Source organism: Martes martes, assembly GCF_963455335.1.
Source record: "Martes martes genome assembly, chromosome: 6".
NCBI classification, from domain to species: domain Eukaryota; kingdom Metazoa; phylum Chordata; class Mammalia; order Carnivora; family Mustelidae; genus Martes; species Martes martes.
The window spans coordinates 116914779-117196233 of NC_137893.1; the positions used below are offsets into that span (position 1 = coordinate 116914779).

The 281455-nt window shown below is 52.6% G+C and overlaps 4 protein-coding genes across 11 annotated transcripts in view; 3 read left to right on the forward strand and 1 right to left on the reverse strand.

Moving 5' to 3' along the window:
- NUDT3 (nudix hydrolase 3) overlaps positions 1–9564 on the forward strand; it is a 118687-nt gene extending 109123 nt beyond the window's left edge. The window contains 2 exon segments of the mRNA XM_080805550.1: positions 2613–2697; positions 5924–9564. Of these exon segments, the coding sequence (XP_080661676.1) occupies positions 2613–2697; positions 5924–6102 (264 nt within the window). The 3' untranslated portion in view covers positions 6103–9564.
- A 22458-nt stretch (positions 9565–32022) lies between these two features.
- SMIM29 (small integral membrane protein 29) lies at positions 32023–34647 on the forward strand. Of its 4 annotated transcripts, none has more exons than XM_080806587.1 (5): positions 32023–32116; positions 33191–33374; positions 33557–33582; positions 33898–34003; positions 34190–34647. In XM_080806587.1, the coding sequence occupies exons 2-5, from the start codon at positions 33264–33266 to the stop codon at positions 34253–34255; spliced, it is 309 nt and encodes a 102-aa protein (XP_080662713.1). In that variant the 5' UTR covers positions 32023–32116; positions 33191–33263; the 3' UTR covers positions 34256–34647. The 4 variants fall into 4 exon arrangements, with proteins under 4 accessions (XP_080662713.1, XP_080662715.1, XP_080662716.1 ...); XM_080806589.1 differs by having other exon boundaries at positions 32032–32116; positions 33937–34003; positions 34190–34643; XM_080806590.1 differs by having other exon boundaries at positions 32064–32116; positions 33191–33314.
- Positions 34648–34794: 147 nt separating this feature from the next.
- On the reverse strand, positions 34795–44183 carry HMGA1 (high mobility group AT-hook 1). 2 transcript variants are annotated; one of them, XM_080806440.1, is made up of 6 exons: positions 44095–44183; positions 43740–43853; positions 40331–40476; positions 38242–38325; positions 37563–37613; positions 34795–36190 (listed from the first exon to the last, which is right to left on the reverse strand). In XM_080806440.1, exons 3-6 carry the CDS (start codon positions 40430–40432, stop codon positions 36137–36139), a joined length of 291 nt encoding a protein of 96 aa, XP_080662566.1. In that variant the 5' UTR covers positions 40433–40476; positions 43740–43853; positions 44095–44183; the 3' UTR covers positions 34795–36136. The 2 variants fall into 2 exon arrangements, with proteins under 2 accessions (XP_080662566.1, XP_080662565.1); XM_080806439.1 differs by having other exon boundaries at positions 40298–40476.
- Positions 44184–101543: 57360 nt separating this feature from the next.
- GRM4 (glutamate metabotropic receptor 4) lies at positions 101544–227372 on the forward strand (the record flags this gene model as incomplete). Of its 4 annotated transcripts, none has more annotated exons than XM_080806232.1 (10): positions 121990–122846; positions 165397–165613; positions 191559–191694; positions 194505–194659; positions 196776–196916; positions 209536–209736; positions 209945–210081; positions 213139–214074; positions 220310–220556; positions 226683–227372. In XM_080806232.1, the coding sequence occupies 10 exons, from the start codon at positions 122328–122330 to the stop codon at positions 226730–226732; spliced, it is 2739 nt and encodes a 912-aa protein (XP_080662358.1). In that variant the 3' UTR covers positions 226733–227372. The 4 variants fall into 4 exon arrangements, with proteins under 4 accessions (XP_080662361.1, XP_080662358.1, XP_080662359.1 ...); XM_080806233.1 differs by having other exon boundaries at positions 122328–122846; positions 209536–209738; positions 209929–210081; XM_080806235.1 differs by lacking the exons at positions 121990–122846; positions 196776–196916 and adding an exon at positions 101544–101661.
- Between the last annotated feature and the right edge of the window lie 54083 nt (positions 227373–281455).

The following is a 281455-nucleotide window of genomic DNA, read 5'->3' on the forward strand; positions in this document are numbered from 1 at the left end:
TCTCATGCTCTCTCTCTCTCAAATAAATAAATAAAATCTTAAAAAAAAAAAAAAAAAGTTGGACGCTTACCTGACTGCAGACTCCACTTACTCTAGTTCTCTTGCTCTATCTACCACATCTGCAGTTTCTTCCTCCACTCAAGTCTTGAATCTCTCAAAGTCCTTCATGAGGATTGCAATCAGCTTCTTCCAAATTCCTATTCGTGTTGATATTTTTTACCTTTTTCCATGAACCACCATTGTTCTTTATGACATCTAGATGGTGAGTCCTTTCCAGAAGGTTTCCAGTTTACTTTGCCCAGATCCATCAGAGGAATCACTCACACTCTGGCAGCTCTAGCCTTATGAAGTGTATTTCTTAAATAGTAGGACTTACAAGTTGAAATGACTCCTTGATCCATGGTCTGTGGAACGGTTGTTGTGCTAGCAGGCGTGGAAACATTCATCTTGTCCATCTCCATCAGAGCGCTTGGCTGACCAGGGACACTGTCAATGAGCAGTCTTTTTTGGTTTTTTTTTTTTGTGGGGTTTTTTTGGTTATTTATTCTTATTAGCATATAATGTATTATTTGTTTTGAAAGGAATCTTTTTTTCTGAGTAGTTCTCAACAGCGGGCTTTAAGTGTTCAGTAAACCATTTTGGAAACAGGTGTGTTGTCATCCAGGCTTTGTTCCATTTATAAGAGCATGGGCAGAGTCGATTTCGCTTAATTTTTGAGGACCCTGGGATATTTGGAATGATCCTTGAGCCCTGGCTTCAACATGAAGTCACCAGCTGCCCCTGACCAGAGAGTCACTCCATCTCCTTTGAAGCTTTGCAGCCAGGCATTGACCTCTCTGACTATGAAAGTCCTAGATGGCATCTTCTTCCGATAGAAGGCTGTTTCGTCTACACTGAAAAGCTGTTGTCGAATATAGCCCCGTCATGGATAATCAGAACTAGGTCTCCTGGAGAACTCGCTCCAGCTTCTCCACCGGCACCTGCTGCTTCCCCTTGTACTTTTGTGTTACGGAGACGGCTTCTTTCCTTAACCCGCATGAAGCCACCTCTTCTAGCTTCAGACTTTTCTCCTTGGGCCTCCACACCTCTCTCAGCCTTCACAGTACTGAAGAGAGCGAGGGCCTTGCTCTGGGTCAGGCTTTGTCTTAAGGGATGGTAGTGACTGGGTTGATCTTCCATCCAGACCATTCAAACCTTCTCCATATCAGCGGTAAGGCTGTTTCGCTTTCTTGTCATGCGTGTGTTCACTGGAGTAAAACTTTTAATTTCCTTCCAGAACTTTTCCTTTACATTCACATCTTGGCTAACTGGTGCGAGAGGCCTAGCTTTCAGCCTGTCTTGGCTTTCAGCGTGCCTTCCTCACCAAGCTTAATCATTGCAAGCTTCTGATTTAAACGGAGTGTAGAGCTATGCAACTTTTTCTCTCATTTGAACATTTAGAAGCTACTGTAGGGTTATTAATTGGCTAATCTTGTTTTATAAGGTTTTTTTTTTGTTTTTAGAGTTCATTTATTTATTTGAGAGAGAGAGAGGAGCACAAGCAGGGGGAGCAGCCGAGGGGGAGAGAAGCAGACTCCCCGCTGAGTAGGGAGCCCAATATGGGGCTCAATCCCAGGACCCTGGGATCATGACCTGAGCCAAAGGCAGATGCTTAACCAACTGGGCTACACAAGCACTCCTCATTGGCCTAATCTTAATTTTGTTGTGTCTCAGGGAATAGGGAGAATGACGGAGAGATGGGAATGGCCAGTCAGTGGGATTTATTGCTTGAGTTCACTATCTTAAAGGGGCATCCTTTGTGGGATCCTAAAACAGTTACAATAGCAACATCAACAGTTATTGATAACGGATTGCCGGAACACTTATAATAATAATGAAAAAGTCTGAAGTACTGTGAGAATTATCAAACTGACAGACACAAAGTGAGTAAATGCCATTAGGAAGAAGACATCGGTAGACTTGCTTGATACCACATTGCCACAGAGCTTCCATTTATAGCAGAGGAGGTGTCTGTGACGCACAGTTAAACAAGTTATGCCTATATGGTTTATCCCGTCCCTCCCTCTCTTCCTCTTCTCCAAGACACGAGGAAGGGACATAAAGTGTAGAGAACACTAAAAGAAAAAGAAGATAAAGTAACTATATAGCAAAGGTGGAAGGAACAAGCTAAGAGGCTGGGTAAAGGTTTGGAGGAAGGTGGAAGGAAGTGAGAAGTGGGGAAATAAAGATGAGCAAAGTTAGTAGAAGGGGAGACGTGCCAGATCATCAGCTTGCTCGCGCTAATGGAACTCCCAGCCACCCACAGCCTCTTCTCTTCCTTGTGTTCTTGCAAATTATATTTCTCAAGCCTTCCTGGGAAGTTGTACTTAGAGGGAGGGGAACAAAAAAAAGAGATTAAAGCTTGGGCTTTAAAAGGCCAGCCAAAGAGCACAGCCATAAATGCAAGTGCGGCATGTTTTAAGTAGGCCATCTGGCGCTATTCCCTTTATGACTGTAGGATGATTAAAAGTAAAAGGAATGCTTGTGTCTGAGCTCTCTGGACATATGGCTAAGAGTGTGTTTCACTAAAGTAATCTCAGCTCTTCCTCTGTCCTTCTCTCTTTGCCCTTCAGAACCAGGAGAGGAAGCACAGAACGTATGTGTATGTGCTCATTGTCACAGAAGTGCTGGAAGACTGGGAAGATTCCGTTAACATTGGTAAGTTGCCCCCAGATAGCTTTCAGAATGCTCCCCACCATGGGCCCTTGCCACGCCACAGGTCATGACCCAGACCTAGAAACAAGCCTGATGAAAGAAGCCATAGAAGAATATGTTTATTGGAACAAGCGTGTCCATTTTGATGAAAAGTAGTGTTTTGAAATGTTCAGAAGAAAGCTGAAGGTGGGTACCTGGTCAACCAATAGAAACATGGCGCCTAAAAATAAGAAACGTGGTTTCTAACACCAAACTGGACCGTCCACAGCAGATAGTGACCCTCGTCCACAATGCTAGGGCCACCGCTGGCCACGAAACCCCAGCTGGGAGCAGGACCTTGGCTGTTCCTTGTGATGCTTATTCATACTGTTGGAGAAAGCTGCTGGTTTGGTGGGGGGAGCCGCTCCCTCCAGAGTTGTGTGGTAGAAGCAGAGTAGTGGGAGCAGTTTACGGTTTTACCCATATTCGCCTTCAGATGCCCCTCCCTTTCTCCTGAGGAGCTGTTCTCTTTGATCGCTCAGATCACTATTGGGTTTGTGTCTTTGGAACTGAAAATTTAGGTGATTTAATGGTTGGATCATGATTTAATGTTTTGCCTCTGAAGGAAAGTATATTCTAGGAAAGTGTAATATTAATTTAAAAACCAGTTATAAAAAAGCAAATGGATAGAATCCAGTTGTTGAAACCTCTCCCTTTGTGGTGCGTGTGTGCTTTGCCACTGTGCCCCCCACGCTGCTGATGTGGGCGTTTTGTGGCCCTTCGGCTTTCAACGGCTTTGTATCTGGTAAGAATGCAATATGCTGGGGTGCCTGGGTGGCTCAGTGGGTTGGAGCCGCTGCCTTTGGTTCGGGTCATGATCCCAGCGTCCTGGGATCGAGCCCTGTGTCGGGCTCTCTGCTCGGCGGGGAGCCTGCTTCCTCCCTTCTCTCTCTGCCTGCCTCTCTGCCTACTTGTGATCCATCTGTCAAATAAATAAATAAAATCTTTTTAAAAAAAGAATGCAATATGCTTAAGTAAATAAATTCAGTAGGGGTTTATTAAAAATAGCCTCCTTGACAGCCAGTGCTAGGGCTTAAAAAGGAGACAGAGATGAGTGTGGCATGGCCCTGTCCTCAGAGCACTCTATCAGGCGGGAGTCACACACTTGTGATATGAATTGTCAAGGTACCATTGCTCTGTTAATATCCAATAGGACTTTCACCTTGTACTACTTGCGAGAATTGAAATACTGAAATAATCTAAAATATGGAGAATAAGCCTGTGAGCTGTCCTTCAGATGAGCCTTTTTCGGGTGGAAATTGGCTTTTAAACATACGCCTCAGTGAATGATAAGTGAGCTGAGGTACATTCGTCTGATGGAATGTCACACAGCTGTTAAACACAGGCTTCTGAAAGCTAATAGACCATGGCAGAGGGCTTGTGAATCATTGTTGGTGAATGAAAAAAGCAGGGTATAAACCTTACATATACACTGATTAGAGCTACATTAAAATAGGAATTTGAAATGAAAACAAAAATGAGGTTCTGGTTTTCACTAAAGAATAGGCAATGACAGAGGGAAAGGTAGCATTGCCGAGCGGGGCAGTGGTGAGAATGACATGTGGCACACACAAGCAGGGCTGGGGAGTGGGATGGCCCTGCTGGAAAGCAATTTGGCATTACAGAACACGAGGCCTTTAGAGTCCACATGTTTTATTCTTAGAATCTCAGTTCTAGGCCACTTCTGGGAGATTAAAAGAAAGAAAAAAACAGATAAAGGTTTTTTGTTGTTTTTTGTTGTTGTTGTTTTTGAAGAGCGAGAGTGCTGGGGGCTGAGGGAGAGGGGAAGAGAGAGAATCCTAAGCAGGCTCCACGCCCAGCACAGAGCCCGGACATGGGCTCCATCTCCCAACCCCGAGATCGTGACCTGAGCCAAAATCAAGATTCAGATGCTCTACTGCCTGAGCCATCCAGGTGCTGCGCATATTTTTTTTATAACGTAGACAAGTACGTAAGAAAGAGTATGAAATAAAAAAAGAAGCAATAACAATAGTACTAATAAGCAAACTCTTATAACATATACTGTGTGCCAGGTATCATTCAGATATCTTACATATTAATCCTCGCAACTGGGGCACCTGGGTGGCTCAGTCAGTTAAGCGTCTGTTTTCAGCTCAGGTCATGATCTCAGGGTCCTGGGATGGAGTCCCATATCGGGCTCCCTGCTCAGTGGGAAGCCTGCTTCTCTCTCTCCGTTTCCCCCTGCTTGTGTTCCCTCTCTCGCTGTCTCTCTGTCAAATAGGTGAAATCTTTAAAAAAAAAAAAAAAAATCCTCACAACAGACTTGTGAGATGGGTACTAGTTATTACTTCTACAAATGAAGAAGGTGGGGCACAGCTCAGTACCTAATTCAGTCACTTGCCACGAACTGACTGTTCATTAGAGCCAGTGATGTGATTGGAGCCCAGCATGTTAGCTCCAGCGTCGGGGTTTCTAACCACAACACTCTTCTTAGAGCTGGTCAGGACTCCAAGCATCTGAAAGCATGATCCCAGTTATAGTTGTTCAGGGCAGCCTCTTTTTCAGATACAATGGAAGAAAAGCAAAGACACAAAGATACTGAGGGTAGTCATTTCTGGTTTCTCGTGTTGTAGGTAATTGTATTCTTTATACTTTCTTCCATTTTCCTAATGTTAAGCAATGATCTTTTATTATAAGAGAAAAAAATAAAGGATTTTAAAAACAAATTTGAGAAAAAAGAAAGAAAACAGACTGAGAAGTTAGTAGGGATGGTTACTTTTAAAAATATTTTGTGATGTATGGATATATAACTCTTTAAATTCTGAAATAAATAACTGATTATAAGGCAGGCAGCCCCATAATTCTGAAAGTGGATGTTCGTGCTGATTTGTGCAGAAGATGCGGGTGCTGGCTGGGCTTCAGGTGTGTACCTGCGAGCCGGGCAAGGCCCAGAGGCCCTGGAACGCGAGAGGAGACCAGGAGGGTGGGTTTCACACAGTCTGCTTCTCAGATGTCCTCCCTATCTTCCACATCAGACATCTGTATGGTATTTGAAGCATTTACTCTTGTAGGGAAAGAAAAGGAGGAAAAACACCTTCGTAATGCCCGGTTTTAAAGTCTTGATAATGTTGCTTTTCTGTTTTCAGCGGCCCTTTCTCCCAAGCTGAAGATTAGAAGCCTGCGGTCGCTTCCCTTTTGTCCTCATTTCTTCTTCTGTCTGCCCCCACAGGAAGGAAGAGAGAATGGTTTAAAATAGAAGACGCCGTCAAAGTGCTGCAGTACCACAAGCCGGTGCAGGCGTCGTATTTTGAGACGTTGAGGCAAGGCTACTCGGCCAACAACGGCACCCCAGTCGTGGCCACCACGTACTCGGTTTCTTCCCAGAGCTCCAGGCCAGGCGTCAGATGACTGAAGACTTCGCGTAAGAGGAATGGAAATTGGAAACTAGACTGGAGCGCAGATCTTCCCTCCCTTGCTCTTTTCACCTCTCCTCACAGGCCTCCTCTCCAAATAAGGCATGATGGGCAGCAGAGAAAGGGGTTCTTGATGGTGTTGCTGTTTGGTGTTAAGTGATGGGCTTTTTCTTCTCTTTTTATGGAGGGGGTGGGGGGTGGGTGTGTAATTTGTAAGTACTTTTGTGCATGATCGGTCCCTCCCCTTTCACACCCCTACAATTGTCTAGAGAGACAGACAGCCTTCCCTCGGCCTTGGATTCTGAAGTGTTCCTGTTTGTCTCACCCCAGCCCTGGCCAGACGTTTTTTTCTTTGATTTTTAATTTTTTTTTTATTAAAAGATACCAATATGAGATGAAACCTTTCAAGAATTTGTCCTCTAATGCGCTGTTCAGTCCAGGAGGTTGGTCACTTCCCCGGCAGGGTACATTTATCTACACATTATATACTGGGCATATAATATGTAAATAAATGACTTTTAGAAGAGGAATTTAACTGTTTAATTTTTTAAGGTTTTGTTTCATTTTTTAAATTCGGGGTGTTTCTGAAATGGAGAGCCTCGCAGTTAATTTCCCTTTTTGTTTTTTGTTGCTAGTGGCTAGGTAAGTGTCCCTGTCCTCTCTCTCTTCCCCAGTCACTGACTGTAGTTACATAGGGTATGGAAAGAGTTTAGCTACCTTCGTAGCACTCCCAGAACTCATGGCCTTCTCGAAGTTGTGTTTCCATTGCCAAGAAAGACATAGGAAGAAACCTATTTTCTTTTCAATTACCGACCTGGGAGCAAATGGCCTCAGCTCAGACCTGGAGAAACAATGATAGAGATTGGAGTCCTCTGTACATGTTGACAGTAGGGATTTGAACTGGATTCTTGGGATCACTATCTAAAAAACTAGAGCATCAAGCACTGTTTCTGTCCTGCGGGTTGGAATTTTTTCCATTATGCTACTTACCGCCAACAATGGCTTCTCTCCTCGTGCATCCATGCCTTACACCGTGCTGAACTGGACATTGTCCTTGTGCAGAAGCATCCGCTGGCCTGGGCCAGTGCAGGTGTATGGTCCCATCCCCTCCCGGGTGACCATGTTTAAGTTCCCGAAAATTATACGGGAGGATGATTCAGGTGTCTGCTTAATTTTGTGATGTGACAGCACTTGGAATTGCACCACGGAGCATGCTCAGAAATAGTCAGTGTGTCTCCTGCTGAGATATGAAAGGTCCACCTTCTGCTGAGAAGTGGCATGGGAGAACGCTGGGTGGTTGACTAGAACGGCGACATCACGCATTGGCCTGCTGCAAACTCATGTTGGTTTTTGATACAGGCTTTGTGCTGGCTTCGTTTGCCAGTCGTGTCATTTAGTTGGGAAATAAGCAGAACAGGGTCTTGAGATGGAGGGGTGGGTCTAGGAGAGCGGACACTGTCAGTCCCTGGCTTAGGACATGCTGTTAGTGGCATCTCCTTTGTCAAAATGTAGCCAGGATGTGAAATGAAAATCGTAGTTTTCTTTATTTAAAAATTCTAATAAATACTCAAACTTTGAAAAGCTTTTGCTCTTCCCTCCCACTAAAAGAGATGTATGTATACATATATATATAAAAGATGTAGGCCTGTGTCATTCAGTGTTCAACATTTTGAGGGGACATCTTTCGGAGAACTTTAAATTTCGCTGTGTGTCTCTCAGTTTGTATCTTCTCTCCCAGTCTTGAGACACAGAACCACCAAAGGGTGCCCACAGTTTCCCTAGAATACTGTCCTACCTCTGGGAAAGGCATCCTGTCCCTAGGTAAGGGTCCCAGTGGACAAACCGCACCATGGGATTGGAGTTTAAATACCAACTCTCTGTTCACATGTCTTGCTCCAAAACGAACCGACTGCTGCTTGTTGCCCGATGAAGAGCAGTCTGAGCTGCTGCCTGTGTAAGGAAAGGAGAAAATGTAACAGGTTCAACCAAGCACTAAGTGGAATCCAAAAGACATGTTCTTCCAACTAAATTCTGCCTTTAGGAGATGGGCTAAAAATACTCTGCAGGAAAACAAGCAGGACTCCTAAAAAGAGAACTGCAGCGTTGCTAGTAATTCGTGCGTTTTTTCATGATCTAAAGATGTTTTTACTGGGCCGGTGTCACAACACAGGGCCCTACCGAGTCCAGTGTGGACTGATGTTGGCGTCTTTGGGTCAGGAGAGTGAACTGTGCCCAGAGGTGTTTTTCAGTGACATGAATGGATCCTATTAATGCAATTAACTGGGGAGATTGTGCTGATGCATTCTTAACGGAAAAAAAGAAGCTTTGTCCAACACCAGAATTGTGGAAACTGGTGCTATTTTCTGTTAACACTGGGATCCTGATGAGCGAGGATTGGTGTTCCTCCCTCCCTGGCACCGTTAACACCATGGCTGTCTTCATGGCTGTGTAGTCATAGCCCTTCTGTGATAGATGACTCAGACCCCTGGTCGCGGTGGCTGTTACTCTTCCCCAGAGAAAGCAAGGAGAAACAGAAGAACGCACACAAGTGATCCTACTCGCAGAGGCTTTCTTGGACACTGCTTTGCCATGAACTCTGCAGGTACGCACCTCATTCGAGCTCGACACAAACAGGTTGCTGTGTGTGGTGCAGACGCAGTCTCACAGTGAATTTGCCCGTCAGGATTCTGGTTTATTACTAGGGCGTCCGTCACAATCCACCGTGCGCCGAATGGAGAAAGCACTGGGGATTTCACTTTGTTCACTTTGTTTTCAGTTTATCGTTTTGCAGCCACTGGGGAAGCATCAGTGAGGTCATGCCATCTTTTTGGACCAGGGCTCTATGTGTGTGTGTGTGTGTGTGTGTGTGTGTGAGAGAGAGAGAGAGAGAGAGAGAGAGAGAAGGGCTACCAGGAGTCAACTGCATCCGATTTGTTTTTAGCCTTCCAGAATGGCGCGGCCCATGAAACAAGAGTCCTGATTTTTCTCGTAGCAAACCTGGCAGGATGGAAAAGTTAACGAATTGACAGTTTTGTTTTTACAAGTGTCCGCTGCCCCATCTGCCCCGTGTGGAGAGGGCTCCCGCGCTGCTGAGTCTGAGCTGAGGCCATCTGGAGGGATCAAAGCGTATGGGAGGAGCAAACCCCCCCTTCCCCAGTGAGGCCGAGGAAGGCCTCAAAGGTGCAGGATTTCCGCCTTCCGCCTGGCGTGGTGCAGCGCCCTAGAACCAGGAGGCCTTGCCTCTCGGGGCCTCTGGGGAGCAGAGCGGGTCACTGCCCCCGGGAGGCTTCTGCAGCAGTTCTGTAAACGCATTGCTACACAGTCAAGTTCCTTCGTGACACATAATTTCTGTTTTGACATTAGGAGTCAGTCCATGTAAGGTCTTTTAGACTTGCTTAGAAGAAGAAAAAAGTCAATCACCTTTTGTTGCAAAAAGCAGAATAAAATGTCCACACAGAAATGTTCTTCCTCCTTTTTCCCCTTTCTCTTGCCCACACACAGTTCTTGTTGGAGGCCGCCCTTTCCCCCCAGAACCTAGGTAATCAGAGGAGTAAGCCGACTCCCGCCGGACCTAGCTATGCATCTCACATTGTACTGTTATGTGCTCGTCGTTTCCACCTAGTGCTGGGGGAGTGCCTCTGTTGGTCTCCCCACCTGACCTTTTTTTAAAACAGCTTAGCCTGAGCCGCATTTCTTTTGGTCCGCAAAAAGGATTTAATAACCACAGTGTGATCTTTGCCACGACTGTGTGATTTTTAGTATTTCTGAAGTGTTCTCGAAGTCCATCCTAGTTGAGAGGAAATTTAGAATTGGAAGAAATACCTAGAGAAGTCGTCACAATGGGCTGAATTTTGGCTTTAAGGGAAATGAGGATTAGCTATCATTGATACTCCAGCCTGGTCCTGGTCCTTTCTGCATTTCAGAACACCCGTGTTTATAACAAATAGGAAACCTGTTAGCTCAAGAGGCTCTGGGGTGAGGAGGTTATCTAATGGTGATTATACAAGGCAAGGGCTCTTGTGGTTCTTGTTCTTGAAACTCTAAAAGAGGTCAGATCCGAAGCGACATAGGTCGTACTGCCCTGCCGAGGTGACAGCCATTCCTTCTGAGCCCTGCTGGGATGGAACCCATTTCCCCAAGGCCGTGGGGGGGGTGGCTTCCAGGCTGTGCAGCTGCCGATGTTTGCGACCTCAGCCTTGCTCCATCCGGGCACCCATCTCACTCAGAGTAGGTGGGAAAGCAGCCCAGGGTCAGTCTAGGTTCTCTGGGGTGAGCCTTGCAACAGAGACTTCACTGTCCCAGAAGAGCTGGGTTCCGTTGTTGTTTTAGACGGTCACCCACAAAGTAGACATTGGAGATTTTCAGGGAGTAAATTGGGGAAACACTGGCTACAATCCATGAAAGCCACTGTTGTCTGTTGATTAGGTAACTTGAGGTGACCAAAGGCCCTGGGAACCTGGGGATGTGAGGCAGACTTTAATCTGGAGGCCAGCAGCCTTTCTGCTTCCGCCTCGAGAGGCAGCTTCACTCTTTGACCACATTTTTGCCATAGCTGATGACCTTTGGGGGATGTGAGAAGCCTGATCAGAACATCCGAGCAAATGATACCTCTCACTCTCAGATTCATGAAATAGTTCGCCCTCCTAGTCCCCTTAAAAATGAATAAATAAAAAGAGAAAGAAAGGATGCTGTTTGGTGAGGGTGTGGACGCACTGCTTGAGCTGAGGCGGGTAGTCCCGTGATTTTGTGTCTGCAGTATGAAGCTTTCTGAGTCAAAAAGGCATGTCTCTCCCCGGAAGCTTTATTTATAGTGAAGAATTGGTGAGCTTTAGTCGTCTGAAAAAATGAGACGGTCCACTTGAAGGGGAGCTCACAGGGAAGCCACATCAACTCAGAATTCACACCAGGAGGGATTCTGCTACACAAGAAAGTGCCTTTGGCCAAAAAAGCAAGATTAATATCTAAAAGGTGGACAAGCATTGCTTCTGTTCCTCCAGCAACCAGTTGTTTAGTAATTAACTCTCAGTTTCCTTTGGTTTACATTCTCAGTTCTGAACCCCACACAGAAGTCCCTAGAACACACAAAAAAAGGCATCTAAAACTCTGGAGATTGGTTTTAAAAGACCCAAAAGCAGCCACATTGTCATTTTCCAGGTTCCTCGCCATTTTGACATGTTGCCTGTCCTTTCACACTCTGCAGCCAGCCCAAATGTGAAGACTGGGTTCATTGACTTGAGGAACCTCAGTTCTGGTTCTGGAACAATTACCTGCTAAATTACTTACTGCCTGTGGAAGTTATCTGTGGGGTGTACCTTTCAGAGAACATTTCAGTGGTATAGTAAAATTCTTCTGGGTTCGAGGGCCCAATCAGGCATTTAGATCAAAACTGGAAGTCTTTGGGGGCTCCTTGGGGAAAAAACAAGACACCTAAATCCCAGCGCTGGGCCTTGAGACCATACTCCCCTCTGCCTAGTATGGGGTCCAGTGGCACCTGCAGGAAATCATTTTTCCAGTGAGATTGCCTCTAAGTCCCTTGGGGAGGTAATACCCATGTAAACCTGTCTTTCTGAGCACTTTTATGCCACCTTGAAAATGGTAAGCTAAAGCAGCCCTGACCCCATAGCCTCTGTTCCCCCCTTTATTGTCCCATATTTGGGGGGTTAAAAGCTTTTCAGGGTTAAGCCCTGGTCTTTAACCTCTGTTTGTTGTGGAGGAGATGAGTCACTAACAGATTATCTAAAGGAGACTCTAGTTTTGGTTTCCCGAGTACACTGGCATAACAGATATGACTTACGCCTGGGAAGGTAGAGCCTGATGGTCAGGACACCCCCGTACCGGAAAGGTGTGTCCCACCCAGAGCCTCCACCGGGGACAGATCTGAAGTCAGGTTTGGGAGAACTTCCAAAGCGCTGAAATGCAGGGAGGACTTCAGGGGTCTTCGGTCCGCAGCCAGGCGGCTTGTGTTCCTCCCAGGAACATGGAGGAGCTCCAAAGGCTATGGCAGACAGTGAAGTCACAGTGCACAGATACGAACCATCCCTTTTGCCACTTCTCACATGGCTCATGCACATTTTGCTCAGAATCCAAGGGACCCTCCTCTCCAAAATCTCACTGGCTTCAGGTGTTTTGGTTAGCCTCCAACAACCTCCCCCTTTCTCTCCCACCTGCGGATGGACAGAACTGTATGTGTTGTTCCAGGCAGGGATGTGCGAGTCCAGGGCTCAGCAGCACAGTGTGGTGTTTAGTGGTTAGAAAAATAGTCCACTTTGTTAACAGTGTGTGGTGCAGTTTTGTACACATCGGGTCTGTTTTTATTGTTTCGTGGTCTGAAAACCTTCAAGCTCCAACCTTATCCTCCAAGAAAAGGCAGATGGTTAGAATAAGAAACCTTCAGTTTGGTACCTCTGTCTTAGGAAAGATTGCTGTCAGTTTGCTGGGTGCTTAAGGAAGTCAGGAGCATTTGAGGATATTGGGAGCTGTTGTAAAATTAAAGTGAGTGGCTCTGGCCTACCCAAGTGTATCAGAGAGAGGGTGTGGAAGCCTATTAGTAGCCTCTTGAAATCGGCTCTGGCCAGCCCCGCCTTCGTTGCAAGGACCTTACCTCCCGTCCTCTCCAGTGATCTTGGGAGGGACGACATCTAAGAAGGCGGTGAGACTCTGTCTCCTGTTTGCTCAGATGCAGGATGTGGCCTCCAAACAGTCAGGTTTTTTAAGGGGCTTCCTCACCATGATTCCCTCCACATCACTCACCTACCATCAGCATCCGACAAGGTGAAATTCCCCGGGACCATTCCAGTTCTAAAATGGATGAACGAGATGTGCTGCCTCCCCTTTTGCAAGTGTATTGTCCAGATGCAATCTCCCTTTGGCCAAGTTGGACAAGTTTTTCCAGGGAACCCCTTAAACTGAGGCAAGTAGCCAAGATGTTTTGAGTTTTTCCCCCAGAAGGCAGAGTCTTTGTCCCTTCTCCCTTGTGCACAGACATTTTAGCCAAGTCTTAAAAGATCAAGTCCAGTAATGTCTCCGGAACTGAGACAAGAGCTAGGGGCCCGTGCTCCCAGGGACCAGTCCCCTGGGGGATCTCATGCTCAACCTAGACTGTTCTGATCCCACCAGAAGTCTGCTGCTGTCCCCATCCATCAGGGTCCCCCTTATTCCCCAGAAAGCAAACAACTTAGGCTTCCTGTCATTAGGTCACTGAGTCCTTCGGTGACCAGTCTACAGAGTGAATGTGTGTATCACCTGCGTGGGCGGTGTGCCTCCTGCCTGCAGAAAGGGTAGAAAGTGGAACATCCAGCGGCCTGAGTACTCACATCCTTGGAGAGGTTGGCAGAAATAACTCCAGTGAGTGCAACAAAACAGGAAACCGAGGAACCGTGCCTGTATGGGGACGAGTTGGTTTTGGTCTTTTTACCTCTTGGGACCTGACGCTGCAGTAAACTGGGCTCTGAAACAATATCACACTTACCCCAACCCAGATGCACTCCGGGACTTCGGAGCTCCCAACCCATGGGTGCATGGTCTTACCCATTTTTTGTTTGTTTCCAAAACAGCCTTGCTTGGTATTGCATGGAAAGTTCCAGTTTTCCTTCCTACCCACTTGGGGCCACCTGCCCAGGCCTGGCCCCTTCCCCAGTATCTTTACAGCACTCGTAGGAAGACCTACGCAGTGCCCTTTGGAGCAGGGGAGTGGAACTTGGTCCAGAGAAAGCAGCAGAAACGGAATTTTTTTGTTACCTCTTCTCAAGGAGGGTGTTTTTAGTTTTTCTTCACACCTCTGTTTCCTGTGGGTACAGTCGGGTTGGGAGGAAGAGCTGAAAAGAAAAGGAAACGGGGTCCAACCAGTCCAGGTTTGGGTCCGAGACAGGTGTCCAGCTGATGTGAGTCCCACTTTCCCCCCCTTCAATAGCAGGCCAGTCATATGTAACGATTCTCCTTTACTAAGGTGTCTGCTTCTGTGGTGCCCGCAACAGAGGACAGACAGACCCCTCCCCTGTAGTCTGGATAGAGCTTCGGTACTTTCCCTAAAGTTCCATCATCCCCATAGCCCACTCCTTTTTGTAAAAACAAATGCTTAATCCTGTGAGCGTGCTGTTCCTTTCTGTGTGTTAATCAGTTTCCTTCCATTGGAGCTGTGTGGGAGGGAAGGGCATTGGAATTGTAGGTTGTAATCTTGTGCCAACCAATAAAAACCAGTATTTCACACACGTCCCTGCTTAGTGTCTGGTCTCTTCTTTCTTGAGATTTTCCGTGAATTCTTCACATCAGTCTTGCTTTGATTTTTCCCCCCACTCTCTGCTGAGGTCTTGAGAGTTGCCCTCGAGGTAGGTCACAGGTGGCCCTATGGACGGTCTGATGTTCAGGAAGTTCAAGTGAGAAGTGAATTGGAGAAGCCCCACGGCAGGCCATGAGAGACTCGGCTGCCGGGGCCCCAGGAAGACCCGGGTGGACTGCCAGCGCCCAGGGCTGAGAGGGCCTGCCCCCTAAGCCAGTGAGGCTTTCCTCGGAGCCCAGAGGACACAAAAGGGACAGAGAGGTGAGCCACATCGAAGACAACATAAAAGCACAGCCAGACGTTGCTTTCCCATGTGGGAGCAGGAACTGGGCATGGTCGGGTCGGGAAGTCTTGGGTCGCATCCTTTCCAGTGACTTTGATCGGGGCTGCTGACAGGCAGGAGCCGTGTTTTGAAGGTATGTAGTGGTAGGACTCGCGGGCAGAGGACAACAGGCGGACCACCATCGTTGGGAGAGTGGCACTGAGTGACCTAGAGACAGATGGAGAACACATTGAGCTGTCACGAAAAATAAAGCATGGTGAGGCTAAATTTTGGAAGACTGCAGAAGCCAGACCAGGCAGTTGAGCTTCATATCGTGACACATTCTTGAACAAGATAAGGATAGCCCTGTAATAGCAACCGTGTTTGAGGAGGAGGCGGCAGCGGGAAAGGTTGGAGGGGAGCAGATCGGAAGCTCATGATAGCCCCATGCCTGAGCTGATCTGGACTTGGGGTGAATGAACCGGGGGATGAAGACAGGGATAGAGAAGGGGGAATAAACACTGTATCACAATCAAATAAGCATGTCCGTCCACTGAGGTAGGGTGGCCTTCCTGGGATTCTGCTGGCATCACCAGTGGCCAAGTTTTGGTAAGTCAACAAACCTGATAGAATCTGTGTACCCAGAGGGTCACAACCAGGATGAGACTGCCACGAACCAACTCACAAGACTCAGATGGATGTGCCTGGATGACAGTTGGCTCTCTTGTACGATGGCAAACGTCAGACCAAGTTCACTGGGCTAGTGTACTAGCTATCTGTGTGAGTAGGCAAAAATAGGCAGGAAGTGGGTTGCTAAACAATAGTAACCTGATGACTTCATTCCACCGCAGGGTGGGTGCCCTACCAGCTGGTCAGGGTGCCCTTTCTCCGTGAACTCCGATTCTGCGGGCCTCCTTTGTCCATCCTGCGATGGTCCCCTCCCCCTCCCATCAAAGGATTCTTTCTTTTGCCAGATTCAGCGTGCATAATGAGGCCATGAGCTTATAAACACTGACACAAGCGATGGGCTATACTTAGGAAATTACCAGATGGCCATCTGTAACTGGGATGTGGGGTTCATGGAACTCTCCACTTGCCGTGTCCGATGAGGACAGGCCGTTGTGCAGGGGTCCTGTCCCATCACTTCATGTCTTTACGTGTTGCTGGTTCCCACATTGAACTCAGGGTAACTGCAGGCTCCAGGATTATCTTGCTGCAGCCCAGGCTTGTGGCCACAGAGAGAGAGGTCTAAAGAGTTCCCAAAATTTGGAGTATGGGTGAGGAGAAGAAATGAGCCCAGAGACCCCCAACGCAGCTATGACACTGCTGGAAGGCGCCTCGCAATGCCTACTCCCTTTGTTAGGCTGGATGGCAGCTCTGAGCACCCAAGTCAGATGAAGTAGGCACAATTCTTGCTCATCCCCCACTCAGGCTGGCCCCCATCCCCACTAGAGACCTGATCACTGTGCTCAAGACGGCCTGGTGTTAGAAACCATGGCCTTGTTTGCTTTGTGGTTTCAGACACATTTGGGGTGTGAAGGGTTTACTTTCTCTCCTAGGTCTTGTGACACCTGACTAACAGCCTCTGAGGGCGCAACCATGTGGCCCCATGTTCTGTGTCCCGAATACCAGCAACGTGCTAAACCCAGGACACGCAGTCCTCACAAAGGCACCTGCTCGGGTGACAGATGGCACGAAATAGGAGAGATGACAGCCTGGGGAGATAAGCCACCAGGGATGGGGCGAGAGGGGACAAGGGAGAGAGCTCAAGCAGGAGGACCATAGGAGCATGGGAAAGAGTAAGGGAGCCAGAAGAGGGAGGAAGGACCGTCCTACATTGAGAGGCTGCCTGCCAGAATGGAAGGTGTGAGCATCACAATTAGACCCCAGTTCGGGTCTCGGCTCAGCTGTTTGCCAGGCTCTGGGATTTTGGACAAGGTACCGTCCCCATTCCCTCCTGTTCAGCGGGGGAGAAGTCCACTTGTGCTTGCTGTGAGCGTTAAATAAGTGGAGGAATGTGCGTGACGTCCAAATTGCTGTGTGATCACTCAGTGGTAGCTGGGAGTGGACACCTGCTCAGAGATGGCCAGGGGCTGTGCTGGGTTCACTAAGTCACAACAGAGACAAATAATCACAGTGCAGAGTGCAGAGTGACAAGTGTGATCCAAAGATCACACTGAGGGAGGTACTGCCTCCTTCCCAGAGGATGCAGGTAGGATGTAGGAGTTCTCAGTAAAGGGAACAGCATTGCCAGGCTAGGGCACAGCACTGTGCTCCTGTGACAGCAAGTTTGCCGGGGCTGGAACACGATACGGAGAATGGGCAGGGAGGAGAGAGAGGTAGGAGGGGCCATAGGAAGGTCAGCTGGGGTCATGTGCCTTGGCAGGCTGTTTGAACTTTACTCTGCATGACTGGGAAGCCAACAAAGGTTTTAAAACAGAGCAGTGACTGCATTGGGTTGGATATTTGAGGAAGACGATACCACCATCTGCTGAGCCTGTGTCCCAGGCCTTTGCACCAAGCAATGTGTTCACGGCTTTACATTTAGTCTCTGCTTCCCTGCAGTGCACAGGGAAAGACCTGTGATCCTTAGCAATGTCTGGTAATGAGAACGGAGGCTTCGGGAAGCAGACCACTTTCGAAGGGAACTGGACAGACTAATTAAAAAAAAAAAATCGTAGGGTCAAGTGCCAAGGATGTCTAAAGATAATTTTGAAACACTTCAAGGGAAAATACAGGGGGACTACAAGGGAAGTCCTGTGTTCTATCAGCATCAAGACTTAATATTGGGGATGCCCGGCGGACTCAATCTGAAGAGTACGCATCTCGACCTTGGAGTTGTGAGTTCGAGCCCCATGCTGAGTGTAGAGATGACTTCAATAAGTAAACCTGAAAGAAAAAGAAATCAGGCACCATAAAAGACTTCATAAGAAGAGTCATTAAAACAAATAAAAGAGGAAATAGGACAGGGGATCAAGGAGCAGACCCATGTGCATGTGGGAAAATGTTCAGAGCCAGAGGAAATGTGCACTGGAGTGGGGAGAGACTGGGTTCCTCAGTAAATGGTGTTGGAAAACAAAATTAGTCCCTTACCTCACAACATATGTGACAATAAGTTCACAAATGTATAAAGTGAGTCCTAAAACTTTAAGAATAAAATACAGAAGTTAAGTAATGTGTCTGAGGTCACATAGGTAATAAGTAAAGAAACTGTATGTCATTGAACCTGAGGGGTCTAGTGTCAGACCTTGGCCTCTAACCCACTCAGCAGTATTCTGTCCTGGTCCCTTTAGACCCCCGCCTGCACTGGGTGTAGAGATGACTTCAGAATAAAATCTTGGGGGCGCCTGGGTGGCACAGCCCTTTAAGGGCCCGACTCTTGATTTCGACTCGGGTCTTGATCTCAGGGTCACGGGCTCACATCCTGGAAATCAAGAGTCGCAGGCTTTACTGACTGAGCCACCCAGGCACCCTGAAGATACTTTTTTTTAAAAATAAATCGTTATCCTGCTTTGGCCACCGAACGCTATCCAGCCAGTGGCAGGTCTAACCTGTCATCACTTCATTACTCACTTCCACACCATTATTTACTCCCATCTTTCTGGTCTGCCTGTTCTTCCCCTGCAGCCTCCCTACAGAATTAATTCCATCCCTGAATGAATCTACTCGTTCCTGTACCCCACTTTGCAAGAGCTGCAACTGCCCAGAGAAAACCAGATACCATGGGCTCGTGCCTCCCCTCCACTGACCCCCAGTGCCACCCATCCACGGCCAGTGACTGCCACACTGAAAACCCCAAAGACCACTTTTCTTTTCATCTCACTTCTCATCTGACCCCTCCCTTCTCCCATTGTTGTCCCAGGCCATGCTTCTGATTGTCCTCCTCCCCAGAGCTTTCAGACCAGACTTCCAACTCCTTAGCTGAGATCCCGATATCTTTTTTTTTTTCTTCTAAAGATTTTATTTATTTATTTGTCAGAGAGAGAGCAAGAGAGCGAGCACAGGCAGGCAGAGGCAGAGGGAGGAGCAGGCTCCCTGCCGAGCAAGGAGCCCGATGTGGGACTCGATCCCAGGACCCTGGGATCATGACCTGAACCAAAGGCAGCCGCTTAACCAACTGAGCCACCCAGGCGTCCCAAAATCCCGATATCTTTTGTGTTTTGGCCCCTGCCCACCTCTGCAGACTCTTTTCCTGCCCCCGACTTTGCCCTTCTTTACTCCTGATCTCCTCGAGTTTCTTGCAGTTGTTCAGATACATCACACACCATCAGCTAGTCCACAGCTCACATAGGCCATGCCCTCCTTTGGGAAAGATCTGGGAGATTCTCTCCCCTCGGCGGGGTTGTGGAACTCCTGTACAGGCCCTCATTCCGAAGGCACTCTCTGAGGCAGGGAGACTATCTCTGTTCTAGCTGTCCAGCTGGGTGGTCAAAGCAGCTACCTAGGAAATGTGGGTTAGAGGAAGCAAAGGGCCAAATGGTATTTGAGGAATGTACCCAGCACAAGGAAATGTATCCTTTATGTCGCCTTGGCTTTGGACAGCCATACCAGCCGTGTGCACACACACCCCTTCACTTTCCCCCAAACTGGGAAGGAAGCCAGTGTGGACCTGCTCTCAGGGATTTAGAGGGGGAGAAATTTGGAGCAGGGGGCGGAGGAGCACAATAGCAGTCTCTCACCTTTCTCTTCCTGCCTGGTGTTTGTGAGTTAGAGGGGGAAATCGGGGAAGGTGCTTCTGTAGTGGTTGGAGACCCCCAATTCCTGCTATTTCCCTTCTCTCTCAGCCCAGGATTCTGTGAACTTTCCCGGACCTAGGGCAGGACCTAATGGAAGGCTGGTCCCTTCCGTGGGACCTGTGTCTGAGACCAGCAAGGGAAGCCAAGCTGGGTTTGAGACCCGAGAAGGGTAGGGCAGTCACGGGGATGTGCAGGTGGAAGGGTGGAGTCAAGGGTAATTGGTTTTACTTCAGGGAACTTGGTCTGAGAAAGTTGAGTGGACCCATTAGAACAGCTAATATTATTTGAGCAGTTCACAAAGTATTCTCCCATCAGTTCAAACGATTCCCTGAACACTTTACTGCCTCATAATCAGGCAGGGCCCTGACCTTCACATAGACCCTGAGATGCAGGCACTTTGGTCCCCACCTCGTTGTTGAGGGAGCTGAAGACTGGAGCCGCCGAGCACAAGGGAAAAATAGGTTGATTGCGGAGTTGGGTGGGGGGAGGTGGGTCAGATTCAGAAGGTGAAGGACAGCTAGCCGGAGGGAAGCAAATACCTTGCAAGTCAGGCCTCTTGTGCTGTCAGGGGCTGGCCAGTCAAAAGTTCCCTCCAGCCGCCCCTTCCTTCTGATGCATCTTAGGACACACTTAGTCTCTCATAAGATCCCTTATCCCTTCAAGATACGAAGCTCTAGCGGGGACCACCTGCTGGGCCTCCACCTACTGGCCTTTGGAAGGAGGGCGAGTCTCCTTCCAAAGAGAAATTACCCATGTGAAGGGAACCTCAGCATTTTGGGGGCCTGGGGTGGAACGGCCACGGAGGAACCTGGGCAGTCAAGGCAAGCCCAGGGCTGGACGGAGGCGGGGGGGCCAGGCTGGGATGGGCCCTCCTGCTGGCACTTCTCCCAGCACCTGTGGGGACCCCACGTGGAGGGAGCCCCCAAAACAACAAAAAGAGATGGCCTTGCTCCAAAGCCCCATGCCTCAGCTCCTCAGACCACCAGGAATAGGACAGTGGCAGGAGCAGGGACTATGGGGACCCTCTGTGTCTCAATCCCTCTGGCCTTTATCCCAGAATGGGCTGGGGGCCGAGGCTGACCCCATGGCCAAGGTCTTCTCCAAAGCTCTTCCTCCACTCCTCTTCGCCCCCGCTGCACCCACCGAGAGAGACCCCTGGGCTTCTGAAAGAGCTGGGCCCCAGCTGGTGTAAGGCCCGGTGCGGGCAGGAAAGCACGAGGCCTGCAGGCCGCACACCAAGCAGCTTCACACAAGTGAGCCAGTGTGAGCAAAAGTCTAGAAGGAAGTATCCTCTGAAGTTGGGATTATGAGTCATTTTATTTCCTTCTTTTTTACATCATATATTCTCCAACTGTTGATACTAATTTTTTTTTTTTTTTTTCAATCAGGAAGGAAATAGGTGCTTGGCTGCCTGGGTCAGCTGAGAGTCAGACTCTAGTTTTCAGCTCAGGTCATGATCTCGGAGTGGTGAGACGGAGCCCTGTGTTGGGCTCCATACTCAGCGGGGAGTCCTCTGCGGATTCTCTCTTCCTCTCTCTCTGTCCCTCCCCACACACATACACTTGCTCTTTCTCTAAAATAAATGAATGAATCTAAAAAACAAACCAAAAAAATGCACTGTCATTATTTTTTTAAAAAAAGAAGAAGAAAGAAAGAAAAAGAAAAGAAAAAAAAAGGAAATAGTCCCTTATACTTACGGAGCCTTTTATTATTTACCTAATATTTAGTCCTTTTATGTTATTTCTCTCAAGCAACAGTAATCTTTTTTTTTTTTTAGATTTTATTTATTTATTTGACAGATAGAGATCACAAGTAGGCAGAGAGGAAGGCAGAGAGAGAGGAGGAAGCAGGCACCCCGCTGAGCAGAGAGCCCGATGCGGGGCTCAATCCCAGGACCCTGGGATCATGACCTGAGCCGAAGGCAGAGGCCTAACCCACTGAGCCACCCAGGCGCCCATAAAAATTCTTTTAAAAAATCATTTATAAAATAAATATGCACTGATAACCCACTGGGCATTCCATTATTTTTTAAGGCATTCTTTATTCATATATTCTGAAGCTTTACTGAGGCATAATTAACATATAATAAATTACACATATTCAAGGTGTACACTTGGATAAATCTTAACATATGTGCTCAAATAAAACAGTCACAACCAAATCAATGGACTGATCATCACCCCCAGAAGTTTCTTTATGCCTCCATGATCCCTCTCTCCTAACCATCATGCCTCTATCCCCAAGAAAACACGAAACTGCTTTCTGTCACTACCGATTAGTTTGCATTTTCTAGTTTTATAGAAATATAATCACACATCATAAATTTTGTATGTGTTGCAAAGTATAGATTCTAGTTGATAATTTTTGCATACAGATATCCAATTGTTCCAGCACCATTTGCTGAAAAGGCTGTCCTATTCTTAGTTTGCTTAGTATTTTTATCATGAAAGGATGCTGAGTTTTTGTCAGATGCTTTTCTGCATCTATGAAGATGATCATGTGGTTGTTTTCTTTTGCCCTGTAAATGTGCTGACGTTGATTTTGCTAGGAATTCACCCTTGCATTCCTAAGATAAATCCCACTTGGTTACGATGCATAATCATTATTAATGGACCATTGGATGTGATTTACTAGTATTTTGTTGAGAATTTTTTTATCTATATTCGTAAGGAGTATTGGTCTAGAGTTTCCTTACAGAACCTTCTCTGGCTTTGGCATCGAGATAATGCTGGTCTCATAGAACATGTTAAAAAGTGTTCCCCTCCTCTTCTTTTTTTTTTTTTTGGAAGAGTCTGAGAAATGTTGGTGTTAATTCTCTTTTTGATTTTTGGTAGACTTTACAAGTAAAGCCATCTGGGGGACTTTTGTTTGTTAAGAGGTACTTAAATTTATTAAGATTTAACATATGGTCTGTCCTGGAGAATGTTTGGTGTATATTCTGTCATTGGGAGGAGTGTTCTGTATGTCTTTTAGGGCTAGTTGGTTTCTAGTGTTTTTTAAGTCATCTGTTTCCTTCTGTATAGGCTATTCTGTGCATTATTGAAAAGAGGGTCCTGATGTCTCCAACTCTTCTTGTAGATGTGTCTATTTCTCCCTTCAGTTCTGTCATTGTTTGCGTCATACAGCTCCTTCCTGAACTGACTCTTTTATCAGTATATAATGTCCTCCTTTGTCTCTTGTAACAGTTTTTGATTCAACATCTGTTTTGTTGAGGGGCGCCTGGCTGGCTCAATCAGAGCACATGACTCTTGATCTGGGGGTCATGAGTTCGAACCTCAGGTTGGGTGTTCAGATGACTTAAATAAGTCCTTCAAAATAAATAAAATAAAATAAAATAAATTTTGTCTAGTATTAGCAGAGCCACCCTGGCTGTCTTTTGGTTACTCTCTGCATGAAATATGTTTTCCCATCCTTTCACTTTCAGCTTATTTGTGTCTCTCTAAACTGAGTCTCTTGGGACACCTGGGTGGCTCAGTGGGTTATGTGTCTGCCTTCAGCTCAGGTCATGATCCCAGGGTCCCAGATCAAAGTTCGCATCGGGCTCCCTCCTCAGCGGGGAGCCTGCTTCTCCCTTTCCCTCTGCCTGCCACTCCTCCTGCTTGTACTCTCTCTCTCTCTGACAAATAAATAAATAAAATTGTTTTTAAAAAAGTAAATAAATAGGGATGCCTGGGTGGCTCAGTCTGTGGGCCTCTGCCTTCAGCTCAGGTCATGATCCCGGGGTCCTGGGATCAAGTCCTTAGTCAGGGTCCTTGCTCAGTGGGGAGCCTGGTTCTCCATCTGCCTGCTGCTCCCCCTGTTTGTGTGTGCTCTCTCTGTGTCTCTGACAAATAAAATCTTCAAAAAAATTTTTTAAAAATTAAGTGAGTCTCTTGTAAGCAATAGATACTTGGATTTTTAGAAAATATTTTTGATCATTTTAAAGTGTACAGTTCAGTGGCAGTAAGTACATTATTGTACTTACACAATAAATGTTATACACAATACCACAATCCATCTCCAGATCTTTTTTTTTTTTAAGATTTTATTTATTTATTTGACAGGCAGAGATCACAAGTAGGCATAGAAGCAGGCAGAGAGCAAGGAGGAAGCGGGCTCCCCACTGAGCAGGGAGCCCGATGCAGGGCTCGATCCCAGACCCCTGGGATCATGCCCTGAGCGGAAGGCAAAGGCTTTAACACACTGAGCCACCCAGGCGCCCCTCCAGATCTTTTATGCATCTCCCCAAACTGAAACTCCATACTCATTAAATAATAATTCTCCATTTCCCCTGCCCCATCAGCGCCCGGCAATCACCATTCTACTTTCTGTCTCTGAATTTATCACTAGAGTATGTAAAATACTAGGTATCTCATAGAAGTGAAATCATAAGCATCTGTCTGTCCTTTGTAACTGTTTTTTTTTCCCACATAGCCTAATGTCTTCAAGGTTCAGAATGTTGTAGATATGTCAAAATTGCACTCTTTTTTAAGGAGGAATAATATTCCATTGTATTATATGTACCATATTTCCTTTATCAATTTATCTGTCCATGGGTGCTTGGGTGCTTCCATGTTTTGCCTACCGTGAATAATGCCTCTGCGAACACGAATGTACAAATATCTGGCCGAATCCCTCCTTTCAATTCTCTTGCGTAGAATTGCGTAGAATACTTGCGTAGAGTTGCTGGATCATACAGTAATACTCTTTTTAGCTTTTTGAGGAACTGCCATACACTTTTCTATAGTACCTGTACTTTCTACATTCTCACCAGCAGTGCACAAGAGTTCCAGTTGCTCCACCTCCTCACCAACATTTGCTTATTTTTTTTTTAAGATTTTATTTATTTATTTGACACACAGAGATCACAAGTAGGCAGAGAGGCAGGCAGAGAGAGAGGAGGAAACAGGCTCACCGCTGAGCAGAGAGCCTGATGTGGGGCTCGATCCCAGACCTTGAGATCATGACCTGAGCCGAAGGCAGAGGCTTTAACCCACTGAGCCACCCAGGCGCCCCAACATTCGCTTATTTTATGTTTTGTTGTGTTCTAACAGCCATCCTAATGTGTATGAAGTGGCATCTTGTGGTTTTGATTTGCATTTCCCTAATCAGTGATGTTGAGCATCTTTTCATGTACTTACTGACCATTTGTTATGTTCTTTGGAGAAACGTCAATTCAATTCCAGGGAGATCATTTGTATTTACTTATTTCAGTTAGATCATTTTTTAAAATAATTTTTTATTTTTTATTAACATATAACGTATTATTAGCCCCAGGGGTATAGGTCTGTAAATCGTCAGGCTTACACACTTCACAGCACTCATCATAGCACATACCTACCCCAATCTCCATAACCCCTCCCCCCGGCAACCCTCAGTTTGTTTTGTGAGATTAAGAGTCTCTTATGGTTTGTCTCCCTCCCGATCCCTCTTGTTTCATTTACACTTTTCCTACCCCCTAACCCCTCCACGTTGCCTCTCCACTTCCTCATATCAGGGAGCAGTTAGATCATTTTTAAATCCATTATGCCAATCTGTCTTCTTTTGTGTGTAGTAAAATGTACATGAAATTTACCATTAAGTATACAATTCAGTGGTATTAAGTACATTCATAATATTGTACCATCATCACCAAGCTCCGTCTTTTCGTTGGTGAGCTTAATCCATTTACATTTAAAGTCATTACTGGGTCTCCTGTCTGGCTCAGTTGGTAGAGCACGGGACTCCACCTCCAGGTCTTGAGTTCAAAGCCCCACGTTGGGTGTAGAGGTTACTTAAAAAATAATAATAATAATACAAAATGAAGTGATTACTGATATTAAAGGATTTATTTTTGCAAATGTTCCTTTCTAAATGTCATCTTTTTTGTTTCTCCATCCTTTCAATACTGTCTTCTTTCGTGTTTGACATTTTTTTTTCCTAGTGTACCATTTTGGTTTCTTCTTCATTTTCTTTTCTGTATATTTCCTCCTTGTTTTCTTAGTGGTTACCATAATTCTAAAATTAACATCCTAAGGTTAATAGCTATTTTTTCATCAGACACCATGAAGGCCAGAAAGAAGTAGGATGATAGCTTTAAAGTATGGATAGGGTGCTCATTTCAGCAGCACATACATGAAAATTGGAACAATACAGAGAAGATTAGCACGGCACCTGCATGAGGATGGCATGCAAATTCATGGGGCATTCCATATTTTTAAAGTTACGCTTACAAAAAAAATTAAAATAAAGTACTGACAGGAAAAGGGGGAGAACTGTCAACCAAGAATTCTATATCTAGAAAAACCGTCCTTCAAAAACAAAGATGTTAAGCATTCCCAGAAAGCAAAAACTCATGGGATTTGTTGCTAGTAGACCTACCCCACAAGAAGTGTTAGAGGGAGCCCATCAGAGTGAAAGAAAAGGGCACGAGATGATCATTCAAAGCCACATAAAGAAACAAAGACCACTGGTAAAGGTAACACACGGTAAATATTTTAAAAACAAGTATTATTTTATTTTTGCTATGTAACTCCTTTTAAAAGATGCATAAAACAATAATCATAAATCTATGTTCACATGTACACAATGTATAAAGATGAAGGGAGTATGGAATTGGACAGAAGGCATTAATGTATGCTATTCAAACCAAGATGGTATCAATTCAACCTAGATTGTTATAAATTTATCTATTTCTTCTTAAGTGAACTCAGCTAATTTGTGTCTTTCCATGTGTTTTCCATTTCAACTAAGTTGTTGAATTTATTGACATAAATTTGTTCCTAATATTCCCTTATTATTCTTTTATTATCTGTAAAACTTGTTGTCATGTCACCTCTCTCATTCCTGATATTGGTGATTTTTTTTTTTCCCTGATCATTGTGGCTCGAGGTTTATCTATTTTGTTGATCTTAAGCAGCTTTTGGCTTCATTGATTTTTCTTTATTTTTCTGTTTTCTGTTTCAAAGATCTTTGCATTGATCTTTGTTATTTTCTTCTGCATACTTCAGTTTCAGGTGAAAGCTGAGGTCATTGACATGAGATCTTTCTTCTTCTTTTATTTTCAAAGATTTTATTTATTTATTTGACAGAGAACGATACAGTGAGAGAGGGAGCACAAACAAAGATGGAGAAGCAGGCTTTCTGCCAAGCAGAGAGCCCAATGTGGGGCTCTATCCCAGGACCCAGAGACCATGACCTGAGCCAAAGGCAGACACTTAACGACTGAGCCAACCAGGCACCCCTACATGAGATCTTTCGTTAACAAAAAACAAAACAAAACAAAACAAAAAAACCCACAAAACAAACGAACAAACAAAAAAAGCATTTAGTGCAATAAATTTCCCTAATAGAGGTGCCCCACAAATGCTATGTTGTGTTTTCATTTTCATCCAGTTCAAAATATGTCCTAATTATTATTTTTAAAAATGTATTTTAAGTAATCTCTATACCCAACATGGGGCTTGACCTTACAACCCTGTGATCAAGGGTTGCATGCTCTACCTACTGAACCAGCCTGGCATCCCCCTAGTTATTTTTTTATCTAAAGGTGTGTTACTCATTTTCCAAACATTTGGGGATAGTCCAAGGATCTTTCTGTTATTTGTTTATTTTTTCTTTCCTTCTTCTTTAGAGAGAGATTGAGAGTGAGACTGACTGAGGGGGAGGGAGAGAATCTTAAGCAGGTTCTACACTCAGCGCAAGCCCAATACAAGGTTCAATCTCATAACCCTGAGATCACAACCTGAGCCGAAATCAAGGGTCAGGTGCTTGGGGTGCCTGGGTGGCTCAGTGGGTTAAAGCCTCTGCCTTCGGCTCAGGTCATGATCCCAGGGTCTTGGGATGGAGTCCCAGGGTCTTGGGACCAAGCCCCACATCGGGCTTTCTGCTCAGTGGGGAGACTGCTTCCCCCTGGCTCTCTGCCTGCCTCTCTGCCTACTTGTGATCTCTGTCTGTCAAATAAATAAATAAAGTCTTAAAAAAATAAAAAAGATTCAGACACTAACCAACTGAGCCACCCAGGCGCATAAAACATTTTACTTTTACATATGTTAACTTGAATCCTTGTTTGAGACTTGTTTTATGGCCAGAATATAGTCTATTTTGGCAAATGTTCTCAGTGCACAAACCCCACCATACATTATTATTACTTTTTAAAGATTTTATTTATTTATTTGACAGGCAGAGATCACAAGTAGGCAGAGAGGCAGGCGGGGGGCGGGGGAAAGCAGGCTCCCTGCCAAGCAGAGAGCCCGATGCGGGGCTCCATCCCAGGACCCGGGGATCATGACCTGAGCTGAAGGCAGAGGCTTTAACCCACTGAGCCACCCAGGCGCCCCTACATGATTATTTTTTAAACACAATTATCTTTTTAAAAGATGTAATAAGAAAACAAGCAACATATACTTACTCAGGTAGTTACCATGGCCAGAGTTCTTCATTCCTTTGGATAGACCCATATTTTTATTTGGTACAATTTTCTTTTTGCCTAAAGACCTTCCTTTAACATTTTTTGTAGTGCAGGTCTGCTAGTGTTGAATTCTTTCAATTTATATAAATCTGAAGATGTCTTTGGGGGCACCTGGGTGGCTCAGTTGGTTAAGCAACTCCCTTCGGCTCAGGTCATGATCCTGAAGTCCCAAGATAGAGTCCCACATCAGGCTCCCTGCTCAGCAGGAAGTCTGCTTCTCCCTCTGGCCTTCTCCCATCTCATGCTCTCTCTCTGTCTCTCATTCTCTCTCTCACACATAAATAAATAAAATCTTTTAAAAAAAAAAGTCTTTGTTTCACCTTTGTTTTGAAAGATATTTTTATGAAGTTTTAATTTGAATTCCAGTACAGTTAACACACAGTGTTATGTTAGTTTCAGGTGTACAATATAGTGATTCAACACTCCATACACCACCCTGTGCTCATCACAACATGTGCTCTCCTTAATCCCTATCACCTGTTTTACCCATCCCCGCCCACCCCACACCCACCTCCCCTCTGGTCACCATCAGTTTGTTCTCTGTCATTAAGATTCTGTTTCTTGGTTTGTGTGTGTGTGTGTGTGTCTTTCTCTTTTCCTTTGCCCCCTTTTTGTGTTTCTCAAATTCCACATGAGTGAAATATTTGTCTTTCTCTTTGTTACTTTGCTTAGAATTATACTCTCTAGCTCCAACCATGTTGTTGCAAATGGCAAGATTTCATCTTTTTTTATGGCTGAAAAACACTCCATCATATGTTATACCACACCTTCTTTTTTTTTTTTTTTAAAGATTTTATTTATTTATTTGATAGAGATCACAAGTAGGTAGAGAGGCAGGCAGAGAGAGAGAGGAAGGGAAGCAGGCTCCCTGATGAGCAGAGGGCCTGATGCGGGGCTCGATCCCAGGACCCCGGGATCATGACCCGAGCCGAAGGCAGAGGCCTTAACCGACTGAGCCACCCAGGTGCCCCTATACCACATCTTCTTTATCCATTCATCTATCAGTGGGCCCTTGGGCTGCTTCTATAGTTTGGCTATTGTATGTTTTTGAAAGATATTTTTGCCTAATGTTCTACATTGGGAAGTTTTCTTTCAATACTTTAAATATATGGTTTCACTATCTTCTTACACAGATTGTTTTGGGTGAAAATCTGATGTCTCTCTTAACTTTGTTTCTCTGTACATTCCATCTTTTAAGATTTTCTCTTTTTACTCATTTTAAGCAATTTGATTATAATGTGACTTCACATAACTTTTTTTTCATGTTTCTTGTGCTTGGTGTTCATTATGTTTCCTGGATCTGCAGGTGTATGGTCTTCATTAAGTTTGGAAACCTTTCAGTCATTATTTCTTCAAACATTTTTGTCCCCTTTTTTTCTCTTCTTCTGGGTCTCTAATTACTCATATATTAGGCCATTTGAAATTGTCCCATAATTCACTGATGTTCTTGTAATTTTTTTTAGATTCTTTTTTGTCTCTTTTATTTTGGATAATTTCTATTCTAATGCCTTCATGTTCACATATCTTTTCTCCTGCAATATCTAATCTTCCATCAATCTCATCCCGTGTATTTTTCGTCCTTGGACATTGCAGATTTCACGTCAGAAATTTCAATTTGAGGCTTTTTTTTTTTTTAAGACTTTATCCATCTATTTGTCAGAGAGAGAACACAAATGGGGAAGTGGCAGACAGACTGAGAAGCAGGCTCCCCTGTTGAGCAAGGAGCCCAACACAGGACTTGATCCCAGGACTCAAAGATCATGACCTGAGTCGAAGGCAGACACGTAACCGACTGAGCTACCCAGGTATCCCAATTTGAGGCTTTTTTGTATCTTCCTTTTCTCAACTTTTTGAGTTATACAGTTATAACTGTTTTAATGTCCTCCCTAGGTCCAACTTCTTTCAGTTCTAGGTCAGTTTCATTTGATTATAGACTGTGTTTTCCTGCCTCTTTGCATGTCTAAGTATTTATGGATCCATTTTTTTAAATGGGTGCCATACATTATGAATGTGATCTTACTGAGGGCTAGATAGCTGCATTCCTATAAATCTTGAGCTCTGTTGTGTAATGAGTTTGCATTACTCATTACTCATACATTACTCAGTCAACAATTTGATCTTCCTAAGTGTTGCTTTTATGATTTGTTAGGTAAGTCAGAGCAGGGGGACACAAAGATGAGCAAGGCATTAGTGAACGTGGATACATAAGCCCAGGCACTAAACCATAGCAACACAGCTAAGGGGACAGTTAAAACTCGATTAGCGTGGCAGAGTGCAGCCTCAGCTCTGCCCTCTATCTCCCTTTCCCGAAGTAGTAGCAGCACCATGAAGAGAGCAGGGAGGGCTGGAGTATTCTCTGGGTAGGCTTGGGGGTACCCTCATGAGATCTGAAACCTTATCACAAGAACAAACCAGGCTTCAAATACAGACACAGAGCAGCTGCTGGCACAGAGCTGTCCAGGAAGAGGGTCCCACCCATCATTCCACTCTGCTTTACCCCTGCCGATCACACCAAGGGCCTTGGGAAGTCATCACACTGCTCAGGGCCTCAGCTTACTCATTTGTAAATTGGGGTGACCCCACCTGCTCTGCCTAGCTCAGAAGGGTGTTCTGTCCTGGGAGTAAGGTGTGCTCATTTCAGCAGCACATATACTGAAATTGTCCTAGGAGTCAGAGAAGTAAAAACATGCTGAGTTTCTGACACTGACACCCCAGTCCTTTCTACACACTGCCTTAGCCAACTGACTGCTAAGCCCCCTCCTGGAAGGCCCTCAAGTTATGTGGTCAGAGGTTGTAAAGAAGAGGACAGAGGACCTATCATTTGATTCTAACCTCCTTGCAGGGTAGGCTCCGCCAGGGAAAGTGGTCCCAGGGAATCCACCCGTAGCCTCCAGATCCAGGCATTTCTGTCATTCCTTTCCCCTTATCTCTGATTTCCTACCAGTCAGATAATGGTGTCTGAAGGCAAGAGGCCAGAGTTCCCAACAGTCCTCTGGTTCTAGGTTGGGTCATCTCTACATCCAACCTCCTTTTGGAAGGGCCTGAGGAAACAGACCAGACCAGACCAAGTGGCTCAACCATGTCCAAGCCATTGGTTATTTCTGGCAAGAATAAGGTGATCTAGGTTATCCCTCTATCTCCGGTAGCACCCAAGGACCCTGGAGCGCCTCGGCCTGGTTCAGGTCCCACATCTTTTATGTTTCTGGGTGGCTTCCATCACCTGCCAGTCTGGAGCTTTCCTAACTGTGTGTGATTTGGGGGGAAAGGTGGGAAGGTCTGTGTACAAAGCTACACACACGTACTTGAAGTAATTGTAGATTCACATGCAGTTGTAAGAAATAAGACATCCCCTGTACGCTTTGCCTAGCTTCCCCCAATGCTGACATAGCGGGGTATCACAACCAGGATGCGAACGTTGGTACAATCCATCAGTCCATTTCTGGTGTGTGCCACTGTAATGCTCAGACCACTAAAGCTTCCAAATTTACCTACTTAAGTTGCTTGTGGCCCGGGGATTCTGCACCCCGCTACTCCATCAGTGCCCCTGCAAACCGGACGGAGGTTAGCGAGGGATTTTAACAGGGCCTAGGATGTTCTGGACTCCTCATCCACGTGATCGCTTAATCCTCACCAGAGCCTGTTTCATAGACGTTACGACTGATGCGCGGAGAAGGGTGGAGGGTGAGTGGGTCTGGCAGGAGCTAACCCAGGCTTGCCTACTCTACCCTCTGAGCACAGCCCCGTGGGCCCCTGGGGGCACTAGGAGGCTTGGAAGGCTCCGCAAACACTAATGGAGTCCGTGGGGGCCCCGGGCAGGGTCCCAGCGGCGGAGGGAGCGGCTAGTCGCTGCACGCCGGGACTAAGCTTCAGGGCGTGGCTTGGCCCTACACCTGGGTTCCACCCGGGAGGACGAGAAAAGGACGAGAAAGCAACGCCTGGCTGCAGTTTGCAACCAGGGATCCCCATCGCGGGCGCCCGGCCGGGGTCCGCCCCGGGGGACGCCGGGAAGCTGCCCCGCCCCTCCCCGCGCGCTCTCCTCCCCCCGCTGCGCGGCGCTCGCCTGCCCCCTGCTGCCGCGGGGTGGGCCCTGCAACCCCCGCCCTCCCCGCCTTCGCCCCGCGCACCCCCCAGCTCCGGATTGGCCGCTCCAGAAGTCTCCGGGCCTGCAGGCTTCCGCCACTGGATTGGCTGCGCCCCGGGGCTGAGGCCCCGCCCATTTCCCCGGGTCCTTTGATCACGCGCCTGCCGGCTCTTCCGGGGCCTGGGAGCCAACCGAGGGCGTTCCTGTCCGGGCTGCAGCGGCGGGAGGTAAGGCATGCTCGGGTTGGATGGGCTGCAGAGCGCCGGCGCGGGTCCACGTCTCGGGGTGCCGGGATTCCGGGATGTCCGGGCCCTCCCTGCAGCCCGCAAACCTCCCTCCCCCGGCCTGAGCCGCCCAGCGTCGTGGGAACTATACCTCCCACTCGCCGATGCTGGTCAGCATCCTGGGAGCGGCCCGACACCCGCCCCACCTCGGCAGGTCCTTTCGACCATGGGACGGTGTGAATGCGACCGTGCAAGCTCGGTGCCCCCACTGACACCGGGACAGGTAGTTCATACCTTGCCCCCCAGTGGAGACCCAAGCGAAGCGGGGTCGGGGACCCTGGGGTCTGCGTACAGGAGCCCATCGGCAGTCTCCTTCCATTTGTGGATGGAAGCTGACCCTCTCACCTCCGCCTGTCAGCCCACACTAAAGAGGGGAGGGACCTGGGCGGAGCCCCGGGTGGGGACCAGAGGGAGGTGACATCACCTCGCAGATACAGTCCAGCCCTGCCCACTCGTGTCCGCCCTGGCACGATAACAGTGGAGGAGAGGCTGTCCTGGCTGTATGTCCGCAATCACACCAGGGACAAGGAGGGCACAGAGAAGGCCTGTAGCCTAAGTGGGGGGATTGGACCAGGACTGGGGCAGGCACCTTCAGATGCTCCTGCCTCACCCGGAGGCCCCACAGCGCAGGACCCTCATATATCTGTCAGATCTCCCCCTTTTGCTCCACTGGACAGGGGCTGGCTGCCCAGTGTCCCCAGAGGTCGGAATAGGAGCTCCAAACATAGATCTAAGCTTTTCCCAGTAGAGATGTGCCAGTGTTTGGCCAGCACCTGAGCTGGGCCCCACCCTAGCTTGGGGACAGGAGCTGGGCCGCACTCTGGGCCTCCCCTTGGTGCCCTCCACACCCAGGATTTCCCTGGAGTCGCTGGAGGGTTAAACCCAGCACATTGGCCTAGGATCCCTCGTCCCTCAGGGCCTGACCTAAGTTTTGATACATCACCAGCTCTTGGAGAGGGATCCAGAGCTTGGATGGCACCCTGGGTCAGACGAATCACCTCCCTTTCTCCTCCACAGGGAGCCCGGTGGAGGCGCCCTCCCGAGGCCCCACTGCCCATGCTGACGACCCAGCCCTCCGGCTGCTGATGTCATGAGTAACACTACAGTGCCCAATGCCCCCCAGGCCAACAGCGACTCCATGGTGGGCTACGTGTTGGGGCCTTTCTTCCTCATCACCCTGGTCGGGGTGGTGGTGGTTGTGGTAAGGAGCCCCCACGGACACACATACACACCCGCACTTCGGCTGGGAGTGGGGGCGTTGGGGCTGGTGAACCTGTACCGCTCATCTCCCTGTCCTGCTGTGATGGGTGAAGGGGTAGAGGTGGGTCTCTTGTGGGCCGTCCTGGGCTCAGCAGCCTGCACAGCGCTGTGTCTCTGTTACAGGTAATGTATGTCCAGAAGAAAAAGCGGTGAGTGTCCCTGTCCCCAGTGTTACCAGTGTTACTTCCCCTGCATTTGGCTCACAAGTTTCTTCCCATAGGCTTGGCTCTCTACAGCCGAGGTTAAGATGCCCTTGGGCTTTCCTTATACCAGCCCAGAATTCCCTACACCCCGCTGTGAGGTTTTCCTGCCCAAACTGGGCTTGGAACCCACTGAAGAGGGGCCCCTTCTAGAACTGGGCATGTATTCTCAGAACCACAGTGTGCCCCCAAAGGCCCCCAGGGCCTTAGGTGTTGGGAGTGGGATTCCCCTGGGCTGAGCGCCCGCCCTCCCCTGCTCCCCAGAGTGGACCGGCTTCGCCATCACCTGCTCCCCATGTACAGCTACGACCCCGCAGAGGAGTTGCATGAGGCTGAGCAGGAGCTGCTCTCGGATGTGGGGGACCCCAAGGTGAGCGCTGGGGGGCGGGTGGGGGCAGGACAGTTGGCAGTGCAACCTACTGTCTTCCTCCCCAGAGCCAGGTTCTGTCCTCAGACCTCCCTATGTGGGCCAGGGCTAGTGGGCTGCCCTCCTGCCAGGGGTGCCACAGCTTCTGCCCTGGACCCCAGCCCTGTGGCCCGATCTCTGCCCCCACAGGTGGTACACGGCTGGCAGAGTGGCTACCAGCACAAGCGGATGCCCCTGCTGGACGTCAAGACCTGACCTCACCCCTACCCCCCTGCTCTCCAGAACCATGGCACTTGGGAGTGCTCCGGGGGCCTGTGGTGTCCTTCCCCACTTGCACTCACCCAGCTCCCCCTGCTGGGAACTAGGTCTCCTCTCCTCCATCCATCCATCCATCCATGCTGCACCTTGCTCCCCCTGCCCAGGCCTTCAATCCTTGGTGGGCTGAGCCTTCCACCCACTGCCCCCCACCAGGCTAATCCAAGTTTTTCCTGCTCGGTTGGAAGGGTGGTTGGGAGACTTTTTTCCTAGGCCCCACCTTTCTCTTGAGCCCTCCCCAACCTGGTTTTGGATTTGTTTCCATGGTGACAGGGCCTAATGTATAGTATTCAGTATATATATTTTGTAAATAAACTGTTTTGTGGCTAGGGGTGCGGTGCCTTTTTTTTTTTTTTTTTTTTGGGAGAGGCTTGTTACCTTCTCTGGAGCTAAGGCTCCCCCCCCGGCCCACCCCCACCAACTCTGTCCTTGGCTTCCACTCTTACCTACCCAGGTACCCACCACAGAAGGATTCCGGTCCAGAAAAGGATATTTTTTTATTCAAGTAACTGCAAATAGGAAACCAGATGGGGGGGCCCCAGGCTGGGACAAATAATGGCCACCTCCTCCCCGGCAGAACGGGGGAGAAGGTAGCCTCTACACCCGACGGTCAATACAGGCCCCCCCCCCAACTCTGCTGCAGCATCCTAGGGGCAGGGCCCCACCTTCCCTGGGACTGGGGTGGTCGGTAACCCAGCCTGTGCTGCCCCGGGCCCCTGCCCCTAAGAGTGCCTCGGAGGAGGGGACCGTGGGCAGAACAGGAGGCAATGAGGATGAACATTTGGCGCTGGTCGCAGCAGCAATGACGGATGTCTAAGAATGGAAACATTGAACGAAAACAACACAACTGTCCAGAGGTAGTTTGTGAACAGAGGAAAAGATGGAACCAGAACCTTGGGGGGTGGGGAGGAGCAGAAGGGTGGGAGTGGGCAAGGCTAGCTCCTTGTTATTAGTGCCCCGTGTGAGGAAGGGGGAAACTGAGGCCTAGGGTGGAAGCGGAGGGGGTTGGGCAGTGGCTCCAGCCCACCTGGGGAGGCCGTGGCAGGGAGTCTAGGCCTCCGGGACCTCACCTGGAAAAAGGGGGGACTGCATTTCCCTCACTGCAATAGATTCCAGGGTGAGGGGGTGGGGTGGGCTGGAGCCCATTTAGAAAGGGTAGGGGGGCTCAGACCTCTCCTGCCTTCCTTCCTGTGCCCAAAGGGGGCTGTCTGACCTAGAGCAAGGACCAGGCAAGGGAGGAAGAAAGAAAAGTGGGTGTGAGCCACACCTAGTGAGACACAGGCTGGGTGGGGTGGGGGGCATCTCGGGGCCCAGTGCCCCTCCCCACTGGCCATACCTGCCGCTGCCTGTGCTGTGGAGGGGGGCAGATCAGGAGATGGGGCTTGGGGCCCCTTTTAAGGCCAGGGAAGCCCTCCCAGGCCCCTCAGTGGGAAGCCAGAGGGAAGAATGGGGAAGCAGATGGGACCCCCCCCCAAACCAAGAGCCCAATCAGCAACGTCCCCACCACAGGGCGTGGGGACACAGCAGGGGGCAGGGGGCGGCAAGGTTGGGGGTCGGCTGTGTCTGGAGCTGTGAATGTGCGTGTGGGTGAGGGGTCGCTGGAAACCGAGACCGAAGGAAACTGCTCCCCACTCGGGCCTTGGGGCCCTGCAGCGGCTGGTGTGCTGTGTAGTGTGGCGGCGAGGGCGCAGGTGGGTGGTGGTGGTGCGGGGGAAGGGGGGGGGCCTGGGGGAGGGGGCAGGGGCGGTGGGAGCGGAGCGGAGCTGTCCAGTCCCAGAAGGAAAATCGCTCCTCGGCCAAGGAGCAGGCGGCACGGCGCGGTCACTGCTCCTCCTCGGAGGACTCCTGCGAGATGCCCTCTTCTTCCTCCTTCTCCTGCGAGGCAGGAGGCAGGCAGGCCGGTCAGCAGGAGTGCCAGGCCTGCCCCCCGCCCCCCACTGGTGGTGCTGGGGGGTGGTGGCACAGGCCAGGAGGGCCCCCACCCCTCCCTGGGTTCCCTGGCTCTCCAGAAGGGGGATGAGTCAGGGCTGAGTGTGTGAGTGACTCAGCAACCTCCACGGCCCAGTTTCATTCATAAAAAAGGAAGAATTTAAAGGGAGGGAAAAAACCCCACACACAGGCTGCTCCCGCATGGAGCCAGGCCCCCTTGGCCCCAGGGCCTGTCCCCCCCCAACGCCCAGCTCAGGGAAGTGAGGAGGTAACTGGCTTTCTTTGGAGAGGGAGGGAGAGGTGGCCAGGAAGAGGAAACGGGAAGGGGTGGCTGCTGGGTGCCTTGCTGGGGAACCAGGTGGCCTTGGGCCGCAGGGGCAGCTGAGGGGCTATGGAGCTAGGCCTCGGACTGACCCCAGGCCAGGGCGGGGAGGAAGGGGAAGTGTGTGTGCCGCCGGGGCTCACTCACTGGGCGGGAATGTCGGGACACCACACGGGCCTGCGGCCCCCCGTGCCAGGCACAAACTCCCAAACAACTTGTTTCCTGTTACTCACTCCTGGGACCCAGCCAGCACCCCCGACACCCCTCCTCACCCTGGTGGTGGCTCAGCTCGAGGAATGAAGGCCTCAGGGAGTTCAGGGAGAAGGTTGGGGAGACAGAAAAGGGCCAGGAGGAACAAGGCTGGGGTGGCCGTTGACTTCATTGGAGGCCCCAGAGGCAGCCTCCTGACTCAACCTACCTTCTTGCATTAGCAGCTATTTGGGGGCTCAGAAATGGATGGTGGGTCCCAGTGACGAGGGGCCTCCTTGTGGGATCACCCCTCAGCTCCCACACAGCACTGCCAGCGCGGCTTAGGGCTGAGCTCCTTGGCTGCCTCCACCTCCCTACCCAAGACCGCCCAAGACGGCGGTGAGGACAGACCCCGCGCTCTGCTCCCGTGGCCTCCTTTCCTCACTTCTATTATGGGGCTGGGGTGGGAGAAGGAGACTAGATGGCCTCCAAGTTCCCCCTAGAAGTTGAGTCTGTTCTAGGAGCAGAGGAAAAAGGAGGAGTCCCACCCCTGGCTAGGGCAGGTTCGTACCTGGGACCCCTTGCTTCTCAGGGATACAGCCTTTTAAAAGCCCTGGGCTGGGTACCAGGACCCTGGGCCACACGCAAATCCCTTTCTCTCTAGGCCTGGGGAAGGGGACAATGTCCCACTACTCCCAGCTCAGGCCAGGCAGAGCCATCCTTCCCCGCTGAGCGCACAGGACTCAGTATCCCCCATCCTTAAACATCCTCCCCAGCAAACCACACCACCGCCATCCCTTCACCTACCAGTTTTTTGGGTCTGCCCCTTGGTTTCCTCCCTGGGGTTGTGGTAGTTTTCTAGATGGTCAGAGAAAAGATCCACTAAGTCAAAAATGTCCCTCAGTCTTCATGCAACCACCAATGCCCCGGTGGGGAGGGGCAGAACTCCCCACCTCTGCTCAGGGCAGCCTGGGTCTCTCACCCCAGCAGGCCCACCCGAGTCCAGCTGGTGATGACTGGCCAGCCACACTGCACCCCCCTCAACATACACACACGCCCCCCACTCCCTCCTCCACCCATGACTCAGAGGATATGAGTCGTGTCTCAGAAAAAAAATAAAAAACAAAACAACTTCTCTGAGAGACTGCTGCCACTGTGAATCTGCCCTTCCCTGCTTATCCCCACTCCCTCGGGATCCAGGGGGACCCCCGAATGGAACATTCTCCACGCAGGAACTGGTGGAACCGCCCCTTCCCTCTTCCCGATTCGCCTGTTTCCAGACGACGAAAGCTATGGGACTTCTGACTTGATTTCCCCCTACATGAGGCTTCGGTCATTACCCTGCCTCCCCCAATTAGCCAAGACCCCCTGCCACCCATGCCAGGAAAGAGAGAGCAGGGGACAGAATAAGGACAAGCCAGTGCCTTCCTAGACCTCCCCCAGCTGTGGCCATGGGCAGAGGGGGGCTGTCCTCCTCCATCCTTACCCGGGTCTTGGCGGCACCCTTGTTTTTGCTCCCCTTTGGTCGGCCCCGAGGTCTCTTAGGTGTCGGCACTTCGCTGGGTTCCTTCTGCAAAGACAGATGGGGTCATCAGGAACACAGAAGCCACCTGTCCCACCCCTTTCAAAACACATGGCGATCTCCCCTGACCCCAGCAAGACTGAGTCAGCAAGCTAGTGCCCCGACCCAGAAATCCGCAGGCACCAGAACACACAAGCCCTCGTGACTCAAGTTCTCACACTGACCATCTTCTGCAAAGCCCCTCCCAAACCTCCCTGCGCCAACAGGAGGACAAGAACGCAGAAGAGGGAAAGGCGGCATAGGGGCACAAAGACACCATCAGGCAGTTCTGCCATCATGGAGCTCGAAGCTCTTGGGCAAGGCGCGGGATGCTCGGGCCTCAGTTTCCTCAACTGTAAATGGTGACAAGACACCTCACAGGGTATCCAGAAACTAAATGAAGAGTGTGGAAGTGGCCAGCACTGGGCCAAGACAGTTGCCTCCCCGCTGTGAGGGATGCCGAAGAGGGGAAAGGATGCCCCCTTCGACCCACTAGAGAGAGCCTCCAGCCTCTCCCTGCAAACTGACTCCCTCCAGGCCACCTCTCGGAGAAGGAAGTATGCCCACATGTCAGAAACCCAGAGCTCCCTACCGTGGTTGCCGCTGAAATTTTAATAAGCCCGAAAGAATAAGAAGCTGCTGCATGAGTCGTAGAAGCCAGGCGGTGAAGGCACATCAGCTACGGTTTCAGGGCGGCTGTCCACAGGCTGTTTAGGGCCACCATGGTCCTGTAACCCAGCACCCCCGCTCGGGCACCCCTCCGAGGGCCCCAGCTAATAGGCACAGGGTGGAGGCCACGGGAACCAGACTGAATGACTTCCCTCCCCACATCGGGGGCTCTGGAAACCCACCTCTTGGCCTCCTCATGGCTCACGTTCCCCCGAAGCCTATACAGACCGCGCTCTCCATCCTACAGATGCGGAAGCCCAAGGCCCACCGCGCCAAGAGAGCAAGGGCCAACCTCGACTCCTGTCCTCTTCCCCGGGAAAGGGACGTAAGCTGGGCCTCGCCAGCCACTGCCCAAGAGAATCCAAGATCCCCACTGCATGCCAGGTGGCCCCCCCAAAGCCTGACAGGCCAGGTTCCCCAGCGTGCCCCAAAGTGCCAGGCTGGTCTTCTTTTTTTTTTTTTAAGATTTTATTTATTTATTTGACAGACAGAGATCACACGTAGGCAGAGAGAGAGAGGAGGAAGCAGGCTCCCCACGGAGGAGAAAGCCCGATGCGGGGCTCGATCCCAGGACCCTGGGATTACGACCTGAGCCAAAGGCAGAGGCTTAACCCACTGAGCCACCCAGGCACCCCCTGGGGCTGGCCTACTAACCCCATGCGACCTCAGTGAGGGACAGCACCACGGTTCCCAGGGTCACTCTCTCACCAACTTCCCCATATTTTTAAGTCTTTAGGCTTCCATTTTGTTTTGTTTTGTTTTTTTACAGAGCCGGAGTGGAGCCTGGCTCAGGGCCACGCGAGGAGAGGCCCCCAAAAGGTGCCCTCCCAGGACCTTTCTGTTAGGGCCTGGGATGAGGAAGTCCAGAAACCAACCGTTAAGTCTTTAGAAATGTTTATGGTGACTGGACAGAGCAGTACATGCAAGGATTCTCAGGATTAGAAACCCAGAACTTGTACGTATATGCGACTCATCTTAACTATGTTTTTATAAAGGCCCTGGTCCACAGCACCCTGGGAGTAAAGCGTGGGTAGTTTACCAGGGTGGGGGCACTGGCCCAGGTGACCACGGGGTCACTTCTGGCTTGGATGATCTGGCACGGGCTCAAGGTTTCTCAGCCCCCACTTCCCTCCGTGGGTCTCAGGATGTGACCAGGGTCGGCGTGTGCCAGGTGCGTGTTTGGAGGACACACACACACACACACACACACAGCAATGATTCTGCAGCCCTCTGCTCCAGTTTTCACTTGCAGAGACACCTGGCACCCCCCTAACCCAGAGGGGTAAACCGAGACAAAGGTCTAGACACCCACCTGACTCCCTACCAGCGCTGTCCCGGGACTCACCGGAGGCTGCTTGCGCGGCCTGCCCCGCCCCCGCTTCTCAGTGCCGTCCTTTTCCTGCTTGGAGGCCAAGGGCTGGCTGGACTTCGAGCTCGACTCGCTCATCTTCCCTTCTCTCTGGAGCAGGTGGAGGAGCGATGGCTAGGATGCTGGGAAGCAGGAAAAGTTGTTTAAAACACAACCCCTTGCTTTGGTCCCCTCCCAACCCCTTCACCACCAGTGCCCTCAAAGGGCACTGGGGAACTCTGCCTGCTCCCCAGGGATACCCTTGCTTGCTGAGAATCGGGGTCTGCCCAGCCCCAGCACGGGCTACAGGGTGGGGCTTGGGCCGTTGGCCCTAATCAGCTCCTTATCTCTCTCGCAGAAGCATGCTTTGTCCTGCCACCCACACAGGGCCCAGGCCCAAGAGGCACAGCCAGCTCAGATGTGGTTCTGTGGGTGAGGCCACCTAAACAAAGGTGTAGATGAGGGGTCCTCATGCTCCCCAGGGGGTCCCTCTCTCTAGCCAGCTCCCCTTTCCCTTAAGAGAAAACCCAGCCTGAGCGATTCACAGGCAACAAGGGTAGAAAGGTTAGCAGAGGGAGTAAGCCCCCGGGCCACCAGGCCAGCAGCATGGCCTACCCACCATGGCTCAAGCCTCAGGCCCAACCTCGATGCTCCACACCAATCACCGGGCCAGGGTTGTGCCCACCCCACCACTTAGCTCTCCTCTCCGCTCTCTCCCCAGGGTAGAGCCTTGGGGAACCAAGACTGGGGAATAATTTGGGGAAGATGGTTGAAATTGTAGTGGAGGGAGAAAAAGAAAGCCAAAGGTGAAAGGTGGCTCTCCCCTTTCCCCCCACCCCACACACCACCTGGAGTCAAATGAGATCTTCCCCTTCGGTGCCTGAGTCTCCCCTGAGCTCCTTCGAACGGATGCTAGCTGCCCTTCCCCACCTTGTAGGGCTGGTCCTCAAAGCTTCTTGTTCTTTTCCCCTAGCATCTTCCCTCCTCTTAGAGGCCCATTTGGATTTAATCAGCCCCACTAATTTTAAGTTTACCTAAAACCTGCCACTGCAAGGAGCACCCGGCACCCCATTATTTGGTAGCCTCCTCCAGAAGCTTAAAAAAGACAGTGAGGGTCCTCCCCACATCCGGTCCGATCCCCCTGTCTTCCCAGGTGCAGACCCATGGCTCTCCACCTCCCTGGTAACCAACCCCTGGTTGCCCTTGGCAAAGGGTAGGCCCAAGTATCTTCGCTTCTAAAAGACCTTCAACCTGTAAAATGGGGGGAATGCGAAGACATTTACCTCAACTACCTTTCCACACTGAGGCCAAAAATCAAACCAGATCATAGTGAAAATAGGTCCACAACAGGAAGTCCTCGCTCCAATCAAAATGAGAACTAGAACATTTGAAAATGACTTTTCTTTCCCCTTTTCAGACAATTTCCAATTTTAACTCAACAAGAGGAAAAAAAAGTTTTTTGTGGGTTTTTTTTTTTTTTTTTGCAAACTTGTGACTTTTGGAGGGCTTGAGGCCCCAAGCCTCAAGATTCTCCAGACGGCGAGACTTTGTCTGGTAATTATTCTATTTTATAATATTTCAGACTTGAAGACCCTTTTAAACAACGTGGTTGGTGATTTATCCTGCTCCGTCATTAGTGGCTTGGCCTGCTCTGTAATTACAGGCAGTGATTAGAATCTTATATTACACCACAGGTTCCCCTTCAAACTAAACATCAAAATTAATCAGCCTAAATGAGTGCTGACCTCACATGAGGTCTGTGAAGGCCCCCTCACAGAGAGGGGTCCAGTTGCTCCAAGCTAGCCCCTAATCCCAGAAAGCCTGGGCCCAACATGCCTGGGAATCCTGGTGGGTCTCCGGTTAAGTTCTTGCATCATCTAGAGCTTCCCCCCTCCTCTTACTACTAGGAACCCTCTAATCCACTCTCCGACACCCACCCCCCACCACGTCCAGGCCTCCAGGAACTGAATGAAGGCCTGTGGCCCTCTCTGGAGAAAGGAAATGCTTGTCTCTTCCACCTGTTTCTGAATATCAGAGGCCTGGCTTAGGGGAAGCCATGTTTAAAAGGGCCCGACCCGAACCCTCCCATTTGTAATAAGCCCTTCTGGGCCTCAAGCGTGCCCCCCCCCACCGTACACCGTGCATCCAATGTGTATTCCACAAATGCTTAGGGAGTCTACGAGAACAACCCTAAGAAATCAGTATGGGCTCCCTTGTTTTCCGGAAAAAAGTAGCCCAGAGAGGCCTGAGGAGTTGCCCAAGGTCACACAGCAAGTTGGCGAGCAGGACAGAGTAGATTACGGGCGACCTTTCTAGCCCGCCACTTTCCTTAACCGCCGAGAGACTGGTTAAGTGCGTGTCGCCCCCTGCTCCAGAGTCGGCCCCAGGGTGACTCTGCAAGTGTCCGCGCTGGGCCGTTGCAGGTCGGCCGGTGGGACTAGGGGCGAGAGCGCGCGGGGGGAGGGGCACGAGCAGCTCTAGCAGGCGCGGGAAACTGGTGCACCCCGACCGCATGCACCGCCACGCGGGTGCACCCGGCCCCACTTCCTGCCAGAGGGGGCACCCAAGCCCGCCTTGGGGCAGGAAACCTGGCGCGCGCGGGCGCGGGGTAGAGGAAGAAAGCCACCTCCCTCCGCGCCCTCCCCGCAAAATAAAGCCCCAGAAAAAAAAAAAAAAAAATGAAACGGGGAGTTAAAGGGACTAGTTCCAACAGAGCCCTGCAAAGCAGAGAAACCTGTTTGTGGGGGCGGAGGGCAGGCCGGGCCCTGGGGGCCCGAGAGGCGCGGGACGAGCCATAGGTGGGGTCGGGGTGAAGCCCCAAACCCAGGCCCGCGATTCGGCCTCAATCTGCGTAGGGGGGCACCGGGAGGAAGGCCGAGCGGGAACAGGGCCGAATTGTGGGGTTCCTGCCCATCCCCCTCACTTCTAGAACTTCCCCAGGCTGCGGGGGGCACCCGGCCCCCCACTCGCCTGCTGCGCCTCAGCCTGTTCCTCTCCCCGACCCCCCCCCAGCCCGGGCCCCGGCTCGGGCTCGGGCTCGGGCTCGGGCTCCGGCGGGAGCGGCGGCCGCGCGAGGTGCACCGGGCTCCGCCGGGTGCACAACTCGCGCTCGCCGCAGCCGCGCGCCCCCTCCCCCACCGCGCGCCTTTCCCGGGTCCCCGCCCCCCGCAGGGCGCCCGCGGCGCGGGGGAAGGGGTGCGGGCGCCCTCCCTGCGCCGCCGGGCCCCGCCGCCCGCCCCCGCGCCGCGCGGCCCTCCCCCGCCAGCGGCTCGCGCAGCCCCGGCCTGGGAATAAAGCCGGAGGCGCGCGCTGCAGCCCTGGGCGGCTTGCAGGAGGGGCGGCGTGCAGGCGGGGGCGCGGGCGCCCCCCTCCGCCGCCGCCGCCGCGGGCCCCAGGGACGACTCACCGCGAGCTCGGCCGCCGGCCTGCGGTGCGCGCTCCGGGCTGCCGGGAGCGACGGTGCTGGGCGCTGAGGACCGGCCTGGCTCCGCCGCCGCCGCCGCTGGTAGCAAATGCGGATCTGAAACCAGGAGAGAGAGCAGAGGCGCTCAGAGACCGCCGCCGCCGCGTGCTCGCCGCCCAGGCCCCCGCGGGGTATTTATCTGTCACATCCAGGCGGGGGGACAAAAATATTCGCCCTCCCCGAAGGATGGCGAGGGGCAGGAAGCTAGGCACGGCCCGTGCGCGGCCTCAATAAATAAATAATTTAATTAAATGATAGATATAAAAAAAAAAAGCCACCGGAGGGGCCGCGAACTCACGCCTTCTTGGAGCCGCGCCAGCGCCAGAAATAGCCCGGGCTCGGAGTCCCAATTAGAGGAGCGCAGCCCCGGCTCAGGGGAGCTTAAAAAGAGCGACCCAGGGGCAGGGGGGACGGGCCCGCCCGCGCCAGCCGTGTCACTGTGGGGGCGGGGCCATGCAAATGAGCCCGGGGATTTAAAAGGGCGGCCGCCCGCCAGCCGCCGCCGCCGCGCGGGTGGGTGCTGACTACGGGGAGGGGCGTGCGGTGCCGGGTGCCTGGGGGCGGGCCCGCGGGAGGCCTGGGCTGGTAACCCGAGGCGACGGCCCACTCCCCGCTGTCCCGGACCGGGAGACATGGGAAGGTGCACAGAGGGGGATCACCACGGAGCTTTTCGCGGGGGATGGGAGGGGAGGGCGTCCTTACAGCCTGGAACGGGGGGGTCCCCGGGAGAGTCACCTCTAGGGGCCTTCCGGGCGTGTGGGCCTGACGCCCGCGGGGCGCGTTGGTTGTGGGCGGGCGTTCGTGCCTGCGGGGTCCGCGCGGGCGGGAGGGGGTGGAGAGAAACGCGCCTGTGGGAGAATTCCGCGGCCTACCCGCCGCCCCCTGCGCCCAGATACGCGGCTCGTAGATTTCCCCTGGGCGGACAGGTGTCAGCATGTGCATTTCAGTGCCGACCTGCGTGTGGCTGCCTGGTGAAATACAAGTCTTGTGAAATTCAAACGTGAAACTTGTGAAATCCAGAGTTTTCGCTTATTAATGGCCGCGAGTGAGCTGTAGTCAAGGTGCAGCCTCCAAGCGAAACAAACGATTGGCTCGCTTGCAGGTAAACCTGAGGCTGGTTGCCTTCCTGTAGGGGACCCGGCTGGTGGTTTGAGATCATGCCTTCCCACTTTGTGCCTTGACCCTCTCCGCCGTGACTTTTAAAGGAAAACACGAAAGCGTGAGCCAGTGGTCGCCTGGAAGCACTTTGAGGGCAGGGACTGGGTCTACGCAAGCCGCACCCGCCACGCCTGGCCCGCCCGGCGCCTGGCGCAACAAAGACTTGTTGCACGAATGAGAAGGAAGTCCAAAGTGGAAAGATGGCGGGGAGGGCGGTGGGAGAAGAAAGGGCGCCGTCTAGAGCGGCGCGCCCTGCAGGCCCGGCCCGGGGCCCTCTCGGGCGCACCTCCCCGCCCCTGGTCCCCGAGGCGGCCTTCCACACCTCCCGTGATGCAGGGAAATGCAATGCGGCCCAGTGACACACGGCTGTGACTCATGTTTTTCTTTGCTCCCCTTCCTCCCCCGTCGGCCGAGGCCCCGGCCCAGCCCCCTCCTCAGGGGGCGAGCGGGCGATGGAGGGGGACGCCAGGAAAACCCTGAGCCCGGCGTGGAGGCGGGGTGGGGAACCGGAGGGGCCGGGCCTCCTACTTTCAGGAATGTTTCAGGAATGTTTCCGGTGGGGGTGGGGAGCAGAGCCGGGAGTGGGCCCAGCCCCCACCCGGGGCGGCGGGCTGGCGCTCCGGGCCGGGGGCAGCACGTGCTCGGCCGGGTGGGGGCGGGGGCGCCTGGGCGGGAAGGCGCTGGGGGCCCCCGGATCGGGTTCAAAGAGGAGGGCGCGGGCCTGGGGCCGGCCCCCGGGGGCCGGGGCTCGGGGTGGGCCGGGAGGCCGCCCTCTGCGCGCTGGTTCCCCGCCCCGCGCCCAGGTGCAACGCAGTTCCTGCGAAGTGCCCAGGCTGCCCCTGAAGGGGAAAGGAAGTCACCGAAGGGCGGCCGGAGGGGAGAGGAGGGTGGAGGGGAACGCCAGGGCGAGGTTGGGGGAGGGGCGGCCTGCCCCTTTGTTTAGAGCCAGTGGGTGGGGGTGGGGCGGGGTGGAAGGCGCGCTGCTCCCTCCATCTTTGTGCCCTGAGTGCCGGGCGCGCGCTTAGTAGGCCGCGAGTTGAGTTGACTGGAGGCATTGAGTTAGCTCGAGAACCTTTGCAGGGTTGGGTGGCAGAACGAGCCTTCAGTTCTCGCCCTACTCCCCTCAGGTCACGGTTCCCCACCTGCAAGCCGGGCCCCCACGTCAGACCCCGGGATCGCCCTCCCAGAACCGCACGCCCCTAGACACAGCCTCCTCAAGGCCGCCTGGGCTGCCAGGCCCGAGCTCTGGGGCCGATGACCTGGGAGGCGTGGGAAGGGTCCTGGTGGGCCCCTTCCCAGGACGCGGCTTACCTGGGGTGCCGCTCTGCCTTCCTGTGTGGCTTGTGTCCTGGGGCCTCCCCTGAGGAAGGTGGGGAAGGGAGAGGGATCTCTGCCTCCAGGGGCTGTGGGAAAACTTGGCCAACTTTTTGGCCCACTTCTAACAAGCCGACTTGATCTTATTTCTCCTACTCTTATTTTTCCCCTCGTCCTGATTTTCTCAACGACTTGTTTTTTTTACCTTGTACTGCCGGTGTTTTTGTAAGCCACCTAAAACCCTCTCTGGAAGGAGGCAGGTACAAATACATTTGTGGGCAAATATGGTAACCTGCTTCTCTTCAGGATTACCCGAACCCTTGTAATACAGCTAGCTGCCCACTGACCTCCATGCTTTCTGGATTAGAGATGCCCTGAATTCCCTTTCTTAACTTTCTGTCCTCCTTCATTAAGTATTAAGCAGCAGGGGGAGTGGTAGAAAGAAGATAAATAAAATATAGCCCCCACTCCAGTAGATTTCATATTCGGAGGAATCAGAGCCAGGAACACACCACAGAAAGCTGAGGAGCGAGCCAGGAGATGCCATGAGGCAGCATCATTCATTCATTCATTGAATATTTATTGGGGGCCTACTGTATACCCAGAACAGGTCCAAACTCTTGGGGTATAAGCAGTGAACAAAGTAAAGTTCCCTGTGCTCTTTTAACTTAAGACTGGGCCGGGGTGGGGGGGTGGCAGGGGTTGTCAGGCACTTAAACAGACTCAATAGATGGTACAGAGGGAGAGGGGATGGGAGCTCAGGGTAGTCAGGGAAGTCAGTCTGCTGGAGGAGATGGGCTTGAGCCAGCCTTGATGGCATTTGGGTAAGTGGGGAGCTATGGGGAACATACAGGAAGAAAGAGCTATTTGAGGCCTGGGGCATCAATCTGGTTGGTCAAGGCCTGAGGGGTCCCAGGGGAATTGGTCATGTCAGAACTGGTCTTTCCCACAGGAAACATTTTCTTACTGTCGGAGTTGGGTTATGCCATTTCTGCAAGGACAACCTGGTGAACTTGAAGAACCCAACAGGAATGTCCAGGGAATGGGGAGTTCTGATCAACTGTGTATTTCAGGACAGCTGAAGGTTAAGCTCATTTTCACCTGAGCTGTTGGAGACTTCTTCCTGACGTTTGCTTGTTCTTCCCCAGCCTTGCTAAGTGGTGCAGTGGGAGCCCGACCATCTCCCAGTCCAAGCGTGGAGATGCAGAGGATGTAGGAGGTTGGGGTGTCCCTTAGCCTTTCCTAGGGATTCATTCTCAGTATATGTCTCTGGTTCGCATATTTACATCTCAATTTATGTCTTCTGAGTCAGCTACAGCTCTTAGAAGAGTCGTGGGAAAGACCACTGTGAATGGTTCCATGTAGTGTTTGACTTAGTCAAGGTTTTCTGGAAGTCCCAGGGATGAGGTTTGGTAATGTTCTACATCCAGCCCAACATGACAGGCAGATGGGAGGAGGCGGGAAGAAAAGGAATAAGAATAGTAAAGATTTTATTTGAGAGGGAGTGAGAGCAGGAGAAATCACAGAGGGAGAGGGAGAAGCAGAGCCCCAGCTGAGCAGAGAGCCCAATGCGGGGTTCAACCCCAGGGCTCCGAGATCATGACCTAAGCCGAAGGCAGACGCTTAACCGACTGAGCCACCCAGGTGCCCCCTCAACGCATCTTCATAGAGGGAACACCCTTGCGTCACCAGCACCCAGATCAAGAAACCATCTCCAGTCCCCCTTGGTTACCACCATCCCCACTTCTAAGAGCCTCCTATACCTTCCCGTTTTTACATGCATTGCATGGATGCAATAATATGTGACGTCCTCCTGGGTTCATTTCCGTTGCTCAACATTACGTCTAAGTTTCAGCCCTGTGGTGGCATGTGGCAGCAGAATGTTCCTTCTTGCTGCACAGTTTGTCATGTGAATGGGCCACAGTTTATGGATCTGTTCTGTGGAAGGGCATTTGGATGGACTTTGGTTTGAGGTTATTACAAATAGTACCACTGTGAATGTTCCAGAATATGTCTTGATGATTAGATATGCAAATTTTTGCTAAGTGCATGCCTAGGGAAAGAATTCTTGGATCACAGGATAGGTACGCCCAGCTATTACAGGGGAGCAGAACACTCATGAATAAAAAGGGGTGGTTGTGACCAGACAGCGGGCATAAACCCAGCCTGGCCCATCCTAACCGGGAGGGACCCAGGGCTGTATCAACCAGTATTGACCCACACAAGTCAAATATAGGGTCGCCCTGGTGCGCAGTATTTGACCACTCTGCTGGAAAGTCAATCAGCTACTAGTACATCTGGTCATCTGGCAGGATCAGGTCTCCAGGCCCTGATGACCACAAGTTCTGCTGCCAGGAGGCCTGGCAGGCCTAGAATGGGAGGAGAGCCTCTTCTGCTTCCAACTTTCAAGGGAAAACCTCTCCAACGAATTGGAAGTCCCAGGAGGCAGGCACCCCATGCCTGGAGCCAGCTACCCACGCTGCATGGCTGCGGCACACCATGGACTTTGTCAGCTTTCTTCTTCAAGGCTAAAACCCAGGAAAGCCCGGCTCCTCTTCAGCCTCAGAAAACCCCGAGGAAAAGGAATTTATGAGCACCTACTAAATGCATATGTGTTCTCAGATCCCTCAACAACCCTCCCAGGTCAGTAATGCTGTTGCCCCCATTATACAGATGTTAAAACTGAGGCTCAGGGAGATGAAGCAGCTTGGCGTTCTGCTTTCTATTCCCAGGCTGGATGGGCTTGCTGCCTTCTCCCAACCTGGCCAGATGGCTCCCTCCGGGCACCAATAGAGGCACTGGGGATGTGACTTTGAACGAGGTAGCTACATTCCCCATCTTTAAGTGGTATACTTTGGGCAGGGGGTGGGGCAGACAAGTACATGGCAATGTACTTTCAATAGTGCGGTACCTGCTGAGATCCCCCTCGCCCCATTTCCATTCCCCATGCAGTTTTGAATGTGAATTAGGTCCCACCAAGGAAAGAGTGAAATATGGGGGAATGGGCTGTGGAGACTCGCGCTTTTCTGTAGCACCTACAGTGTCCAGTTACCCACTTTACGGGGGTCAAGAGGCAGGTATGGGGGCAGAGGGGCCTCCTGCCCCTTGGTCACTGCTCAGCTACTTGGGTGGGGCCTCCAGATTCTCCCCCCTCCACCCCAATCAGAGCAGAGCGGGGCAGTTCAGTTCTGTGGTACCAGGAGGCCATCTAGAGCCGGCTCCTCCAGTTCTTCCAACAGTTTGATAAGCACCTAATTCCTGGTATTAAATCTCTTTCCACCTAAAACATAAGGTATGTCCCACCTCTGCTTAAACCCTCCAGGAGGGGCGCCGGGGTGGCACAGTGGGTTAAAGCCTCTGCCTTGGGCTCAGGTCATGATGCTGGGATAGAGCCCAGCATCGGGCTGTCTCCTCAGCGGGGAGCCTGCTTCCCTTCCTCTCTCTGCCTGCCTCTCTGCCTACTTGTGATCTCTGTCTGTCAAATGAATAAATAAAATCTTAAAACAAAAAAAACAACAAACCCCCAAATCCTCCAGGAGTTCCCATCTCACAGAGTTAAAAGGAAGTCCTCGAAAAGGCCCAAGAAGCCCTGAAATCTGCCCCACCCCCAACCTCATCACCTCCCTGCTGCTCTCCTTCAGCCACACCAGCCTCCCCATGGCCCCCCCACCTTCACGCACCTGCCCGGGCAAGAGCTCACCTCAGGGCTTTTGCACCCGCCATTCCCTCTGCTCGGCCTGCTCTTCCCGTAGATATTCTCAGGGCTCACCCTCTCACTGCCTTCAGGTCTCTGTTCAGTAGTACTGTTCACACTATGTAAAGTTGCACACTTGCCCCTGCAATCATTCATCTACTTTACCACACATCCCTCCCCCCACAACACTTAAAATTTCTAACATACTATATCACTAACTTTTCTACTTAACGATCATCAATAAGAGTGGTCTATTTGTTTCCTGTCCAGTGCTCTCCATTGGAAGGCCAGAAGAGTGGATGTCCAGGATTCACAGGGGTAGCCCCAGGGTCTCACACAGTGTTCAAATCTCAAAAAAATGTGGAATGAAGAATGATTAGCCGAAGTGACTTCTGTTCTCACAAAGGCCAAGCCACAGGGCATTGGGCTGGGGATAGGACATGGGTCCCCAAACCTCAAGGTAGAGAAAAGGGCAAGGAACCCAGCATCTCAGGAGTGACAAGGTTCCCCAACCCCGAGACAGGGCTCCTGGGCCTTCTGGAGACACCGGCTTTTTGTCTCACTATGTTAAAAGCACAGTACCTTCGTTGTCATGTGATCTGCAGAGACTCATCTCTAGCGGCCACTACCTCTAGAACTTCCGGTTTGCCAGCAGTCGGGGGAAATGGGTTTTTTTTTTCCCTTGGTCTCAGGTTTAGTCATCAGGACCTGGCAACCATCTTTGGCCCTTCAGGTTGGGGCAGACCGGCTGGGTAGCTCAGTGGTGGTGGCTCTCCAGAGTGTGCTTTGGGGGAGTGTTAAGATTTAAGCTGTGCACGGGGGCACCTGGGTGGCTCAGTGGGTTAAAGCCTCTGCCTCCGGCTCAGGTCATGATCTCGGGGTCCTGGGATCGAGCCCCACGTCGGGCTCTCTGCTCAATGGGGAGCCTGCTTCCCTTCCCCTCTCTCCCTGCCTGCCTCTCTGCCTCCTTGTGATCTCTGTCAAATAAAAAAAAAAAAAAAAAAAAGATTTAAGCTGTGCACGGAAGACAGGTGTCCCTTTAGTCTAAGGGACCTGACCACGTCCAGTACAACATGCTCTGCAGGTACACTGCCCCGGAAAAGAAACACACACTTTAAACCTCTGTAGTCCTCGACAGCCCCCTGTGAGCCCCAGTGAGCCAGTGGAAAGTGGGTTAGGGCAGCGACTGAGGCCCAGCCGGGACCCTGTTCTCTGGGGGCTGGAGGCCCGGGGCTGGCTTTCTCTCCAGGCCACATGCCCTCTGGGGCTGGATGTCCCTGTCAGTTCATTAACCCGCTCTAGTACTTGGGGACTCAAGGGCTGTAGCTTTAGCCACCTGCTGCCACCTTGGGCACACTCTTCTGGGAACATGCCCCGAGGGTTCAGGAGAGTTTCCCGTGGTCTCTAACTTGTTTCTCTTGTCCCCATTCCTTGACTAAGTGCCGGGGCGGGGGGGGGGGGCTGCAGAAGGGGAATGTGACCCCTGAAGGCTTCAAGAGCGACTATTCTCCACCTCTTGTTACACGGAGGCTCCCTCCCTACCGGGGCGCTGGGCTTGCGGGGGGTCCCAGCCGGGTCCTTCTGCCCCTGGCCTGTGTCCTGGGTTCCCCAGTGCTCCGTCTCCTGTAGGCCACCCTGAACCTTTCTTAGGGCTGAGAACAAGGCTCTGGGGTCCCCGTAGCGGGGATGGGCAGGAGGACGTGGGGCCCGCCTGATCCCAGCAGCACGTGGGAGGCCCGGGCCGGACTTGAAGGGCCCACAAGCCGGCCGGAGTCTGAGGAGAGACAAGGAAAGCAGGGTGGAGGTCGAAGGGCCGGGGCCTGGGTTGCGGAGGAGGTGGGCTGGGGGTGAGGGGAGGAGCCAACACCCGGCCCTGGATTTGTCGGAATCCTCCAAGGGCTTTGTTTTGTTCTCCCCACCCGCGAGCCTCGCACCAGGGCCTAAGGGGGCCTTGGCGCTCTGCACAAGTTTGGTGAATGGATGGATGAATGAGAGCCAAAGGGGCTGGGGGAGGGGCAGAGGAAGTGGGTAGCTGGGGGAGGGGAGAGAAGCGGGGTGGGGGAGGGGAGGTCGCCACTGGCGGGAGGGCGGAGGAGGAGGGAGGCGGGCGGAGCAGGGCGAGCCTGCTGGTCTGGAATCTGGCTAGGAGATGGCGGCGGGGACGGGCCTGGTAGGCTCCCGTCCCCACCGCGCCGGCTTAAACCTCCTTACACCCTGCTCACCCAGCCTCCAGGCCTCTCTCCCACCCCATGAGGCCTGGCGGGGGTCGTAGGTTCTCCTAGAGCCCAGTGGACTGTGAATTGAGTGGCGCCCTTCTTTTTCTTCTTTTTTTCTTATTTTCCAGGAACCTAGCCTCTGGGGGTCTGGTGGTCCTCGAGGGGACTAGAACACCTGAATGGCCCTGGTGGGCAGTGTCAGTCTGAGGGTGAACCTAGGCTTGGACACCCCCTCCTCTTTCCCCACTCTGAGGTCTGGATGACAGGAAATACAGAGACTAGGATCCGGGCCACCTGGGAGAGTCTGGGGTGGGTCTCTAGGGGCGGTGGAGGGAGCCGGTGGGCAGAGAAAATCCAAGGGCTTGCCCTCCGCCGGCTGCCAGGGACTCCTGCGGGAAGCAGGGGAACTCAGTGTGGGCAGTGCTAGGCAGGAGCTGCTGACAGCCAGGTTTCTGGGTCACCATCCAGGGTATCCTGCCAATTCCCAGGCCTTGGGGGTGGGGTGGGGTGAGGGGCGAGGGTGGTCTGCGTCCCAAGCCCAGACCCTGCCATCTCCTTTGTCTGGGTAACTTCTGGGCCTGCTCCTATCCCCCACTTCCAGCCTTGCTGGGGCCTCCACACCATGGAGTCTCCCGGTAAGGGGCTAAGGGTTGATCCTGGAGCTTTGCTTGGGCTTGGGCTTGTGGGCCTGCTGGTCTACCTGCCCTGAAGGTGGGGTGTGTAAAGGTGATTCATAACCCCTCCCACAGCAACACCTGGAGCTTGGGGCTCTCTCTCCTCATCCCCCTGCTCCTGGGCTCTGCCCACAGCTGCGATGGGTCTTTTTCTGGCACTTTTGCCCTTGGTAGGAGGTTTGGGGAGCAGCATGTCTCACGGGCAGAAATTCTTCTACTAGTTCTCAAAGAGGAAATTCACCTTCCCAGTATGTTGAAGTTGGCACCTGGTGCCCGCCACGTGCCTTGGCATTGGCCTGGGTTCAGCTTAAACTGTGGTTTGGTCCCTGGAAGTCTACCATACTTTGCTCTTAGGAGCTCTAAGTATCCCTCCCACCGTGACAGCCACGTCCAGAGGCTAAGTCATCTTGCTATAGCAAGGGGTAGAAATAGATACAAGGTAGAGGGATGGTGGGTGGGGTGGGAAGTGAGTCTGCCCTTGGTGGCCATTAAATGGCCAGGCTGGAGGGTTGTGACTCTGAGATTGGCAGCCCGTGCAAGCTTGTTGGCCACTAGGACAGACAGCTGGAGGGGCAGGGACCAAAATAACATTTAATGAGTGCTCGTTAGTCTGATGCACACGGGAGGGTTCCTCTCTCTGTTTTGTAGAGGAGGAAATTGGGGTTCAGCAAGGTCAGGTGACTTGGATTCAGAATACCTCCACCTCTCAGGGCTCTGAATCCCGCCCTTCCTCCACCCTGCGCTCCCCACCTCCTTACCCTGCTCTACTTTTTTTATTCCATACCCCTTATCGGGCATCTACACAGCACTGCCCATTACTGTCGTCCCCAGACACACGTGCGGAGTGTGAATTGAGATGTGCAGGAAGTCTGAAGTACTCTGGATTTCAAGATTTAGGATTAAACACACACACACACACACAGAAATACTAATTTTTGTGTATGTTGCGTATATGCTGAAATGATTATATTTGGGCATATTGCCTTAAACGCAATATATTATTCAAGTTCATTTCATGTATTTCTTTTTTACCATTTTAATATGGCCACCGGAGAGCTCACGGATGTGCCTCAGCTTCTGTACCCACGGACAGTGCTGGTCTAGATTCTTGATTCTTCGCTTAGTGTTTATTGTCCACCCCCCACCCCCCAATATCTGCTCTCCGAGGGCGGGAGGCCACATATTTCGTCCTGTCCCCAGTTTTTAGAGTCTGGCACTGGATTTTATTTTAGGTGATCAATAAAGATTTGTTTAATTGAATCCAGCCGATCTGATCCCAGGCCAGGCTCAGAGGGTGAGGAGGAGAGCCTGAGGGAGGGGATCTTTCACCCCTGAAGGACCCCAAGTTGCCTATCTCCTGCCACACGGCGAGGCTGCACAAGGTGACCTGATCCATCTGCAAGGGGTCCTTCCTGACACAACGCCTGGACTGGTGGCGGGAAGGGGTGTGAGGCCTGGCCGTGGCCGAGGGGTGCTGGTTGGGGCATTGGCCAGGCCTTTTGGAAGCTGGGAGAAGGACTGCCTGGTGGAGGCACAGGGAACAGACAGTGCACTCCTCCGGGCCCCAGTGGAGGTTGGGGGGGGGGGACCTGGGCGCCCACCCTTTGGGACCCTGGCCATGCACCCCGGGGGTGGTGGGCTGGGGGTGGGGGTGCGTGTTGTTGTCTGCGGATAGGATGTCGGGGGTGTGCCCGACTAGGGCTCACACAAGGTCACTGTGTCAAAGGAACGTCCGAACACTTTCTCTTTCCCTGTGATTCGATTGCGGCTCCGAAAGCCCCTTCCGTAGGGACTTCCCTCCGCGCCTGACTCACGCTGCCTCATGCGTGTGACTCAGGCCGGGCGCCGCGCCAGCCCTGCTGTCCCCGCCCCCGGGCCCTGCCACCGAGCCGCAGGGCGGAGGGACGGGCCGGCAACAGGGGGCGGGGCGTGTAGGGACTGGGTGCTCGCGGCAGAGATGGGAGACGGAGGGGCATGGGGACAGTCCAGAGGAGAGTCACAGAGACACTGAGCTCTGGAGGGGTGGGGCGGGGTGGATGGCAAATCAGTCATGTAGAAAAGAAAGGCCGAGAAATGTAGAGACTGAGAGCCAGAGACGAGAAGGCTCAGAAATTGGGAGGAGAGAAAGTGGAGAAGGACACAGAGACCCAGGAAGGAGACAAGCGAGAGGAAGGGACAAGAAGGGACAGCATGCGCTGCCCACAGTGCATGCTGCTAACAGCAGGGGCCTCCTGTTCTGGGAGGTTGGGTCCAGGGACCATGCCTCTGAGCAGTGCTGTCCTCCCCCAGCTCCACCTTACCAGCTAGCGCCGCAGCAGGGGGCAAGTGTCTTCCTGTGTCTGGGCCTCAAGACCTTCATCTGCAAAATGGGAGGTGGTGGTGGACACTAATCCTGGCCCCCGTTATTCCCCCTTCCTCCACCCCCTTACCCTCCCCATACCTCCCTACTCTCACGGGGCTCTATGCCTGGGCCCCCTTGCCAGCTGGCTTTCTGTTGGGCAGCACCCACTTGAAGGGATCAGAGGGAAGGAGAAGTCAGGATGCTCTTGCCCTGGCCCCTGCCTGACTTTTGCCCCTGGTCTGGCTGCGGCTGTGTCCCTCCATGACTCCCCCTACATCTTCAAGCTCCCCATACATCTACCCTATATCCTTTCAGCCCTGGGAGTTACAATGACAACCTGCCCTTGCTGGTTCCGGTGCTGCACCCCCCCGCCCCCCCCCGACCATGGATCCTCTTTACTCCACCAGCAGCCCTCCCTTAAGGCCTCTGTGAGCCCCTGGGTTGAGTTCTTCCTTAAAGCCTCTGCAAGCTCCTGGGTTGGGCTCTGAGTCCTGCCAGGGCCCTGACTGCCGGGCTGCGGGGTGTGCCCTGAGTGAGGCAGCACGGGGCTGGGCACCCAGGGAATTGTAGCTCTCACCATCCTGCTCCTTCTTTCCAAGAGGAGGGGTGGGCAGAGATGGCCACCCTCGGCAGAGTGATGCAGAACATTAAAAAGCACTTGGATACCTATTAGATCAATCGATCTATCTATCTATCTATTTCTATATCTATATCTATTTCTTTCTTTTTAGATTTTATTTTATTTATTTATTTATTTATATCTATCTATTTCTATATCTATATCTATTTCTTTCTTTTTAGATTTTATTTTATTTATTTATTTATATCTATCTATTTCTATATCTATATCTATTTCTTTCTTTTTAGATTTTATTTATTTATTTGACAGAAAGAGATCACAAGTAGGCAGAGAGAAAGGCAGAGAGAGAAGGGGAAGTAGTCTCCCTGCTGAGCAGAGAGCTGGATGCTGGGCTCCATCCCAGGACCCCGAGATCATGACCTGAGCCGAAGGCAGAGGCTCAACCCACTGAGCCGCCCAGGCAGCTCTAGATCTTTAAATCATCATTTATGTGGTGGTATGCAGGGTGGTTAACTTCATTGCAGTGAGAAACGTGAGGCTCACGCATTTAAGAAGCAACACCGCGGAGTGAGATCAGTGGTGTGGGCAGAGCCTTGGAGGGAAGGAGTTTTCCAGTGGGTTTCGGAAACAGCCAGCCATGCTGTAGTACTGAGTACAGGGGAGGGAAAGGAAGCCAGAGAATTTGACAGTGGAGTAAATGGGAGCTGATATTGGGGTTCTCACCTGTCAGCTGGGGCCTGGGCTTTATTCCAGAGGTAATAGGGAGCCATGGAAGGTTTTTAGCAGGGATGGGACAGGTTGCATTTTAGAAAGGATTACTTTAAAGTGCAAGGGAAATACTGTCTTTCTCCTATCAAATGGCAAAGAGCTTTAAAATGATAATTCCCAGTGCTGGCAATGTTTCAGCATGCTGAGTGCTCTCACATGTAGCTGATGGGAATGAGCTAGTTTGACCTTTCTGGAAAGCCGCTGAGCCATCAGTAGTACTTGAGGACGGCACAGCCCTTCGACCTGCTAATCCCCATTTCTAGGAATCCTTCCTCTCACACAATTAGAAAAGAGGTCAGGGACTTATGTCCCAGAATCAAATTTATTCCATCATTAGTAATAATAATAATAAAAGAAAACAATGTGAGCACCCAACAGGAGGGAATTGCTAACCTAAAGAGTGAAGTATCATAGAATGTTTTTAGCAATTAATACATTTTTTTCAAAGAGAGTAAATGCTGTTAGAAATGCTAAAGAGAAAAAAAGAGAGAAAGAGAAAAGTACTAAAGATTTCTAGAACTCAGGGCGCCTGGCTGGCTCAGTTGGTAGAGCGTGTGACTCTTGATCTTGGGTTTGTGTGCTGGAGCCCTATGTTGGGTGTAGAGATTAGTTAAAATCTTTTATTTGCAGGTTTTTATTTTTATTTTTAAATTATTTTTTTATAAAGATTTTTATTTATTTATTCGATAGAGAGAGATCACAAGTAGACAGAGGCAGATGGGGGTGGTGGAAGCAGGCTCCCTGCCGCTCAGAAAACCTGATGCGGGGCTCGATCCCAGGACCCTAAGATCTCGACCTGAGCCGAAGGCAGAGGCTTAACCCACTGAACCACCCAGGTGCCCCTATTTGCAGGTTTTTTTTTTTTTTTTTTTAGATTTTATTCATTTATTTGACAGAGACAGATCACAAGTAGGCAGAGAGGCAGGTGAGGGGGGAAGCAGGCTCCCCACCGAGCAGAGAGCCCGATGTGGGGCTCGATCCCAGGACCCTGAGATCATGACCTGACCGGAAGGCAGAGGCTTAACCCACTGAGCCACCCAGGTGCCTCCCCTATTAGCAGGTTTAAAAAAAATCTTTATTTATTTATTTGAGAGAGAGAGAGCATGAGCAAGGGAGAGGGACAGGGGGAGAAGCAGACTCCCTGTTGAGCACAAAGCATTTAAGGGCACCTGCATGGCCCAGTTGGGACCTGCTTCAGTTCAGGTAATGATCCCAGGGTCCTGGGATGGAGTCATCCCCTGTCCCCCCCACCCCCCAGGGCTCTCTGCTCAGCGGGGAGCCTGCTTCCCCCTTCTCTGACTGCCTCTCTGCCTACTTATGATCTCTCTCTCTGTCAAACAAATAAATAAAATCTTAAAAAAAAAAAGAACTAAAATAAAATCTTAAAAATTTCTAGAACTCTGACAAGCAATAACTGACTTCATAATGGCTGCAGGTTACAGGATTTATACACAAATCAATCCTATTTCATTATGCTCACAATGAGAACTTGAAAATGAAACGAATTAAAAAGACAATACTATTATATGGGGCACCTGGGTGGCTCAGTCATTAAGCGTCTGCCTTCGGCTCAGGTCATGATCCTGGGGTCCCAGGATCCAGCCCCACATCCAGCTCCCTGCTCAGCAGGAAGTCTGCTTCTCCTTGTAGCACCCCCCCCCACCATTGCCACACTCTCAAATACATAAATAAATAAATAAGATCTAAAAAAAAAAAAGAAAAGAAACTCATGTCTCACAGGTCGAGAAGCTAGAGGTCAGAAATCCACAGGATTTGATTACTCTCTCTGAAGTCTCTGGGGAGGACCCTTCCTTGCCTCTTCTAGCTTCTGGTGGCTTGCTGCCAATCCTTGGTGTTCTTGGCTTGAAGTAGCAGCACTTCCGCATCTGCCTCTCATCACCTGGCATTCTCTCTGTATGTCTCTTCTCCTATAGGGACCTTGGTCATACTGAATTAAGGACACACCCTGCTCCACTATGACCGCATCTTAACTACATCTACAAAGGTCCTATTTCCAAATAAAATCACATGGTGGGGGGCTCCTGGGGGGCTCAGGCAATTAAGCATCAGACTCTTGATTTCAGCTCTGGTCATGATCTCAGGGTTGTGAGATCAAGCCCCGAGTTGGTCTCATGCACTGGGCGCGGAGTCTGCTTGAGATTCTCTAGCTCCCTCTGCCCCTCCTCCTGAGCACCCTCTTTATCTCTCAAATAAATAAAATAAATAAATAAAATCACAGTCTGAGGTGATGTGGCCCAGGTTGGGGTTTCAACGTGTTTTTTGTTGCGGGGGCTGGGGGGCAGGGCGGGACACCATTCAACCCATAAAAGTGATCTGTAGATTTAACATAATACCAATCCAACCCCAGCAGGAATTTTTGTAGATAGAGACAAGCTGATTATAAAATTAAATGGAAATTAGAGAAATTAGAATAGCCCAAACAATTTCAAAAAGGAAGAATAAAATTGGAGGCATGTTTTTAGCATTTACTACAACACAACTTGAAATAGGAATTAAGAGTGTAGTGCGTTCTGGGGCACCCAGGTGGCTCAGTGGAGAAACTCAGGTCACGGCCTCAGGCTTGGGCTCCCTGCTGGGTGGGGAGTCTGCTTCTCCCTCTTCCTCTGCCCCGCCCCACCCGCTCTTGCACACATGCACGGTCGCTCTCCCTCGCAAATAAATAAACTCTTACATAAAAAAATAACACATATTATAAAGGGAAAAAAGAGTGTGGCGTGTTCTGAGGAGCGGACACAGTGAATGGACCAGTGAAACAAAATAGAGTCCAGAAGCAGACCCGCACAAATATGGTCAGTTGGCTTTGACGAGGTTTAACAACTTGCCAACAAATGGTGTTGAACACCGGGCCACCAATATGCAAAAACAGAACAAAACAACCCCCACCAAACACAAAAGACGCCTTGTCCTAAACCTCACAAGTTAAACTAAAATTAACTCAAGATGAATCATAGATCTAAAACCTAAAACTATAAAATGTCTGGAAGAAAGCACAGAAGAAAACCTTCCTGGCCTGGGGTTCGTTGAGTTCTTAAACATGACACTAAAACTAGGATCCCAGGAAGAAAAAAAAAAACCCAAAAACTGACAAGCTGGACTTCATCAATTTATTGACAGTGTATGTTAAGGGAAGGCAAAGACAAGTCAGAGGCCAAGAGGGAATACTTACAAATCATAGATTTGACAAAAGACCTTTATCCGGGGGCACCTGGGTGGCTCAGTGGGTTAAAGCCTCTGCCTTCGGCTCATGCCATGATCCCAGGATCCTGGGATCGAGCCCGCATCGTGCTCTCTGCTCAGCAGGGAGCCTGCTTCCTCCTCTCTCTCTCTGCCTACCTCTCTGTCTACTTGTGATCTCTGTCTTTCAAATAAATAAATAAAATCTTTGGAAAAAAAAAAAAGACCTTTATCCGGAATACACAAAAAAATTCTTAAAACTCAGCGGTAAGAAAACGACAAGCCAATTTTAAATGGGCAAAAGGGTTAAATAGACATTTCATCCACGAGGATGAGCAGATGGCAAATAAGCACACACTGAGAGGCTCCACATCGTTAGCCACTGGGTAAGTGCAAATTTAAACGCCATGACTGGGGGCGCCTGGGTGGCTCAGTCGGTTAAGCCTCAGCCTTTCACTCAGGTCGTGATCCCAGAGTCCTGGGATTGAGCCCTACATCTTGCTCTCTGCTCAGCAGGGAGCCTGCTTCCCCCTCTCTCTCTGCCTGCCTCTCTGCCTACTTGTTATCTCTCTGTGACAAATAAATAAATAAAATCTTTAAAAAAACAAAAACTGCCATGACCCTTGCAGCAAGCCCACTTCCAGGTAGTTACCTTAGAGAAATGAACGCTTACCGTTCTCACAAACAGCTATGCAGAATGTTGGCAGCAGCTTTATTCAGAATCACCAAAGTTGGAACCAACCCAAAGGGGGGAGTGGGTAAATGAACTGGTTCGTTTATGGAATACTATTCAGCAGCAAAAATGAACAAAACAATTTCTTCCTTCCTTCCCTCCCTCCCTTCCTTTCATAACTGACATAGAATATTCTTTTAGTTTCAGGTGTACATCATAGTGATTCTATATTTTTATACATTATGAAATGACTCCCCCCACCCCAGATAAGTCCAGTTACTGTCTGTCACCATAGGAAGTTACTACAATATTCTTGGATTACCTTCCCTATGCTGTACATGACATTTATTTTATAACTGGAAGTTTGTACCTTTTAAACCCCTCTGCCTACTTTGTGCATACCCCCACCCCTCCGCATTCTGGTAACCAACAATGTGTTTCTTGTATCTAAGAGTCTGTTTCTGTTTTTGTTTGTTTATTTGGTTTTTTAGATTCCACATATGAATTTAATCATATAGTATTTGCCTTTCTCTGTCTGACTTATTTCACTTAGGATGATACCCTCTAGGTCCAACCATGTTGTCGCAAATGGCAAGATTTCATTTTTTATGGCTGAGTAATATCACATTGTGTGCGTGTGTGCGTGTGTGTGAATGAGTGTGTGTGTTTGTATCACATCTTCTTTATCCATTCATTTATTGATGGACACTTAAGTTGCTTCCATATCTTGGTGATTGTAAATAATGTTTCAGTGACTATAGGGTGCAGCTATCTCTTCAAATTGGTGATTTCATTTTTGTTGTAATTTTTTGAGGAAACTCCACGCTGTTTTCCAGGGTGCCTGCATCAATTTACATTCCCACCCACAGCACACGAGGGTTCCCCTTTCCCTGCGTCCTTGCCAACACTTGTTATGTTTTGTCTTTTTGATAACAGCTGAGCTGACAGGTGTGAGGTGATGTCTCAGTTTGGTTTTGATTTGCATTTCCCTGATGGTGAGTGATGTCGAGCACTTTTTCTGGTATTTGCTGGCCATCTGTGTGCCTTCTTTTTTTTTTTTTTTAAGATTTTATTTATTTATTTGACAGAGATCACAAGTAGGCAGAGAGGCAGGCAGAGAGAGAGGAAGGGAAGCAGGCTCCCCGCTGAGCAGAGACACCCCCCCCGCCCCCCCGACATGGGACATGATCCCAGGACCCCGAGATCACGACCGGAGCCGAAGGCAGAGGCCTTAACCCACTGAGCCACCCAGGCGCCCCGTCTGTGTGCCTTCTTTAGAAAAATGTCTATTCTTTAGAAAAATGTCTTCTGCCCATTTTCTTTTTTTTTTTAAAGATTGTATTTATTTATTTGACAGAGAGAGCGAGAGCACAAGCAGGGGGAGCAGCCAAGGGAGAGGGAGAAGCAGGTTCCCCACTGAGCAGGGAGCCGAATGTGGGACTTGATACCAACCACCTGAGCTGAAGGCAGACGCTTAATGGACTCAGCCACCCAGGTGCCCCTCTCGTGTCCATTCTTAAATGAGGGTGTTTTTTTTTTCTTTTTAATGTTATGTTGTATGAGTTCTTAATATATTTTGGATATTAACCCCTTATTGGATGTATGATTTGCAAAAATCTTCTCCCATTCAGCAGGGTGCCTTTTTATTTTGTTGATGATTTCCTTCACTGTGAAAAAGCTTCTCAGTTTGATGTAGCCCTATTTGTTTATTATTGCTTTAGTTGTCCCTGCCTGAGGAGACTTGTCCTAAAAACATATTGCTAAAACCAATGTCAAATTGCTTACTGCCTATGTTCTCATCTAGTATTGTTATGGTTTAGGGTCTTACATTCAAGTCTTTAATCCCTTTGAGTTTATTTTATTTTATTTTATTTTGAAAGAGTGAGATTGTGAGCACAGGAGGTGGGAGCGGCAGAGAGAGAGAGAAAATTTTAAGCATGCTCCATGCCCAACACAGAACCCAGCGTCAGGCTCAATCTCATGACCTTGAGATCATGACCAGAGCCAAAACCAAGAGTCGGACACTTAAACAACTGAGTCACCCAGGAACCCCTAGGATTTTATTTTTGACTAATCTATACCCAATGTGGGGCTTGAACTTACAAGCCCCAAATCAAAAGTCACATACTCTACTGACTTAGCCAGTGGGGTGCCCTTCCCCTCTTTTTTTTTTTTTTTTTGTAATGAGTCTAATTAGTGGTTTATCAATTTTGTCTGTCTTTTCCAGAAACCAGCTTTTTTTTTTTTTTAAAGATTTCATTTATTTATTTGAGAGACAGAGAAAGCAAGAGATCACAGAGGGAGAGTAAAAGGGAGAGGCAGACTCCTGGCTGAGTGGAGAGCCCAAAGCAGGGCTCGATCCCAGAACCCTGGGATCATGACCTGAGCCAAAGGCAGATGCTTAATTGACTGAACCACCCAGGCACCCCTAGAAATCAGCTTTTAGTTTCATTGATCTTTCCTTCTTCCTTTTTTTTTTTGAAGATTTTATTTATGTATTTATTTATTTGAAAGAGAGAGTGAGAAAGAGAACACAGGAGGAGGGGTAGAGGGGAAAGAGAATCTCAAGCAGATTCCATGATGAGCAGGGAGCCTAACACAGGCCTCAATCTCATGACCCTGAGATCATGACCTGAGCTGAAACAAAAAGTCAGACATTTAACTGACTGAGCCACCCAGGTGTCCCTCACTGATCTCTTCTATTGTGTGTATGTGTCTTTTTTTGTTTTGTTTTTGTTTTTATTTTTGTCTCTATTTCATTTATTTCTCCTCTGGTCTTTATTATTTCCTGTCTTCTGCTAACTTTGGCCTTGTTTGTTCTTTTTTAGGTGTAAGATTGTTTGAGTATTTTGTTGAGGTAGGCCGGTATTGCTATGAAATTCCCTCTTAAAACTGCTTTTGCTGCGTCCCATAGATTTTGGAAAGCTGTGCTTCCATGTTCATCTGTCTTCAGGTATTTTTAAATTTATTATTTTATTTCTTTGTTGACCCATTGGTTGTTTGGTAGCATGTTGTTTAGTCTTTGCGTGTGTGTGTGTGTTTTATTCTTGTAATTGATGTCTAGTTTCATAGACTTGGGGTTGGAAAAGAGGCTTGATATAATTTCAGTCTTCTTGAATTTACTGGGATTGTTTGTAGCTTAATGTGTCCTGAAGAATGTTCCATGTACACTTGAGAAGAATGTGTTTTCTTTTGCTTCTGATGGAAGTTCTATATAAATCTATCAAGTCCATCTGGTCTAATGTGTCATTTAAGGCCAATATTTCCTTATTGATTTTCTGTCTAGATGATCCATCCATTGATGTAAGTGGGGTGTTAAAGTCCCCTGCTATTAGTATATTACTGTCAATTTCTCCCCTTATGTCTGTAAAGATTTGCTTTATATATTTAAGTGCCTCCCGAAGAACAAACTCTTGGAACACAGAGCGTGACTGCCAGAAGCCAGTCTCAAGGATACATGCTGTATGGTTCAATTTATGTGACATTTTAGAAAACACAAACCAGTGGTGCTGAGAACAGACCAGTGATTCTCAGGGCTTCAGGGTGGGGGAAAGCATTCTTAGAAGGGGATGGCAAGAGGGAATCATTTGTGGGGCACCTGGCTGGCTCAGTCGGTTAAGTGTCTGCCTCTTGGTTTCAGCTCAGGTCATGTTCTCAGGGTCGTGAGATCGAGCCCCGTGGCAGGCTCTGTGCTGGGATGAGGGGAGCCTGCTGAAGATCTTCTTTCTCCCTCTCCCTCTGCCCATTCTCTCTCTCTCTCTCTGCCCCCCCCAAAAAATTTTTTATAAAAGGAGTTACTTGGGGATGATGGAACTGTTCTGAATCCTGATTGTGGTGGTTATGTACATCTATACATGTATAATTCATAGAACTGCGCATGAAAAGAGGTTACTATTACTGTATGATAATTTAAAAAGCCATCTGTATCTAGTTGGATAATTATGCAATAAAGCAGCTAAAGTACAATGTTAATGGGAGACTCTAGGGGGTGGGTATAAGTGGTCACTGAACAATTATTTTAGCTTTGCTCTCTGTTTGAAAATTCTTGTAATAAATCTTGGGAAGAACTACATCCAGAATGATCCTAAGTTAGGAGACTGAAGGCATTGTATCAAAATATTAACAGTGGAGCTCTCTCTGAAGGGTGAAATTGGGGAAGTTAAAATTTTCTTGGGGCACCTGGGTGGCTCAGTCATTAAGGTCTGCCTTCAGCTCAGGTCATGATCCCAGGTTCCTGGGATCGAGGCTTGCATTGGTCTCCCTGCTCAGCGGGAAGCCTACTTCTCCCTCTTCTACTCCCCTTGCTTGTGTTCTCTCTCTCTGTGTCAAATAAGTAAGAAAACTCCTGGAAAAAAAAGGAGAACTTAAAAAAAATAAAATTGTCTTATATATTTCTGCATTTTCTATAATGAGCACCTGTTATTTTGTTTAGAGGGGGTATTGGCTATATTTGATTTTAAGTGTCTATTTTTTTTCATTTATATGTGCAATCCATGCTTCTTGTAAGGTTCAAATGGTACAGAGATAGGTAACCCCACAGAGAAAGTCCCTTGTACTCAGTCCCAACCCTGTTAATACTCTGCGTGTACCTTAAAGGATAAATCTTAAATTCAGGTTCATTTCTTTCATATTAAGTCAGCTTTGAAAAATGAAGCAGCTCAAACATATTCCATTTTTGCTTCCCATTACTATCACCTAAAAGTAACAGATTTATATTTATAAGGAAGAAATCAGGCTCTGTTCTATAGGTTCGAGGCACAGAGCCTGAGGTGCAAAGAAGGTGTGATAATTTCTCCTGATTCCAAGAACTGAGCCAGGAAAGAGTTTGCCCCTTTCAATATGGGGCCACCCTTCTTTGTTATTTTAAGAGATATAACTATAAATATTTTCTTTCAATTTCCTTTGTAACTTAGGTTGAAACTGGAATGTTCTTTTGTTGTGTGTTTATGTGTTTCATTGCCCCAATTATAAAATAATCCCTGCTGAGAAAACGGAGGACAGAGTGGAGAGGGACTGTGGCTGAGGAGTCTACTTCTGGCACAGCCACCAACTCACTGTGACCCCACTCTGGGCCTCAGCTTTCTATATTATATTATTTTTATAATGAAGAACAAAACCCAAAGTAATAATAAAACCCTTTACTGGGCAGCAGTGTGGAGGATGCTGCAAAAGCTGCTGGTCAGCCTACATGCCTGAACTCCCCTTCTTCCAGTACAAAATTTCTGTATTTTTAGCCGAGTGCACGATGACTCTCAAAATAGACTGTTTCCTTGCCTCCGTTGCTAGATGTTGTCAGAGGTAAATAACTAAGGTGTTTTTAAAGGGAAGGATTTTTTTTTTTTCCCCAGTTACACCTTTCTAATGGCTAGAATGTGGACATCGTGGCTGGAGCACTAGCAGCTCTTTAGACCAAGAGGAAACATTGGTAATGAAAGCCACACACTGCTGAGCCATCGGATAGAAGCAGCCTGGGTTCCTGGCTCTGTGGTACACCATGCTAACCCTGGAGTCCCTGCCTTTGGACTTCTTGAACATGAAATATACTTCTGTCTAGTGGCAGAAATATACTTCTGAAATGAAAATATACTTCTGAAATATACTTCTGAAATGAAATATACTTCTGTCCACTGGCATTTTGGGGATTTTTTTTTTAAAGTTTAAATTACAGTGACCATACAGTGTAATATAGTTTTAGTTGCACAATATAGTGATTCAACACTTCCATAGGTCACCCAGTGCTCATCACCTGCAAACACCTTAATCCCCATCACCTGTTTCCCTCATCCCCCACCTCCCTCTCCCCTGGTGACCATCCGTTTGTTCTTTACAATTTAGAGTCTGTTTCTTGGTTTCTCGCTCTCTCTCTCTTTCCCCTTTCTCATTTTATTTCTTAATTTCCACATATGAGTGAGATCATATGGTATTTGTCTTTCTCTGATGGACTTATTTCACCTAGCATCATACTCTCTAACTCCATCCATGTTTTTGCAAATGGCAAGATTTTATTTTTTGTTATGGCTGAGTAATGTTCCCTTGTGTGTATGTGTGTGTGTGTGTGTGTGTGTGTGTGTGTGTGTACACCACATCTTCTTTATCTATTCGTCAATCGATGGATACTTGGGCTGTTTCATTAATTTGGCTATTGTAGATAATTCTGCTATAAACATAGGGGTGTATGAATTAGTATTTTTGTATTCTTTGGGTAAATATCTAATAGCGGGATTGTTAGATCAGAGGATAGTTCTATTTTTAACTTTTTGAGGAACCTCCATACTGTTTTCCAGAGCGGCTGCACCAGCTTGCATTCTCATAAACAGTGTAAGAAGGATCCCCTTTCTTTGCATCCTCGCCAACACCTGTTGTTTCCCTTGTCGTTGATTTTAGCCATTCCGACAGGTGTGGGGTGCTGTCTCATTGTGGTTTTGATTTGTATTTCCTTGATGATGAGTGATGATGAGCATCTTTTCATGTATCTGTTGGCCATCTGGATGTCTTCTTTGGAAAAAGGTCTATGTCTTCTGCCCATCTTTTACTGAAAAATGAATTTTTCATTTTTGGGTAATTGAAGAGAGAGTCGACGAGGGTCTGAGCCATCGTGGGAAGTGGATTTATGAGATATTTGAGACATGCTGAGTGCCCATGCCGGAGGGACCTTAGTGGTGGTTGCTGATTGCGTTGGTGAGGAGTTCAGCAGAAGGTCTCAACTGGAGAAACCATATGCTCAGAGAGGTAAAGTTGTCCAGGGTCACACCACCAGGAGGGGCTGGACCCCGAAAGAGGTGTGCTCTTATTATCTATTGATGAGTAAGAAATCACTCTGAAATGTAGTGAGTGCGAGTCAGGAGTCTGGGAACTGCTGAGCTTCTAGCTTCTAGTTTGGAATCTGTCATGAGATTGTAGTTCAAGTGTTGGCCAGGGCTGCAGTCATCTGAAGGCTTGACGGGGGTGCTGGAGGAGCGATTTCCAGGATGACTCCTTCATTCAGCTGCCGCCCTGTGCTCTGTCGAAAGACTTACTCGAGTAAAGATTGATGTTGCTTCCAGGAGCGGAGGGGAGAGCCAGTGTAGCATGACGGTGACCCCTGATGGGTCCAGCAAGGGTGGCTAGGATGGTTAAGGGGAGTGTTGTCCATAAGGCACGTGGCCCAAACGTTAGCTCCTGCTGGGGATAGGGTCAGAGAGACTGAAGTTCAAGTTCAAGTCCCAGCTTTGCTACTTAGGGGTTGTGGTGCTTCCATCCCTCAGCCACATGGGACACTAATATCCATCTTCGAGGGTTGGCATGAGGATTAAAAAAAGGAAACGTGTGGCTCAGCCGGTGGAGCATGTGACTCTTGATCTCGGGATCGTGAGTTTGAGCTACACGCTGGACACAGAGATTACTTAAAAAAAGAAAAAAAGGAAATACATATAGAACATCCAAGCTGGTGCCTGGCACATCACAATTGCCCAAATAAAGCTCCACAGGCATACCTTGTCTTCTCGGGCCTTGCTTTATTGTGCTTCAGAGATACCACAGTTTTTACAAATTGAGAGTTTGTGGCAACACTACATCGAGCATGCCTGTTGGCATCATTTTCCCAACAGACTTTGCTCTCACTTGGTGTTCCTGTGTCATGTTTTGGAAATTCTTATCATATTTAAACTTTTTTTCATTAATACTATATTTGTTATTCATTATTATTATATCTATGATCAGTGATTTCAACTCGATGAAAGCTCAGATGATGGTTAGCATTTTTTAGCAATAAAGTTTTTTTTTTTTTTTTTTTAAGTAATCTCTACACCCAGCGTGAGGTTTGAACTCATGACTCTGAGATCAAGAGCCGCACGCTGTACTGACTGAGACAGGCAGGCACCCCGCAATGACATAGTTTTAATTCAAGGTATGTACATTGTTGTCGCAGACCTGATGCTATTGTACACGTAACAGACCACAGGATCGTGTAAACATCACCTTTATATAACCGGGAAACCACAATTTACTCGCCTCGCTTTACTGCAGTGGTCTGGAAGTGAACCCACAGTGTCTCTGAGGCATGCCCCTGTGAGGCTCATTTCCCTGCTTAATTCTCCAGGGGCTCCCCCATGCTGTCGCACCAAGGACGGCCAAAGCCTCTTCCGCCTAATCTTGCCAGCTGATTTTACTGACTTTGCTCAGGGCCTGGTCCCTGTCTTCCTGCACCCCTTTTCCCTCTCCCTCACAGGCCACCCCCATGCCCAGCCCTTGCTTTCTGTTCAACCCTTCCTGGAGCCTTTCCTGGTGAGATCTCCCAGATGGGACTCGCCTTCCTTTGCAGCTCTCAGGCCATGCCCCCTGCCCACTCCTTGGGCCTGGCATTGTGGGGGGCACGGCCTGGGGGGCTGAGGGGAACACCCATACTGGCACGGTTTGGGGGGAAGGGGCTGGCTAACTCAACTGAGTTGGAGGGCATCCAGGGGGAGCAGGAGGGTAACCCAGCTGAGATGCTGAGCAGCGCGGCTGGGAGTGAGTGGTGCATCTCTGGAAAAAATGCCCAGAGGAAGTAAGCCTGAGCTGGGTGGGGGGGTGGTAAATGATGATGCTGCCATCTCCGGATGTTGGGCCAGCACTGGTTAGCACTGGTGTCTTTTATCTGCACACTCCAGGTGCTCAATAATTGCTTTTGAATTTATTTTTTATTTTTTAAAGATTCCATTTATTTGAGAGAGAGAACACAAGCAGGGGAGGGGGAAGAGGGAGAAGCAGACTGCCTGCTGAACAGGGAGCTGGACTTGGGGCTCGATTCCAGGACCCTGGGATCATGACCTGAGCCACCCAGGTGCCCCTGCTTTTGAATTTAATTGAGAGGAGGGTCGTTTGAGGATTTGAGGAGTGATGAAATCCCTGCCTTTTCCCTAACTATGCCCCACCAGCTTGTTCAAGGTGCTTGAAATCCAACCCCCCCCCCCCCCGCATTAGATTGATGTTTGGTTTAAAAGCCTGTGTCTCCAGAAAGCCCCCTTTCAAATGTTCAGATCTGCTCCCAGCGTGTTCTGTGGGCGGTAACAGAGCAGCCCATTAGTCCTGACGAACTGATCTGACAAGCCATCTGTCCCCCACAGCCCCAAGCCACACTGAAATTGCTGTGTGTGTCACCTGGCTCTGCTTCTCCTCAGGGTCCCCTCCACCATCCCCCATGTGACTCCACGGTGCTTCAAACTCCCCTCTGAGTAACCTTACCCCCAAGGTTATGCAGGCTCCCCACTGAGGGCCATCCTCAGCGCACTGCTGGGGCTTCCAGTGGGGACAAATGTGAGGCAGAATCAGCTCCCCTTGGAGCCTGCAGGGGAAGTGGCTCTGCCCCCATCCCACTCCCCCACGTACTTGCCCAGTAGAAAGGCAGGGGTCCCTCCCTAGAGCTTCCTAGGATATAGGAGCCCTGTGCTGGGATGGAGTGAGGGGGTGTCACCCAACCACAGACCTCAGAGCTGGAAGGGACCCCAAGAAGCCAACTGGTTTAGCTTTCAGCTGTTAGGCAGTCCAGGTACTATCATCGGCAGATTGGGATGAGGAAAACCCCTCACTGAGCTGTCTTACCTCATCCCCCTGGATGAGTCCAGGGCCCTCTCTCATGGGGAAGCACTTCCCAGTTGGGCTTTTGTACGGGCTGGCCTCCCCACACTTCTAGGAGGAAGGCACACCTCATGGGAGCAAGATTCAGAATGCCTCAAGCTGACACTTGACTCAAATGGCTCCGACAGTGAGGACACTTCTGCTTTCTTATAACAAGACGGCAAGAGGTGAAGTGGTTCCAGGACTGGCTGAGTGGCTCTGCAGCGCCGTCAAGCACTGAGGCAGTTTTCAACCTCCTGTCTCCGCCATTGCCAGGGGGTCAGCCATGTTTTTCTTTGCGGTCACAAGATGGCTGCCTGTCAGCAAGTGTCATGTCTTGATGTAACAACAGATGGTGAAAAAGGAGAGCTTTCCTGGAAGCTGCTAACAGCTTCAACAATTCATCTCCATATCTCAGTGGCCATAATTATACCACTGCTCATTCAAAATCCAATATTACTGCAATGCTGGGAGAGAACTCATTGTCCGTGGGTCCCTCCTGTTTCTGCACATCTCTGGAAGGGGTTCGTGTAGCGAACAGCCCGAGAAGATAGTATTTTCCTCCAGGTTGAAGGCCAAGTTTGTTAAGATTCAGGTTCCCTAAGCTCAGGGTTCCCCTCCTGTAACACAACTCACTGCAGTCACATGACCACCCCTTACTGCAAAGGAGGCTGGGAAATGTGGTCTTTAGCCAGCTTAAATTTCCACTTCTGTGAAGGAAGGGAGAAGGGATATAAGGGCCCTTGGCAGTCCCTGCCATAGTTACTCCAGTGAAACAGTGGTTCTATTAGGGAATCAGGAGGAATGGTATTGGAGAGGCAACAAGAGGGCCTACACAGTAGGGTTGGCACCTTGGCCCCACTTTAGGAATGAGTTCTGGTAAGGGAAGTGTTAGGGTCAGGTCTGCTGACTCTGACTTGGGTTCTTCTCTTCATTTTCCTGCCTCTGCCTCAGTACAGGTGAGGGAAGGCCATGGCAGGGAAAGCCTTCTCTCCCTCCTTTAAACACTGAATTCCCTTGGCTTGCAGAAGGCCCGTCTCTTCTGTTCATTTGGTCTTTGGCCTTTCTGTTTCCTGCACCACCTCTTCCCAGCCCATGGCTGGGGGATTTCCCAGGCTCAGCCTTCCCCTTGCACTTCTGTGGGCTTTTCTGACCTGTGGCATTAAATAACGTCTCTTCATCATGACCCCCTCAACCTATTTGCCCTTCAGACCGCTCTTTGTGCCCTGGACTTGTAAATCTACCTGCCCGCCAACGGCCACATTTGGATGTCTTACAGGCACCTCGGACATCACAAGTCCAAACTGAACTCATGATGGCCCCATGAACTCGCTTCTCTTCCACTCTGGCCAGTCTTGGCTACTGTCCCACCCCTCAGCTAGCAGTTTTGGCATCTCTGATATCTTCCTCCATCTTCTCACGTCCACTCTCCCTCCATACCCCCATGCCTGGACCATTGTGGGAGTTTCCTTCTAGCTCCCTGCAGCCACCCCAGCCTGCCAGCCATTCCTTACCATCTTCAAATGAAGGTACGATCACACTGCTCTTGTTCTTCAAACCTTCAGTGGCTCACTATTGCTTTTAGGAAAAAGACTAAGCTCCTTTTCATGGTGTGGCAGACATGTACCCCTCCCCATTACCCATTCTTTTCTTCTTTAGAAAGATAACCCCCTGTGAGTAGCACAAAGCCATTTAAATAAAGGCTCCATTCCCCAGCCTCCCTTATAGCTAGTTTGTGCCAAATAATCATATCCCGACTGACTGGATGGAGGCAGATGTTGGGTTCTTATGTGTGTGCCGGGGTGGGGCTTCCTTTGTCCCTTCTCCTTTCCTGCTAACTAGAATGCATACATGATGGTTGACACTCAAGCAGCCATCTAGGACCACGAGGGGGAAGCCAATACTGGGGCCAGTGGAGCAACGGGACAAAAGGGGCCTGATCCCTGACACTGCCACGCACACACAGGCCTACCTTGGGGCTTTTCTTATGGGAGAGAGAAGTAAAATGTAATCTAACTTAAGTCACATATTTTGGGTTTTCTCACAGTCCAACCAAATCCCATTCCAATCACATGGCCCCTGTTGCCCTCTGGGGTCTCAGCTTGTGACCCTTCCCCTTTGCCGACTCTGCTCAGTGCTGTGTTGAGTTGTTTCCTCTGCCTTGATGCAGGACCTTTGTATATGCTCTTCTCTCTGCCTGGAGTACCTTCTTTTCCTGGCCATCTCCAACTCACCCTTCAAAGCTCAGCTTGGATTTCACTTACTCAAGGGAACCCTTCCCTGACTTCAGGGGCACACCCAGAGTACTTGATATCCAGAATATATATATTTTTTAAACATCCCTATTCTATACATGATTTTCAATAATAGTCATGACATGAATAGTTAACAGTGGCCAATAAAAAATGTAGTACAAATTTTCTTTTATTGAGTTTTGTATGTGTAATCATCATAGTAAAAAATAAAGAAAAACAGATATAATGCAATAAAAAATTCCATGTATACTGCTTAATTACACAAGTGCATTTAAAAATATTTTATTTATCTATTTATTTTTAAAGATTTCATTTATTTATTTGATAGACAGAGATCACAAGTAGGCAGAGAAGCAGGCAGAGAGAGAGAGAGAAGGGGAAGCAGGCTCCCTGCTGAGCAGAGAGCCTGATGCTGGGCTCAATCCCAGGACCCTGAGATCATGACCTGAGCCGAAGGCAGAGTCTTAACCCACTGAGCCACCCAGGCGCCTTAGATTTTATTTATTTATGATATAGAGAGACAGCGAGAGAGGGAACACAAGCACGGGAAGCCCAAGAGGGAGAAGGAGATTCTCCAGTGAGCAGGGAGCTCCATATGGGGCTCCATCCCAGGACCCTGGGATCTTGACCTGAGCAGAAGGCAGATGCTCAACTGACTGAGCCACCCAGGCGCCCCTACATGAATGTGTTTTCGAGAAAAGGGGAAAATGTATATCCACATCAATTGTGGGAATGAATGATAGCAATGCACTTTCTGTTTTCCAACCTTCTGCAAATTTGTCAGTGACTTTGTCAAAACCCATCTTTGCATATTTTTATGTTCAAGAAGTAGCTAAGGCATATTTCTCAGTTTATCTTTGATCGTGATTAACCGAAGAATATTTTTTATTAGTTTTTATTTGGAAAAGTTCTTTCTCACACGAAGCGATAGGTACACAAATCATTAGGGAAAGCCTTAAACAGAAGGATAAGTTTGGCAGAAATTCAGAAAAAATCCATTTCACCATAAATTCCAGAAACTGCGGTCCTGTCCACATGTAATTCCTCAGGATGGATTCCAGCAGCTTCCAGCTATCTTCCTAGTTGATAATTTTTAAACAACTAAGAGCTCCAAACGCGCGCGCCCGACTACACTACCCCTGTTTATTTCATACCGACTGTTTCAATGAAGGACAGTCCAACAGGGGTAGGAGACACAACATTCCTCTCAAGTGAGCGTGAGCAATCTTGCATCCACATGACGGCGCGGAGCTGGTCCTGGGAGTGGCTCAATGGCCGGGAATTCTCCCAAATTAACTTCCAAGCAGAATACAATGGTTTTTAAAGGCTCAGTAATACAAGTGTACTAATTTGAAACTTACATATATATTACTAAAAATTAACAGTAACAGAAACTACTGTTGAGGTCTTAAACCAACAAAAGAATTCTGGGGGGAGATCGCTGTTTAGAATTGCTGGTATGTAGCGATAATAAAAAGCAGACTGACTTTTAGTGGCTTCTTACTGTTTTAAAATTTTTTACTGGCGACACCCCCTCTTGCTGCCTGTAGCTGGGCAGCCGCTCCCACCCCCCTCCCTCGGGGTGCCCTCCTTGGGACCCACTCCTTCCATTTCCCAGGGAGGCACTCGCTTCAATGACAAGTGCGTCTCTGTCTTGACTTCTTCTTCTTTTTTTTTTTTTTTGTCTTGACTTCTTTGTCATGTGTTCTGCACTGGCCTGTGGGCTCCGTGCAGGTGGTCACCTTCCCGCTCGAGGCTGTGCCCTGGGTCCCTGCAGAGTACTCAGCACCCACGTGGGCCTCAGTACCCCTTGTGGAACAAAGGTAGGTGAAGAACCTGGCACAGGGCAGAGACTCAGCAAAGGGTACCTCCTCTCACTCTTCCCTGCAGCAAGTTTTGAGCCCGAAATGTTCTAAATGTTTGCACGCCGCCACATTTAACATCAGGAAAATGCCACCTGAATTTTGAAGCCTGAGTTTTATCTGGCCCACAGGTCATTCCTGGAGGACAGCAGTCACCTCTCCTTCATCTCTGGGTTCCCTTGAAGCCCAGCAAAGGGCCTGGCACAAAATAGGAGTCTACGAATATACAATAAGCGGACTTTGTTTGTTTATGTATTCATTTATTTATTTTAAAGAACCTCTACACCCAGCGTGGGGTTCCAATTCACAACCCTGAGATCAAGAGTTGTGCCCTCCTCTGTCTGAGTCCGCTGGGTGCCCTCCGATAGACAGTTTACTGAATACCCACCACACACCAGGGATATTCTTTCATGGGTATGGTTTCTTTTTTTAAAAATTTATTTTATTGGGGGGCACTTGGGTGGCTTAATGGGTTAAGCCTCTGCCTTCGGCTCAGGTCATGATGTCAGGGTCCTGGGATCGAGCCCCACCTCAGGCTCTCTGCTCAGCAGGGAGCCTGCCTCTCCTTCTCCCTCTGCCTGCTGCTCCCCTTGCTTGTGTTCTCTCTCTGTGTGTTAAATAAATAAATAAAATCTTCTTTTAACAACAACAACAAAAAATTTTATTTCACTGGGGCACCTGGGTGGCTCAGTGGGTTAAAGCCTCTGCCTTCAGCTCAGGCATGATCTCAGGGTCCTGGGATCAATCCCTGCATGGGGCTCTCTGCTCTGCAGGGAGCCTGCTTCCCTCCCTTCCTCTCTCTGCCTGCCTTTCTGCCTGCTTGTGATCTCTATCTGTCAAATAAATAAACAAAATCTTTAAAAAAATTTTTATTTTATTGGGGTGCCTGGGTGGCTCAGTGGGTTAAAGCCTCTGCCTTTGGCTCAGGTCATGATCCCAGAGCCCTGGGATTGAGCCCTGCATCGGGCTCTCTGCTCAGCAGGGAGCCTGCTTCCTCCTCTCTCTGCCTGCTTCTCTGCCTACTTGTAATCTCTATCTGTCAAATAAATAAATAAAATCTTAAAAAAAAAAGAACACAAAAATTTTATTTAAAAAAATTATTTTATTGTGGCGCCTGGGTTGTTAAGTGTCTGCCTTCACCTCAGGTCATGATCCCAGGGTCCTGGGATCAAACTGTGCATCGGGCTCCCTGCTGGGTGGGAGCCTGCTTCTCCCTCTCCCACTCCCCATGCTTGTATTCCCTCTCTCACTGTTTCTCTCTCTGTCAAATAAATAAAATCTTTAAAGACAAATTATTTTATTTATGTATTTGTTATTTTTTTATATTCATGGGTATGTTCTCTAACTGTTACAGCTCCCCAGGGTGGGATGAGGACAGTGAGACCCAGAAAGGTTAGATGACTTGCCCAAGATCACACAGCCAGGAAGTGTAGAAGGAACTTTATTCCAGGTCTGCATGGGCTCTAACGACCCCGTTCTTTCCAGGTCTGAAGCTTACTTCCGCAACAGGGTCTGCGGGCTGTGAGGGAAGTGACTGCAGTTGAGGGGTGGGACTGAATGGGGATGGGGAGCCTGGCCCTGGGACCCAGCTTCTCCAGGCTGTAGGAGCCCGGGGTTCAAGGTCAGGCGTGTGCTACGTGCCCGAGATGACTCCTGGCCCAGCACAGTGGGTCAGCACCTCTGCCCTTGCATGGGGTTGAGGTGTGGAGGTGTGGATGGGGTGGCCCGGACTGGGGCTTTGGGGCTAGGTGGCAGATACAGATGGGAGCTCCAATGCCAATGAGCTCTCACCACCGAGAGCTGTGCAGCCTGGGAAAGGAATGGAATCCCTTCAGGCGGCAGAGAATGGCTCGGGATGGGAACATCCCTGTAGAGGTTGGAAATACTCAGGCTGGGGCACCTGGGTGGCTCAGTGGGTTAAAGCCTCTGCCTTCAGCTCACGTCATGATCTCAGGGTCCTGGGATGGAGGCCTGTATCGGGCTCTCCGCTCAGTGGGGAGCCTGCTTCCTCTTCTCTCCTTGCTTCTTTGCCTACTTGTGATCTCGCTCTGTGAAATAAATAAATAAAATCTTAAAAAAAAAAAAAACAAAAACACACAACTCAGGCTGGCCCAGAGCTAGACACCGTCAGAGAACGGCACGGGAGGCGCTCTGCCAATGACAAGGTGCTCTATTTCTCTTCACGTTCTATTCCCTTGCTCTCCCTTTCACCATCCAGGAGGAGCAAGGGTCCTCAATGGGTCCAGGAGGACCTCAATGGGTCCTGCGGGGAGGGTGGGCTGCACACCTAAGGGGCACCTCCAGGACCTGGGATTTGGCTGGTGCCGTCCAACCTCCAGGTGGCCCTGGACCGAAGCGGTCCTTAGGCTCCTTCCATGAGGGTGTCTCCGCGGCCGTTCAGCCTCCCCTTTCTCCTCCCCAGCCCGCGGCCCAAGGCCCGGGCTCCACCGTGAACTAGGGCCCTGGTGCGAGCGGGGACAGAGGGGACCGGGCCCGCGGGGACAGAGGGGACCGGGCCGCGGGAAGAGAGGAAGAGCGCTGTAGCCTGGATGGGGCTGGGTTTGGGCCTCTCAGGCGGTTTCCTGGCGCCACCTCGTGGCGCTGGCCGGCCTTGCCGCGCCTACTTTGAAGGGGCTGCGGGTGCCGGGCGCCTGGATGGGCTAATTAGGGTTCTGGGGCTGTGACCTTGCCATGAACCTACAGCCTCTCTTCCTGACCTTTGAGGAAAAATCAAGGCTCCGAGGGCCCCTGAGGCCTGTGGCGAGCAGAAGGGTGGGCTCCAGTCTAGGGAGGCAGGGACCGGGGGGTGTGTGACCCACTCCCCAGGGCCCAGGAGGAGAAAGACACCCCAGCACCTCATTGTGACTCTCTTGACCATAAGTCGAATCCCACCATTTCCAGATGTTCATCTGTGGCCCAGGTGAGACGACCTGGGATGGGGATGGCATCGTCTGTCTGCTCTCTCCTGATCTCTGAGGGCAGCACGGAGAGCTGGGGTCACAGCCCAGGCCCCAGCTCTTGCTGGGGACCGAAACCATGGTGTGGCCACGGAACAGAAGCAAGCCCCCTGGGCCAGCCCTGCTCTCCAGCGCTGAGGCGCTTCAGGCTCAGGCATGGGAGTGTGTCTGTCCGTTGCCCTGAGCTGCCTCCAGGCCAGGCAGTCGAGGGCAACAGAGCGGCGATGTGTGAGCGGCGATGTGGGGGCCCCTGGACCCCTGAAGGATGTCTCGGGATGTCCCGGGACTCTCACCACCAGTGCCCAGGGCTGTCCGGGAATGCCCCCCGGGAGAAGGTGGGAGCATCTACAGGCCTGCAGGCTCACTTTCCAGCCTGGCCTGGAGGCCCCCACAGTCCCCAGAGGTCAGTCCTCCAACTCACCTGGCTGGCTTGACTTCTTGCCACCACCCGCCTCAAACTTTCCATTTTAGGTACCCTTCTTAGATTCCTCTGCCCACTGGTTTCTGGGACTTCAAGACTTCTGGGCACACTTTTCTCTCCACTCTTCATTTTCTTCTTCCACGGAAAGAAAACCTTAGAAAATTTCATCAGGCAGGACTTGCATATAAATGAATGAAAAAGGTAGCCAACCTACAAACTGGGTCGAAGCCCTAGAAGGGCTGTCTAGTACTGTCAGGCGACGGCTGCCGGGGAGGGTTGACTGGACAGAGCCTCTGGTCACAGGCTGCCTGCTGCTTTCCTGAGAGGGACCTGGAGCCCCTTCTGGAGAAGTCGGTAAGGTTATGAGTGAGTCCTGAAAATCTGGGCTCCATGCAGGTCTGTGATGAAGGCCTGCGCCTGGGTGTCCTACAGGACTGGACCCCCTGGGTTTCTGCTTCTCAGTTGCCAGGTGTCAAAGCAGGTCCCTAGCTGACAGAGGAGGCCCGGCCCGGGGATGCGAGAGGGGCTCACCAGCAAATGATCAAGAACAGGTAGGAGTTGGGCCAAGTTGCCCTTTTCTGTAACGCCTTATTTTCTATAATCAGCACTCATGATTTTATCTAGAGGACTACTGAATACATTTTGTTTAATTTTTATTTTTTTAATTAATTACTTATTTTTTTAAAAAAATATTTTATTTGTTTATTTGACAGACAGCAAGAGACGGAACACAAGCAGGGGGAATGGGAGAGGGAGAAGCAGGCTTCCTGCTGAGCAGAGAGCTGATGTGGGGCTCGATCCCAGGACCCTGGGTTCATGACCTGAGCTGAAGGCAGAGGCTTAACAACTGAGCCACCCAGGTGCCCTATTTTATTTACTTTAAAAGACAGTGTGGTCTGGCTGCCGTTTTGGCCTGACGCTCAGGTGGGACCCTGGGCTCTCCCTTCTCTACCTTTCCTGGTGTCCCTTTCCAGGACCAGGTGCTGGATCCCCCATCCCTTCCCTGTACCCCACCTGGTCTGGGTTTATCCATTCCTATGGGTGGAACACGTCCTCTAGCTTTCTGAGAAGGGCTGGTGGGAGGGAACCCTTTCAAGATAGGGCAGGTCCCAGGACGTCCTTGGTTTACTCTCACATTTGACTGCGACTTTGGTTGGCTGGAGAACTCTGGGTGGGAAATCACTTTTCTTTGGAAGGTTGAAGGGATGATGCGTTGGCTTCTTGTTTCTAAGGCTGAGCAGTCGGGAGCCATTTCTCAGTCCTGCCCCTTTTTGGGAAAGTGACCTATTTTTCCTCTTCGAAAGCTTGTAAAGTACCCACGTCTGAAATTTCATGATGATGGGCTCTGGTGAGGGTCTATTTTTGTCCATTGTATTGGCACCTGACAGGCCCTTTTAGTCTGGATACCCATATCCTTCACTTCAGAGAAATGTTCTTTTTTTTTTTTTCCTCCTAAGATTTTATTTTTAAGTCATCTCTACACCCAACATGGGGCCTTGACCTCACAACTCCAAGATCAAGAGTCACATGCTCCACCAACTGAGCCAGCCAGGTGCCCCCAGAGAAATGTTCTTGAGTGCTTGCCTTTTTTTTTCTCTTAATTTTGCAAACAGCTTTATTGATATATAGCCCACATCCCACACAATTCACCCATTTAAAGTGTACAACTGAACGGCTTTTAGTATAGTCACAGAGTTGTGCCCTGGCCACCCCAACAGATTTTAGAATATTTTCATTACTCTGTAAAGAAACCCCACCCCTCTTAGTGGTCACTCCACCCCCTGAACCCTGGGCAACCACTCATCTACTTTCTGTTTCCATAGATTTGCTTATCCTGGATGTTTCAGGTAACTGGGACCATACAATACATGGCCTTTGTCTCTGGCTTCTTTCCCTTGGCATGGTTTCCAGGGTCATCCTCGTGTAGCGTGCTGATATTTCATTTCTTTTTATGGCTGAAGGGGATCCCATTAAATGGAGACGCCGTGTTTCATTTACCCATTCATCAGCTGATGGACATTGGTGTTGTTTCCACTTTTTGGCTATTATGGTCGAGTACATTCCATCCTTCTGTTTTTTGTTTTTTTCTGCTCTCTCCTCTGCACTTCCTGCAGTTCGGGCATGAGCTTTCCTGAGCGGGTCCTCCACGTGAGCAGGAGATAAGAGTTGGAGAGAGACGGCAGGCAGAGAGAGGAGGGGCAGCCTGCCCACCATGAGTGGTCTCATTCATGGAGACCTCCTTGGGTAAGGGGAGTCTGGCAGCACGGGGACCTGGGAGGAGCAGTCCCTTCTGTCCCCTGAAGGAAGATGGCCTGCCCCAGGACAGAGTGACGCCCCCTGGGACATCACATTCTTGGTGCACTGTGATTGCATCCCTTGGGAGAAAAGATCGTCCCTTCCCACGCATTCCTCCTTCCCCAGTGTCCTACCCAAGTGGTTTGCGGGATGGTCACTTGCTGACCATTGAGCCACTCCTCCAGGGAATGAGACACTTGCTAGGTTCCCCTTCTTACGGGCAGCCCTCCCAGATCATCTTGGAGTCGTTTTCTTGATTGGCCTGGGGTGGGGGCAGTGGTGGCGGGAGGGGCCGTGGAAAGCGAGAAGCCACAACACTCTCCCTTTGTTGGTGGGCTCTGCCCGTGGTCCTCTCACCAGGGCTCCTGGGGAGCAGGTGCCAATGATCGCAGCAGGCCTGTTTGCCCCACGAGCAACTTTAGAACAAGGGAGTAAGGTAGCTCCTGGTTTTCCCAGTTTCGTAACTGTAGCATTCCGGGCAACAGAAGTCCCTCTCTGTATCCCAGGCCTAGAGCAGGGGAGTTTCTGGAGTCTTGCCCGAGATTCTGTGTCTCTGACAAGCTCCCAGCCGAGGCCGAGGCTCCTGGTCTGAGAAGCAAAGCTTAGATCACATAGAGGGGAAGGTTAGGGCCTTCTGGAGAGAGTGGAATGACCTCAGTCCCTAGAATAACAGTGGCTTAAACAAGATAGAATTGCTTTCTCTCAAATGTCAGTAAGACTGAGGGGAACTTTTTAGGGCCGGTAAGTCAGGGGCACAAATGCGAGGGACCCAGTTTCCTTCTCTCCTGTTGTTTTATCATCCCTAACATGAATGCAGTGACTTGCCCAGGGTCACACAGCGTAGATGTGGCAGACCTACTGTTTGAACCCAGATCTTCTGGCTTTAAATCTTAGGGTCTCTGCTCAACCTTGTGTGATGAGTGATGGGTGGCCTTGGGGGTGGGGTTCCAGCAGGAAACCAGGAGCTGGTGACCTCCAGGGATCCTGGAGGTGCCAGCAAGGCCTATGGTCAGGTGGGCATGGTTGAGTCCTGGGACACTGTGTGTAGGTGTGGTAGAGAAACTGGGGGTCCAGGCAGGGATGGAAATGGTGATCTCTCGCTGTCATTCTCCTCGCTCTGCCTACTATCGCTGTGGGATTGTAGCACCCTTTCCTTTTATTTTGCTTTTAATGACAAACTTTGAAATATTTGAAACATGGAAAAATACAGAAAATGATATAACATATCTATCACCCTCTAACGAGGTTATTTGTTTGAAATAATTTGGCTTATTTTTTTCATATCATATATATGCATATATATATATTTTTTTAAGATTTTATTTATTTATTTGAGAGGGAGAGAGGGTGCCAGAGAGCATGTGCACCCCCACGAGTGGTGTGGGGAGGGGCAGAGGGAGAGGGAGAAGCAGGCTCCCTGTTGAGCAGAGAGCCTGATGCGGGGCTCGATCCCAGGACCCTGGGGTCATGACCCGAGCTGAAGGCAGATGCTTAACTGACTGAGCCACCCAGGTGCCTATATATATATATATATATATACACATATATATATATATACACACACACACACACACACACACACACATATATATGTGTATACATATGTATATGTACATATATATATTTAAATATTTTATTTATTTATTTGACAGACAGAGATCACAAGTGGGCAGAGTGGCAGGCAGAAAGAGGGAGGGGGAAGCAGGTTTCCTGCTGAGCAGAGAGCCCGATGAAGGGCTCGATCCCAGGACCCTGGGATCATGACCTGAGCCGAAGGCAGAGGCTTTAACCCACTGAGCCACCTAGGCGCCCCTATACTTTTATTTTTTTGAAAAGAAAAAAATGTCACAGAAAAGACTAAAGCCCACCCTTGACCTCCCTCTTTCTCCCTTCCCTGAAGTATTCTTTCATTCCCAAACATGCTTGACAACTTAGCAAATAAGTATATATCCATAAACAGTATTGTTTTGTGTTCTAAAATTCTGCATGAGGGGCACCTGGGTGGCTCAGTCATTAAGTGTCTGCCTTTGGCTCAGGTCATGATCCCAGGGTCCTGGGATCGAGCCCCGAGTCGGGCTCCCTGCTCTGTGGGAAGCCTGCTTCTCCCTCTCGCACTTCCCCTGCTTGTGTTCCCTCTCTGGCTGTATCTCTCTTTCTGTCAAATAAATAAATAAAATCTTAAAATAAAATAAAATTCTGCACAAATGGTATCATAACATATCATATCATATCATATCATATCATATCATATCATAACATACGTATCATTCTGCAGACTGCTTTATCCCAACATTATGCTTCTGAGATCTATGAGGACTGATGGATGTAACTCAAATCCACTCATTGTGATCTCTGTGTCTTTTATCTAAGGACGACCACAATGTATCTACCTTTCTGCTAAGAATAGTTGCTGGTAATATTTCATGATTATAATCAACACCGCAGAGAACCTTCTTGAACGTGTCTCCGTGGACACACAAAGAAGAGTTTCTCTGCAGTTGTCATCTGGAAGTAGAAATTTCGGGTCATAATGTTTATGCATCTCCAGCTTTACTAAGAATTATCAAACTGTTCTCCAAAGTGATAGCCCCGATCTACGCTCCCACAACCAGCTACAGTTTGTTTCTTCTCGTGCTCCATGAGACCTGTTAGTTCTTGCCATCCTGTTTGGTATGAAATGGTATTTTATTCTTGTTTTAATTTGCATTTCCCTAATTGCTAGTTAGACTAAACAACTTTTCACGTGGATTGGCCATCGATGGTTCCTTTCCGTGAAAGGCCTGTTTAGATCTTTTGCCTATTTTCCTTTTAGGCTGTCGATCTTTCTCTTACCGTTATGTCGGCGTTCTGGGTATCTTTTGTTGGGTACACTGATTTCAAAGCTTTTTACAATTCTCTTTTCATCTGCTCCAGAGCAGGGACTGAGGACTGGCGCTGGGATGGATTAATGATGTCTGGCACAGGTGTAGGAGAGGAAGCTGGAGGGGCTTTGGCTTAAGGCTACAGTGGGGAGACCCAGTTATTAGAGAAGGGCCATCGAGGAAACTCCATCACAGGCACAAAGCTCAGTAATGGGACCAGGAAAGGTCTCGGTAAGTCAGGCCAGCTGAGGAGGCCGTGGTCACCAGGTTGAACCTCTCAATCTTTCCAAGAAACCTCTGAGAAGCCCATGGCTAGAATGTCTCGAGCCCCTTCAAACTTCGCTCATTGGGGGCACCTGGGTGGCTCAGTGGGTTAAGCCTCTGCCTTCAGCTCAGCTCACGATCTCAGGATCCTGGGATCGAGCCCCGCCATCGGGCTCTCTGCTCAGCAGGGAGTCTGCTTCCCCCTCTCTCTCTGCCTGCCTCTCTGCCTACTTGTGATCTCTCTCTGTCAAATAAATAAATAAGATCTTAAAAAAAAAAAAACCTTCGCTCATTGAATTGAAGTGTCGGATTCACGTATCCTTCAGTAAGGGATACTGTTCGGAAGAGTCACAACAGACCTATTGATGGATTTGTGGCAGGGGTAGTGTCGAGGATGCTTTTGTTACATCTCATGGTGTTCTCTCAGAGAGGACTAGGGAAGAAATCTCTCTCCAGGCTAGTACAGGAATGGCCAGCTTTCTTCTGAATAACCGTGTGTTTTGGATCTGACCTTACTTCTCCTTTTGCCCTGGCTACCAGGAAACTCAGAGCCCAATCCAGAGACCCGTGGAGTAACAGGATACAAGATTAAGGCTACTTTTCCCCAGTTTTTGCCTCTTATTTGATTTTTTTTTTTTAAAGATTTTATTTATTTATTTGACAGAGAGAGATCACAAGTAGGCAGAGAGGGAGGCAGAGGGAGAGGAGGAAGCAGGCTTCCTGCTAAGCAGAGAGCCCGATGCGGGGCTCAATCCCAGGACCCTGGGATCATGACCTGAGCCGAAGGCAGAGGCCTCAACCCACTGAGCCACTCCGGCGCCCCAACCTCTTATTTGATTTAACAAATCTTGATTTGCATGTTTTTTTTTTTGTTACTTAGAATCCTTTCGGGATGAGATGGGGTAAAAATAAATAATCTCCCACTCACTCTGCCGCTGCTCTACTGTCTTGGGATAGAAAGAGGCCAGGGACTTGGAAGGGGACTGGAGCTTCGAGTAGATGATGGGTGGGCCATTGTGTGGCCTTGGAGAGAGATGGGAATAGGCCATTAGCGGTGAGAGCTGTTTCCAAAACACTTGGGCCTGAGCAGTGTCACATTTCTGTATTTTTCAAAATAAACTTAAAATTGGCTTGGAGCCACTCCCTGCCTGGCTGGCAAGGCAACCAGCGGCAGCGAATGTTGCATCTCTAGCCCCATTACATTGGCTCATGGGAAAATCTGGGATTCCTTCAGTCCCAGGAAAACGTGGGCAGAGGCTGGTCCTTGTCCTTGACCCACTGCTGTGGGGCCTGGTTCTTGGCCATGTTAGGCCTGTCCTGCTCTTGAGTTCTGTGACACACACACCTTTGTTCCGGACAAAGGATGTTTGTATATGGAACAGTCTTGGAAGATGGAGATAATACCTGTCTCCAGAGCAGAGGGCGGGTGTTAACGTTTACTGTGCTGTATAATAATGTCTCCTTTCAGGGCAAAGCCTGGGCAGATTTGCTTGTAATTCCTTATAAAAGACTTGAGTTCACTAGCCTGGGAGCTCCTCAGTTCTGATTTACCCACCTGGGCTGCTTCACGCTGCCCCCTGGGACTTGTGGGGCAAGAGGAACAATGCAAACATGGAACTCACAGTGCCTGTTGTGGTTTAAGTAATAAAGTTCTAAAAAAAAAAAAAAAAGTAGTGAAGTCCTTTGTCTCTGACCCATGGATCTCCTGTCTTCTGCTGGTATCCATGAAACTGTGACAGACTAACCTGTTAGCCTGCTAGTAAGGCAAAACCTCAGACTTTTTGCAGCCTTTCCCAGGGTCCTGGTTAATACTATCTGTAGTGGCCCCTTGACATGTGTTTTGGCTGCTCCAGCATTAAAACATTCTTTAATTGTGGTAAAAAAAAAAATCCATGTAACATAAAAATTACCATCTTAACCTTTCTAGCTTGCTTATTTATTTATTTGAGAGAGAGAGAGCGTGCACACATGTGTGAGCATAGCACGGGGGATGGGAAGAGTGAAAGTCTTTTCTTTTTAAGATTTTATTTATTTATTTGGGAGAGACAGAGCTTGAGTATGGGGAGGAGCATAGGTGGAGAGAGAGACAAGCTGACACTGCACTGTGCATGGAGCCTGATGTGGGGCTCAATCTCAGGACCCTGAGATCAGAACCTGAGCCAAAACCAAGAGTAGATCGCTCGACTGACTATAACACCCAGGTATCCCCTTTCCGGCATCTTTTGACCACACTCCCTAAATTTGGAGAAGCCTACCTATTCAAGGAAGAAGGTGGAACCATGAGTCTTTCTCCCAGTTAGAGCACAGGTTATGGCCAGGCTCTGCCTCTCAGACACTTGTGAGGGGCTGTGAATGGCAGAAGGATGGTGGGCGGGCAAGAGGGATGTGGGCACTGGCAGTCCTTTTCTTGGTGAGGACAGTGGGGAGCTGGGCTCGGGCTCTCAGGGATGGGCTCATAAGCGGCTGAGCTCAGCAGAGTGACCTTGGGTAGCTCACCTGAGCTGTCCTGGACTCTGCCTCCCCGACCCCGGCTTCCACAGGTGTCTGCATGCCCTTCATCCTTTCCTCTCCACTGCTAGGCAGGGGGCTTCCTATCTGGCACATTCCTCATGGTTTATTTGTGACTTCTCTCTTTTTCTCTTGGTCAGTCTCACCAGAGTTTTGCCGATTTAATTGGTTTTTTCACAGAACTAACTTTTGACCTCACTGATTTTTCTCTCTCTTGCATTGTCTATTAATTTCTGCTCTTATCTTTGTCATTTTCTGGCTACTGCTGTTGTTGAATTTCTGTGGCTCTTCTTTCTCTAACTTGAACAGTTAATGTGTTATTTTCAGCCTTTCTTCTTTTTTAAGCTTTCAAAGCGATATGTTTCACTCTACTCATTGTTTTCACTGTATCCCCCAAGTTTTCATGTATTTTCATGAATGTTTATTGTAAAATATTTTAAAATTACTTTTAATTCGTTGACACATACAGATTATTCTTGAGTATTTTTTAAAAAACTTTTTATCATGGAAAAATATATGTAAAAGAGAAGATAATATATAACGAAGCCCTAGGTATCTACAGCCAGGTCCAATTGTGAACATATGGCCAGTCTATTTTCATCTGTATTCCCATGTGCTCTCCCAAGTCAAACCTAGTTTATTTTGAGAGTGTGTTTTAAATGTATGGAGAATTTTTATTTATCTTTTTTGTTAATGCATGATGACATAATTACATTGTGGTCAGAGGGTACAGTCTTCATGATACTGAATTATTAATATTTCTTGAGACTTGATCTAACATGGGATCATCTTCTGGGAATAGTCTATGTATATTCGAGAATAGTACCTATTTTGTTGTACAGCTTGTTTACGTGTCCGTTGGATTGAGTTTGTTTATTCTGTCATTCAAATCTTCTATATCTTTGCTGGATTTTTTTGTCTTCTTGACTTGTTAATAATTGGAAAAGATCTATTGAAATGTTCTGTTAAAATGGTGGATTCTTGGGACACCTGGGTGGCTCAGACAGTTAAGCATCTGCCTTTGGCTCAGGTTGTGATCCCAGGGTCCAGGGATTGAGTCCTGTGTTGGGCTCCCTGCCTAGTGGGGAGCTTGCTTCTCCCTCTGCGTGCTGCTCCCCCTGCTTGTGCTCTCTCTGACAAATAAATAATAAAATCTTAAAAAAAAAAAGATGTCGGATTCTTTATTTTGGCTCATGGTTCTGTCTAATTTTTCCTTCATATATTTGAAAGCTGTCTAATTAGGTGTTTAACATTGTTATGTCTTTGAACCAATTTGACTTTTTAAAAAAAGATTTTATTTATTTATTTGAAAGAGAGAGAATGAGAGAGAGAGCATGAGAAGGGGAGGGTCAGAGGGAGAAGCAGACTCTCCACTGAGGAGGGGCTGAGCAGGATCCTGGGGCTCCAGGATCATGACCTGAGCCAAAGGCAGTGGCTTAACCAACTGAGCCACCCAGACGCCCAACCAATTTGATTTTTATCATTATGTAATGACTTTCTGTATCCTCGATAATGTTTTTTATTTTAAAACTGGTCTTGTCTGATATTATTAAAGGTATGCTAAGTTTTTTGTGGCGGAAGGATGTTAACCTTTGTGTGCTATATCTTTTCCATCCTTTTACTTTCAAACTTTCTTTGTCTTATGCCTTAGATGTGTCTTTCATAAACAACATGTAGCCGAATTTAAAAAATCCATATGTAGCTTAACAGAATGTATAGTTGGGCAGTATATGATCATCCTTCTTGAATAATGCAAGAAAGACCTCAGAATCTTTGGGTGCTGGTTATCCTCTCCCGCCTGACTTATTTTTGTTCTGTATTTTAGTTCTGTCCTTTTGGTTTGCACCCTCAAATTCTACCTTATTGTCATTTTATATGCTAGGGTTTGTTTCGTTTTTTTTTTTTTTTTCCCACATGGCCGTCATTTCATTTGCTCACTGTTTCCTCATCCCTTTTAGTCTCCTTTTTGGGTTCATATTCCTTTCTCCTGAAGTATGTCCTTTAGCGTAGGTCTGATAGTGGTACGCACTCCCAGTTGCGTTTTGTTTGGAACTTTTGAACAATTATATAAAACAGAACACATGTATACAAAGGTGCCTAAGACACAAATGGACAGAATAATTACAAAATGAACACTAGGTCCCCAACATGTTCCTTTTTAATCATGCCTCAGTAACTGTCTTTTTATATATGATCTAATATGACTGATGTTAGTTTTGCCAATTTCGGACTTTACGCAGGTGGAGCCATACGGCATGTGTTCTTGTATGTTTCTTTCTCTCAGCATTATGCTTGTAAATTTCCTCTAGGTTGTTGCATTTGGTACAATTCACTCATTTGTATTGCCGTATTGCATTTTACCGTATTGATAGGTCATAACTTATTTATTTAGTCTCCTGCTGATGGGCGTGTGGATTGTTATTACATGTGAGGCCACTGTGAATGCTTTCAGAACATGATCCTGTGTGTGCACAAACGCAGGTACACGTGCATGCATTTCTCAAGTCCAGTGTATTTACCTAAGAGTGGAATTACTGGCCTATAAGTTAGGCATAGTTTCAATTTCGCTAGATGATGTCCCAGGTTACCCTCCTTTACACTCCAGCACCCACTTCCATTCCCACCACATCCTTGACAACATTTGGGCTTGTCAGGTTGTAAAACTCTCCCTGTTTTTGATTATGTGTGTAAATGATTTTATTTCATCCTGGTTCTTCTTCTTCGTCTTCTTTTTTTTTTTTTTTTAAGTTTTTATTTATTTATTTAAGTTATCTCAACTCCCAACGTGGGGCTTGAACTCATGTCCCCGGGATCAGGAGCCACACATTCTACTGATAGAGCCCGCCAGGTGCCCCTCATCCTGGTTCTTAAAAGATGATTTTCCCGGGGAGCAGAATTCTCACCTGACCTTTATTCGCCCTCAGCATTTGGCGGATGGATATTTCACGGTCTCTGACACCTGTTGTGACTTCTGAGTCTAGGTGGATCTGTCCTTTTTTTTCTGGCTCCTTTAAGACCTCTTTATCTTTTGTCTTCTTTGGTTTCACAATCAGGTATCTTGGCTGTGGGTTCCTCCCTATTTGGCTGCGTGGGATGTGCCCTTTCTTAGTAGTTTTATGTTGTTTATCTCTTCTGAAGGCTGTGCAGTCATTATCTCCTTAAATACTTCATTTTCTCCTTTTCTCTATTCTCCCATTCTGAGATTCTGATTGAGAGAGGGAACACAAGCAGGAGGAGTGGGAGAGGGAAAAGCAGGCCTCCAGCTTCGGGGCTGATGTGGGGCTCGATCCCAGGACTCTGGGACCGTGACCCAAGTCGAAGGCAGATGCTTAACGACTGAGGCACCCAGGGTCTCCTATGTTAACATTTTCTTACTCTGTCTTACTCTGTCCATGTCTCTTAAAATCTCTTTTAAAGAACATTTTATTTATTTATTTTGAAAGAGAGAGAGAGAGAACGCACCCAAGCAGGGAAAGGGGCAGAGGCAGAGAGAGAATCCCAAGCAGACTCCATGCTAAGTATGGAGACTGATTTGGGCCCGGTCCCACCACTCTGAGGCCAAGGCCCAAGCAAAAACAAGTCAGATGCCCAAGCAACTGAGCCACCCATGTGCTCCTTAAAATCTCTCTCTCTCTCTTTTTAGGAGTTCAGATCTTCTTGGGGTGCCTGGTTGGCTCAGTTGGTTAAGCATCTGCCTTTGGCTCAGGTCATGATCCCAGGGTCCTGGGATTGAGCCCCACATCTGGCTCCCTGCTCAGCGGGGAGCCTGCTTCTCCTCCTGCCCCTCCCCCTCCACTCATGCTGTTTTTCGCTTTCTCTCTCTCTCAAATAAAAAAAAAAAAAAGAAGTTCAGAACTTTTTGTTTTTGTTTTAAAGATTAATTAATTTATTTTAAGGGGGGCAGGGCATGCATGCTGGGGGAGGGGCAAAGTGGGAAGGAGAGGAAGGGGCAGAGCATGAAGTCCAAAGTGGAGCTCTATCTCACGAACTTGAGACCATGACCTGAGCCGAAATCAAGAGTCAGATGCTCAACTGACTGAGCCACCCAGGAACCCCTAAAATCTCTTTTAAACTCTTCATTTTCTTGCTTCTCTGTGCTGTTTGCCAGGTGTTTTCTTTGGATGTAGTTTTAGCTCACTAATTCTTTCTTCAACTCTGTCATATCTTTTCAGTAAAGGTTTTTTTTTTAACTTTGTTATTTATCTATTTCTATTTTTTATTTTTTTAAGTTTTTATTTATTTATTTGATAGAGAGAGAGAGATCACAAGTAGGCAGAGAGGCAGGCAGAGAGAGAGGGGGAAGCAGGCTCCCCGCTGAGCAGAGAGCCTGATGCGGGGCTTGTTCCCAGGACCTGATATCATGACCAGAGCTGAAGGCAGAGACTTAACCTACTGAGCCACCCAGGTGCCCCAATGTTATTTATCTACTTTTAAAGATTTTATTTATTTATTTGAGGGAGTGAGAGAGAGAGACAGTGAGCGCACACGTATATGCATGAGGGGCAGAGGGAGCCAGAGAAGCAGACTCCCCGCTGGGCAGGGAGCCTGATTCTGGGCTCAATCCCAGGACCCTGTGATCATGACCTGAGCCACAGGCAGACGCTCAACCGGCTGAGCCACCCAGGCGCCCCTTCAATAAGGTTTTTTTTTTTTTTTTAAGATTTTATTTATTTATTTGACAGACAGAGATCACAAGCAGGCAGAGAGGCAGGCAGAGAGAGAGGGAGAGGGAAGCAGGCTCCCCGCCAAGCCGAGAGCCCGATGTGGGACTTGATCCCAGGACCCTGAGATCACGACCCGAGCAGAAGGCAGCGGCCCAACCCACTGAGCCACCCAGGCACCCCTTCAATAAGGTTTTAAATTTCAACCATTATATTTTTCATTTTTTGAAGTTCCATCTTAAAATCCATCTGTTCATTCCTAATTGTTTTTTGTTGAATAATTTCTTTGTGACTGCATCTTTTATTTATTTGGAACATTTTTAAAAGATTTGACTTTATTATGTATTTTTATTTTTTTAATTTTTTAATTTTTTAATTTTTTTTAAAGGTCTTTTTTTTTTTAACATTTTATTTATTTGACAGACAGAGATCACAAGTAGGCAGAGAGGCAGGCAGAAAGAGGGGGAAGCAGGCTCCCTGCGGAGCAGAGAGCCCAATGCGGGGCTCGATCCCAGGGCCCTGGGATCATGACCTGAGCCGCAGGCAGAGGCTTTAACCCACTGAGCCACCCAGGTGCCCCTATTATGTATTTTTAAAGATTTTATTTATTCATTTGAGAGAGAGAGAGAGAGAGAGTGTGAGCCAGGGGAGGAGCAGAGGGACAAGCAGACTCTCCAGTGAGGGCAGAATCCAATGTGGGACCCTGAGATCGTGACCTAAGCCCGTCAGATGCTTAACCAACTGAGACACCCAGATGCCCCAAAAGATTTTATTTTTAAGCGGTCTCTACACCCCAGTGTAGAGCTCGAACCTGCAACCCTGAGATCAAAAGTTGCGCCCTCCACTGACTGAGCCAGCCAGGCATCCTGCATCTTTTATCTCTCTAAGTCTTTCATAAATGTCAGTTCCATATTTTGTATCTGAAAATCCTTCAATCGTCAGTTCTTAGGGATCTAAATTTGCCTGTTCATTGTTTCTGCTGACTCACAGACAGAGTAACTTGCCTCCTTATGTGCCTGTGATCTTTGTGAGTTCTTTGTTGGTTTAAAATGGGTTGGATTCCTGTGGGTCTCAGCTGAGGACTGGGAAGCAGTCCTGCAGCCGGCATCTGTTTTTCTACCTTTGCAAGCACCAGGCAGTGCCTCGATCTGGGGTTACTTCATCTTGCCTGGACTGAGGGACTCCAACCCTTCACTTCCTCATTTTGGGCTTGGCTCAAGGCTCAGTTTCGCAGTAACAGAAGGACATTTACCTGGCTGGCTGCTGCCCCAGCCCTGGCCAGGCTCTGAACCCTTGTCCAGGAGGGGTGGTTGGTGCTTAGGGACATCCCTATCTCTTGTTAGATCAGCTGTATTTCAAATAAATGTGTTTTTTCGGAGTTTAGCTGTTCTCCTCTGCCATGATGCTCTAATGCCAGGAACAGAAGACTCCTCCTATCCTCGAATCATTTCCTCTCTATGTAAACCATCCTGAATGGGTTCTGTTGCCTACACTAACCGCCAGATATTAAGAGTGATTTCCCCCCTGGTGGCATAAAGCAGTCATCCATGCTTTTGTCTGCAAGAAGAGCAGCCCCTTCTTCTGGAGAACTACGGGTTTCTCTCCTGGCCCCATCACATGACTCGTAATTATAGAACTCTGTCCTTCAGACTTACAGGGTGGGTCACATAACCCAAGATGGCCAATCAGAGTCCTTTGCTGGGGATTTCTGAATTTGAGTGGGGCATCCTAAGGGTGTGAGCTCAGCGAGGCTGCAGTCATACTTCCCACGCACGTGTGGGCGGAGCCAAGGTGCTGAGGGATGAAAGAAGATGCAAGAGAGGGTGGGGATTGCATTAGTCCCCAACTATCTGTGGTCTGATCACGTGCGCCAGCAAATCCGCCCGCGCTGCTCAGGTTTTCTACCTTTTACTGTCTAGCCTTTTACTGTCTAGCCTCTCACACAGCGAGATGATAGATGGTTATTATTTTGTTTTCTGCCTTCCTGTATTTTCAAAATGTTTTACCATCTAGGTATTTTTTGACAATAAAACAAATGAGTTGTTAAAAAATCCTGCATTCACTTTTTTTTTGTGAAGCAAATAACCTCACCCTAATTTTTTTTTTAAGATTTTACTTATTTATTTGAGAGAGAGCGAGCACGATCAGGGGGAGGAGCAGAGGGAGAGAGAGAAGCAGGCTCCCCACCCAGCAGGGGGCCCTGACACAGGACTCGATCCCAGGACCCCGGGATCACGACCCTAAGGCAGATGCTTAATCAACGGAGCCACCCAGGCACCTCCCTGGGCCCCCAGTTGTTTTTGTGAAATGAAGTCTTCACGTTGGATTTGGCTAAAGCAGGGACTCGGTGAGTGCATGAGGAGTCACGTGTCCATTCTGGTAATGGTGTGAGACACATACCTTCCTCAAAAAAAGCAGCCTGGCCTTGGTTGTGCCAGGTGTCTGTGGTGGCCTTGATGGATAGAGCAGTGGCTTTGGGGATCCCCACACTGCCTCTGCCTCACTGCACGGTGACATTTCAGGGGCTGCCTCCGTCAGCTGGTGTCCTCAGCACCCATCACTAAACTGGCAAGAAATGGTTTGATAAGTGACTTAAGCCAGCCTCAGATTCTGAATCAGGCATCCCATGTCCTTTGACTGATTCTGATACCAGCAAGCTGTGTGGTCTCAAGCAAGTCTCAGTTTCCTCTCCTGTAAAATGGGAAAATTTTTCAGAGTGAGAGAGAGCGAGGGGAGAAGGAGGCTCCCCACTGAGCAAGGACTCCATCCCCGGACCCTGAGATCATGACCTGAGCCAAAGGCAGATGCTTCACCGACTGAGCCACCCAGGCGTCCCTGCAATGAGTTGTCTTGATGGGGGAGGAGGAAAGATCAAATGGCAGGTGCTGACCAGCTGTGAAAAAGGCTGCTACCTTCGTCACTGTCCCTGCTGTCACTTCGGAATCAAAGTCAGGACAAAGAAGCGTTTGGATTCACATTCTAGAGGAAGAAGACACTCCAGGGCAGCAGACCTTCCTCTCCAAGGGCTGCTGGAAAGCAGCTGAGCCTGTTCTGCTTCTCTCCAGGTCCCAGCGGGGATGGTGCAGTTACGGGGATGGTGCAGTTACAGAACCAGGTGGCTAGAGAGCCAGCGAACTGCCTCAGGGGCCCTTGCTGCAAAATGATGCCCACCTCCCAGGGGTGCCGTGAGGCTTAAGGAGCCATACTTGTAAAAGAGATCAATGACCAGGACCTAGGAAACGGTATATATCTATTATTATTCTTATTACCATCCCAACCCTTACTTGAGCAGGACCCTAGGAAACCTAGAGCCGTGACTTGAGTCAGGGGCACAGGGCAGAGGGCCAGCCAGGAAGAGGAGCACCGGGAAGTCCTCTCTCTGAGGGGCGGGAGCCTGGCATCTCATTCCTGGCTGGACATCTGCTTCCTCAGTGGTTCAGCTGAGCCTCCTAATGCCCACCAGAGCAGGGGAAAGAGGAGTAGACAGAGGGGCTGGGGTGGGGACAGCGGCAAGCGGGGCAAGGACGAGTCTCCCCTGGACCACCAATGGACCCTGTGGGAACGTGAGGGCCATTTTGCTTGTCATCCCTCCAGGGGGGCTGGCCACCGGGCAGAGGACCTCCCACACCTACAGTGGTGGGATGGGCCCCAGGTGGTGGAGACGTGCATGGGGTCCTGAATGGGGCAGGGGGACCCAGCCAGACCTTTGCCAGCCCACCGTGCATCCTACAAGAGGCCCAATTCTGGGCACCAGCCTCATGGAAGGGAGACTCTGACACCCCAAGGAGGCCATTACACCAGGGGGAAGCGAAACACAGAGCCTTCCTCATCTTCCCTCTCCCTCTTTCCCACGCAGCCTCCCCCCACCATGAGGGAGGAGGGAGCGTCTGATTCCCTGGAAGGTGGAGTGTGTATCAGCACTAGATGGGATTAGATTTTTCTGTATCTGAAAATCACCAGAAAGACATAGGACTTGCCAAGATGATGGCAAGGGGTGGGAAAGGGAGGATGAGGGCTGAATTTTGGGGGAAATTGTGATAGAGTTCTGCTGAGCTGAGTGCCTTGGGAACCCAGTGACCAGAACAGCCTCCCCGAGGGCACCCGTTCTGTGCCCCTGCCCCCCCCCCCCGCCTCAGCAGGGGACCCTCAGTGAGGCGTGGTACAGAATCAGGGGGATGAGTGGCCCCCAGAGTGAGGCTGAGCCCCTGCCCTCGCCTGGCACCGGGTAGCAACTGCTAATGTCATCAAGGGAGCTCTCCTAGGCTGGCAACCACCCCCCTCCCCAGAAGTTGTATCCTGAATTTGGGGCCGCTCTCCCTCCTGCCTTCCCATTCTCCCTCTCAGGGTCAGGCCCTGGTGAGGGGGAGCCCACAGCCAAGGTCCTCGGGGCCTAAAGGAGCAAAGCACCTGGACTTGGTGGGAGGAGGGAGGCCCTGGCCAGGGCAGAGACACAGGGCATCGGTTCCTCTGGTGGTTTGGAGCCCAGGTCTGACTGAGGGCACGTGGGGGGGGGGGTCCCTTAGTGCCTTTTTTTTTTTTTTTTAAGATTTTTATTTATTTATTTGACAGAGATCACAAGAAGGCAGAGAGGCAGGCAGAGAGAGAGAGAGAGAGAGAGGAGGAAGCAGGCTCTCTGCCTGGCAGGGAGCCCGATGCGGGGCTTGATCCCAGGACCCTGAGATCATGACCTGAGCCGAAGGCAGAGGCTTAACCCACTGAGCCACCCAGGCGCCCTCCCTTAGTGCTTTTGAAGGGCCTTTTGACTTAAGCCCCCGGTCTGCGGAGTGAATGAAGGTGGACCTTTTTCAGGAGCTGAGTACGCGCTTCGGACCACGTCCCTGAAGACAACCCTTCCTGAGCACGATTCCCCCCTCGTAAATGGGGGCAATGAAGTGCGAGGGATAATGAAACAGTGCACAGTGCCTGGGACACAGTAGGTGCCCAGTAAATGGTAGGTTATTATTCTACTTCCTCCCTTCCCACCTGCCAGGGTCCTAGCGCCTGTCCAAGGAAGGAATAGATAGAAAGGAGAAAGGACAGGCTGGAAATGGCCAAAAGGTGTGGGAGCGCCCTCTGCTGGTCACTAGTGCTCGGAGGCCGAGTCGGAAGCGGCCAAGGTGGAGGCGGGGCTCCCTCCACTGCTCCAGAAACGGATCCACGTGCTCCGAGGGCCCAGCACGGGGGCCAGCTGAGGACAGAGCTGTCTCATCCACCGGCCTGAGAACACTCAGGGGGAGGAGGGAGCAGCTTCCGTCCCTGTAGAGTCAGGTATCAGTGGCCACCTGTGCACATTTGCAATGGCGGGGGTGCCCAGGCCCCAAATCTGACCTTTGCACTCTGAGGCCCCGCCCCAAGCTGCCAAAGCTCACTGCAGGTGTGGGTGGAGGAAGGGGCCCCGGGGGGTGAGAGAGGAGGCTCCACGTGGGTCTGGAATGTCCACCATCACAGGCCTTGTGTCTCTCCTCTGGGGCCCGAGGTATCCTGGGCTCACCCCTCCACAGTGAACCGTGTCTGCTCAGAGTCTCCCTGCTCTAGAAGCTCCTGCCATAACATTCAGAGCCAACACGCTCTTACATACGCAAACCCCTGGCTACAGCTGGCTGGTTCTGGAGGAGGAACCCGATCTGGATTGGTCCAGACATGGTCCCTTACCCAGGGCCAAAGCTAACTGGATCCAGGAGAAGAGAAGAAATGCCTTGTCTGGGGGCTTTTTGAAGCTGGAACCCAAGGAGCAGTGGTCAATCCCCTTTTCATGTGGGCAGCAGTAAGAATCCACACTCAGAAGCTGTTGGCGTCTGGGTGGGTAGAACATGTGTGGTTTCTTCCCTTATTTTGAGGTGAGAGCCTCCTGACCTTTTGGGAAGTGCCCTCCTCCCCTCTCTGTGGTCTGATCGGACCCCAGGAGCTGGGTCCATCAGCTGGACTGGAGCTGGGAATCAGAGGGAATCAGATTCCCTCCAGGGGCTCTGAAGCTTATGGAGAAATGCACTGGGAGACCAGAAGGTTGGGGTTCAGCCATTCCCCAGCGGGGCCTCAAAGATGGGGATTCCTGAGGCCCCCGTTCTGTCTTCCCTGGGACCTGGTTAGTCAACTGTATTTTTCCCCCAATCCTCTAAGCCAGAAGTTTCCGATAAATTCTACCTTTTTCTCTTCTCCAAAGCCTCGCCCACCACACACCGGTTTTATTTTGAAAAATTCCACAAGCTGCGAAGTTTGAAGAAGAGTACAATGGAATTCTTACTTCTTTTGCTTCCGTTCACCACTTGGTAACATTTTTTTTTTTTAAAGATTTTATTTATTTATTTGACACAGAGAGAGAGATCACAAGTAGGCAGAGCAGCAGGCAGAGACAGAGGGGAAGCAGGCTTCCCGCCAAGCAGAGAGCTCGATGTGGGGCTCGATCCCAGGACCCTGAGATCATGACCTGAGCGGAAGGCAGAGGCTTTAACCCACTGAGCCACCCAGGCGCCCCCACTTGGTAACATTTTACCACATTTGTTCCCATAGACACTCAAAGCTTCTTTCTCCTTCAGAGTCCTTTGTAAGTAACACTTCATCTCTAAGTCTTTCAGCAAATTCTTCCCAGAATAAGGACACCCTCCTTTGTAACCGTAAGACCGTTACCCTGTTATACAGTTGTGCACAGTTGGGCACGTTATTCTCTGTTGCACAGCAAATCACCTCAAAACTTAGTGGCTTAGGGGCACCTGGGTGGCTCAGTGGGTTAAAGCCTCTGCCTTCGGCTCAGGTCATGATCCCAGGGTCATGGGATCGAGCCCCACATCGGGCTCTCTGCTCAGCAGGGAGCCTGCTTCCTCCTCTCTCTCTCTGCCTGCCTGTCCGCCTACTTGTGATCTCTGTCAAATAAATAAATAAAATCTTAAAAAACAAACAACAACTTAGTGGCTTAAAGCAACAGCTGTTTTATTATCTATCTTGGTTCTGTGGGTCGTTGGAGTGAGATGGCTGCCTTGGGCTGGAGCCAGCCGTGTTTTCCTCGCTCACCTGGCTGGTGGACGAGACCGCCTGCTGGCTGGGACCTCCGCTGGGGTGGTTGGCCAGAGCACCTATGTGTCGCTCCCCATGTGGTCTGGGCTCCTCCCAGCATGGTAGCCCGGGCCCCAGAGACAGGAAGCGGAAGCTGCTGGGTTCTCTTCAGGCCTGGTCCTGGCACGGCACCACTTCTACCATATTCTCCTGGGCAAGCAGTCACGGGGCCCAGATTTAGGACAGATCCCCATCCATTGATTGGAGGAATGTCAAAAAATTGGGGGCCATGTTTTCAAACTACCATAAAACCTTGCCAATTTCATGCTGACACCATAACATCACCCAAAACACAGTCTCTATTTAAGTTCGTCCCCGTGTCTTTTGTCTTTCACAGCACTGCCAATTTGGAACCATCTGGTGGTCTCTGTATTTTCCAGTCCCATTTACCTGGCAGTCTCCTCATGCACAGATTCAGCTAAAGTATTCCTGGCAAGACTACTACCTCGATGGTGTCGTGGGCTCCCTGCCGTGTACTTGGCCACATGATGTCTGTTTGTACCTTCCCTGGGAAGGCTGAGCTGCGTCACTGGGTTAAGGTCGGGCCTACCCCTTTTCTCCCAGTAAAGGTACCTTTTCCTCTTTTTCTGGGTGTTATTAAGATTTACCCCACTGGGGCACCTGGGTGGCTCAGTGGATTAAAGCCTCTGCCTTTGGCTCAGGTCATGGTCCCAGGGTCCTGGGATCGAGCCCCACATCGGGCTCTCTGCTCAGCAGGGAGCGTGGTTCCTCCTCTCTCTGCCTGCCTCTCTGCCTGCTTGTGATCTCTGTCTGTCAAATAAATAAATAAAATATTAAAAAAAAAAGATTTACCCCACTGATGGCCATTCCAGGTCAACATTTCTAAGTATGTGATATGTCCCTTCAATATGTAGATTATGTTGTGTACTTCTAGAAAGTTCCTTGTTTTGGGGGTGGAGGAGTTCTGCTTTTGTTTGATATGAGTTCTTTTCAGTTGTTTCATTTTCTTTGGGCACTCCCCTGACTTGTATTTTCCTTGTGTATCTTCTTCTGCCATGTCTTTCTTTCTGACACCCTACTTTTTAAATTTAACTTTGTTGCTGATTTTTTTTTTTTTTTAAGATTCATCTGTTTATTTCAGAGGGAAAGGGGTGGAGGGAGAGTGTGGGACTCGACCCCAGGACCCTGAGATCATGACCTGAGCCGAAATCAGAAGTCAGACGCTTAACTGACTGAGCCACCCAGGTGCCCCTAACTTATTATTGATTTTACTTTTGTTTTCTTGGTTCTTTTCATTCCTTCTTTGATATGAATGCCTCTTATTATATTCTCGGTTGAATTTAATTTCTCTTGAGTACCTTTCAATTTAATCGCCACTTCTGAGAAGACTTCAACTTTTTCATTTCTGCCTTTTTTCAATTTCTTTCCTGATTTTTGTTAACTCTTATTTTGGCTTCTAATTTTTTGGCCCATTTCTGCTGGATGCTCCCAAATTTCTGATTTAAAGTGTTTTCATCTCTGCAAATGTTGTTTAAGAATGTAGTCCAGGTTGGAATATTGGGTCAGAGTTGTCCTCTGCCTGGTGGTGTTTTTCTGGAGAACTTTTCATCAGCTGAAATATTTGTCTTAAAAAAAAAAAAAAAAAACAACACACACAACTGTAGGAAGGGATGCCTGGCTGGCTTAGTTGGTGGAGCATGTAACTCTTGATCTCAGGTTCGTGAGTTTGAGCCCCACATTGGGTGTAGAGATTACTAAAATAAAGAAAGAAAGAAACTTAAAAAAAAATTATTGAAGTGTAGTTGACAATGTTCCATCAGTGTCAGGTGCACAAGAGTGATCTGACAATTCTCCACATTCCTCAGCGCTCACCGTGGTACGTGTAGCCGCCATCTGTCACCACCCAACGTTACTACAACATCACGGGCTAAATTCCCAATGCTGTACTTTTCATCTCTGTGACTGATCCGTTTTTTAACTGGAAGTTTCATCGGAGATGTTTTAATTCTCATTTCTTGTTTTTCTCTTTGAATTGGATTGGTAGGGATGTTGTCTGCTTTTTTTCTGTTCACGCTGAGGTATCTTCTATTTTCTTTGACCAACAATTATCGGCATGAGCAGATCGGGTGAGAGGTTTGGGTGACCTACTTCATTGGTGGCTCAGTCAGTTAAGTGTCTGCATTCGGCTCAGTCATAATCTCAGGGTCCTGGTATGGAGCCAGAGGCGGGCTCCCTGCTCAGAGGGGAAAAGAGCACTCTCTTCTGTTGGAAGAGTGAGGCGACATTTTGAACAAAGAGATGACACCTTTCGGAGAGGGAGGATTGATGTGTTTCCATAAACTTACTCCCTTACTTGGTGCCCACAGCTCACTCCCTTCCCTCTGTCCACCAGCAAGCCTCCCGGGGCCACCCTCCCTTCCCCAGTCGCTTCTGTCACCCAGAACTGGTGCCTTTTCAACACAGCTACTCCTGCACATTCAAAAACACCTTCCTTCTTTTCTTTTCTTTCTTTCTTTTTTTTTTTTTTAAGATTTTATTTTTAAGTAATCTCCACATCCAATGTGGGGCTCGAACTCACAACCCCGAGATCAAGAGTCGCACGCTCCTCCGACTGAGCCAGCCAGGCACCCGCTAAACACCTTCCTTTCAATTCTGCCAAAAGCCAGTGCTCTGATCCACTGGGCATCAGACCTCTTCGCAGCATTTCCGCACCAGGGCAGGGCTTGCTTGCTCTCAGGATCATTTTATTTGTGTCCCTATCCAGGCTCTTGCTGCCCTCACTTCTTTTGCAGAGACTCTCCACCTGACCTTCTCTACTCTGTGGGGTCCAGACCTTGTTCTGCTGCTTTCAGAGGTTTCTTTCTCTACTTAGCTATAGACTGAAGTTCCTGGCACTCCGTTCCTGGTTATGCTGAAGGCAGGGGGCAAGGGTGCCTTTATTGCTTTCTTTCCTTCTGCGTGGTTTTGGGAGGATTTGGATATTGGCTGCTGTCATTATCCTAAAGAGAACCTGAAACCCAGCTCAGGTCCTCTTAGTGAACTGGCCTTGACCACTGGTAAGTTACAGATGAGTTATCAGGTCAGTTCCTGTTAGTTTGCTTTTGTTTAATTTGGCCAGAGTTATCTTGTTGTTTGCAACGAAAGAATCCTAGCTGTAACGTTGTTGTTTCTGGCCACCCTAGATGGACCTGGGTTGTAGGGAGAAACAGATGAGAGCTGAAGAGAGAGGTGGAGGAGTTTTGGAGCCCTGATTTTAAGCCATCCTGAGGTCCAGGGGGCATTTCTGGGCGGCTCCATAATTCTGTGTATTTATCAAAACTTTTACTGAAGTAAAACACACTGTCACAGAGTGAACACACCCATGCCATTAGCATCCAGATGAAGGACAGAACATACAAGTCATTTGGAAGCCCCCTCATGTCCCTTTTGTCACTACCTCCCTCTGACTTCTCTTGCTATAGGTTATTTGTCCTGTTTTTATACTTAGTATGAATGAAATCACCAGAATGACACAGTATGTGTACTTGGGTCTGGCTTCTTTTTGCTCAATATTGTGACAGTGGGTTTCACCCACGCTGCTGAGTAGATTTGGGATCTATTTTGGGGATTTATCCAGTGCCCTGGGAACCACTCCCTTTGTCCAACCAGCATAGCTGTAACCCTGAGCCCTTGAACTCCCCCACCCCCAGCCTGAAACACATACACACACATCTCTCATCTCACACACCCACACATCCCTTGTCATTTGTGCTTCCAAATTTGGAAACAACTCTTTTCCTGGAGTGCCCACCTGCCCCTGCTCTCCATCCTGTCCCCTCAGAATGCAGTCCTGGGGCCCTGGGAGGATATGGCTGCATTATTAGTACAAGTATTATATGAATAACTGCGTGTTGGCGACAACTTCTTTCAGTTGTGTGGAGTGGGAGTCTGCACAGGCACGGAGGGGTGGAGAGGAGAGTGGGGCTCCATCCCAGGTCTCTGTTAAGCTCTTCAGGATGGGGACCACCCTCATATGCCTCTTGGGACCATAGCGAAGATGACATGGGCTACTCCATGACAGGACTCATCAATGCTGTGACTGCGCTGCCTAACGCTGAGGTCTGGGGCAGGTCTGGAAGCCTCAGCCCTCCCGCAGGGGCTGATTTAATTGGTTTGGGAGGCTCCTGGACAGGGAGAGTTTAAAACCTCCCCGGGTGACTCTAGTGGGCAGTAAGCTTGCCAGCCACAGGCTTGGTGAGCGCAGTCAATGCTGACTTTGGAGGGAGAGGGAGGCGAGGCTGGTTTGGAAGGCTGGGGTGTGCAACTCTCCGCGGCTGGCGCCCCCCTCACTCCCCTTACCTACCTCCTCATTGCATTCCTCCCCCCACCCCCTTACTCTGCCTTCTGCCCACCTAGGAACCTGCTGCCTTCCGCCCCGGGTCAGCCCTCTGGACTTGGCGGGGCATCAGAAGAGGCCCCCTTCCTCCCTGCCGTCAGAACAGGTGAGCTGGGCAGCGCACGAATCCGAGGGGGCGGTGGCCCAGCTGGGAAGCAGCCTTGAAATAGACCCCTCGCCGCCCCCGCTGCCTCGTCCGGGAATCTGCTCAGGTGAAAAACAGGCCTCTCAATCCGGGCGTCTCCCCGGGCGTCGGAGGGAGGAGGCGCCGAGCCCTCCCCGCCGCGTGGGTCCCGGCCTGGGTCCAGCTCTGATCCGCGCAGACCCTCCCCGGGCCGGGCCAGCGCTGCAGTGAGGGCGCTCGGCCACCGGGCGGCGCTGCTGGTCCGCGCTAGGGCGCGCTTGCGGCGTCCGGGGCACCGGCCCGGCTGGTGGGGCTCTTCACGCAGATCTGGAGCGCCCTGAGATGTGGTCTCCCTGAAATGCTGGGGTGGAGTGGGGCTGAATGGGCCCTTCCTGAGCTGGCTGGAGCACAGGTCGGGGCGTTTAGTCTCCTGCAGGAGCGGGCAGAGAGAGAGAAGCTGGGCCACCATCCCTGCTTCCTGATTCTTTTGTCCCCTGTTTCCCACCTGCTTCCTGATTCTGAACTTTAGGATGGGGGCATGTCAGGATCATCTATAATCTGTGTGTCCCGCGCACCCATCTACTCAGGTACCCGGGGTTACTCCCAGGCTGTAAATCCCTGGGCACAGGACCTGCAGGGGGGACAGACGACCTTCTCTTTGTGGGGAGCAGACCACTGGACGGCAAGCTCGAGAATTCTCTACAAGGGGTGGTGTTTAAGCTGGGCCTTGAAAGTCGGGGAGGGGGTCTCTGGATGCAGAAGAGAAAGTGATCTATCCATGCAGGTGAGACGGAGGAGGGCCAGCGTCTCACTTGGGCTAGAGGGTGCAGGGGAGGGAGGAAAGGGGGAGGACCTGTGCCGGGAGCTCTGCCGTCTCTGGGACCAGTCATCAGATCAGCCCCTCCTTATCAGTGAGGAAACTGAGGCTGGAGTGGTCAAGGGACCTGCTGTGGCCCCACAGTGACACAGTGAGTGTCATGGCCAGGGGCTGATACAGGTGTATGAGGCTCAGATGGAGAAAGAACCTGGCCTTGAACCACAGAGCTCATGAACCGGCCACACCAGGCTGGGGTCAGCCTGCCTCATCTCACAGTCCTGCACCTCCGGTTGCTGGCCTGCCAGAAACATAGGGGGTCTTTCCTGGCCTTGGCTTCTATTTTTGTGCCCCCGAGTTTCCACCTGCCCCTTCTCCTCCCTACTCATACTCTGCTCTTGGGAGGGGGCCTGCCATCAGCCATGACCTCTGCGTTGTTCGGGGGGGAAATCCTTTGCCCCTGGAGAGGTGAGTTGGGCTCTGCCAGCAGGTGAGAAACACTTGGTGGGGCCAAGCCAGGGCCTCAGGGTGCTCACTCCTCCTGTGACCCCCAGGGGCTGGGGGCCAGAGACACCTTGGGTCCAGAGGAGAGAAGCTCAGACCTGGGGCTCTGCAGAGTTGGGCCAGAGGCAGAGGTCAGACTGAACTCTGAACACAGTGAAGCTGGTGTGTCCCGCTGGCCCTGTGGCTCCCCCTTCCTGGGCCTCTGTCACTCATCTGTACCCCAAAGGGACGGTACAGGCCCCTGAGGTGGTGAGGGCTTGGGAGGCCCAGGTGTGGGGATGTCGGGGTGGGGCATCGTGCGTGGGCAGGGAGAGCTGGGGAGCCCCGTGTCCCAGCTCAGCTCCCCACCTCGCCGCTCTCCCACCTTGCTCGTGCTCATCCCCAAGTCTTCAGTGGTGGGGGGTCCCATACCCCACTCCAGCTGGTTGGAGTTCTATTAATATTTCAGTTTGATGAATTAAAGATTCTTTCTACCCTCCCTCTGATGTCCCAGGAGGGAATTAAAAGCGCATCTGATCCAATCAAACGCCATTAAAATGCAGCCCACGAGGGGAGGAGCTGGTGGTTGTGGGCTTTGCTTTTCCGAGCACAGCTTTGTCCTCTTTGGAGGGGGGGGGTCTGCACGATGGGTTGGTCTTTGTGAGGGGGTACAAGAGGCGAGAGAAAACTGGGGTAGAGGAGGAGGGCAAAGGGTATTTGCAGGAATGTGGAAGCCTTAGTGGGCAATCAGATCCCGAGTGTGGCTCAGGTTTCCAGGATAACTGAGGCTGTGGGTGAGGAGGGGGCCTGCAGCTGGAACCCCAGCCCCATGACCTGATCACGACTGCCGCTTGTAGGATGTTGGATGTGTTCCGGGTTGGCTCTGCCTCCCTGGCTCTTGCGGGCTGTGCTGAAGAAGACCTTGGCAATGAGGACAAGAGCCTTGGAGAGAGCATGAAGGGGGCTCTGAGAGCGGGAGGTCCTGGGGGTCATTTCCGGCTTCTCTCCCATCAGCTGTCTGGATCCCCCTTCAGAGGGAGCCAATGCGGGGGCTTCCTTCCGGCACTTCTGGGAGGTTCCTAAGGCTGGACTGTGTTGGGGGAGGTTGGCGGGGGGGCGGTGTGTGTGTGTGTGTTGCATGGCGGGGATTGACAAAAAGGCTCGGTGGCAATTTCCAGCCCAGCTGTCAATCGGTCAGCCAGGCTGGGTGGCCTTTGCCTCCTCCCAAAGGCCTGGGGCCCATTTGGAGGACAATCTAAGGCTTTAATCACAGAGCCCCTTGCACTTGAAAAGCCTTTCTTCTCTTCTTTCCTTCCATCCCCAAATTGGCCGGAGCCCCAGTGGTGGCAGGATCCACATTTGACAGGCAGAACACTGAGGCCCCAAGACCGGGAGTGGCATGGGACGTCATTAGAACGGTGGTGCCGGGCCTGTGTGCAGCTGGGCAGTCCACGGATTGCATGATTGCAATTGGGGAGAATTGGGGGGGGGGACGACACCCTGGTTCCAAGCACCGCAGGTGGGGCACAGGCAAGCAAAGACATTCCCTTTCCAGCTGGGGCCTGTCCCCCTCCACATGGCCAGTGGACCGCATCCCCTTCTGCGCCTGTCACCTGGCTGCTACCCCTGGGGCCCAGAGCCCTGCCACTCAGCCTATGGAGCAGGCTGGCCATGAGGGCCGGGGTGGGCAGGAGGGGTTTTTAAATGTTAATTGTATTTTGACATCCTGGCTTGTGACATCCATCCTAATGACATTTGGCTCGCAGCTGACAGCCCCCGGACATGTGGAGAGAGAGAGATGATAAGTAGTTTTAAATTGCAGTGTGGCAAAGAGGCTGGAGAATCCTGTCTTAAGGAAAAAAGAGAGAGGGAGAGGAACGGGAGAGGGGAGGAGGAGGAGGAGGTGAAAGTGGAATTCAGAGAGGAAAAAGAGGAAGCCTCATTCTCTTTATGGGGGGGGGGTTCAGCCGTTCATTTGTTCAACAAGCGAACATGTATTGGGCACCTACTGCATACCCTATACCGTCTCAGAGCGGAGGATCAAAAGTTGGGCTGTGCGCCCCACTGCCCCTTTCTGGTTCTCAGCTCTTGTTAATTTCTGCTTCTCTGTCAAGGTCTAAGGGACATTCATCTGTGACCTCTCTTCCCTGCCACCCTTGAGCTTAAGGCAGTGCAGATGCTTCTCCTGTTTTTCCTTTCTTCTCTCCCCTCCCTCTTCAGCCCAAAAGGTGGGGGAGAGCGAGGTGGAGGAAGGGAAGGGGAAGCTTCATCTTTGAGGCCAGGCAGACGGAAGTAGCTAAAATTGACCTTGGACCATTTCTCTCCCTTCCTCTGCCCCACCCACAGCTCTTCCCCCTGCCCACCCATTTGGGGAACTTCCCCTCCTTCCCAGCTGCCTTCAGCTGGAAGGGACAGAGACCCCCAGCTCAGCGTTTAACCTTCTGTTCTGTACCCCCATTCTCGTGGGGGTACTCCTGCAGCCTGAGTTAAGCTCTCTCTAGCAAGCTGGTGCTGAACGTCCCCTAAATCCCCACATACCTCATCTGGCTTCTGTCTCTGGTCCCATGCACTTGGGTTTAGCAGGGCTGTGTTCAGAATCTGCTCTTTTTTTGCTCTGTCCGGTCCCTTCTTTCCCTTTGCAGGGGCATGTGGGAGGGTGTAGTTGCGACCGTGGTGTGTAACCTGGAAAGTTCCCCAATGGGATGATTCCAGGGACACAGACCCTAATCAGAAACCGTTGGGTCTAGATCTTTTTGGAATTTAGACAGAAAACATGGCACAAATATTAGATATCATACAACACCCCAGGAGGCCGTGGAGCAGTATCCCCAAAACAAATATGCTGGTTCCTATTCCTGCAGGGAAACAGACTATCTCCCGCCGAGGGAGCCAGACAGTGGCAATGACTTGCTCCCACATCCTGTTTTGCAGTCAAAAGAGTTTATGGAAGACTTCGGGTCAGACTTGTGGTTTTCGGAGCCTTCTGGAGTTTGGAATTGTGGGAAGGGGATTGCAGATTTAGCCAGCTCAAGACTCTGGAGAAAAATCCCAGAGCTCATCGGAGTGCTCCTGGAGGTTGGACCCACACTGGCCTAAGGGAAGAGAGGACCCCTCAGGTCCCTCTTCTGCTTGCCCTCATGGGTATCAGGAGGGGGGTCATTCACACCTTGTCCTGGCCTGTCCCACAACCTGTGTTGGGGGAATTTCAGAGGACCCAGTATCTCTGTGGGTCAAAGCAGAGGGGCAGGTGTGATCCTGGGAGGCAGGGAAGGAATGACTGAGCCCAGGATGCTTAACCCCAGGGTCCCTGCCTCTGACTCCAGCTCTTCTCCACTCTTCCCTGTCTGCAGAGTGACTTATGCTCCTCTAGAGAGCTCCTCTAGAGAGAGAGTCCCTTGCAGTCAGCTCTTCCTCCTGGGAATGTCCTGCCCAGGGACAGTTATTGTTAAAACAATCTCCCCCCTTCAGAGGCATTTTTGCATAATGGCCTGGTTGAGAGGAAACCAAAATTGAAGCCCATCGGACAAGGAGGTTGAGTCAACTGGACATGGGGACCATCTATAAGGTGTCCCGGGCCTGCGAGGCTCTTCCTGGCCTCTGCGCCTTAAAGTTCACTTTGGTTTATTTCTTTTTTTTTTAATTTTTAAAGATTTTATTTATTTATTTGACAGAGATCACAAGTAGGCAGAGAGGCAGGCAGAGAGAGAGGAAGGGAAGCAGGCTCCCCGCTGAGCAGAGAGCCCGATGCGGGGCTCTATCTCAGGACCCCGGAATCATGACCTGAGCCGAAGGCAGAGGCTTTAACCCACTGAGCCACCCAGGCCCCCACTTTGGTTTATTTCAACAGATTCTAAACTTGAGGATTTTCAAAGGCAATTGCCCTCTCCTCTTAGGCTTCTTTTGAAATGGAAAGGTCAGAGGAGCTACTTGGTGGGTTTCAGGTGTCAGCCTAATGGGTGGGAAGGGGCAGAGAAGCTGTTTCTGGCACAGGGGAGGTCAGAATAAGAGCCAGAAGGAAGACTACTACAGCATGAGGGAGTTGGGTCAGACTTCAGGAAGAACTTCCAGGTCACAAAGATAGGAAACACATGTGTATTTTTTTAAAAAAAGATTTTATTTATTTATTTGACACAGAGAGATCACAAGTAGGAAGAGAGGCAGGCAGAGAGAGAGAGGGGGAAGCAGGCTCCCTGCCCAGCAGAGAGCCTGATGTGGGGCTCGATTCCGGGACCCTGAGATCATGACCTGAGCAGAAGACAGAGGCTTAACCCACTGAGCCACCCAGGTGCTCTGCACAGGTGTATTATTATTTGTATTATTATTTTCTTTAGGACTATCTGCCTCTTTCTCTCCTTCCCACCAAACCCCTAACCCGCAATACTGAGATGGTGTCTCCTTTTCTCTGGGTAACCTGTACACATGGGATTGGGGGATTAGAATAACACCGTGCTTACTCTCCTGGTGTGAATCAGGCCAGCCTTTTTAAAGGTTTCAGAATGAGACCCAACCCTGAATCCCAGCATTCTTAGGGAAACCTCACTGATAAGGAAACCAAGGCTCAGAGAGGCTGGGCAACTTACCCCAGGTCACACAGGCTTAGCACCAAGGACCTAGCCTCCTGCTTTTAGCCCTGGGCTCTCTCCACCCACCTCAGCGCCCCCCCCCCAAACCCCATCAGGGTACAGCTTGCTGAATGGGGCATCTGGGAATTCAGGCCCTTGAGCCACCTGGCCCCGGGCCAGGATCCTTGTTCCCTGGCCCCTTGAGGTCCCTTCCGATCCCTCTTCCCCTGCAGAGGTGGCTTTGTAGCTCTCTGTAGCTCCCTTGTTTCCACCTGATGCTGCCAGCTCCCCCAGGTCGGGGCACACCACCTCAAGGAACTTCAGTTCCCTCCTTCTGAGGGTCTCTGTGTGCATGTGCCTATCCGTGTGAGTGTGTGTGTGTGTGTGTGTGTGTGTTTCTATGTCTGTCTGCATGACAAGTCAGCCCAAGTCAGCAGGAGAGAGAAGGAGGGTGTCCCAACTGGACCAGTGAGCTAGGGCTCACTGGAGAGAGTGGGCAGCTGAGCACTCCGGCAGAGAGGGGGTGGGGGGACACCTGGAGTGGCCCAGGATGGCTGCCCGGAAGAATGAGGCTTCAGGCTGGGCACCTTCAAACTGGACGAGTCCACAAACCCAGCCATCTGCCAGCCAACAGTGTTTCTTTTTTTAACCCCTGAAAAATATAGCCTGCCTAGCCTTCTGCGACACAGCTGGTGGGGGGCGGGGGGCCGGATAATTATGGCCAGAGTGAAAGCAACACCGAGGGGCAGGGGGTGGGAAGAATGGCTGCGTTAGCTGGGCTTCTCCATAAACCATGGCCCATTTATTTACAGGCTAATTGATTAATTAATTTTTTAATTAACCCGATACAAGGGTATTGAGGAGTATATCCTGTGTTAAAAGTGGGGCTCCCACTTATTGGCACCTATATACAGGACTGGGCTGTCCGCACACATTATTTCATTCATGCCCAGGTTCTCGCCCTTATGGTAACTTTCCATGAATTAAACGAAGAACCCCGTTTTGGCCAGACACAGCCTCAAGGTAAGACGAGCCTCTCGCCAGCCCCCAGGCAGGCTGAGTTAAAGCCTCCCATCATTCTCTAGATGGGTGGCATCTTGCATCCCAGCCCTGCCCTCGGAGGTCAGCATCTTGGTCCTTGTCCTCCAGGTGGGAAACGGAGGGACCCTGGGCCGGAGGACCTGGGCAGCCTGTGCCCAAGGACCAGGCCTCTCTGAGAGTGACTCCAGTGTCCCACAAGCCCAGAGCAGGTGTGCTTCTGGCTGGGCAGACCCCTGGATGGCAGAGCTTTCGTGGCCTTAACTTCAGTCTCTGTAAAATGTGCCAGGTTGAGGCGTGCGTGGCCGTGGGGTGCACGGCTCAAGGGTAGGACGGTGTCCAGTCATTTGTGGATTTCCAGGGCTGGGAATGGAGCAGGATCCCGGCCAGTGCTGGTTGCATTAAGAAAAGGCATGAATGAATGCATGCTCTAGATCCTTCTATCAGAGACTTCAGGCTGACTGGGTAAATGAGACGTGCATTCGGGACCATTACGTGTGTCGGCAAAGAGAGCTCAGGCTTTGCCAACATTTATTCTTTCACCGAACATTCATTGAGCTCATATCATGGGCCAGGCAGGGTGCCGGGCACTGGAAGAACCGTGGTGAACAAGTCCCGGCTCTAGCCTGGCAGACTCTGGAATTCTGGAGGAGGGGGTGTGTCTGAGGGGGTCCTCAGGAAGGGGCAGGGGTGTGGGATGAGGGGCATGGAGCCAGAGAGGGCAGGGGAGGGTCATTCTTGCTATCCTCAGACTCCCCAGACTTTCCCTTGACTTATAAGGGTGCTGTCTGTGGAAATTAGGGGTTGGGCTGTAAGAGGGGGCTGAGTCCCCCCAGGCGGAGGCACATTTGAGGGCTGGGTGCCCCCTGCAGATCAGCCAGGAGGACTGAGGTGCTGATGGGGAGGGAGGTCACTGCCGGCCACTCTCCCCCAGCTCCTTGGCACTGTGCTGAGCACCCTCCCTGGGACAAGGACAGTCACACGTCACAGCTCTAATTGAAGCCGCTTCTGCAGTCTGGGACGAGATGCTCTTGCAATCCTAAGAGGGCTGCATGGCTCCCTCCTTCTCTTCTTCCCCTGCCTGCCTCTGAGGCAGGCAAGCCCTCTCCTGGGATTTTTCACAGCAACCCCCGCCCCCACCCCGATTACTGGGGCTCCGGCTTCTCCCTGACTGAGGGATTCTTTCCTCAGCTTGTGTTAGCCTGCCGCCAGGCCACCTGTTACACTTTGCAAACCAGTGCTGGAGGGAGACCAGCGGGCTGCGGACCATGGGCTGGGGGATCCCCTAGCTTAGTGGGGTTCTGGGGGAGGAGGGGGCCTCAGCGGAAAGAAGCCCTCCTGACAGGCTGGGAGACTAGCGGTAAGTGGATTTGCCTCACTGGGCCTCAGTTTCCCCCCGCGTGATAGGTGTGTGATAGGCTCGAACCAGGAGCGGTGGGGCGTGCAAATGAACACGCCACATGGGGGCACACGCAACGTGCATGCGGATGTGTGAGGAGAGGCCCTGCGGGTGGGGGTTCTAGTGACGCACAGGGGTGGGGAGGAGCGCAACCCCTTTGCATCGCAGCGCTTTGCTGTACTTCCCAGGGTGTGTGTTTGAGGCTGTGTTCCCTGACCCTCGACCTTTGGAGTTGGGAGGGCTCCCTACACCTCCTCGGGTCGCTAAGCTGATTCCCGCCTGAGGCGGGTGGGCAAGGAAGGGGGCTTCCAGGAGAGGGCGCCGGTGGGGCGTGGTGGGAGGAGGAAAGACTGCGGGGCGGGTGTGGCGGGTGGAGGGGCGTTTTGGGAGCCCCGGCCTTCCGGCGGTGGAGGTGCGGGGTCGAAAGGGGGGGCTCCCAGGTGCTCTCTCTTTAAAAGGCCAGCGGAAGCGCCGCGCGTTTGGCCCGCACTCGCCGCGCAAACTTGCCGGGCTGGGCTCACGCCTTCCCGAGTGCGGCAGCGGCAGTGGACGCCGGGGCTGAGCGGCTGCGGTCCCCTCGCCCCCTCGTGCTCCCGGGCGCTCCCGCCCCCTCCCGCAGCCTCCCCTCTCCGCGTCTTCCTCGCTCCCCCTGTCTCTCGCTCGCTCTCCAGCGCGCTCTCTCGCTCGCTCTCATTTTTTCCTGCTGCTGCTGCTGCTGCTGCCGCGGCGCCGCCGGGCGCCCGCATCTCGGCCGGCTGCGCTCGCCGCTCGGCTCCCGCTCCACTCCCTTCCCCGCCCGGAGCCCCCGGCTGGACCCCGCTGCCCGGAGCCGCGTCGCCCGCTCCCTTCGGCTCGGACCCCGGGCTCGGCGGGGCCGGAGCAGTGCTGGCTAGCTGGCTCGCTGTTGCCGGAGCAGCGGCAGAACGCCGCGCGCTTGGAGGCGGCTCCGGCCGGGCAGCCGCCAGCTCATCCCCGCTGCGTCCCGGACTCCGGGCGGCTCCGCGCCCGGCTCGGTCCGCAGCGTCAGCGCCGTCCGCCGCGGCCCGGGCTCCGGGCAGCGCTAGCAGCCAGCCTCCGCCGCCGCCGCCGCCTTTCTGCGCCCCCGGGGCAGGCGGGAGCGCAACCGACCCCTCGCCGCGGCTCAGACCTCGCCGGCGCGCGGTGAGTTGTGGCCCGCCGGGAACCGGCGGAGGGGACTGTGCCCTCCGGCCTCTGGGGCGCGGGCTGCGGCGGGGACATCGGGGCTCTGGGAGGTGGCCTCTGACTGGCTCCCGCGCTCAGGGCTGCCGGGAGGAGGACTGGCGGATCCGAGCCCTCGGGGCTGGAGGGCGCGGGACCGAGGCTGGAGGGTCTCCCCTCTGGGCTGGGGCAGTGTCTCCGAATGCCCCCGAGGGAAGGAATGGGGCAGAGGCTCCCCCCCACCCCGGGCCTGGGGGAAAGTGTCTCTGTTTAGGAGGGTTATGTCAGGTTCTGCCGGATGGGGGGTCGCGCCAGCTCTCAGGTGGGGACGGCGGCATTAGCGCGCCCCCTTTGCGCAGGGGTAGGGCAGGCGGGGGCGCGGGGCGTTATTTGCACCCCTTCCCCGCCGTCTCCCGGCGGGAGGGCTGGCAGCGCCAGCCTCGCGCGCCTCGGCTCCTTTCCCTTGCACCGCGTCCCGCTCCTCCGGCCGCCCCAGCGCCACCTTCGCCTCCGGCCGGGCCGGCAACCGCTAGCTCGCGGCCGCGGCGAGTTGGGACTGCGTTCTAGGGTCTGGGGTCTCCCCGCAGCTCCGGGACTTCAGGGACAGGTGCTCCTGGGATACTCGGCACCGACCCTTTCTGGGACCCTGGTAAACCCGAGTCTCTACGAAGACGCCGGGCGGGTGGCCAGGCCGTGTGTGTGTGTGTGTGTGTGTGTGTGTGTGTGTGTGTGTGTGTCTCTATTGGGGGGTCCCCTCCGGGGTCGGGCTTCCCCGGCGCCCAGGAACTGGCAGCGCCCCCTCCCCGCGCGGGGGCGGGGCTGCGAGGTGGAGGCCCGGCCTGAGAGCGGCGCCCCCGCACCGGGGCGGTCTGAGGCTGTTTGTGCTGAAATGGGGCGGCAGCAGCGGCGGCAGTGAGTCCTGAGGCCCAACGTACGAGCGCCCCCTGCCCCCAGGCCACGAGTGACACCCCCTCCTTCAGATTTAAGGTCCTTTTTGGAGGAGGCTCCCGGTTTCCGTACCCCTCTAGTCACCACGCCTGCCCCTGGGTGCGGGGAGAGCTGCTTTTCGGGACTGAGCTGGGCTTGGCGAGTGGGGTGCCCGAATCCACGTGTTTGTTGGAGCGGTGGTTAGTCTGTCTGACCCTCTGTCAGTTGTTGAAAGCTCTTGGTGATGGGAGAGGGAATACTCTGTGTGTGTGTGTGTGTGTTCGTTCCCCTCGTAGTCTCCATTCTGGGGTGAGAGTGGGGGCCCAGGGCAGGCAGGGCGGCTAGCGGTCTCAGTCTTATACTGGGCATCCCCTTCCCACAGCCCGCTGCTCTTCACTCCCCCAGGGTGTGTGCTGGCTCTGCCTCACTTTCCCCCCTGAGATCCACAGGGGATGTGGGGCCTCCGGCCTGGGGTCTGAGTGCTGAGCTCCTCAGAGGCCAGTGCCTGGGTGGCTGGGAGAACTTCCACCAAGAGGTGAGGACCCGCGGGGAACCTTTCCTGGTGACCTTTCCTGAGGTGGCAGGGAGGATTCCCGCAGAGGTGTCTGGGGGCTCCAGATGTGGTCGCCTCCCCTGGGCAGGCTTTGGGGGACAGTGGTGAGGGCCCCTGAGGTGGACATGTCTACAGTGGAGAGTGGGGGTCAGAGCCCTTGTGCCTTCCCCAGGGCCCCGCAGAGGACCACTTGGAGGACCTCTTTAGGCTTTAGTCAGAGTCCTGTCCTTGGTGTAGGGTGGGGGGACTTTGGTGTTGGTACCCCTGAACCTCTGCTTATCCTTGGATGGGCGTGCCTGCCCACTTCTTCTCCCCCACTGTCTTCATCTTCCTCCAACTTCTGTCTGTTAGCCATAAACTTTCCCCCACCTGTCACCACTCTCAACCTCTCAGAGACAAAAATACCAGAAAGTTATACCCCCTTGAGGTTCTAGTTACTACAAAGGCTACCCCTCCCCGGGACACCTGCATTTAAGAGAGGCCCAGAGAGGGAGATGGCAATGCTGACCTACTGCTGGTGGGTCTCAGGAGAGAGATGTATGGGATGGGGGGCGGAGGGGGACAGGCAGCTGGCACAGAGAAAGAATGGGTCCTGAGCAGGCGGAGGGGGAGAAGGGGAGGCGGGGAGGCGGGAGCATGTCAGGAGTTGAGCGGCTTCCTGGGCCTCAGTGGCCTAGCGTAGGCCGCTCCTGTCTTCCCTCATCCCTCCTCCCCCACCCTGCGTTGGGGCGGCTTCATTCTGTTGGAGGTGTGACGTCCCCAGGAGGAGCGCCTCGCAGAGCACAGCAGCAGACAGGCAGCCTGAGGTAGGTGAGAGCACCAGCGAGCAAGTGAGCCAGAGAATGAGGGAGTGAGCATCTTGCTGGCGGGAAGGGTGGGGGGTGGCCCAGGCGAGAAAGCTCTTAGGGGGTCCCCAGCCCAGCTTCCATGATGCTCAGCCACACCCGAACCCACCCTGCTCCTGGGGGTCAGCTGGCAGGAAAAGATGGGACCAGGACCCATGGGTTTCTGTGCTTTATAATTACAGCCAATAGACACATCCTCTCCCCTAGACAAGCGCTCGGAGCTGGCAGCCCCTAATTACCACCCACCCCAAGACATCTGTCCACCCTGCTGTCCTCCTCTGCTCGGCCGAGAACCTAACTTTGCAGTGGGCAGGCCCCGCTGGCAGCCTGGGCAGCTGGGCCCCGCTGGCTGCTGGCTGGAAGGTTATCTCTCTTCTGCAGAGTGGAAGCTGCCTTTGCCGCCCCGGAGAAGGCGTGGGGGGAGCTGGCATGGGGACTCGGGCCCTTGCTCAATGGGGCTGCCAGGCGAGCGGGCGGCTGGCTAGGCCGACCTGAGACAGGAGACCCAGGGGCTTCCCTTGAGGGGCAGCTCGGCCTGGAGCCAAGGACACTAACCTTCTGTGGCTCCCACCCAGCCTGGTGCCGGCTCCTGGAAAGAGCAAGGAGGGCTTGTTTTCATGTCAACTCTGCCCTAGTTAGCAGGGGACTATCAAAAATTAATTTAGAGATTTCACTGCCTTTGGCCCTTGTAGAGTGCAGGCTGCCTTTTCCCATCTCCTGGGAACTCTTTCTTTCCTGGCTGTCTACCGTCTCTGGCCTCTTTCTGGCCTCTCACTCTGCCTTTCTACCAGGGTACCCCTGCTGCCTCCCGGCCCAACTCCAGGCTCGCAGCTTTGCATGCCAGACAAGCTTCCTTAAGACCCCCCCCCCCCACCCCTTTCCCTGGCCCTGCACATGAGAAGGAGACAGATCAGCAGAACTTGCTGGGAAAAGAGGAGCCTAACCCACAGCCCTGCCTGCCCCGCCTCCTAGCCCCAGGGCCTAAGAGAGCCAATTCAGCCTCTCAGTTGTTTTTCTTGGCTCCTTGGAAAGATGAGCACGGCAAGGATAGTAAAAATCACCCCTTAAATTAAAGCTGATGACTCCCGTCGAAATGTTTTATTATTAACCTCACCGTTTGGCGATCTCGTGGCAGCAGCGAGGCGTAAATATATATGTACACACGTATATTAAATAAATTGGGGAATGCAGCGTGTAATGACATTATCTGGACCCCATTCAATTAAGGTAGATATTATCTGCTTTAATGGGGAAATGCGGGCCCACAATGCCAGCCCATGCTGTTTTGGGCTGAGCCACGCTGACTAGCTGGTTTGGCATTTCGTGAAGCCTCCTTGTTCTGGACAAAGCTCTGGCTATCCATTGGCTGTGATGCGGAGAGTCCCAGGAGAGCCGGGCCAGCTGCTGGTCCCAAGTTGGGTCCTGTGCTGTCCCCTACCGTCAGCCCTCCTCCCATGCCCCCACCCCTCAGGCGGACAGGAACTAGCCCTCACACCTGTTTTCTGTTGGGGGCTGTAGCTTCTAGTAAAAACACTGTCATTGCTGTGGCTCACATCTTTACCAGGGATTTTAGAATTCTTTTCTTTTTTAAAGACTTTATTTATTTATTTACTAGAGAGAGATAGAGTGCGTGAGAGAGAGCAGGGTTAGAGGGAGAGGGAGAAGCAGACTCACTGCTGGGCAGGGAGCCTGACCTGGGACTCGATCCCAGGACCCAGGGATCATGACCTGAGCCTGAGGCAGACGGTTAACTGACTGAGCCACCCAGGTGCCCCAGGGATTTTAGATCTTTGGAAACAAGACTGGGTCTTGACCTGGATTCTTAGGTTTTTCAGTGAGTGATTACTTCTCAGGTGTCACCGTGCTTTCTCCCTGCCTGGCTTCAGTGTGGCCTAGGGAGGGGAGGGTCACCCACAGCCACAGTCATATTTGTGGCTGTACCAGACAGTGGAGTCTGGGCTTTAACATGCTGAGCTGGTCTGGGCCCTAGCCTTCCAAGGCAGTGCCGGATTTGGGGAAGCTCTGATTTAAGGAAGGGGGGACAGGAAGAAGGAGGAGAGAGGAAGAAACCACATTAGCCGGGAAGCCCACAATAGCACCAGCTGCAAACAAAGACACTTGGCCACTTGGATTGTGCCAGAACACTGGGGAGGGTGGTGGTAGGTGGGGGTGGGGCGAGTTGGGGCAGGAAGGAGAGGCCTGGGGGTCTGCATGGGAGTGGGGGCTGGTGGGTGGAGGAGATTTGGGCTCTGGCTCTTGGGGAGGGGGAAGATCAGTGTTGGGCCTTTCGTGGGCTGAACTGGCGGGGGTGGGGTGTGCCCAGGGCTGATGAGATGGGCTTGCTTTGCCCTCCAGTGTCTGTGAGCTGCTGTGGCCTTAGCAGGTGGTGGCTCTTGGAGTTTGTCATGAATCCTTGCCTGTCACTGTGCTCCAAGCCCTCCAGTGGGCCCCCATTTCTCCAGCCACAGAGGTCTTGTTAGATCTTGTACTCGATGCCCTCTCTGACCTCTCCTACCTCTCACCCTTCGCACTGCCCTCCAGGTGCACTGGCTTCCTTGCTGGTCCTAGAACAATGAATGCTAAGCACAACTCAGGGACTTTGCACTTGTTTCCCTCTCCCTGGGACACTTCTCCCCAGAAAAGGCTCACACCTTTCCCATGTTTTGTTGTTCTTTTATGCCACCTCCTCAGAGAAGCCATCCCTATCTTTTTCTGAAAAAACACCAGGGTCTTGACCTCTCTCCTTCCCTGCCTTAGGTTTCTTCCTAACCCCTTGATTCCCCAAAGCGCCGCACATCTTTGTGTGGTCTCTTTATTGCCTGTCCTGTGCCACCTCCCAGGTTGACCCCACAGGGCAGGAGCTGGTGTCCATTGCTCCTAACTTCTAGTTTCCCAGTGCCCAGAGCAGAGCGGGCACACAGCAGGTGCTCACCACACATTCCAACGACACTGGTCAATAACCAGATTGCCGTGGCAGATGAGATTGTATTCTATGCCTGACCACACAGGGGGGTTGTAAGAATTTGGTGCTGGGTCTGAGACCTACTCTGCGGATGGGAAATGATGCGGCAGACCCTGCCCTGGGATCCCCCGTGGCTGCCGGCTGGCTCTGGGCACAGACCTGCCTGTGTCTTGTTGTTTATTGAGAATTTTCTGTGTTCTGAGCCTTGGGCTAGGCACAGGGGATACAGAGATGAGAGTGGTCCGTGCAGGCCCTTAAAATCTTCCAGGCTCATCCTTGCCAAATAACAGCAGAGAGAGAGACTGCACGTGTGAGGAGGAAACAGGAACTGGGATAATCCAGGCAGGCTTCTTGGAGGAGGAAGAGTCTCAGTGGCTACCTGAAGGGTGAGAGTCACAGGGAGGAGGCTATAGGGAATCATAGAGCGGGGAAAGCACAGCGATGGATTTGAAGTTTTCTTTTTAGTTTCTATGGGCATTAAGCTGAGGATTGATGTCCCCATCTCTCCTCTCCTCTGGCCATTTCCTTCCGTCCATGTACATGGCAGTGTTCACCTCATGCCCAGCACAGAACCAGTCACTTCGGAATTGGGCCCTTGCTGTTCCGGGGAACGGGGAAGTGATGACTTGAGAAGCGAGATCTGGGATTTCTGCCCTTGGGAGGGTTCCTGATGCAGGCTGGAGAGCTGGAGCTGTTTGGAGCTGGGAAGAGAAGGGGGTACTGAGCCCAGACCCCCACTGTGCCCTCTTCCTGCTTTTCATACCTGGCCTGGCTAGCCTGGGGAGTGTCTCAGGCCGGGAACTGGGCTGCTGTTTCTGTTACATTAATGCCCTGAGAGAGAGGGTGGGAAGAGCTCAGAATCCTTCATAACATCACATCATTCATTCACTTCCACAGTCCCTGGCACTGTGCCAGGCTGGGAAGCAGACAGCAAGTGGAGTATGACATGATCCCCCAACTTGGGCTGCTGGGGTTTGAGGGAGCTCATTGGCCACCCACCCCCCTGCCATGGACTTGGAGTCACACTGGTGGAGATCAAACTATGGGCCTTGTTGCTGGTGGAGCAAGGTAGGGTGCTGCTCCCTGGGTCTCCCCCTGTCCATCTGGGAGGAGACTGTCCAGCAGAGCACACCAGTGTGGGGTCCCACGGGGGGTAGGAGAGCAGGGACCGCAGAGGTGGCATGCAGGCCCGTGTCTCAGGTCCCCATCGGCTCCTGTGGGCACAGGAGACCTCCAGTTCTCTCTCGATATTCCCATTGGGGAGCGAAGCTGTCAGCCCCGCTTGGGGAAGTGTGAGATGTGGGCGATGAGGCATCTAAACAGCTTGGGAGATTCCAAACAGACTCCACTCATCCATCCGTGATGTCCAGCTTTTCTGAGCACCAGGGCTGGGCCACAAGAGAGGCAAAGGTGAAGAGGGAGGATTCAAGTGGAAAAGTTGAGGGGAGGGAGGAGGCCTGGCTCAAGGGAGGCAGCGGCTGGGGTCAGGGGGAGTGCTGGGGGGCGGGGCGGGTGGAAGAGCCCAGAACTTGAGAGGCTGAGAGTGGGAGCCAGCAGCTCTGCCAGCAGCCCCCAGCCCCAGCCCCCATCCCAGGGAGTGGAGAGCAGGGTCATTCCCTCTGACCCTGGCCTTGACTTTGGGCTTGGGGAGAATTCTCTTTCCTTAGCTTTGGGAGAATAAAAAGCAGCTTAGTGGAAAGTAAGTCAGACCTTAGGAAATCACACCGGCTCTCTGTGGATCGGGTTGTTGTTCCGTGGTTTGTGGTTCCTCCTGGCTCGGGCCCTGGTTGTGAAGGGAAGGGTTTAGGTTAGATGCGGGGATCCAGCTCGTTAGGGCTTGGAAGAGGTCACTGAAGCAGGTTGGGGGAGTTCCTCCCTGCAATCCTGCAGATATCAGAGACGCCCTCAGATAGTGCGGTGCCTGGGCTGTGGGGGGAGGGTAGATGGCAGCCATCGCCTTCTCACATCCCCTTTCACTGAAGAGGGTGTTCTGAGAAATGCTGTTGTATGTGGAGATGACCACGTGCTCCTCCGTCTTCTCCTCATCCTGCCCCGCTTGTCTGGAGGCAAAGATTTGGTGGGGGGGGGGGTAGAGGGGAGGGGAATACAGGGGTTGAGGAGAGAGGTAGGGATGGAGAGGGAAAGGACAGAATGAGAGGCCCCCTGGAGGTGGGTGGTGGGCACCCGCTTAGACCCCCTGCCTTCCCGGTGACTTCATCTGGGGAGGGATATGTCCCCCTCCGCCAACCCCCCGAAACGTCTGAGGTGTCTGAGGTTGGAGGGCTGTCTGAGAACTCCTTCCCCCTTCCCTAAGATGGAGACAGCCCTGTGGCATCTGGAAGCATGGCCTTGGCTCCCCCTGCCCCACCCCCAGCCTCTGCTCTTGGTGGCTCCTTTCAGTCCGAGTATTTTTACTTTTCCCTTGTTCCTGCTACAGGATCAAAGGAAGGAGGGGAGGCTAAAAGAGGCGGTGGTTTGCCCAGCTCTTTGGAGATGGTCAGAAAAGGCAGGCCTGGCAGGATTGAGGGATGGAGTGGGGCCCACCCTGTAGGTTGGGGTGGGGCCCAGTGCTGCTGGGGGAAACCTGTGAGCCAGCTGTGCAGCCTGGCGCCGGGGCCTGGGGCCTTGGGGTCTTGATTCTAATCCTGCAAGTGTTTGCTTTTCTTCTTACCGAGGCCTCCTTACTCTGTGTAGCCTCTGCCTCTCTCCATTGTGTGAATATGTGTGTGTGTGTGTGGTGCATATGTCTTTTTTTTTTTAATATTTTATTTATTTATTTGACAGAGAGAGATCACAAGTAGGCAGAGAGGCAGACAGAGAGAGAGAGGCGGAAGCAGGCTCCCTGCCATGCAGAGAGCCCAATGTGGGGCTCGATCCCAGGACCCTGAGATCATGACCTGAGCTGAAGGCAGAGGCTTAACCCACTGAGCCACCCAGGCGCCTGCATGTGTCTTGTATAGTAGGTGTGGGATATGTGTGTGCATGTGGTGTATGTGGTGTGTGTATGTTTCTGTATGGTGTGTGATGTGTGTGTGGTATGTGTGTATGGGCGTGTGTGTGTGTATGGTGTGTGTGTGTGGTGTGTGTACCCTTGCCTCCGTGCACACGTTGCTTGGCCTGTGGGGGGGGCGGTGCTCAAGCTTCTAGGAGAAGCGGGTTTCGAGCCCTCACGAAGAGTCTGGAAGCCCGAGTAGGACGGACTGTAAGAAGCGGCTGTCTGTCCGTCTCCCAGCCTGCCTCTGCCCTGCTGTGGCCTCAGCACAGGGCCTGTCGTGATGCCGACCATCCCATCAGTTTTAATCCAGGCCACCCAAGCCTGGAGCTGCAGGGGACTCGAGGAGGCCTCTGGGCTGGCGCGGTGGGGCGTGGGGGCTGCGGGGGTCTGCGCGGCGCCGTGTGCCTGGGGTGGAGGTCACTGTATGAGCGTGGGCTCATCTGTGCAGGAGGAATGACAACGCCAGCCAGCTCCTGATAATGTAAGCCAAGCACTTAGTCTGGGGCCCAGCACAGCACACAACCTCGTCATTGCTCCACGGGCCCTCCAGACTTTGGACAGGACAGCGCTACATTGTGCAGGCTGACCCACCCATGGTACCCCTTCCCTCCCCTGTGACAGCTGAGAATGCACCCCTGCAGGGGCAGTATGCCCCCCAGACCACCTCTTCCTCCAGCCCTTCCGTTTCAGAGATTTGGGACCCAAAGCCTCTCCAGGGGACGGCAGGGTGGGCGCAGGACTGGGGGGGTTGTCCGAGGCTCCTCCTGTCTGAATTACCGGGCCCTGGCATCATTGGCGAGTCCCCCAGAGCCCCTCACTCCCTACAGCCCCTGGGGGAAGCGATCTGATAAGCTCATGCACAGGGAGGTGGGGTTGGAGATGACAGTTCCGTCTAGGAGTCTTGCCCCCTCCCAGCATCTTAAGGGCTCTTACTCTCACCCTTCTCCCTAGCACTTCCCCCAGTGCTGGGTCACTGGTTCCCGGCCTCATGAGCTAACGTGGGATTAGGAAGTTTTCTTGCAGGCTGCCCCAGGTCTCTCCCCGTCTCGCCCCATCTTGACTTGCTCTGTGCCTTTGGGAGGGATATGGGAGGCCTCCGGACTTCTGGTTCCCCTGCAAAATGGGCTGCAGGGGAATTAGTAGCTGTGTTCTTGGCCTCTGAGGAGCTAACAGGTGAGGGAGCATTTTGATGAGGGGTCAGAGGCGAGGTGAGGTTTGAGGTGTTTGCCAGAGAAGCCCGGGAGTTGAGGCCTAGACTCGGGTGCTGTACCCTCTTCCCTCTCCTTTCCCCAGAACTGCAGCAGTCAGGGCCTCTGGGGAGCGGATTACAAGTTGGGGACCAGTGGCTCTGAGACCCCTGCTTGGCTGGATGCAGGGACCACATCTCTAGGAACCGCCCCCCCCCAATCCAAACGTAAACTTTTCTTTTAAATAGCTCGGGAAACTGAGGCATAGAATGTGCACATGACTTGCTGGTCTTCCTTTGACAAGCCCATCAGGAGGGGAGCCTGGGAGTCAGCGCCCCAACCAGTCCCTGACTCAGCTTCTAGCTTTTCTCCTTGTGGCCTCCTAAGTTTAGGGGAGGGAGGTTGCTGGCTTTGAGCGGGAGGCTGGGGCAAGGGAAGGAACCCCAGGGGAAATTAGCCCAAATTAGCAGTGAGAATGAGGAAGAGCTGGTGTTCTCTCCTCTACCCTTGCAGATAAATATTTAATCATAACAACAATAATAATGACAATGATCCTAATAATGTACAGTAGCTTGGGCTGTAACCTGAGCCCCACTCTCAGAGGGAGGAAGTGGGGGAGAGAGGAGGAGCAGTGGAGAAACTGAGAGATAAATACTTTGAGAAAGATGGTGGGGAGGGAGGCCAAGCAAATGAAAAGGAGGCTTGTCTTCTTGGACTTGGAGCCCCCTGGGGTTACCCTCCTTGCCCCGGGGTGGCTGGGCAGCTGGGGTGGAAATGTGAAGTTTGCATTGCCCGATTGAGGAGGGGAATTCTGAACACAGACAGCCCCAGCTGGTACCTGGCCTTCAGAGTGAGCAGCTGCCAGCCTGGTTTCATATGTGCAGGCTTTCTTTATCCCTGAGTCCCCAAGGAACCCAAGAATCTCTGGTCCCAGAGCTGGCAGCTGGGGAACTGGGTTCTGCATGATGTTTTGCTTCTCACTACCTGTGTGACTTGGGCAAAATGCTCCCCTGCTCTGGGCCTCAGTTTCCTCATCTCTAAAATGGGGTCGGATACTGTGGAACTGGTTTCTTGCTACTCTGTCATGTGGCGAGAAGTGTTGAGGAAGGTGAGGAAGACCCCTCTTCCTCCCAAGTCAGTTCCAGGCTCTTCCCGGGGCGTGTGCTCTCTGATGCCCGGGTTTCTGATGGCAGTGGGTACAGACCTTGTGAAATCTTCAAACATGACCTAATTTCTGCCTCAGGCTCTCCCACTTGAACCAAAGTTGAGCGGCAGCTGGGAGAAAACCAAGTTCAGATTTGTGGAGCCTGTAGCCATAACCTCCGGCATCTCCTTCTCTCAGGCTCCTGATGAGAGATCAGAATAGCTAATGTCTTCTTTGGACTTCTGTTTGATTCTCTCTCTCTCCTTCTCTCTCTCTCTCTCCCTTCTAAGGTTGGTAAGAGGAGAGCACTGGAGCTGTTTTCTCCTTGATGCCAAGATACGTCAAGCTAGGAGCACTCTCTTTTCACACTCATCCGTCAAGAACAGGCCTGCAGGACGTGGGGACCAAGACTAGAGCTTTGCTGCTCCCTGGCCACTCCTGGCTGCCTGGGGGCATGGCCCGTGTCGGCAACTGAGCACTGCCTGAGTGGCAAGGAGCACCAGCATGGGTTACCTGGTTGGCCGCCCTCAGCACCCCCGCTGCTGAAGCTGCCCCGGAGAGACTTGTGGGGGCTGCCCCACCCATGCTGACCCAGGCTGTGGGGCCAGGGGCCTGCCAAGGCTAGGAGTGGGGCCTGCCGTTCATGGGTCTCTAGGGATTTCCGAGATGCCTGGGAAGACAGGCTGGGGCTGGTGGTGGGCCCGGCTGCCTCTTTGCCTGCTCCTTAGCCTTTATGGCCCCTGGGTGCCTTCCTCCCTGGGGAAGCCCAAGGGCCACCCCCACATGAATTCCATCCGCATAGATGGGGACATCACACTGGGAGGCCTGTTCCCGGTACATGGCCGGGGCTCGGAGGGCAAGGCCTGCGGGGAACTTAAGAAGGAGAAGGGCATCCACCGACTGGAGGCCATGCTCTTTGCCCTGGATCGCATCAACAATGACCCGGACCTGCTGCCCAACATCACGCTGGGCGCCCGCATTCTGGACACCTGCTCGAGGGACACCCATGCCCTCGAGCAGTCACTGACCTTTGTGCAGGCGCTCATCGAGAAGGATGGCACGGAGGTCCGCTGTGGCAGTGGCGGCCCACCCATCATCACCAAACCTGAACGTGTGGTGGGCGTCATCGGTGCTTCTGGGAGCTCGGTCTCCATCATGGTGGCCAACATCCTTCGCCTCTTCAAGGTTAGTGCCTGGCTGGTTGGCCCCAAGGTGGTCTTCCACCAACAGCCCAAGTCCTCCACACCCAGGGCCCTGGGCCTGGCTAATTTCTTTCTCCTCTTTCCTCCTGGACTCTGAGGAAAAGAGTTATTGATTTTTTCCTCCCTTGGGAGAAGTATCTGAGAATCTGTGGTCAGCGCTTAGGTTCAGCCACATGAAGGTGTTGGGGAGGAACCCAGCTCTGTGGTGCTGACCATGGTGCTGAAACGCTGCCCGGAGCTCCTTGCTCAACTCAGCTCCTCTGTGGGGAATTCTGAACCAAGAGAGGAAAAGGAAGTGCTGGTGAATAACAGAAGGGAGGAGGAGATAGGTGGACAGACATATAAAAAGAGACAGACAGATGGATACGTAGAAAGATAGGTAGACAGAAAGGGAAACAGGGTCAAAGAGATAGATAGGCGGAATGGAAATACGAATGTTGGAGATTGCCTGAGACATAAAGCAAGACTTTTGTTTTGATGTTGTTTTCAAATAATTGCGATTCCCAAGAAAGATATGTTTTTCTTCTAGTAGTTGAGAAAGCCCAGTGTGGCCCTCCCACTCCATCCCAAGATTATGGTTATAAAATGTGTCTTGATTTTTTGGAGGGAGCATTGGGCTATGGTGCCTGCAGAGGATGGACGAGGACAGGGAAAGGGCCTGGCAGGGGCAGGCAGTCTCTGGTTCTCTTCTTGCTCTCCGCACGGAGCCAAGCTTCCCTTGCTCATTTCCTTCCTTCTGCCCTTCTTTCTTGCACACCTTTCTCCCTTTCCTTCTGGAATCCTTCCCTGCCCCCTTCCTGCTACCTCCCTTCCTCTCTTCCTGGGGCAAGAGCTGCTGATTTGCAATTCAATTGGAGCCAAGTGCTTCGCTAAGCTGCTAAAACAACCGAAAGCTACCGGGTAGAGAGAAAAACATTACAAGCATTTTACCAATAATTATGAGCCGCTCTTCTCTTGGAGCCTGCCTTGTTTGCTCTGTGTGTTTGTGTGTGCATGTGCTCGTGTGCGTGTGTGTGTTTAAGGGGTGGGAGGGAATGAGGGGGAGAGAGAGAGAGAGAGAAAGAGAGAGGAGGAGAATATGCTGGAGGAGGAGGAAGGAATGCACTGAGGGAGCTGCTGCGTCCCTCCTTCACCCTGGTGTCTGGTTCTCAACCTCTGGAGATGTCCCCTTCCCTCCTCAAAGTCTCCCGAGTTAGGCTCAGTGGGCTGAGAGAGGCTGTCTGGGGCCATGCTGAATGGGAAGTATTACGGCTGGAACTCTCCCACCTGCAGCCTTTCTGGAGCCTGTTTGTCCAGTCCCATGATACGTAGTACTTGGCAGGCATTTCTAGGGGCCTCGGTAGAAGCGGGGATGAATGGTATGGAAGGCTGCCATGTTGTGCAGGGGGGTGGAGGTGGATGGGAAAGAAAGGGGGCTAGAGTTGTCCTGTCACCGCGTGGGGTGGGGGGTTGGGACTTTGCGGGGGGTCATGTGCCCTGTGGTCCTCACTTATGTGCCTTCTTCCTGGAGTGTTGGTTTTTAGCGATGATCCAGATGGAAACACTATTTTCATTTTCAAGCAAATGGATGCATTATGAAGAATGCCAAATTAAGACAAAACAGAAAGCTTGAAGGAAACCTTGCCCTTGCCATAGACAATTGGAACAACCCCTAGGGGGCTGGGCTGCCAGAGGTCATTCCTCCTAGCTTGTTTGGGAATAGGTAGCCTGGTCCAGTTCTCCCACCTGCCCTGATTTGGACCGAGGAGTAGAGACCCAGAGGGGAGGAGGAAGAAGGGCTCAGCTGCCCTGGCCAGGGCCTGGTGGTGGCTTGGGCTAGCTGAGTCATTCATTGCTCCAGCCCGCCTGTCCCAGGCCTGAGAGGAGAGGCCACCTGGGGCCATCAGCAGAGGCGATGAGCCCCAGACTCCTTGTCAGCCTGTTTGGGTGGGGCCTAGACCCTAGCCTTGGAGAAGGCCAAAACTCCAGGTAGGGCTGCTGCAGTTTCCTTAGTGGAGCTTTTTATGAAACCCTTTTAGTGATTCTGGGTGTTTCAGAAGACAGCCTGATGGGGCCCTCGTGGCTGTGACCTCAGTGAGTGCCCCCCTGCCATCATCTCCCAGGGGAGAGGCAGTGCCCACTTCATAGGGAGGTGGGGAGGCTCAGAGGAGTGGAGAGGTGTTGCGACACGGGGTAGAGGCTCCAAGCAGGGTATCTGTGAGTGTTAGGGCTTGAAGCATGTTCTTGGAAACATGGACATTTTGGGGTGAGGCATCCAGTGACCCCACATGGGAGTGCAGTGTGACTTCTGGGCTAGTATCTCTCTGGCTGGGGAAAGGTCTCTGGGGGGTGAGGGTGTCTCACCAGCCTAGGGGTCCCCAGATGTTCCTTTTTCTCTGTGCATCTGGTCACCTAGGAACATGGCTGGGGCCTCGGTTTCATCTGTGCCTCTTTGGACTGCAGAGAAATGAGTGGGTTGGGGCTGAGGGTCAAGAGTCTCTGTACGGAAAGCCAGATGGGCCTGGGACGTTGAGGCCTGGGGACGAGAGAAGGAATGGGGGTCAAGGGGGACATGTTGGAGAGGGAGGGGCGGGGCAGGGGAGTTGGGGAGAGAGAGCCAGAGGGAGGCAGTCATCTGTGGTCTGTATTCCCTGGGTTCCTTTTAACAGCGTTTATGTTCCAGGCTGGCGACAAGACGGCTTCTCAATCATTAAACTGATAGAAATGAGAGGCTGGGTGAGAAACTTGAAAGCCATTGACAGAGGCAAAAAGGTTGAACTTTGGTGGTGGGGGTTGGGAGCTGGGGCTCCTGGCTGGAGAGTGTGAGCAAGGGGCGCCCCAGTTGGGGTAACTGCTGGGTCAGTTGTCTCCTTCAAAGGGGACTGCTGCAGCCCCAGCCTCGCTCTGCCACTGCCAGTGAGTGGGGCCTGCTGGCAACTTCCACTGGAGGCTCTGATTATAGCTCCCCGTCCTGCAAGAGGTCAACTTCCTGGGCGTGGCTCTGAGAGGAGCTCTGGGCTTGGGGCCGCTGGACAAGATTTCCTCCAGGGCGAAAGCTAACAGGGTGCTGTCGGGGTCAGGGTGTGAGCAAGACACAAAACTAGCAGCGCTGGGAGGGGCCAGCTCCCCACCATGCCGATGTGGGATCTGAAACCCGATTAAGTGACGGGGCAGGGCTGAAGTCTGTCCCTAGCTCCCAGGCCTGACTCCTTCTGGAAGGCCCGTCCAATAAACTGGGTTGGAAGTGGGACCCAGGCCTTCATGGGGACCAGAAGCCCTGACTCTGGAAACTCGTGAGTCTGACTTGACAGCTTCTATCCCTTACTTCCTGTTCCTGTTCTCTTCCTTCATCCTCATTTTGGCTCTCTCTTCCCGGGATGGAGAATATTCATACCTTTTGGAAGAGATCCTAAAGGCCAAGGTTGTGACTGGTGCAATGCTGTGTTGGGACAGCCCAGGTTCGGTCTGGGTTTGAATCTTCTTTCCACCAGAGTTCCCTCACTTCCGTTCACCCTATAGGTCATTTACACCATAGTGTGAATGAGCCGATAAGATCTTTTCCTGAGAGCAGCTTTTGTTGGGGGAAGAAAGAATATATTGAGTGCCTTGGAAGGAAGCGGTTTTCAAATCCCAGACTTGTAAGAACTAGAACAATCCAGAAATCACTGCATTGAGTTCCTCATTCTCTTGCAACAGACAGAAAAGCTGAGACTTGAAGAAGGGGGTTGTCTATCCAGCATGGTGGTTAAGAATCTGGATGCTGGGACCAGATAGTCTGCCACCTCGGCTTATGGTTTCTCCTGCTTGTGCCTCTGTTTCCTCATTTGTAAAATGGATGGGAACGGTCTCGTAGGCCAGGGGAGAGAATTAAGAGTTAATGTCCACAGCGGGAACTAGCACGGTGCCTGGCACACAGTCAGCCCGCAGGAAATGTTACTGCACAGCTTGCCGCCGGGCCTGAGATCAGCACGAGACACTCCACTGATGTGGAAGAGGCTGGAGCGGGTGGGCAGTGACAGACGGTGACCTTTGAGACTGATCCTGGAGCGGCCCCACCATCTGCTGGGCCTCTCGTGTCCTCCTGCAGACCGAGCAGCCAACCTAACTTTTAGATACGGAGCTATGTCTTGTTGTCACACAGTGGGGCATGGGAGGAAGGGCAGTGGAGGGAGGGCAGGAGTGGGCAGGCAGGAGACGGGGGTGGAGGGGACACCAGTGAGCGGGGGAAGGGGGAGGGTGGAGATGAGCAGGTGCCCCAGTTTCCTAGAAGAGAGGCTGGGCCAGGGGTGCTGGTGAGCCATATTACCCCTTCCGTACACCCCGCCCCCACCAGCCTGGAGATGCTCTTGACCCATGCAGAGCTGTGAGAGCTATAAAGGTTTGTGGCTTGCTTTTGGAAAAAGCAGCCTGTCTGGTGCTTGGCTCGTTCTGCTCCTCAGTGCCTGGCCCAGGACTCCGGGGGAAACTTTGTGGCTTAGATAACACGAGATGTTCTGTTGAGGATGTGGCTTTGGGTCTTCGAAGTGTTTTCACTGCACAACCAGGAGGAACTTTCGAGAGAGTCCCTCCCACAGCTAACCCCTCCCACAGCTAGTGCCTCTCCCTTGAAGACCCCTTCCTCCTTCCAGCGCCCAGGCCAAAAAACTTGGCGACAGTTTTGAGCACGCTTTTTCTACTGTCAGCAAACCTTACAGGCTTTTTTTTCAGAATGTGTCCTGGATGTGGCACCCCTCACCCTTTCCACCCCTGGGGCCTCTCCCCCAGACCATTGCAGGAAACTTCTCTTCTTCTCCCTGCTTCCAAATGGGCCTTTCCACAGCCAAACCTTTGCTCAGACGCCACAGCGATCTTTCTAAAAGCTGGATTAATTCTACTCACCCCTATTTAAACCTTTCATTGCTTTTAGCTTAAAATGCAAACTTCCTCACCCCTGCCTGTCTCAGAGGCTCTGTGCTACCTGGCACCCCAACCACATCTTTTGTCTCTCCTGGATGTACTCTACACACTCACATGGTTTTCCTTATCCTCCTTGATGACACTGTTTTCCCTACCACAGGGCGTTTGCACCTGCTGTTCCCTCTATATGGAATCTCCCTTGACTTTATGAGACTAGATCCTTTTCATCCAACCTTAAGCTTAAATGGACTCCCTTCAGAGAAGCCTCCACCTCTCCCAATTATTCTATCTTATTTGCCCATTTTCCCCTTTATGGCACTCATCACAGTTTGTACTTCTGTCTGTATTTCCTCATTTTCCTCTTTGCTGTTGGCTTCCCCCCTCTAGACTAGGAGTTAGCAAACTACAGCTCAAGAGCCAAATCTGGCCCACCACCCGTTTTTGTGTGACCCATGAGCTAAGAATAGCCTTGGTATTTGAAGTAGTTGAAGAAAAAAATCAAAAGAATCATATGTCACGACACAGGAATATCACATAGGATTCAAATTTCAATGCCCATAAATAAAGTTTTGTGGGTATACACCAGGCCCACATTTAGGTATTATCTAGGGCTACTCTTTTCTTTTTCTTTAAAGATTTTATTTTATTTATCTTTAAAAATATTTTATTTATTTATTTGACAGACAGAGATCACAAGAAGACAGAGAAGTAGGCAGAGGCGGGGGGGGGGTGGTGGGGGAAGCAGCCTCCCTGCTGAGCAGAGAGCCTGATGTGGGGCTTGATCCCAGGACCCTGGGATCATGACCTGAGCCAAAGGCAGAGGCTTTAACGCACTGAGCCATCCAGGCACCCCTATTTATTTTATTTTTTAAAGATTTTATTTATTTATTTGACAGAGAGAGACGCAGCAAGAGTGAGTGCACAAGCAGGGGGAGTGGGAGAGGGAGAAGCAGGCTCCTGGCTGAGCAGGGAGCCTGATGCGGGAATCAACCCCAGGAACCCAGGATCATGACCTGAGCTGAAGGCAGTCACAACTGACTGAGCCACCCAGGCGCCCCAGAGATTTTACTTTTTAAGTGAACTCTACTTTTAAGTAATCTTTTTTTTTTTTTTTTTTTAAAGATTTTATTTATTTGACAGACAGAGATCACAAGTAGTCAGAGAGGCAGGCAGAGAGAGAGGAAGGGAAGCAGGCTCCCCGCTGAGCGGAGAGCCCGACGCGGGGCTGGATCCCGGGACCCTAGGATCATGACCTGAGCTGAAGGCAGAGGCTTTAACCCACTGAGCCACCCAGGCGCCCCTCTACTTTTAAGTAATCTTAACGTGGGGCTGGAACTCACAGCCCCGAGATCGAGAGTCACGTGTTCTACCAACGGAGCCAGCCTGGTGTCAGGCTGTGGAGCTGACACCTGGGAACTGAGTCGGTGCGGCCGAGGACAGCAGCCGACCCTGCTAGACTCTCAGCAGCACCCACAGTACCCCTGGTTGGTGCCAAGCCCATAGCGGGCTCCTGGGAATCTCGGCCAAATGAAGTCATGGAGAGTGAAGCATCTCCTGTCCCCGTGTCCCCCCCAAACTCTGGGACATCAGCAGGGTCGCCATGGTCTGCAGAGTCCTGTGAAGTCCCTGGTTGTGGGGTTGTGTGCAGCCTGGCCGGTCTTACCATTGGGTCAAGCCAGTGCCCACCAGTGCCCATCAGTGCCCACCCGCACCCCCAACTTTGGTGACCCCAGGGCCCCTTGGATGTATTTCCACCCCACTAACAGCTCCAGCTCCTCCCCCACCTACAGAATTCCTAAAGCTTTGTTCCCTGCTGGAGGGTATGTAACCCTGTGCCACTTGAGGCTGTTGTTAGAGATTTGTCCCAGCAGAGATTCCTCAATAAATATTTGGGGGTGAAGGAGGGACCCTCCCGAGGAGGGATATGAGTTGGAGTCATCACAACTTTTCCATAACTTTTTCCATATCCTGTGCCAGGGCTCATCTTGATCCTCACAGTAACCCCAAGGTACAGCTGTTATCCCTGTTGTTCAGATGGAGAGCTGAGGCTCAGAGAAGCTAAGTGACTTGCCCCAGGTCACACAGCTGGAATACGAACCCAGGCTGTTTGGCCCTGAATCGAGCCATGTTGCCAGCCTACACTCCTATCTCTTGGCATTCTGATAGACTTGGGTTTGAGACCTGGCCTGATACTCACTGTGCGGCCTTTTTGAGCCTCCATTTACTCACACCACGCTGGGATCCACTTGGCAGAGGTGCTGATGTGTACAAAGGCCCGAGTAGGGGCTTAGGGGATGCTGGTGTTCTGACAGATGTTTGTGCCTGTGGGGTGCTGGGTCCCTGGAGGGCTGGGGAAGGAGCGGAGAGGTGTGGGCAGGGGGTCTTGCTGAGCATGACAGTCAGGGCCTGTTGTCCTCAGGTGGGGAGCACATAGCCCTTGCTTTTACCGCCTCCCTCTTGCCCCCAAGCACTGGGTGTCCCTCTTTGGGGAGAGGCCGGGAAGGGAGACCTCAAGACGTAAGGGTCAGGCTGGAGTCTGCACAGAGAGCGGAGGCCGGTGCAGGGGGGAACACGTGGCACCGGGAAGAAGCTGCAGCCCCCCCACATCCCCCCAACCCCCAACTACTCCTCTGCCTACTCTCTCTGTGCCCTCAGAGCTCTGTCCAAGCCACCTGGACGTTGCCTGTGGTGGAGGGGTAGCCCCAGCATACAGTCAGGTACCGGAGAGACAGAGGTGGCTGAAGGCCGGTGGGTAGGGCTGCTGGGGGAGAAGCTGTGTGGCTTTAGTGGTTCTCAAGCTCCGCTGCTCATCACAGTTACCCAGGGAGTTTAGGAGCGAATTTGATTCCTCAGCCCCCAGGGGGTTGATGAGACCTAAAGGCTGGTCCTGTGTATGTGCACCTGCCTGGGGCTCAGCTGGCCATCAGATCAGGTGCTCTGAGCTGGCCTAGTATTCCCCCACCCACCTGGCTTCCCCGGGGGCACCTTACCCACCCTGCAGTCCTCTCCAGCCTGCTGCCTCCCAGGTGCCCCCCATCCCCACTCCGGGGCTTGCAGACGGCTCTGAATAGGTTTCGGGGTGGAAGGCGAGATTCGGCTCTGGCGACTGGACTGGCAAACAGGCACCTTATTGTGAAACTAAAAGGAGGGAGTGGGGCCTCCGGGGCAACTTCCTAGAAATGCCGGAGGGAGGGAGGCCTGGTAGGCTCCTGGAGTCCAGGTAGGAGCTAACGGGGCCCCTGGGTGAGGTGTGGGGCTTTGCAGAGGGGCTGAGGTGGGACTGAACCTGGGGAGGCTCAAGTTCATGACTGCTAGCATCTGGCTCTTTCTCCTGCCTGGACCTTGGCTTTTCCATCTGTAAAAATTAATTTGCTCACTCTCATTCACTCCCTGACTCCGTGTTGGACAGCTCCTCTGTGCCCAGCACCTCAGAACAGTTTTCTCCATCTGACCAGACACTGGAATCACCTGGGGCGTTTTAAAAAAATCCTAGGACCTGCGCCCCACCCCAGGAATTTAGATAATTGGTCTGAGATGGGGTTTGGGGTCCCCAGGTGATACCCACGCAGCCCAGGTGAAGAACTACCACTCCAAGCATCTTTATAAAGCTGGACACAAAATAGTGGGCTTCTGTGTTTGAGGGGGAAGGCAGGCAGTGAACAGGTAAAACAGATAAATATCTCCTGGGGAGAGGCAGTTCCTTGCAGAACGAAGCAGAGAAGTCACTAGAGAGGTAAGGGAGAGAGGGGCCAATTTAGATGGGATGGTTGAGGGTGGCTTTCCTGAAGAGGGGACATTTGTGCATAAGCTCGAATAGAGTAAGGGGGAATTGCTCTGTGGATATCTGGAGGAAGAGTATTCTAGGTAGAAGGAACAGCAAGTACAAAGGCCCTGGGGCAGGACTTTGCCTGGTTATTGATCTAGGAAGTCAAGAGAGAGGACCAAGACAACCCTGGGAACAGGGAGAGGGGGACCAAGGGGTTTCCAAAACCCACATCCTGATCCTTATTACTGCAAAAGGTGTTGTGGGAGGGGGGTCAGCAGGAATCTGATGACCTTGGGCAATCACTGGGCCTCTTAGGACCTCAGTTTCCCTACCTGCAAAATAGGCAAGTGGTTGCTGCACGGTCCTGTAGAGCCATAGAATCAATGGGGGAGGACCTATCAGGGCGGAGCCTGCTGGCCTCCTCCCACCCACGCCCCCACTGTCCCTTTTCCACCCCACCCCCTACCCCGGCCTGAGGAAGGAGAGCTGGAGACAGGAGCAAGGCAGGGCCAGCCAGACGGGGAGCCCCAGGAGGCAGTAGGGTGCTGTGGTGAAGGCATGGGTTCTGGGGCTGGGTGGTCTGGTTTCAAATCCCTGCTCTGCCATTTATCACCTGGGGGCTCCACTCTATGCCTCAGTTTCCTTGTCTGTGAAGTGACAGAAACTCACATCACGGGGCACTGGGAAGATGGCATGAGTGCATAGCAAGTGCTTGGGGTGGCACAGAGCAGGTAGGCTGTAGGTGGCAGCTGCATGCCTGGGTGTGGCGGGCAGCCTGGAGCGCTCCCTGGCCGTGGAGGCAGCCACACCATAGGTAGGTCAGATCTTGGCCCCAGGTCACTCCACCTCTCTGGATCTGGTTCATCTTATCTGTGAAATGGGCAGAATCGCATGTACCTACAGGGCCAGGATGTGGGATAATGCAGTGAGGAGCTGGTGCTGTGGTGGGGGCTCAGTAGGGCTCAGGAGTATTTGTCCTCATCTGCTGACAGAGCTTCCAAGAGGGGTTGGGGGCAGGGCATGGTCTGAGCCATGTCGGCTGGGGAGCTGGGCAATGCCGAGGAGGCGGATCGCTGGCTTCTGGCAGGGGAGTGACTGGTGAGTGTACCTGAGTGTCCCCAGTGAGATGGTCCTGGGGCTCTCCTGACCCTCACTGTGAGGTGGAGGGGTGCTGGGGTGATCTCTGGCTTCCCACTCCGGGGAGGGCTGTGGGTCCTCTAACCACTGAGGCCTCCCATTGGTCAGGGACATGCATTCTGGGTCTGGCTCTGCTGCCAACTCACTGTGTGACCTTGGGTAGAATGAGGGTGTTGAATCAGGCGGGCTGACCCCACTCCTCAACCCCCTGGGGCCTCTCCTGCAGAAGGAGCGCTGAGCCATGTCATGGCCCCCGTGGCCTTTCTGGTTGTTTCTCCAGGGTACTCCCTCGACCCTGCATGTTCTCTGAGCCTGTGCTGTGCTTTCCAAAACCTGCCTCAGGGATTTTCCTGGCCGTGAGCTCCTCCTGGAATCCCCTTTCCATGTCTGATGGGCAGAGTCATACTCCTTCAAACTCTGACTCAAATCCAAGACTGTCCTGAGCCTTCAAGGGTGGAGGTGATCCTGGGGCAGGTGGGGTCCTTTGTGTGGCTCTTGTAGGTCTCCATGAAGCCCGTGGGCTTGTCAAGGGCAGGATCGGGCTGGACCCTTCTTGGTCTTCCCCTTCCCCCCAGTGCCAGGCCCTGTGTGTCGGCCTTGGGACCAGGTGCGGAACTGGTGAGGGAGCTGCACCTGCGGCAGGGGTGGGGCCCACGCTGTCTGAGGGGTTACACTCTGCATACCTCCCCCTGCCGAACCCTGAATGAGCTGTGTGCTTTTTCGGTTTCCTCCCAATTTATTAAACTAGCATTTTTTTTTATGACCCAGACATGCTGGAAATGAGAAGAAGGCAAATTCTACTTCATATTCCAATTGACCTTTACGCTTGCCACTTGGCTCAGGGGCCCCTGGCTGGGGTGAGGTGATGAGATGCAGGCTCCAGCCTCCGGGCTCTGGGGCTGCAGGGGAGAGTGGTCCCCCGGAGCTGTGCTGGGAGCAGGGAAGCGGGACCATCCCAGGTCCCCAGCCCCTGCCTCATTCTGTGGGACTCTGTGGCTTTCTCTGCTTCCCTCTCCTACTCTCCCCACATCGCTCTCCTTCCTGGCCCCTATGCCTTCTCTGGCTCTGCCTGGGCCTCTCTCTGTATCATGTGGGGCCTCATCCATGGTTAAGGCCAAGAGGTAGGAGTGGCCCCCAAGCTCACCTGGCCCTGGACAGTGTGCTCCAGCCTCACGGCCACTCTGGCCGCCTGCCTGCCTCACCCCTTGATTATGGCCATCAGGGTCTCAGGACTGAGCGCACCCTGGTGGGCACCCGACCCCTCCAGGCCCCCCTTCCCAACTCAGATTGTCTCCCCACCTCAACATAGCTCCAGAAATTAGCCCTTGATTGAAAATGGGGCCTGGCTGTGGGCAGCTGCTGCTCTGGCCTCTGCTCTCCTTATCTGTGAGGTGACTGTCGGCTGGCTCTGTACACGGCCTGGGGTGGTGGGAAGGTTGAGTAGTTGCAGGGATGTGGTGCTGTTTCAAAAAGGGCAAATTGTGGGACACTGGGTGGCTCAGTTGGTTAAGCGTCTGCCTTCAGCTCAGGTCCTGGGATCGAACCCTGCATCAGGTTCCCTGCTCTGTGGGGAGTCTGCTTCTCCCTCTCCCTCTCTCTCTCTGCCCCTCGCCCCTGTTCATTCTCTCTCTCTCTCTCTCTTAAATAAATAAAATCTTAAAAAAAAAAAACAAAAAAGCAAGAAACAAAAGAGGCAAATCCTGGATTTGCCACTCCTGGCTTGTGACCTCGGGCAGGTCCCGTAACCTCTCTGAGCCCATTTCCAGATCTTTAAAATGGGGAGGACAGTTGTGAGCTTGAAATGAGATAAGGCAAAGTGACTAGCACAGTGTCTAGTGTGCAGTAGGCGCTCAGGAAACAGTGACTGTGGGGAAGTGTGCTCATGCGGGAGAGGGAGGCTGGATTCTTCTCCCTGTCCCCCATCTTTCATTCCCTCTGCCGCTGCCCCTCCCCACCGTGTCCTCCCCAGGTTTTAGTTTTTCCTGGGGTCCACTGAGAGGTGTCCCTGGATGACACAGGAGGCAGGATGTGAAGGTGCAGTGAAGGTGGGACCAGGCCCCGCTGCCTGCTCTCCAGCCATCCCTAGGGCCCTAGAAGGAATTTAAAACTCCTTATGACTGAAATATGCTGGAGGAGCCCACTGAGCACCAACCCCCCCCGCCCCCCTCCCCCCCGCTCCCGCGCTGGGCAGGAGCAGCGAGGGGCCCTAATGGTCCTCTGGTGTCTCTGGCCAGGGCTACGGGGTAGAGAGACAGCACTTACCTCATTCTCCAATATCCCTCCCCCCCCAGGGGGCTGTGGTTTCTCCGAGAGGCCCTGCAGCATTAACCTCTGTCAGGGTCAGGATGGTGGGTGTTTGTGTTCAATGTAGCTGCCTCCTGCCCTCTGAGTTCAGGTCCTGAGAACTGTCAGGAGATCCGCTTGGGGCAAACCCCGCCCCGCCTCACCCCCAACCCTCGGGGCCGGGCCAGAGCAGCAGGGAGAGGGCAAGGCTGGACCCTTAGGAAGGAATTTGGGTGGAAGGCACCCCTCCCCCCACTCGGGTGAGACATTTGAGGGTTAGGACTGGGCTCCACCCTTGGTGGGTGTGAAGGGCGTGGCTTCCAGGATCAGGTCTGTTCTGAGAGGAGGTGGGGGAAGTGGGGTGCACGCGGGTTTCACAAAGGAGCCATTTATCCCTGATGAGTGGCATCTCCCACGTGGGCCTGATAGGAAAGGGGTTGTCTCTCTCACAAGGCTTCATGAATTGTATTACCCCCAAATTTCAAGCATATGGAGAATTATGGAGCCTCATAAACTGCCCTGTGTCTACCACCTGGCTTGGGCAAATGATATTTTGCCCTAATAGCATCAACACTGCCCTGTCCTGCATGGATTATTTCTTATTTATTTGTTTACTTATTATTTTTTAAGATTTTATTTATTTGTCAGAGAGTGCAAGGAGGAGGAGCAGCCCGCAGAGGGAGAAGCAGGCTGCCCTCCGAGCAAGGAGCCTGATGCTGGGGCTCGGTCCCAGGACCCGGGGATCATGACCTGAGCCCAAGGTGGGCAGGCGCTTAACCTACTGAACACCCCACGTGTCCCCTGTGTGGATTGTTTCTAAGTCTTTTAATGACCGTGCCCTTAAAGTAGTTTTGTTTTGCATATTTTACGCCTGCTGAAAATGGGATCGTCTTGTATGTCCTGTGGCTTGCTGTGTTTGCGCGGTATCATGTTGCTTCTTGGTGGCCCGGTTCCTTCTCTTGGCCGTGTAGTTCCACGCTGGAACAGTGCCCCGTGTATTTACTTGTTCATCTGCTGTGGGCACGTGGTAAGTTCCCTGATGATCTTCCTGGTTTCAGCAATGGTGCCGCACCCCTGCCCTTGCCAGCGTGACTTTGTGTTCTTGGGAGAGTTTCTTGTGGGTCGCACCCAGGAGCAGAATTGCAGACTCACCAGGGAATGTGCCTCCTGAACTTTCCCAGAGGCTGCTGGGCAGGCTACTGTCTACATTGTATGCAAGGGCGCTGGTTTCCAAACCTGCCTCCCCATTGGAACTTCCTGGGGCTTGTTGAAACACAAGTTTTCACTAGATGCCTGGGTCTGCATTGCCTTGCTAAGGGGACTCTCAGGGTGGGAAGTCCTATTACACCAAGCTCCTGGGGGCTTGGTGGACCTGCATTTGGAGGTGTCTTGCCTGGGTCTGCCACTCACTTGCTGTGCAACTTTGGGTGAGTTGCTGGAACTCTCTGAGCCTGGGTGTTCTCCTTTATAGAATGGGGACAATGATAAATGGTGGGGACTCAGTCAGGGTTCGCCTTGTTTCCCTTGGGGTCAGCTTGATGCTTTTAAGGCCTGTGATGTGCCCAGGGTTGCCATGGCCTGACTAGGCTCTCGTGTCCTCCAGGGAAGGGTCATACCTTCTTGATTCCATCTGTGAAGTCAGTTTTGGATTCACTGTTTCGCTCAACAAACATGCAGAGCAGGCTTTAAAAACCTGGCCTATGGGTCAAGGCCCCTGACTTCAGGAGTCAGGTGATCAGTGATTTCATGACAGTGAGATGAGGGCTTTCATGGAGGTAAATGAGGTGCCCTTCACCAGCCTGGTAGGACATGTCAGGGAAGGCTTCCTGGAGGAGGGCAGGATGGCCAGGATACAGTGAGCTGGGTGGGGGGTGTGCTGGCTAACAGGGGAGGGCCTTCCAGGGGGAGGGACCCAGGAGCCCGAAGGCCTGGTGGTGAGAGGGAGAGCCTGGTGCTTGTGTGGGGATTGGCTGCCTTGCTTTGGGCACCACTGAGTCTTGGGGTGACACTGTAGGGCCCTGGGCCTGACACAGGTGCCGACCTCCTGGCAGTGGTTGCTCCTGACTGAGGCCTTAGGCTGCAGCTGGAAGGGGGTTTATGGGAAGCCTGAAGTGTGAGGAAATGTTAAGTGCCTTCTAAGTACTTTGATTATTTTAAATTGCTTAAGTGGTTTCTAAGATGGTCCTAAGTATCCTGGGGACACAGACACAAAATCAATTAGGAAAGTACAACAAGCCTCAGTAAAGGGAGAATAGCCCCCTCCCCTGCCTGCCCTCCCTCATGCCACCTAGGCCTGGCTCTGGCCCTGGCCAGTCAGCCTGGACCAGGACCCCTCGTCTTACCTCCAGCATCAGGCCAGGGAGCCCCCAGCCTCTGTGCTGGGCCCTCCTGGCCTTGAGTCCTGGCTTCTCAAGCATTTTGAGAAGTCGTGAGAGGCGGGAGAGGGAGGAAGGGGTGTGTGGAGGGGAAGGGGTGGGGGGCAGACAGAGGGTTTGTATGGGGAGGGGGTCTCCTTTAAAGATGCTTCTCTCTCTCCTGAATGTGCCTTTTATCCAGGGGCTCCAGAGCCTATAATACTAGAGTAATATTATTATTATTATTATTTATAAAGATTTTATTTTTTTATTTGACAGAGACACAGTGAGAGAGGGAGCACAAGCAGGTGAGCAGCAGAGGGAGAGGGAGGAGCAGGCTTCCTGCCGGGCAGGGAGCCTGATGCGGGGCTTGACCCCAGGACCCTGGGATCATGACCTGAGCCGAAGGCAGATGCTGGCTACCCAGCACCCCTAGAGTATTATTATTATTATTATTTAAATGATTTTATTTATTTATTTGACAGAGATCACAAGTAGGCAGAGAGAGAGAGAGGAAGGGAAGCAGGCTCCCTGCTGAGCAGAGAGTCCGATGCGGGGCTTGATCCCAGGACCCTGGGATCGTGACCTGAGCCGAAGGCAGAGGCTTTAACCCACTGAGCCACCCAGGCGCCCCTATTATTATTATTTTTAAAGATTTTATTTATTTATTTGACAGAGAGATCACAAGTAGGCAGAGAGACAGGCAGAGAGAGAGGGAGAAGCAGGCTCCCCGCTGAGCAGAGAGCCTGATGCGGGACTAGATCCCAGGACCCTGAGATCATGACCTGAGCCGAAGACAGAGGCTTTAACCCACTGAGCCACCCAGGTGCTCCTAGAGTATTATTTTTGAAGTGCATAATACATTCCCATGGGCATTTGAAGGTACCAAAGGACGTACCCCAGCCCCACCACGGAGGCAGCCACTGCTTCCTTCCAAAGAGGGCTTGGGGCTGGACTCAGGGCTGTTGTGTTGCACAGTCGGGGGACACCATTCACGAGCGTATCAGGGGAATGCGTGTGCACCTACGTTCTCCCCCGTTTTCACATGACCGCAGCACCTGCTTGGTGAACTTGAGGGTTGTTCAGCGGCGAGTAAGGAGCTTGTCCTCTGCATGGCCACACACTCCTCCCTGCTTCCGCTCTCGTGAGGGACACGAGGTAGTTCCCAGCTTTGCGTGTTTGGGAACAGAGTGGACACCGCTGCCTTTGGGTGCATCGACCCCTTCGCACATCTGTGTAGGGTGAATTCCTACAGAGCGCCGGGTCCAAGGGCCAGTGTAGCTGTAATCTCTTGGCCTCCTGCCAGCCAGGGAAGAGGCCCGGACTCGCTTGTCTGGGCTGGGTCTCCACTGCCAGAAGGAGGCCCTGAGGCTGATGCTGAACTTGGCCTCTGTAAAGCCTTGTGTAACAGATCATGGGGAGCAGGGACCCCAGTCCTTAGCTCGGGAGCTGTCCAGAGGAGTGAGTGGGTCCCCCTTAACGGTGTGTGTGTGCTTAGGGGGTGGGGACAGGGGCTGCTCCAGGCCTCTGTGCAGGTCTGGCAGGAGCAGGAGGCCCTGGACCCGTGGGCCTCCATCCCACACATGCTCTGGGAAGGTGCTAAGAACTGGTTGGGGGTGGGGGTGACCATCTTTGGCCTGGCTCCACTGTCTGCCCACCCATCCCCCTACCCCCCATCATTCAGGTGCGATGACTCCTAGCAAAACCGCGTTCGTGCCCATACTCTGCTGCATTTGGACTCCACGGCTGCCATGTATATCCCCGTAACAGGTGCAGCTTGGAAGGGTGGTGACTCCTTGGGTCCCGCAGTGGCTCAGAGCTGGAGATCGGCTGGTCCTTTGCTTCGCTTGTTCCTCAAGGAGAGCTCCTAGCCCAGGCCCGCTGTTCTTCTCATCTCTCCATCTGCACCTTGGTTTAGACACTTCTCTCTGCTGGGAGGGCTCGCCTTCTGTTCTAACCAGCCTTGGGCCCTTGACAAAATCACTCAGACTCTCCGGGCTCCCATCTGCACAGTGCATCCAGACCCAGTTTCACTGAAGAACTTCCTGAGGGTGGCGAGGCAGGAGCTTCCCCCTTCTTCCTGGAGGGCCTCAAAACTCTCCTTTCCAGGGGGCTTGAAACAGTTCTTGTTTTCTATGTAAATTTTCCAGGTAATACTTCCTCTGAAGCATCAAGGAATCCGCTGCCTTCTTTCTCCCATCCCAAGGTACACAGTGAGATGCAAGGAAAGCCTTGTCACCTGGAGCACATTGTACATATTTATTATATTAATTTTGCATAATTCACCAAACTCTCTTTGAAAGAGATGTGGCTTCCCTTACTGAAAACCCTCTTTATTCTTCCCCATTCTTCACATCTAGCTTCAAACCTCCTCCTCCCCTGGGACCCTTCCCGCCCACACCAGTCCTCACCTGGATGGGCTCCAACTCCACTTAGTCCCTGCTGGCCCCCAGGGTTTCCTTCCCTCTAGGCTCCCTGCCGAGAGAGACCCTGAGGTTAGGGACTGTGTCACCAAATCCTTTTGTGGGTCCTCACAGAAGCTAGAGGGATGAGTCGAAAAATCTATTTTTTTAAGATTTTATCTTATGTGTTATATCTTATGTATTTGACAGAGAGAGAGAAAGAGTGAGTGCACAAGTGGGGGGAGTGGCAGGCAGAGGGAGAAGCAGACTCCCTGCAGAGCAGAAAGCCCGATATGGGACTCCATCCCAGGACTCTGGGATTATGACCTGAGCCCAAGGCAATTGCTTAATGGACTGAGCCACCCAGGTGCCCCGAGTTGAAAAATATTTATTTTTTAAAGATTTTATTTATTTATTTGATAGAAAGAGAACACAAGCAGGCAGAGAGGCAGGCAGAATGGGAGGGAGAGGCAGGCTCCCCGCCCAGCAGAGAGCCTGATGTGGGGCTCCATCCCAGGACCCTGAGATCATGACTGAGCCAAAGGCAGAGGCTTAACCCACTGAGCCATCCAGGTGACCCTTGAGTTGAAAAATATTTTTAACAGAATGATGTCAATGTGAAAAAAGAAAATTTCTGTTCCTAAAAGAAATCAGGCACAGAGCTGGCCGGAACTGAGACAGTTGACAATGAACTTTTTTTTTTTTTTTAAAGATTTTATTTTATTTGACAGAGAGAGAGAGAGATCACAAGTAGGCAGAGAGGCAGGCAGAGAGAGAGAGGAGGAAGCAGGCTCCCCACTGAGCGGAGAGCCCGATGTGGGGCTCAATCCCAGGACCCCGGGATCACGACTCGAGCCGAAGGCAGAGGCTTTAACCCACTGAGCCACCCAGGCACCCCCGACAATGAACTTTTGACAATGAACTTTTCCCTATTTCCTGAGCGGTCAGACGAGTGGGTTTTGCTCCAGTTTGTACAATGGTCTTTGGCAATGTTGAAGGATGAAGTGGCTTCTTCCTTAGCTTTTGTTGGGTTTCCAGTTTAATTAAAAATACATATGTTTTCTGGATCACTTGAGATTCAGCACACGACTAGGACCCACGATTTTGGGAACTTTCAGGCACCTACTGTTGGCAGCTTCTGAGCATTTCTCAGAAACTGTGTGTAGGGCCTTGGGGCCCGGAGGAAAATGGGAACTGGGGAGACAGGAGTCATTCGCGACCACGGACGGTGTGCGATCTTTCACGCTTACTTCTGGGTCATTCCACATGACCGATGGTCCTACGAAGTGGTCAGGACAGATGACCTACCTAACACAAAGAAACTGAGGCCCCTAGAAGTTAATGTGTTGGGGGGGGCCCTACCTAGTCAGAATCAGAGCTGGACTTAGGACCGTGGTCCTGCATTCCCAGCCCCATGCTTGCTCCCTGCACACTCCTGGATGTCATGGGCAGGTCCTCTGAGGCCACTCGCTCTTAGTGCAGGAACTGCACTGAGGCAGCTGGTGCTGAAAGGGGTTTGTGGGTTGACATTGTGTCAGTCTTCCCTCGTCCCTGTGGAGCACAGGACAGCCAGCCCCAGGTCCCTATGTGTGATTGTGACCCAGTGGCCCCTGTGTCCTTCCTGTTGGTACTGTTCTAAAAGCCAACATGTCCATTGCAGATTTGGAAGAAAACAGCAGAGCATAAAGAAGCAAATGAAAATTGCCCACTCATCCCCCCCATCCAGAGTGACAAACTTGAAACGTTTGTGTGTTTCCTTCTAGCTTTTCTTGTGTATAATTTATGAAGTCACGACCATAACATCTCTGTGGTTCTGTTGTCGGCTTTTGTCCACCCGACTACAGTTGGGAGCATTTTCCACTATCCTTAAGTAGTCTTTGAAACATGGTGTGTAATGGCTACGTAATGCCCCATCGGGGGGTCCTATCATGTTTTATGTGCCACGTCTCACTGGTGGCTGGCGGGGTGTGGGTTCTGGGCTGCTCCCCGGGCCGTGTCTGTGCTTTTCCAGTGGGCTCTTTCTCCATGAGGCGATGGGATGGTGAAGACTTGGGTGCTGGGGGGTGGGAAGCAGGAGGTGGGAGGGTCCTACCTAATTGGACCAGTTATCCTGGGAGAGACAGGTGCTCAAGGTGAGCTCCCTGAGAGGGTGGATGGGAAGGCAGACACGGCAGGTGGAGCATGGGAGGAGAGCCAGGTGTCCTCAGTGTTGCCGTGGGCGTGGGACAGGGAGGCCTGGAGAGACATGCTCAGCTCAACTACAGGCATGGGGCTGAGAGGTTGTGGCTCCCACTTTATTTCCGCTTAGGATGAAAGCTCCCCAAAGCCCCAGAAATGAAGCTCAGGGCTTCCAATCCAGAGTGGTGGTTGAGGGAGTGGGTGGGCAGGGGGCCAGGCTGGCAGGGAGGGGAAATGACCTCACCGTTTGCGTGGACAGGTGGGACGTGTGACAGGCGATGCCTGGAGAAGGAGGTAGAGGCCTCTGGGGGCCCAGGTTGGCTTTGCCTCCGCGGCCCATCCAGCCGCCCTCCACCCCAGTCCCTCCTCTGGCCCCTGGGAATTCTGCTCCTGTTCCCCCGCATCGCTCCCTAAACCTCCCAAGGTTCGATCTGCTGGCTTCTGCTTCTGCTGTTCCCTCGGTCCCTAAGAATGTTCTGGCCACCTTGTCTTTCCTCTAAATTAAAAAAAAATTGAAGTCTAACTTATATGTAAGAAAGTACCACCTGATGGGCTTTTATAAATGCATATACTTGCATGAACATCAAGACAGAGAACATCTTCAGATGTTCCTAGAACGTTCCCTCGAGCCTCTCCTAGTCAATAGCCTTCCTTCCCCAAGGCTAACCACTAGCCTGACTTCTAACAGCATAAATTATTTGCATCTGGCTTTGAGCTTCATAGAAACAGAATCATACAGTAAGTCTTTCACTCACATTGTCTGGGAGATTCTTCTGTGTGGTTGGTGTTGTTCTTCTTCCTTGCTCTGTACTATCCCATGGTGTGAATGTTTGCCTAGTTTTGCATTTTTTTACTCATTCTGCTTCCGCTGGACGTCTGGGCTGAATCCAGTGATTGGCTATTACGAATAAAGCTACTCTGCTATTTGTATGCATGTGTTTTAGTGGACATAAGCACTCATTTCCCACACATGTATGAACATGCACACACACAGAATTGCTACATGAATGATGAGCTTAAGAAGGCACTGCCCAGAGGCCCCTGGGTGGCTCAGTCAGTTAAGCATCTGCCCGCAACTCAGGTTATGATCCCAGGGTCCTGGGATCGAGTCCTGCATCAGGCTTCCTGCTTAGCGGGGAGCCTGCTTCTCCCTTTCCCTTTCCCTGCTCATGCTCTCTTTCTCACTCTTTCTCAAATAAATAAAATCTTAAAAAAAAAAAAAAAAGAAGGCAGCGCCATACATTTCCCTGAAAGGATTATACCTTCTTGCCACTTTTTTTTTTGCTTTGGAAATTCCACCTGTGCTTCAAGGCCCATCTGAAACGCTGTATGTAACCTGGATCTCCCATCACCTTGATGGATGGCAAAACTAGTCATTTGGATGTCAGCTCTACAAGTCAGGGCTGTCTCTCTCTTCCTCAGCTCTCTACCTCCTGGCCGGGAACATAGTAGGTGCTTACTAACACCAGTGGTTGAATTTATGTACCTGGCCCCGAGTCAGAGCTTCACAAAGGTTACCGAATGTAAGTGACCAGCTAGGAGCTCCCACAGGTGAGGACGCGGGCTTGTCCAGGAATCGGCGGAGGCCTGCAGCAGCGCCTGTCCCCGAAGCCTGCGCTCATTCCACTGTTCTTGGCGGCATGTGTTTGCAATTTCTTGCTCTTTTTCAGCTCGCCCACTTTGATTTCACTCGGCCTCATATTCCAGTCCGGGGGTTGTTGAATTAAATCTCGTGGGTGACCTAGTTAGCTTGTGACCCAGCCAGCTCCTGAAGGAGCTGCCAGCTTCTTCTTCGTCGTGAGTCTGTGCTCCAGAATCGGGGATTTTCAGGTTGGGGTACGGGTGGTAAGGCTGCGGAAACCCACTCTTAGGAAACGAAAGCCCTCAGCTAGCATGGTCCACATTTGTACCTCACTTTAGCTTTTCCAAGTCCCTCTCCATTGATTGTCACACTCCCTGGGCATCACAGCCTGGGCATCGTCATTTGCATTTTCCGACTGAGGAAGGCAGAGCCCAGGGAGGTGGTGTGATGTGCCCAGAGTTCTTCGTGGGGGATGGAGAAGAGGTGGGGTGCACCTTGAACTCCGGCCTTCCAGCCATGGGCTACAAAGGGTTTCAGAAAGTGCTGGGGTTGGTAGAGGAGCAGAGTAAGGCTCAAACCCAGCCCGGCTTGTCCCAGGGCTGCTTTGGGAAGCTGGGAAGGCTCTTTTAGGTCACTGATTTACTAAATGGTTTTTCTGAGCTCTGAAGGTTTTGCCACGTGTCTCAGGGGAGCCTGTGGGTTAAAGTTGAGTGCCCCTGCTGAGGGGACACTGTCCGTGGTCCTGAAACAGGACTTGACTGTGGGGAGGCAAGGTAGGGCAGCCCTGTTGGCCTTGGGGGTGCTTACAGCTTCCCAGGGGTTGCTATCCTGCCAGTTTTGGTGGGAGCTGGGCATGTGGCCGGGCAGACGGTGCGGGTGCCTTGATATTTTAATTGAAGCCTGGAGAAAACGGTTGCTCTCTCTACTGCGCTAACAATGTATGAGATAAATAATTCAGCAGTGGCTGTGTTGTGCCTGCTGTCCTCACCCATGGGGGTGGCCACATTTGTGCTCATACACGCAGGCTGCCGGGTAAGCCAGGAGCTGCTATTATGGGCTGGGCCAGAGGCAGTGCATTGCCATTTTCACGGGGCCCTGGCCACCTCTCAGCCCTGGTGAATCGGTTTCCTCCCAGGCATCCCCCAAGGAGAGGTTAGTGGAATGTGGGGCCAGATGCTCCCATGTGCTGCAATTAAGTGACACTTAAAGGTCCGTTTGTCCTCAGACCAGCCTGAAATGCCAGCAAACTGGAGGAAAGGCCCCTCTTAATGGGCACTCTCCCTGGACTGCCTTTGAACGGGTTCCATTTGATTCAGCAAATATTTATGGAGTTCCAAGTTTGTGCAAGATACCGGAGCAGGTGGTAGGGATGGGAGAGATTGCCAGAGTGAATAAATCTGGGTCCTTCCTGGATGGGGAGGGGTGACATCCATGTGATTTGTCATAGCTCAAGTTGGGGTGTGGGAGGGCTGTGGTGGAGGGGCAGGTGAGAGCCTGTGAGGCCTCAGAGGAGGCGGAAGTCGCTTCTGACAGGACGTGCATGGGGGGGGACTGCCTGGAGGAGGTGGTCAGTGTCCTGCAGGCAGAGAGGGAGTCATGACAATGCTCTGAAGGGCAGGGGGTAGCTGGAACTTCAGGTATGTCTGGTTGGATGCAGTAAGGTTTCTGGCATTGGGGTGTGGGAGTTGGGTGGTGGGTAAGTGGAGAGGGGGGCTGGGGTAGATTGGGGACTTAGGCCTATAGAACAGTACCCTGGTCAGATTTGGGGGTTAGAAATATTACTTTGGATGTGGAGTGGAGGGTTGGTTGGAGGCTGAGGCCCGAGTCTGAGAGAGGGCTTGGGAGGCCAGTGGAACAGTTCCGACTAGAGGTGCTGGAGGCCCGAATGAGGGCCTTGGGCCTTCATTCTTTCTTTCATTCACCAGTCAAATAATGAGTCCGATGCTGGGGGTTCAGTTAGGAATATATCGGTGAAGGAAAACACATACATACAGTCCTTGCCCACATGGAGCTTACCTTCTAGAGGGGAAGAAAGATAGTAAACAAGGTAAGCAATAATTCAGGTGCTGACAGACACTGGGGAGGAACATTGCATAGGGTCAGGGGTTTTGAGAGAGATGAGGAGAGGAAAGGGTCTTTTACTTTATTTTATTTTATTTTTTTGAAGATTTATTTATTTGGCAGAGAGTGTCAGTGAGAGAGGGAACACAAGCAGGGGGATTGGGAGAGGGAGAAGCAGGCTTCCCGCTGAGTAGGGAGCCTGACGTGGGGCTCCATCCCAGGACCCTGGGATCATGACCTGAGCTGAAGGCACGCTTAATGACTGAGCCAACCAGGCACCCTGGAAGGGCTCTTTTAAACAGGGTGCTCAGGGCAGGGTGTTTGACTATAGACCCGGGCAAGTAAGGAATCGGGGAGGTGGCTGGATGGTGTTTGGGCAGAGGGCACAGCCAGTGCAAAGGCTTGGAGGCAGGAATACTTGTTTATCTGAGGAACAACGAGCACGCTGTCCAGAGAGGAGGGGAAGGGGTTGGCAGGGGTGGATCCCCAGGAACTTCTGGGTCCCAGGACAGAGTTAGTCTATCCCCTCCAGTTGTTGTGGGCGGCCTTTGGAGGATTTGAAGCAGAGAGTGATGGGATCAGATAAATGCTTTAAAAGGTGCTCACTGGCTGTCCTGTGTAGACTGGATTTGCTGCATTGTCAGGGGCGGCTGACAGGGAGGAGTTTCTTGGTAATAACTCTCCAACCTTCTCCATCCCTCTCTCTTCCATTTTTGCCTCCCCTCTTTCCTCTCCTCTCCTCCCAGGGGCACAGTCAACCTCCAGTCCTCTACAGAAAGCCCCCCTCCTGAGAGGCTTCCCAGGGGCCTGGGGATTCTGAAGAGCCCCGCCCTGTGCCCCGCCCAGCCCCCCTGGTCCCCGCAGCCCCCCACCCCCCGCCCACCCGGGCTGGAACCTGGTCCTTGCCCACCAATCTCTCTGAGCCCCAGCGTTCCCCACTCCCCCAAAAATGAACATCAGTGACAAATACCTCCCTCACCTGGTTGATGTGAGGTTTAAATGGGAGAAAGTACGTGAAAGCTCTAAATGGCAGGCAATTACTCTTACAATTTTCAAAGCCAGAGGGAAAACCGAAGAGAGTGGTGGTGGTGGTGGGGACCCTAAGAGTAATTATTTAGGGACCTGTGACTCTAAGAGGTGGCCCAGCAGGAGCAGAAGTGGATTTAAAGTCTGCGAGGAAAAGAAATTTGGGAAGGCAGCTGCCCCACAAGCCGCCAGAGGAAGTCGGGGGGGTATGGGGCCATGTTCTTGGCCTGAGGTAGGTGCTATGACCTGTGTGCTTGGTGCCCTGAGCTGGGGAGACTGAGTCCTGTCCTCATGGAAAGTCCTTCCTCATCTTCTGTGCTCTGCACCCCTTCCAGCGCCTTCCTAGCAAGAGGTTGGGACCAGAAGGGTGTTTCCAGCTGGTACCGTGGGCATCAGAGTGTCCTCATTGCGGGGTGGGGGGTGCTTATGCTCCCTGCCATCCACATCCAGGCCCTTCTCTTCCCTGCAGGAAACCTGGTGAGTCCTGCACCCGACCATAGGAAACTCCCTTTGTCCCATCTCCGGAGGGTAGTTAACTGCCATTCATATTTTTGGCAGAGAGCTGGCAGTGAGACCTAAACTGGGAGTGCGCTAATTGAGGGGCTCCTTCCGGGGAAACCCCTGTGATTGGCATCCGGGAATCACGGCTCAGCCGTGGTCTTCCCGGTGGTGGCGGCGGCCTGGCTTATAGAGCTGTAAGCAGGAGACACGGCTTCCCTGGGGCGGGAGAGAGGACCAAAAGAAAAGGCCTGTTTAATTTAATTCCATGTTTTATTGCTCGTTGGATAAATAACCTTCATTAAGATGGAAGGTGGGGGGATGGACAGTGAGAAGTTTGATTAATTTCGAGCTGGTTTCTCATTTGTTAATTTTCTCCCAGTTCAGCAGGATTATTAAAACAAATTACAGACACTGCTCTCTCCTCCCTAGGCTGTGTGCGGGGCTTGGCTCGCAGGGAGTGATCCTGCCCCCCGCTTTACACTATGGTTATTTGGGTGTGACTTGGGGTGAGGGAGGAAGCCTCCCACCTGCAGGGTCTCTGGGCAAGGCCCTCCTATTTCTTGATGGGGTTACCGCGTTCCTACAGCCTCCTGGAAGATCTGGACAGCCAGGAAAAGGAACATGGGGTGGGGGAGGCTTGCTAGCACATCTTCCTCCCAGCAGTGCCAGTGAACTGGGCAGCTGGTGCCTGGGGCAGGGGGCAAGCCTGCCAACCCCAGCCTCCACCCCCAACCCCCCCGGTATCCACAGGAGCAGGCCAGGAGGGAAAGCAGAGCAGGTGAGGACACAGTATCTGGGCTGCCCCAAGCTGGTGCCCCAGTCCCTCTGTCCTCCTCCACCCCAAGAGCCCATGGCCACTGCCTGGTCTGGCCCTTTCCGGGCCCATCAGCTCTGGCCCACCTTGAACTCTGCTTCTGCTGGGCTTGATCTCCCACTGGCCCATCCTGCTACCTGCCGGGTGTGAATGGGGGATAGCACGTAGGCACTTTTCCTCCTCACTCGTGGGCAGTTAGGAGTTACAGCTGCTTGATGGGCACCTGGGCCAGACAGTGACTTTTGGGGGGTTATGAATGCTCTATTCTGCTCCCCAAATATACTGTGAATGATGATGTTACCAGTTTTGACCGTTCCAGAGTGGTGTGTGTGTGTGTGTGTGTGTGTTTGCATGCTCGCACGTGCGTGAGCCTTTCTGGGATATCTGTGTGACACGTGCATGCGTGCCGGTCCTTCGATTTGGGTGGACTGATTCTGAGTCTGCGGGGCCTGGCAGGGCTGCGTTCTAGCATGTCTGTCTATCTGTCTGTCTGTCTGTGTTTCCTCCTTGCTGCCACCTGCCACCATCAGCTGATGCTCTGGAGCTGTCCGCCTGGCCGTGGCAGCCCCCCAGGGGGACCAGGGAGAAGCCCGTCTCTCCTTGGCTCCTTGCAGCCCATGGGGCACAGGGTTCCCTTAGAGAGGGGCCATTTCCTGTGGGCTCCACATCCCCAGCCCTTCCTGGAGGGCTTTCCCGCTGTCTTCCCTATCTCCAGGCGGGTGCCTGAGGAACGGGTCTGGTGAAGGACAGATGGCCCTTGCAGCCAGGGCCAGGGAGGGGTGGAACGCCATCTAGATCTCCAGTGCCTGGGGGCTTTGGCCCCTGTGGCTCTCGGGCTGTCAGGGCTGCCAATCCTGTGAGGCAGAGTCAAAGGACTAAGCTAGACACTTACTCAAAGAGACACATGTTATATAAAGTTGGGGTGAGGTGGGCCGTGGGTAAGGGGACAGGGTGTGGAGTGGGGCTGCTTGAGACGAGCTATTCAGCGACGGTGTCTCTGGCAGGTGCCCCTTGATCTGAGGCGAGGATGGAGTGGAAGAGAATGCTTTGTGTCTATGTGGGGAAGAACCAGCTAGGCAGAGGGCTCTGCAAGTGCAAAGACCCTGAGGCTGGAGACGCTTGGATGCTCAGGGACCATTTCGGGAAGGAAGTGAGGGGTTGGTCAGAGCTTGAGGTCAGCAAGACAACAGGGCCCACAGAGAGCTTGGGATTTCCTTCCAAGCGCAGGGGGGTGGGGGAGGGTGTTGGGCTGGGGAGGGTGTTGGGGCAGAGAGGGATGTGGCCTGACCCATGTTTTAAGTGGTGGTCCTACCTGGGAGTGTCCCCTCTGTGTCCCCTGCATGTCCATGTGGGCCCACGTGTGGACCTAGACCCCCAAATGGAGGAGAACAGGCCAGATGCCCAAGCAGGGCTGCAGATGGGGGTGTAAATACAGTAGAGTCGAGGAGCCCTGGGAGGGCCTTCCAGCTGGGGGCACAGGCTGGGTCTCTGCAACGCCAGAGAGCCCCATAAAACATGTGAAAGTGACAGAGAGGCAGATTTCAATTCAGAGTCCCAAAAAGCCTGGCAGGTTTTGGAGCTGGGGTGGGCTCCCTCGTGAAGTGGTAAGCTGCCTGTCCTAGGAGGTGAGTAAGCCCAGATCCCTGTCAGGGGCACTGTAGCAGGGCAGTCCCACTGTCCTCATCTAAGAGTTTATGGTTAAAGGCTCCCTCTTCCAGGTAACATGGGTGGGTTCAAAAGAATTCACTTTGATCTCCGCGATGGGGATTCTGGTCCCTGTAGGAGGTGTTGGGAAATGCTTGGGGGACTTGAGCCAAGCTTTATGCTCCTCTGAATTTACCCTGTAGAGGCCTGCTGTCTGCTGGCACGAAGGGAGGGCCGGTGTTCCCAGCTATGGGGGTGCCCAGACCCTTCTCCAGGCTCTGCTACCCGAGGCTGCCCCCAGTGGGACCTGTGGAGGCCTTGGTTAATGGGCAGAGTTTTGTCTACCCCGGAGATCCTGGGGTAGGGGCATAAGTGGATGAGACAGGGTGGAAGGGGCCAAGATCCAGTCAGGGGTTCCCTCCAGAGAGTGGTGTCAGCTCAGATTACCAGTTGCTGGAAACCGGACACATTGGGCTGGGACAGGCAGAGCCTGTGGGCATCTCCAACCTGTCCCCTCATTGTCTGGACAGGACCCAGACGCGCTGGTGGTTCCTGCCATGGGTTCTGTCTCTGGCACTGATGGGCCTGGGTATTAATCAGTAGCTGAGCGATTGAGGGAGGATGACTTCTCTCCCTGTCCCCAAGTTTTGCCTACAAAATGCAGATAGTAACATCTCCACGGAAGGGTTTTGTTATGAGTAAATTAAATGAGGTAATGGTAGAAAACACTGTCTGGGGCCAGCCCCCTGGAGGTGACCTCAGGATGTACCAGAGATGGAGGAGAAGGGAAGGGGCCGGTATAGGTGTCTTAAAGAGCGGGTTTGCTCAGTGGGGGGCCAGGGCCCATGCCACTGGGGACTTCTGGGATGGGGTGTAGAGCAGGTTCTTGGTACCGGGCGGGGACTGTGCTCTGCCCCACCATGTCCGAATATCTGGTCCATTGTGGGCAGGTGGAATGTGGTCGCTGAACTGGATGGAACATCTGGAGGTTTCTGGAGAAAGTACAGAAAAGTAGAAGGGTCTGGGGAGAGATCCACCGCCATGCGTACCTGCCCTCCTTCCGGAGACGCTGGGGCCTTCCAGGCTAGAGGCTGGATCTCTGGGCTGAGAGTCACAGGAGGCAGCCACAGCTGTTAGGAGGGTTCCAGAGGGGGATTCAATCGAATCCTTATTTCGGTGGTGGTGGTGGGGACAGTACAGCCCAGCTGCAAGGGGTCAAGTCCCTGCATGGCCAGATGCCAGATGCCTATCTTTGGGCAAGTAGTTTGGCTTCCCTGGGCCTCGGTTCCCTCACTCGTGAAATGGGCGAATGCCGGTACTCTGCCTGGGGCGGGATTCTGGGGAGGAGTAAATAAATTAATGCTGCGAACTGAGTCTGGCACACGGGAAGCACCGGTGTAGTTGCTATGACCCTTAGACGAGAATGCTGGAGCCCTGGATGGGCGAGGGTCTAGTTACAGGCCACGCGGTGAGTCAAGTTGGTGACAGCCTGGAATTCAGATTCTTTCCATCGTGGCAAGCTCGCGGAGCCGTAGAGGGTGATGGCAGGGGAGGTGAGAGGCAGGGCTGGTCTTTTCCTGCTCTGGGCCTACTCTCTGACTGCCTCCTCACCCTGCCTGTCTCTGGGACAGCTGGAGAACATCTAGGTGCCTGCCTATCTTGAAGGAGTGGGCTTGGCTCAGAGGAGAAGCCGGCGTCCGGAGAACCTGTTTGCCTGTCTTCTGACTCCAGGCCTTTCTTTTAGTTTTGGTGATCTTGGAGTTTAGGGAAGGGCTCACAAATTGGGAGTGTCACAAAGAGACACTTGGAAGCTGGAGGGCTTGTGGGGAGGGCATACTTCTGTCCATCTCCACAGATACTCCCTGGCCCTCTGCCCTCCCTTCTTACCTGGACTAGTGCAGGGGCACTCCTGCTGCTCTCCTCTGTCCCCATCTTGTCCCCACGTCTGTTTTCTGTACAGATGCATCTCATGCTCTCTTCTTCCACCCTCTTTGTGTTCTTGCTTTTCCTTGAAACTGCCATGGACTCTTGGCCACAGGGCCTTTGCACTTGCTATCTCTTCTGTCCAGGATGCTTCTCCCTTCCCTCTTCACCTGGGTATTGCCTATCCATCCTTCAGGTGTTAGTTTACTGTCTATCCTCAGGAAGCCTCCTTGGGTGCCCTGACCAGATCAGGCTCTTACTCCAGGTTCTCACAGGCCCCTTGCCTCTTCTTCCCAGCACATCTCAGAGGCTGTGATTATGTCTGTGTTGGTGTGCATATCTGGTTAGAGATCTTTTCTCCCACTGGACTCAACTCCATGAGGACAGATACTTGCTTTTGCCCACCCTGGCGTGCCTGGTGCTTATCATGGTGCCAGACACATAGTGAGTACTCAGTAAACGTATTTTGAATGAATGCATGATGGGGTGGGAAGTCCATATCCCTTCTACCTTTGCCAGGGGTCAGAAGCCCTCATTTTGCAGGCTGAGATGGGGGTTCCACAACAAACATCCCTGAGGAGGGACCCCTGGGGTGAGACACAACCAGGAGCATGCTACATGTGGGTCCCTTCCTGATGGTGCTGAAGAAAATTGCTGGTTCAGGGAGAGGGGCTGCTGGTGCCTGGACAGCGGTGGGGGCAGACAGGGAGCAGAGAAGCCCTGGGAAGGTTGGTGATGCCCCCTGCAGTCTGGGCGCTCAGCAGCCTTCTCACCCCGGGAACCCACTGGGGGCAGTGCTGGGTCGGAGAGGAGGGCAGCAGAGAGCTGAGCTCTGCTGGCCAGCTGCCAGCAGCCCACCCTGTGATCTTGGCTAAATTGTTGCCACTTGGACTATCCACTCCTGGGTTTCATCATTTGGACCAGGCCAGTGTTTTGCAAATTCTTTCTCTAGAAGCAGATACATGTCACCAACAGAATCAGGTAGAGAAACTCATTTATGAGAATGAGATAAAAGTGGACTGCTACTTTAGTTCATCTGCTCATTCATCTATCATTCGTATTTATTTGCAGAATCTGCAAAATAAGGGCTTGTGTGCTGGGCACTATCCTAAGTCCTGGGGCTATGGCAGTGAGCAAGGCAGACAAAACCCCCGTCCCTGTGGGACTGACATTCTAGTGGGGAGGTAGATGATCAAGGGGACACATGAATGGGATGTATAGTAGCAACAGACGATGACAAGGGCACAGCCAGTGCCAAGGTCCTGAGGCAGGCTCCTGCCTGGGGCGTTGGGAAGGCCAGCATGAGGCCCCCGAGTGGCTGGAACAGAGCAAGAGAGGGAAAGAGGGGTGGGTGTTGAGGGCAGGAGGCTAAGGGCCTGGTGAACTCTGGCTGAGAAGGGAGCCTCTTGAAGAGAGGAGGGACATGACCTAACTTGGGTTTTACATGGGCGCCAGCTGGGGAACGGGCAGTGGGATGGGATGGGTGGTGTGGGAGGTGGGGGACCGGTGAGAGGATGGTGGGATAGTCCAGGCCAGAAATGCTGAAGCTGTGGCCCAGGGTGATAGTGGCAGTGTGGTCGAGCCATGCTTGGATTCTGGATTTATTTTCAATGTAGAGCTACCAGTATTCGCTGATAAATCAGGTTTGGGTCGTGAGAGAAAGAGGAATCAAGGACATGTCTGATCCTGTAGACTGAGCAGCAATTACCTGGCTAGGAAGAACTTTGGGAGGGTCTGGGGGTCCCAGTAGATGGCCAAGGGGAGCAGGCAGTGGGTGGGAGTCTGGAGTTTGGGGGTAGGTCGTCAGGCCTGGGAATGAGTGAGTCTGGGAATGACTGAGTCCCCGGGTTGCCAGCACTCTGGACCAGCCAAGGAGGCTGAGGAGGTGCTGTCTTAGAGGAAAGAGGGCAACCAGGGCATCAAGGAGGCGGCGGGGGGTGGGCGGGCAAGTGGAGGGACTGCATGGTCAGATGTTGCTGTGGGGTCAAGTGCCATGAGGACTGGTTGGAGGGATCAGGCTAAGAGCCCCCAAAAACTGCTTGACACCCTGGCCAGGGTATCACCTGGCCTTGCCTGCTTTGTGGCAGGTCCCTTTTGCTCCGGTCTTGGCCCCCCTCCCCCGCCCATGGCTCAGGCGCCCTCCCCCTCCTCCCCATCCCTGAGGGAGCCCCAGAGCTCCAGTGGGGCCTCCCCTCCCCCGCCAGCCTGGCTCTGGCCCAGGCTGTGATATAAATTACACGGAGTGACGGTGATGTGACTTTTATCGGCTCATGTGTTCAATAATGTTAATACATCCCATTATATCATATTATATTAATACAGAGCCGTATATTACACACAGCGCAGCACATTAACTGGCGGGAGCACTGGGGCAGCCGCTCTGGTTAATTTCCCCTCCTCCCGGCCGGGCCCTCTCGGCTGGTGCTCAGCGTGCAAGAGCCGGGCCCCAGGGGAGCAGGGCAGAGGTGTAGTTCTGGACCTCTCAGGGGCGCCCCATTTGCTAAGCTTGTCCCAGCCTTGCCTGCACCTCCCATGGCTTACAGTTGTGGGCAGATGGCACTCCCAGGTCGTGGAGGCCCCTCCCTTTGTCCTGACATTGTAAGTCCAACCGGCAGGGGTCGTTAACCACGCCCCCTCTTGAACAGATGTGGAAACTGAGGCTCAGAGAGGCAAAGGCGAAGCAGTGTGCTAGGGGATGTGCTGGGGAGAGACCTGGGGCACGGACTCTTGACTCCCCATCCTGGCTGCCCCCTTCCCCCCAGCGCGGGGATGGTGTGGACAAAGGGCAGCAGCCAGCAATGAAAGCGGAGGACGTGGGAGGTGTGGTGAAGGGCTGTGTGCCAGCACCCAGGGGCTGGAGTCAAGATAGCTGTGGGTTCAGGTCCTGCTTTGCCACTTGCTGTAATTTTATATCCGTGTTTGTCTGGGCCTCCGTTTTCCTTTCTGAAAAAGGAAGGTAATCAATAGCGTTCGCTTCATGGGGTTATCGTGTGAGGATTAAATGAGATAATCCCCGTGAAGTGCTCTGCACGGACTAGGTGCTCATTAAGAAACAACTACCACCAACACCTGAGCATCCTCTTACCTGCTGCCCCTCCCTCCAAGTCCAGCCCCTGCGCAACAACGCACGTTGGCCCCCTGGGGTGCCGCGCCACTCTGGGCTGGTCCTGAGCCCTCACCCCTCAGTAACTCTCGTGTGGCTCAGTGCCACCTAGCTCCCTGGCTCGTGGGCAGTGTTGTGGCACAGAGAAAGCCCAGCTTTGGCATCAGATGGGCCTGGGTGACTCCGGGTCTGCTCCCCAGCCCCCTGAGCCTCCTGTAAATGGGGCTAAGGCTTCCTGTCTTGGGGCTGTGCTGAGAATCAACAAAGGGAGAGTCCGTATCAGCTAACTGCACCCAATGTACTTGCAAGACATTTCATCATGACTCCTAGCATCTTGGACGGCTGCTCCCTTTCTAAGATTTAACATCTGTCCTCCCACATGAGCCTCAAAGTAAGGCCTAACAGAGCCCAGGCTCTCACTGCTGTGGCCGTTTGACAGATGAGAAGATGGAGGCTCGCAGGGGAGGTGACTGGCCCACGGTCACACAGCGAGGCAGTGGGCGGACGGTGTGGCAGCCTGTTTCCTCGCCTCTGATAACTTGGGCTTTGAGCCCTTCTTGGGAAAAGGGGTGCAGGCGCTGCAGCCCCAGGGGCTCCACAAACTCCTGGCCCTTTCTCTCTAGGCCTCTGGGCTCCTCTGTTCCCTGGCCTCCCCCAATGTGTATTACTCTTGACAAGGTGAAGGAATTAGCATGTAAAATCTGCAAAAGTGAGTGTAATTTATTGATCTACATTTTGCTTATAAAATAGGACAAGTGCTGATTTGAGGATTGTATTTGCTCTCGCCCTTGTGCCGCCCACTCCTTTGCCCCCCCCCCCCCCGCCCCCGCCAGCCTGTGCTCTTATCTGCGGTAATTCCTCCAAGCCTGCCTCTGAACGGCTCCTTTGTCAGCCCGCCCAGGCCCTCCACTCGGGGCCCTCTGTTCTTCTCCAGCCTCAGTGCCTTATCGGGACCCCATTTTTTCCTGGGTTCCTAAGAAAACATATGATGTTTAAAAGAGTGAGACAAGGGACTGAATAAAGCACTTTCTGGGGAAATGTTTGTTCAAAGGCCTGTTGCCTGCCTCTCTCTGGTTCTCTCCTGGAAAACATAATTCAGAACACTCCTGGAAATTAATCCAAGTGTCCGAGTGCTCTCCTGATAAGAGGTTGGGTGGGCCGCAGGGATGGGGAGACAGAGGTGGGTGTGGGCCAGCCCCAAGTGATTGCCTTCTAGGGTGCTGCTGGGAAATCGGGGGAGTCCAGAGGGGTGGGGACAGGGCTCAGCAGGCCCCAGGAGGTGAGGGACACCCTGGCTGAGTCCTGGGGAGGGAGGAAGGAGACCTCCAAGAACCATCTATGTGTGCCAGGCACCATGTTGGGGGGGGGCGCTTACCCAGGCAAAGGTAACATTTGCGCAGTCTTCTCTGGAAGGGAAGGATGTGAGGGAGCGAGCCTCATTGTGTCTGCTGGAAGATCATTAGGGCCAAGGGAACAGCCAGTGTAGATGCCCTGAGGCAGAGCGTGCCTGGTGTTTCAGGGCTCAGCAAGGAGACAGGGGCAGTGGGGGGGGGCCCTCAACGTGAGCAAGGCCAGGATGGGAGTGGCTGGAGATGAGGTCAGAGGTAATGTGTTGGAAATGCTTTGTTAAAAGGCCAAGTGCTGTTGATAATTTTGACAGACTGCCCTGAGCTGAACTGTAAGGGCCGTTTTATTAGCACCTGGCAGGGGCTCCCATAGGGAGGCTGCTATGTGAATTTTGCATGAAGGGGGAGATCTGTTATTTCTCCTGTCTTCTGCTCACCTTCAACACCCCAGTCCTTCTTGCTGCAAGGTGGTATGCTTTCTCACCAGGTTGTTTCCCCCATTATGATTCCAGGAGGGAAGAGGCCACTTGTGACTGTGGGGCCATGTCACCCCATGTGGGGTGGGAGATGGGTAATGGTCCTGGCGAGGGGCCCCGTCCTGGCCAGGGGGGTCCCCAGTGACCGTGGACCTGCCCACACATCTGCCTGGGCCCTCAGGAAGGGAAGCCGGGGTCAGGAGCCCACTTTCTGGCAGCCTTGGGTGGGGTTGGTGATCCTAATTAAAAGCTTGGATCCGAAAGGCTTGATGATGGAATTTCTAATTAAATCAATTTCATCTCGTCTGGGAGACAGAGGTTTGCATATGATAACCATGAAATTAATAATTATGTTTAGAAATTAGCTGTTGCTCAAAGCAGAGCCATTTACACAACCCTCTGGGGCCCCTGGCCCCCACCCCTGCCTGATCCTTTGTGTTGGAGACAGATGGGCCACTTCAGCCCAGCCTGTGACAGCCAGGAGTGAGTGGGGAGCTGAGCGCTCAGAGGAAGTAGGGCTGGCCCTTGGATTCTGTGTGTGCGCATGGCTGGGCATGTGTGTGTGCGTGAATGTGTGTGTGTGTGCGTGCACATATATGTGCGGGCCTACTTTTACAAGGTGGAGGCTGGGGTTCTACACGACAGTAACCTGGGCTCTGGAGGACGTCCCCCTGGGTTCAAATCCTGCCTCGGCCACTTGCTAGCCGTGTCACCTTGGACAAGTTTCTTAACCTCTCTGTACCTCAGTTTTGGGAAAATGGGAAGAATAAGAGGGTCCAGTTTATATAGTTATTGTGAGATCAAAGGGGCGAAGGCATTTGTAACCACTTAGGATAGTTCCTCGCACGTAGTAAGCACCCAATAAATGCTAGTTTTCTTTTCTTTCTTTTTTTTTTTTTAAGATCTTATTTATTTGAGAGAGAGAAAGTGAGAGAGAGAGAGAGCATGAATGGGGCGAGGGGCAGAGCCACAGGGAGAAGCAGACTCTCTGCTGAGCAGGGAACCCAATGCGGGGCTCGATCCTAGGACCCCAGGATCATGACCTGAGCCGAAGGCAGACGCTTAACCGACTGAGCCACCCAGGTGCCCCTGAATGCTATTTTGCTAGTTTTAATGGTGATGATGACTGTATGCTTGTGTGTGTGCCTGTGTGTGTGTGTGCCTGTGTGTGTGTGAATGTAATTCATTTCAGCCCAAATCAGTGTGTGCTGAATGTGAACCCAGCGTCTCCAGGCTAGTGAAGTGGAGATAAGGAAGACTTGTTTCCGGGCATCCTGTAGCCAAAGCACGAGGCTTCTGCTGCTCCGTTAGCATTGGTGAGGCTGTGCTGGGAACAAACCTCCTTCACGTCTCTGGGCTTCAAGTACATACACTAGACTCATTGTCTCACACGTCTGTGTGGCTTGGCTGAGGGCTCTGCTCTCTCCCTCTATAGGGACCCAGGCTGGTCTGGATCATTGCTGGTCTTGGTAGCCGAGGGGACGTGTACCCTGTAGGATCTTACGACTGCAGGGAAATGCTAAGGCCCCCAAGGAATGGCATTTCCTGTTCCGGCCTTGTTAGCCAGAACGTGTCACATGGCCACAGCCAACCACGAGGGTCCGGGAGTTGAAGTTCACCATGGCGCCGGCAGTTCTAAGGGCAACGTTAATGTGTGTGTATTTGTTTATCCCTCTCACTAGAATGTCTGTTCCACGAAGGCAGGGATTTGTCTCTGCGTGTTCCCCCCCCGGGGCCGCAGAGTGTGCGAGTGCTGTGTAAACCGTTATTGAGTGGGCGAATGGATAAATGAACGGATCCCTGGAGTTTCTGAGGAGTGCGGGTGGGCCGGGAGAGTGTGGGAGGGGAAGGCTGGTGGCCCCAGGGGCAGCAGGGGTGCAGGGACTGCAGGGGCCTTGTGGACAAATTTTGCTGTCTTTTAAGATAGCATTTGGCTCCTGGGAAAGTCTGATGTCCCCTTCTCAGTCGCAGTGAAGAAATGTGGCAGGCCATAATGTGAGAGGAAGGAGGTCTCCAGGCCTGGGGTGGCAAAGCTAAGGGAGGCTGAGTACCCCAGGTGCCGAGATGGAGACGGAGACTGGAGAATATGGGCATGGCCCCCGGCAGGGGCTGAGTGACTGACTGGACACCTGGGGCTGGGAGTCGGTGGCAGGTCTGTGTCTGCAGAGCAGGGTAATGAGATCCGATTAATGAGGGTGACACGAATTCCCAGAGGATCTGTGGGGAAGTGGCCAGTGGCCCCCAGTGTGGGGGCCCCCAGTAGGCGTGTGGGGAACGGCCCCCGGCTTGTGGGCTGAGAGGAAGCCCTGGGCCAGGCCTATCCAGGTCTATCCTAGTCCTCCCAAAGACCACCCAGATGCCAGCTCAGCCCCATGCCCAGGGTGCCCCTCCCCAATGCCCCCACTTTCCAGGCCTTGGAAGTCCGCTTCTCTGTTCTTTGGGGGGGCGTCTCCATGGGATATATGTGTGTGAGGCTTTGTGGCTGTTCTAAGCAGTAGGGTCACTCTTCTGCTTTTAAACCCTAGGGTCCTTGTCCGAGGTGGGCTTGGTCAGGGCTGAGGGTGAGGGGGCTATCCACACCCCTCCATGTGCTGGTCCACACCCCCCTTTAAGTTTCCCCACACCCCTCAGGCATATCCCTAGTCTCTCACTGTGAAGGCCCTGCCCAGCTGCTTCGATGCTCCCCCCTTGACCCTTGTCCCTCTCTTTGCACCTCTTCAGCCTGTCCAAGCCCTCGTCCCACAGTGCCAGCCTTTTCTGTCCCTACAGCTTCCCTGGAAAGCCCCCAGTGAATCTCTTGTTGTCCCAGACCTGGCATTTTAGCCTGGAGGCATGTCTGAGGACCCCCTTTTCTAGCCACCACCAGGCTAGTTCTCGTTGGTGACCCCGCGAGACTGTGGGCCAGGCTCTGAGGGAGACACACTCTTCCCCTGCCCCTCCCGAGCCCCATAGAGGGAGAAAGGGGTGGCCGCAGCATCTCCTGCTACTCTGGGCACTGTGTGTCTGCCGCAGAAGCCCTATGGAGACGGTGCATGGCTCCGGCGGGTGAGGGGGGCTGGGGCTGGGGGATTGTGTCCCTCAGCCCTGACCGTGCAGGCCAGGCCTTTGCAAGCTGGCGTTCCCTCCTCACCGGCTCTCTGAACTCCAGTTCCTGCTTGTGCAGCTTTCATGTACCTAAAAGCCTGGCTGCCTTTCATCTGGGAGGAAGAGAGTGGATGCTGAGAGCCGGGCAGTCGGAGCTTCGAGCAGCCGGGATCAGAAGGGCGAGGAGCAGAAAGCCAGCCCAGAGTCTGCCTGGCCGGCTGCAGGGTCTCCCCGCTTCCCTGGTGAGTGGGGCCACAGCCAGCCAGATGGGGGTCCCAAGGTCTGCGTTGGCCTTGGCTGAGGCTGGTGGCCAGAGGTGGTGGCAGGGTCCGGCTTCAATCTGCGGCCTCCCGGCCTGGCTGGTAGGTGGGGCAGAAGGATCAGAGTCAGCTGGGAGGGTGGGCAGTGTCCCAGGCGCCACTCAGGGATGGTGAACAGAGAGGCAGCGTAGTTCAGTCTCTGCCTTGTTTCTGGTAGCTCCTGGCTGTGATACTCAGAGGGCACTTTTCATCTCTCTGAGCCTCCGTTTTCTCATCTGCAAATGGGCACAATGGTCCTAGCCTTGCCTCCCTCTCTCCTGTCAATAGCTAGTGTTTGCTGAGGGCCCGCGTGTTTTGAACACTGCATGTACGTGCTAGTGCAGTCTTCTCTTATTTATAGGGGAGGAGATTGAGGTCCAGAGAGGCTGCTTGCTTGCCTAAGGTCACAAAGCTGGATGACAAGGCTGGGTCACTGCAGAGCCCCGGGCAGGCTGGCTGCAGGGTGCGCTGGGGGCTTCTGTGCTGTGCAAAGTGTTAGGGAAGAGAACAGAAGGGAAGGTGCTTTTCAACACTAGAGCTCATAGCAAGAGGGTTGGTGTTACTGTGGGGGTGGCCTTGGGGTGTCCATGGTGATGGTCACGGACACCTAGCTGCGTGTCTTGGGTTGCTGTGGACCTTGTGGAGGTCAAGGTAGAGGTTTGATCCCTGGCTGTTCTAAACAGCCTTGAATGAAATACTGGCTTTTGGGGAACTGGGCCCTGGGTGGCTCTGGGGTGCTGGGCAAGGTGTCTCACTGCCAGCTTGCTTCTCCTCTGCTGGGTGGTGTGGGACATGGAGCAGCCCCTCTTGGCGGCGGAGGGGGGGGACCCTTGATTCTGCCAGTCTGGGAGCCTGTGAACAAGATCCTGAGCTGGGGACATCCTGGGGCCCACCAGTGTTGCCATACCTAGTGGGAGATGTGGGGCTGCTGGCCAGGCCTGGGACAGCCTGAGAACAGATTCAGGTTCTAAACACACACGTGTGCACCTGGACACACAGGCATGTGACATTTACACACACACACACGTATATGTGCGGGTCTTTGCATGGGCTGTTCCCTCTGCCTGAAATGCCCTCCCTCAAATACCCACATGGCTCCCTCCTTCACTGGCTTGAGGTCTTGACTCAGATGTAGCCTGGTCGGAGAGACATCCCCTGGGCCCCTCTAATGGTCTCCTGCTCTGTTCTTCCTTTTTCTCCTGGACCCTTCTTCCCATCTAACAGCTCGGGATCACCTTTCCACGGCCTGCCTCTGTGGAGATTGGGAGCCCCACGAGGACAGAGTGCCCCCCTGTCCATCGCCAGCACTCAGAACTAGGCCTGGCAGGCTGTCGGTACTCGGTGACTTACCGGTAGGAAGAGTAAATGAATGAATGGGCCGGGCGCTCACGCGCTTAGAGCATGTGCTCCCGCACGTGCACACACACACGCGCCGCGCACACACACAGATGCACTTGGCATTCATCTTCATTGCTGCTCAAGCCCGGAAGCAGCTTTTGTCTTTCCCCACGTGGCATGGACCTCCTTGTCACTCCAGAAGCCTGAAAGGGAGAGAGGGGGAGAGAGAGGGAAAGCGTGAGAGCGCATGGTGGGGAGGGAGAGCGCGCATGGGGGTGGGGAGAGATTTCCTCACTTCCTCCCTCTCCCCTACCTCTGTCACTTGGGTGAAGTTCTGCTGGGTGCCAGCTCCAGACACACTGTCTCACTCTGGGATGCCCCTTCTGGGGATGCAATGGGTGTTTCTTTGCGTCCGCACAAGTGGCCTTGCCCAGCACAATTGGGGCACCTCAGAATGCCTGCTGACTTGGCAGATAGGCCAGGCTTCCTCATACCAGGATGACATGCCTCGTGCCCCTGGAGCAGCCCCACTCGGTGCTGTGGAAGGTCTGAGCAGACTCTCTGAAGCTCAGAGAGGGCTGCCTGGAGGAGGTGACGTGGGCTCTGTGGGCAGAGGAAGCCAGGCAGCTGGACCCAGAGTAGGCCAGCTGTGGTTGGTCAGGTGCCGCTGGAATCTGGGTTCTGGCTGATGCTGCGTGGGCATTGGCATGGGTGTGGCTGTCCCTCCTCTGTCACGCGGCTGTCGTCAGAGGAGAGGACTTCTCTGAGGAGAATGTTAATCAAGCACCCCTCCTGCTCCAGCTGGGCTGCAAAGAGATTGCTGAGGAGACCTCAGAAGCCCATGGGGTCGGCTTGTCCCAGTCACCCTGTCCAGGGCATCCCAGGGTTGGCCCTGTCTCCCCCTACCCCTGCAGGCCTGGGTGGGGCCAGGAGGGAGGAGGGCCTTGAAGGGCCTGCTGGGCCAGCATTCCAGAAGGAGGCGCCCCATCCCTGGGAGCACGCTGGGAGAGACCTGGCAGAGGGGATGGGAGGTTGGGGACAGAGGGCTAAGGGAGGTGTGGCGGGAGGAATTATAACTCACCTCTGAGCTAACCTTTCAAGGGCTTATTCCCTGCCAGCAGTTCATGAAAATTCCCTCATATAACCTTCACAACTGTATGAGACAGGGATTGTGATTATTCCCATTTTTCAGCTGAGAAAACTGAGGTCTGGAGAGGAGAAGTAACTTGCTGGAGGCTTCCCAGCTGATGGGTGGCTGAGCCGGGGTTTGAACCTGAGCAGTTGAGCTCCCAAATCACTTCTCGAGAAACGACCGTTCTGGGAAGCTCGGAGGGCCGGAAGCTGAGAATGAGCCTGCGAGGGGCCCAGGGAGGTGGGGCTGGGAGGGGATGCCGGGTTTAGGAGGTTGTCTCCTCCCTCTCAGCCACCTCAGGGCTGGGTCCCTGCTCCAGGGTCTCGGGAATTATTGGGGGTAGAGCAAGGGGCCCTCCTGGGCTCCTGAAAGCTGAGGCAGGGGCACCCCTGCAGACTGGCCTGCTTACCCTGAAGGAACCCCATGCTTGGCCCTCCCACCCTTTGTGGGAATGGGGGCAGGCAGTGGGGTAGGGGCCTGGGTCCTAATATCTGGACATCTGTGTGTCCGTGTGCCGTCCCAGTCCATGCAGAGTGCCTGAACTGGAGGAGAGGTGGGAGGTGGCTTGGAGGGAAGAATGAGGGGTGATGATTGAGAAGTCTCCTGCGCAAGGGGCCCTGAGACATCCCTGGGTTTCCTGTCCCTTCTGTTGGACAAAGTCCCTTTTGACTCCAGTGCCGTATTGGGAGAAAACATCAGAAGTAGGAGACAAGCTTCTTCTAACTAGGAAAAGTGCGGTTCCCCGGGCATGCGATGAGTGCTCCTTGCCGGAAAACCAGACACAGAGGACAAACCAGACCTGCTGGGAAGGTGGGCTGGAAGGGCCGGTCCTGGCCCCGCCCTCTCCACCACCTGCTCTTTCTCCAGCTCCAGCTCCAAATCCGGGGCTCTTCTGTTCAGAGGCATGCCCCGGGGGTGCTGTCAATTTTGTTTTGTTTTATTGTTTAAAATGTGTTAAATCGGGACCTTTTAGGCGTGTGCAAAACAAATGGGGTGGTGAGCCCCCAAGTACGCGGGACTCAGAGCTGTCCACTCCTGGTCATTTCCTCTGTGCCCTCCCGCTGTGATGCTTTTGAAGCTAACCCCAGACCTCATCATAGCACTACCCCCTTCTGTGTTTCAGTACTGATCCAAAGCAGCAGGTCTCCACTGGGGATGGTTCTGCACCCTGGGGGGTCCTTGGCAATGTCTGGAGACATTTTTGGTTGTCGTGACTGGGGGAGGGGTGTGCTCTCGGCATCTAGTGGGTAAGGGAATGGGGTGCTGCTAAGCGTCCTTCAGTGCCCAGAACAGAATCAGACCCCCAAAGCGTTAATAGTGCCCAGGCGGAGAGATGTTGCTCTGAATGACAGACTCTTAAACACCAACCAATCCCTACAACCCTGATACCCCTTGGCAGACCCTAGAAATAGCGATTCTCCTGAAATTAACCCGAAGCTGTTCTAGAGGGCGCTGTGTTCATGCTCAGCGCTCTCCACGGCAGAGGGCTGGCTGGTTTTGGGGGGCCAATGACGCAGGTAGGAGGGGGGATGGAAGCAGGTGCTCGGGAAGACTATAGTGTGATTTATTTCCCAAGCAGGTGGTATGTTTGCCTGATTCTGCATGCAAGAACACACAAAGGGTGTCAGGGGAAGTGTCTCCCTGTTCCTGCCTCCTAGCAACCTGGTTCCTTCTCCAGAGGCTGTTCCATTTCAGAGGGGGGAAAAGCCCATCCTGCCCCCTCCCACAACAGACTTTGTTCCTGCTGTGGGTCTTGGAGAACTGTCTAGAGCCTGGCATGGAAAACCTCCAGGACCTTTTTCACGGCTGAATAGTATTCCTTGAGGGGCTGTGGTTTCTTTTACTGGATTATTTCCAAAGGTTTGCTCTTACAGACAGCGCCACGGTGGTTATATACCAGCTTAGGACCACGAGAGTTACAATGAGAGGGTTTGGGGGTTCCCTGCAGTTGCTCAGCCAATCCGGACAAGCCATCATCTGTTTTCCCCACCCCAACCTTCCCTTTCTCCTGAGTAAGTTCAGTGAAGGGAAGCAGTGAGGGGCCTGCTGGGGCCCACCTTGGGGGGGCATCATGGGGGGGGCCAAGCTCATGGGCATCCTTGGTGGAAGGTGGACCCCTGCTGTCCCTGGGGATGGGGCCAGGTGGGCAACCACTTGTTCAGGGCACACCCCAAATCCTGTTGCCCCCCCATTCTCAGTGGTCACAGACTGGCCAGGAGGTTTTTGTCCTACGGTTGGATGTCGGCCACGGGAAGAAGGACAGCTTAGGGGCTCTGCATCTCACCTTTGCATGGAGAGGGCCCAGGGGACGTCTGTGGGGGCACAAAGGTACTCCATGGCTGGGAGAGCCGGGCCTGGGGGACAGAGGGCCTGGAGTCTGCCATGGAGGCCTGTCTGGACCCTGGGTCCCAAACTCTGGACAGAGGGACTTCCCAGGGGCCCTGTCTGCTCTGTCCTCCTGTGATTCCATCCTCTGGGTGGCCAGGGCCATGGGATAATGGCGGGGACCTGGTCTCCTGAGCTGGGCAGGACGATGGAGCTGTGGGGACAGGGTCTGCTGGGTGGTGACGTGAGGGGCTCCCTGGGAAAGGGTGATGGGCCGAATGACCTCTCAGTGCCCCTCTTGACACCCTCATCCCCACCCCAGCCCTGGGATAAATTATGTTGTCCACCTAGGGATTTTCCCTTGCTGGGATCTTCTAGCTCTTTGTGTGAATGGAGGCACCCAGAGGCTCTGGTGTGTGTGTGTGTGTGTGTGTGTGTGTGTGTGTGTGTTTTGGGGACCACCAGCCACAGGAAACGGGTGAGGCTGGTTGGGATATTTTTCTGGAAGAGGAGGGCTTGAGGGCTGATGCGTCAGTCACTTTTCATACTGATGCCAGTCTTACTCTGGGTGGGGATGGGGAGGACACGGGGAGGCTAGGCGGTGGGGGGGAGCTGAGAGAGGTGGGAGGCCTTGGGACTCTGAGATGGAGCCAGGGGAGGGCCACCTAGCCAGGTGCTTACACTCTCTGGGCCTCAGTTTCCTCCCCTGTCAGGTGGACTAGGACCCACCCAGCCCACACCCCAGGGTCTCCCCTAGGACAAGAAGGGCTGGGGCAGTCCTGAGGCTGTAGGGATGGGAAAGAGATTGGTGTGCAGTGGTGTGGTGCTGGCTGAGCACGGTGGGGGTACCAGCTGCCCCCATCAGCGGCCCCTCTCGCCTCCAGATCCCCCAGATCAGCTACGCCTCCACAGCCCCCGACCTGAGTGACAACAGCCGCTACGACTTCTTCTCCCGCGTGGTGCCCTCGGACACGTACCAGGCCCAGGCCATGGTGGACATCGTCCGCGCCCTCAAGTGGAACTACGTGTCCACGCTGGCCTCGGAGGGCAGCTATGGCGAGAGCGGCGTGGAGGCCTTCATCCAGAAGTCCCGGGAGGATGGTGAGTCATGCTTGGGAATGGGGGATGGCAGGGCACAGTGGCCCAGTGCTGCCTGAGAGGTCCTCTGAGTCCTGCCGTGGGCTCTGTCTGCCCTGGGCCATTCCCCTCGTGGACCTCCGCCTGTCCCCTGGGCCCTGGAGAGCCGTCCGTGGTCTTGCCAGCCGGCTAGGGGACCCCTAGGGCTAGGATAGTGGATGAGGGACTATTGATTTTCCTGGCATGGGATCCAGCGGAAAGGCTGCTGTTCTCAGGCAGAGGGAGGATAGGATGGGGCAGAGGTGGTCTTGTTTAGGGAGGGTCTCAGGGACCCAGGAGATGGGGGCTCAGCCAGCAGGTTCTTGGAGCCAGGGTTGTATGAGGGGTGGAGCTGTGTAGCGGGAGTGAGAGACTGGGATGGGCTGGGCTGTGCTGGTTCCTTGTGGCTTCGGGGAAGTTGGTGCCGGTGCATGGGATGGGAGAAACTGGGACACAGGCTCTTGCCACAAGCCACCTTTCCCCCTTAAGCTCCCCGCATTCCCTTAATTGTCTTCAAAAGCTCCAGGGATAAAGATTTAGATAACAGCAAGCAAGAGGCTGGCAAAGCACGGGTTAAACCTTTGGGCATCCTGAAGCCTGCCCCCCTGAGAGGGTCAGTTCTGCGGCCTGTCCATACTGAGGAGGGCGGCCTGCAGGGGACCCTGGCCATGGGGGTCCAGTGCAGCAGTCATGCCCTGGGTCTGGGGCTCCCCCTGGGTCCGGGTGCACCTTGCCAAGCAGGCCAACTCCTTGAGGGTGGAGTATTGAGTGGGGGGGAAGCAGACAGCCTGTTCCCCTCCTGACAGGCCCAGCTCCTGGCAGAGGGGCCCAGGCCTCTCCCAAGGCTCAGTCTCTAAAGAGCTCACCGTGGCACCCTTGACCTTGGAGGACGGCATCTGTATATTTATACCTGCAGAACCCCGGGGACTCTAATTGCTTTTCCTAAGGACCACAGAGCATCCAGAGCCTGGCGTTGGTAACACCCTGTGGGCATAATCCTGCTATAAATCTCAGATAAGCCCCTTTAATTGTAGAGCTAGAGTAGCTCAGGGGCTGGCAACCTGATGGATAGGACGGAAGTGGGGCGGCGCTGACCAGTGGCTGGGCTCCAGGCCACTCCCCATGCCGGCAGCTGGCCAGGCAGAGGGGAGCGTGGGCTGGATGGGCCCCCACTCCAGCCTCCAGGCAGGTGGGCCGCGCTGCAGCTTCTCGGGGTCCCCTGGCCATGTCAGACCCCCAGGGATGCAGCCGCCTCCTGCTGGCTGCCCACGTGTCCTTTACTGCTTTGCTCCGATAGGACATGGGGACTTCTTTCTGGGCTGGCCCCAGCCACCCTGCTCTGCCGGTTCCCATCCTCCATGGCTGGCATCCTTTCCCAAACAAGCCCACCACCTTTCGGTTTCAGGTGCAATCTTTACAGGATTTGCGGACAAAGGTGCTAGAGGGAGGAACAGAAAGTCTACAATTGTAGTGTTCAGTGGTATTCAGTCCCGGTCACAAGGGACCTAGAAGCCCCTCCCAGTGCTTATGTAGCTCTCCCTAGGTGCCTCGTACCGGCTGAGCGCACGTTTGACACTTGTTGTCCTGGGTAACCCTCCCTACCCAGTGAGGTAGACTTCCCCGTTTTATAGGGGAAGAAGCTGAGGCACAGAGAGGCCACTAATAACCAGCCCCAGGTCATACAAGTAAAGAGGTAGAGAAAGGATTTGAACCCAGGCTGTCTGGCTTCAGGACTAGAGGTCATAACAGCTTTTATAGTCATCACTCCATCTTCTGCCCCCATTTCCCACAGATGAGGGCGTGACAGACAGACAGACAGACACACATAGCCTGGAGGGACACTTGCTGATGTGTTCAGAGCAGGAGAAGTATGGGATTGGGGTGAGGTCTAGGTATTGCATTTTTAAAAAATTTTATTTATTTGTTATAGAGAGGGCGAGGCACAAGTTGGGGGAGGAGCAGAGGCAGAGGGAGAGGGAGAAGCAGACTCCCCACTGAGCAGGTTGCCTGACACGGGGCTCGATCCCAGGACCCTGGGATCATGATCTGAGCTGAAGGCAGATGCTTAGCCACCTGAGCCACCCAGGCATACCTAGGTACTGCATTTTGGCCGAAACCCAGACTATTGTTTGAATTTTCTACAAGCATCTAGAAGGTATTTGGTGGTCAGAAAATATATTGTCTACTCAAGACTTTTAAAAAGGAATTCTAGAAAAAGAAAACTAACTTTGCTGCCAGGGCCCGTGGCTCAGGGACACCCTTGGCCTGGCACCGGTGTCCCTCCCAGTGCCCCTTGCCCTCTGCGCCCCATCCATTGCCCAGGGCCTAACCTCCCACGTCTTTAGAATCTCCTCCTGGCTCCCCTCACAGCCCCAAGACCCTGGCTGGGCCTGCCCTCGTGTAAGGGCCGCTAGGTCTTCCTACCCCACCTGCTAAATGAAATTTGATTTGGAGGAACGTCTTTACGTGGGTGAAAAGAAAAGGAGAGAGAAAGCGGTGCTCCAGCTGGCCAAATTGAAATCAGAATTGAGTGGCCTGTAGAAAGAGGCTGCTGTACCTTGTAGCCTAATCCCTGTGAAAGATTAAAGATGTCTTTGGCCGTATATGGTATTGATTCGTCCTCTGAAGTATAAATCATCTGTGAGTTGCACAGAGGAGTGCCAGGCAGCGGAGTGGAGGGGAGGGCGTGCTTGCCAGACTGAGGATGTACATCAGAGCCGAGGGGAGAGCTTCGCCAGCGAGTCCTGGGTGCCTGCCTGCTCTGTGGGCTTGGGGTCCTGCAGGGGAGCACCATTGCGTCCATTTTATGGATGAAGAAACTGACGCCAGAGACAGTAGGTGATTTCCCCAAGGGCATATAAGCAGGATATGGAGGACCTCTGTCCTTTGGGTGGGGAGCTCTTGCCTAGCAGTAGGTTGGGCCGTTGGCACAGGGCTTAAAGGAAGCCCCGGCCCCGTGTTTCCCAGCCCCCATCAGTGCCTCGCTCTCCCACCCTAATCATTCAGTCATGTGGCTCATTCCCCAGGCTGTCCTGTGGTCCTTGACTGAGCCCTGCCCTGTGCCAGGCACCCTCCCTGCACTATTGTGAATCCTAGAGACAACGCTATAGGTCCAGTGTGTCTGTTCCCATTTCACAGAGGGGAACACTGAGGCTCCAGGGGATGAGGTGGCTTGCCCAGGTTCACACAGAGAGGTGCTGCAGCAGAACTTGGAGCCAGGCTCTGTTTCTCCCCACCACCCAAATCACAGAGGTGGCAGCGTGTGGTTAACAGGCTGCTTCTGGAAGACAGATCTGGGCTCTGGCTTGGCGGCCTCTTGGCTGTGAGAGCCTGGGACAGTCACTCCGCTGCTCAGGTTTGGTTTGCTCACCGGTGAAATGAGGATAAACCTGGTTGCTGCCAGAACAGAACGTGCTTCTGGCCCACGGCTGTGGGAGCTCAGAAACACACACCAGAGGGTTCTTATCAGGGATGGGGGTGCACGGGTTCCAGCTCTCCCCGTCCCCATCGCCTGGCCACTCCTAGGAAGACCCCAGGTAGAGCTGGAGATGAGGCTGGGTGCTAATGGAAGCTGTAGGTCATGTTCAGGGACTAGGCTAGGGACAAAGCCTCAGGAGTCCAGGGCCAGCCTGGTTCTCACAGGACACTTGGTCCTGCGGCATCAGGACGGTGAGGTGAGCTCCAAAGGCAGTGAGTGCGGGACCCGCGTGGGGGTGAGGGGTGCACGTATGTGATTTTCTGGACACATGACCGGCGGGCCTGCCTGGGTATCGGCGTCTGTGGACAGGCCTGTGTGGGCATGCGTGCTCGCGTGAGGCGTCTGGTGCCTTTCCCCATCTTTGAACGCCAGGACTCCCTCCTCCTTGCCAGGCAGCTGGGATTAGGCATGCAGAGCAGGCCCTGCCTGGGCTCGGGAGATAATGCAAGTGAGTCACCCCAGGAGGGAGGAACAGGCCTGAGGGGGTGGTACCCATGTGGCCCTGTCCTCAGTGCCTCCTTCCACCATCCTGGGCCCCTCGGGGTTGGGGTCTGGGGTATATAAACTTCTACACCCCCACAGCCTCTCTCTGCCCCTGGGGCCCCACGTGAGCCTCAGTTTACTTCCCATAGTGCTCCATTTTACGGATAAGGAAAACGAAGGCTCAGGGAAGTTAAGGGATCTGCTGAAGGTCAAACAGAAGTGCTGAGTAGCAGCCCGGGGCCTCCTGTGTGGGTGAAGGAAGAATGGACGATACTAGTAGGTAATACTGACGGAGTCCTTCCGTAGACCAGCTCTTGTTTTATGTACCTCATATATGTTAACTCATTTAGCCTTCAAGACAGCCCCATTCTACGGATGGCAATACTGAGGATCAGAAAGGTTAGGCAACTCCCCTGAGGTCACATGGCTGGAAAAGAGCAAGAGCGGAATTTGAATCCAGTAGATGGTTCCTTCACCTCTGGCGCATGTGACAGGAAGGACACAGGCCAGCTCCTGGCAGACGCCTCTCCAGGGGGTCACCTGGGGGCTTTGGTTCTGGTCCTCTCTGGTGAGTGATTCCAGCACCCTGGGCATATCTGGGCCTGTGCTGCTAGGGTGGGAACAAGATGGCCTGCCCTGCGTGGTGACAGGGCAGGAAGGGGCGGGGGTGGATGGGTCAGGTCTGTTCCTTGGAGGACGTCCTGTCCCTTGCACAGTGAGAAGTTCCAGAGCCTCATCTCCCCGCTGTGTCCCCGTGTCCCCTATTGATATTCCGGAGACACTGGTGAGTCAAGCTGTTGCTGGTCTGACCTCCAGCTCCAGCTCCCGGGGCAGAGCGTCAGACCTGCATTTAGATGGCTCCTGTCAGCAAGGGCGGTGACTAGCGGGGCTGTCTCAAGGCTGGGGTGCTTCCTCATCCCACTGCTGTGACATCTTTGGACTCATCTTCTCCGGGTGTAAAGGGAATACTCACGTCCTGGAGGCTCTAAGGGGATGGGGGAAGAGCTTGGCCAGCTGGAAAGATTTGTGGCCCCGGGGCTGGAAGTGTTGGCTCTGCTCCTGTAGCTGGGAAACTAGAAAGGACAGATTTGCCCCCGCATGCCCGCAGGATCCAGGGGCCCCGTACCGGTGGATGGAATGCCGGCTTCCCTTCCTGCTGCCCTTGGTCTTTTCTCCTCCTCCTCCCCTCCATCTCTCTACCTGCCTCCTCACTGCTCCTCTAACACTCTGGGCATCAGCCCACCTCTGGGCCTTTGCACTGGCTGGTCCCTTGGCCTGGAATTGTCTTTCCCTGAGTATCTATGTAGCCTACATGCTCAGTACATTCAGGTGTCTTCCCAGCTGTCCCAGCTGTCTTCAGAGAGGCCTTTCTGGGACCACAGTGTTGAAGACAGCCCCTCCTCCGGCCTGTTACTCTCCTTTCCCTGTTGCTGGCTCTGTCTTTCTTGTAGCACTTGACAAATAAATTCAGATTTGTTTATGGTGCATGAGGGCAGAGGGTTTTTGCCCATTTTGCTCTCAGCTGCGTCACTAACACTGTCCCCGGCTCATAGTAGTTGCCTAGTAAACGTCTGGGGAATGGCTGACCGATGACAAAACCCAGCTCCCCGCTACTTACTTCTTTCGCCCTTCTCCCAGGGGGCCTGAGGTGGTTCTCCCTGCCTGCAGAAGGGCAGACTGAGGCTGACAGAGCAGAGGCACCTGGGGTTAGGTCGGGTGGCCCTGGGACCCTGGCTCCCTCCCCCGCTGAGCTCCCTGGCTGGCCCCGGCCCGCTCCTGACTCTCGGAGGACAGAACCCTTTCCTGGAGGCGGAAGCAGGGATATGAGAGCTCAAGACTGCTCTGCACTGCGTCAGGCTGAGACGCAGGGCTCCGCTTCCTCTCATTTCTTGCTACAGTGCCTGGCTTGGGGTTCTTCAGCCTGAGAGGCTGCCTGCCCCGGAGGCCAGGAAGGGGAAGAGGCTCAGCCTTCCAGACCTGCTTGAGTTTCCCAGCTGGCCCTGGCTTTGCAGCCTCCATGTAGGCAGCCCCATGTGAGGAGAGGAGAGACATCGGGGGCACCACCAGCTCTCGGTGGGCACGGTGGGTGGGGGTGGGGGAGCGGTAAAAACCACCAGACCCCACGCCCTGCCCTGCATGCAGTGAGGGCTCGTGGAGTTTGCCTGAGTAAGTGAATGGAGGGATGTAATGATGCATCTGTTAAAGTAAGAGCTAGGCTGTGGGGCTGCACGGGGCCTGGCGCAGTGAGACAGGCTTAGACAAGTGAAGAGGAAGGGAAGGGCATGCCAGCTGGGGGAACAGCAGGAACAAGAGGCTGGAGATAGGAGTGAGTCAGGCAGATGGGCCCCTGCTGAGGGGCCTGGCCTGGTCCTAGTGGTCACGGGACAGGAACCAATGCGAGATGGAGCTGAGCAGAGTTTTTCCAAGCCAATCCTATATTTTAAATTTTTTTGGCAGCTGGGGTCATGTCTGCTGATCCGAGGGAGCGTATTAGCACACACCGTCTCCACCTGCTGTGTCCCACTTGCTCAGGGCCCTGTTGGGGGGTCCTCTTTGCCCTTTAGGCTCAGGCCAAGGCCCTGCCTCCCTACTGTCTTCCCTCATCTGCTCTTTTCCGGGCAGAGATGCTCACCTGGAGGGAGGCTGATGGTCACCAGGGCTCACCACATGGGAAACCTCAAGTTCCCCCACCCCGGTGCCTATTGAACTTTCTCTGGGCTTCTTCCATAAGGCTCTGGGCCCCCCTGAGCCTGGGGAGGGACAGGGCTCGCTTTTTCTCTGTGCTCTTCACCCCCCCTTGCACACAGCGGGGCCTTAATAGATGTTTGTACAATGAACACGTGAGCCAGCCCTGTGTCCTTGGGTCTGTCATTGCCCTTCTGGGGCCTCCTTCTTACTTCTGTAACAGGTGCAGGAGAGTCAGCTCAGCTCCAGCATCTAGCTCTGCCCCCTATAGGCTGCATCCCCACAGTCTATGGCCCTGGGCTCCAGGCATTTTTCTCTATAAGGAAAGGCTTTCCGAGAAGTGCTGGAAAAGAAGACAACCCTCAGAACCTAAAGGAATGGGTGTCAAACGGGGATGCTTCCGAGTTTGGTCTTTGGGTTCAGGGATGATTGGGGCCAATTGCACAGGGACAGAGGCTGGAGCATGCAATCTTCTTGCTCCCAATCAGATGGAATGTGGTTGGCCCCAAGGGGCCAGGGACCCGGAAGCAGGAGGGGTCCTGCCACTGGCTTTAGCTTGGTGTGTATGAGCTTGTAGCATCTTCTCTTGGGGAGACCTGTGGACTCTCCCCTTGCTGCTTCCTGGAGTCACAGCACTGGGACCGGCAGCCAGGGCCCAGGATGCCCTACCCGCTGGCCACGCATCCTCTAAGGATGCAGAGGGGAAGTGGACCCCGTCTTGCAGCCGGCCGCCATCATTCTAGCTTAGCAACCAGGCTGCCCTGAACTTAAGACGTGTCCTGTCTTCCACCGCCTTGGTCTGCCGCCTGTCACTCTACCGTAGGTGGAAATTAAGTGGACCTGGCATGGGTACCCCCTGCCGAGCCACGAGGCCTACCACGCGCCAGCTGGGTCTCCTGGCCAGCGCTTGGAGATTGGCAAGATGCTGGCATCAATGTGACTGCTTGGTGATTGCCAGGTCAATCTTCGTACTGCCGTGAAGATGAACCCTGAGCTTGCCCGGCCTGCCTTGGGGATGTGGCCTGTCCACTCTGATTTCTCTGCCACTCTGGCCTTTGGCAGGGTGCTGACACCTCTTGATTCTGCGTGTCCCCTGGGTTGGGTGTCATTGGGTCACTTTTCCTGCTCTCTCCGGTGTGCCTTTGATGTGTCCACCCTGGCCTATCACAGCGGGGCTGTGCTCCATTCTGGGTTTGCCTCCAAGCTGGACGGGAGTGACGGGGAAGAATATATTAGCCGCCCAGCCCTTGTTGCCCTGAATTTGCATGCCTGCCCTCTTGGACAGGAAGCAGCATTTTTTCTTACCAGCTTCCTTTGTGGAACAGGTTTGAAGATTTCTTTGAGGTTTAAAAAAAAAAAAAAAAAAACCAAACCCTTCCCTTTGTTGGTGGCAGCCACATTGTGGCTTTGACCTTCTGGACCCTGTCCTCTGGACACCATGGTAGGGTGGAGTGGTTGAGAGCCCAGAGGCTGGCTCTGCCCACCAGGAGTTGTATTGTGGTGAGCTGTCCCTTAAGGGTTTCTGGGCTTCAGTTTCCCCCTGGTGAAAGGGGAATATCGATAGTACCTGCCTTTTTGGTTGCCGGGAATGTGAAGTAAGTGAATCAGTGTAGGGCCTTCTGCATAGTCTGGGCCCTGCACAAATCACCGGGCTGCCAAAGGTGTCAGTTGTCGCCATGACTAATCAGAATGGGGGGGTGGGGGGCCAGTCTAGTTCGGCCTCTGTCTCTGGGTGGTTGTGTAACCCTGGGCTGTTCGCTTTCCCTTGTGGAGTGCCAGCTTGATTACCCACATGAAGGTGATGGGTTGGGGACCTCTGAGGTCCTTCAGTGTGCATCTCTGCATGCTTCACTCACCTTTCTTGGCTTTTTTTTTTTTTTGAGATTTTATTTATTTATTTGAGAGAGAGAGAGAGAGAGAGAGAGCATGAGCCAGGGGAGGGGCAGAGAAGCAGATTCCCCATTGAGCATGGAGCTCAACATGGGGGTTGATCCCAGGAACTGGGGGATCATGATCTGAGCTGAAGGCAGATGCCCAACTGACTGCGGCACCAAGGTGCCCCTCCCTTGGCTTTTCTATCTGTCCTCGCCACGTGGAAGTCCAGGTATCATAGGCCTCCAGCTTCTGGTGTGTCTCTTGTTTCTGGGCCCCGACCTGAGCCCACAGAGGAGCCCTGTGCACACTAACCTGATCCATTCTGAACTCCCTCCCTTTGTTAAAGAGTGAAGCAGTGAAGGCCGGTGACCTTCCCCTGCTCGGATTTGGGAGTTGACCTCCAGGGACCCTCTTCACCTGTTGGCTGACTGTTCGACTTCAGCCTGCTTTCGTACCTGAGGTGGGGTTCCCTGGATCCCCACTCTGAGCTCCTTGGAGATGTAGCTGAAGCAAGCCCCATGCTGTTCTTTCCCAGCAGCTGGGGAAGGACCCTGGGAGCTCACTGCTTGCTTTGCTCACCGCCCTGAGAATTCCTGCTTCAGGCCCATTTGGGGCCGCTGAGTGTCCTGGATGAGGTCTCAGACCCACCCTCTACTCCTGTGTGACCTTAGGCAAGCCCCTATCCTTTCCTGAGCCTCCAGATCTTCATCAGTAAGACCGGGAAGGGGCTGGGTGCCTTCTTCAATGCGCTCGTGCACGTGAACACACTGAGGGACACTTGTAGCCATTTTTGCTTGTTATTCCATGTTCCCAGAGTCTTTGAGCCCCAACAAGCTCTGACTCCAGCACTGGCCCCTCAGCAGGACTGGCCTGGGTGAAGACCCCTGAATCACCCCCTTTTTTTTTTTAAGATTTTATTTATTTGTCAGAGAGCGAGAGAGAGCACAAGCAGGGGGAGCAGCAGGCAGAGGGAGAAGCAGGCTCCCTGTTGAGCAAGGAACCCAATGCAGGTCTCGATCCCAGGACCCCAGGATCATGACCTGGGCTGAAGGCAGATGCTTAACAGACTGAGCCACCCAGGTGTCCCTCTTCTTGTGTTTTAATATACATATTTCTTGGGGACATCTCATTAACTGTCCTCACAGAAGCTGCCAGGCCCTAGCCCCAGTGTCAGCCCCTACACAGCCACTCTGAGAAATGCCCCCCACCTTTTTTAAAATAGAGATGAGTGTGGCTCAGACTGCTCACAGGCTCACCTGAGCCCCCACTGCTTGTCAGTGGCACAGCTGGGATTGGTGCTTAGGTTTATGTGACTCTGGAGCTCGAGAAAGGAAAGGTGGAGCCTTCTTTCAATGAAGTATTTGTTTCCTTTCTCCCTGGCTTTCTCCAGGGAAACAATGGTGGGTCAGCTGTGGGGAGAGACCTAGGAGGACTGTCTCCAACAAAAGCCAGAGGTTCTGCTCAGAGAAGGAGGGGGTGGAGGGGCTCCTTTGATGGGGAGTGTGTGGGGGGGGTGGGGGCATGGGTCAGGAGTCACCAAGTCATGGTGGCCTGGTACGAGCCTATGAGAGGTCCTGTCTAACAGGCCCCGGAGATAGGGAGGGACACATCGCTTGGTGGTCACTTATTCTGGGCTGGTTCCCCTCATGTTCCTGGGTTTTTTAAGGACTCAGAAAGTTGGATTCCAGGCCTCTAAATCACATAGAGCCAGCTCTGTGGGATGTAGCTGGTGAGGAGGAGAGTAGGGCATTTCCTCCCCTCTTCAGTTCCTTCACCCCTCACTTCTGAATGGTAATTCATTCATTTGCTGGATAAATATTTATTGAGCACCTATTGTGTGTGTGCCAGGACATGGGGCTTATGGCAGTGAACCAAACAGAAGAAGATCCCTGGCCTTGTGAGCTCCCATTTGGGGAGAGGGCCAGAGGAATTTACAGCAAATAAGTAAATGCATCATTATATAATACAGTTTCAGATAGGAGCTGATGACATGCTATAGAGAAGAATAAAACACCATAGGTGGGCAGAGAGGACTAGGTAGGGGAGATTATCTCATATAAGGTCAGGGAAGGTCTTTCTGCAGAGATGACATCTGAGCAGAGCCCCAAATGCAGTAAGAGAGTGAGCTTTGTGATCTCCAGGAAGAGTGCCTCAGACAGAGGAACCAGCAAGTGCAAAGGCCCTGAGGTAGGGAGACTGCCTGGCATTTGGGGAAGAACCAAGAGGCAGGAACAGAGTGAGTGAGGTAGAGGGAAGTAGAAGAAGAGAGGCAGATCATGTGGGGCCTTGTGGACCACTGGGAGGACCTTAGCTTTTGTTCTGAATGAGGCGGGAACTATTGGAGGGTTGTGAGCTGGGAGGAATGTTAACAGACTTGGATTTATTATAATCTCTCTGGCTGTTGTGTAGGGAATAGACTGGGTGAGGGGTGGGGCAGCTGAGGCAGGAATGCCAGTGAGGAGGCCAGTCCTCCTCCACAGGTGAGAAGTGCTGATGGATTAGACTGGGGGTGGGGGTGATGAGAAGGGACAGATTTGGGGTGTATTTTGAAGCTCAAGCCTGGAGGACTTGCTCTTAGATTGTGTGTGGAACGGAGGTCGCCCATGCTCTTGGGTTCAGCACCACGGACAGCGGAGAAGCCCCGATGGACTCTCGTCCCAGCAAACTGGCGGTTCTTGGCCAGTCCGTAGCTGCTGAGCAAAGCCTCATCTGTAAAATGCAGGTTCTTTCCCCTCGATTCTGTTATCAAATTCTTTTTTGCCAAGTATATTTCTGGGCGCTGCTGGGAATTCTCGTTGGGATGAGGCAGGTCTGAATGCAATTACAGTTGATCCTTGCACAGCACAGGGGCTAGGGATGCCAACCCTGCGTGGTTGAAAAGCTGCATCTGAGTTTTGACTCCTTGAAAACTTAACCATCAGTAGCCTCCTGGTGACCGGAAGTGTTACTGGTAACAAACAGTGGATTAACACATATTTTGTCTGTTATGTGTATATACCATACTATTCCAATAAAGCAAGCTGGAAAAAAGAAAATGTTATCCAGAAAAATCATAAGGAGAAGAAAATGTATTTACAGTACTGTGTCATATCGAGAAAAATCCACAGACGAGTGGACCTGCACTTGTTCAGAGGGCCAACTGTGTATGGCTGGAAGAAGAGGTTTGGATACCTTTGTCTCCAAAAATCTCTGCATCTGCTAAACAGTGGTTTTGGGGAGGGAGCGCTTCCTTGAGGAGTGGGTGATGGAAGGAGAGTTAAAGAAAAGGTGGCCCTGTCTCAGAGGAGCCAGAGGGTGTTCTGGCTGGGAGAACTGCATGAGTGGTGTGGCTTTTGATGACATTTTCTTCCTGAGAGTGAGGACGGGCAGGCTTCCTTGGGAGAGCAGCAGGTCTACGTGGGTTGGGGGAGCCTGGCCCTGTGGTAGAGAGTGCTGCCCCCCCAGGACTGCCATAGACTTACTGTGTGTCTTTGGACAGGCCACTGTTCCTCTTCGGCTCTCAGTTTATCCATCTGTAAAATGGGGATAACTGCAGTCCCTACTTTGCTGGTTATTGTAAGAATGACAAAATCAAGTGAATTAGCCATCAGAAAGGCCAAGAAAGGGCCCGAGGGGGGCTGGCTTTGAGACCTGAGACCCCCGTGGTGAGCATTTGACCTCTTCCTGATTGGGGTTCTCCCCCCTCCTACTGTGAGTGTCCTCCCCTTTCTCCCCGACTTACATGGTGCCTTCTATCCATGTCCTGTTTTGCTGCAGACAGAATGATCATATGGATATTCTATGCAAATTCTCATTTTTAATGAGCCGGAAGGAAAGCTAACGACCATTTTACAGATATCTTGGGACCCAAGGGAGGCCTTGGGATTGGAGAGGAAGCAGGACAAAGTGACAAGCAAGAGGAGAGGGGAGGGAGGGAGGAGAATGAAGACAGAGAGGGACATAGTTCAGGCTGCCGAGGGGGCAACTTGTCAGTCACCCCAGAAAGTGGGAGAAAGATGGAAAGGTGGAGGAGAGCGGGGAGATAGGCTGGAGACAGGGGAGGTGGAGGCAGCCAGGACGAGGCTCTGGCATTTCTGGGCCTTGGTTTCTTTATCTGTAAAATGGTCACCTAAGTTGTGGGCTGATTGGGAGGAATTAATGAGAGAAAGTGTGAGCTCTGCATGAACACGAGAGGCTGTGGAATAATGGGGGACTGTGTGTATGTGTGTGTGTGTGTGAGAGAGAGAGAGAGAAAGAACAAGAGAAAAGACAGGATGGGGTGGGGGAGGACGGAAGAGGAAAACAGAGGGACAGGAGCTAGAGATGAAGCCAAGCAACTTTCTGGACAGTGGAACAACTTTTTTTTTAAATTGATTTTTTTATTTATTTGACAGAAAGAGAGAGAGAACAGAAGGGGGAGAAGCAGGGAGAGGGAGAAGCAGGCTCTTCACTGAGCAGAGAGGCTGATGTGGGGCTCGATCCCACGACCCTGGGATCATGACCTGAGTCAAAGGCAGATGCTTCACCTACTGAGCCACCCAGGCACCTGTAGACCAACTCTTAATAAATTAATTAGTTCATTTCTCAGCATCTGTTGTCTGCTTCTCAAATGACTACCAGGTCCATGAGGGCAGGATTCTGGATTATTCTATTACTAGCTAGGACAGTGCCTGGTGCTTACAACTTATGTTGTTGCTCATTCAGTGAATGCTCTGAGCCCTGCAGTGGCCATCCCCCCTAATTTTCATTCACTGTGTTAAGTTCAGTGATCGAGATGTTGGGATTGCTATGGGTGCCCAAGGGAGAAGGAGCCTGGGGAGACCCATGAAGGCTTCCTGGAGGAGCGGACCATGCACTGAATCCTTAAGAATGGACAGGTGCTGACTTGAGGAAGGAGGGGTCTGGGAAGGGGAATTGGGCACAAAGGCGGAGAGGAGAGTCTGAGCAAAGGCAGGAATATAGGGGTACCATGTGTGTCAGAAACTGTAGGAGCTGTTGGAGGTGAGTGACAAGCGTACAGGGCCTCAGGTGGGACTGGGCTGAGGAATTTGGACTTTGCCTTGAGGGAGGTGAGAGCCACTGAGGCAGGGGAGTAGTGGAATGGGACTGGAATTTTGGCGGAGAGGCCAGGGGCCAGGCTGGGCAGGCTGTGTTTTGTGCAGAGGTGTGGGGCTCTGGTCTGGTAAGATGGTGTTGACAGGAGTGGGGGTGCGCAGTGGGTTATGGCTGAGGGATGAGGCTGGACCTGCCCAGGAGAGCCAAGCCAGCCTGGAGAGGGGCCCAGGCAGTGTGGGTGTGTGGACTGCCTTAGGCCAATCACGGCCCCTCTCTGGGTGATGGTTTTAATCAAAAAGGAGCACTCCCTCCCTCAACTCTGCTCTGTGGGGTGAGGGTCGGCTGAGCATCCGTCCCCCAGCTCCCCTGCTCCTGGATGCCCTCCTGAGACCCACTCAAGGCTGTTCCCTGGATCTAGGCCTGGAGCCCCTGTCCGAGTCCCTGTCTTTCAGCTCCAGGCTGTGGTCTTACAGTGTTGGGAGAGCCCGGGACAGGTTTTTGGGGTGAGGTGGACACTGCAGCTCAGGGCCACATCGAGATCTCAGCCCCAGACCTTTATCCATCAGCCTCGACTCACCTGAGTCCTGGGCGGCCCAGTGCCTCAAGAAAGCCTCTCATGGCACGCTGGGTCAGGCTGGTGTCCGCTGGTGGCCTTTCTGCTGTCCTTCCGCCGTCCCTTGCCAAAGCCAGTTAATGAAGCACGCGCACATCTGCTGTCTGGGTCCTCCCTCCCAGGCGTGGCTCAGCGGCCCCATTTTCTGGTTGAGGAAGCTGAGGCCCGGTGGGGCTATGGGATTGCTGGGATAGGTCAATGCCAGAGCTGGACCCAGGCCCCCCCAGGTTCGCTGCACGACCTCCTGTTCTGCCACGCCTCCTGCTGGCCTGGCCTGAAGTGGAGGGGGCGAGGACTGGTGTGGGAGAGGGTCCGGGAGGACTTCATTACCCAGTGCCTGATTGTGGCAGGTGAGGGGGGGCGGTGCCGAGCCCGCCGCCAGCGGGGAGACATGCTTGGCCTGCCTGGGTAATTACATCTCAACATTTCATTTTGCTTGTCAGTTTCCACTTCCTGGGGATGTGGGCTCCTAAATATTTTATCCCGGCCTGCAGCCGTCCGTTCCTCCCTCGCCAAACCACAGGCCCGGCAGCAGGCCCCTCGCTCCGGCCCCTCCCTGCCAAGCTGAGCCTCCGTCCCTGCTGTGGGGGTGGAGCTGGCCAGAGGTCATCTTCTTCACACCCCTGCCCCACCCAGGGGTCCCTGCCACCAGCCCCTCACTGGCTCCTCTTCTCAAGGCGTCTGGTGTGAGGAGGCCAGGCAGACAACATTGTGGGAAACGAGGCTCTGTTCAACCAATGCAGATTAGTGCCTACTGTGTGCTTGGCACTCTGCTGGAAATGGGGCAGTTAGACAGGAGAGACGCGGTCTCCCCTTAAAGGGGCTTAGGGACTGATGGGGGGAAACCGACAATAATATCACAGTAGCAAACACTTACCGAGTGCATATGCACCTGGTAGTGTTCAGAGAACCTTAACCTGCACCCACATATTCTTCAACTGTAGTACAGGGAGATGAGGCCCAGAGAGGTGAGTAACTGGTCCAAGGTCACCCAGCTGAGACATGGCGGGAGGTGGGAGGCCTTCTGCCCTGAAGCAGGGCAGTTACGGAAGGGGCCCAGCCTAGGCAGAGGAGCCTAAGTGGGCGTGATGAGTTCTGGCTGGGGCAGAGATCTGGCATGTTTCCAGGGGCAAGAGGAGGAGGGAAGGGTATTTCTGGCAGAGGGACTGAGGGTGGGAATGTCCTAGCTGACTTGGAGAAAGAGGTCCTGATGCGGTAGAGTGTGGAGTTTGAGGCCGAGGAAGCAGGGGTGTCCCTGGAGGTGGTGGTCTTGTTCTGTGATGGGCTGCTCAGCAGAGGACTCAGAGCTAATACCCAGTAGTCCTGGGTCTGGCTGACCTCTGACTTGCTGTGTGAGCCTTGGGCAGACTCTTCCCACCCTGAGTCAAATCTGAGAGGTGGGTAGGATTCCTTCAATCAAAGGATGCCAGTCCTGGCCACTGAGAGTCCGGGGAAAGGTGCAGGCTGGGGCGGAGAGGGGGTGGGGGTGCTGGGTCGGGGCAGGGGGTCTCCTGGGGGGCGGGGAGTGCGTTGGGTGGGGGCAGGTAGGAAACAGCCTCTCGCCACCACCTGCCTCCAAACCTCTTTGCTTCCTTTTCTATTTTTTTTCTGCCGTTCTCGCTTCAAAGGTGTTTTGCCTAAATGGGTTTGTGTTAAGATATTAGGTCGATCACTCAGCAAATTTCCCTCTGCTCAGAGCTGAGCGCCATGAATAATGCAGCTCTGAAGAAGGCTGCCACTGCCCAGCGGCCTCCTGGGGAGGGGACAGCAGCGCTCAGCTCAGAGGCACTGCTGAGTCCCCCCAAACCTGCACCCTCCCCCTCCCCCAGATATCCCCTGGGGGCGGACCTTCCATCCTCACAACAGCCCTGTGCATCTGGGGGTGGGGAGTAATGCGCCATCCCGTGTTACAGATGCAGAAATGGCAGAAATGGACATTTGGAGAGGTTGGGCAAAGGAGCTTTTATCGCGAAGCAAGTAAGTGGTTGAAGTGGGACATGGGCCCCGCTGTGCCCCAGCTCTCTGATGCTTGTGTCCCCTGCACCCCCAGAGCCGGCCCTGTTCTCCACAGGGGCACGGCTGGGCAGGAGCAGAGGCAGAGGGAGAGGGTTTCAGCAGGAAGACAGGACTTCCCTCGGCCGAGGGGTCACCGAAGCAGCTTGGTAAATGGTTGTTGGATGATGGGGGTGCTGGACCCCGTTGTCAGTCACTAACCCACCCCCCATGGCACTCCCTAGCCAGGCCCCACTCTGAACCATAGCAAAGGGGAGGCATGATTCGTGCCCAGGTGTGGTCTGGCCGGCCTGGCGGCTTCGAGGAGGTGCGGACACACGGCTTGCCTGCCGGCGTGCCGAGCTCTTTGGCCGTGTGACTGTGGGGGGCCGGGTGCCACGAGTGGTCGTGTGAGGCTGTGCAGTTGCTGTGGGAGCTTGTGTGGCTGTGCGGGATTGTGCGAGTGGGACTGTATGTGGCCAGGTGTGGGTCCTGGTGGCCGTGAGGCTGCATGTGGCTGTCATCAGGTTGTGTGAGATTGTGATACGGGATATGAGAATGCTTGTGTTGTCGTGTGCACACACGCACGCACATGTGTGCGCGCGCGCGCGCGTGTGTGTGTGTGTGTGTGTGTTTTGGGAGGGTGCGGCTGGGAGTGGTGGGAGGTGCTGAGACTATTCAGGAAGGGAAACTTGCATGTTCTGCCCTTCTGCCTGGGAGAGTCCCTGGGCCTCCCCGCTTTGGCCCTGGCTTCGGCCCAGCACCCTGTCTCTGGGGACAGTTCCTGTGTTAGCATGGTGCCCTTGGTCCCTAGAACGTACCTCACCGGGGCACTGGGTCCTGGCCTGGGCTGAGCGAAGAGGTCTCTATCTTCCCGGCTCCTGTCCTCTTGTGTGAGCAGCTCCTGCCCCCGTTGGCCTCACCTGTTCCGCAGAGGCCTTGGCTCCAGGAGGCAGACCCAGGCCTTCACAGACTCCACCACTCTTGACCCTCCCTCCAACTCCACCACACGCGGCTTCTTTAAGTCCTTTTCCATTTTGTGGTTGGAAAGTCTGATGCTCAGAGAGGCTAAGTGACTTGTCCAAAGTCACACAGTGAGTGAGCTGTGAAGCCAGCATGCTCTGGGTCAAGGCGGAGGGGTGGAGGGAGCTGAACGCAGGTGCGATATTCATGTTTTGCACACACCTTCCATGGAATTTGATAGGGAGGCATCTCTAGGCGGGAAACCAGGGGACTGTCTTCTCATTGTCCCTTGATACCTGGGTCTTCCTGGCTCCAGCCACCTCTCCCACAGTGGGCTTACTACCTCCGTGGGGCTGGAGTCAGCGGGTAGAGTGAATATTCTAGTTCATGTTCTTCTCTGTTGGCCCTGGTATCTTCAGACTCTGAGGACCTGGTAGTTTGCATGGCTGTTTGTTTATTTATTTGTTTATTTATTTGACAGAGAGAGAGAGAGTGAGAGATCACAAGTAGGCAGAGAGGCAGGCAGAGAGAGGGGGGGAAGCAGACTCTCCGCTGAGCAGAGAGCCCAATGCAGGGCTCCATCCCAGGACCCTGAGATCATGACCGGAGCCGAAGGCAGAGGCTCAACCCTCTGAGCCACCCAGGCACCCCTACATGGCTGTTTTATACTTTATAAGTCTTCACTTCTTCTTCTTGGTTTTTCTAAAAATAAACTCTGTCCCCAATGTGGGACTTGAACTCACGACCCCAAGATCAAGAGTTGCGTGCTTTACCGACCAGGTCCGCGCCGGGCACCCCTTCCCTTGTTCTTTTGCACATGTATTTCCAAAGCGCTCAGAGCAAGGAATTTGCATCTAGGTGGAGAAGTAGAATCTCAAGGCAGGGTGGGACCAATAGATGTCCGGGTGTGTGTGGTGTCCACCCCACGCATGCACAGAGCTCACGAGTGTGTCCTGCAAGGGCAGGTGTGGTGAGTGGATTAGCTCTGTAGCCCAGAGCCTGGCATAAAGTTGGTGCCAGGTGCAAAGTGGGTGCCCAGTGCCTTTGCGTACAGAGGTCTGAGCCCTCAGCATGACCAGGGGGTGGCTCTGAGGGGAGGTCACAGAGGGTTGCAGGGCTCAAGGAGTTCCTGGAGGAGGTAGAAGGGTTTGAGCCGTTGCAGGTGCCCCCCTCGGACTCTCACTGAGTCTCTGCCTCTAGCCCCGCGCTAGCAGCTCCAACCCCTTCCATCCCTACCAGGTGGGTACTCAGTGGCTCGTTCATGCAGCAAGGATGAATCAGGGCCCATGTCTCGAGCAGGTGCGGCATGAGTGCTGGGCCCCCTGAGGGTCTGAGCAGAGATGCAGACACTAAGGAGATAACCAAGGCCCAGGGAGGGAAGGCTGCAGAGGGTCACTCAGCATCAGGCGGGTCCCTCCTGGCCGGGGGAGCAGCCTCTGCAAAGGCCCGTGGAGGGGGCAGACGTGGTCAGCCTGTTCTCATAGGGACCTGGGGAAGGCTGGATGTTGCAGACGTGGGAGGAGTCCCTGTCCTTGTCCCTACCTCTCTCTCTCTCACACACACTGAACCACGGAGTGTTGCAGGCAGGGAGCTGTGTGTCAGATGGAGGTTGGAGTGGAGACTGGATAGTGGGGAGTAGGTCTGGGAACAGGAGCAGAAAGGGACAGTGGCCATGAACCAGGCCTGAGCTGCTACCTTTCCCCCACTCTCCCTCCTCCCCAGGCCTTGAGCTCCCTGTGGAGCCCCAGACCCAGCTGGAACCAGAGCTGGTTGGAGTCTGGGCCCGCCCTCACTCTGTCTCCCCCCAGCCTTTCTCACCCGACAAAAGCCACAGGTCAGGGGCATTCTCTCAGAGCCTGGCCTTGTCTCCCCCCGCCCTCCACCCCCCCCTCGCCCCGCCCCCGGCCACAGCTCTGCTGCCTGAAAACAAAAGTGGTATTGGGTTAGTCACTGCCCCTCTGAGTAGGTCCCTTTCCCGAGAGCGGATTTGGGAAGAGGGCCTGGCTTTTGGATCAGGAGGAAAGGCAGGGAGGAAAGGAGGGCAGGGCTGCATGTGTGTGTGCGTGCGTGCGTGTGTCCCCATATGGTCCAGGGGAACTCCCAGCCTTCCCCTCACCTCCCTCTCTGCTGTGAACCTGTGGGAGCCTGGGGGCCCCCTTGGCTCATCTGACTCTCCCCACCTTTCTCTCCATGTTGCAATTTGCTGCCTTCACATTTTGCCATAATGTAGATTTTTCCACTTGATTTCCCAGGATTTGTCTTTTGTTTCCCCCCTTTTTAAATTTAAAAGGACCAAAAAAAAAAAAAAAAGAAAGAAAGAAAAGAAAAGTTAAGAGGAAGGCAAAGAGAAAAAGAAAGAGGAGAGGAGCCCGTATGTGCTAGGAGCCTGTATGTGCTTGGCCCCCCACGGCTGCTGGCCTGCGCTGTGAGGGAGACAGGCCTTCCCGAGCGACCTGACCTGCGCACTTCTGCCACAGGGAAATTCCTCCTTCCTGGTCTAGAGCCCAGCACCCGGGTTACAGAGTGCGATCCTGGGGCCCTGGATGCTGGAAAGAAACCTAGTGGATGTAGGGACCTCCTGGGGAGTCACGGACACGGCGCCCTATCCTGGCCGCTCTGCCCCCCTACCCCGCCCTGCCTGTGTGCTGACTGCTTAGCTCCTTCATCAGGGCCCGGTGAGGGTACATTCCCTAGTGCGTGAGAGAATGAGGATAGGACAGGGAGACAGATGCCTAAGACTGGAGGGTGAGATCCCTGGGGAGAAACCAGAGAGCCCAGGTCCCTTGACTGTCCCCTACGTGACAGTGGGCATGGCTGAAAGCCAGCTGCTCTGGTGGGAGGCCTCTCCCTGCCTGTCCTGGCTGCCAGGGTGGGCACAGCCCATAAGTGGAGGTGCTGTGAAGGCCGGGGATCTGGGGCTTGCTTGGAGAGGGGTGGCAGGATGGTGGGGAAGGCTGTTTTAGACAGGTGGAGTGGGGAGAGCCATCTGGTGGGGGACAGGGAGGTGTGGGGAGGAGGAAGAGGCTGAGTGCAGGTGCATGTGTGCAAACCCAAGTCCCCAGGGGCTTAGGGAGACCCTTCAAGGGGAGGGGGTTGGCGGACCGACTCCCTCTGGGGGTCCCTTCACACCTGTCGGTTTCCGCATCCCCATCCTCAGACAGGCTCCCCCGATCATTCGGGCTCATGGAGGGAGCCAGGCACACACCCTCCCGGCCAGCGGAGGACAGAAAAACGAGGTCATTTCAGCAGCGGGCGCGCACTTGAGAGTGGGACTTACAGGTCCAAAGTGTTTTCAATTCCTGGCTCTCAGGCAAGGCAGCAGCTCCTAGGGAAAAGTCAGAGCCGAGTCCAAAGCTGCCTCTGCCTCTCAGGCTGCAGGCCTGGCCTGAGCCTGCGTGTCCTCTAGGACACAAGGGGTGGAACGAGCGGCTACAGCCCCCTCCTCCCGGGCTCACGTCACTCTGCTGCTTTCCTCCTCTGCCCTGCCTCCAAGAGGTTTTCTGCCACCCCGAGTAGGTTGTCTGGGGGTAGGGGTCTGGCCTCTTCACGGTTGGATCTTAGCATCTGGAACTTTCCAGGCACCTAACGAACTCAGTAAACCAGTGTTGACTCCATGAAGGGAAATCGGTTGTAGCACGTAGGCAGGGTGTGTTGGTGGGTGTGTGGCACCTGAGGGGCTGTCCCCTGCCACTGTATGAGCATGCCGTCCAGGAAGCTGTCCCCTTGCCTTCCTCCTCTGGCAGATCGCTCTCTTTTCTGGCCTTGCCTTTCCCAACTAGAGCATGAGCTCCAAGGCAGGGATCTTCCTTGTTATCATTTCTCAGCATTTGATTGTGCCAGGAACTGAGCAGGGTACTTCTCGAATGAACGCATGCCCGAGTGAATGAATGTGCAAACATACAGACCTGGCCTTGCCCTTGGGGAGTGCAGTTGGAGGCAGACACAGGAGCACCGGCTGGACCTGGAGAACACCGGGAAAGGTCATCAGACCGCAAATGGAAAGGGCTCAGAGACCACAAAATACAACAGGAAACCAGGATCAAGTTTTGCTAGTGGAGTCTGTATGTCACATTCAAGTCAAGGCAGGGGCCTGAGGGGAAGATAGGATTTCAGGAGCCAGAAGGCTGGTGAGCACCCCACTCCCTTCCACTCCAGTGCACTGTGGAGGCCACTGGGCTGGGAGCGGCTGAAGGGCTCCATTTCACAGACGGGAAAGGAGACTGGGGTGTGTCTGTGTGTGTTCTCCATCAGGCAGCACACATGAAGACTAGAACACCATCACTGCTGCTTCTGTCTGAAAGTTTTGTTTGGTTTGGGTTCTAGGGTCCATGTTTACTAAGCATTCACATTTTGTTGTATTTGCTTCTGATTATTATTTGAAGAAATAAAATGTGGATCGTCTGGAAGCCAGCCTCCACGCTGCCCTTCATGGAGGGCATGGAGCCCCTCCATGGAGCCCTTCTTGGTCTGGTTCTTTTGCTTCCTTCCCTTGAGGCAACCGCGACTGAAGGTGGTTCAGAGGATTCCTTTCTTGGCCTTGCTTAGTTATTCAGTGCACATTTATTGAGCACTGACTGTATGCCAGGCACTGTTCTAGGCACTGGGGAAGTTGCAGTGAGTGCGACAGACAGAAGCTCCTGCTTTCGCATAGCTTTTGCTCCTAAAGATGTGTGTCTTCGTGTATGCTGAGTCTTGTCACATGTGGTCTTTGATTTCCTTATAAACTGGACAGACCACGTGGCGATTTGCCTTTTCGATCAACTTCTAGTCCTCCGGATGTTATTGTGCCAATACGTGAGAGCTGTTTTCTTTCCATTGTACAAACACCACAGTTTATCCGTTCTTCTGTTGTACAATATTTAGATCCTTTCCGCGTGTTTGCTGTTTCAGACAGCGCTGCAGGGCCCATCTGCGTGGGGCTCCTGGGTCCCAGTATGCATTCCTGTGGGAGGAATGCTGAACGGGATGTGCTGGCACACCCCACTTTGTTAGATGTTACCGTGTGGTCTCCAAAGTGTTCAGTGGCTGCTCCCCCTTGACTTGTCCAGCTTTCTGGGAGCAGTTGCAGGGCCTTGAGGGACGGATGGAGGAGGGTCTGTTTTGACCAATGGGAGGGGAAGGTGTGGAGAGAGAGCGGGGCTCTGGGTCTCCACCACTGGGGGTGGCCTGGACACCCACTGCAGGGCTGGGGGAGGGAGGGGGAAGGGAGGTGGGGCCCAGGGAGGTGACAGGACCGCTCCAGCATTCCGCTCCATTCCGCTCCAGCATTCCTCTGCTGATGCAGTGACAAAAGCAGGCAGGAAGCCGCAGAGGGCTGGCCAGGATTTGAAACCTCAGCAGGAGGTGGGCTCTGCACCCCAGCGGCTGCACACCCCTGGACAGAGTGCTGCTCCTCTCTGGCCTCCTCCTCGCTCTCTGCCCAGCTTGGGCCCGGAGGTCTCTGAGGTCCCTACGCCTCCATGTGCTCAGATGGGCTTGACAAGTGGTTGCGGCTTCGTGCCCATGGCCCTGTGAGTGGACGCAGTGACTGGTGAACAGCAGAGCTGTCGTACGTAGCTGGCAGCTGGGTGCTCACCGGGGAGGGTTGGGAGGCTGGAGTGTGGAGTGAGGGGCTTGCTAAGGGGGGCTTTGGGGAATCCCCGGTCTCTTCCATGCTCCCTGCCTTCTTAAGATCCTGTGCCTGGATTCTGGGAGAGGTAGAAGGTTCGAGCTTCTGAGCAGAGATAGGGAGTGGGCTCGTTTCTTATTGCTTGGATTTAATTTAATTCTGTTTATTGTCTGTATGGACTCATGGGTTCATATTTTATCCAAAGAGAGAGGCCTTGGGGCAGGCAGTAGGAGTAGGGGTGTGGAGAAGGGTGCCCTCCATGGTACAGAGATTTGAAGAAGGAATCCCAGGGGAGCATTAGCAGGAGCGGGGGTGGGGGGCATGGTGATGGTAAGGAATCTGCAGTGGGGGGGACGGCAGGCAAGAGGGCTGGGGGCTTGGCGTGTGCTTGGGGTCTTTTGGGGCGGGGGGGAAGGGCTGCAGGAAGTTGGCGTCTGCAGGGACCCTGTGACCCAGGCCTTTTCTTTCTCTGCCTGAGAGAGGGTCTGGACACAGAGACTGCAGTCCCACTTACAGGCTGTGTGACCTCTGTGAGGGTACCCAGCGCATCTGAGCCTCAGCGCTCGTCTGTAAGATGGGGCTATTAGCAGCTGCCTCGGGAGGTGTGAGGACTCCCTGGGTCTCTCTGGGGCTCCTCCAGTCTTCTCCGGCTCCAGCGAGGGGCCAGGAGGGCAGCTGAAGGAGATCTTGTACCACTCACGGCTGGGAGCTCGTGTCATGCTGGCAGAGCCCCTGGTGAGCCAGCTGCTTACTCCCAGTTCTGGGGTCCCTGGAGCAGCCAGGCTGACATCTGGGCCACACAGGGACCCTATAGGACCTTGGTTTCTCACCTCAGAGTGGTGACACCAGTGGGCACTTCCTCCAGAGCAGGCCCAGATGTGTCCCTGTCTACGGGCTGCAGGTGTTCCTCTGACCTTGGCCCCCAGACCTTTCCCCGTGTGGCCTGAACCATGACACAATGGACTGGCTGTGGGGGTGGTTGCGGGAGCCAGGTGGCCTGTGTTTAAGCCTCCACCCTACCCCTGGCTGTCTGTGTGACCTTGGGAAACCCCTTAACCTCTCTGTGCCTCAATTTCTTCATCTAGAAATTAGAGATGTGCTGATGACACCCCAGTAGAACGAAGCCATGTAAAATTTGCAGAATAAGCTTCAACACACGTTAGACGCTTCCTGAATATTTGCTGGTATTTTCGAGCTCTGCAGAAATCCCCAAACTCCTCTCCCGTTGCCTCCCTCTCTTGTGGTTGTAAGGGTGTCCTGCTCAGACCATACTCCTGTCTGAAGTACCTCGAGGCTCACTCACATTCTTGATGATGGTGCTGTGGTCATTTAGTTCTTCTTCCCCCAGAGAAACGAGGCGTGCAAGATCTGCCCTGGGCTGGGGGCGCTGGGGTGGCTTAGTTGTTAAGCATCTGCCTTTGGCTCGGGTCATGATCCCAGGGTCCTGGGATCAAGCCCTGCGTCAGGCTCCCTACTCAGCGGGAAGCCTGTTTCTTCCTCTCCCACTCCCCCTGCTTGTGTTCCCTCTCTTGGTGTGTCTTTCTCTCTCTCTGTCAAATAAATAATTAAAATCTTAAAAGAAAAAAAAAAAAGATCTGCCCTGGGCTGTCAGGTGGGACCATCCCGCAGATCCTCCTGGGGGGGCATGGCCCAGAAAGAATCTGCAAGTTTCTGCCCCTTTGAGGACACTTGACTCTCGTTCCCTGCTTCTCTCCTTTCTACCCCTGCTTCCCTCCTGTCCTGGAGCCAGGTGGCTTGCCCTCACCCCCTGTCCAGCCGCCTCCCCTTGTCCATCTGTCTCTCCAGATGGGGGGAAATGTCACAATTGGCCCACTTTCTAACTGGAAAGGAACCATATGGAGGGTTTAGCCAGGAGCTGAATGTCTGCCCAGCCGCCATTAGAGCAAGGCCAGCGCTGTGGGACGTGAACTGTCTCCCCTTGGCTCTCTCTGTGGGACCCCAGTCTGGAGAGGCCAGTCCTGCGAAGGATCCTCCCTCTTTCTCTCCCTTCCCTTGGTCTTCTCTAGGGCTTGGGACTTCTTTGGTGCCTTAGGAGAGAGCCAAGGAGCTTGGTCAAAAGGCAGAAATAAGGGAGGTGGGTTCTGGTCAGGGGCTGGGCCAGAGGGTCACGGCTGCTTAGCCAGCTATGGAGAACCAAGGGGTCTGTTTCCTGGGGACAGGGCTGTGAGTGTGTACGTGTCGTGTCGCCCTAGGCCTGGCAGGTCCTGGCACAGAACAACCTCCCTTCTAGTGGGCGTATCTTGTTTCTCCCCAGAATGACCTCCATCTGGCTGCATATGCCTCTGCCCTCAGACTCGGCTCAGGGTTACCGCCTTTGGGTAGCCTTCCCTGGTTGCCACCTCCCTGCCCAAAGGTAGAGGCTCCTTCCTCTTTTTTTTTTTTTTTTAAAGATTTTATTTATTTATTTGACAGACAGAGATCACAAATAGGCAGAGAGGCAGGCAGAGAGAGAGGAGGAAGCAGGCTCCCTGCGAGCAGAGAGCCCGATGTGGGGCTCGATCCCAGGACCCCAGGATCACGACCCGAGCCGAAGGCAGAGGCTTTAACCCACTGAGCCACCCAGGCACCCTTAGAGGCTCCTTCTTGAGTGAGGCTGGGTGTTGGCATTTCTTCTTGCTCTCTTCTCAGATTTACTCTTCGAAAAAAAACTTAGTTTCAATGAAAATAACCATCATTTACTAAGTACTCCCTGTGTGTCTGATATTCTTGTGTTTGTGGAGCAGTAACTCACTTAGCTTTGTAACGACCCTGTGAGGTAAGTAGGATTACCTTCACTTTATAGATGATGTACATGAGGCACAGAGAGGTTCAGTAACTGCCCTGAGGTCACACAGCAGTAAGTTGCAGAGCTGAGATTCGAACCCAGGCTATCTAACTCCTAAACACGATGCCATACCGCCTCTTGCTAGCAGTCTCTGTTTTATATATGGGGGGACCGAGGCACAGAGAACTGAAGTGACATGCCCAGGGTCATCCAGTTGGTGACAGGCGGAATCCAAAGTTGTCTGACCGCATAGCCTGTGCCTGGAGATCTGGACCTGGGATCTAGGAGTCTGGCTGCAGAGCTGTGGGCAGCCCTTGGCTTCCGTCTCCTGGAGGGGAGTGCATGTGGGAGGGCGTGGAGTGAAGCGGGGAGAGACTCCGGCCACTCTAGGGCTGAGTGACACCCTTCCCACAGGGGGCGTGTGCATCGCGCAGTCAGTGAAGATACCCCGGGAGCCCAAGCCTGGGGAGTTCGATAAGATCGTCCGACGCCTCCTGGAGACCTCGAATGCCAGGGCGGTCATCATCTTTGCCAATGAGGATGACATCAGGTGAGAGTGGATTGCAGCCGGGTGGGGGTTAGGAGCCGGTCATGGGGAGAGTCAGCGGTCCTGCTGGAGAACTTCCTAGCGAGCCTGACCCCACCGCAGGCTCCAAAGAGGTAGGGTGTGACATTCCTCAGGCTGGGACACAGGCAGCTGCTGGTGGGCCCCCCTTCCCCTGCCTCTCTGTCTCTTGCATCCATTCTGCCAACTGCTAAGGCCCTGGGTTTTTAGCCAAAGCACCTAAGTTCTAATCCTGCTCTCCTTCCTCCTAGCTGTGTGACCTGAGACAAGTGTCTCAACCTCTCTGTGCTGCTTTTCTGCTTTAAAAAAAAAGGGGGTGGGGGGAGATAAAGATGCCGGCCTGATAATGTTATTTGAGACCTGAACCCAGGAAGCAGAGTCTGGCACACAGCAGAGCCCGGGGCCTGTGGAGCCCCTGTCAGCTCCTGCCTCCTGTCTTTGGCAAATCTTGGAGTAGTGGGAAGAGGCCTGGGCTGTAGGTCTAGTCCTGGCCTGGGTACATGCTCACGGTGGGCAGTATCGTCCCCTCCCTGGGCCTCAGTCTCTGCCTCTGCACAGGAAATGGATGGACTTCTGGGTGCCAGGACCGTGCAGTGCCAGTCCTGCCCTTTCCGCACGTCTGCTTCTGGCCCCCAGGCAGAATTTTGGTTGCACCGAAAAGCCCCATCTTAACCCACTTACTTCCTCCTCCTTTTCCCCTGCTGCTGCCGCCTCTCGGGCTGATGTCAGGGCCATGATGGGGCAGGCCTCTGTGATTGTCCTGTTCGAGGGGGAGAGAAACACCAGCTCTGAGCCCGGGGAGCCTCAGTCTGGAGGGAGACACAGCCCTGCCCTCAGGGAACCCCAGCCCGAGGGGGGAGACAGGAGACACAGCCCTGCCCTCAGGGAGCTCCAGTCTGAGCAGAGGAGACACAGCCCCTGCACTTGCAGAGAAGAGTAAGAAAGTAGACATGGTCCTCCCCAGACATCCTCCCTCAGTTGGCTGGCCTGAGGTGTCCTAGCCTGCTGTGCCCAAAGGCCTCCCCTGCCCTCCAGCCCAGCCAAAGCTGCCTGTCTGCTCCTGCCCCCATGTGCCTCCCTCCCTGTCGCTAACCAGTGTCCATCTGGGTCCCATTCTTTCCAGCACTTTCCCCACTTGGTAAAGACCCCATCCTGGACCCGAGCTGCAGCAAAACAGATTTCCCCTGGGAGACATTGCCAGGTCCCTGCAGGGATGGAGTGGGAAGTTCTGGAAGATCATTAAGGCCCCGAAAGCCAGTTCTAAGGATGGCGTCTCAGGCAGCGAAAGGCTAGGAAGGGGAAGTCAGAGGCTGCTGAGCCCAGGGTCTGCTCCTGACCCCCTCAAGCCTTATAGTCCCCCTAAGTTCTGCCTCGGGACTTTCCTGTTGCCCGCAGGTCTGCCATCTCCTGGAGCAGGAGGGTCCCTTAAGAAGTCCTTTCCCTCACTTTAATCACTGGTCCCTGCACAGCTGTCCCCACCGCCACCCCAAAGCCCAGCGCTCAAATCCCACCCCCCGCCCAGAAGTGCGCCCTGCTCCAGGCCTCCTGCTTAGCTCAGATGGACCCATATACTGGGAGGGGAGGATGAAGGCACTGGGGCCTGTGTCCTAGACAAGAGGCACCTAGGGAAGGGACTGACTCCAGAGGGAACTGGCAGCAGGGAGTTGGGTTGGGGCGGGGTGGGAAGCAGAGGCATTTCTGGAAATCCACATGCATTTTCAGAAGCAAACAGAAGTAAAAATAAACCCAGGTGACTTTGCAGGGAGGGAGGCCTGGGAGCTCTGGTCATGTCTGGCTGGCCAGATGCAAGTGGGTATTCATAGGGCTATGGCCGTGGCTTCTGGGAACAGCCCCACCCCAGATTTTGGTGGGTGAGGGGCAGCTGCAATAGGTTTGGGGGTCCAGGACCATGGAGAGTCAGGAGCTGTTGGAGGAGGGAAGGCGTGGGCTCTGGGGCTTGGAAACGTATTTCTCCCTGGCATCCCCAAGCTGTCCCGGGCTCAGCAGCCACTCCTAAGCTCTGGTGGCCATGTCCCAGTTTCTAGTATCACAGCCTCTTGCTTGCTGTGTGATCCTGAACAAGGTGCTCGCCTCCTCTGTGTTCCACTCTCCCCACCCCACTATGGGAGAGGCTGGGTTGGGGGAATTTTGCACAGTCCTGGTTTTCTCCTCCCTCATTGCCTCCTTTGGCCACTACCCTGTGCTGGGCTCTAGGGTCCCCGACCTGATGACAGCCGCTGTCACAGTAAGACAGTGGACGGGGTGAGCACCTGCCTCGCGCCCTTTCATCTATCCAGGAGGGTGTGGGAAGCAGTTCTTCAGAGGCCCTAGGCTTTTGGCACAGAAAGAGGTGGGGCAGAGAGGGCTCTGCCGGCAGGGAGTGGCGAGTGCAGAGGGGTAACCATGTGGGTAGGTGTGCGTGCTCGTGCACATGTATAAATGTGAGAAGGAGACGAGATGTGGCTGTGGAATCAGGACCAGGGGCATGAACCGGAGGACACAGACAGGGCAGGTATAGTCCCGGGGCCTGAGTCAGCTCGGGGGTGTGCATACACCTAGGGAAACAGGGACGGTCTTTGCGAGGACAGCTGTGGCCCTGGGGGCAGGATCGAGTAGGGAGGAGGAGCACCTTGGACCTAGAGGCAAGCATGGGCCAGGGGCAGGGGGACCATGGGCTATTCGGGGGACATGTGTGTGCCGGGGGGTCAGCCAAGGGCCCCCGCGAGCAGGGGTGCCTGGGGGGGACAGTTGCAGGGGCAGACACGGCTGGGCTGGGCTGGTGCGTGTTCCCACAGGCGTGTGCTCGAGGCGGCGCGGAAGGCCAACCAGACAGGCCACTTCTTCTGGATGGGCTCCGACAGCTGGGGCTCCAAGAGCGCCCCCGTGCTGCACCTGGAGGAGGTGGCCGAGGGCGCTGTCACTATCCTCCCCAAGAGGATGTCCGTGCGAGGTAGGCCCCACAGCCCTGGACTGCGCCCCCCACCTCACTCTTGCCTGCCCCCACTGTTGGTGTGCTCCCCAGCTGTTCCTTATTACTGTCCCCCCACTCCATTCCTTACCCACTCCTCATCTTCCCACATTCTGTCTTTCCTTTTCCTCGGCCCACACCCTCTTCGTGCTCATGCTCGAGGCTGGATGGCCTTTCTAGCTGCATTCGACCCAGCAGGATTCAAATCCAGATTCAGGAGCTTTCTTCTCCCTTCTGAGATATTTTGGATGCAGGAGATAGGTGGCCCTTACAGGAAGCTTCTTTATTAAGGTCTTTCCTTCATCCCCACACACTCCCATCCCTTCTCCCATCTGCAACAGAGAGCCAAGGCCATCACTCTGCCTGGGGCGTGTCCTCTGTCAGAAAGGCCTGGGAGCCACCAGCTGGAGACAAGAAGGTGCTGTGCTGGAGGGTGCACGTTTTCCCTGCAGGCCCTGCCCGGGTCTGGTCGGCCCTCAGTGGTGGTGGTGTTGGTGTCGGCGTTGGGTCTATCTTGTCTGGCATCCCTTCCTCTTGGGACAGAACCCACAGTCACCCGGGGCAGGAATGGTCTGCTCTGGCCGGAACCTCACTGTGAGTGAGGTGTGAAGTTCCCATTAGTGGCCCAGTTTGGCAGGGACCTCACTGTCCTCACCATGGGGGAGGCAGGCTCCCAGGGCCTTCTCCCCTGCTCCTGCTTCGTTAAATAGAAGCCAGCATTGATGTTGCTGGGAAGGCCTGCAGACATCTGTCGCTATAGAACTTTCCAAGAGACCAAGGCCCGAGCATGGGAGGCACCCGCTGAAGGTCACAAGGCACTGTATTCTCTCTACCCTGAGACAGAGGGCGCCGAAGTTCCCACATTACCCTTCTCAGCCTCCAGCCACAGTAGACACAAAACAGTAGTGACTGTGGCTACTGGGAGACATCTCATTTAGTTTTTCCCACGACCCCACAAGACACTTTTTTCCACATTTAGTAAATGAATGCATTAAGGCTCAGAGAGACAAAGCAACATATAGTGGCTATTAAGCGGCAGAGCCGGGATTGAAACCCAGAACCTGTCTGACAAGTCCCTTTTCTCTCTGCGATATTAGAGAAGACTTTGAACCATGGTTCTCATCCAGGGGGCGATGTGACCCGCAAGGGACATCTGGCAAAGACTGGAGACATTTTTGGTTGTCCCACCTAGGGAGTGAGGCTACTCTGTCCTGCTCCCTACAATTCGTAATGATCTGGCCCTAAGTGTCAGTAGTGCCAAGGCTGGGAAGGCCCACCCTCGCCCAGTCCCTCACCAATGTCAGCATTCTCCTACAACTCCGACAGTTACTTGACTTGAACCCTGCCCTAGTGTGGACCCTACTGAACTTTCAGGCCTCCTGGCCCACCCCTGGCAGCTCGGTCAACGATGCAGCGGTACTGGGAACATCATCCATGCAGGAGGGGCACTGAGGGGAGAGAGCAAGCCCTCTTCACTCGCCAGCCCACCCGCCGTGGGGTGGGGTTGTTTCCTGGGCTTAGAGCAGAGGTGGTGAGTTCCCTTTGGAACATCTGGAGGAGGAAGTTGTGTCTGCCAGTGACGGGGGAGTTCTGGACTTGAACACAGAAGATCCAGGCCCTGGTCTTGCTGTATGACTTGGGTCATCCCCTGCCCTCTCTTGTCCTGACTCCTCTTTCAAACCAGAGATCGCGGGTGCTCCCAGCTTTGGTCAGCCCTCCCACCCGCCTCTCTGCTCTAATCTCAGGACCCCCAGGTGGCTGCTTCTCAAAAAGGTCCCCTGTTAGCATTTGGGTGGTCAGAAGGTGAAGCGAGAAGCACCCTCAACCGCACACTTCTTTTCCATAGACAGCGGTTGTAAGATTACACATGCTCCCCCTGGGACTTAGTACAGCTCTTTTCATTTTGAATGAAATGAAATGCTCCACGTTTTGTTTTTTTTCCGGCTGGGCTTTGGATCAGAGGCTCTGCTCTTCCATTCCTCCCTCCCCCTGCCTGGGCCATCTCTAAGGCTGGGGGGTGGGAGTGGAAGCAGGAAGGGCTGGGGAGGGGGGGGATGGGGGGATGGGTGCCCTGACTGACATCCTGGTTCCCTGCCAGGCTTCGACCGCTACTTCTCCAGCCGCACGCTGGACAACAACCGGCGCAACATCTGGTTTGCCGAGTTCTGGGAGGACAACTTCCATTGCAAGCTGAGCCGCCACGCGCTCAAGAAGGGCAGTCACGTCAAGAAGTGCACCAGTGAGCACGCGCGGGGCGGGGCCAGGATGGGCCCTGGGCGAGGGGCGTGGGCCTACTGCCCGAGCAGGGCGGGGAGGTGGGCTGGCGACGGTGGGGGGCCTTGCTGGGGGCCCACGGGGCGGGGTCTGAGGGGGCAGGGGCGGGGCCTTTCGGACAGCAGAGCGGGGGTGGGAGGGCTTAGAATCTTAGAAACCACGGTGCTCTCAGCCGTCCGTGATGCTGCTGGGGGGAAAGGGGTTCTGTCCGACCTGTGGTCACCTTGGGGTTCATCTGAAATGTCCCTAGGATGAGTCCATAGAAATGACCCCGTGGGGGAGCCCCGATGCTCGCTGGTCTGATGATTTTGGATAAATCATCTCTAACCCATCCGGGTTCCTTCAGTCATTCAGCAAACACCAGTCTGTCTCCCAGGGTGTGCCCTGCCCTGTACTAAGCACTGTGGATACGGCACTGAATGAGAGAGTCAAAAATCTCTTGGAATTTTCATCCTAATAGGAAAATGTTTAAACAAGAGAAATAAGTAAGCTATAGAGTACGTCAGAAAGCAAATGCGCAGTAGAAACAACTAAAACAAGCAGATGGCTTTCGCGTAAAGGTAACATTTGAGCCAAGTCCTTAAAAGGATAGGGAATGGGTCACAGGAGAATGGGACAATGGGTCCATTCTACAGATTGGAAAACAGAGGCTCAGGTAGGTAAAGGGAACTGGGTTCCTGTAGAAGGAAGGTGTTAGAGACTGATTTGAACCTAGGTCTGAGCTCCAGGCCCTCAGTCTCCTGGGGCAGCCATCATGGTGTGTCCACATTTAGACACATTCAGATGTGGGTCCCTCTGTACTCTTAGTCTGAGCAGCTCTGCCACAGGACCTTGTCTCTGACTTTGAGGGAGCTCTGGGTACTTTCAACATGAGTGGTACCTGGTGAACTCCCTCCTGTACCTTCCTGGACTGATCAGTGTAGCTTGGGCAGAGGGCCAGATGAGCAAGGTGTAAAGGTGCAGGGACACGCTGCATGGAATCTTAGGGGCAGGGAGATCCCCAGGGCCAGAGGAGGAGGAAGGTGGATGGCATTCGTGGGCGGGTGGGGAGGATGCTGCCCTCTGGTGGCCAGGGCCCTATGGGATTCAGGAATATTGGCCATTTCAGACCATGGGTATCCCCCCTCCCCTCCCCGGGGCCCAGCAGGCATGCTCATGTGTGGGTGTACTGTATGTGGTAGTGTATGTGTGCACACACGGGTGTATGTGACTGTGTGTACATGAGTCAATACGTCTAAGGGACAAGGGGTATGTGTGTGTTTGTCTGATGTGGGGGCTTATGTTTCTGGGCAAGATAATAACCATAAATACCACTATTTGTTGTACATCTGCTGTGATCCAGACACTTTAAAGACGTATCTCATTTCGCTCTTACAAATCTCTAGGGGTTTTTGTGATTCCCCATGTTATAGAGCAGGATATGGAGAGTCAGAGAGACCAAGCTACTTGCCAAAGGCTGCACAGCAAATGCCTTCATCAGGCAGTAATCACAGCAGGGTTTTAAGAAGTGCAAACATGACAGCCTTTGTGGGTAGGGTAACCATGCGTCTTGGTGACTCCTTTTCTCCTGGCATAATTTTAGAAAATATCTCTTTTATTATTACTTTTTAAGGTTTATTTATTTTAATTAATTGATTAAGATTTTATTTCTTTATTTGACACTGAGAGAGGGAACACAAACAGGGCAGTGGGAGAGGGAGAAGCAGGCTCCCTGCTGAGCAAGGAGCCCAGTGTGGGGCTCGATCCCAGGACCCCAGGATCATGACTTGAGCCCAAGGTGGATGCTTAACGACTGAGCCACCCAACGCCCCAGATTTATTTACTTTATCTTATTTTTTTTTCAGATTTATTTATTTTAGAGAGAGAGAGCTTGAGTGGGAGGGACAGAGGGAGAGGGAGAGAGGATCTCAAGCGGATTCTGCATTAAGCATGGAGCCTGATGCGAGGTTCAGTCTCACGACCCTGAGATCATGACCTGCGCCAAAACCAAGAGTCAGACTCTTAACCAAATGTGCCACCCAGTCCCTAAAAACATCCCTTTTATTCTTAAAAGGATCCCACCTAGGTGGGATGAAAAATTGTATGTTCACCCTGATTATAGGTCACGAGACCTGACTTGAAGATGGGGATAGGGGAGCCTGGAACTGGGTCAGGATGTGTAGCTGGGGCCCCCCCGTGTCCAGCCTGCCAAGGGCGAGGGGATTTCTGGAGTGACCTCTTGGCCTGGGAGGGGGAGGAGGGGAGAGGGCTTTGGTCAGCCTCTGTAGGCTCTACCCAGACTCCTAGTCCTCGGGTCAGGATCGACAAACGTCTCCCACCTGGTTGGTGAGGCAGGGAGAGGGGCTCCTGTCTGCAGCCCTAAGGGAGGACATTTGGGCTGTCCGAGCCCGCGGAGGAAGGAGGACGAGAGCACAATTTAGAAGAGCGTAGAGCTTCACTGGGAGTCTATGGCCAGCTCTGTGCCCTCTCTGGCCTCTGTGTTCTTATCTGAGAAATGGGATTGGGTGAGCCCGCCCAGAGGGTGTCTTGGGTTGGAAATGAGAAAGTATGAAGGCACTTTGTAAACTGCAAAATGGTGGCTCTCAGGCCTGGCCATGCATTAGAATCACCTGGAATCTTTGAAAATATAGCAGCCCTCTACCTCCAGATCCATTCAGTCAGAACCTCAGGAGCGGGGTCTGGGCTGTGGGTTTCATGAAAGCTCCCTAGGTGATTTAGGGCTGGGAAGTCCTCAAGCCTAGTTCACAGTGAATCTCCCAGGGAGTTTTTTTAGAGCTACTGATGCCTGACCCCAGACATCCTCAGTGAGTGGGTCCTGGGTGCAAGCTGGGCATTGGAATTTTTTTCTGAAGTGCCCCAGGCCATTCTCCTGTGCAACACAGTGTGGGAGTCCCTGGGTCGAAGGGAGAGGCAGTGATGGGAGGGGAGACGGCATGCACCCCAGGCAGGGAGGAAGGCATGAGCAAAGCAGCAGAAACTGGAATGAGGAGGGGGTATGCATCACATGGAGGGGTGGAAGGACAGCGCCTTACACCTGACCTTGATACTTCTTCGTGCATCTGAAGCCCCAGCCGAGGCTGGTTAGAGTCCTGGAGTGGCCCCCAAGTCAGGAGCGGCGAGCCCGTCCGTCTCAGGGTAACTGGAAACTGGGACCTGGGAACCACCCTAGGTGAGGGCGAGGCAGCTCTGGCTTCCCATGGCCCTGCCTGGGTTTGAGCCGAGCTGCTCCCTTGGGAGAATGTCTTAGGCCGGGAGGGCTGGGGTGACCCCCATGGAGGGCTGGCTCTGCACTGGGTGCCTGGTGGGCGGCAGAGGAAGGACTCGCCCCCAGATCTGGATCCGACTCTATCCTCCCTGCTGTGTGACCTTGGCTGAGTCATTTAACCTCTCTCTGAGTCTCTGAGAAGACAGGGAGGTCGCTGTCCATCTCAGTGGGTTGCCGTGAGGATTGGAGACGAAGCGAGGGCATGAAGAGGCTGGCTAAAAGACCACATGCACGATCAGTGCCGGTAAAACTGTGGTTGATACGGAGAGGGAGTGGGAGCAATGGCATTCCCAGGTCTGTTGGTACCAGGGCCCTCTGTCAGTTGTAGGATCCCCTGTGAGGGAGGGCTGCTCGTATAGCTTGTCACAGGGACAGCACCCAGTCTATGGAAGAGGCTCCTGAGGCCGTTCGAGAACATCACAGCCCTAAAGGATTGGCAGAACTGGCTTTATATCCCGGCAGCCTTGCCCTACTGCCAGTACCTTGCCCAGTCTCCCCCGTTTCCTGCCCTCTGCCTCCTCCAGGCCCCCTCGCTCTTGCCCCCAGCCAGCCCAGGCACGCTCTGTGGTCTCCTCCTATCCCTACTCTGTCTCCAGAGGCTGCCTCCCCATTCACTTCTTCCCGGATGCCTGCCTGTTGACCCTGGTGGCCTTACCTTGGCCCCCTCTGGTCCCCTTGATGCCAGCGGATGCCGTGGTTGGCCTCTGCCTGTTTCCATCCCTCAGGCTGCTCCTGGAGGGCGCTTGGCTGGGCAGAGAGCTGCCGTGACTGCAGAGAGTCCCAGAAGAGCGGCAGAGGCTGGCGGTTGGAGATGGGGCTGTTGTGTCCCAAAGTGGTAAGAGGGAGAAGGTATCACACGTTCTTTCTCGAACGTACAGCTAGGAGGGTCCTGCAGACCTGTGTGACCTCAGCGGGTCATGTTACCTCTCCAGGCCTCAGTTTTCTCATCTGTGAAATGGGAGTCCTGTTACCCACACCCATCCTCCCAGAGCCCCATCCCCAGCAGGGCTGCCATGCTCGCCTTTTCCCAAAGAAGGAATCAGACATGATCTGCGGGAAGCACCTGCAGATTGCCCTGGGACTGCCCCACACCTGAGTCAGGGAGGGTCCACTGAGTTGGGAGGGATGGGTATTTGCAGCCGTCAAGCCCAGGGGAGGGCTGCGCCTGCCTTCCTCTCAGTCCCCCGGGTCCCCCCCCCCCCGCCCCGGGAACACGCAGAGAGGATCTGCAAATGAAAGCTATAAACAAGGCAGGTGCGGCATCCATCTTTTTGACAACCAGGTGATGGCTGAGTGGAGGAAGGCCCAGTTTATGAGGAAACAGGAGAAATTTACTGTCTGCTGTTCCCAGGGGCTGGGAGCTCCGGCAGGGAGGGTGGCTGCATGGCAGCTGGGGACGTGTGGGGAGACTCCTGTCTCCCGGCCTGCTCCAGCAGCGACAACACCACAACCAGAAATGATCATAGCTAATAGTTATACTGCATTTATTGCTTGTCAAGCCCTGTTCTAGTGCTTGGCATTTTACACAGCACAGAGCAACCTATTTTGCAGATGGGGAAATTGAGGTCCAGAGGGGCTAAAGGCTTGCCCAAGGTCACAAGATCATAAGTAACAGAGCTGGGATTTGAACCTGGGCTGTCTAGCTCCAGAAATGTCCTGCCTCAGAGCAGCTGATGTCCTAGCCCCGGGGCCCTCCTGGCTATTCCCGCCTGACTTTGAAGGTTCTGCAGATCTACACATTCCCAAAGGGACCCGAGAAAGTGTCCTTCCCCGGGGAAAGGCATTTGGAACTGCCCGTTATCTCCGGTGGGTGCCACCCATTAGAGGAACTCACCTTTATTCAGACCATGAGCCACAGGGTGGCTGGAGGGATCCGGGTCCGCCATCTCCGTGCTGCTTCTCCCTTGTTGTAGCAGCTTTCACCAAGAGGCTGATTACGTGCCCAGCTCTGTGCTGGGCTCTGTAAGGGGGACCGACCTGCCCGAGCAGCTCCTGCTGCCGCTGGGAGACAATTCATCTCTCTAGACAAGGAGGTGGGTGGTGGGCTAGCTCTGGCAGTCAGTGCCTTGGATCTCCAGGGAGGGCCCAACCATGAAACCAGAGAGAGAGTAGGAGCCCCTTGGAAAGAAATGGAGAGTTCTGGGAGATTAGGGAAGTTGCACTTTTAAATCGGGAGGTCAGAAGTTCTCACCAAGAAGGTGATGCTGGAGCAAAGACCCGAAGCTAGTAAGACAGGCAGGCATGTGGAGGCCTGGGAACAAGCATGCCAGGCAGAGGGCTCGGCCTATGCAAAGGTCTGGAGGCAGGCTCATACCTGGCGGGTCGGGGGAGCAGTGAGGAGGCCCGTGTGGTTGAAGCAGAGTGGGTAACAGGAAGGAGATGAGGTCAGAGAGGCAGGGCAGGCCAGCCAATGCTGGGGAGCCCTTGTAGGCAATTTGTAGGGATTTAGTCTTTTTTCGACAAATGAGACAGAGCCATTGCAGGGTTTGAAAGGATTGATGTGATCCGATTTATGTTCTAAGAGGCTCACTCTGTCCGCTGCCTGGAGAGGAGGTAGGGTTGAGGGCAGAATGGGAGACCGGGTTCAGAGGCCGGTGCTCTGGTCCGGGCGGGAGGTGACGGGGTCTGGAGCAGGTGGTGGCCTTGGAGGTCAGAAGGGGTCAGATTCTTTGCCAGTTTTGCCGAGTGGCCATGGAGTTGGCCGAAGGATCTGAGTTGAGAGAAAGGGGACGATAAGTCAAGGATGGCCACATGGTTCTTGACTATGCATGAGATGGGTGGAAGAAAGCTGGGCCGGGGAGGAGAGTCAGGAGCTCGGTTCAGGCATGAGATGCCTTTCTGGTATGGGAGGGGGAGCTGGTGTTAGCTGGGAGACCTGGCTGGCTTTGGGATTTGGGGAGTTGCCAGCATATGGGTGGGGCTGGTTGGGAACCCCAAGGGAGGGAATACGATTTGGAGTCTCAGGACTGAGTCCTGGACACTGGGAGGTCACAGAGTTTGGGGAGAGGAGCCAGTAGGGAGGCAGGAGGGAAACCAGTGCTCATGTCCATCACCTGCTGTCAGGCTGGGGGGTAGGGGCAGGGGGAGCAAGTGAGATGGAAGAAAGAATCGGTGAGGGGATTTGGCAGTCTGGAGACTCCTTGGAGAGGTGGGCGCAAAACTCTGATTGGAGTTGTTCAGGAAAACAAGGGAGAAATTGATGATGGATGAGTAGGGACAGTGATTTCGAGAAGTTCCATTGTACACAGAGAAAGAAAAAGCGGGATGCTAGTTGGGGGCAGAGGGCGTCAAGAGAGGGTTTTTGTTTGTTTAAATGGGGGAAATGAAGACATATTTCCATGTTGAGGGAAAAGATGCTGAAAGGGGAAGGAGCATGGCTGGGTGACTGGCAGGGCTGGTCAGTGGCCATCCAGAAGTGATCTCTGCTAATTTCAGAGACACAAACTTCTCTGCTGCTATAAGCATTTGCAATCAGAATTCACAGTCATAGAGGGACTTCAACTTCCCATGTCTGTATTTTCACCCTGGGGTCATGTTCTTGAGGGTCTGTAGGGGCCTGCAGGTGGTTCAATGTTGAGTGGAGGGCTGTGCTACCACAGAGCCAGAGGGAATCCCTGAGAGTCAGGAGCCCCTCCCCCTGCTGGGCCAGTCACCTCCCCTCCTCCCAGCTCAGGCGGTGGTCCCCTGGTGGGTCCCCCTCCCCGCCCCCTTCCCCTCTGACCCATCCAGTCATCCCTGGAGACACCTGAGCTGGCTCCGAGTTCCCTGGGACACGAGTGGGTGGAGAGCTGAGGCTGGGTTTGGGGGCTTGGAAGTTTGGGGAAACAGAGAGGAGGCCAGGCCAAGTTAGAACTGCCTCAGACTGGAAAGCAGGTGTCTTGATGGTGGGGAGGGCCCCGCAGAAACCATGAAAGAATGTGAACCTAGGAAAGGGAGAGCCAACCGTGTGATTTGGGGACATGATCGGCAGAACAGGGGAGTGTAGAGACTAACCCCAGGAGCAGAACTCCCAGGACCCTCAGAAAAACCTCTGGGTTTCAGGGAGGTGACAGTGAGAATGGCTCAACCATGGGTGAATTAGGAAAGAGGGAGAAGGGCCTGGAAGCACAGTGTGGCAGCTTTGTCCCCCCCATCTGTATATCGGCGGGCAGGCTGACCTGGGCCCCTGTCTGAGTGGGGTGGGTACCCTGTGCTCATCTCATCTTGAAGTGGGGAGAACTCGCATGAACCAGGCTGTATGCAGGTTGGAGGGGGAGGCCTGGGATGGAGGATCTTTCCCAGTGGAGGGGTACCTGCGAGGAGAGGAAACGGATTAACGTACATAAGGTATGATGTTATATGTGTTCTGCATCTTCCTCCTTAATCCTCCCAGAGGCCCTGCAAGGTCAGTATCATTACCCTGAATTTACATCAGAGGAACCAACATTGTATTTGACCTGGGTCATCTAGCCAGTCCACGGCGGAGCCGGGAGCCAGGGCCAGCTGTGTTGGCTAGACTTCAGCTCCTGTAGGGGGAGGGGGGGATCTCTTATCCTACTCCCTGGAAGTTCGCCCGAGGGCTGAAAACTGATGTGTACGTTTGCATATTTGTACATGAATGCAGGCTTCTGCGTGCAGCTGTGTGTGGTGTGTTTGTGCACCTGGGCTGGATTGCACCTGTGGGCCTCTACCTGTGAACAGAGACCGCCGGTGCCCCCGGTACCCTCAGTGCTCACCAGCCCCATCTTTGTTAATGGAGTCAGTGCCCCCAGGAGCAGAACTTGGCTTAACATTGAGGGGGGGCCCGAGTGTTTGTCCCCTCTGATGGGCAACCACGAGGCATCCTCCATATCGTCTCCTGGAGGGCTCCAGTGGGATCGAGCCCCACTGATGCATCCATTATCATCTCCCAGAGGAAACACCCGTGGGCCTCTCAGCCCGACCATGGGTGAATCTGGAGGACAGGATGCTTGGATGCATGCCGAACTGGGCGAGCAGCCGTGTCTGTGTTACTTGTGTTTATATGCGTTTAGACATGAGTGTGAGTATGGCCGTGTGTCTCAGTGCCTGGAGGGTTGTGGGTAGCCACCTTGGACGTGTAGCTGTGGAAATACGTGCATGTGTGCGTAATTGATTTTGTCTTCTTTTGTGCGAGGAAGCCTCTTCAAGAACCTTGCGTGCCTGCGCTCATGCGTGCGTGTGACCACAACGGCTCAGGAGGGTTGCGGTTGGGCGGGGTGAGTTGTGGCGAGGTGATGGGGGAGACAAGAGGAACTCTGATTATTTCAACCTTGAAAACTCATTTCAATTACAATTTACAACCTGCAGACAAAGGCTGCAGTCACCGTAGTAACCGTAGCTGCGGGGTTTGGACGGAGAAAATCCTCTCCCGAAGGTTTCTCTGGCTGGCTGTCACCCGTGGCAGAGCCAAACACATCTCCGGCTCACGGTACCCCGGGACACAATTAGGACATCTTCAAACTGTTGCTGCTGTCATTGCCACCACGTGTCTGGGATTTATCTCCTCCAGTAGCGCTCAGAAATGTGCGTCCTGCTTCCTCCCAGAACTGCTTGGGCCTGGAGCTCCTGCCCACCCAGGAGGGGATTTTCTGACCCCCCACCCCTTTCTCTCCACGGCCACCGCCTGCTCTGGCCCTGCAGACAGGGATCCTGAACTCCTGATTAGGCCTGGGCCCCAGAGAAGGGGGAGGAGGCAGACCAGGGGCTGGATGGAGGAAGAAGAAGGGGAGGGACCACCCGGGGTGGGATGGTGTGGGGTGGTAGAAATGGTTAAGGAGACAGAGAGATCCAGGTTCAAATCCCAGCTCTGCCACTTCTCAGGCCCATCCCTGGTATGCACGAGCACATGCTGGGTGACAGGGTTCCTGTGGGATTCTGGGTACATCACTTGACCACTCGCAAACCTCCTCTGTGAGGGGGCCAGTTCAGTTGACCTCCCCGAGCTCCGGGGAAGAGAAATTCCAGGCACGTGAAGGTTCTCGGTGTGGAGTCATTTGCTGAGGAGTCCAGAGTGTGCGGAGAGAGCCGTGTGGGTTATGGGCACAGCTTCGAACATTCGGGATGGAGCATCTCGTCTTTGTTTAACTTGTATTTATGATTCCTGCTCTCCAAAGGGAAGGGCCCTTGGGGGTTGAGGGGTGTCTGTAGAGGGCATGCTCGAGGCCTGGTGTCCCCTTGTTAAATAAAGGTGCTTTGCAGCTCACCTCACGGTGCATTTTCTCATCCATAATTGGGGCTGGACTCAAGACAAAAGTCAAGGATGTGAAAGTGTGTCGAGAAGTCTCTAGAAGTCCATGGCTGGCACTGTGACAGCTCTGGGGTAGGGATTCTGGAGGGGCAGCCCTGATGGGATGGGACCCCAGAGCCCCTCTCGTGGGAGCATCCCCCTGCAGAGGTGGATTCTCCTGGGTGAGGCTCATCCTCACTCTGGCCTCGGGGAACACGGCTTGTGAACCCCTCCCTTGGTCCTGGACCAGAGTGGCCCAGAATGGCTACTTCAGTGGGACCCACTGAGGGAGGAGGACCCCTGAAGGAGGAGAGAGGAGAGGCTGAGGGCAGCTCAGGTGGGGAGGTGTAATCAGATCCCATCAGCCCTGGCTGTCCTTGGCTTTGGGAGGGAGCTGTCTGCTTTTTGCAGTGGCCATAGCCTCCCCTCCGTCTTGGTTAATAATTCAGTCTCTGACCCATAGGAAATGAGGATGTGATGGGAGTGCTGGGTTGTTGAGTAGCGTTTTATGTTTTTCATTCTTCAGGCTGAGGGGACCAGGACGGCTGGGTGCGGTTCAGGGGTGGGGCTACAGCCTTCAACCTGTCCCAGCCCCCTCTGTTCCCCTCCCTCTGGGGACAGGGTTGTCCCTGGGCTTCTCTCCTCCTTCTCAGAACCTTGTCATCAGGAGCTCAGACAAGAGGGCGGGCTAGTTAAGCTGGAGGATTTGCTTTTCATGTTTATTTCCGTCTGCGCCTTGTCCTAGAAATTGTGTTGCCTGATTAGCCAGGCTCTGCTGGCCCAGGAGCTCTGAGGCAGGGCCGGACTTACACCCGTCTGTGCTGGCAGGTGTCTGGCCAACCTCTGTAGCACTTGGCAAGCTCCATGCCTCTCTTTGGGTCTTATGAATATTAACCCACTAATCCTCCTTAGGGACCCTATCCCAACTCTGTGAGGCAAGTACCATCATCATTCTCATTTTGTAGTGGAGGGAGCTGGAGTCCAAGAGAGGAAGTGACAGGTCCAAGGTCACACAGCCAGAGTGGTTGGTGGAGCTGGGGTTCCACCAGGTTTGAGTCCAGGCTCCCAGGTTCGAGTCCAGGCCCCCGCAAATGTAGGGCAGGGACGATGGGTAGTGAGGGCCTTTGGTGACCAGGAGAGAGCCAGGGAGATGGCTCCCAAGCCCGCCCGGCCTCCAGCCCTGAGGCCACGCTGTAGGAGCTGTGGGTCATCTTGACTGAATGGTACCACCAGGACCAACAGGGTGTGTGTCCCTAGCTGTCCCATCTGAGTGCTGGTGAGTCTTGATCTCTGACCCCAAGGTTGGGGTAACTGGGGTCAGGTTCTGCCCTCGGTCCCAGGGGCTTGGTGGCTGAGGCAGGCAGGCATATGAAATGTGCTCCCGGCTCTGTGGGAGCCCCGGGCAGGTGTCTGCCTCTGAGGTATCCAAGAGCAGAGATGGACGTAGTGACCTCTGGAGTTCCCAGGGCCTGGCGCTTGCCCAGCCCAGCCCCCACACAGTAGACATGGGAGGCTCTGGCTGTGGGCCAGGGGGCTAGGCTGGGGTGCAGCCCCTCATCCTGCAGCCCGCTGGGGAATCACCTTTGCAAGGTGTGGCACTGGCCCCCTAGCAGGGAGGCAGTGGGTGTACATGGCAGGGTGGGTGGTGGGGTGGGTGGTGGGGTTAATGTCTTTGTCCTGGTCTCCAGGGAGTTACAGACTGTGATGGGGGAATGGCCTGCAGCTTCAGAAGGGGAAGCCCGGCTTACCTAGCATTCTTCCCATCCTCTCCCTGCCTCCACTTTGCATCCTCCTGTCCCCTCCTCCTCTCCCCTCCCTGTATTCCTGTCCCCACCCCCTACCCCCCTCATAGAATCCTTTAGGTGTAGAGTGGCACATAGGCTGGGAGCCGGAGTACTGGGATTCAGGCTCAGCACTTCGTGGTCCTGGGACATCACTGGGCTTTTTTGTGCCTCAGTTTCATCTCTGATGCGTGGATAATTACTCACCTCATGACACCCTGGTGAGAATTCAATGGGTTTATATGCATAAAGGGCTTAGAAAGATGCCTAGTGCGGAGCAGGTGCTCACTAGACATTAGCAGCCCTTATTCTTCATTATGATTGTTGCCCTGGGTCCAGGCTCGGGTAGTGCCTCCTCCTCCAGAAAGCCTTCCTGGCCTGCTCTGGCCCAGGGACATCTGTTGGCTGCCTCAGAAATCCCCCATTCTGACCACTTAGCACAATAATAATGTGGATCGGTCACCTACTCAGTGCCAAGTGTTCTCAGTTAAACTTCTGGGGGCAGGATTATGATCCCTTTCTATTGAGGGGACACTGAAGCTGTAGGCAGCTGTGAAGCTTGGGCCCAGGGCCTAGGGGGTGAGGATGGGAAGCCAGAGCCCCAAGACCATGGTGCCCTGGGGAGCCACTGCTGTTTGCAGTGAGGTGAGGGAGGGGGGTTCCCCACTTGGCAGAACTCACTCACCCTGGCTAGTGGGGAAGGAGTGGGTGGGAATGATGGTAACTTCTGGTGTTTGGGGCGATTGGAAGCCATCGAGGGCACCCGGTGGCTTGGGTCCTAAACTCTGAGGGATCTGCAGCCAGGCTCTCTCCCTCCCGGGGCCTCAGTTTCCCCTTCCATACCCTGTGGCGGGGGCAGTGTGCCCTGGCTGGCATGGCTGCCCATCTGTGGGCTGCCAGAGTGTACCGCTGAGCCACAGAGCTCTTGTCCTGGCGATTTCCCAGTGGCTCCCGCGATCGGTCTAGGTCAGACAGGGGGAAGGTGGGGAGGGTCCACAGCCGTAGGGAGACCTCCTGACCCGTTGCCTTCTGAGGGTGATTGTGACATGGGGGCCTGCCCTGGCTGTTCTGGGGCCTCAGGGCACAGAGATGGCTGCACAGTGGTGAGGGCAGTGGACCCTCCCTGTCCCCTTGTGGGATCATCCCCTGTAAGACCATCCCCTGGGAGATAGAGCTGGCACTGGGCCAGGAGCCAGAAGGCCTAGGTGTGCAGGGGTGGGCCATGTCACCTCTCTTGGCTCTGGCACCCAGCACGTGGTCGGTGAGGACAGTGGGCCTCACGTATGCCCCCACTCTGGGCATTTCATTGCAGACCGAGAACGCATTGGGCAGGACTCGGCGTATGAGCAGGAGGGGAAGGTACAGTTTGTGATTGATGCCGTGTACGCCATGGGCCACGCACTGCACGCCATGCACCGCGACCTGTGTCCCGGCCGTGTGGGGCTCTGCCCGCGCATGGACCCTGTGGATGGCACCCAGCTCCTCAAGTACATCCGCAACGTCAACTTCTCAGGTGTCTGTCCTGGGCTGTGCACCAGAAGGGGTCCCGGGGTGCCGTTGGGAGAGAGGCTGGGGGCCTCTGGAGGGCGGGGGAACCTCCTAAAATGTTCCACACAGGGGCCTCCCCAGAGGTGTCTCTGCTCTGGGCTCCTGATCCTCCCTGCTTCTTGGTGAGAGCTCAGCAAAGATACGGAGTGTGTAACAGTCACCGGCCCCTACAGGCATTGCGGGGAACCCCGTGACCTTCAATGAGAACGGAGATGCCCCTGGCCGCTATGATATCTACCAGTACCAGCTGCGCAATGGCTCAGCTGAGTACAAGGTCATCGGCTCCTGGACGGACCACCTACACCTCAGAGTAAGTACGTGGTGGGAGGGCAGAGAGGGACCCCAGGAGGGATGGACAGAGTCATGTGTGCCACCCAACCCCTGGGAGGTAAGACCAAGGGGAGGTGGCCGCTGATAGCACGGACCAGCCCTGACTCCCAGTTTGCTGTTACCAAGCCCAGGCTTCCTTCCAGGCCCCAGTCCAGGCCTCCAAGGGCCTGGAGTGCCACCCCTGCCAGAAATGGAGGGATGGGGCTGTAGGTTTTCTGCTGTATGCCCTTTTCCTTGGCCTGGGGCCTTCCTGCCTACTGTCTGCTGGCGGAGGAAAACGCTGGATAATCTGGACAATTTACCGTGGACTGAAGGGCTCAGCAGGTGCAGGGAACAGGGGAGGGATGGGAATTTGGGGGTGGCGGAGGGACGGCTGCATTGGGACAAAGGAAGACAATGTCTTAAGGCAAAGGGCACCGTCAGGTGGGGTTTCTGGTTGGAGGTAGAGGGCTGTTTGAGAGCATTTCCTAAAGCTGTCAAACTGCATCTAGAAGGTCATCATTTTTCTGGGTATTATGGGCAGTTGGAGGGGGGTGTCTTCTCCTGAATCCTCCTAGCTGCATTTTCCCAGCCCCTGATTATCCCCAGGACATTGTAGCTCTCCCTCTCTGACCTCAGCATACCTAGCTGTGACTAGAGCATGTGTTTGGAGAGAAAGGGCCTGTGGTTCATTCCCTTAGGAAATGCCAGTGCACTTGGCCCTGACCTTGCAAGGTGAAGGGGTGAGCCGTGCTTGGGTCAGGCACAATGTGACAGCCGGATGGATGGACCAGAGAGGCCAGAAGGCCCAGGCCCGTATCTGGCCTCAGACTCCCTATTGCCGATCCTGGGAGAGTTGCCTCATGTCCCTGCTGTCTCCTCTTATAGGAATCTCTTCCAGCAACGAGCCCTTCGAGCTCCTTGAAACACTTTCTGCCCGTGATCCCATTTGGCTCTGACAATCTTCTGAGTTAGAGGCAGTATTTCTGTGGGCCCAGCCTGAGGGATGTTCCAAAGGCCACACGGCAGGGCGGGAGTAGAGCCCATTCCCACGGTGATGTTCCTTGGGTTGCTGAAGAGAGATAGACAGACAGACAAAACAGGGCCGGTGGGAGCACTTGGCCAAGGGGACGATATCCCAAGTGGAGGCGTGTCTCTTTGGGGCACAGCGAGGGGAGCAGTGGGGGCCTGTGATTTAGTTCACCAGCAACATCGGCAGCTCAGCCTTACTGAGTGTCTGCTGTATACAGCAACTGTGGTAAGTGTGGGACCTTACTATGTGGACAGCAGCCCCGTGAGGCAGGCACTGTTCTTATCCCATTCTACAGCTGTGGTAAGTGAAGGCAGGGCCTTGGTGTGGGGAGGGCAGTGGACACCTCCCCGATGATACAAGGCCCCTTAGCCAGTGTGGAGTCGGGGCAGGGGGAAGGTCAGGGGGATGGGGACTTCAACTGTCACATCCTCCCCATTTTCTCCTGAGGGCTCAGTTTGGGCTGTGCTGTGGGGGTCACAGAGCAGGCCGGGCTGGGGTGGGGGCCTGAGGAAGAGACTTCACCCTGCCTGCCCCGTCTTCCTCCGGGTCTGAAACTGAGATGGCCTCTCACGGCTGGTGCCTGGGCCTCACTTCTTCTGTCATAGATTCCACAGAGAGTCCCGGGGTCCCCGGCATGCCAGCCCTGTGCTGGGGGCTAGACACAAGGCAGGGAACAGGCACAGAGCCCTGCACCTTGTGGGGCTGAGCTTCTGGGGAAATAGAATTTCTGTGATGACTTCCAAACAGAAGCCACAATAAGTAGCAAAGGGCAGAGTGGCCTCTTTCTGGTGTCCTTGGATCAGGTGGGGAAACAAAGGCTCAGAGAGGTTGAGGTGTTTGCTGAAGGGCTCACAGCCAGCTGGCAACACACCTGTAATCCCAGGATGTACCTGCATTCATGGCTCTTTCTATGGGAGCCACAGTTTTCTAGAACAGCCACAGTTGCCATTTGTTTTCCTAGTCTCATAGCTCCAATGGCCAGGGTTGTCCTGCCTCATCGTTCCTTTAGGGATCGTGGTCCAGGTTGTTCCTGTGCTCTTTGGCTCTAGGGGACCACATGGCCCTGTCATGCCCAGAGCCACAGGACAAGCTGCTTCCCTGAGCTTTTCCTCCCCCCTCCCGGGAGCCCATCTTTGGCTGCCCCTCCCCTTTTCCTCAGCTCTGAAACCATCCCCTTGCCTAAGCAGCTGCTTATTCCTTCTCTGGGAGCAAGGACCCAGCACAGAGGAGCACCTGTCTGGCCAGGCCCCCTTCTCGCCAAGTGTGAACTCCTAGCAGCCACTCTATTTGGAACAGATGCTTTGAACACGGCTCCCAAGTGTAGTCCAGCTCCCTTTGCTCAGGGCCTGGAGCTCTTCTGTGCCTCTCGCTGACTTTCCAGACTTTTTTGTAACACTGAATTTGGTAGGGGTGCCAACACACCCCGTGGCTCCTTTGCTCGTAACAACTGTGTCTTCGGAGACATATAATGGTGACTAGCACTGATTTAGAGCAAGATGTAAAGAAATTCTAACCCCCGGGCACAGATTCTGTGTCCTCTGAGCAAATCTCTGTCATTGCTCTCTGCTGAGCACAGCTTCCTGTCCCACCCAGAGGAGACACTGTGGGCTGAGCCACGGTGACGGCACATCTCCCAGCAAGCACACAAGTCACCTGCAGGGTCTGGTTAAGACTCAGATCTTGACACAGTAGGTTTGGGGCAGGCCCAAAGGTGGCACTTCCAGCAAGCTCCTGGGTGATGCTGGGGTGGGTCTGGAATCAGGGCTCCCGAGTTCCCTCTCCTCCCCCGTGGGACTCCTGGTTCTCCCGGCCACTCTCTGGGCTCAGTGTCTCTGTACAGTCCTGGAGGGTTTGGGATTTGCTCAGGATGTCTCCTAGGTCAGCCAGGCCTGCATCACGCAGGTAGGCTTATTTAATTCCAGATGCTGGGTCCAGCGGGTCGTGGCCGGGATGCCAGCTGGTGGGGTGGCCCCGGGCAGCGGGTGGCATAGCCTGAGGCTGGCTCCCCTGCGATGTCGTTGTCAGATAGAGCGGATGCACTGGCCGGGGAGCGGGCCACAGCCGCCCCGCTCCATCTGCAGCCTGCCGTGCCAGCCGGGTGAGCGGAAGAAGACCGTGAAGGGGATGCCGTGCTGTTGGCACTGTGAGCCGTGCACGGGGTACCAGTACCAGGTGGATCGCTATACCTGTAAGACCTGCCCATACGACATGCGGCCCACCGAGAACCGCACAGGCTGCCGGCCCATCCCCATCATCAAGCTGGAGTGGGACTCGCCCTGGGCCGTGCTGCCCCTCTTCCTGGCCGTGGTGGGCATCGCTGCCACGCTCTTCGTAGTGGTCACCTTTGTGCGCTACAACGACACGCCCATCGTCAAGGCCTCGGGCCGCGAGCTGAGCTACGTGCTGCTGGCCGGCATCTTCCTGTGCTACGCCACCACCTTCCTCATGATCGCTGAGCCCGACCTGGGGACCTGCTCTCTGCGCCGTATCTTCCTGGGGCTGGGCATGAGCATCAGCTACGCGGCCCTGCTCACCAAGACCAACCGCATCTACCGCATCTTCGAGCAGGGCAAGCGGTCAGTGAGCGCGCCGCGCTTCATCAGCCCGGCCTCGCAGCTGGCCATCACCTTCAGCCTCATCTCCCTGCAGCTCCTCGGCATCTGCGTGTGGTTTGTGGTGGACCCGTCCCACTCGGTGGTGGACTTCCAGGACCAGCGGACGCTCGACCCCCGCTTTGCCAGGGGCGTGCTCAAGTGCGACATCTCGGACCTGTCGCTCATCTGCCTGCTGGGGTACAGCATGCTGCTCATGGTCACGTGCACCGTGTACGCCATCAAGACACGCGGTGTGCCCGAGACCTTCAACGAGGCCAAGCCCATCGGTTTCACCATGTATACCACCTGTATCGTCTGGCTCGCTTTCATCCCCATCTTCTTTGGCACCTCGCAGTCGGCAGACAAGGTGAGTGGTGGGGCTGGGGGTGAGGGCCCTGAGTGAGGGCCCCGAGCTGCGGGCAGCCTTGGGGGCTCACTGGCCTTTCCTTCCACTCTGGAGAGGACTTCTTCCCATGCCTCACTGCTTCCTCTGCCTCCAGTCTGTTCTCTGGCTTCTGGGTTGTCCCTCTTCTCTCCCACCCTTTCTCTTTTCTGGCTTCCCCTTTCCACCCGTCTCAACTCTCTGCTTCTTCTTCCCTTCCCTCCCTGCCTCTACCTCCTGTTGCCTCCCTCTCTCCTCTCCGTCAACCTTCAATCTCTTCTAGACTCTTTCCCACCTCTCGCCCTGCTCAGCCCCATCTTCCCTGCATCCACTCATCTCTTCCTTGTCCTCTGCCTGCCCCTCTTTCTGCCCTTGCAGGATCCCCCTGGGTCCCTGGGTGGGGGATGGATCAGCACTCACTCCTCCTCTCCTGGTCACCAAGCCTCCAAAGCCTGGGAGCCTGGGGTGTCAGCTGAGGGTCCTTCCAGAGCTGTAGACGGGGTGCCTCCTGCTGGCTCTGTCAGGCCATCCTGTGGGCCTGGACAGACCCCAGGGCCCCATGCACTCTGACCACATCCCAGCCCCTGCGCTGCCTGGCTCCTGCAGGGTTTAATCTTGAAGGACTGAGGGTCACTGAAGCCAGAGGTTGGAGATGGGCCAGGGGTTATTGGGACTAAGGACCCCAGCTCCTGGTCTGAGCTCTATGTTTGGGATCTTGGGCATGGCAGCTGGCTTCTCCGCCTCAGTTTCTCCATCAGTATGCTGGGGTCATGATCCTTTTCTTGCAGTCATTAAGGTGTTGTCACAATCACATGGCATGATGGGTTTGAAAGCCATTTACCCCTCTGTGGTGGGCCGGGACCTGGATGGCCAATGCGGAGGTGACTGTAGCGAGCCCAGCAGGGGGCTGCTGGGGCCAGGCGTGATGGGAAGCGGGGGTTCTTGGATGTGTCTGCAGGTGAGGCTGGCTGGATTTGGGACGGATTGCATGTGGGGCAAGAAGTGCAGAGGAGAGTCAAGGATGACTCTGGGTTTTGTCGTGAGGATCGGGAGGAAGGAACATCTGCACCCTCAGGCAGGGAAGAGCACAGAGGAGCCTGTTTGGGGGCCGAGATCTGGCAGTCCTCTGGATGTGCTAAGTTTGGGGTGCCTGTTAAGAGGTCCACATACTGTTGCTGAATATACAGGGCCGGGGTTCAGGGCTGAGGGCCGGGCTGGAGCTGGGGTTGTCACCAGCCCATGGCTGGCATTTGAAGCTAGAGCTTGCCCAGGTGTGAGCTATTCAGGATCCTTGGCTTTGAGTGATGCTATGCCAAGGCCATGGTGGATGGGGTGCTTTTCATGGGCCTGACACTTTACCTGATGGCCCCCATCCACAGCAGCAGGGTAAAGTGGATAGCACTATCCCTGTCTATAGACGAGACACAGAGGCACAGAGAGGCCAAGTGACTCATTTGAGTCACACAGCCCATAGGTGGCATGGTTGAACTTGACCCTGCTGTGCCTAACTCAGGAACCCCCCTCCCCAAACCCAGTCCACACTGCCCCCCTGCAGCCCTGGGACACCTCCCTGCCCTGCAGCCTCCTTAGTAAGGGCCACCTCTGCTCCAAGAGTTCCTCGAGGGCAGGACCTCTGCCCTCCATGCTGAAACCCTTGGCCTGGCCCGGAGAGACCTGTAGCCTGCCTTCTAAAGGTGGCCAGTGGGCTGAGGGGCTCTGAGAAGCAGACATTGGGGTTGGCAGTGAGGGCCCAGAGATCAGGGACCAGGTTTGGCTCCAGGTCACCCCACAAACCTGAGCCAAAGCAACCACTAGGCCTAGCTTGCCCTGTGAGCCAGGTCTCCTGGCCCCACAGGCCTTCGGGAAGCCCTCCCTGCTGAGGACAGGTGCAGGCGGAGCCCCGTGGCCCGCAGTGCCCAGGGGGCCTGCAGTGCCCAGGGGGCCCACAGAGCCAGCAGGGGAAGCCACCCCACACTGTAGGAAGCTGACAGCTTGAGAAATTTTGGCAACACCAGGAGTCTCCTATCCCCTGCCTCCTCAGGGAGTAAAGGTGAACGGCTGGAAGGCAGACAACATGCTGGCTGAGCCCCTGATTCTGCCTTCCTATAGTTTCCTCGGTGGGGGTCCTGCCCTCCCAGGGGGCCGTCAGACCCTCCCTCCTCCGGCTGCTGTGGCCCCGCCTCCTGCTCAGCCCCCACATCTCTCCAGGCTACCCGGACTGCCTCTGATTTCTTCCTTTTTAGGAGGCTCCCCTGAGTATGGATGTTGAAAAGGAGCCTCTGAAATGATCTCTCCTGAGGCCCAGAGAGGCGCAGAGGCCCTTACTTGCCTGGGGTCACACAGCAGGCTAGCCTCTCAGCCACAGGTGACCCTGCTCTGGTCCTGATGGTGGGGGACATGGAACATGACCTTCCCCTCTGGGCTTCTGCACAAGGAAGGGGCCGGGAGATGAGCTCTTTTCCCACCCCATGCTGGGACCCAACTTCCTAGAGGCACAGGCCACCAGGAGCTGAATCTCCGAATCTCCACTGGGCTCTGCTAGCCCTGCAAACAGGTACAGAGAGAGAGGGGTGGGGTCGTGGCAGGGAGTTGTGTGGTTACAGAGGTGTGTGTGCCTTCTTGTGCATGGTTGGTGGTGGCTGGGTGGTGTGTATCTGTGTGCAGGTGGCTGTGTTTGTGCACACTGGGTGGGAACAGGCAGGTGTGTACATTGAGAGCTTCCCGGCTGGGATGCATGTGGTTGTGCAGACGAGTTGTATGTGCCTGGCCATGTATGTGCAGATGTGTGTGTGTGCACTTGTAGGTGTGTATTCAGGTATGTGTGCAGATATGGGTGAATGCATCTGGGTGCGTGCATGCGAGTGTACCTAGGTGCATGAAGGAAGTGCGTGTGTGTGTGTGCATGTGCCCCCCGGCGTGAGTCTGAGTCACGTGTGAGCACACAGCTGTGAGTTCAGGGGTGTGTGTGTGTGACTGCAGAGATGCATGTGTCTATGGGCGTGCGTGTCTGTGGGCATGTGGGCATGCCCAGGCTTGTGTGCACACGTGTGTGCAGGGGCTTGGTGGTGCCCATTTCCCCAGCGTGCAGGTGGTGGTGCGGAGCGAAGCAGTCTGTGCTGCTGGGCTGAGCAGGTGGATGGCTTTCCCCGTGCTAGCCCCAGTTGCCAGGGGCTATTGTGGCCGCCGTGCAGCACTACCCAGAGCCATGCACAGCATGCTTTCTCCACCGCGTGGGGTTCCCTCTTAACTTCCCTTGGGTGGGACCTAGCCACAGAGGCTGACCAGGTGGTGGGGAGGTTCATTTCTCTGGTTTGTACAGATTCCGAGGATCTCCGTGGCCACTAGGATCAGCCTGGGCCAAATCGAGGAGCAGGTAGATCTCCTCGGCACCCCCAGTGGGGGCCCTTGGACCCTCTGCCCAGCAGGCCTCACAGGGAAACGGGAGACTCCTCATCTCCCTTCACAGCAGCTCCTTTCTGTGCCCTTTGCCCCACCCGAGGTGACCTCTGTCCACGCCCATCAGAGCTAGCTCTGACAACCTCTTCGCTCTGGGGAGCAGCCACTTGTGAGGCAAAGGCAGGATTTCTTGCAGATGACAGAGTGTAGCCAGGGCCTGACCAGAAAGGGGAGCAGGAATCCAGGCACCTCGGTCTGGAAGACAGGTTGGCTGGGAAACAAGACGAAATCAGATCCTGGAGGTCACCTCTCAGTGCTGCTGAGGGCTGCACCAGCCTTGGAGGGCTACATCTTACCTGGGCTTCATCCCTGGGGGGTGGGGGTGTCTGCTGGGTTCTAGAGGTTTTAGAGGGCCGCTCCTTCTTTGATAGAATCAGCATGCTACCACCTCTTGGTGACAACGTGCACCTTCACATAGGGGGCTCTGGGACAATGTGTGAGCTGGTGGGAGGGTGGGAATTCCAGACCCCAGAGCATGGAGAGGGACTGGGGTGTGCAGCCTTACTTGTGCTTGCACGGGGCTGGCCGCCCCTCAGCCTGGGATGGCTAGACGAGCCCCCAAGGCCCTTGCTGGAAGGGCAGGGCCCCAGCAGGTGGGGGCATCTCGCTTAGGTTGGGTTAGTTTTTGCCTCATCTTGTATCTTTGCAAAAAGGCTCCTAGGCTGAAAAGCAAAAGAGAACACCAAGGATTGTACTGTTTTCCGTGTTCAGGGCTGGCTCTCTGGTTTTCAGGGCCTTATGCAGAAAGCAAGTGAAAGTCCCTTCCTTTGTTCAAAAATGATTCAGGATTTAAGATGGTGACAGCAGGGCATGGAACCACATGTGTGTCCCCTGGGCTCTTCTTCTGCCTGTGTTAGTGGAGGGGTCTAGCATCCCACAGTGGCTCAGGGCAGAGTGGAATCTCGCCCCCAACACAGGGCTCACTCTGTCCAGAGAGGAGGCCTCTATCCCTGGTTCCACCAACTCTGTATGGGCCCGAATGCACGCCCCACCCCCCAATCAACAAGGTGTGGGCAGAGGGCCCAAGATGGATATCTGACTTAGAAACACGACCCCGACAACCAAGAACCCCCAGTGTGAGAGGGGAGACTGCCCTCAGGGAGACCCCAGTCTAATGAGGGAGACGTACCTTCACCCAGGGAGCTCCCAGTCCAATGGTGAAGATCCAGAAAACAAGCGTCATCTTGATTAGTCCAGACCTTCATCATTTTCCCCAGTGGTGTGGAGACTGTCCGTCCCCCCAACCCCTGTCATCAGCCCCATCTCAGGGGGCAGGAGAGGTAGCCAATACCCTCCTACTGGCCAGTCATGCTGGGAGGGAGCACTGTTGCACAAGAGTGAGAATAAGGCTTGCATGGGAGGACAGGAGATGACTGTGTCCAGAGGGGTGTGTGCTGCCTGGGGACCAGGCTCTCATTTCCCTGGACTTGTGACAGTTTCTGAACAGTGACAAATAAAACCACTTCTCCACACTCCCAGCCTTCTTCCCCACAGTGCTGTGCAAGTTCACAGAGCTTCACAGTCTGGCTTTGGCGAGGTAGCAGCTCTCATCCCATTGCACTGATGAGTAAACTGAGGGCTTGAGACTCAGGGTCACATCCCTCTTTCCTTTCAGACCCCAGGGCTTCTCCAGCCTCTCTCTCAAAGGATAGCTGGAAAGACAGCCTTCAGATCCAGGTCATGAAGCATTTCTAGAGAAGGGCAGATGGGGAAGAGTATGAGAATGGGTGTCGTAGGGGGTCAGATAGAGCTGGGGGTCAGGGAAAGCTTCCTAGAGGAGATGGCACATCAGCCAGGCCCCAAGGGAGGGGGCCCAGATCTAGAAATGGCAGATTTAGGGGGTAGAGCATTTCCTGCCTTCCCCATGCCCAGACCTGGGGGCTACAGCCTGGGTCTCCTCTGGCCCCACAGAGGTTGAGGGGGGCTGGCAGGACAGCAGAGGCCTGGAGGACTGGGAAGGATGATGGAGGAGGCAGGGAGGGGACCCCAGGGGGCAGTGGGAATTGTCAGGCCCTGCCTGGAAGGCCCCGCTATTGAAGAATGGATTATCCGACACCCAGATTAATGGACTTTCATTTTGCTAAACATCTGTCACCGTTAGTGCTGGCGAGCAAGCGTGAAATGGGCTCTGACTGTGCCGCCATCGCCATATCTCACTGGGCGCGGTGGCTCCCGCGTCAGTGGCCTGCTCTGCACAGGGCAGCAGTGCAGGTTGCAGTCACTGAATGGGGACCTGGTCGAGGGCTGTGGCATGGCCCCTGGGAGTTACCCCAAGGCACCGACAGATGTTCATCTCACTCCCAGCCCTGTGTAGCAGGATGCTGCTGGGAGGGTCAGCTGTGGCTCCCTGAGGGCCCTTCTTTAGTGGTGCTACCCCACATGGCATGAAGCAGTGGGAAACACTTCCATGTACGTACATACCATGGGCTGGGTGTTGTTGAATATACGATCACCATTTACCAAGGCATTTCATGCTCATGGCAGCCCTATGAGGTGAGTACTATAGCAGCATGCCCACATGGGGAAACTGAGGCACAGGGTGGGACTTGTCCAAGGTCACAGAGCTGGAAATGGTGGAGCCACGATTTGAATCCAGAGAGTCTGATCTAAAGTCCCAGCTCAACACCGCAACTCCCTTCTGCCTGAAGTTAGTGGGACATGGGGCGGGGCTCCCAGGGTCTGTCCCCCTTGTGTCTGTTCCTGGGGTCGGGACCCTGAGGCCGGGGCAGAGCTCTTTCTGACGCTGCCCCTGGCCCATCTCCAGCTGTACATCCAGACAACAACGCTGACGGTCTCGGTGAGTCTGAGCGCCTCGGTGTCCCTGGGGATGCTCTACATGCCCAAGGTCTACATCATCCTCTTCCACCCGGAGCAGAATGTGCCCAAGCGCAAGCGCAGCCTCAAAGCCGTCGTCACCGCCGCCACCATGTCCAACAAGTTCACGCAGAAGGGCAGCTTCCGGCCCAATGGTGAGGCCAAGTCTGAGCTCTGCGAGAACCTCGAGACCCCTGGTGAGTGTCCGGGTCCTCCCCTCTCCCTCGGGGCCCTACCCAGCCTCGCCTCCTTCCCAGAGAAGGCCAGCCCCCATACCCAGGACCCTGGCCACGTCCCTCCCTAAGCCCATCCTCTGGGGTTCCTGGGAGAGCCCTGAGGCCACAGGTGAGTGGGGATTCTGGGAGAACCTATAGGAGCCAGGTTAGTGCCCCTCTGCCCCACCCCATCTTGGTAACCGGGAGAGAACCTCAAGGTCCTGCACCACCTAGCCTTAGCTGCACGCTTCCAGGGATCTGACTGCCAAGGGTGAGGCTGTGGGGGAACCTGGTTCATGCAGGGTGATGGGGGCTCTGGGATTTCTCGGCCCTGGGGCCAAGATCTGGGCCTGTGCCCTCTCAGTCCCTCTGGGAGAATGGGTTGTCTGGAGGGCCTCTGCTTTCTGGCCCTTTAGTGACCTGGGCACAGAGGCTCTGGTGCCAGCCTGGCCACGCCCTAACAGGGCCCTGAGAGATGGGGACCCAGGAGGTGGGTCCCCAGGATGTGTAAGGGAAGAAGTGGGTCGGACGGAGGGCATCCAGAGGCCTCAGTTCCCAGGTAGCTGGGTGTTCCCAAGGGAGGGTCCAAGGAAACCTCTGCAGTAGAGGGTCATGCTTTGAGGGGGACCTCGGCATCTGAGGGGCAGCCCAAGGTCTGGGCCTGGGCAGGAATGTGCATGAGGGAGTGAGGCTGCCATCTTTGTCAGCTTCTCTGGTCCCCCTCGCAGCCAGCCCTCTGTGAGAAGAGATGGAGGGGCGATAGGGGCAGGGCATGCGAGGGATGGGGGTGCCTCGGGGGCACCAGTGGTGGTGGCAACCATTCCTTGAACCCTGATTGTGTGACACACAGCCTTGCGACCTTAAAAGGCAAGTTATTTATCATCTGTGTACAGATGAGTATCTGTGTACAGATACAGATGAGGAAAGGGAGGCTCAGCAAGGTTAGGGATTCATGTGGGTCACATAGTCACCAGGTAGCTGGACTGGACTTGACCTTCACGGTGATGTCTCTACGGCTTCCTTGGAGACGGAGGCCTCTGCCCTGGAGAGAGCCATGGGGTGTCCCACCTGTGGGGTGGGCCTCCAGGGGCCTCCCTTCTAGCTGCTCCAGTGGTTGGCGGGGGTGAGATGAAGGGGTGGCCGTGGTCACCCCCGCTCACTGAGACCTTGGCTTCCTCCCTGGATATCACGCAAGTGTCCAAATAGTTTAAGTGGCAGCTTCTGCCTCCCCTGCTATCTGAAAGTCCTGCGGGGACTCCCACTGGTGGGGAAGGAGAAGAAGAGCCCCTCCCTCTGGGGAGACTCTCAGTCCTGGTGGGACCTGGGAGTTAGTAGTTAGTCAGCTGCTTCCCTCTCGTCCTGGGGGAAAGGCCAGAAATGGACATTGCTGATGGCAGCAGGAGGATTATGGGCTAGACTACAGGAGTGTCTGGAGTGTAGGCTCTAAGAGGAGGCCCTGTGTCACTGACAAGCAGGTCAGGAGACCAGGACACCTAGCCTCCTTGGTGTGTTTTGGCTAGGGCAGCACCTCTCACAGGCTCCCCCACCTCGTGGCCCTGGGGAAGCATCTTCCCTCCCTTTCTCAGCACAGCTCCCACGTGTTGAGAGACTGCCATCTGTGGAAAGAAGGGAAGTCTCTTCCTACATCCAGACAGGATTTTTCACTCCCAAAGCCCTCTCCCCTGTTGAGTGATCTTCACAACAGTCCTGTGAGGCTGGGGTGGGGCTAGAGGTTTGATCCCCAGCTGAGGCCCAGAGTGGGTGAGTGACTCTCCTGAGGTCACACAGCAAGTCAGTGGCTGGCCGGTCCCAGTGTCTTTCCCTTGACCCCGACTTCACATGGTCTTCCTATCTCTGGGGCCCAGTTCTCTGTGCGGAACAGTATAGGTGTCTTTTGACATGTCCCCTTCTTTGACATGCTGAAGACCATGTGTTGCCCCCCTACCCCCATCTTCTGCCAGATGACCTCTGGTTCCAATCCTCCCAGAGCTCCCCTGGGACCTACAGCCCTAGGACTCCCTTCAGGGGCCCCCTGGGGCCTCCATTCTGAGATGGGAAGGGGACTTGTCCTCCCAAGATGCCTCACCTCTGGACTTTTGTGTCTAGATTTGCAGAAACCCCAAATGCAGCCCCTCACCAGACCCTTCTGTCCTGAGCAGGGGCCCCTCCTTGCTCCCCACCCCACACTCCTGCCTTCGGTTTTCCTCCTTCCCACGGAGACTTACCTGTCCCAGGTTCCACTCTCCAGGCCCTACTACCCTGGTGCAGGCAGGTGTGTCAAATGAGCTCTGTTCCAGGGCTCGTCTGAATGGGGCATGAGCCCTCCAGGGACCATGGGTGTCTAACTGGAGATAACAACCTAACCCCAAAGGGTGACCCTCATGGTGCTGTCACTGGCCAGAGGGAACCAGAGGGCAGGGCCTTTCCAGACAGCTCTGATGGCTCCTCACTGACATGGCTTCTTCTGTCTCTGTTGAGGTTGGTCCCATGGGGACAGGGTAGAATTCCCACCCCTTCCCACCCCACCCCCCACCAGACAAGGAGGGGAATGGAGGCCCAAGGAAGGGAAACGCAGGGTTCCCAGCCCTGCTTCCTGCAAGGGAAGGACGAGAGCTGTTTGCTCCCTCCGCCCAGCTGTGGGAACCAGAGGCCAGGACCCTTTGCCACCACTGTCCCTTAGCTTGGCGATAGCAGGAGTTATGGGGTGCTGGGTGGGAGCCCGGTGATTAATTCTGGGGATGCCAGAGTGAGCGGGTGTGAGCAGGGAGAGTGGGGAGATGTCACTCCTGTGGAGCAGGGCCATTTTTCACTCTGTCACTGGGAGGCCACGTATCTTTACACAAACAACAGAATAAATAATTCAGGGGCCTGATTGTTGGTAGATTGGGCACAGAGACACAGGGCGACAAATGGGGGCTGTCAGCTCTTGCTTGCCACCGCCCAGCTAATTGTTATCTGAGGTGGCAGGGACTGAAAAGCAGCAAGGGTCTGTCATGGGCAAGGCATGGGTTTGGGGCCCTTGGCTCCTGCCCTGTGTCCCTCCCTTTGGGTTGAGGATGCCTCTGGAGCATCACTGTCCTCACCCTGTCCTCATTGCTCTAGTCATTTCAGCCCTGCCCCTTTGTCCACCACTTTGCAGGGTTCCCTCCACCTTGCAGCTGAGAGCCACCCATTGTACAGATGAGAAAATCGAGGTGCTGAGAGGTTTAATTTGTCAGAAGGGCTCCTTGGCAGGTGCTGCGATCCCCTGTACTGGGGAGGGCAGGACCGCACCCAAAGCCTCCTGATCCCAGCCACAGTGGGAGAGTCTCACAGTTAGCTCCCGGGGGTGGGGGGGCCCGGGCAGACTCACTGCTCCCATTTTCCAGATGGTGAGACCGAAGCTGCGCTGAAGGACTCTGGGGCCCCTGGCTTGTAGCTGAGGGCTGAATGCACTTCCAGGTTCTGGAACCCAAGGACTGGATTTTCTATTGGAGACAGCTTGTTCTTAGAGGGACGGCAGGGCCCAACTGTCCCTCACCTCCCTGCCACTTTCCTCCTCCTGCCCGCGTGGGTGCCCCTGGCCCCAGGTGCCTGTTTCCCTACAGCTGGTGGAGGTTTGGCTGCTCCTGCTGCTGTTTTCCTTCACCTCTGAGCCACGGCTGCTGGCGGGTTCGAAGGTTTGGAGACTCAATTTTATCAGTTCACCCAGGAGGTGATGGAGCCCCGGGGAACTGATTCAGCAGCTGCCTCTTTTTCTGACTGTGCTGGAGAGAGTGGGGTGGAGATGTGGGGCTTGGGGAGGCCCGCAGGGAAAGAAGTCTGGGCCAAAGGGCCACTGAGTTCTTTTGTGTTACAGGTGGGGAAACGGAGGCCTAGGAGGGCGGGGGAGGAGCTGCCGGAGGTCACAGAGGGAGGGAGTCAGAGACTCCTGTCCCCAGAGTGCTGATCTGCACAGCTCCCCGCCCCCCCTTCAGCACCTCTGCCTTTGTGGCCGGGCTCCTTTGTCCAAGTCTGTCCAGCCCAGGACCCTCCTGGATGCTGTTCCCTCAAAACTGCCCTGTCCATGGTCCTTCCCTCGTGGTGAGCCAGCACCCTGGAGGCACACGGGTCATTTTAGAAATGAAGGTGGCAAGTCTTGGCAGGCTTTGTAAGCCTCCTTCTGAAGTCATGGGCCCTGTTTCCTTCCTGCCACCTGTCCAGGGGGAACCTGAGACTTGCAGCTTCCTGGCTGCGGCCCAGCCAAGTGATTGTCCATGTTCTGTTTGCGTATTTCAGCTGACAGGCCGCTGAACTACTGTATAAGGCCACTCTCTCCACTCAGGAGAAAGTTCTTCCTTTAGCTCCCCTGTGTTCCACCCCTCATGTTGCCCCGCTGGTCCTACGAGGTACCCCTCTGCTTGCCCCACCCCCCACAGGTTCGCTTCTGGTCACATTTGATAGACCCTCTGGGAGTGGGACCCAGAAATCCTGCCTATGTTGGTGGGCTTCTGGCTATGCTGGTGTAGTGGGTGGGCAGGCCTGGGGACCCGGGTCTCTTCCAGCGGCTCTCAGAGGGTTGTGCTGAGGCTGATCCCTCTCAGTGACTGCTCTGCCCCCGGAAGGCAGAAGAGGAGAAGTACTGGAGAAACAGTTTTAATCAAACGACATGCAAATCAAATGACACACAGCCCTTCCACTCCCACGTCATTAGCAGGAATGTCATCCAGCAGGGAGTGTGGGAAGTGTGGTCTTAACTCAGCAGTTGTGGGCCCAGCACATGGGGTAGAGGATCAGAGAGTCCAGCTACATTGCACCCCCTCCCTGTGGACACCCTGGCTGAGTCTGGCAGGGATGGTCCTTTTCTGGGTGGAGAGGCCTCTGATGGAGTGTCAGGCCAGCACTAGGGCACCGTAACCATCTCCTGTCCGGCTGCCTCCACGCACCAGCACTTAGCTCCCACCCCAGGCAGCATTCTGACCTTGATGACTCCACTGAGCTGTCCCTGGCCATGCAGGGAGACCCTGGATCCTGATAGGACAAAACTAAGGGCCTGGCCAGGCTCCTCACCCAACTGGCCTCAGTGCCTCATTTGTCACAGGAGGGTGGCCCTTCTCTGACTTTGTCACTAGGCTGCCATGAGGTTTGAACCCTAGCTGGGTGGAGGTAGGGGTGGCTCATGCTGGGAAGAGCTTGTCACCCAGCTGGGTGGGAGGAGGGGCCCACAGGGGGCTGAGACTGGGAAATGAGGGTACCCAGACACAGAGCCCAGGTCCTGGTGGTGGCTGGCCCTTGCTCAGGGTGCAGAGAAGGGAGACTCAAGGCTGGGGTGAGACAGGGATGCCCAGAAATGGGAAGGGTAGCCACACCGAGGCCTGATGGGACCTGGAGGCCTTCTGCCTTCCTTGAATGAGGGACAGGGGCCAAGTCAGTCGGAGGGGCCTCCTGGTCAGCTAGTCAGTGTCTAGCCTCACAGGGCCCAGCCACTGGTTCCATCATTCATTCTGTCTGTCCCGGCTCGCCACTCCCATCCCCTAGGCTGCCAGGCTCTGTCTAATGTCTGTTTTTCGCATGTGCTCTTCCAGAATGTGTGCTGTGGACCTGAAACCCTTCTGTCGATAATACTTTAAGGCTACATATGATTAATATCACAAATAAAAAAGATTCTCCTTAAGTGTGGTGGAGTCGGGAGGTGGCGGGGGCTTCGTTGGGGGCAGGGCGTCGGGGGACCCTCCCAGAGCAGTGGGGTGGGGAGGGAGGGCCCGTCGAAGAAGGGGTCCTAACTAAAGCGACAGAGTGAGGAGGGCAGGGCCCTCCAGGGAAGCAGACTAGCCCCAGCGAAGGTGTGGAGGTGGGAAGGATGTTCAGACACTGTTCAGACACTGGGTGAGTTCAGGGAGTGGGAGAATTTGGTGGGGGTGCGGTGGGGGGATGAGGCACTAGTTGCAGGGGGGGGAGTGCAGAGTAGGGGAAGGGAAGTGGGGGAGCAATGGGATGGGTGGGGTGGGGCCACCATTCAGTTTGGGGGATGTCAACGGCTTGGTTCAGGGGTCTGGACCTGATGCTGTGGGCAGGGCAGTGACTGTGCAGAAGGGGGGTTTGAAGAAGCCTGCCCCTGATGTCTGGGTACCCCGGTCTCTCTCCTTCCAGCACTGGCCACCAAACAGACCTACGTCACCTACACCAACCATGCAATCTAGCTAGGCCGCCAGAGCCGAACAAGAGGAGGAGGACCCGAGACCCTTGTGGCTGACGCGTCAGGCCAGGGCCACTCCCAGGGGCCCAGCTGATGTCTTGCCTGCCCGTGGGTGCCCACGGACGCGGCTTGGTGCTGAGGACAGCAGAGCCCCCGGCAGTCACTGCCGGGCAGCCTGGGCAAGCCGGGCAGGTGACAGGAGGAGGACAAGAGGCCGGGCCGGCTGCAGGCCACCCCAAGAGCCTGCATCTTGGACCATGGTCCCTCCCGGCCCCAAATGACAGGGGCTCAGGCTGCGTGGGCCCCAGAGCTGGTTTTCTCTCTCCCTTCGTCTCTGCTGTCGCACTGGTGACCATCCCAGTCTGTTTCCATCCTTGTCTTTATTTTACCACTGCCTTTTCTGCCTCTGCACCTGTCTGTGTGCTCTGCTTTTCCCTAGCTGCTCTCTTTCTGCCTCTGCCCCCTCTTCCTCGTGCATCCTTCGTCTCCAGGTCTTTCCAGTTTTTTCTCTTGTGCTCCCCTGGGTTTCCCGTGCAGGTTTCTTTCCTGTTCTCAGCCCCCTCCTCGCCTTCATTACATCCAGCCCTTGCTTTCTCCCTGCCACTGTCACCCCCATTCACCAAATCTTACGTGTCGCATAAGAGAAAAAGAAAAAAAAATCCAAAACGCAAAAAAGCCAAAACAAAAACCAATCTCAAGTGTGTTGCCAAGTGCCGCGTCCTCCCGGTGGCCTCTGTGTGTGTCCCTGTGGCCCGCAGCCTGCCTGCCTGCCCCCTGCCCGTCTGCTGCGTGTCCTGCCCCCGCCTGCCCCCCGCCTGCCCCTCCTGCCGATGACACGGAGTTCAGTGCCTGGGTGTTTGGTGATGGTTATTGATGACAATGTGTAGCGCATGACTGTTTTTATACCGAGAACATTTCTAATAAAAATAAACACATGGTTTTGCACCCTGCCTCCACAGCTGCTGAGGGTCCTGCAGGGGGACCCCTGTCTCAACCTGCAGCGGGAGAGCCTGGAATTGGAAGCAAGGAGAAAGTGGGCGATGAAGGAGATTGAGGGCTCTAGGGTGGTTAGAAGCTGTCTCTGGGGCTGGCATGGAGTGGGAGCACAGGGCAGCCCTGGGCAGGGAGGGACCAGGACATCGCAGCAGATTCCAGAAATCAGACCCTGGTGGTCCCCTAAGGAAGGAGCACGTTCTATTCCTGTCTCCTGCCCTGCAGCCCCTAAGGTGGTACTGTTTCTGTCTTGCCTCTCCCCTGCCTCATATTCCTCACACCTGGGACTCTGACCCCCACCCCGTAACCCAAACCTCTCCTCCTCTTTCCAGCCTGGAACCTCTCTTGAGAAACTGCCTTCCAGGGCTCCCAGGCCCCACAGCCCTCCCCTCCTGCCTGTCCTGTCTCCAGGTTACAGGTGCTAGGATGCTGTGTGTCTGCCCTGAAGTCTATCTGCTTAGGCCCAAGCTGGGGGTGGGACACAGAGCACCCACTTTGTGAGGATGCCTGCCACTGGCCAGCAGCAGGTGTGCAAGTGTGTGTTCTCAGCAGCTGGCTTCTTCTATGGGTTGGGAGGAGGGGAGCGGGAAGCATTTGAGGGGCTGGGCCCTGCCAGGGGTAAATTACAGAGCCGGTGACACAATGAGGCCACAGGCAGCAGCCGAAGCCCAGGCTTCCTGGGCCGGCCCCTTCCTGGGCCGCCCCCAGGGCCCCACGCCCCCTCCCACCTCCCTGGCCAGCTGACTGAAGTGCGGGGCTGCGAGGCCAAGGGTCTTGGAGGGCCCTGGGTGGGGGGAGAGCCAGGCTGGGACTGGGTGTGGGGGGTGTGGGTGGAGATGAGGCTGGTGTGTTGAATTGTGCCACGGGTAGTGCCCCATGGGTGAGCCCATCTTACTCCTGGGAGACGATGGGTGTCACCCACACCTCTGTTCAGGAAATCAGGTCCCCTGGAGGGTCTGTGAGACTGTGCACGCGTGGAGAGCACCTACCCTACGCCCGTAAGTGTTCGTAAGGGAAAGAGGGGGAAAAGGGAGTTTCTCACTCATTGTCTTGCTTTTGCAGGACAGTTCCTAAGACTTCACCCCAGAAGAGAGCACCCCAGTGCTCTAGCCTAATCAGACAAAACTAGGTTGTCAGACCAAGAGTGTTTGCCAGAAGCTCCCAGGCCATGTGTGTGAGCACGTGCGCGTGTATGGGCGCACACGCCCATGTGTGGTGGGGGTGGTTTGGATGGAGAAGGGGAGTGTGGCATCTCCATCATGGGAAACTTGTCCCCTCTCTGGTCTGTTTCCCTCTCCAGGTGATTGTCGTGCTGAGGCCCAAGGCTAGGTAGAGGGTCTGATTCTCAGCCCGGGACTTTCTCAGGCCCCTCCCTACATCTGTGGAGCCCCTTTTCTACGTTCCAGTGGGGAGAATCACCTTCTTTCCAAGGGGTGTACTGCCCCCTCCACTCCCCTCAGCCCCCAGAGTCAGGGGAGGCTCCTGGTGGGCCTTAGACCCATCAGACATTCCTGAGGCTTGGTGTGGTCCAGCCTGCCCCGGACTCTAAGAAGGGGCAGGTGGGAAGGAGGCACCCAGGCCCTGCCTTCACAGGGGTACCAGTCAGATGGAGACACAGCCCCACCTTTAGGGACTGCCCTTTCTGAGAGGAGAATCACAGCCTCCCCCTCAGGGAACTTCCAGTCTGATGGGGGAGACACAGCCCCAGCATATTTCTATAGCCTAGAAATGCTGGATATCCCAAAGTAATGTCCTTATGAGAATAGGGTGGGTTAAGTGGGGAAGCCTCGGGTGGGGTGTGAATTCCAAGCAGCTACATTGTAGGGAAGGGAGGAGAGGTGTGTAGGCTCTGTGGGTGTGAGGTGGAGGGGAGGGACCAGTTTCCCCAGGACTTCTGGGAGTCAGACCCTGCAGCAACGTGGGAAGGTGGGTGCTACCCCTCCACCTAGAAGCCTGGGCTGGGATCCCACAGCCAGGCGAGCCTGGGTAGGACCTGCGCATGAGTGGGGAAGCATGAGTGGGGAAGACCCATGGCTGCTCCCCATTGCTTCCTATGCCATGCTATTAACTTCTCCGGCTCATAGGGGATACCCTGGAGAGTGGAACAGTTGAGTCATACCTTCAGAATTTTACACTTCAGTAAGATGGGGGGTGGGTTTGCAGTGGAGGGAGGGCTGGTGTCCCCCAGAGACCTTTGCTCTATAAGAGGGGTGATGGGGTCTCCCCAAGCTCCCAGGGAGAGACCTAGAGGTACCAGGAGTGGTGGTCCCCAGGGCTGTAGTCTCCTCCTCTGTAAGGGGGTGGGGGTCGGTGAGAAGACATTTTTACCAGCTCCCCAGGTACGGGCTATGCAGCGCAGTGGGCCAGGGACATCAGTGGTTTTCAAGCTGTTCCAGCACCACAACTGTTCCTTTAAATCAGCATCTGCATCCATGGAAACTTGCTAGAAAAGCAAATTATGGGCCCCACCTCAGACCTGCTGAACCAGAAGCTCTGGGGGCGGTGTCTGGAAGTCTGCTCTGTAGGCCTTCCAGGTCCCTGCAATGCAAGGCCAAGTTGGAGAACCACTGCCTAAAACTGTGTGTGGAAAAGCCAACAGGTGTGGTTGCAATGTGTCAGGGGTGAAAAGCAGTGAGTGGGAGGAGGTGGTATTCAGGCCTAGGGGTATTGGGACTGGGGTTTTGGGTTTGGGTGGTAGAATTCCTGGGATGTCAGACCTTCAGTGCTAAAACCAAGAAAGTCCTGGAAAAACTAGATGGATTGGCCAGCTCATCAGACCCATTCTTAACCATGTATCCCACAGGTGTTAAGTACCTACTATGGGCCAGGCCCCAGGTGCACAGTAATGAATGAGACCAATGTGGTGTTGCACCTTGGGGTTTCTGTAGCCAAGAGGGGACGTCCGCCACTCAAGAGCTTTTGGGGCTCAAAGCCAAGACTGGGTTGCTACCAGCCCTGGGCAGGAGGCCATGAAGCTATCCAGCCAGCGGGGCACACAGGTCACCTCTGTGAAACTCCCAGGTCCCTGGGGACTTAGCCTGAGAGGCAGGATACAAGCTTGGATCTCTTCCAGCTCTGCTGGGGAGTTCCAATGTCTCAACATCTGCTTTTCCATCCTGCCTTCTCAGGCCCCTGAGGCAGAGGCAAAGGGGACCAGAAAGTGGCCTGTCAGCACTGTGCCAGGTGTCCCCTGGCCCCCGCCCCCCGCCCCCGTGCCATCTTGGCCTCCAGATCCAGGGAGGGGCCCTTGGGAGCCCACAGAAAGATGCTGAGCTTCCAGAAAGCTGTGGCTCCTCTCTAGCCAGAGGACAGGCCATGGGCCCTTGCTTTTTGATGCTCTCACTGAGGCCTAAGGCTTCCTCCTCTCAGCCTGGGGTTTCCATCTTCCCACTCAATGTCCAGGGGAGCCTGGGACGCTCTCCCTGGCATCTAGAGCTTCTCTCTGCCCCCACCACCTGCCCTGCGCTGCCCTAGTTGCCCAGCCGGGCTTGGCCCTGGCACTCTGAGCTTCCCAGGGCTCGGACCTCCCTGCAGACAGCCTGGCACTGAATGGCACATGGTGCCCAGATCTCACTTCGGTTGGCAAAAGCAGCAATTAGCATTTAATGAGGCTTCTTGCTTTATTTTTAGGTAACCTCCAAGGCCCTGCCTGTGTAATTCAGCCCGCCATTGCTCGGCAGATAATTAAAGCATGTCACCATAATTTGCCTTTTTTTTTTTTTTATAAAGCCCGTAATTATGTTTTTATTGCGAGTGAGGGGGGGGAAGAAGAGGGAAAGAAAACAAAGAGGTGAAACTGGGGCAGGAAGTGGGGCTTGGCTCCCTCCACCAGGGTCCTCTACCCCATTGGCAGAACCAGAACCCCCATTCTGGGTGCATGCAGCAACCTCTTAGCCTCCTGGGCTTAAGGGTCCACCCGGGGTACTCCCTGCCCAAGACCCAAGCCTCCTTGTTGGCTTGCCTCGCTGGCACTTCTGCAATCCTTCTCTTCCAGGTTTGGTGGAGAGGGCCTTCAAGCTCATCCCCTTTCCTTATAAAACCAGCCCCACTTCCCTTTGGAGCATTCCAGTGGGGAGGAAGGGGGTGGGGCTAAAACCAGAGCCGTGAGTTGGTTTCCTGATGCACACAGGCACCTGGAGTGCTTTAGGCTACGCTTCTGTTGTATGTTTGAAGATTTCCACAGGAAGTGAAATAAAACTCCCCTCTCAGGAAGGGTCTGCTAACAGAGCCTGGCATCTGGAATTGGCTTTCAGGGGTGTTTGTGACTTGCTGCTCTTTCTCACTATGAGGTGAAGGACTATCTTTCTGCACCAGGAACTACACAGCAGTCAGTATTTTGATGCTGGCGAGTGGTGGCAGGCCATCTTTCCGGGGCCTCTGAAATCAGATTCTCTGAGCCTGTAGGCCATACTAGGAATGGGAGAGGCAGCTGCTCACATCAGGGAGCCCACTGCCCCAAGCATTTTCCCACCTGCCATCTATGCCACTGAAAATTCTACCGGTAAAGCCTCAGGCTCATGGGCCAAGGGGTGTTCACCCAAAACACATCAACTGGTTGGCAATCTTACTGGACAGGTATCAGACACCAGGTGGCCTGGGAGTGTGGAACAGGGGACAGGTAAGTTGTGAAAGAACATGCAGATTCCCCTAACTCAAGTAGCAAGTGGGCCCTCCACCATTTTCTGGACACCACACCACGTTTGTGTGGTTTGTTCATCGTCTTCAATCTCCCACTAGAGTGCCAGCCCCACTGGGGCAGGGATTTTTGAAACAGTTTGATCACAGCGGAACCCCCAGGGCCTAGAACAGTACCTGACACACAACAGGCATATAATAAATATTTGTGGAATGAATGAATTGGGCAGGAAGAGCTGGGCTGGAGACCCAGGAGGATCTTCTTAGATGTATCCCCGCCTCCACAATCCCCAGTGCTTGCCTCTATCTCTGAGCCTCTGCCCCGAGTCCAGTGGTCATTTCTTCATTGTACTGCCCAAGGTTTTCCCTAAAGGCCCGAGGTGAGGGAGGATGTAGCACGCTGGTGACTGGGTAAGGAGCTGGCCACCCCCATGAGCTACTCAGGGTGACAGGCACCCTTGGAGCTGGAATGGCGAGACCTGGATTCTGGGTAAGGCTCTGCTGCTAACTCACACTGTGCCCTTGGGCAAGTTGCTTACCCCCTCTGGGCCTCAGTTTCCTCATCCATAAAATGAGGGATTGAGCTCTGAGCCCTCCCAGCCTGGGTAGGGAGCCAGCATTCCAGCAGTACAGGAAGGGGAGGTGACTGCAAAGAAGAGTCTTTTGGGGCATGTTGCTATGGCAACTGTGCACACACCAAGGGGTGGGGGAGGGGCTTGCTATGCAAATCAGGTCCTTGTTTTGGCGTCACCAGTCTTGGTTGTCTGTGAGTGATCTGAGGAGGCTTGTTAAGATTGCTGGGCAGGGGAAGAGGATGGAGAAGTGGTGTGGGTTGTTCAGGGAGGGAGCAGGTCAAGTGGTGGGGGGCGCTCCCAGCCCTGCACTCTACCACAGTGTGGTGTGCTTACCTGTGAAACAGCACAGCAGCAGAGGAAGAAACTGAAGCCCAGAGGGTCAAGAAGTTCATCCAGATCTGAGAGGCCCCGGACAGCCCCTCCTCACCGACATCCTGGTCAACCTAGGACATTAGGGAGGCACGATTTTCAGAGGGTCCCGGTAAACCGCTCCCTGGTAAACACCGTCCCTTCTGCGGATGCACTTGGGAAAACAGGGAGCAGAGCTGGGAGGGAACCACCCCGGCTTTGGTCTAGGCCAAGTCCTGACTCAGGCGCCTGAGACACTCAGCCCTCTGACCCTGGGTCTCTGCATCTGTGAAACATAGGTAATAGCATCTACTGAAGACTATCTCCAGCCTCCAAAAGGTCATAGAGCAGGTCAGGAGGGGCCTCGCGCCTGCCCTGCAGCCTTGGCTGCCTTAGCCTCCAAGACCCCGCTCGCCCTCCTCTCTGGTTTAGGACTTTTCTTCCCCCCATTCCTCAAATGCTGGGGTTCCCTCTGGGGCTCCAGGCCCCCGTCCACGCATTCTTCTCTTCTCCTACCTCAAAAGTCCCGTGGTCTCTCCCATCTAACCTCACGACCTCAGCGCTTACACAATATTCTGTATCCTCCCCCTACATTTCCCAACCTCTCTTGCAGGTGGGCTGAGGTCACGTGACAGTTCTGACCAATGAGCTGTGGGGAGCGACCACGCCCATACCTCCTGGGCGCAGGCGCAGGCACAGGTGTTCCTGGGCAGGCATCTCTTGCTGTGGCGGCTGCGGACGTCGCCATTTGAGATGGTGGCATATAAGATGGAGGGCACCTGGGTCTCAGAATTACTGGTCGGAGCATTTCCTCTGCCGACCGGCTGTGAACTTCGTATGAAGAAGAAATATGCTTTTTTGTTAAGATGCTGAGATTTCAGGATTTATTTGTTTGTAAGTTCTAGCTTTTCCTGTTCTGACTAATGTATCATCAGGCAACTGCCAAATTTATATCTCTCTCTCAGCCACCAAACCTCCTTCTGTGCTCCCTGCTCATTACTCAGAATCATCCATGGTGGAAGCCGTAGCCTCTCCTAAATGTGTTCCCCTCCCACGTCCCCCATTTTGGTGATCCAGCAGTCTCCCGAGCCAAAAACCCCGCCCCTTGCCCTGCACCCCGCTTCGCACCTCAGGTCGGTGGCTCAGTCTCCACCATTCTCCCTGCAGCCTCTGGACTTCATGCCCTCACCACCTGTCGCCCTGGACGGTGGGCACAGCCCCCCGGAGCTCCCCCAGCTTCCAGCCTTCATCTCGGTTCCTTAAGCATGTTGCTCCCTGCCTTCTGGCTCATGTCCTTCCTGGGAGAAATCTGCCATCATCCTGATCTTTGTCCTTTTGTATATAGAGTCACTTTCCTCTGGCTGCTTTGAAGGTTTTATCACTGGTTTTAAGCAATTTGATCATGACCTGGCTTGGTATGGGATTTCTTCATGTTTCTTGTGCTTGGGTTTTGAGGAGCTTCTGGGATCTGTGGGTTTTTACGGTTTTCATATTTGGGAAGTTGTTGGCCATTATTTCTTCAAAACTGTTTCTGTCCTGTCCTCTATCTTCTCTCCTTTGGGGACTTCTAAAAACATGTATTAGGTGTCAAAGTTGTCCAATAATTCAGTGATGCCCTATTCTTTCATTTTGGGTCTTTTTTCTCTTTGTGTTTCATTTTGTATGCTATTACTTTGTCTTCAAGTTCACTAACTATTTTTTCCTGCGGTATCCAGCTGCCGTTAATTGTTTCTTGTGCATTTTTATCTCAGTATGTAGCTTTCATCTCTAGAGGTCTGAGTGGGTCTTTTTCATACCTTCAATGTCTCTAGTTAAATGGTCATTTTCCTCTGGCTTCTTGAACATGTGGAATACAGTTAAAATAACTGGATATCCTTGTCTACTGATGCCATATCATTTATGGGTTGGTTTCAATTGATTGATTGATATTCTCATTATGGGCCACATATTCTTCCTTCTTTGTGTACCTGATCATCCTTTTTAAGAAGATTTATTTATTTATTTTAGAGAGCAAGAGAGTGAACGTGGGGAGGGGCAGAGGGAGAAGGAGAGAGAGAATCCTCAAGCAGACTTCCTACTGAGTGTGGAGCTCAGTCCCAGGATCCTGAGATTATGACCTGAGCCGAAATCAAGAGCTGTCGGCTTGATCAACTGAGCCACTCAGGACTTCCGTATCGGATGCCAGGTATTATGAATTTTATCTCATAGGGTGCTGGTTATTTTTGTATACATATAAATATTTTTGAGCTTTGTCCGGAAATGTGGTTCAGTTACTTGGAAATGGTTCAATTCTTTTAGGTCTTGCTTTCAACCTGTGTTAGGGAGGACCAGAGTGGCCGTTAGGGCTCTTTCTGCCCCACTATGAGGAAAACCTCTAGGCTTCCTGCTCTGGCTGGTGGGGTATGCATAATCCTGGAATCGTTCTCTCTAAGCAGCTTCAGTGTGGTTCTTCCTGGAACCTCATTTCTCTGCAGCTGACCTTGGAGGGAGGACTCTTTGGGATTCTCTCTATGTAGCCATCTCCTCTCTGACTTGTGAACTCTACCCACCTCGGCCTCTCTGTCTCCCCAAACATAGGAAACTCCAGGCTCTGCCTGGGTCCCCTCTCCTCAGCCCAGAGCCTGGAAGCTCTCTCTGGACATCTGGGGGACAATTGCTGGGCTCTCCTCATTTGTTCTCACTTCTCAGGAACCACTGTTATTTGTTGCTTGGTGTCCAATGTTTGAGAAACAGGGTTTCATGTATTTCGTGCATTTTATTGCTGTTCCAGACAGGAGGGTAAATCTGGGCCCTGCCACTTCATTTTGGTTGGAAGTGGAAGTTTCCTCCCGTCTTCCTAAGATGCAGACAGGCCCAGGCTATTTGCTGCTCATTTTTGTCAGAGGTTCCTGGGTGATGTTGGCCTAATACAGGAAGGGCTAATTCAGTCCCAGGCACTACTCTGAGTAAACATGCGTTAGGTTGTTTCATCTTTGCAATGACTGTGTGAGGAGAGCTCTCATTTTGTTGCCGCTTTACAGATGGAGACACTGAGGCTCAGAGAGGTTAAATAACTTGCTCAGGGGTACACAGCCAGGAGGCGGTGGAGCTGGGATTGGAACCCAGGCGGCCCAGCTCTGGTGCTTGCCTCCAATCTGTACTGCTTCTCTAAAACCCTGCCGTTCCTTTCTTCCTTCAGTTGTTTCTTGAGCACTGCCACATGCCCAGGTTCGCTGCTAGTTACTGGAGATGTAGAGCAACTAGCTGGAAGAAATAGTTATGAACCAAGGGGGAAATGGAGGGGAGGTCCATGCCCAGAGCTCAGGGACTCTGAGTCCATTTCCTGAAGGAGTAGCCCCTGAGCCTGTCCCAGAAGGATGAGAGGTCTGTAAGCTGGAAACAGGAAAGACTGTTTCAGGAATGAGCAAAGGGATAGAGGTGATAAAGAACATGATATTTGGGAGGAGGAGCCGAGTGGGGACATTGGGAAGATGGGGATGAGCACTGTAAGGGTGAGATGAATCTGGAGAAGTAGGGAAGGGTCAGGGGAGGAGGGCCTTGTAGGGTCTGGCAAGTGGCCTGGACTTTCTTCTGAAGAGGGAGTGACCTGTTCAGAACTGCAGAGTGGGATGGCCATCTATGGATGATGGTTTAGAAGGGCCTTGCCTGGAGGCTGGGAGACCTGTGTGGAGGCCACTGCCTTGTGCCTGGTGAGGGGTGAGCACCTGGAGAAAAGTGAGGAGCTGGAGTGGAAAGATTTGGTTGGATGCAGAGGGTAGGTGAGGGGAAATAGTAGTGGCTGAGGCTGGCTTGGATGACTGCATGGTGGAACTGCTGGAAGGGAAGAGTGACAACTTGTGTTTCTCAGTTATATTGCTATAAGAAGCAGGCATGCATGCCACTTACCACTTTCCCCTTCCCTCTGGCTGGGATGCAGATGTGATAGCAGGAGCTGGGGCAGCCATCTTGAACTCAGAGACTGGAGCCAAGGTCAAGGAATGGCAGGGCCACATTACAGCCTAGGAGCCCCCCAGCTCTGGACTGTTTGTGTGGGAGAACCCAACTTCTGTCTTCAAGCCATTGTATTTTACAGTCTCTGTAATAGCAGCTTAGCTTGTTCTTGAACTAATGCACCTATATTCTGCCGATTCTCCATCATGCTGTTTTGAGTTTCCTACCCTTGTCTTAACCTTTCCCTATATTGGTCCCTGTACCAGGGATGCCATTCCTTCTGCCACCTCCACCTGCACTTGCTCGGACAATGGGCACCATCAAGTCAAGATTCTACCTTGGTATTTCTTTATCTGGGACAAGTGTTTTCTTGACTACATCTGTATCCAGGACGACAAGCTTCTCAGGGGCTGGCCATGTCTTATTCCTCTTTGTGTGGCCAGTGCCCCCTTCTAGGGGAAACCATATCAATGCATGGTGGTGGAATGGTTCTGAGAAGTGGGTGTGGAGAGCACATCACGGGGCTCTTAGGAGAATTCAGTGAGCCCACTGTGATAGTCAAGTAGGCTAGGTTCTGCTGTGTAACAAACAACTGCAAATTCTCAGGGACTTAAAACCACAAAGATTTTGTGCCTTGCTTGTAGGTCACGGGGAGAGGGTGTTGCTCCTATCACAGTTACTCAGGGACCACAGATGCTGGAGGCTCACTCCTCATCTGCACACAGGCTTTCTTAGCAGGAAAGGAGCATGTGCAAAATTTGCATACCAGCTCTTAAATGCTTCCACCTGAAAGTGATGCAATCCTTTCTGCTCATAGGGCATCAGCCAGAGAAGGTTCCAGAACCCTATATTACTCCAAGGGTTGAGGATTTATAATCCTGTGTACCCAGTAGGAGAAGAGAACTGGACATGTTGGTTGGCAGTGGTGATGTCTGCCACAGTCGGTTATGTAATAGGTCTGGTACAATATTGAGAATGTAGTGCAGTGATCAACCAGGGTATGATTTTGCTCCCTAGCCATTCATTGTTCAACACATATTTCACTGTATAGCGTGGTGAAAGACAGATAATATTCCTTGTCTCATGGAGCTCATGGTCAAGTGGGGGAAGAGGGGCAGACATTTCTCAAATCACACTCATATATAAGTAAATACAGTTTGTAGTAAGTCCTCTGAAAGCAAAGAACAGGGTCCCATGGAAGAGAATAATTGTGTGTGTGTGTGTGTGTGTGTGTGTGTGTGTGTGTGTGTGTGTGTCTGCCTTTATTAGAATGGAGAGTCAGGTAAGTCCTCTCTGAGGAGGCTGCCTTTGAGAGGAGACTCAAGAGAAAGGAAGTCAGGGGACAAGGGTGTGGGAAGAACTTTCTGGGCAAAGGGAACAGCATGTGCAAAGGCACTGAGGTGGGAAGGGGGTGTGGGGAGGAGGCTGAGTCTGGTGCAGAGTGACTTGGCGGGATTATGAAGGAAGTGAAGCTAGAGAGGCCCAGGATCTGGTAGCATGCAGGCAGAAGGCTTCTGGAAAGATTTAACCAGGATGGGGCCTGACATGCACCTTCGATGACTTCTGAAATGTTTGTACATCCAGGGCTTAGGCCACAGCTTCCTTTGCTTCTCTAACTGACCCTCCCCCGCAACCTTCCCACCAGTGGCTCTCATCAGGTCCTGTGGCTTTGACTCCCAGATTTGCATCTTTAGCTCTGTTCTTGCACCTGAACTCTACCCATGTGGCCCCCTGCCTACTCCTCAGCTCTGCCAGTGTAAAGGAGGGAAAAGTTTTCCTCCACCCTCTTATGGTCCTTGGCTGGGTCTGAAAATTAAAACAAAGACATATTAACAGGAGAAAAGTATGCAGACTTATTTAATGTAAGTTTTATATGATGCAGGATTCTTCGCAAAGAAATGAAGTCCTGGGTGCCTGGGTGGCTCAGTCGATTAAGTGTCTGCCTTCCGCTCAGGTCATGTTCCCAGTGTCCTGGGATTGAGCCCTGCATCAGGCTCCCTGCTCAGCAGGGAGTCTGCTTCTCCCTCTTCCTCTTCTTCTGTGTTTGCCCTCCCTCCCTCCCTGTTTCTCAAATACATAAATGAAATCTTAAAAAAGGCAATGAAGACCCAAAGAGAAGTCAGACCTGAGTATTTTTATGCTAGGTTTGATGCAGATTGGGCAGTCCTGTAGAGATAGGATGGGTTAGAGAGTGTGAGGGAAGTGCAGCAAACCACTGGAACATAACACGCCTGTTGGGATTCTTCTCTCACTGCTTTGTCTTCACAGATAAGGAAGCTCCTTTCCTCCAGGTGTAGGGTAGCTGCCTGTTACCTGAAGGTTTTATGACCTGTTCACGGGAGAAAGCTGTTTCCTCAAACACATTCAGTTTGAAACTTCCAAGAGGCCAGGGTGCCATATTTTGGGATACTGTGTCCTGAACCCCCTTACCAGACACCTCCACCTTAGTGTGGGTAGATCCAGGCTTTTGAACACCCATCAACCTGCTCCTCCCTCCTCTGCCCTCTCAATAAAAGACCACACCATTCTCATGGATAGACAAACACTGGGAAGGAAGCCTTGGGCTAAACCTTGACCCCTAATCCCCATCCTTCATCCAGTATGTCAGCAGATCCTGTTGGCTGGCCTTTAGGATGTCTCCAAGTCTAGCTGCTGCTTGCTGGGTGCAAACCTCCATGATCCTTGGGATGGGTCATTTAGACTTCCTCCTAAGTGGCCCTCGGGGTCAGATCTTGACCACTTACTTTGTTCCTCAAGCTGCGGCCAGAGGGGTGTTGGGAAAACATAAGTCGGATTTTTTTCCCCACTCCTGCTTAAAACCCTCCAGGTGTCCCGCCTCAGACTTCTGGCCAAGCCTGGGAGACTCAGGAGGTGAGCCTTGATGCTTCTCCTGCCCCATCTTCTCCTTCCCTTCCTTCTTCTCTCCCTTCCTCCCTCCCATTCCTTTCCCTCCCCTTTTTCACTCTTCCCAGTGCTTTAGGTACTGCTCTTCCACCATGGAACTTTCTTCTTCCTAATTCTGGTGAGCTTCACTGAACTGAGCTGTCTTCACAGAGACACATTTCCGCATTGCCCCTCAACATCACACCCATCACTACCGGCCAGCCCACTTCATTTTTCCTCACGGATCTCATCCCTCCCGGGCATCACACAATACACTGATTTTGTCTCTCCCCCAGGGGAGAACAAAAGTACTGAGTGGGCAGGGACTCTACTCCATTTTCTATGAAACTTCTAATGCCTGAAAGAGTGCCCAACACATGGAAAATGTTCTAGAAATACCTGTTGAATGAATGAATGTCGGGAATGACCTTGGAATTCAAGGGACTGCTGCGGGAACAGAGACCTTGTTTTCTTTTATCCAGGAAGAGGCAGGGTTGCGTGGAGTTTGGGTTTTCGGAGTTGGAGAACTAATGGCTTTGGAACAGGCTTCATTTGCTTTCCCCTCATCCCAGGCTGGGCCCTGCAGTTACAAACAAACAAGAGCCCACCCCTATTTGTTCTCAGAGGAAACTATAAAGTCACCACAAATTGGAGTGTGGCTGTTGCAGTTTACGAGGTTAAATGTGCTAAGCTGTGTAAATTGGGAGCATTTCTAGCCTGGCTGTGCCCTCAAAGCATTAGAGAACCATTTTCCCTAAATGCGTGTTTGGGGAACTCAGCTAAACTGTAGCTTTCCCCAACGTAGTGTCATGCTGAAGTTGAATAATCCACCTATGGGAAATCTACGTGGAGTTACTATGACTGCCTTGCCTGGGCCGAGAAACCTGGCCTCATTCATTCATTCATTCATTCATCTGTTCGACAAGTCCATACTGAGTGCCTTCTTTGGGCCAGGCACCAGACACCAGAGTGGACAAGGCCAACACAGACTCCAAGGACAGGGTGAATATTCCTGCTGTGGGAACTGCTTGGGCCTGGGGCTGGGAGGAAGAAAGGGTACTCTCTGTGGATCAGGAGGCTGTGGGTCAGGGAAGTAAAGAGACCTGGAGATCTGGGGAGGGGGGAGGTTGTAGGAATCAGGCCTTGACTTTATGGAATCTGCCAAGGGCCATGAGGGTAGGATTTAACGGTTTTGTGAGCCCCAAGAGTCACTGCTACTGATGGGCATGTCACATCACCTCAGGACTCTTTTGATGGTCTCCCAAGCCTGCAGTAACATTCTTGGGGCTTCCAGGTACACACGGGTGTGGGGGGCGGGGGGGGAATAGAGAAGGTGGTTACCAGACAACAAGAGGTGACTGGAATAGCAAATGTTAGAGGGGTGGATGCAGGCAAGAGTGACAAGTAGATATACAGGACACCCAGAAATGTTTCATAAAATAGACAACTATCCTTTCAAAGGGATGAATGAAAGGAAAAGCTTTAGAGTGTCCAACATAAAGAGGGTGCCAGAAGCCTGGGTGTTAGGGAGCTCCAAAGCTGCAGGGAGACCTCAGGTCATTTGCACATACAGCCCCATGAGCTACATCAGCTTCTCAGTAGCAGCACTGTTGACATTTTGGGCTGGATTATTTTTTTGTTGGGGTAGGGACTATCCTGTGTGTTGTAGAATGTTTAGTGGCAACCTTGGCCTCTACCCAAGAGATACCCATAGTGTAACCTCCAGTCTTGATCACCAGAAATGTCTCCTGAGGGACCAAAGTTGTCCAGGTCCAGAAATAAATGTCTAGGGGAAAAAGGAAACAAACTGTGGGCACTCATTGTAGGGAGTTGTAATTGAGATGCTGTGAAAAACCAGGGCTTTCAAAGGCTGCACTTGGGTGAAAGGATAGAGGGGGGAAAAATCTATCCAGTGGCAAAGAGAAATGGTAAGAATAATTGTCTATTTCTGCATTTCTGCATTGTCTGTTTCTACGAGGGGTAGAAAGAAGAATTTACATTTGTAAACCTACACAGGGGTATAGGGTAAACATTTGCTTTATCTATGTGTTCCAGGAAACTCCCAAGCAGTGAAATTAACCCCAAGTATGTTGGTAGTACCTGGGACACCTAATAGAAGCAAAAGCAAATTCTCCAGGGACAGACACACCCTCGACTTATGCTGTACAGGATTCTCAGGGCTAGAGCTCAACCAAGCTTGAGTTTATAATACAAAATTACAAAGCACACGAGGAATCTCATGAGTGAGTCAATGAAAATAACAAATGGTAGAATTAGTCTTCAAAATTTAAGATACTGGGATCATCAGATTCAGGATATTAAAAAAAAAAAGCTTGTTTAAAATGTTTAGAGAAATAAAGATGCTACCAGGAAAACCAAGCAAATACGACATTGAACAAAGACTCAGAAGTGAAAGTGGTAATGCTGAAATTTAAACCCAATGTTTGGTTAAACAACAGATTAGATACTGTTGAAGAGATAGTTAGTGAACTGGAAAAATGATTTGAAGAAATTTTTGGCCATAATATAGCACACAGAAAATATGAACGAGTGGGAAAAAGACACAGGCTATAGAATGAGGAATTTAACAAATATTGTCTAGGAATTCCTGCAGAGACAGTTGAGAGAATTGGGGAAGGCAATATTTAACAAATATGTTGATTAGGGATTTTCCAGAAATGATTAAAACAAACAAACAAACACTGGGAAGGAAGCATGAAGAATTCAAGCAGAGTAAATAAGGAGAAACCCAGACCTAGAAACATTGTAGTGCAACCACAGAACTCCAAAGAGAAGACCTTAAAAGCAGCCAGATAGGAAAAGTCAGATCACAAGTGGCCCAGGGTGGAACTGTGGGGTGTGAACACTTGGCCTTGGGTTCCTCAGAGATTACCTTGGGGAAGCTTACCTTGGCAGAAATTCTAGACTGCTGCCAGCCGGAAGGGGTGGGGCCTCAGATCCTTATGGTTCTAATATTAAAAGAAATATAATCTCAGTATCCCCTGAGCCAGGGACTGGTGGTTGCACAGCCCAGGATGTGGGTGTGTGCATGGGGCACACCTCTGGGCAGGGGCCTGGCCTGTAGGCTGCAGGAGAGGGGAGAGGGCCACCTTTGGAACACTGCCTGGACACAGCCCAGAGAGGACAGCAAACAGGAGGACTATGAGTTGGAGTTATCTGAAGTGGCTCTGGGGATTGACTGCCCTGCCTCCAGGCTTGTTTGGGGCCAGTGTCCTCAAAGGACTCTGGAGGACGGGGGGGGGGGGGGGGGGGGTTGGGGGGGGAGAGTGAAGGGGTGTGGGGTTGGGCGATGTTCATCTTGCCAATCCACAAAGGCATGGTGGAGGAAGCATGAGAATGGTGGTTGGGGGAAAGGTGGGGGGGGGGTGTGCCGGAAACCGGCGGAGGTGGGTAGGAGAGAGGCTCAGAAGATTGAGGGGAAACCCAGGGACTACCTCTATTTCTTCTACACACACACACACATACCTCTTCTCTATTCTTGCTATGAATTTCTCACCAAACAAGATTCATTAATCGTCTAATAACCAGATTAATTAAGAACGTTGAAAGTAAACAGCAAGAAGGTAATTTGCTTCTGATTACTGTGTAATTGTAGGAGGATGAACTCATTTGCATATGCAAAGAAGGCTCCCTACGCAGCGAATGACAATAGAGAGAAGGTAGCTGTGTATCTGACCTAAACCCTCCATCTCTCCCCAGGGCTTCCTGCCTCCTCCACCCCCTCCTAAGCCTTTCTAGGAAGCTGACTGAGAGACCAGCCCTGCCAATCAGGACCCCTGCTCCCCAAGCCCGCTGGCTCAGGCCCCTCCTGCATCTCCTTTCCCTCTCAACTCAGATTTCCTTAACTTCAAAATGGGCTCGCACACCCACACTCTGCAGTGTTTAAAATGACTACAACTAAGAGCAAGTGAGGGAAAGCATTTTATAAATTGCAGAGCGCTGGGTCAAATCTTGCTGGGCATTATTTTTTACCTGACCCTGGGATGAGTTGAGTGAGTGTCTTCAAAGGCCCCTTAAAATCCTGCCTTATCCAGGAAGCCTTCCCGGATTGTGCCCTTCCCAGGAACTGGCTTTCCTCTGGGGCCTCAAATTGCTAGTTTCTCTAGAAGCTCTGCCCCACAACTCCCGCTAAATCCCCAGTACCCTGGGGCCTGGAGAGGAGTAAGGACCCTCAGAGTACCCTCTCCCCTATTGAGGCTAAACTCAGGCTTGGGGATACCCCATGCTGCGGTGTCTCTGGTCGCCCATAGCCTCAGACGCCAAATTGTCTTCTGATGGCGGCCCCCGTCTCTCCTGAACTCAATTTGCGTTTTCAAAGCAGCTAATAGACGCATTAAAAAATCCATTTTCACTCGGGATTGAATCTGACTGGAGCAAGATCAATGCACAGAGGCCTCCCTCCTCCCTCCTTCTCTCCCCCACCCCGCCCCCGCATCTCCATGGAGACCGCGTTAGCCACCGCACCCCGCTCTGCTCCAGTCCGCCCCTCTGCTCCCCCACATCCAGCGCCCAGGCCCCACCCCCGCTGTCGTGGCTCGTCCACAATCGGCGCGGGTTAGCTCACCTGCACCCACCACACAACCTCTTCCGAGTGTGTGTGTGTGTGTCTGTGTCTGTTTCTGCAAGAGGCGGCTGGTTCATCAACTGAACCACACCCCAAAACTTGATTTCGACCTGCCACCAGCTGCGATAATTGCCTAGCCCTAGGAACCCGGCAGCCTTGCCTCTGAGAGTCTGCAACCATCTTGTGGAGGTTTCCCATTCCTCTGGCCCCCTCTGGGTCTGAGACCTTGGGCAGACCACTTCCCCCTCTGGTCCTCATTCATTTCCTCCTCCATAAGAGCAATACTGATTCCTTCTGTGCAAGGTTGGGGTGAGGGTGAGGATAAGGAGGAACCGTGCTTGTGATGGCAGACAGATAGACTTTCGACCCTGAGCAGCTTTGGGGAGACAGGCTTGTGCCTGTTTACACGCACAAGGGGAGAAGCCCCACAGCAGCATTGGGGTCCCCTAGACTGTGATCCCGAGCTCTTTCTGCTGTAGTCTGTGGCCTGTTGCCCACCGGACAATGGCGTGCCCTTTCATATGCGTGGACTGCTCAGTGATGAAAGGAGGACCCACATTATACCATGATGGATATTGGAAAATAGGCCAGCTAGCTTGGCTGTTTGGGTCTGAATCCTGTCTTGCCCACTTAAAGCTGTGTGATCTTGGGAATGTTCGCATCTCCGTGTGTTGGCTCATGGGGAAATGACGAGAATAATTGTACTGGCCTCATAGTGCTGTTGTAGGGAGTAACCGATCCAACTACAGAAAGTTTTAGAACGGGGTGAGTCTTCAAGAAGTGTCAGATTGGACTCTTTAAACCTTAGGCCAGGGGCACCTGGGTGGCTCAGTGGGTTGAGCCTCTGCCTTCGGCTCAGGTCGTGATCTCAGGGTCCTGGGATCGAGCCCCGCGTCGGGCTCTCTGCTCGGCGAGGAGCCTGCTTCCTCACCTCTCTCTCTCTGCCTACTTGTGATCTCTCTCTGTCAGGTAAATAAATAAAATCTTAAAAAAACAAAACAAAACAAAACAAAAAAAAACCTTAGGCCATGGGTTTTATAGGCAAGGGAGGCCCTGTCCCCAGCCCTGTCTCTCCTTTTCTCTCCTCTGAGAGCTGCCCCAGCCCCTGATCACCTGGCCTCCTACAAAAGTCTCTGGTGGTTTCCTTCTGTGTTTAGTCTTTGGGGATTAGGACACCTGCGTGGGCACAGAGATCCCCTCTTGTTACTAGTCCGTGGCCACACCCCAGCCTCTGGCCTCCTCCCCAACCCTCAGCTCCTGTGTTCCCTCATTTCTGCCCACAAGCCCTCTTGCAGCCTCTGATGCCTCTTGCCTCTGCTCTGGTCTCCAGAGAGACCCTTAGTGGACAAGTGGGACTGGGAGGCAGGATGATGGGGCTGGCCTGGGTTTTGGACCAAACAGATTCTGAAACTGGAGGGACCTGGGGTGTTCTGCTCAGCGCTCCTGGTGATAGCAGCTCCTTACTAGCAAGCTCCATTGATTTTGCAGGGCTCAGCCTGGTATGGCAAGAGCCTGGTTTCCCTTTGGGAAAAAAAGTGTCTTTGAAGGCTTAGGAAGGTTTTCAGGTCTCAGGGTCTCCCCAGGAGGGCCAGAGCTCCTTCAGGCTTTCATCTCAGTGAGTGGGCCCTCCAGGCCTTGTCTCAACAGAAAGATCAAAGCCTTTAAACACACACACACACACACACACACACACACGCACCTCATCTCACCAAAACCTGGGTGAGTCTCCCCTCTGCCCCTGGTTACCTGTTCTCCAGTGTACTTCTTCCCTCTCGTGCCCATCATGGGACCAGGCTATCTGGGGCAGGGTGGCGGGGGGACACAAAAGTGTTGAGATGGACAGAGGGGCCTCAGGTTCTCAGTGGTTTCCACTGGAGGAGCAGGGAGTTGCCAGCCTGTGTGAAATAGATATTTAAACACTCAGTGATTCTAATGAATCTGAGGGCCTGGCTTTAAGGCCTGGCTCCACTCTTGAGTCAGCTAGTTCACTTCTCTTGGTCCCAGTTTTTCTACCAGTAAAGTGGAGATGCAAGTAACAGCATTAGTACTAATGATTGCTGCTGGGCTCAGCCGGTTACGCTGAGTCTTGGGATTGATCCCAGGGTCTTGGGATTGAGTCCCACATCAGGCTTCCTGCTCAGCGGGGAGTCTACTTCTCTACCCCTCCCCTAGCTCATGCACATTCTTTCTGTCTCTCAAATAAATAAATAAAATCATTAAAAAAATGATCAGTGGGGGCACCTGGGTGGCTCAGTGGGTTAAGCCTCTGCCTTGGGCTCAGGTCATGATCTCAGGGGCCTGGGATCGAGCCCCACATTGGGCTCTCTGCTCAGCAGGGAGCTTGCTTCCCTTCCTCTCTCTCTGCCTGCCTCTCTGCCTACTTGTGATCTCTCTCTGTCAAATAAGTAAATTAAATCTTAAAAAAAAAAAATGATCAGTGCCTTGAAGGGTCATTGCAAGGACCAAACGGGGTCCAGGAAACTCTTGTAAGCTGAGTAGGTCTTCCCTCCTGGCTCGAGGGAGGGCAGAACCCAGCCAGCACCAAGTGTTTAATGAATGTGGGTGGATTTCAAGAATCAGAGGCTCCAGGAAACCCAGGCCTGAACTCATGTGGGAGATGGAGAGGCCAAGATTTTCACCCAGAGGACAGGGTGGTAGAGAGGGAAGTGGGACAAGTAGGCATTAAAATATCACAGCTTTCATACAAATAAAAAGAAACACGTATGAAGGACTTAGTAGAAACCAGTAAGACATTACAACTGGTTCAAAGGAGAACCTGAGATCCATATATGGGACACCAGGAAATGAATTTGCAAATAGTTGAGAAACTGGTCAATAACCATAAGTCAATAATCATTTGTGCCCCTACCAGACAAAAGTCATTTGCATTTCTATGGAAAAGAATCATCTACTTTACTATCATGTGTACAACTTACAGAGATGTACACACTGCTCCAAGGCAATGAAAAGCAGAGGGCCCTATAGGATCATAACCCCAGGCTGTGCAATTTACCATTTTTTATGGGCCAGGATGAGAGGTAGATGGAGGAAGGGCCCAAGGGTGGGGCCAAGGACTCATCAAAGATATACAATTCACCCCCTTTCAGGTTTCTGGAACTTTCCTGGGTCTTAGGGCTCTTTTGTGGAGAGAGCCTGAGCCCCTGGGAGCCCAAGTATCCATTACTCTTCTTTCTTTTTATTGGTTTTAAAATTGCGATAAAACAGACTTACAGTCAAGTGCACAAATCTGAAGTCTAGAGCTGGCGGGGGGGGGGGGGCGGCGCAAAAAAGTCTACAGCCTGATGAATTTTTATACATGTATATGCTCAAATCACCATTATTCAAATGAAATCATAGAACATTTCCAGAACTTCAGAGGGGTCCCTTGTGCACCCTCCTAGCCAATAACAAACCTCTGGTATTCTGTTACCAAAGGTTAATTTTACTTAGTTTTGAACTTCAAATGAGTGGAAATTATACTGTATGTACTCTTCTGTGTCTGTGTTATTCCAGTCAATATAATATCTATGAGACCCATCCCTGTTGTCATAGACATCAGAAGTTTGTTCCTTTTCTTCGCCATGTAGTACTCCATCGAATGATTATACCACAACTGTTTATTCTTCCTCCCTCCTGAATGTGAACATTCTTGCATATGCCTTTTTGTAAATATAAGGTTTTTATTTTTCTCCAGTATATGCCTTGGAACTGCTGGGTCTTAATTTGACCCGTGCTTGGGTTTAGGAGAGGGAGCTAAATAATTCTCCAAAGTGGCTGTACCAATTTCCATTCTTCCCAGCAGTGTGTGAGAAGTCCAGTTGCTCTACTTGCTCACCATGATTGGTATGATCAGATTTTTTTTCCCCCTTCATCTTAGCCATTCTTGTGGGTGTACGGTGGTGTCTCATTTTGGTTTTAATTCAAATTTCCCTGGCAATTAGTGATATTGAGAACTTTTTCATAGCTTACTGAATATTTGGACAGCTTCTTTGTGAAGTGCCTGGTAAAGTCTTTTGCCCATTTTCAATTGGGTTGTCTTTTTCTTTTTGATTTGTAGGAACTCTTTATATATTCTGGACATGAGTTGTCAGATATATGTATGAGTAGGTAGCTTCTTCTGTTCTGAGGCTTGCCTATTCACTTTCCTCACGGTTTTTGGTTTTTTGTTTTTGTTTTTGTTTTTTTTAAGAGAGATTTATTGATTTTATTTTAGGGAGACAGGGAGAGGGTGAGAGAGAGTGAGTAGGGGGAGGGGCAGAGGGAGCAAATCTCATGCAGAATCCCTGATGAGCTTGGAGGCCGACAAGGGGCTCAATCTCAGGACCCATGAGTTCATGACCTGAGTGGAGACAGAGTTCATCACTTAACAGACTGAGCCACCCAGGGGTCACCTAATGGCTGTCTTTTGATGAACAGATGTTTCAAATTTCAATGAAACCCATTGTTTCTTTTCTAGTTAGTGTTTTTGTGTTATGTGTAAGATATCTTAGCCTATCCAAAGTCATGCACATATTCTCATATATTTATCTGGAAGTTTTATTATTTTACTGTTAACATTTAGATCTATGATCCATTTAGAATAATTTTTGTTTATAGTATGATTTTCCCCCTGTATGATCCAATTGAGCCTGCTGGTCCAGCACCACTTATGGAAAAGATAGTCCTTTTTCCACTGAACTGTGATGGTGTTGTTGGGGAGGAAAAATTTTCTTCATACTTTTGTAGGTTCTTGGCTAAGCTAATAATTACACTGACATAAGACAGATTAACAAGAGACAAACAAATTGGGGCACGTGGGTGGCTCAGTCAGTTAAGTGTCTGCCTTCAGCTCAGACATAATCTTGGGGTCCTGGGATCGAGCCCTGCATGGGGCTCCCTGCTCAGTGGGAAGTCTGCTTCTTCCTTTCCCTCTGTACTTCCTTCCTTCTCACGCTTCCCCCCCTTCCCCAAATAAATAAATAAATAAAATCTTAAAAAAAATTAAATTTAGTACATAGGGGAGGCCCATAAAAATATGAACCCCAAGGACAAGTCGGGCAGTTGATGCTTATACACTGTTCTGAGCTAAGGAATGGGATAGGGCCCTGGGGCTTCAAAGGGGAGGAGGGTAATTCACAGGGCAATAAGAAAAGCAGATGTTTGGTAATTAGATGTTTACCCTGCCATAGAGGTAGGTCCTTCAGGTGAAAGTTATCTCTGGTAATAGCTCTCTATCTGGTAATAGGCTCCCTATCAAATTCTTTGAGGTAGTTAAGGGAAAAGTCAAAGTTTTTCTTGAATCTGCTATGTCTTGATTGCTTTCATTTCAATATAATCTACACGCCAAAGTGGCATATTTTGGGGTCATGTATTCTGCTCCCCTTCAGTGCCCTTGTCATAAATCATTTGACCATGTATGTGTGGATCTATTTTTGGATTCTCTCTATTTTATTAGTCTATTTATCTACCCTTAAACCAATATCACTGTCTTAATTGCCATAGCTTTATAGAAAGTTTTAAAATCAGTTTGTTTAAGCCATTCATCTTTGTTCTTCTTCATGATTGTCTTGGTTATTTTAGGTCTTTTGCGCCTTCATATACATTTCATAATAGGTTTGTTGATTTCAATAGAAATGGGCCTTTGACTGGGCTTATGCCGAATCTACAGACAATTTTGGGGAGAATCAACACTACCCGTGTGGAATCACCCAGTCCAAGAGCATGATGTAGTTCTCCATTTACAGGTGTCTTCCTTAATTCCTCCTGGCATCCTGGATTCTTTTTAAAACCCCACTGCATTCTGGCACTTGGCAGGAATTAACTTCTATCACTGTGACCACTGTCACTCGAAGGGGCTGCCTGGCTCCAGCCCTTCCAAGGGACACCCTGGGGATGGGGCCCTGAGAGAGGAAGAAGGTCATGCGGAGAGATCTAAGGAGGGAAGGGGGCAGACAGGACCCTAGTCACAGTCCTGGTCACTGAATACCACTCTTCCAGAAAATCTGCTCTGTGAGAGATCTCTGAGCTCGGCCATGTCTCAGAGCAGCCATTTACGGTATCTTCCTATCTGTGAGATGGAAATGGGAGTATGGGCTCAGTATGGAATAGCAGTTGTGAGGAGCGAAGGCTATACGGTGCGGGGCACTTAGTAGATGTTCAATTAATGATATTGGTTCTTGTTTGGTCCTCAAAGGAAGACTTAGGCTGCCAGTGTGGACATAGAACTGGTAAGGACCAGGCTCAGGCCCACCTACCTCCAGTCCTTTTTTCCCTATTAAGGGCAAACTGAAAGTGCCTTAGTTATCAAAGAGCTGGAAAAAGAGAAATGAAATCTATCTGGAAAGTTCAAACAGATAATGGAGGCCTGGCTCGGGTGGCTTGTTGACGTACTCCTCTTGTTATCACCGGACTGTACATTCTCTCAATGCACTTATATTTTATTCTATCACCCAGGGTCAAGGCCGGGACCCCACAGTCCCCCTCACCTTGGCCTTCCCTGGCTGTTGAGGGTCAGTTGCTCAAAGGCTGAGCTTCCAGCCCCTGGGCCCAGTTCAGTCTGCTGGCTGAGTCTCAGGGAGCGGGTCACTGGCAGCCAGCACCCCCAAACCACAGGAGAGCCGGTGTTGGCTCTCCTGGAGCTGGCCACCACTCACACCTGTGCAGACCTGAGGGCTTGGCTCTAATGCTGAAAGGACCTTATTAAACCATTGGTAGCTCTTACTTTGGCTCCTGATCACTGACTTTGCGCTGATAAAAGCAGTTTCTTCCCAGATTATTCTTAAAGGGGTGCAAACCCTTTTCTTACTGAACATTTTAAATACAATTACATGGAAGAGAGTGATTTTAAAATACACTTTACCAAGCACTTTCCTTTTGCTTAAAAAACACTTCCATAGCACTTGTCACGGACTACATATTATCTCATTTAGCCACGCATAACTCTGTTGTTACCATCCCTGGTTTATAGGTGAGAGGTACATACAGGGTGATTAACCTACTCAAGTTGGACAGCTAGTGGGGGACAGAGCTGGGACTTGGGCCCAGGCAGCCTGATCCCATAACCCCATGGTTCATCTTTAGCCCTGGTGGCCTGCTTGGAATACATCTCTGGGCAGCTAGCTTCAGAATAGCATCATTTTAGAAGCACATGGGGCGTTTTTTCCCCCGGTGGCCCTCGACCGGCCTATAGCCACAAGCTCCAAGCCCTCTGTAGGGCTCTCATTAGCCAGTTGCTCCCAGGGGTTGGGGGTGAGGCATCTCCTTGCAAGGTTTCCTCCTTCCTCCCACACCTGGACACTAAAGAGGCTGCCTAAGGGTGGGCAGGGACAGGACTTGGCCCTGTCTTGTTCCTGGCCCACAGTATCCAGGTTGGGGAGAGTCATTCCAGGCATTCAGGCATTATGGTGTTTACAAATAAGGCATGTTCTGGAATCCTGGCATAAAGCAGTGTATGTGGGTACCTGTTGCCTAGGGCAGCAGGCATTCAGGGCTGTGGTTTAGGGGATTCAAAGGGAGGAGTTCCTAGGGCAGCCTGCCTGACTTGCTTCTCTTGAATCTGTTCTAATATTGTCCTTCTTAGCTGCTGGAAAGTGAGACAGAGAGACCTCAGTCTTGGTCCCAGCTTCAGCCTCCAGGATGCATACCAAGTGCTAAGCAGACTCTACCTCAGGACCTTTGCACCTGCTATCACTGCTGCCTGGACCACTCTTTTCCCAGATAACCATGTGCTTCACTCTTCCACATCCTTCTAGTCTCTACTCACATGTCAGCATCTCAGTAAGGCATCCTGACCACCCCATATGAAATAGCACACACTCCCCAGGCCTCTTATCTTCCGGTGTCACTTTTTCTTCCTTTGTAAGTGCTATAAAAACATTCTGCATATCTGTTGCTTTTTTATTCATTGTCTGTCGATTCCCCACTGGGCTATAAGTTCTGTGAGGGCAGAGACTTTTGACCCTTGTTCATTACTTAGTAGTCTCAGTGCCTCGAACATGTCTGACACAGTTCAGGCTCAATAAACATTCACTGAATGATTGGTGAGTGCCTTGGGGCTGAAGATGTTGCCTTGTGTCTCTGTGACCACCTCCCTTTGTCTGTATAAAGGGAGCCAGAGGCTGCTCTCCTATCTGATTCTGCCATTGTCAGTATAGGCCCCATTATGCTGCAGTAACAGACAAACCCAGAGCTTCAGTGCTGAGCTCGGACTCCTCTGGGTCTTCCCTCTGTCTTCTCTTTCATGATGCGCCATGTGTCTGTCTTCTCTCCTCATGATAAGGAAATGTGAAGTAGTTACTTGCCGTCAGTCTCTCTAGATCAGTCATATCCATAGGCTGTGAGTTCTTGGATTTGTCCCTGCCCCAATCTGGCATCAAGAAACTGAACTCCAACCACTTGTTCCACCCAAATCTTTACACCCTGCTTGTGACAGCTATGTCATCATCATCTTCTTCTCCTTTTAAAGATTTTCTTTATTTAATTGAGAGAGAGACAGAAAGAGAGAGAGAGCATGAGCTGGGGAAGAGGCAGAGGGAGTGGGAGAGGGAGAAGCAGAGTCCCCGCTGAGCAGGGATCCTGTTGTGGGACTTGATCCCAGGACTCTGGGATCATGACTTGAGCCCAAGGTAGACACTTAAGTGACTGAGCCACCCAGGCATCCCGGCTGTGTCCTCTTTTAAAGGAAACATAGAGAAAGGTCATTTTATCAGCAGGGTGCAAACCTGCAGTGATGGCTGAATAGCTATATGAATTTAGGGCCTCAGGGGAAAGATGGCCGCCTAGAAGCTGGAAGCCTTGCACTCACCAAACTGCTTATAGCTCATGGGGCTTTGCCTTAAACCAAGAGCTGCAACACACAGAGATGGGTGTGGAGGTGGAGCAAGCCCACGCAGAACAGCCCACAGAGAAGGGGCTCTCACTGCCCATGTGGGGTTCAGGTAGGGCTTCCAGGGGAGGGGTTCCCGGGGTAAAGTGCAGAGGCTGGAGCTGTGAGCCTGGTAAGGGTAGGGGAGGAGGAGGACGGGAATGGAGGGAGAGGCAGGGAGGGCTGGGACTTTGGAGCAGTGCCCTCAGCTACCCCAAGGTTGAGTGAGGTCTCTGTACCCTGACTGAACCTGCTTTCCCCCAACTTCCGGCCTCTACTTGTGCCATCCCCTCAGCCTGGAATGCCATTTCCATTCTCCCCCTGTTGAAACCCCAGTCACCTTTCCAGACCTCACCAAGATGGCACATCCCTGAGGAGCCTCTTCAGAGCCCTAGTCAGAGCCTCTCCTTTGTGCAGTGGGTCGCCAGGACAACTGACTAGAAAGATCAACAAGGAAGCCTAGGGGCCAAGAGCCTGAAGGAAAGATCTGGACCAAGGGACCCAGGAGAGAGCAAAGGAGGACTCCTTCCAGCCCCATTTATCCTGAAGTAGGGGGCGGGGAGGGTGCAGGAGCTGTGAAGAGCAGTATTGGGAAGGAATCATCTGGATTTTACAAGGCCTTGTGGTGAGAGGAAGGCTCAGAGAAGAGGGAGATGGTGATAGCCAAGGAGGGTTTGGGGGGAGGGAGAAGATTAGAGCTGATGGGACTCCTGGGAGCGGGGGTTGGTGGGCAGCCAGGAAGCCATGGGATCTGAGGTCACGAGGGGAAGTCTCTGGAGGAGTCACCATTTTTTTTTGCCTGGGCCAGCCCAGAGGACGGCGGCTTCCAAGGAGGGTTTTGATCCAGGGGATTCTCTCCACCCAGGAGCAAACAGCACACACACCAGGCTGTTGAAGGATAAGACAGAGACTGCTGCGTAGACAGTATATTTGCACACATCTAGGCTATTGCCACTGGGCTCCAAGAGAAGTAGGTAGGAGGATTTGGTGGCTTGAGGATGGGAGGGGGACAGGGGGACTTCCCCCCCCCAATATTTTATCATGATCAGTTTCATTTCAATCTTTCAAGAAAGACTGAAAGAATGGAATAGAGAATACCCATCTATCCACCACCTAAGTTCTACAGTTACCATTTCGCTAGATTGACCTTATCCCACAGGTCTCTATCCATCTTATTTTTTGATACATTTCAAAGCAGTTTCACGCACCTGGGTGGCTCAGTCATTAAGTGTCTGCCTTCAGCTCAGGTCATGATTGCAGGGTCCTGGGATTGAGCCCCGCATCTGGCTCCCTGCTCTGCGGGGAGTCTGCTTCTCCCTCTACCTCTGTCCACCCCCCCCCACCAACTGGTGCTCTCTCTCACTTGCTATCAAATAAATAAATAAAACTTAAAAAAGAAACCATTTCAAAGTAGTTGCAAGCATCAGTATATTCCATCCCTAAACCCCACGGGGTGTGCATCATTAACTAGAGTCCAATATTTGTTTACAGGGTTTTGTTTTTTTTTAATGTTTCTGTGGGGATGTTTGGAGATATTTACATAAAGTGAAAGGCACAGATCTAAAGTGGAGCATTTCTAGAGCTCTGAAAAATGGACACACCTGTGTAATCCAACTTCCATGGAGATAGAGAACATGCCATCGCCCCAGGAAGCTCCCTGATGCCCCTTCCCAGAGAAACTCTGGAAACTCTGCCAGAGACTCTTCCCTGTACCTCTTTTGTACGACTGTTGCTCACCAGCACCCATTCTCCCCTTGTGCCCCGGCTGCCCAGAGAAGACTACATCTCCCAGTTTTTCTGGCAGCTTGGCGTGGTTATGTGAGTAAGCTCTTATCTATGGAGTGTAAGTAGAAGCTTCGTGCAGCTGCTTCTAGAAACCATCCTTAAGAGACAGCTGGTGTGTCCTTGGCCCCGGCCTCCTTCCTGCTGCCTGGGACACAGCTGTCATGGCCACCATGTTGGACCACAGAGAAGGGGATACACCTGTTGGGGGGGAAGAAGTGGGCTGGAGGGTGCCTGGGCCCCTGAGCTCTTGAGGGAGGAGAAGTGCTCTGGATTGCTTGTCTCCAGGCTTTTCAGGTGAGAGAGAAATAAACAGCCCTTTGGTTTCAGCCACCGTCAAACAATGGTCTCTGTTACTGTCAAGTTTATTCTTAATGACAAACTTTCGTGCTTTTAAAATGTGATATTATGGGCACATATGACCTAGTCAAAAAAACAAATCATAACACAAGAGTAAACATAAAACAAATAAGGAGAGTTGGCTGGAGAGACTGTTTTCTGCCCTTCCCGCCCCAGCAGAGCTGTGGTGATGCGGCAGCTGGTGGCACTAGTGACAACGGCAGATTGGTGATGCACAGCAGAGACCCAAATTAACAGTGGCTTCAAACAAGATAGAAATGTATTTCTCCACATGTTAAAAACTGGAGCCAGCCAATATCATAGATCTCTGAGCCAGCTCCCGCTCTCCCAACATTCTATGTTAGTGGGGCAGCCTCGGTTTCTAAACACAAAGCCTGGCCATCGGGGCTCCCACTTGAGGCGACCACAGCACACTGTGCCTCTGGCCTGCCTGTACACTGGGCAGGCCCCCCTCCAGCCTGCTGCAAAACCTTCCAAATGTTGGGGGGCTCCCAGCTCCAGGCATCTTGGTGCTGGGCCAGTTCCCAGCCTGTGCTCCTAGGCTGGCTCCCTGTCGCTCTCTCTGTCCCCAGACAACCTCTCAGCCTCCAGGGCCCTCCTCCCAGGGTCTGGGGATTTGGTGGTGAGTTCTTCTTATCGGGGCCCCACAGCAGGTTATCAGCCAGCCTCCTGTCCTCTTGCTGAGGTCCAGGTGATGTTCACACACCAAATCTTAATCTCCTTAGGCCAACCTCACCCACAGCTGTCAGATTCCATGCCCGCTTCTTTCTCGGCCTTCGGCTCCTGATTGAAGCTGTCACCGTTCTACTCCCCCACTACGCCAGCCAAGTCATAGCGGTTGGCCATCCCAGGGGCTGTTTATCTGGCGCAAGTATCCCTTAAAAGTCACTCTTGGATTCAGGACTTTGTCTAGACTGGCAACAATAACGACTTCAGTAATAGTAGCAATTACAGCTGTTGCTTTATTTTTGGAGAGAAAGAGTGTGCTTGCACAGGTGAGCACAGCAGGGAGTGGGGGCTGGGAACAGAGGGAGATAGAATCTTTTTTTTTTTTTTAAAAGATTTTATTTATTTATTTGAGAGAGAGGTTGCAAGCACAAACGGGGGGAGGGGTAGAGGGAGAAGCAGACTCCTTGCTGAGCAGAGACCCCCCCCCCCCGCCAATCCCACCCCCGACCTCCTGACTTGGGGCTCAATCCAAGGACCCTGGGATCATGACCTGAGCCAAAGACAGCTGCTTAACTGACTGAACCACCCAGGAACCCTGAGAGAGAATCTTCAGCAGGCTCCACACCCAGCCTGGAGCCCGCCACAGGGCTCGATCCCATAACTCTGAGATCAAGACCTGAACTGAAATCAAGAGTCGGACATCCTTACAGCTACTGCTCTATAAATGCCTGGTAGGTGACAGATGTCCTTACATCTCCTAAGGCAAGAATTGTTTGCTTCCATTTTACAGATGAAGAAATCAAGACTCGGAGGTGTTAACAGGCACCTCCAAGGGTTGGATTCCCGGCCAAAGTGTCCTGTGGCTCTGTGGCTAGGTCCTTCCTTTCCCCAGTTGGGGAAAAGGCCTGGAGTCCAGTCTAGCTCAGTCACTCGCCAGCTGTGTCACCACGGGCAAGGCCCTCTGCCTCAGCCACCTGGATTTCTAACCTCTCAAGTGGGAAGAAGGATGCATGGGATGTAGAGACATGATCTGTATGACCTCTTGTCTGTGTCCTAGGCTCTCCAGGGCAGGGGCTCCTCGGGGCTGGCCCTCCAGGACCTTACTCAGTGCTACCTTGTTGACCTGAGTGGCCAGTGATTCTGTTGACCAACACCGAGGGACCCAAGGGTGGGAAAGGGGGAGCCACAGGGCCTCGTTAGGGTGGGGTGAGGTTGAGGAGGTAAGAACAGGGAATGGTGTGGACACGAGGGTAGCAAGAGACAGAGATCTGAAGAAGCCAGGATGACAAGAAGTTGGGGACAAGGGAAGAGAGTCTTAGAGCAGAGCAGAGGGATCCGGGCAGTCTTGGGGAGGTGACCCCTGGTGAACAGGCAGAGATCTGGGGGGTGGGGCAGGACACTGGGGGTTGGCTCCTATGTGAGCCTCTCTTTGACAGAGAGTCCTTGGTCCCAGATGGCTGCAGGTCACCTCGGTCTCCTCCAGTCTGCACCCCTCAGGCCTGACCCACTCCCTCTGAGCTTGCAAATGTCACCGTTCTGAGCTCCCCCACAGAGGTCGTTCCCACCGCCCTGGAGCCCCATGACTCTCCTGTCTACAGCATGTGTGGGGGTGGGCAGTGGGTGACAGGGGAATCCAGGGCAACGAATTACAGAGAAACCTGTCAGCCTTTGGAGGTGGGGGCAGGTGGCAATTTGGAGAGCAAACTCCAGGTTGTTTACCCACTGAAGCGTTTCTGGGTAGGTATTTACTTTTCTGGGTTTCTGGAAGGGGGAGAAAATGAGCACGGGGCCTCCAGGGGCCTCAGCAAATAGCGCAGAGGCGTCTGTGTGTTAACTGATTCTGTCAGCCAGCTGGGCACCTCCCGGAGGCGATTGGCATCTACCCTGGGTCTGGGCAGCTTGGCAACACCTCGGAGGGCTCAGCACTGGCGAGCCAGAGGGAAACATGGAGGTTAGTGAGGCAGTCCCTCCACCCCACTGTCCAGAGAGGGGAGGTCACAGCCCAACCAGGGGGGAAGCATTTCTGGGGAGGGACTGGGGCTGGGTAGCTACTGTAGCCCAGCGATCTGGGGGCTGGGCTGAGCACTGCCGCCTGAGCCCTGGAGGTGTCCTCCTGCTGATCTGGTAGCATTGAGGTCCAGGATCCAAGCAGACCTGGGCTTGAGACCCACTTGGGGTCTCTTGTTTCTCTGGCTGCTGCGCAGGGAGGTGAGTGCTCCCTGGGAGGTTTCCAGGTATTGAGGGAACTCTGTAGAATTTGAAGAGCTAAGTAGGAACACAGAGTGTCATCATTTTCCAGCCTCATTTCTTGGAGGCTGGCTGGTTCTCTTTTTAACAGAGAGGAGGTAGAGAGAGGCACCGTTCCGTGCCTTGGTGTTCTCACCTGTGGAATGGGTGTGATAGAAGAAGTACCCCCCCTCAAAGTTTGTTTTGAGGGGAGTGAGTCCGTCCCTTGAAAACTCCCAGGGAGCGCTCAGCAGGGTGGAGTATTACTCTGTGAGTGTTTTTTGGGTATTCTCTTTGTGCCAAGGACACAGGGACAAGATTACACAGCCCCTGGGGTGCCTGGCCGGCTTAGTCAGTGGAGTGCGTGACTCTTGATCTCAGGGTTGTGAGTTCGAGCCTCACATTGGGTGTAGAGATTACTTAAAAATAAAATCTTAAAACAAAACAAAAAAAGGAGCCCCCTTCAGGTGCTCAGTTCTCAAGACGTGGTTCTAAGACTCTTTGGAGAGGCCTCAAGGTCAAAATTATTTTCACAATAATACTCAGGTGCTATTTGCCATTGTCATTGTGTGCTATATTTGCAACTGATGGTACCTGACCGAGCTCTGGGGTGCTTAAAAATGCTCAGTAAATGTTTAGGCAGTGGCATCAAACTGTACTAAATAAACAGCGGCCACGGTTTTCTTTCCCTGCAGGAAGGGGAGGAAAACTTTTCCGTTTTTCTATTCTAGGTTGTTCTGCCTGTCTAAAAAGTAAATCGACAGGAAACAGATGGACAGGAGAAAAACAAATTTAATTTCATATATGGGAGCTCATGAAATATGAGACTCAGGGGTGCCTGGGTGGCTCAGTGTCTGACTCTTGATTTTGGCTCAGGTTGTGATCTTGGGGTTGTGAGATCAAGCCCAGCATCAGGCTCCATGTCCAGCTGGGAGGATGCTTGAGATGCTCTCTCTCCATCTCCCTCTGGGTGCCCCCACCGTGTTCTCTCTCTCTCTCAAAACAAACAAACAAACAAACAAACAAAAAAACGACTCAGAGAAGTGACAAAAGCACAGGGAGGACATCTTTCACATGGGAGATTTATTTGCTACTTTCAAGGGGACAAAGGAGGGTCGGAGTGTCCTTCTTGTCCTGGCTGTTTCCAGGACAAGAATTCCAACTAATCAATATGTCAAAGTGGCATATTTGGGATGGCCTGTCCTGAACCCCATGACCAGTTTCATGAAGAGTCCTTGATTTACCAATAAAAATCATTAACTTTGTTAAATCTCTATCCTTGAGTACACATCCCTTCCATTTTCTGTGAGAGCCAGCGGGAAGTATGTTTAAAGAATTTCTGCAGCATTTTGAAGCATGGTCCTTGCCTCAAAGAATCCCACTTCTGGGATGGTTTAAGTTGGAAGCTAGAGCAGCCATTTTCATTTTTACTTGGAAAAAAAAAAAAAAAGAAACCTGTAGATAAACTCATTACTTTTCTTGGATATTTGACATATATTTTCTTGAAAATGAATGAAGTGAGCATGTCGCGCCAAGGAAAACAAGTGTCAGTATTTGTTGCCAAGGATAAAATCTGAGCTTTCAAGCAAAACTTGGAATTTTGGACCACTTTTGTTTGCAACTGGGAACTTGACAGTTTCCTAGTACTTCAAGACCTTATTTCTAAATGGCTAACATATGGTATTATGAAATCTTACATGGGGAAAAGATGCATTGCAGGGGTAAGACAGACTGGTGAATTTTTAATGTAACCAGAATATGAAAAGTTGGTTGGTCAGGTTTCGGATTCCAGACCTCAATCACCCTCAAGAATCTACAACACATGGGGGCCCCTGGCTGGCTCAGTTGGTAGAGCATGTGACTCTTGACCTCAGGGTCATGAGTTGAAGCTCCATGTTGGGCATGGAGACTACTAAATTCAAAAAACAAAATTAAAAAAAAAAAAAGAGAACTTACGACATGTCAGGGTTTGGTGTAATACCAAAGAAGAATGTCCACAGTAGTGGAAGAGGCTACTAGGATGATCTCTTTCCCAGCTCCCTATCTGGGTGAGGCCAGATTTTCTTTTTCATCTTTCTTTCTTTCTTTCTTTCCTTCCTCCCTTCCTTCCTTCCCTCCCTCCCTCCTTCCTTCCATCCAAGACTTTCTTATTTATTTGACACAGAGGGAGCACGAAAGCAGGGGGAGCAGCAGGCAGAGGGAGAGGGAGAAGCAGGCTCCCCGCTGAGCAAGGAGCCTGATGTGAGGTTCCATCCCAGGACCATGGGATCGTGACGTGACCTGAAATGAAGGCAGATGCTTAACCAAGTGAGCCACCCAGGCGCCCCCAAATTTTCTTTATCTAATTCAACCAAAACAGCATACTGCTGGAGATGGAATGTAGAAGTACATATAAGGATCGAGATGTCTTCTATTAATGAGATTTGCGAAAATGTGAAAAATTCTGCTCTTCTCACTTTTGTTTCCCCAAAGAGTTATCTTTCACAAAAATATATGACTTATATTAACATCTACTGAGTTTATTATTTTTATCTTTAATTGAATTAATAAATGAATACTTATATTTTTCTGTTTTAATTTCAAATGTGGTCAGATATTGATAAGCCTACATAAGCAAAAGCTGTTTGGGGTCCTAAGTAATTTTTAAGAGGATAAGGGTTCCTGACACCAAAAGTTTTGAGAACTAGTGGTCTAGTTCATGTGGGGTGGGGAACAAGCAAACAGTGATAGCCAGCCCGGTGAGGGCTAAAGGGGGAGGCAGATGGACTGACTGCTGTAAGTAGAAAGCAAGTCAGGAGGGCTCCCAGGGGGAAGTTACCTTAAAACTCCACTAAGCGTGGCTGACAGGAGATTGTCCTGGTTACTAGAAAAGAGGCCGTTGGGAGTGTTACCGATCCATCTATCATCGCTGCTAACTCAGGAAAGAAACAGGTGAGCCCAGGCGCCCTGCTGGGGCCATCCGTTCTGGCCTGGGGAATCCCGAGGGGTCTGGAGAAATGGAAAGCAAGCTCCTGGCTGTGTTTGCCAGTGCTGTTGCAGAACAAACTCGGATAAACTCATTTGTCGTAAATGAGGCCAGTAACTCAAGAGACAGGACTTTGGAAGAGGGAAAGGGAGAGATTTATTTCATGTGTGGACCGCGGGGCTAGGTAGCAAGTTCAAGCCTTAACAGCTGACCTCTCTGCCCACCAGATGGACGCCTAGCGTTTTACCGGAGAGGGTCAAGGGAGTGACGTGCAAGAGAGCAGGCAAGGGTGCGCGATCCGTCTGTGTTCAGAGCACGATCCTGGGAGGGGAGAGGAGGTGTCCGGTGTGGTCTTCCAGGCCTTCTGTTGCTATAGGGACTTTTCCTGTCCTGGCTGTTGGGAAGTTTCAGTCATTACAAACCAACAATTTGAGCTGTTTTCCCCAGATCAAAATGCTCAGATTTATGAACTCCTCCCTCCTAGGGTGCTGTGTGCACTACAGACACTCTGTGGAAAGATCCAGCTGCCCCCAGCACGGCCCGCTCCCTATGACCCTTGGCAGAGAAGCCCGTGGATGCTCTGTCCACTCCCACCCCCACGCCTCCAAGCCGGGGTCAGCAACCCCTAGCTTGCTGGCTCCCCACATCTCCAGTGCTTTTGCTAACTCTCCACACCCTGCTGTCTCGTGTCCCAGGGACCGCCCTTGACCCCTGAATCTGTTGGGAATGTGTGCAGCTGCCGCAGCAGCCAGCAAGGAAGTGTTGACTGACAGGCACCTTTTTATTTTTCTCGAACAGAACAAGAAATCTGGAGGGCTGGACCAGCTGCCCCCAGAGGTCACGTGGCCACCACCAGCTGCAAGGGAGTTTGGGAAGGGTGGTTTTACTGGTTTTCTTCCCATTATTGGCACAGAGCTCCTGAAACTCTTGGAATTTCCTAAGCCATGAAGGCAGCAGTGCATCTTCTGTTATGTTAATGATGCAACTTGGGGACTGCACCTAAATCTGAGGGCTGATTGCCAGGAGAACTGACTGGAACTTTCAGTCCCACCCTCAGACCTCCAGGGAAGGAGGCCAGGAGGTTGAATCTCTAGGGAGACAGTGTCTCAGTTGAGTCAAATCGTAGGACACCAGCTGCTGTTAACAAAGCGCTTGGTGTGGGGAAAACCCGTTCCAAAGGTTGGAATTCATGTCAGAATTGGGATTAGGTTCAGAGTGGAAGGTGAGCAGGCAGTCAGGCCTACTGGGCACAAATATCTGCTCTTGGGGAACTCTTCTCCCGCAGGTCCCTGCCTGCCGATGTCTCTGAAATTGTTTTGAACCACTGACTTCTCTCCTGAGCTCCTGATCAGTTGCCTGGTTCAGTTTCCACCCTACAGCCACAGGACCCGACTCCATCCAACCAAGACGAGTTCTCTTCCTGGGTCGGTAGCCCTGCAGTTCTCTTGGTTGGCCGAGTTGGAACTAGGACCTCCGATGCCAGGCTTCTCCCCCCGTAACATCCTCCCAGCATGGCCTGATCTCATCCTGACTCCCACAGCCCTGTCCTAGCTCTGTGTACCATCTGCATCTCTAGCCTCCTTCCCCGCTCCCTGGGGCCAGCTCAGTCCAGGACACTCATCTCCCTGTTCAAGGTACTTCCTGCTGCTCTGAGCCCCCGTCCTCTGGCCCTGGCCCGCTCTTCTGGCCTCTTAACCCATTTGATACATATGCATCTCTGAACCTGGCGGGCACAGGTGCACATTTGTGCACACGCGTGTATACATGCACCCGCATACCGTGCTCTGTTCTAGCTTGGGCACACTGTCCACCATCCTCACTCTGGGAACACCTCTTACGACTTTCTGCCTTTGCATCTTTGCCTACACCGCGCTCAGGGCTGGGAACGCCCTTCTGGTTCAAGTCCTAGTTCAGGAGCAGAGACACTCACGTTGCCTTAATCAAAGGTTTGTTGAAGGATGTATGTGGACTGGAGCCCGAGGCCCATTCAGTGAGTGTCTCTAGTCCTCGCTGGGCACCCCTGCCTCTGCACGGTCCCCTCTCCTTGTGCCACCAGTGGTTGCCTGCTCCCCCATTTCTCATAGAACGTGGTATCGTGTGGGTTTGATCCCATAGGGCCCATTGTGGCCTCTCCTTGTACTTCCTCTGCCCCTCCAGCACTGGTAACTGCCTTGTCTACTGCATTTTGGTCAAGATCCCGAGACAGACTCCAGCACAAGCCACGTAGGTCAAGGCAGCCTCTGTCACTGGTGTTTAGCTGCCCCAGTCAGTTGTGCTCTGGTCCACGTGCAGCTGGCATGAGGTCATGTGGTCCTCACGAGGCTGACCTACCCAAGAGGCTGGGGCATAGCCATGGGGGCATGGCTGATGACCCTCAGCAGTCCTGTCCCTATGTCCCCCAAGTCCTTTGCTGTGTCAAAGCCCTTCTCAAATATAATCTCCACCAGGAAGCCAAACTTTCTTGCAGTTTCCGGCTGCTGGGCACAGGGGCTGGCTTGGAAAAGAAGGCCCATGGCAGGAATGAAGAGAAAAGAGGTGGGCCAGCCCTTACCCGTAGAGGGCAAAGGAGCTTCCCCAGCTAGTCAAGTCAGAGACAAGTGGGAAGACAAGGCGTGGGGCAAGACAGAGGGAGCAAGTCGCCCCCTTTGAACAGGGCACCAGCCCCAGCTTGCCCCCTTACTTTGTTCTCATTACCTGCTGCCCTGAGGGCCACTAACTTTGTGAGCCTTGCTTATAGAGATGCTGAGGCCCAGGGATAGGGAAAGCCAGAGACCTCAGCCAAGATCACCCTGCTGTGCTGGGCCCGGGACCCCCGACTCCCAGGGGAGTATGCCCCGCCACCTGCTCTCCGTTCCCTCCCACTGCAGGGCTTGCTGGTGGCTGATTCTTCAGGAACACAGAGGCTCTCCCCTCTTCCCAGCTGACTTGGGACAGATTCCAGTAAATAACGTGCTGCCCATCAATCAGGGGTCACTCAGGCCAGGGCCGATCGATGGTCGCAGACAGCTGGGCAGGCGGGTAATGAAGTGCCAGCTCCTTGGCGGGGGCGCGGCTGGCCCTGGGATTTAATCCCCTTGCCTTCAGGACAAGCCTCCAGCTCTGGTGACAGGAGGGAAGACAGATGAGGCTCTGAGGCCAGTGAGGGGAGGAGGTTGGGGTGGGGGTGGAGTTGGAGCCCACAGGGAGGTGTGGGGGTTGGGGGGGGGAATGTAAGGGAGGAGGGTTACACAGTGCTCTTGGCTACTGTGGGCAGCCTCTCCAGGCAGGCCTCGCATAGCGACCTCCCAGGGGAATGTGCACGCCCACCCCACCCCACTCCACCCCTGCCCGCTCTGCAAAGCACATTCCACACCGTGTACTTACCTCTACAGGCATAAGGCTGCCCATTCCTCTAAAGTGGGGTGCTCTGGGGGCAGAGAAGGACATAAGCATTGTTGCACATTTCGTATGTGTCAGCTCTGTGCTGTCTCATTTGGTCTTCACAGCAACCTGGCTTAATAAGTATTATTATGTCCATCCTATAGCTAAAGAAAGAGGCTCAGAGAGGAAGCCATGTTTAACAAGTAGAACTGCCCTATCATGGACCAGGCCAGGCAGCCTCAAAAGGTGCTGAGCTCTCCATCACTATGGGCATTCAAGCAGAGACTGAAGGAGTAACTGTTGGGGGGCTATGGAGGAATTTCTGCAGAAGATGGGCTTTGTATGTACATAGCCCCGAGGTCTTTCCCTACACTGAGCTTGCGTTAGTCTTTGGGAAACAGGGAATGAACTGGGTTTGGGGGGCAGGGCCCAGGGCTCCAGGTGGAGGGACTGCCGAGTGAGATGTGGCTTCGAAGCTACACTTCCGAATCATGTCTGTCTGACCCCCTCTGGGTCTTCGGGAGGCAGAGTGCACAAATGTCTGACTCAAGTTGATTTCCGGTATCGTTTTTTACGATAAAACAGTATTTAAAAATAGATAGAGGCTGGCAATTAGGTTATACAACTTTTAACCCATTTGAAATCACCAGAAAGTTTGCTTTGAGGGGACCTGGGGCTAAAGACTGTCCCGTATCTGTGTTTAATTAAAGAGTATTGCAAGGAGGGATAATCAAGAAAATGAGACAGCCTCTCTTAACTTGCAATTATTTATCTGCACGAGTAAATTGTGTACAACACAAACCAAATGTGAAACAAGTTGGAAGCGAGGACAGAAACCGTCATCCGTAAGGCCTTGGTTTTATTTTATAGTCAACAAAACAACCTTGTTCTCATCTTATCTAATCTTGCTACAATTGTTCTCTCTTATTACAATAAGAATATGGCATATGTGTAGCAGATCCAGGGCACTTATACCAGCAAAATACGACTTTTATCTGTTTTTGCCCATTGTAATTCTCCCTCTATTTCGTGGGAGAAAAGAGCCCTGCTATTGAAAACGCTGGAATGTCACTGTAGCGAAGTGACCTAGGCTGACACCCCTGCGCTCTTTCCGAGCAAGGTGGGGTGAGGAGTTGGCATTCAGATTTATAGCCCCTGCCTCTCTGGATACACAGACCGCAGGCTTGGGGAGCTGGGCCAGCAGTGGACCAGGAGCTTGATCTGTTCTCTGTGGGTGCGGGGATAGATGCCCGGCAGCAGGAACTTTCTGGCTGGTTCTTCCCTAAGAGGGAAGTGGATGGGGGGAGCCTGGTCACCTTCAGGAGTGGTTGTATGCAGGTGTCTGAAACAGGGGCCACAGGCCACGGGTGAGCAGAAATACTGAGGGAGAAGAGGCCACAGGTAGGAGAAAAATACACAAGGATGCTGAGGTCTTCTGTTGGGAAGAGAAGGACTGAGTTCCATCCCTGATCCTACTCTGTTCTGTAATTTGATGGAGGCCCCGAGGCTGTGGCTACCTTGGGCCCTGAACTGTCTTCTCCTCCAGAATTCCTTTCTGGGGACTACCAGGCTTTAAGGCTATTTATGGGGTCACATAGATGTCTATTGGCTTCATTTCCATCATGTGTGTCTGCCCTATGGACTCTCTGACTTCGACACAGAAAGAGGCCATCTGGCCAGACCAGCAAGATTCAAGGCCCTCTCTCCAAACGGCCCCCAGACAGACATGGTCTTGACTGAGTGAAGGTTTGGGGATCAAAATGCCAAGCTTGTCTCTTATCACTCACTCCTTCTCTCCCTATCTTTCAGCAACACTGGTCTTTGGTCTTCTCCAACCCTCTCCAAGCATGCATCTACCTCAGGACCATTGCACTTACTATAGGTATTTTACCTTGAAGTTCTTTTCTGCAAAGCTTTGTACAGCAGGCTGCCTCTCAGTCTCAGGTCTCAGGCGTCACCTCCCCAGACAGCCTCTCCTGTCGACCTCAACCAGGTTGCCTCCCCTGCTCCATCTCCACCCATTCCGTCACTGGGGTTCTCTTTTCTTCATAACAGAAGTCACATCTTGTTTACTTGTTTCGTGGAGTATTTTGTTTGTCTGTGCTCAAATGTCAGCTCCGTGGGACAGGGACCTCATCTGCCTTGTTCACTGCTGTGTCCCTTGCACTGTGCCTGGCACACAGTAGGTACTCAACAAACGTGTGTCATCAAGGAGCTCAGAGCTTTGGAGCTGGGCATGCTTTTCAGAGATGATTTCCTGAGAAATGGAGGGACTTCATTTTTTTTTTTTTTTTTAAAGATTTTATTTATTTATTTGTCAGAGAGAGAGAGAGAGAGAGGGAGAGAGAGTGAGAGTGAGCACAGGCAGACAGAGTGGCAGAGGGAGAAGCAGGCTCCCGGCGGAGCAAGGAGCCCGATGTGGGACTCGACCCCAGGACGCTGGGATCATGACCCGAGCCGAAGGCAGCCGCCCAACCAACTGAGCCACCCAGGCGTCCCGAGGGACTTCATTTTTAAGCACAGAAGCTCAGAGCCTTGAATGGGGAAACGGAGAGAGGGGTTTGCAACGGGAAAGCAGAGGGGAAAGAGAGGCTGCGTAGACAGTGACGCCTTGGTATGAGGGAGGGGAAGCAGGAATTCCGGTGTGGGGGAAGACCTAAAACTTGCTCTGGGGGAAAGCCAGCCAGAAGGCCGAACGTTCTGGTTCTCAGTGATGTGAAAGGAAGACACCAGAGCAAGGGAGCACAGAGTTGGGGCCCTGTTCCTGGCCCTCATTAGACCTTGCTTTCTGGGGAAGTGAGGCCCAGAGGTGGCTACTTACTCCGCTGAGAGAACGGTGGAGGGAGAAATGCAGGGAGGGAGAAAATCAGAAAAAGAGCTTTTAAAATATCAAAATACCATCCAATCAGAGTATTATCCAGTGGCTAGCACAGACACACAGCTTTGCCTTCCTGAGAACCCTGAGGGAACTCTGTTTTCCCCTGCAAGGGTCCCACCCCACAGAGGACGGGGCCCCTGGCTCTGTCTGGGGGATTTGGGAGAACTTTTTTTTTTCTCCTTAAAATTTTATTTTATTTATTTGAGAGAGACAGAGAGCGCGTGAGTGCAAGCTGTGGGAGGGAGAGGGAAAGAATCTCAAACAGACTCGACTCTGAGCACAGAGCCCGACGTAGGGCCCGAACTCATGACCCTGAGATCATGACCTGAGCCAAAACCAAGAGTCAGACACTTAACCGCCTTAGTCACCCAGGTGCCCCTGGGAGGGCTTTCGATTGGTGGAGAGTGGGGAGTTTGCTTGGTGAAGGGAGAACAGCCCCTTAAGCGAAGGGTCTGCATGAGCAAAGGCTAGGGAATGCAGGGAACTTTTGGGAAAGGTGTCTCGACTGGTGTGACAGGCCTGGAGGAGCCTGTGGGGTGGGGAAGGAGGGCTGGAATGGCAGGACCACAAGGGAGCGGATGCTCTGCCGGGTGATGGAAGTTTAGGGAGCTCAGGTCTGGGCTCCAACTCCCCCAATTCCCGTGGTCCATCTGGCGGGGGTGGGGTGTGTGATGCCAGGCCGACAGGGGCTGACAGAAAGGTGTTTGCTGTGTCCCGCACACCTCCTGAAACCCAGCCATCCTTTCAGCTGGGCTCACCCTGCTCACCTCCCCATTTCTGATCTCGTTTAGTAGAGCAATTAAATTTTAGAAGTCCATCAGCATGGTCCTTCGAATGCCAGGTTCTTCCCAGATAGAATTATTTAATAGACTGGACGGTAACTCTGCAGGCTCTGGCCAGGGCTACCGACCCACTGAGGCAGAAAATTAATAAACGCAGCGGCTGCCCCCGCTGCCCTCTCTTGGCAGGGCCTGGCCTGCCTCCGCTCACACTCTCCTGCCTGTGGAGGGGCTGCCAGGGACATTTTCCCCCCGGGGCAGGGGGCATTGGAGTTTTTAAGAGGAAGGACAGGAAAGCCTCAGGGACTTGCAGACCATCTTGGGATATTGGGGCCAGTCTGGAAACCCCTTTCCGCTGCTTATTTTCTGAGCAGTGTGGGATATGTTACTTAACCTCTCTGGCCTCAGTCCACTCATCTGTGTAGTGGGGTCATAGCAAGGATCACAGAGGTGACATGTGTAAAACGCTCCACATGATAACCAGCCTATGGCAGGAACCCAATGGACAACAGTTCCTTCCCGCTCCCTCACAGATAACCATGGCTCCCGTGCCAATGTTGGGGCCACCTGGCTGGAGGGAGGGAAGAGGTATGGCTGAGTGGGGAATAAGAGCCTCAGGGCAATTCCTGACTTCCTATAGGCTGATTGGAACCTGGATGTGTGGCTTCGGGAAAAGAGGTCCCCACGTCCAGCCTTGTGGGTAGGAATCTCATGCTCTGCATGTTCTGGGACAAGTCACTTAGCCTCTTGTGCCTCAGTTTCCTCACCTCTAAAATGGGCACAGGGAGTGTCATGAGACTGGTAAGGTATCAGAGGAGACCCTGCTGAGCCCCTGGTAGGGCAGCAGGTGTCCCGACAGTTCTGCCTGTCTCACCAGGCGGCCCCCAGGGGAGAGGAGCAACTGGGGAGAGGTGGAGAGGGCCCAGGAGAGGGAGAGGCCCACTGCTGAGACCATGAGGAACAACGATTCTGGGGGACAAGGGCCCGATCCCCGGCTTGAATCCCAGGCTTGCATCTGGGGGCAGTGGCTCGGGCTCTGGCTTCCTGCCCACGCTATTCCATACCCAATGGCCCTCCTTGGTGGGTGGTGGGTGGAGATTGAGCGGGAGGAAGGGGAGAGGGAGCTGAGATATGGGAGGAGGAATCCTGACCCAGGATCCCATATTCTTCTAACAGACACGGATTGAGCACCTACTGTGTGTAGGGACACACAGTGATACCAGCAAAGAGCCTGTCCTCACCGAGCTGATGTTAAACCGAGACTTGGATGCTGGTCAGCAGGGTGGACAAAGAGGGGGACATTGAGTGTGCAGTAGCAGGAGAAGAGGTGCTGATTTTCATATGGGGCTGTTGGGGAGGGCCTCTCTGAGAAAATGACATCAGAGCAGAGCCCTGAGGCAAGCAAGGGAGCATGTGGGTATCTGGGGAACAGCATCAGGGCAGAGGGAACAGCCAGTGCCAAGGTCCCGACGTGAGAGCAGGATTGGTCTGTTTGAGCAGCAGAGGATGAGGAAGTGAAGTGTGGTGCTTGAGGGGAGAGTGGGGAGGTGGGGGAATGAGGTCAGGGAGGCGTGAGGGCACGGACCTGTGTGTACTGTGTTTCACTGGGAAGAATTGGGGGGCAGGAGAGGGTGCTAAGCAGGACAACGACAGGATAGGATGAGGTTTTAGCAGGGTTTCTGTGGCTTCTGAGGGGAAACTGAGTCTAGAGGGCAGGCAAAAATGCCAGGGCCCAGGAAGGAAGCTACTTGAGGTGTCCAGGTAGGAGGTGATGGGGTCCTGAACCAGGGTGGGGACAACAGAGCTAAGAGGAGAGTTGGGATTCTGGATATGTTTTGAGGGTAGAACCAACTAGAAGCACAGACCCAGGGTTGAGTCCAGGGTGGCCTGTCTTCCTCAGGCCTCTGGCCAGCTCAAGCCTCCCACCCAGCCCATTTCCTGTCCCTCAGTATCTTGACTGTCCTTGGATGACTGGCCCCTCTGCCCCTTCTAGGAAACTTCTGGGGCCTTGGGGAAGCAGCCTATGGTCTGGGGAGAATTTCCACTGAGGTCTTTCCCTCCTGTTCATTATCAACCCCAGGGGAATGAATACTGGCTGTATACCCTGGGGTCTGAAGTCTTGAGTGGGGCTGGGAGGAAGGTGCCACCTCCCCATGGGCAAGGGGGATCTGTGTGTGTATGCATGTGTGCGTGTGTGTGTGTGTGTGTGTGTGTTCGTGTGTACTTGTGTGTTCCTGCCACAGTGGGAGATCCTGGCGGGGGCGGGGGGTGGCAGTTGTGAATGGCTCTTTAAGGCTGAGGAGGGGGTGGGTGATGGGCAGTCAGAATAGGGAGGTGCCACCTTGGGGGAAGATGTCCCTGCAGGTCCTCAGCCTCCTTACCCCAAACTTCTGTCCTTCTGTCCTGCATCCACGGCCCAGGTTCAGGGTCCCAGGTGCCCTCCAGCCTGCTCAGTGCTCTTCTGAGCTCCCGGACAGGCAGAGAGGAATCAGCCTTGTTTTCCATTTTCCTTTTAAAGGAATATAATGAAGAGCTTACTGATTGCCTGTAAAGAGGGCTCTGCCTCGGGCTTCCCAGTTTCCCATGCAGCAGCAGCAGCAGCAGCAGCATCAGAAGGCCAGGCTGGGGGTGCAGGACCGTGCTGGCTTCGGGGGCCCCACCTCCCCTACTAGCCCCCCGGGGTGGGGGGGGACACGACCTGTATCTGCATTCAGCAGTCACCCTCCCTGCTCCCCGTGTCTCTGAGGTACCCAAATACGAAGACCGCGGGTGAGCGGTATGTTCTGACGTTTACCTTACAATCTGCATCTTTAACTCGTGGTCTTTGGGGACCAGCGCAGGTTCAAGGGCAGATGGAGCAGGGGAGGGGTGACAGGGTAGCCGGGGGGCATGCGGGGAAGGAGGTTCAAGGGTGACTTATCACCCACTCCCTTCCCACAACTCACCCTTGGCTGCAGACTAGAGGAAGGAAACCTCAGGGAAGGACACCCGACACCCAGCATAGGCAAAGGCCCTGAGGGGGGAGAGAGCCTGCACTTCTCAAAGAACTGAGAAAAGAAAGTCTCCTGTGTAGAAGGCAAGGCTGCTGGTGGGAAATGAGGCTGGCCTGGAGGAGATGAGGGCTGGAGACCCTTCCTGGGGAGGAGTCTGGCTTTTGTTGGAGCCCACTGGGAAGGCAGCAAAATAGCTAGTCAGGGGAGTCTGGGTGGCTCAGTCTTTAATAAGCCTCTGCTTTCAGCTTCTCCCTCTCATACTCCCTCTGCTTGTGTTCTCTCTCTCACTGTGTGTCTGTCAAATTAATAAATAAAATACTTAAAAAAAAAGAGAGAGAGAAAAATCAAGCTTGAAAAAAGGAATGATGTCAAATTAAGAAAAAAAAATTTAATTAAAGTACAGTAAGCTGGGGCGCCTGGGTGGCTCAGTGGGTTAAAGCCTCTGCCTTCGGCTCAGGTCATGATCCCAGGGTCCTGGGATCGAGGCCCGCATTGGGCTCTCCACTCTGTGGAGAGCCTGCTTTCTCCTCTCTCTCTGCCTCCCTCTCTGCCTACTTGTGATCTCTCTCTGTGTCAAATAAATAGATAAAATCTTTAAAAATAAATAAAAATACAGTAAGCTAGACTTTTGGTGGGGGGGTTGTATATGGTTCTATGAGTTTCTAACGCATGTATAGATTCCTGGGATCACCACCACACTCAGTACACTGAGCAATTCCATCAGCCCCCAGAACTCCCCTCTGCAATCATCCTAGCCTCTACCCCTAAACCCTGGAAACCTCTCGTCTCTTCTCCATTGTTACAGTTTAGCCTTTTCCAGAATGTTATGGGGATGGACTCTTACTCATGCCTTTGGGATTGATATCAGTCCCTTTTTGGTACCGAGTAGTATTTCATTGACTGGATGCATCACAGAGTGTTTAGCTCTTTGCTTATTGATGGGTATTTGTTTCCAGTTTTCGATGATTAGGAATATAGCTGCTATAAACATTCATTTACAGTGTATGTGTGTGTGTGTGTGCGCGTGCGCATGCATACCTGAGGTTTTTTTTTTTTTTTAAGATTTTATTTATTTATTTGACAGAGAGAGAGAGAGAGAGAGGAAACATGAGCAGGGGAAGTGAGGGAGGGAGAAGCAGGCTTCCGGCCCGAGAAGGGATCCTGATGCAGGGCTGGATCCCAGGATCCTGGGATCATGACCTGAGCCCAAGGCAGACACTTAACGACTGAGCCATCCAGGCCAAGGCAGACACTTAACGACCCTGCCTATGAGTTTTCATTTCTCTAAATACCCAGGAGTGGGACTCCTGGGTCCTATGATATGTGTATATTTAACTTTATGAGGAGCTGCTAACCTATTTTCCAGAGTGGCTCTGTAATTTGCAATCCCACCAGCAACGCAGAAGAATTCCAGTTCTTCCAGATCCTCACCTGCATCAAATATTTTTAATTCTAGTTGTTCTTCTGGTGTGCAGTGATATCTCACTGTGATTTTAGTTTGCTTTTCTCCAATGACTGATGCTGTTGAGCACCTTTTCATGGGCATATTTGCCATTCATGTATCCTCTTTGATGAACTATTAAAGTCTTTTGCTCATTTTAAAACTTGTGGGGTTTTTTTGTTGTTGTTTACTGTTGAGTTTTGAGAGTTTTTTTTTTTAAAGATTTTATTTATTTATTTGACACAGAGAGAGATCACAAGTAGACAGAGAGGCAGGCAGAGAGAGAGGAGGAAGCAGGCTCCCCGCTGAGCAGAGAGCCCGATGCGGGGCTCGATCCCAGGACCCTGGGATCATGACCTGAGCTGAAGGCAGAGGCTTTAACCCACTGAGCCACCCAGGTGCCCCAAGTTTTGAGAGTTTTTAATATATTCTAGACGCAAGTGATTTGTAAACATTTCCTTCCCACTCTGTAGCTTGCTTTTTTGTTCTCTTAATAGCATATTTAACAGAACAAAAATTTTTAATTTTGATAAGTCCACTTTATCCATGTTTTCTTTATGGATTGTGCTCTTGATGTCATCTAAGAACTCTGCCTAGTTTTAGGTTGTAAAGATTTTCTCCTATGTTTCCTTCTAAAAGTCTCATAGTTTCACACTTAACATTTAGATTTATGATTCACTTGGAGTTAATTTTTATATAAATTGTGAGGTTTCGGTTGAGGTAAAAAAAAAAAAAATATATATATATATATACACACACACACACACACCCCAAGGGGAACAAGTGGAGATATATATCTATACAACACTATTTGTTGAAAAAGCTACTCTTTCTCCATTGAATTGCCTTTGTACTTGTGTCAGAATCAATTGGCCATGGGTGCCTGGGTGGCTCAGTGGGTTAAGCATCTGTCTTCAGCTCAGATCATGATCTCAGGGTTCTGGGATTGAGCCTCGCATAGGACTCTCTGCTCAGCGGGGAGCCTGCTTCCCCCTCTCTCTGTGCCTGCTGCTCTGCCTACTTCTGACCTCTTTCTCTCTCTGTCAAATAAATAATATCTTTTAAAAAAAAAAGAATCAATTGGCCATATTTATGGGTCTATTTCTGAGTTCTCCATTCTGTTCCATTTCCCTAGTTGTTTATCCCTTGCTAATCCCATCTTGCCTTTATTATTACAGCTTTATTAAGTCTTAAAATTGGGTGGTGTGATTCATCCGACTTTTTCTTTTTTCAAAATTGTTTTGGCTATTCTAGTTTCATCATCTTTCCATAAAAATTTTAGAATCAGCTTGCTTATGTCTAGAAAATCTTACTAGGGTTGTGCTAGAAGAGAATTGACATTAAACTACAGTCATCCAATTCATGAACATGGTATGTCACGCCATTTATTTGGGTCTTCTTTGTTTTCTTCTGTCAGCATTTGTAGTTTTCAGTGTCCAGATGCTGCACATTTCTTGTTATATTTATACCTGAGAATTTTGTTTTAGAGAAATATTGTAAATGATACTGTTTTCTAAAATTTTGATTTTCAAGTTTCCATTGCTAGTATATGGCAATACAGTTGATTTTTGTGTATTGACCTTATATTCTGCAACCTTGCTCAACTCATTTGTTAGTTCTAGGAACTTTTTGGGTCAATTCCATATTTTCTACAAAGACATTATAAAATGGAAGTCCTAGGGGCACCTGGGTGGCACAGTTCATTGAGCAAACTACTGTCTGCAAATGGGGACAATTTTATTTCCTCCTTTCCAATCTGTATACCTCTGTCTCTTTCTTCTTCATTGCATGGACTAGGACTTCCTGAGTTGATGTTGAATAAGAGTGATGGGAGTAGACACCCTTGCCTTGCTCTTGGTTTTGGAGAAAAAGCATTTTGTTCTTCATTATTAGGTATGATATTAATTGTGAGTTGTTTGTACATGTCCCTTACCAGATTAAGAACATTCTTTTCTATTCCTAATTTGCTGAGAGCCTTTTACTATGGATTAATGTTGAAGTTTGTCAAATGATTTTTTTCTGCTTCAATTAATAAGATCATGTAATTTTTCTTCTTTCATCTGTTAATATGGTGGATTATATTGATTGATTTTCAAATACCGAACCAACCTTGCCTTCTTGGGATAAACCTCACTTAGTCATGGTATATTATTCACTCTATTTATTGCTGATTCTATTTGCAAAGATTTTGCTGAGGATTTTTAAAAATCTGTGTTCATAAGGGACAGTAAAGGATATTTTCCTTTACTACCTATATCTGGCTTTCATATCAAGGTAATGCTGGCCTAATGAAATAGGTTGGGAAGTGTTCCCTTTTCTATATTCTGGAAGAGATAGGCATTATTTCTTCTTTAAATGCTTAGTTAGATTTGCCAGCGAAGCTATCTGGGCTGGGAGAGTTCTTTTTTTGTAATCATTGTATTGAATTTACAAATTCAATTTTTTTAAATGGATACTCTTTGGATAACCTGTCCTGTTTTCTTCTCCTTTCTTTTCCCCCTCCTCCCCTCCTCCTCCACTTCTCCTTCTCTTTCTTCTTCCTCTTCCTTGTCTCCCTCTTCCTCCTCTTCTTCTTCTTCCTCTTTTCCTCCCCATCCTCCTTCTTTTTCTTCTCCTTCTCCTCTTCTCCCTCCCCCCTCCCCCTCCTTCTTCTGATCTGTTTCTTTTTGAGTGAGTTTTGATGGTTGTATCTTTCGAGGAGTCAGTCATTTCATCTACCCTGTTTGAATGTAATGTTGTAGAGTTGGTAATAGTATTCTCTCAATATCCTTCTAATGTCAGAGTCTGTAGTGACATATGTCTTTCATTACTAATATTGATCATTGTGTCCTCTCCTTTGTTCTTTGACAATTTGGCTAGTGGTTTATTAATTCTATTGATCTTTTCAAATAATCAAGTTTTTGTTTTATTGATTTTTTTCTATTGCTTTTTCTGTTTTCAGTTTCATTGTTTCTGCCCTTAATTCCTTCCTTCTGCTTGCTTTGGATTTGTTTTGCCCTCCCCCTCCTCCAGCCCCAGTCTTATAGTTTCTCAAGATTGAACTTGGGTTCCAAGGTTGTTTGACCTTTCTTCTAATGCAGCCATTTTAAGCTATAAATTTCCCTCTAAGTCCTACTTTAGCTACATGTCACAAATTTTGACTTATAATTTTATTTTTGTTCAGTTCCAATGTTCTTGAGACCCTTTTCTTTGACTTGTAGATTATTTATAAGTGTGTGGTTTTATTTCCAGTGTTTGAAAATTTACCAGGTACCTTTTTGTTCCTGACTTTAATTTCATTATGGTTGGAGAAGATACTTTGTATGACTTCAACTTTTAAAATTTGTTGACATTTGTATTATGACCCAGGATATGGTCTATACTGGTGAATGTTCTATGTGCGCTTGAAAAGAATGTGTACTTAGTTGTTGATTGGTGGGTCCTAAAAATGTTACTTAGATCTGGGACGCCTGGGTGGCTCAGTTGGTTGAGCGGCTGCCTTCGGCTCAGGTCATGATCCCAGGGTCCTGGGATCGAGTCCCACATCGGGATCCTTGCTCAGCAGGGAGCCTGCTTCTGCCTCTACCTGCCTCTCTGTCTGCCTGTGCTCACTCTCTCTGACAAATAAATAAATAAAATCTTTTAAAAAAAATGTTACTTAGATCCAGTTTGTTAATGGTGTTGTCCAGTTCTATATACTTATTGATCTGTATCCTTTTCGATCAAATGCTGAGAGAATTGTTGAAATCTCCACCCATAATTGTAGGTTTTCTCTATTTTTTGTTCAATTCTGTTGGTTTTTGCTTCATGTGTTTTGAAACTTTGTTCTTAGGTATGTATACATTTAGGAGTGTTATGTCTTCTTGGTGAGTTGACCATTTTATCAGTATCCCTCTTTATTCCTGTTAAATTTCCTTACTCTGAAATTCACTTTGCCTGTTATTAAAATAGCCACTGTAGCTTTCTTTTGATTACTGTTTACAAGGTACATCTTTTCCCACCCTTTTACTATTAACTATCTACTATAAAATAAATTTTTTATAGACAACATATTGTTGAGTCTTACTAGTTCTTTATTCACTTTGAAAATCCCTGATTTTTAACTGGAAATTTAGGTCATTTGCATTTAATGTAATTATTGATATGCTTAGATTAGAACTTCCTTTAAAAAAAAAAGATTGATTGATTGATTGATTGATTGATTTTAGAGAGAGAGAGAGAGAGCACGATGAGAAGGGGCAGAGGGAGAAGGAGAGAAAGTCTTAAGCAGACTACTCACTGAATGTGGAGCCCAATAAGGGGCATGATCCAAAGACCCTGAGATCACAACCTGAGCTGAAACCAGGAGTAGGCTGCTCAATGAACTGTGCCACCCTGGTACCCCTAGAACTTCCACTTTTTAATTCGATTTCCATTTGTTCCCTATGTTATTAGTTCCTCTGTTCCCCTGTCTGCTGTTGAACTATTTTTCTGTATTCTATTTTAATTTATTTATTGAGGGTTTTTTGTTTGTTTTATTTTGTGTGTGTGTGTGTGTGTGTGTGTGTGTGTTTAAACTGTTATCTCCTTGTATACTTTTTTTTTCTTTTACCTTAGAAAGGTTGAATAGATTCTGAATTATTTTCCCAAGTTTTCACAAAACTCTTTGAGACAATACAAACTAAGTTTAATAAAGAATCTGTCAAGAGTCTAATTTTTAAGACTTCTTAAAGAAACATAAGCTTCTGGGGCACCTGGTCGTCTCAGTGGGTTAAAGCCTCTGCCTTTGGCTCAGGTCATGATCCCAGGGTCCTGGGATCGAGCCCCGCATCCGGCTCTCTGCTCAGTGGGGAGCCTGCTTCCTCCTCTCTCTGCCTGACTCTCTGCCTGCCTCTCTGCCTGCTTGTGATCTCTGTCAAATGAATAAATAAAAATCTTAAAAAAAAAAAAAAAGAAAGAAACATAAGCTACCACTTGAAAACACATGTGGTGGAAACACATTTTATTATTTTACTATGTACATGCCTTCGAGGACCTGGATCCATCTGGATTTCCCTGAACTAGGAGGAAGGCTCTCTGCTTAAAGGCTGTGCAAACTTTCTTCAGACTTCGGCATCCCATGTCATAGATGTTGGCTTCAGTAGATCCCGAAGATTTTCTTCAGGGACTTTTGCCCTTGGAATTAATGAGATCTAATGTCTGCTCTGTCCTTGGATTTCTGGGGATGCTACAGAAATTTCTTAATCCCTTTCCTTTCGTCCAGAATCAGAATAAATTTACTGTATTTTCTCTGGTCCAATGAAGATAACTCTTTTCTCCTCAAAGATATGAAGTTATGGATTTTTTCATTTTTATAGAAATATAGTAGAAACTAGTATATTCAGCATTTTCTCAACAGAAACACCATGAGGCAGCACTTCTTCAGTCTATCACCCTATAAGGTGATTGAATCGGAGCCAGAAGAGCTTTTAGAGATCATTTAGTGTAACCCCTCGTTTCACAGAGAAGGAAACTGCAATGGAGAGAAGTAAGATGATTTGCCTAAATCCAATAGTAAGGTAAGAATGAGACCAGGATCTGTCTCCCTGTGTCCCTGGCACTCAGTCCAATGTGCTTTCCAGATTCTAGGCTAATGTTTCTGTGCTCCTAAGGTATTTTATGGTGGTGACTCTGAAACATCATAGTCTCAAAGTGCTGAATTAAAGATTATTGCTGCTTATATTGTTATATCCTTGCAAATAGTGATGCCAAGTTTGATGGATATTATCTGTGATAACTTGACTAATCAGAATTTTTGGTTAAATGGAACATCTCATTTTCCAGGCATTTCTGGCACATGGGGGACACTCAAGATAATATTAACTAATTTATTTCCATCAACAGAATTTTCTTTTTTTTAAACAGAATTTTCTGTACTTATTTTTTTTTCAGAAAAAGAAAATTTTAATTTTAATTATTATATTAAAAAATGGAAATATAATTGAGATGTAACATTAATTTCAGGTATACAACATATTGATTCAATATTTGTGTATGTTGGGAAGTGGAAGTGATCACCATGGTAAATCTAGTTAACATCCATCACCATACATACTAACGACTTTTTTTCTTGTGGTGAGAATTTTTTAAATGTACTCCCTTAGTAAACCTTCAAATATACAATCCAGTATGATTAACTATAGTCACTATGTTGTACATTACATATAGTTTTTTTTTTAAGTGGTGGATCTAATGATTACAATACATATACTTAACTTTTCTGACTACTCAGCAAATTTTGTTTGAACAATGTCACCCTGCTACAGTGTGGGGTTGCAGGGAGGTCAGTAAGGGTCAGGATCACCAGATTTAGCAAATAAAAATACAAGATGATCCTTGAAATACTATGAGAATTTCATAGAATTTTAACAAGAAAAGAACATGAAAAAATACAACCGAATTTCAAATAAGCAATGAAAATTGTTCCAGGTAGGTATGTTCCATGTGATATTGGGATATACTTATACTTTAAAAAGAATTTTTAAAATCTGAAATCCAACTATTATTGGGTATCCTGCATTTTATCTGGTAACCCTAGTTAGGATGTTATTTCGAGGGAAAGTCCCCAGGATGAGGGGTGGTGGCGATGAGGTGGGTGCAAGTAGACTGATCCATAAAGATTTAGGAGGTAAAGGAGGACTTGGTGATGTACAGGACACGGGGTGGGGGGGAAGAGGAGTCAGGATGGCCCCATGGCAGCGTGTGACCTGTGCCTCTTTGGATGGAGACTGGCACTCTCGCTGAGATGGGGAAACCAAGAGAAGGAGTGGGTTGAGCTGCCGTGGGAAGTTGGGATGTACAGATTGGTGTGCTTTGAGACATGCAAGTGGAGGTGAGAAGCATGTGCTTGGCTCTTAGGGTATGCCTGGGCTGGACACACACAGACGCAGGTATCTGTGGGGTCCTCCAGGCAGAGAGCACACTGTGTGGGCAACGGAGGACCAGGGCCCTTCCTGGGCCACACAAGTGGCCCCGTCAAGGAGGAGGACCCAGCAGAAGAGGCTGAGAAGACGCATCCCAAGAAGGAAGAGGGGAACCAGCAGGGAATGTGCCTCAAGGTGTAGGGAGTGGGTAGTGGTCTCAAACCACCTGGGAGGCAGAGCAAGCTGAGCCCTAGAAGCCAGAGAAAAGTGGGGTTGAAGGATAGTTCATTTTTCCATTCCGATGGGAGAGACTTGAGTCTGTTTAAACGTAAATGATGGGAGAGAGAGAGAGAGTAAGTGATCGTGGAGGAGTGACTCATGGCCGGATTGTGGAGATTCTCCAGAAAAGGGGAGAAATTATGCTGCACAGGTGGGTGGTGGTGAGCGTGACCTTGGCTGGGAGGAAGGACCCCTTCTCCATTATGTAACCACAAGAACCGGCTCCATTTGGGTTCCCTGAAAGCAGAGCCTGAGACAAGACTTGGTAAGGGTTAAACTCAAGTTGAACTCAGAGACAGGTTTGTCTGTGAGACGATCCCAGGAAATAAAAATGAAGGAGTAGAAGGAGTGAGAGAAAGAAAAGGAAAAGCTAAGGTGGGACAGAGTTACTGAGCTGCTCACCACCATGGGCAACAGGAGGTTGCTCCTTCTGGGACATGAGAAGCCTGCAGAAAGCATTCCAGCCTTGTCCAGAGGATATTTATCGGTCTGCTCCCATGTTCCATGAACGAGGTTGCCCCTGGAGTATTGGCCCCTTACCCCCTTGGTCTGCTGTTTCTGCAGGCTGTGTGGGTCCTGCCCCTGCCCCTTCCCCAGAGAGAGTGGATGGGGTGGGGTGCCTGAGTATGGAGAGCTTTCTACACCCGGGATCCCAGGAGGGCCGATGGGATATGGAGCAGGGCACTCAAATCATTATTATAGGGATGGGTGGGCAGTCAACAGGCAGGGTGGCGAGGGGATCGCTAGGGCTTCCCCCAGCAGGAAGGAAGGAGGTGGTGGGAAAGCCAAGGGGCAGGGGGTAGAAGGCCTGGAGGGATGGAACTATTCATTGAAGGAGGGAGAGAAGTCAGAGTGGGTATAGATCCATGTGGGTGGGTTTCAAGGCCAAGTGGGACAGGGCGGGGCTTCCACTGCAGCCTGTACTGGCCCCCACGTTCCTCCGTGACCTCATCCATCTTCCATCCTCCCCCTCACTCACCCTGATCTGGCCACACTGGTTCCTAAACCGTCCCTGGGTCTCACCAACATTTCTGCCTTTGCTCTCCCTGTCCCTTCTTTTTGGAACCCCCACCCACACCCCCACCACCACACTCCTTACACCAGCAGGGCTCCCTCCTCACTTCCTTTAGGAGTGTCCCCTTGCCAGAGGGGCCCTCCCGAGGACCTGATGGGCGACAGTACCACCCTCCCTCTACGACCTGCTGTGGTCTGCCTGCTCAGCAGGCATCACCAGCGGACATTGTCACAGGTGTTCACGCACCTGCACAATGTTTATGCTTGTCACCCCTTCTGCTCATCTTGCTCCCTGAGGCCAGGGTCTGGGGCTGCTTGGATCCCGGCTGC

Bases quoted from the DNA above. Each gene is read 5' to 3' on its own strand.
- SMIM29 (XM_080806587.1), top strand. From the start codon at position 33,264: ATGAGTAACACTACAGTGCCCAATGCCCCCCAGGCCAACAGCGACTCC. The intron at 33,375-33,556 runs GTAAGGAGCCCC...TCTCTGTTACAG, and splicing joins TCGGGGTGGTGGTGGTTGTG to GTAATGTATGTCCAGAAGAA. The intron at 33,583-33,897 runs GTGAGTGTCCCT...CCTGCTCCCCAG, and splicing joins TATGTCCAGAAGAAAAAGCG to AGTGGACCGGCTTCGCCATC.
- HMGA1 (XM_080806439.1), bottom strand. From the start codon at position 40,432: ATGAGCGAGTCGAGCTCGAAGTCCAGCCAGCCCTTGGCCTCCAAGCAG. The intron at 38,326-40,297 runs GTGGGTGTCTAG...CTGTCTTTGCAG, and splicing joins CAGCGCTGGTAGGGAGTCAG to AAGGAACCCAGCGAAGTGCC. The intron at 37,614-38,241 runs GTAAGGATGGAG...CTGACCATCTAG, and splicing joins AGGGTGCCGCCAAGACCCGG to AAAACTACCACAACCCCAGG.